Raw genomic sequence first — 278726 nt, 5'->3', positions numbered from 1 at the left:
AAAGGGGAAAATGTATAAAAGATGCCACAAATAAACAGGTTAAAAAGATCTCAAGTAAATAACAAACAATAAAATCAACATGTATATATTTATATAAAATAATTTCGTTTGTGTATATACAAATCTCCAATTCTAGAGCTAGGTTAGTTTGTCAGAGCTAGGCAAATGCCCAAAATGGGCAAAAACTTGCCGGGCAACAATGGTTCCTGGGCCTCAACAATTACTTTCGGAATGTTTACTTTGATTACTTAGCAATGAGTTTCAGACTTGCATATGGCTTCACAATGGTTTATCACTTCTTTAATGTTGCCAGTATTATTTATGATAGTTTATAATGGTCATTTTTCCAATCCTCTCACAGCAATTGAAAAAACCTGGGCAGCACCGGGTAATATAGCTAGTACACAAATAAAATTCAATATATATGATAGATTTAAAAATAAATAAATAAAGCATTGCATTTCTAATTAAAATGATCAGTAGAACTGATGGGACAAAGCAGCAATATCAGTAAAAACAATAAAAAGGATTACACTCAAGAAACACAAACAAAGGGGAAAAATACATAAAAGGATGAAAGATGACACCTGTTAATGGGTTAAAAAACGAATAAATAAAAAACCGAAGACAAAATACAATAAAATAAGCATATACACAAAAATAAAACTCAAACATGATGAATTAAAATGTGTAGCATATTTAAAAAGATGAGAGATTGAAAGCGAATGAAAGGTCAAAAAACTGGTATGTGGATGAACACAACCACACGAAATCTGGTGGCAATCTCTCTTCCATACTCTTCCCACTCTACTTTGGAAGCTGTAAAATTTAGCATTACCCCTGACAGTTGAAATTTTAATTTGTATTGATGATTTATCTTCTCGATGATGGTCTGACAATGATTTTAAAAAATGGAGTTGGCACCCGTGTAGACAAAGTTGTGTACAAGTTTGAAGCACAGCTGTAAGAAATGGAATATTTGTCCATGATTTGATGCAATGGTGATAATATACACACTTGTAATGTCATTTCGGGATTAAAAACTAAAATAATGATTTAAAAAAAAAAAATTTGGGAATAATTTTTTTCCACCAAAAGTACAGATTCTTTACAATCACAGTCGGAATTCGGAAGACATTAGAATTTTTCTGGAGTCTGGGAGATGACATATAAATTTGGGAGATTTGGCATCTGTGATATGAAGAGAATGACCTACTTATCAACTGCAAAAATTTTTTCAAGATTTGGATTTCTTTTCATTTCATTTATGATTTGTTATTTTATTTATTTATACAATATTGTTTGGCTGAGGCCTACACAAGAGGATGCGGAATTATATATGGCAAAAGTGTCGATTGATGGTACGAGAAAATTCAGAAATCGTAGGGCAATCTACAATATTTGATGGTAGGTTGTTCCAGTCGATAATAGTTCTTGGGAAAAAGCTAAATTTGTGACAATCTGAAGAGGCAAAGATGGGCTGTAATTTTTTGGAATGATTGAGTCTAACAGAGAAATGTGAAGGTTGGATTAGAATATTGGATGTGTCAATATTAAAAACCCCATGGAGGAGTTTGTAAAGAAAAGTTAAACGAGAGATAAGTCGAAGAGAGGAGAGCGGTTGGATATTGAGTTGTTGCTTGAGTTCCGTTATAGAGACATGTGAAGACCAACAGTTGAAAGTGAAACGAGTGGACTTATTTTGGATAGATTCTAATTTGTCCATGTTGGTTTGGGTGTGGGGGCCCCAGGCTTCACAGGCATAGGAGAGGGCAGGGAGAATATATGTTTGGTAGCACAAGTGACTAACATGACGAGTGGAGTATTTTAGGTTACGGCGAAGGAAAAACAGTTTTTGGAGACATTTATTAAAGATATAATCAACGTGAAGGTTCCAGCGAAGATCGGAAGAGAATTATTAGGAGAGAATTATTTTAATTTATAGAGAGAAGTTATTATTTCAAATCTAAAACTTTCAATTTCTGCTTCGGCATTTCTGAAAAATTTGCACACAATCAAGATTTTTACCATTGTTTGAATGCGTAGACAGAAAAATAAGTTTGTTATAACTTTTTGAAATGTGTAAAAAAAAAAAAAAACTTTGGGCAAAAAACTTGATAATTAAGTTCACACTTGCTTTTAGGAACTCTTGTGGACTCAAAAAATTAGTTCGTTAATGGGAATGGCTTTTAAAGAAATGGTATATCGGTTGAGACCAGAAGACTAGTTAGCAAAATCGAGCATTTGACTGTGTGAAACAAATCCTTGATAACAAACAAATTTTTTCCCATGTCATGATATAGGTCCAGTCAGTGTTTCGTGAAAGTAGTTGCAATACCCGAATGATAAAATTATCTGTAATTCCATTAAAGTGTTGATAAGTTGTTAAACTATATAAGAAATAAAATTCTTATACAGCTCCCAATCAGAACATTCAGTAAAATATCAGTCGTTTTTTTTATTCATACCAAAAGAGTATCATCCCATGAGAATTTAATAAAAATCTGCGGAGATATCGGGGTTGATTTGTTAAAAAATACTTTTTCCCCCACTGCTCTCTCTTCATGAGTGCCATCTATTAACCTCTTCAACAAACTTGAAAAATAGATACTATGTTTTTGGACCAGACTCATGATAGCACTCTACTGAACAAAGTTTCCTCAGATTTATGAAGATCACTAATTCTTACAAGCAATGCCTATCTCTGTTGAAAAGTCTGTGATGTTAATTAGGGCCACTGAAATCTAATTGGAACAGTCCTACTAGCGGGTCCTGTATCTATATGCATATGTATGGGGGGGGGGGGGAGGATCTAAGCTGGCTATAGCTCAGGTTGGGAAATTTGAAAAACAGTAGTGGTGCAGGATGTGGGTACCATGAGCCAAATGTACATCTGTTATATTTATTTAAAAATAGCCCTGTATTAAACAATGTGGGACCCCTGTGGTTTTGGTTTGCCAATCAACATTTGGCACCCTCTTTTCTATTTGTTAGTTTATTTAGGTGATTACAGGTGCCATGTTTTCTCAAGAAATTGTGAAGAGGCTGACCGGCAGTTCCAGAATGAATGTTTCTTATTTTTTACATTATAAAGGAAGGGCTGACCAGTGCCATCTTAACACGTGGGCCCACCCAGGCCTCATGATAATGAGATCTGGTTAAAATTTTTGAGATTAAGCATCTAAATTAAGAGGCATGCAGGTCCAGTCAATTAAGGCCGCTGTGGTGGTCGAGTGGTTATAGTGCCGGACTCGTGATGCGAGGATCCGGGTTCGAACCCCACAGTGGTGGTCGGCTGAAGTTGGTTTTCTGTGGTTCCCAACTTCAAGGCGCAAATGCGAGCCGATCTCCCCGTTAAAAAGTCTCGCCACAGAGAGCAACAGTCCTACAACGTTAAATCATTCAACCATAACACTTCACTCATAGTTAGTAAAACTGGGGGCAGATGACAGCACTACACATAACAAGCATTACACAGAAACAAACTTTACGTCAGGTTGCACTACACGTACACGCACATTCCCGCATGTACCGATTCGTTGGGGGGGGGGTTCCGCAGGGGGGGGGGTGCATGTGTGGTGTAGCAGTAGTAGGCAGGGGCTCGGGGATCCATGATGTTCTTAAGTCAGCCACCTCGTTGGGCGATTTGCCTGTTGTGGCGTTGTATTTGTATTTGTATTAAGGAGCCTCCGAAAAATCACTTTGCCCGAGGCCCATGGCGCTCTTAAGATGGCCCTTGGTTGTACATATATTCTTAGAATATCTGCAAGTTGTCAGATTTTTTTGCTGGGGGGGGGGGGGGTAATGAAATTGTTATTTGAATGCGGAAATCGATCATTTCACTAGTACCCCAAATTTATTACAGAAACTTTGGTCTGCATGATATGCAGAAATGGTAGTATAGTTTGCTACAGAGACACCCGTGAAAGTGATTGAATAATCTTGAAAGCGTGTATTTCAGTTTGTCAAATAATGTTCAGGTTCTTAATTATTGTGGTCATTCGTCAGCATTGCTATTACAAGTTTTAAAAAAACCACCTTACACAATCTGTCACATGAAAAATTCAGTCTTGAACTGAACTTGCTCACCACATGAGTCACATCTAATTTTGCAATTAGATGGCAGCACCAACACAACAGTACAATTTAAACAGCGGAACTCCATTTTCATATGTCTTCTGCTTCTTCAAGATTCTTCGTTTTGGACGTCTCCTTGTATTTCCAAAGCTGGCTTTTCCTAGGACCAGGTGTTTTGGCTTAGCATGAGCCGAATAGGCCCTTTTCGCATCTGCAGAAACTTTATCGCACTGCACATTCGTGTTTTCCTAGTGTGACACATCAGCTGTTGTCTTTTGCATATCCACATTTTTGCCATTTTGCATAATAAAAAAGGGGAAAGGATAGAAAACACAACAAAAGAGAGAAGATCTGCAAAGCACATGACGTATATTCAATTCGTCCAGAAGCAGTCTGCCAATCATGGCCAGCGTGTTGAGCTCTGTAGGGACAACAGCCGTACCGTTTTTCCTATTTGGGAGTGAACGGCGTAACACGCTGTGCGATTCATGTTGCGCACAGCGCAGTAAATCTGTTCCTATGACAAACCTGGCTCAAAAAATAGCCAAACTCCCTATTCCCATTCAGCTTGGTTTGTGGGCTTTGCTTGCTGGGAACTAGGGTCAGGTGGGATAAAATGATCATAAAAGAGGTGATTTAAACTTTGAAGAGGTATAACCATATGAATTTTTAAAAAATAGGATATGTTTTGATTGATATTTTACATCATATTTATGATCACTTCACCCCACTCCATGGGGTAAAATGGTCATACTAAATAATAATGAAATTTGAAGAAAATGTATCAGTGGGCATTGAAATTTTATTTACCACATTTATCAAACAATCATTTTCCACTACTAAATTTCAAACTTTTAATGTACTCTATGGTCAAAACTTGGCTTCATTAGGATCTTCAAATACAACTGATCTCTTATTTCTATCTGTGTACTCATTTTCTGGAAAGGTATAAAAATTTGTTATTTAGGTTTTTTCAAGATATTCAACTGGTAATAAATCGTTATTAATCACTTGCCTGATAATTTGCAGCATTGGTTTTTGTTCTCTTCATAAACCAGCACCCACACAGCCTTCTGACATCTTTCACAAAGTTTGAGTAGTTACAGATTTGCCTTAGATCTTCAGGAAAATTTTTCTTTGGCTATGGGAGTTTAATGTAATTTTCTATTTTGTGCTAGTCAAAGTTTGACTATTTCTTTAATTAAGGTTTCTCCTGTGCCATCCTGAACATGTTTTAATTTTGCCTTTGAGTTCTGTATTACCCTTTCATTTACAGTTGAGATTAGCAAGAACAAGGTAGTCAGTATATGGCTCTTTTCCAGTCTTTCATCAGACAACACTAATATCAACTAATCTTGACACTTCTCCTATGTTCTAGTCATCCATTCATGAAGTTGACTATCTATTTCCCTTGGTCGTAAATGGTGAAAGTGCAACATCTACAAAAGGGAGTGGGGGAGTCATTCACATTGAACAAGAGATTTCAAGCCTTTAATACTAGTCTCCTTTGCATGTTAACCATCATTTTCTTCTACCATCCTTTTGTCTTGACTTGTTAATGATCCATCTTCCTTGAGTGATATGGAATTTTGAACTCGTGTTCTCGCAGCTCACATGACTCTAATGCTCTTTCCAACAGCTAGTGATACTAACGTAAGAGTGTCAAAGTACTGTTGTATATTCGTTTTACATATAGTTTCAAACACCTACTTTCCAAGCGCATGTTTGCTCTGGAAAAGAAAAAACTGGAACTTTATTAAGTAAAAAGTAAATTAAGGAAAAAAACTTAAAAGAAATTCTTACAAGTTCAAGTATATGTTAGGCAAAATAGCTCCTAGCAACTAGCTGTTAATTAAGCCTAATGCTATGACCACTTTACCCCACGTTGTTTAAATTACTATAAAATATGAAATATAATGATTACAACTTACCAGTGAATGAAATAATGTTCTTGAGACATTTCTAGAGTGTCCTGCACAACCAATCTATAAAAAGTTTGAGCAACTAAAATGGTAGAGAAAAGTTATTCAGGCACTCAAAAAATGGAACTCAAGCTTGAACAACAAAAAAAAAAAAAAACTGTTTATTACCACTGAAATGTTTGGCATGAAGTTTTATGTGAAAGGTTTTGCTACTTGCAAGTGAAAGTTAGAAGAGAAATTTGTTAGCAATATCAATTGAAATTCAGAAGTTATGCCATTTTACCCCACCTGACCCTAAATAAAAAATTGAGCTCTGCTGACCCAGAGCTAATTATCACTACATGAGTCACCTCTAATTTTGATGTTAGATAGCAAACACTGAAAGTAACATTAATTTTTCTCTGTCGTCTGCTTCTTTCAAGGTTCTTTGTTTTAGACATCTCCCGATGCCCAAAAAATAATTGAACCTTCCAGTTCAGTTTGTGGCCTCTGCTCATAAGGAACTAAATAGAATAGCTCCCTGATTTTTCATCATCACATGAGTTGGAAATTAGATGACGGCACTAAATCAGTTTCCCTAGGAGCATGTTTTCAGTGTCGCGTGTAACATGAATCTGTAGCGTATTACAAGGTACTGTCCCGTAGTTCTCAATTCCATGCTAAGTCAACAGGCAATAATAATAGAAACGAAGGCAAGTTTCAAATCAAAACATTTATTTAACAGAGTTGTGTTGACACAATTACATTTTAATACTCAAACATCACAGACTAAGTTAATTCTGATTTTGTATTTTAAATTACATAATACCAAAAAAAAATGTTGAATAAACAAGAGTGATCTCTCGATCTCACCCGATACTGCTGTAGACAATCTACTCTTTTAGTAAGACATCCTAATGTCCACTAGGGCTACGACAATAACTGAGTATCTGGTCACTGATGTGAGACAGTTCACAATCACCAAGGAATCTCAGGAACACAATTGGCAATGGAGAACACCACCAGTTATTGTAGAACTAGATGAACGCACCAGATCATATCGAACGACCACACATGAAGAAATGCTCGGAGAATAAACACATCCTAGGACTTGTATGTTGATACGATTCGCACGATCATTTCGTATGTCATCAGACTTTTTCATTAACTATTTCATCATGATTAGAATACCTACTGAACTTTAGTGGTGACTAGAAAAATATGATGAAATAACTGCCGGTACCAGCTGGAGTGGCTAAACTACATTCAACACCAAGAGATTATTTTCACATCATTAGTATTTCAAAATGTGCAACATCACAACGATACTGTGGTGTCCTTATATGAAATGACTAAAAGAACTAAACTGATAAGAACATACAACGCCACCTAGTGTTGTGTAAGGGGAACTAGGGAGTTCCACCTCGGACATCAAGTAGACAAGATGTCTAAATGTTCTGCTCTTTCCGCTTTATAAATTCTTCCTATCTATATGTATGTAATCTATCTAAGTCTAACGTAATAATAAATACTCATCAAAATAAATACCCATGTGTTATCCACTCGGCTAACAAAGTGTTAAAAGTAAACACAACAGATACAGATTCCGCAATGTCTTCAGCCAAAGTGCCAGGAGGTCATGGTCTTCCGAAGAAGTTTTGTCTCCTTGCTCATTGTCACCTGCACCGATGATGGCCACTGCAGTAGTAGACGAAACATCTGATTAAAGGCCTTGAATACAGCATAACATTCTGAAAAGTATGATATTCTTAATTAACTTGTTTTTACATTGCTATTATAGAGAATATTATTTTATAAAAAGGTCTGTGTGACCTTTATTTTTCTTAATTTTATTGGCAGGGCATCCTTGGACTTCGCCTTACTGGCACAAATTGTGAATGAAATATAAAGCGTTAAGAACCCCTGGCCAAACCCCCCTTCCAAAGAAAACACTGAGAGGAAAAATAAAAGAAAGAAGCCATCACACACACAAGAAATTGTTTAACCTCTTTGCAATCATGGGCATAATATTACATTCAAACACCAGTGGAATAAATTCAAACAAGTTCTGTTTTCTTTCCTCTTTCATCACTATCACAAAGCTTTATGGTAACCCTATATCTGCGGAAGTTACTCTTTCTTTCCCCCACACGTATCTTTATACTATATGCATGTAAGAGTGTGAAAGAGAACTCTTGAGAAAAAATTTTTTTTGCCTTATCCGACACTTTTTCCTTATACTTTTCCATTTTATTTTTTTCTCACTCTACTTCTCTTTTTTCCAATGTGCGGTTAGGTTGGCACAAGTTTACCAGATTTATTAATGGTTTACCTAATAAAGATAATCCAAGTTTATCGCCAAACTTGGGCGGGAAGTGTTAAAAAATTTTGAATTGATATAAAAATGGAAGTTCTGAAATGTTCCACATGAGCAGTAATATAAACTCATTCTCAAATTGCTCCCCTTCCCTTAAAAAATCTAATTGCCCTCTCATGGGGCGCGCCCCACGTTGAGATTTAGGGCCTTCTGGCTGCCAAAAGCCATTGTTGTCTGCTGCTTTCCAAGCTCTTTTCTAGTAGAGGAAACGGGTGAATGAAAAATTCAACTTTCTTGATCGGAAGTATCATCACTACATCCGTCACATCTGGTTTGAAAAGTAGATGGCAGCACGAACAGTACTAATGAAACTGGAAAATCACTTGATACAATAATTATACAGGGCTTTTGGCTACTATGACCATCCCCTATGGAAAATCACTCGACTTGTCTGCTTGCTTTGGACTTCTCCTTATGTGCGAAAAAAATAACTGAACTGATCATTCATTTTCAGCTCAGTTTGTGGGATGTGCTCTTGAGGAATTGAATGAAAAATGTGGTCGGCAACGACCAAAGCTGCATTAAGAGTAAGCGTATTATTGAAACAGTCCTATCGTTAAACTGGTAGCCAAACGGCATCAGCGCCCTCTCTGTTTAGATGGGTGCCTGCTGGCCTGTGATTGGCTGCTAGCATCGGGTAGGAAAGTCATTTCCCATAATGCATTTCCCCATCACGGCGCCATTTTGTTTACTTACTCATGTGAAGACTCTCGGTTAGGTTGGTTAGCTATTGCTCGTGGTTATTTTGGAAAAATTGTTCATCTTTAAAATTATAAAAACGGGCCTTCTGAGGGCCAACTAAAATTATATTTATTGAATAAGTCTGCGTGCATTTGATGGGTGTAAAATGACACGAACACGGGTGTTCACAAGTATAGATTTAGCTGTTGAAGTGTCGATAACATTGTTATTGTTACTGAGTGATTTATACTTTTAGGCACAAGTACGTCTCCTATAAAGAAGTAAAAAATGTCCGCTTTAGTGGGAATTAAGATTTTTAGGTTCCGTAGCAATAGACTGAAAAATAAATCAAAGTTGAAATCGGAATAACGCGATCAAGGGAAGGGGGGAAGAGAAGCGTGGGAGCCACGTGATCAATCGGCAAGTTTGACCCATCAAACTTCAGATGGCGCTGCCATCAATTCCGCGGCCTTTCTTTAACATTGAGTGGGTACGCTTAACTTACAAGCGGCTTTGGCAACGACTTTTCATCTGAATTCACAAAAATCCAAGCACTAGTCATCAAGATGTGAATTATTAAACGGGAAGTATGGTCAGTGCGCGATTTGAAAATATCGTGACTTTACGATACTGAGCTATAAGTGCTTTACGATACTTTTGTTTCCTGCCGTCTGATCTCCGTCGTTTGAGCCAGAGGAACTTGAACTGCTTGACTGCCTGTCCAAAATGGCTGATGTCGGCGTCTCAGGTGATCCGAGTTCCGTGGAAGTGAAAGTGGAACTTTTATCGTCTCCGGATCCGATGGATTCCAGAGAAGCTCCGGATGATAACCCTGTCGCTTCGGCGAATGAATCTGAACAAGGCAAAGACTGGAAAGGTATCCACAAACCTCATACATAATTTCCTTCCGTACTATTTTTCCCTCCATTGTTTATTTTGAATTCGTATTTTCAATAAATCTACATCATAATTCAATTCAGCTGCTGTTTTTAAAGCTCGAATACGAATCCCAATCGGTTTTGGGGGGGGGGGGTGTTAATGCATCAGGGTCCGAACCCCTAACTTTTTCAAACCCGTATGAGACCATTGCATCAACATCAAATGTTATTGCATGAATCTGTTGTTGCATAAAGCCGGACCTACCATGGGGGGCCTACATCATGAGGCTTATTTACAGGACTTGGGGGGGGGGGGGAAACAAAACCATAAATCCACTTTTGCCTTGAGGTCAAGGGATTGGTCCATGAGTGTCTTTTAAGCCGGGTTTTCCTTGGAGTCGGGTTTCTGTGCCACGGTGTAGTGTGATGGATGGGATTGGTTAAAAACCTGAAATTCTGGTTTTTTGACCAACCAGTCTTTTTATGCTGCATGCACCCGCTCCTGGGAAAATTCAGCTTTAGACATTAGACCAGTGTTACCCAATATTGCTCACTTGGTGGGGGAGTGGAATTTTAATGCCCTGGGGGGGGGGGGCATTAGAAGCTAGAAGCATAGAATTCTATCGGTTAGTTTGTTTGGTGGGAGCGATGGGAGATAAAAAATTCTGAATAAGGGGATGATGGAACAAAAAGGGTGGGAAACTCTACCTTAGACCTTTGTTGGTGCAAGCAGAGGTGCACATCAACTCAGCAAAACCCCTTCGTCAAATTTATCTGCCGATTGCACGAGCGGTAGCGCATTTCAGTAATGATTGGAATAAAAGCATAGGAGTGTGGCGAAACCTTACATGCACCTAGCACTATTTCATGATAACTTCCAAAATTAATGTGGTTTGGGGAAAAATCATGATGCTTTTTTAAGTCAGGCCCAGGCAGTTCCCTCAAAATATTTTTCAGTTCAAGCAGTAATATACCTCCATCCCCCAAAGCAGAATATGCCGACGTACATCGCAGAACAACCAGTGCTGTTGCAGAACATTCTGGAAGAATTTTAAGAAAAATGTAGAAAAACGCTATAATGTATATTCGAATTTTTACCGCAGAACATTTTCAGTCAGCTGAGGGCTCGTTGCAGAACATCGCAAAACATTCTGCTTTGGGGCCTCCTCCATCATGATGAAGGCATCGCATCATGGTGGGCCTCTGCACATCCCAGGGACCCAAAAAGAAAAGGGGGACTCTGCAGGAGTGGTCTGTTGAAATGGTCCCGTTGACGGGAACATTCCTCTCTATTGTGGAGGATGTGAAGTAAACAGTAGGCTGTCTATATCATCAGGAGAAATGACACAGGATTCATGGAAACAATGTGCCGCAGCAGTTGGAGGGGGAGCGGCTGTGAGAAGAGTTAGGCATGCTGCAAGATATTTTTGGACAGGACCAGAACTTGGGGCATTGTCCCGGGTAGCAAAATTTAAAGGGGGGGGGGCAGTTTTTAGGCTTGTAGGCCATTAAGCTATATTACACAGGTTACCAAAGAACTTGATGGGCCATGCATCGAAGACCCCTTGCTCTAAATGTCTCTGCACACATCAATACAATGAAAACAATTTTCTCTGTTGTATAGGCATATTTCTATATTGATAGGCTTTATAATTAAATCAGGATTCATGCTGTTACTGTTTGAGTGTTTTAGCCATTTTACAAGCAAGCTACATGAGACGAAATTGCAAAAGGGGCAAGCAACCCTCATTCACCAAAACTATTGTATTTATTGGCGTAGGCAGCGGTGAATAATTGCTCCCCTTCTTTCTCTCTGTTTTAGTATATACAATTGGTGATTTTTTTGAAAAGCCTGTATCTGCCTATGGTTCTATGTGTTTTCCTATCTAAAATGCTTTTATCATCACCTTCGCACCCAGTAATAATTTTTTTGGTTCCATTCGATCTTTACTCAAAATATTTCTGTAAATCTGTAATAGTATCAGTATCGCAACTAACGTGTGAAGACAAAAAAAAATGTGTTCTGAAGGTGCCTTATTGACAAAAAGGTAAGATATATTTATGTCTTAAATCTTTTGTTGATAATAAAGTGATAATTTGAATAATAATTTTACGATAATGATGTAGCATATTGTCAATAGCTCTTGTGCAAAATACAAGCTACAGTAGAGTCTCGCTTATGCGACGTAAACAGGCCGGCAGAGTGTCGGATAAGCAAAAATGGCAGATAGTGGGGAGATGCTATGAAAAAGCCTATTAAACATCGAACTCAAAATCAAACGTCAAATGTTATAATTTTACACATTACGAACCTAATAATCATGTTTTAAAATGAAACAAGAAAAAATTAACATAGGAATAGAATATTCTGAAAGTCCTGTGGGGGTGATTTAAAATTTTTTTTAATTTCAGTCTGCTTTCCTGACGAGTGCCGTTTTTTCGCTGCCATGTCTCGTCATCTTTGCAGCGTCGTGTCTTTGAAACGTGAATGTGAGCCGGTCTTCCATTTAAAATCCTTTCTGCAGAGAGCAGGCAGACTTACAACACAATACGAACATAACATAAAAATACAAAAATTTACATCTTTACTTCAGCAAATGGAAGACAGATGGCAACACGAACACAAAACAATCGCAACTTGACAACATAATACGTTAGGGCCACACATGCACTCCCAACACATTCTGGGATGTGATGATTTGTTAGAAGTTCCATAGAGGAATGTGTACAAGGGCGCATGTACGGTTAAGTGGTAGTATAGTAGCAGCATCATTACATCTATTCCTGTAGCTTGTTCTTGTTGCTTGATGTATTTAATTACAGTTTCTAGAGTCTTAACTCCTTCATTATGTGCAATTTTGAGAGGCCCTACTTTTGGGTGGGGGGGGGGAATAATTCCTAAAGAATTTATTGAAAAAAAGGTTGTTTTTTTATGACCAAAAATGTTAATTGTCATTTTGTCAAATCACAAAAAAAAATAATTTGGGGGGGGGGTGTAAAGACAAAATTCGCTAAATATCAATATCATCAATTCAGCCTTTTGACATCCGAAATTAGCGAGACGACTTGTATGTGCTTTTCCCAAGTCTGTACATCCCATTTTGGGCCCAATGGCAGATGAGAGAGAGAGGTTTGACCTACTGGGTAGCGATGATTGATGACTTGGCGCTAATCGGCTATGACTCGCACAATGTCTCGTTTCTGGAAGAGGAGGAAAAGCCTCTATATACAATTTTACTTTTATTCATGAAAAACCTCTACATTATTTTTCCAGAATATAATCCCCTTTTGTATTTATTTTCATGTGGAATTTGATCTGTGCAAAAAAATCTCTCATTCTGATTCTCCAAAGTTGCAAGTATTAAATTGCATCACTCTTTCCCTTGTGTTTGGGATCAAATCATGCAGACCACTGGAGTGTTATTGGAAGATATATACATCTGGTATTAAGCCAGGTTTTCCTAGGAGTAGAAATTCTGCACCTTAGAAATTGTGCAGCGTGAAAACGCTGATTGGTTAAAAACTTGAATTTCTGGTTTTTTTGACCAATCAGAGTTTTCACGCTGCACGCGCTGTAGAAACCTGCTTCTAGGAAAACTTGGCTTTAAAGAAATTACTAAGCTGATTACATTTGTGGTAACCTTATGGCCAAGATTATGCCATATTTTAATGTGTATAAGGGACCCTCTCTGATTTTTTGGGCATAAAATTAAAAAAAAGTTTTCATCAAAGATATTTTTTACTTTAAAATAGAAAGAAAAAGATATTTTTTAAATTCATCATAGGAATCATATGGATTCCTCGTTGTTTTCATTTGATACTTCACAATCATGGACCTTCAGGAAGAACGGAATTGACTGATAGCTGCCAAGTCCCCCTGATTTTCCGGGAGGCTCCAGAATTTCTATTCTATCTCCTGAACTCTTGAAAAATTCTTATATCTTTCAAATTTTGTCCATGATTGTATATCACAGACATTTATATATCATAAGCGATGTGTAAATAGTTGCCGTTCCGTCAAATCGCAAAAAATATTTCATTTTTTGGGGAGAAAGCAGAAAATTAACTGATTGGCAAGCGTCAATCTGGCCTTTCGAAATCCAAAATTTACATGATTGCGTGTATCTGCTTTATCCTAGCGTCCCATTTCGGGCCCAATGGGGATTTTTTGGTTTGCGAGTCAAAGGTATTTAACCCAAGGAATTTTACCTACTGGTTGGCCATGATTGGCGATTGCTTGTATGGTATCACAGTTTTCTTCAATTGGAAAATATCCCTAAAATTTCCCTTTTACTAATGAAAAATCTCTAAAATGTTTTAAAGATCCTTTTTATATTAATTTTTGTACAGAATTTGGATCCACGTGAAAACCTCTCAGATTCTGATTCTCCAAAGTTGTCAGCTATGATATAGGTCTATGTAGCCTACTTATAATGTTAGTTGCAAGTATATCTGTCTCATTTTTATCAGTTAAAAAGGTTGTTGACCTAACCAAATGTGTTTCTCTGGCGAAAGTTTAATAAAAAATTTCATAAATTTGTCATTTGAGTGGTTTTGATTGATATTTCTGTTGAACTAGTGATTGTAGTTTCAAGTGAAATGCATCTACCCCCTCCCCGAAGTGTATGGTGTTTCCATGATGTTCCCATCATTTTGTATAATGATAGGACATCTTATGAAAGACTAGGTTATATGTATCCCTTTTCCCGCACCACTTCAATATCGTAAGCAGATCTTCTATGAATATGAATTGTCCATGGAATATTGGATTAGGACGCCATTAATTAGAATAATTCAATACTACCCGTAAGAGTAGAAAAACGTCCTCGAGAATATAACCAAGAAGGTGGCTTCTTAACCGTGAACAAAACTAAATGCTTTTCTTCCACGTTCATGATAAACTGGGGACACTGGATTTATTTTGTATATTGACTATATTATCGCGATGCCACGCAGCTTAATTTCTCGTCTAGGTGCATTGGTATGACGAAGCTTTGGAAAATATTTACTAAGATTTGTGGTTTCTTTTTTTGTTATGTAAAAAGTTTTGAAGACCTGATGATTCTTCAACGTGTCAAAATTTTATGTTTGTTTTATAAATGTTTTTTTTTTTTTTCTGGTGTTGAGTATTCAAATAATATTTGTTTCCCCAACGATTTTTTTTATTATAAATATTTGGGGGAAAACCTTTGTATGAAAAGTATTTTTACTGTGAGGTTTGAGCAATTTGTGTGTGTGATGGTGATTATTGCGTCTTATTGCAAATTTTTATTTTCCAGCTGCATGGGGTACAGAAGAAACGAAAAAAATGATAAACCTGTACAAGACCTACTCCAGGAAGTATCCGGAATACTCCAGGAAACATCTGTGGCAAGAAATTTCTATTGGAATGAAGAAACAGGGTTACGTGAAAGGACCGGATCGTATCTGTAACCGAATGAAATCATTGAGAACTATGTTTAGGCGAATCACTGAATACAATTCAACGCATATTTTGAAAAAGGAGTTTCCTTACCTGGAAGAGTTGGAGGACGTGTACGGTTCCGGCCAGATTAGCGACGACAATTCCAGCAATTCTGGCACGGCTGCCCAGGAAGAAGATGCCAGTATGGATTCTAGCTACAACGTTTCGGCTGACGAAAACTCCACTAAGAAAATACGGCTTGTTCGCACATCCAAGAAACCTAGGGTCGATCCCGAAGAAGGGTATGAAACGCCTGTATTGAATCATCCAAGATCATCTCAGAAAAGAAAAATCGTGCCAAAAAAGGAGCTTTACCCATTGTATCAGTGTGGTCTGTGTTATGGTAAATTTACCACTTCACAGGAGATGCATTCTCATCGTTGCCTTGGAGAGAAGCAAGCTGTTAACGGCAGTGCCGCCAAGAGGAAGTTGCAGCCAACAACGGCAGCAGCGCAAAGCCAAAATGGAAAAACTCCATGTATGTTTGTCTTTTTTTTAGAAATGAGTTACTTGTGTCGAATAAATGTTTAGCAATAACAAACTTTTTGTGGTACATTTTAACGAAATCATATTCTTATCTGTTCATTTGCAGTTTCGTGGAACTCGATGTGTACCATGAAATTTCTGGAGCTGCTGAAGGAGTTCAAAATTTTCTCAAGAAGCTTCAATTCGAAGAACTCTAACCTATTAGAGGAAGTGACGTCTATCATGCGCAAAGAAGGTTTAGATTTATGTACCAGCGATCTGGAAAAGAAATGGAAGAATTTGGCCAGCACATACGAAAAAACCGTCATCTACAACAGGAAGCACCACGACAAAAAGAAATGTGCCTTTTTCAACCGCCTCAGCGAACTCTACAAGCATGGGGCTAGTATGGACATGTTCAAGCAGGTGGAGGAGCCAGAAAACATGACCATAGAAGTTTCTCCTTTCGCATTCTCGACATCTAACTGGTGTGACAATGATGAAGGTGCAGCAAGCTACAGTGCTAACCGGATGCCCCCTCCGCCGCCCAGACTGCAGAATTACGGGAACAGTAAGATGAATGGTCCCAGCTCAAACGGTTCGGAGCTGGTGCAGTGGTTGGATGGTTTCTGGAAGGACTGGAAGGAACTTGATCGGAAGCGGGAGGCTGCTAACAGCAAGCGGCATGGGGAGCTGATGGAAGTTCTCTCATTCATCGCGGAAAATCTTTCCAAATGATCATTCGTGTGCACAAGTGTGTGTCTATATCATTTGATGTGCTGTTATTTGACGTGAAACTCATTTCTCACATGTTTCATCTCTTTTGTTTTTCCTTTTTATCTCATTGACCTGGTTGCGGAGTTACATCGCATATCTGCTCCATCAGTGCCTAAAAAAATTTTTTAATATACTAGTTTTTGAGCATGAAAACTATTTTTCTTTGGTGGCCGAATACAGTGTTTTATTATTGTGCTGTTAAACTCAAACATGACATTTTTTCCCGCTCTTATACTCTAGATCAGTGTTTCCCAAAGTGGTCAATAATTTGGGGGGTAGAAACTATGAGTATAATATATTATCCCATGGGTTGGCCAAACTGGAGGGGGGGGGGGCAGTGGTGGTGATAGAACAAAAAGTTATGGAAACTCTGCACTAAATGCTGCATTTCAGTTTTTGAATGTTTTACCATTTGCCAAATGAATGGTATTGTAACCCAGGGCTTGACAAATCCCAGGCACTATGTTATCATGGCGACTAAAAGAAATGGGATTGGCTCACCGGATTTTCCATGTGTGATTACCTGCTGTGAAAAAATAACTACACTTGGTTCTTAAAATATTCGGTTGTCACCTAAATTCTTTTCCAAATTTGTCAACCCCTAGTGCAACATGGGTCAAGAATTTCTCTTTGCAGAATTGTCTCTAATTGGAATTGCAACAGTATTTCTAATGTGTGATAGAAAACTATTACTTTCAGAACATTTTCGTTGAAGGAAACTATTGTGTCAGGCAATGGTCTTGTTTGCATGAATATTTCGGTGCTGCTTAAATATGTATCAAATAAAATTCATGGTCTTCCATTTTAGAAACTAAGAAGCTTTAAGCCAGGGGTCAACTTCAGTGCATGGTTTTTTGACCCCCCATTTCCCTGGTAACTGTTCAGTATAGCTTAGTGGCTCACCCAGCCTCATTAAAATGTAGAATATGGTCCACGCTGTGACAACAGTTGAAGGTACCCACTTTGAGCTTTCACTGTCTTTAGCTGCAGACCATATATTAGTGACATTCTATTGATGTCCATAAGTTGATTGGGTGTGATTTTCAGCCATTAATACTGCTCTTTACTGCTCGTACTATTATCCCTTACATCTGTCTATCCGTTAAGCATTTTCTTCAGAATATCTGAGGAGAAACAAAATTTTATGTGCATCGTGATGTAGCCTTTTCTTTTTCCCAATACAGTGGCACTTCGGTTTAACAAGCTTAATTCGTTCAGCCAATGTGCTTGTTATTCCAATCAAACTTCCCCATAGGAAATAATAGAAATTCAGATAATTCATTCCACGATTATTCACTTACATAAAAATGACGAATAAAAATGGAATTCAATCAATAATTAAACACATGATATATAATACAATAAAATATACATAATATAAATAAACATACAATACGATAATGTTTACAAACATGATTGACTATTAACTGAAACGATGAGAGAGGAGGACTATCGTTTAGGACAATTTAGACTCCTTGTTGTTTACAAACTTATTCTTTTCACATGATTTTCAAAAAGAGCGTTATCCTATGACACTTGCTTTTGCCTCCTTTTTAGGATTTCTAGGAAATAGGAAATTGCAGTGTTCGTTGGAGAGATTTATTGCTATCACACTGCTACAGCTTTATTTGAGTGGCTTTTCTACAGAGTTTCACACTGATTTCCACATTCTACCACATCTCTCTAATCTCATTTTATGTGATAGAAGGCATCCCCTTACTTCTCTTTTCCTCAGATGAGATAACGTCCATAAACTCTTGCTGGTGCATGTGAAAGAGATCCATCACTTCATCTACCGTCAACCTGTAGACATTTTTCACCCCTAGTTCTTGAATGCCAACATCATGCATCCCAGTCCATGGTCTTTCTCAAGCACACAATCTCTTCGGCAGGTAGTGGCTTCTGTTCATGAGATAGCCTTTCAAAGTTGCATTCAATAATGCAAATCAGACCATGGTTTTATCCAAGCAGAATTTGAAGGGGAAAAAACCTCAAGTGCACGTACACACAGCTACACTGCTATATTTAGTTTCATATCGTTAATATTCACACATACATGTGTGTTCATTTTTCGAGTGAAGCATGCTTACTGGAGACTTTAGGGGAGAATATTATTTGCAATTCCATAAGGCGAAAGCAAAAGGGCACGGTAGCCCAGGTCAATAAGATACTCGCCTGAAGTACCAAAGGATGTTCAGAGGTGGCGTGAGTTTGATACCCTGTTCATCCTTGTCAGAAATCTTTCCTGACACAGGTACAACGGAAACGGCAACATGACTGCAGAAAAAAATTCTACCACGGGAAGTCCCCCAGGGTTAGGGCACCAACCTCTCGATGAGTATAAAAACAAGCCTGCCGTTTGGAATTGGCAATAAATTGTAGGTCCAGGTCTAATCATCTCTTGTGTACAGAGAATGACAGTGGTGCGACAAAAATGATCAAAGGATCAGAGTGAAAGAAAAAAATAATCAGCTAAGTTGTGATAACATGAAAATAAATGAACAAAGCGTAAAATTGTTGCTTGCAATGTGAATCATTGCTCATTAACTGAGTCAAAATTTGTTTAAAATTTTTGCTCATTAGGTGAACTGCTTGTTAACCGTCGTTCCAAAGTTCCACTGTACTTTTGAATTACAAGGGATTTCGCTCATGGGGGCAATCAGAAAATGTAGAATCAATGAATGAGCAAGATATAATAAACGTTCATTAATGAGCAATTTCTTGCAATACAAGTAGTACATTTACCGAATTCCCTTCCCATCATGTGATGACAGCTAGCCGACGTTTTCCTTGCTCTTACTGTGGGCAAGGCCCAAGGATTTTTTGTCTGTTATTTTTATTTATGAAAGACCAAATCAAAAAAAAAAAAAATATATATATATATAGTCACCTTATAATGAGTATCTCGTACATCAAAAATTTTGAAATTTACAGGAAGAGCGAAAAAAGAAAAAAAAAGAATTGAATATCACACAAAAGGGGTTAATTTTTTTTGTTTTAGAGAGCAGATTGTTGCGCTAATTTTCTTTCTTATCAGAAGCTGCAATAGATAAGATATGATGTCCTCAATCTAAAGCTGTGAAAGTCATTTTCGAGAAAAAATTTATGTATGAGGGTTTTCATTATATAAGGTGGTGATATATTGTTTTTATTTGTATTAGCGAAACTCCTTCAATAGTTCAGGGGTGGGGGGGGGGACTTCTTTGATTCTGGCCTTATTTTTTGAGCTGCTGTTGATTATGGAAGTGGCATTCATAGACACATAAGTCTGAAAAAATGTCTCTCTCTTCCCCCCCCCCCCCCCCACTTATTGGCATGTTAATGCAAACATTGATTTCAAAGTGAAGTCCTTTGTCCTTTATATACTTGAAAATACTTGCCTCAATGTAAAATAACTAAAAATGTGCTGTGTTGATATGAAAGAAATCAACCAGCACTTTATGTTTGAAAATGAACGCAAAGTAAAATCATAGGCCGAGATAGACTTGGAAGTCTGGGGGTGGGGGGACCAAGGTCATTATTGCTGGAGGGCACGATGATGATGTCAATTCATGTATACATATATACAATAGATTTGCCCACTCCACTTTTGACGCTGCCTCCCCCCCCATCTCTGCCCATGGGCAGACTGTAGTGTGGAATGAATCGTTTTGAGTTTCCATTACTTCTTATTGGAAGTTTGCTTTGGTATAACGAGTGTTTCAGATTATGAGCATGTTTCGGAAAGAATTATGCTTTCAAACTGAAGCTCAACTGTAAGGTAAAACAACTGAATCACATCAAAGTGTATGAAGCCAAGAGCAATGAATGATTTTATTGTCGATTCTCCTTTGAATCTCTAGGATCCACTGCTGCTCTTCTACTTTTTTTAAACAAGTCTGTAGCTTTCTGTATTTTTCGAACTAAAAAAATGTTTTAAAGGTTTCTATGTTATATATTTATGTGGTTCTTAGAGATGTTGGACATCTTATGAAAGACACGGCTATATATATATCCCTTTTCCCGCACCAGTTTGATATCGTAAACAGATCTTCTATGAATATGAATTGTACGTGGAATATTGGATTAAGATGCCATTAATTAGAATAATTCAATACTACTGTAAGAGGAGAAAAACGTCATCGAGAACATAACCAAGAAGGTGCCTTTTTAACCGTGAACAAAACTAAATGTTTTTCTTCCATGTTCACGATAAACTGGGGACACTGGATTTATTTTGTATATTGGTTATATTATCACGATGCCACGCAGCTTAATTTCTCGTCTAGGTGCATTAGTATGACGAAGCTTTGGAAAATATTTACTAAGATTTGTGGTTTCTTTTTTTTGTTATGTAAAAAGTTTTGAAGACCTGATGATTCTTCTACGTGTCAAAATTTTATGTTTGTTTTATAAATGTTTTTTTTTTTTTTCTGGTGTTGAGTATTCAAATAATATTTGTTTCCCCAACGATTTTTTTTATTATAAATATTTGGGAGAAAACCTTTGTATGAAAAGTATTTTTACTGTGAGGTTTTGAGCAATTTGTGTGTGTGTGTGTGTGTGTGATGTTGATTATTGCGTCTTACCAGAAAAGGTGCGAACCGCTTTTCTACTTAAAAAATGTCCTAGAATCAAATGTAATTTTTTGATAAAAAAATTGTGCGGAATGGATATTTTTGTGCCGTCTGTTTTCCAGTGTTTGTGTGTTGCTATTGCTTGTAATTGTCAGTATTTTTTTCTGGCCTCGGGGAAGGTGAATGTGCTTCCCCCCAATCAATTGAAGATTTCTTTTATAGAACCCCAAAAATTTCATTCAATAATACAAGGTGATTTAGAAAAGATGGGGGGAAACTTTAAGAGGTGATAGTACACACCAGTTGTCATCAAAGCATGTGTGGTCTAAAATGAAACGCTAACGAGCTAGTGTGTTTCGAAATGGCTGCTCCGCAAACGTTAAAATGGCATCCCTGTTGAAATTTATTGGGAGGAAAAAAGAACACCATGCATGCAAATGTAATGTGGGGAAAAAAGAAGAAACTGTATGCACGTTTGTTTCACAGTGAATAAAAGGCGCGGATGACGGCCCTGTGGAGTTATTCCAGCGGGCAACTATTCTAACAGTTGTAATGTATGGGATAATGGCTCACTTTAGTGATATTGAAAAAGCAGACATGCATTTCATTTATGGAGCTACAAATGGAAGTACCACAGAGGCAGCATGAATGTATGGTGAGAGTTTCCCCCCACAGGCGGTTGCCCAATCCGAAAACATTTACACGTTTACATCCACAGCTGTGGGAAATGGGGCTGCCTAATTTCACAATGCTGGCGACCGCGCCTTTTATTCACTGAATGCCGATTTGAATAAGGTTTCTTCTTCCCTAGGTTACATTTGCATGCATGTTGTTTTTTCTTCTGATAAATTTCAACAGCCATACCATTTTAATGTTTGCGTTTCATGTTAGACCATGCATTCTTTGACAATTGTTTGTATTGGTGTGTACTATCACCTCTTAAAGTTTTCTCCATCTTTTCTGACTCACCCTGTATGTGGTTAATAGCCTAATTATGCTTTTCTGGCTTTTTTTAGAGAATTGCGCTAAATCTTGGCACAGGTACTGCATTTTTTTTAAATGACTGGGAGAGCATTCGATTAGGAGGGGGGGGGGAGTTTAGAACAAAATCAGATCTACCAAACCTTGTCACTTCCAGGGACTCTCTCAATTGAACTGACTCAGAAGTTTATTTTTAAGGAACAAATTCACGTAGGTTGAATCAAATATAAACCGGAATTTTATTCCAAAAGGATGGTATGTCGGTAGATGACCCTGGTACATTACTAACTCTTGTTTTGGATGTTTTCTTTCCTCTTTAAAAGTGTCTCTGCAGAGAGCAGGCAGACCTTTAACGTGATACTTACATAACATGAAAAATCGGGCATCTTTTATTTTCACTTCAAACTATAGAAGACACGTCCCAGCACTAGTATAACAACAATCATAACTCTGGCAACATAAATGCGTTAAGGGCCATGCATATGCACGCACAATATGTTCATACATGTACTAATCCATTAGGAATTACCCGAGAGGGATGCTTATGACCGCATAAATGAGGGAAGGGAGTGTCACTCATTCGTTTTTGGTGTTTGAATTCAAATATCTTAGTGAATATTGCACTTATAGAAACATAAAAACTTTTTCTGTTGACCTCAGAAGGTATAGGGCAACAACTTTCTAATTGGGAGTTAGAGGACACAGGGACCGTATAAAAATGTAGATTTTTTTATTTATTTTGTGACACTGTATTTTCGCTCTCAAAACTGGTACAGGGTAATTTTTGAATGCCTTTTGAGCTTTTTTTTAAATTGGAATCGTACTTCTATGAGCAATGGGGGGTAGAGGCAACATTATCACTTACAGGACACCCTGTATACTCGAAAATAGGTGGAATTTTCTGGGAGGTTTAGTGATGTCCACTGTGGCAGTCCCAATGCTGATCAGGAAAATGTTAAAAAACCTCTTAATTTTTTCCGACGTGGTGTCCCCATAGTGAGATCACCTGTGTATACATTGTTTCCTATGGGTTTTGGAAAAATGTCTGCCCTTTAAATGGTTAATGACTACTAGTTTACCATACATGCATCTCATACACATTCCTCTGCGGAATTTCTAACAGATCAGTACATGCCATAATGTGTAGGCCCCTAGCTATATTAACTAAAAAGCAGTAGGCTGGTCAGCTTTATAACACCCTTCCTGCAGTCCAGATTTATCACTTTGTGACTAATTCATTTGGACTGTGCTTGAAGAGACATCGGAGGGAGGACAGTAATGTGACGACGATGCTGAAGTAGAGGAGCATATGCAGAACTGGCTGCACACACTCATCCCTCTTTTTTTTCTTCTTTGGACTGGGATTAGAAAACTTCCACATCATTGGAAAAAACCAGTTCCAAACCTTTTGAAAAATTATAAAATAATCCTGGTTTATATTTGATTTGCCCCGTACTTTGTATACAGTGCTGAACTAAAAAAATTTATTTACGGGGTATTTTTAGTGACAATTTTTAAAATACAGTCGAATCTCATTAACGTGAACCCTCTTAACAAGAAAAGACTCCTTGGTCCTATCATTCTGTATGGCGATATAATGTTAAAAAATACGGTTGATATGAACCGTTTAAATGGAAGATCGCTTAACATGAAAGGATTTGTCAACCCCAAATAAAGATGGGCTTTTTAGAGAAAGTGCAGAAAAGCAAGGGTTGGGTGAATGTTGTTAATGCGCTAGACAATAGCTGGGGGGCATGGTAAGACTTTGTTTGCCGTTGGGCAAAGGACGCTCACTCTTATCTGAGTCGAACTCTTGTAACGATTTTAGTTCATGTGGCTCAATCAGATGATGAATCAGAAGCCGACTTTTGACCCAATTTTTTAGGAAGTCGAGCTTCAGGAGCTTTAAAAACACTTAGGAACTTTTTAATGATCCAAGAGAATACTTCCTCCATTCTGATCTGTTTGGGTGAAATTGAAAAGTCTCTGCAACTGTGTACTTCAAAGAAAATGAAGCAGTAAAGGCTATAATCGATTTTTACAAAAAATGATATGGTATATAAATTTTTCGTTTAAGAAATTGGGAAGAGAAAAAAAAGCATTTTGAAAAGAACTTGATGATCAATTAAGTGTGTTATATTTGTATAAATTTACACTATTAAATTTCAGACAAATGCAAAAATTCTTGTTCTGTTATGCTTACGGTTGACATAAAATTTTGTTGGCGTGAAAAATTTTGGCAAAGCATCGAGTTTCACATTAACGAGATTCGGCTGTAAAAGTATAGCAAACCACGGAAAAACCCTGCAGGGTACTCGTATGGTTTGTACAGTATAATTTTCAGTGCATTGTCTTTCAAAAACGATCCTTTCTAGCCTTTTGCTGTGTACCTGATGTTTGAACCAAGTATATATAAATATATCACTGTGATATTTTGTAAAGGAAAAAATGAAAGCCCAATACTTAAAAATATATATATTTTCTTAACTTGCTGGTACAGCTTTTGTCTATTCTACGTATCGCTTGTGAATAATATGTGTTTTGGTGGTTGTTTTTTTTTTTGTAATACAGTGATATCCTGACTTACATCAATAACTTTTTAAATGACTACAGACATAAGCTAAAAAAGTATATTCATTGATAATGCCTGTAAGGAATGTGAATGTACAGATTTTCTTTATTCCGCCTTATACACACATCTTTAAATCTCGCATTTCCATTCTATAAGTGCAGTTTCAAAAGCCTGCAAGATTTGTTCAAAATGCATTTAATTGAAAAATATGTATATAAATTTAGGACTATAAAGATGTCATAAGTGCAGGGTAACATAAGTCAGGTTGTTACTGTACCGGTATGTTTTATGAGTTTGTCTCTTGTATTATGATACGAACCATCACTTTGGATTGTCTACCAGTCGTGACTGTCCATCTGGTTATTAATTGTTGTGGTATATTGCCTTGATAATCTATTTTGCCTTTGTTGCATCCATTTGACTAACAATGCTATGATTATTATCTCTTCCCCCCTTCCTTTTCAACGTAATCCACTCTGATTTAAATACCCTATATCAGGCATCTTCGACCCGTTGCTCCCGGAGTATCCAGAGTACTGAATGCTCGTGTCCAATTTTGTGCTCGTGAGCACTTGATCAACTTTCCAATCAAACACCTTGGAGGAATTTCATTCAAGGATTAGAATCATCATTTTGTGCATTTGTATGTTAAACTTGCAGTAAAGGGTGCTCTTTTGATGGGTGCACACAGTGCTTGTGACTGGAAAAAGGTTAAAGATCTCTGTCCTATTTGTCGACACTACACTCAGATTTTACCCAATCAATTTATATGATGTGAACGTCACGAGCAGTGTATGAAATTGTGTATTGACATGTAACTTCCAAGATAGCTGACACGAAAAGACATTAACATTGATTAGGTTAAGAATAGGATGTAACTTCTCTATCCACCAGCAAAATATGTACTCTTGTATAAGCCAAGCTTTCTTGTTCAAAAATTTGGTCCTACATTATGGGGGCCAATTGTGTATGGGTCAGTTTTTTCAAGAAAAAATCCAACACACAATTTTTTACCACCGCTGTGGTGGTCGAGTGGTCATAATGATGGACTCGCATCGCGGGGACCCGGGTTCGAGCCCCACCGTCACCACAGTGGTGGTCGGCTGAAGTTGGTTTTCTGTGGTTCCCAACTTCAAGGCGCAAATGCGAGCCGATCTCCCCGTTTAAAAGTCTCGCCACAGAGAGCAACAGTCCTACAAACAGTACAAATATTCAGTCATTACACTGCGCTCACTTCACTTCTGAGATATAGATGGCAGCACTAAAAAATCATACACAACATTAAATACACACTCAGACTGTTAGGTACACATACTTACACTTCCGGCACAACTCACTAGGTAGTAAATTGCCCATGGCGATAGACCTGAGTTGTGCTCGGCTTCAAAAAAAAAATTTTACCCTTCTCTCCTCCCTCTTCCCCCATAGCAGAAGTGTACCAATTCTGGTTTATAAAGTACCTGCCAAGTCTTTCCGATTTTGCGAGTCTCCCGAATGTCTACTCCATCTCCTAAACTCCCGAAAAATTCTTTTATCTCCCAAATTTTGACCGTAATTGGAAGAAATCCCTACTTTTAGGGAAAAAGGTATTCCCAAATAATTTACTTAGAAGAAAGAGACACACTTTCGGTTTTAATCCTCCGAAATGACGTCACGGGCATAATGCAAGTTGTCACCATTGCACCAAATATTAAAAAAAGTGTTTTATTTTCGGGAGGGAAGATAAAATTTGCCAGACACAGCCAACGTTAATTCGGCCTTGTGACATCCAAAATTGGTGAGATGACTTGTATTTGTGCTCTGACCATATATCCCATTGAGTCTATGTCCCATTTGGAGCCGATGGTAATTATTTTAGTGACGTGATTTGATTGGAAAGCAGTAATGACAAGTAATTCAACTTACTGGTTAGCGATTATTAGCGACTTGGTGCGACGTCTTTGCACTATGTCACATTTTTGCAAAAGGTGAAAATCCCTAGAATTTTACTTTTAATAATGAAAAATCCTTACATTGCCAAAAAAATCCCTTTTAAATTCATTTTTATACAGAATTTGGATCTGCATTAAAACCTACTTAATTATAATTCTCCAAAGTTGGCAGGTATGAAAAAGGATTCTACCTAGCCTATGAAAACAAAGCCTTTTTTGCAGCATCATGGGGTCTCTGAGACTTTCTTTCAAACCAAGTACAACTCAGGTCTATCACCATCTATGGGCAATTTACTACATAGTGAGCTGTGCCGGAAGTGAGACTAGTAATTCTTCACTGAGATGCCTCCCTCATAAAAGTTGGACATGATTGTTAAAATTTCATCCAACGCACCAAGATAGGCCCCCACACTGCCCAGATAAACGTATGAAGTGTAGTGATCCAGCATGAAAGGCATTTTCTCTCTCTCAAAAGAGAAAGTTGAAAAGTATCAATCTGCATAACATTTCTTTCTCTCTAAAATTCTGGCTTATATGCAGATATTAAATTTGTTGCCATATTGGTGATCTTTAATTGGGGGTTATATCAGAACAACCAACCTAAAGCCATTTCGTATTACTGTAGATGCTAGCTGGGCCTTTGGCGAAACTTATATATATATTTTTTATTCCCCATCAACGTAGAGAAAACGAAGCTTCTGGTTATAATCGTCATTACATAATCAAAAATTCTGGACTACTTGATTTCAACCTGTTACCAAAATGGAAATAGCATCTGATTCAGTCACAAAAAATGTCTCTGGCTCTGCGAAACATTGAGTAACTCTGCTTTGAAAGAAGAATCTGCAAGTTTTCTAGTATTTAATTAATTTCTGTGCCTCTGCAATCGTCATGCTTAAAAAGGGAGAGAAGTTTAACAACGGAATCACAAATTTTCAGTATTAACCTTAAGAGTTCACTCATTCGCAATGAGTTAAGCTTTTGTCTTCCTTTGAGTGATGGAGAATTCAAGTCATACCTAGTTAGGTTTTTTTTGTTTACATAAAAGTTGCAGTTTGTTTCCCATGAAAGTCAGTGAAACATCTGAAACATGTTGAATTAGTTTTGGACATGTATAAGTCCAAAGCTTTGAAAGCTACACTGAACATTACGAATGCCTGAGTTCAACTTGAATAAAACTTGGAAGAGGTTAAGTATTAAAAATCTTCATAGTGTCTCCATAAAATTTTGCAATTTAGTTTTGTGTGTTTCTCGTTTGTGATTAGTATTCGTTTTTGCATCGAAAACTTAAACGATTGCATATTTATTATCATAGGCGTAACATACTCTTCTTTTTTCATAACTGATGTATAGAACTGTGATTCATTTGAATTATCGATATAATGTGCAAGTATTCAATATGAACAAAAGTCTCAAAGTGTCTTTCTATAATTATTATATAGAATCTCAAGTATTTTGTTGTTTCTTGTTGTTTTCTTGATATTGGTTGGCTTTGCTTTTTTTTCCCCTCTCTCTTTTCGATAACCTGGACGTGTTCAAAATTTGTTTGTAATTACACGCATTGACTATTTTTTTTTTTTAATGTATTTATTCTTTTCATATCTGAATAAATTGTTTTCAAGTTGTATGTTTTGCATTCATGATATCTTTGTTTCCACAGTTTGTGTTTTGTGCATGTGAAGTACAAAGAAACTGCTTCTCTCTGTTGTATTCGTGGTGTTTTGATTCAGTCGTTAGAATATATCAGTACGATTATAAATTGGTAAAATTCACATCAAAGGAAGGATTAGGGAAGGGGCTGAAAGTTGTCAGTCATCCTGTTATATGCGTAAGTCAAGTGCATATTCAGCAGGAGTGGAGTGCATTGCATATTCATTATTTTGGAAGGGTAGTTTGAATAGCCCAAGTCCCTAGGTTCTGTCAGTGATTGATCGCCACTTCACCGAGTGATTCAGAACTTTACATAAAAAGAGTTCTCAGGGTTAAAAAGGACAGAAGTATGAGTTCATTATATTCAATGTTTCCTCAACACCAGCAGTTGTCATCAGGTGGTGTCCTAACTCTATACTAACATTGAAGATTCGTTTTTATCTGAAAATCCAAAAATTTTGAGTGAAACGATGTCGCTCTCCGCTGTTCATACAAAGTACAAAAGACTTTTTTTTTTTTTTTTTGAAGCCGAGCACAACTCAGGTCTATCGCCATGGGCAATTTACTACCTAGTGAGTTGTGCCGGAAGTGTAAGTATGTGTACCTAACAGTCTGAGTGCGTATCTAGTGTGTTGTGTATGATTTTTTAGTGCTGCCATCTATATCTCAGAAGTGAAGTGAGTGAAGTATAATGGCTGAATATTTGTACTGTTTGTAGGACTGTTGCTCTCTGTGGCGAGACTTTCTAAAGGGGAGATCGGCTCACATTTGCGCCTTGAAGTTGGGAACCACAGAAAACCAACTTCAGCCGACCACCACTGTGGTGACGGTGGGGCTCGAACCCGGGTCCCGAGTCCGTCATTATGACCACTCGACCACCACAGCGGCAGTACAAAAGACTGGATACCAAGTAGAGATAAAGTTCAGAAAGAAAATACAAATGCCTTTGTAGGTAATCGGATGACAGACCTCTTGCAGAGTCTAGGCGAGTGTTCAACCATGAAGCTACAGAGATATTTTCTTCCTTTTGAACATATTTGAGGGGCTCAGAAGTCAATCAGTGTAAGTCAGTAAACTTTAAAAATAAGATAAAAGGATTTTTTCATTCTGTGGTCAGAAGTGGCGATGTCTGCTGTTACAATATAATGATAGCGACTCAAATGTTTTGGCAACTAAAGTTTTAACAATGAAGACGTACTTGCAATGCAAAATTCCCTTTTCAGAAAATTGAACTAACTGATTGGCTTCTGAGCCCTCCATATGTAGGATTTTAGTTGGATATAGTTTTGTTTTTTGACCAACAGATGGTGCTATCCATCTCTGTACATCCGAGGAAAGAAGCTTTCTTCATTTGCTAGCACCAGGGTCTCAGAAATTGATTTTTTTGGTTGTTAAGAGCACGTTCAGGTAATATTGACTTCTCAGTTTTGACATGATAGCCTTTTGCCCCTAGAACTTCTCTAATTGATAAAGGCAGCAAAAACCTTATCAAGTATCTTGAGAAAAAAGTCTTATCAAAGTCCACAGGAACTTTAAGTAGTGTTTCACATGCTCTCGGTTCTAGACTTTTCACTCATGATAATTTATTAGCCATGTGATAGAATTCACCGTTACTGACACATGTAAAGCATGGCAAACTCTTTGAAAGTGGAGCCACAATCCCGCTTTATGTGCATATGAACGATTTTGTTCTTAGATGTCAATTGTATGGATGCAGGCTGTCAGTTCTCCCTTTTGCTAAGATTCATGAGCCTGATAGTGGTGGTTCTATTTATTCAAGTTCAGGGTCAAAACCTGTTTGTATAATTACTAATGGTATGAGTAAAAATTGTGCATTAATTTGTAATTACACTCATGTCCATAAATTAAGAATAATTCAGAATCACACGGAAATCGAAATCTAAAGTAAAAATTTCACCTGTAGAATTATCACACACATCTGCAAGAATGATGTGCAAACTTCAGGAAGCCACCAGATGATGCCAATAGTACGTCACAATGACGACAGTGTAAGTGGGGGGTATATAAGGAATGGTGGCAAAGAAGTAAACTTGTTCACAAGAGTTGTGTAAGGCGCTCAGTGCTATAAGCGAATAGTTATGACACAGAGGACGTATGTGGATGATTTTTTACGTGGTAGAATTATCGGCCGCCTGGAATGTGGGCGTACTCAGATGGGAGTATCCGAGGAACTTGGAATTGCCCAAAGTGTCATCTCAAGGCTTTGGCAACGATTCCAAGATAACGGAAATGCCAGTAGACGTTACAGTACAGGTCGCCCCTGAGTTACAATGCCGAATGAAGACCGGTATTTGGCAGTAACTGCCAAAAGAAGCAGACAGAGCACAGCATCCGACCTGTCTCGTCAGCTATCTGCAGCCACGGGTACCACAGTTTCAAGGCAAACCGTGTACAGACGTTAGGGAGATATTGGTCTATATGCTCGCAGGCCTGTCAGATGTGTTCTGCTCATGGCAACTCACTGTCGGTAGCGATTAGCCTGGAGTATAGAACATGTAATGTGGACATCGTCACAGTGGGCTTGTGTGATGTTTTCCGACGTTTAGCTTGCAGTCTGATTCACGTCTGACTTTCATATGGAGAATGCCAGGTACCCGTTACCACCAAGACAACATCATTGAACGACACCGTTGCGGTGGTGCAGCATTGCTCGTTTGGGGTGGAATTATACTGGTTCCAGAACAGATCTGCATGTTCAAACCGGAACCATGAAAGCCAAAATTTATCGGGACATCATTCTGGAACAACATGCACGTTTGTTTAGGGGTGCCATGGGCGCAGAATTTGTGTTTATGGATGACAACGCCCATCCTCACCGAGCAAACATCGTAAACGAATGCCTTGAATCAGGATATAACCCGTATGGAATGGCCAGCATTCTCACCTGACTTGAATCCGATAGAGCATGTATGGGACATGCTTGGTCGACGAGTTGCAGCCCGTCAACCACCTCTTACATGTGTACCTGAACTTCGGAGAGCATTGCTTGCTGAGTGGAGTGATCTTCCCCAAGATCAGATCGATAATTTGATACTCAGCATACCTAGGCATTGTACGGACTGTATTTCATCGCATGGGAGACATACAATGTATTAACCATCATACCAACCATGTAATAGTAAGTTTTTGTAAAGGAGATATTTTTTACAATTGCTCCAGGGAGCAAAAATCATAGTTTTTATGAATGGTATCATACATACACCATCGTTTTTCTTTATCTTTTGTTTAATAAATGGGCTTTATGAATAAGTAATGTTTGTTTTGTTTCTGAACCTTTATTTGCTGGAGCTGGCATTATCCTTAATTTATGGACATGAGTGTACTTTAAAGCAATACAGAGAAACACTTTTTCTACTCGGACACTGACTTGTACTCTGTTATTTTGAACAACTGATTTTCATCAGAACCTACAACCAAACCTGGAACAACAAGCATTGCCATATAGGTGGGACAAGATCATTCAAATGTACAAGAATGCTTTGCAAGGGCTGAATTATAATGAAACTTATCCTGTTGCCGATAGCTCAGCTTCGTGGAAGAGTATGGAACAAAGTGTGTGTACCCTAACAGTCTGAGTGTGTATCTCGTGTTGTGCATGAATGCTTCAGTGCTGACATCTATTTTTCGAATCATGAGCAAAGTGTAATTATTGAATATTTGTACCTTTGTTGGTCTGCGTGCTCTCTGTGGTGAGACGTTTTAACAGGAAGAACAGCTCGCATTCGCATCTCAAAGTTTGCAAACCACAGACCCTGTGTAAGTGCTGGACAGATCTTAAAATAAAAAAATATTGTTGAGATTTTGTTTTCCAAGTTTTAAGTTAAAAAATCAGGGGGGTTCCTCATACATGTTAAAATGTGGTAATTTGCGTAGTTGTGGCTCTGTTCACAAGTTATTTAAAGCGAAAAAGATGCTGAAGCTTTTCTTATCAGCCACTTCAGATTCGACTACTATCTTCACCTGCTTGTATTGTCTTAGATGTCAGTTCCGCTAGATAGATTTTGCATGGGAAATATGTTTAGCATGGGTTGCCAACATCAATTTATATTGTCTTAATTATAGATTCTCAATCTTTCCCGTAATGATGATTCATGTTTTAATTAACACTGTCAGAAAAAATTTCTGATAACACTTGACTTGAAAAATTTTGTCCTTTGTTTATTTTCAGTCGACATCTTGTTCAAACCCACTGGAAATGCACCAATCATAACGGTGAGAAAATGGTGTGTTCCGGCATCTTACAAAATAGCTACGATCATGAATGCTATACAGAAAAAAATGAAGTTGGACAGCGGGACATCAATGGTGAGGTTCTTGTGCAATATATTAAACATTAATACAGTCGACGCTCGTTACAACGACCCCAACTTATAGTGACCATTCCATTACAATGGCTGGTTGGATAATGATATATGTATATACAGTAAAACCTTGTTAAGTCGTCACTCCGGTTAAGTCGTCATTTTTCTTCAGACCCTTCCAGCTCTCATAGACCACAATGTTATTAAACCCTCGTTTACTCGTTGCTAATTTCGGTTAAGTCGTCACTATGAAAAAGTTTGAGAAAGAGGAACAGACTATTTTTATGGCTCCCATTAAAAGAATAGCTTGTTAACAGCATTGCCATTTGCTTAAAAGTCACCATAAAATCCTATATACCCAAACGGAACAGTTTAAGTAAACGAAAGTTACGCTGGGAAGTTCATTTGCCAACTAGGGTTTTTGGAACGTTGGGGACTGTTCAGGCTAGATCTAATTTCTGCCTGGGCTCCATGTCAAAGTGCAACGCGCCGTGCGCGCAATAAATAATCATAGATTGCATGGGCTTGAAATTTAAACAAAATATCTTCGTTGAAAAAAATTAGACATTCTTTCCCAAGTTGAGGTCTTCTGTTTACTTTTCCCTGCCCAGGGCCCCTCCACCAAGTCAAAAGTGTTCGAGATTACTTTGTAGTTGTATCATCAACTACTGATGAAGAATTCAAGCACTAAAATTAAATTTGATGTATATGTAAAATTAATGTGCAATAGAGAGTTCTATTATGAAGAAAAGCTACTTATTCAAACAGTTGCTCTGTTAGTCTATAAATTAAAACTTACTAGTATAAATCAGAGTGTACAGTACATTTCACCACAATAATTTAAGTAATAAAAGATGAAAAGATAGAAAACTGCTATTATTTTTTCTTTCGCAATCTGTAAATTTGATCACTATATTGTCAATATATGAATGTCATATTATTTTATATTTATGAGATTTTCATAACATTGCACTTTAAGTCTGATGGAACTCCGCCTAAGTCGTCACTCTGCTTAAGCCGTCATAATTTTTCGATAACTTGAGGCGACGACTTATCGAGGCTTTACTGTATTTTCTTTTGATATAACGACCGCACAATATAATGTTTGTTTTCAATAGAATGATAGGGGTCGTTACAACGAGTGTTAACTGTATTTCGTATATTAGTAAACCAAAACGGTAATATCTTGATAACTGAAATATCACTGTTATTTTCGTATGCTTATACTTAGTTACCAGGCATAATTTTGTCATTTTAAGTGTTCTCATACATTTGAGAAATGTATCCCTTTTGTTCTCATTTTGAGGTTTCCGAGATGATTTATCTCTCTGGGAAAAAGAACTGCATTGCAAAACATATATCTTCATCAGTGTGTGTGTGTTGATGTGTTCTTTGCCGTCGGATATTAACACGTTTTGACTCGTAACTGCCAAAATTCAAAGAAACGTGTACCCACGAAGGACAGATTCTATTCTAGCCACAGTCTGGCATGCTTCATTATACTAGTACAGCGTTTCTCAATGTCTGCAGGCAGACTTGTGATTATTTAATTCTAACTAAATGAAAAATGCTCTTATTGATTTTATCATTATTCTAGCAATAAATTTTATTGATTTTTTATCAATATTCTTATGGGTTCATATATAAATTAGACTTTCACACATAGGGTAAAAATACTGTTTATTGCAATACTAAATATGGGGTAAATTGTAGCCAAAGAATGCAATTTACTACAAATTCGCTGATTATTGCTAAACTTGATGGGGGGGGGGGAATAAAGGACTACAGCGAATCACAGTTAACTAATTTTTTATATCATGAAAAAGCATTCATCATGACTGGGGAGTATTTCCATTGAGAGGAAAAATACAGGACACTGATATGAAATGCAGAAAAATAGGGAAATATGGATTATTGCCAATTGTTTTGTTAAACATTGCCACAAGTTGGCAAAGTCACCAATTGTTGCTGAAATGGCTGAAAATTATGAGTGAGTCGAAAATGAAGGACTACTGCAGCTCATAGTAACTTAGTTCACGGAAAAAACTTTGATCATGTGTGTGTGTGTGTGACAAATAATGTGAGATGAATTTCATATGATTAGTGGAGACTGACATCATCCTAGGATAAATCGACATCTGATGGCATGGCAGTGTCAGCAATTGTGAGCTTTGGCCTGAGTTAGGTCTGACCATCCATGTATGGTCCTGCTCAGTGCACACAAGTTCTAAAGAAAGATAGACATATGTATTTGTAGTCTAAGTGCACTCGCCCAGAAAGAGAGAATGTGGGTTCAATTCTTATGTTGGGGACAAGGGTTGCTTTCTAAGAATAAAAACAGTAGCTGCAGCAGCAAGAAAAAAAAAAAAAAAAACCCAGCAAACTCTATTTCTTTTCTTCCTCATTTCAAGTTTTTATTTTTAAGTTGGTTGCAGTAATTGAAAACCGTCAGACCAGGCACATCCCGGGATATAAGCAGTAATTGAAAACCGACAATATAAATTCATAATCCGGAAGCCCTGAGAATGTCGTGAAATCTTGTATTGCTGGGCTAAATCCAGAAATTTGGCAGCTCTGTATTAGTGATTGTGTCTGACGGCAAGAAATCAGTTTCCGGCAGGCCGTCATTTGGGGGGGTCAGGTGCACACCCCCTATCCCCTGGAAAAGGTTGACATGATAGGCCTGGTTGTCTGGAATCGCAGAATCAGTACTGAATCACCTGTTCATACTTTTGATAAAGCCCAAATATGACCAAAAATTTTGTTAGCTTTATGAAATTTACCCATTTGAATTTATTCATAATCACAATGATTGTTTTTCATTCTAGTTTCTGTATGTCAATCAAGCTTTCGCACCTAGTCCAGATGACGAGATTGGAAATGTGTATAAGGTATGTATATGATTATAATAATGATATGTTTATATCTTTATCGGTCTAATTTGGTATTGCCACCTACAGTTTTTTTGTGTAGTTATTAAATTGCAAGCTGAGAGCAGCACAAAATGTTAGGAATTTATAGCAGCATATCTCTGTCAACATGAAAGAGGGTCACTATGCCCTGGAAAAGTAAAAAACAGTATATGTTTTGGAGCTATTTTCGATATCTACAATTTTTTTCTTCATTCGAAGATTGTAGGCCCCCAGGTTGTGGTAGTAAAAGGCGGCTTTGGTATGACAATCACAAAAGTCAAAGTAACAAATAAAACTCATAAGCTGATCGGAGTCATTTCTTTTCCATTTCTATTAAATTATTATATTCATAAGCTACAAAATATGTCTCATTTTTATTTCTCTTTTCCCAAATTATTTAGTGTTTCGGCACGTTTAACACAGCAAAGAAAAACAGACTAGTTCTTCATTATTCAACGAGTCCAGCTTGGGGCTAGAATTTACAGTTTGATGACGATGTCTTCGAACAATGTTTGTAAATCTTGTAAATTTGTAATTTTTTGTCTTTTGAAACAAACTCAAAACTGAATTTGTGAATGTTTATCTTTATTATAAATAAGCTTATATAATTACATGTATTTAACTTTTTTCTTTTTTGTTTACAATTTTTACATATCAATAAAATGTTCATGTCAATAGCAGTCACGTTTCTGCTTACCTTGATTTCAAAACGAGTGGATTCGAAACCCTGAAAATGACTGGCAATAGATTGGAAAGGTTTGAAAAGAGTTCTTCTGATATGCCCTAGAAAAGTAACCAATGTTCATTGAAATGTGAATATTAATAACTATGGGTTTGATTATATAATGCTTACAAATCAAAATACTCTTTCATATGTTGAATTAGCACTGTATACATTGTATATAGTACAGTATAAAGTACAAAATTCATGATCTTTACAAGATTCCTAGTGACCTGGAAGGTCAGAGAAATATGTAAATACTTGATAAAAGTTAGGGAAAAGTTCTGTGAAGGGAAGAAAAACCTGAAAAATTAAGATTTCAAATTACATTTCTTTCTTGAGTTTTGGTCGGGGAAAAGATTAAGTAGATTTTCGCTAGGAACCCTGTATATATTTATATTTCAATAAAACTAAATTCATTCTGCTCTTGGAAGTCAAACGCATTTATTATCTTTCTGGGGCACAGGTGGGAGAAAACCCCATCTTACCCATGTTGAATTCAACTGACCTTATGTCAGTGCTTAACTGAGGTGACATAGTGACTGTATGTAAATCTGCAAGTTTTCTGGATCATTTTACTGATGTGGCTTATGCACAGGAGTGACAACCCTAATGCGGCCTGTGACGCTGCAGCCGACCATCATGTTGGCCCTCAAATAGAAAGAGGTTGGTCACCTCTGATATAAAGTCCCAGAAAAGTAAAAAAAAATATTATTATTTAGGACTCGTTCTTGCCTCCCAAGAAATTTAGCTGGAACCTACAATTTTTTTCAATTTGTCAAGCCGTGCTTTATGTGATTCTCTTTCCCAATTATTTAGTGGAACACCATCCACATCAAACGGTCATTTGTCTTTGTGTAATAGTGTGGTCTTTTATATTATTCTGCTCATTGCTATAAGAAATCTATCAGAAATATAAGACATCTGTGGAATTAGTATACACTGGATTTTCTCAAATTGGGGGAAGAGATCTTCTGAGGAAGGGGGGGGGGGTAATTTTTATTGCAGTAGTACACCATAATCTCGGCTCAAAGGGAGAGGGGTTAACTCCAACCCCTCCTTTCTTGTATATGGCATTGTCTGTTGGTCAAATAACCAAAAAGTAATTTCTGACAAAATTTTAAAGCATAATTTGTTGCACAGATTGCTTCTTGTAGCTGATCTACAGTTGGGTCAAGTGTTGACTCACTTTATTTGCATATTTAGGGATCATCCTGGCATTTTACTTATGTCCTGAAATGCCACAAAAAAGAAGCCATGATCTTATTCAGAAAATGAGAACCCAAATAATAATTTAGTGAATTTTACCTTTGGTACGAGGAACTGCACAGTCCTAGTTTCATCACCAACTAAAGAAGCCATCTCGATCATAAATCCTTTGACACATTTAAAAATCAGTTCGGCTCTTTTCATGCACCATGGTATTGTCATTTCCTTGGGGGGAACATAACATTGTCTTAAAAGATGTTGAAAATGTGATCCAAAGTACACTTGTTTTCACAAACGAGCGATTTATAGTCATCTGATGTTAGAGAAAGCAGTCAATGGTGTAACATCAAATTATATTACTGCATTATATAGGGTGTTCTGTAAGTGTTAATGCAGCCTTTGTCTTATCAACCGTCCATTGTAGAGGTATGATTCAGATTTAAAAAGTTCTCAAAAAACGTTCAACAATTACCCTGCACCAGTTTTGAAAGTGAGAATACAGCGTGCCACGAAACAAAAAAAATCAAAAATTTTATACGCTCCCCTTGTCCTCTAACTTCCAATTAGAAAGTTGTTACCTGGTATCTCCCGAGGGCAACAGAAAAAAATACATGTTTCTAAATGCAACATTCACTAAGATAGTTAACTCAAAAATCGGAGAAAAGTTATGAAGGAACAGCAAAATCTAACAGACAACGATCCTTTCCCAACTTTTTTCAAATTTGAACTTGAATATCTCAGCGAATGGTGCACTTAGAAACTTGGAATTTTTCTTTTGTTGGCCTCAGGAGAGACATGGATACAACTTTTTGATTGGAAGTTAAGTTGCAGGGGGGGGGGGGGGTTTCCATATAAAAATTTAGATTTTTTTTTTTTTGTTTCACACTGTATTTTTGCTCCTAAAACTGGTACAGGGTAATTTTTGAATGCCTTTTGAGCATTTTTTGAATTTGAACTACCTCTATGACAGATGGTTGATGAGATGAAGGCCGCATTAGCACTTACAGGACACCCAGTATAGTGAAAAATTATGAAACAAATTTGTATCCCATGATTATTTGACTTAGGTAGATGAAACATTTCTTATTTCAATGAAACCTTGATGTAATGCTACTCTGCTGACCAAGAAAGAAAATATTGTTGTAGAGGGATTGTCGTTAATGTTAAACTTCTGTCTCTCAATATATAGAGTACAGACATTTCCAAACAAGACTTGGTAAAATATCATTGTAGAGAGATTTATCATAATATCGAGTATTGTTACATCGATATTTTCACTGTATTACGGCTGGGATTTTTATGACCTAAAATCACAATGTTGTTAGCGATTGGTTAAAAAACTTGAATTACGTTTTTTAATCAATCCAGAATTACCTAGAGTTTTTAGGTCATAAAAATCCTAGCCCTAATTATTGTACAACGAAGAATATTCTGTGGTTTGAATTGGTTCGAAATTCGCCCAGTCCTTCCTTATAAAAAAAATATTACCTGTACCAGTTAGAAGATTCAGTGATGATGAATCAAATGTTGCATCAAACTGTGGTAAACAACAAGAATCGCAAATACTGTAACTTCCTGTGTATAAACTCGAAGGATATCCAAGAAAAAAAATAGGTTTTTTAAGCTGTGTTAACAATGCAACAAGTGAGTGAATGAATGTCACTAGAGCTAGCTCACACTCACAAGGTCAACATCACTAGGTAGCTCATTGTGTCACTCACTCACTTCATAGGCCTCTCACTCAATGTTGCTCACTATGTCACTCTCTCAGAAGGCCAGTCACATCTCTATACTATGTTCTCTCTAACTTGGGTCCTGATGTAAATAAACAGCTGTACCAATTTTTTGATATCACTCCGCATCCTTTATCTCTATTGGTTGTAATTTTACCCGCCCCTTCATTACGTGTTCCGAACACGTGCGATTTTTCCCTCAAACGCGAGATTGTAAATTCGTTATGAAGAATTTTCCTGGAAATTTTTTTTTCACTGTTCTCCAAATTTTGTTGAAATAAAAACTGTTGATAACACTAATTAAAATAGAAAGAGGTATATATCTCCCAAAAAAAAAATTCGATAAGGGATTCTGTCGTTATCGTGGCACACTCCTCAAGAGTTGGGATGACAGGGCTCCAGCCCGGACATTGCCTGCAACAATTCTTGTCATTTTTTTATTTTTTTTACGCTAAAAGTTTACTATATAGAAGGGCTGTTGAAAGGTTGGTCTGAGGGCCCGCCAAAGATCACAGCCTGGGGGGGGGGGGTCTTGCGGCAGGATGTGGGGGCCATGGTCGTTACAAAAGTTTGTGCGAGTTGTTTATTATTTTACGGCAGATAGTGAAAAAAAAATCGTATAAGAATATTTTTTCTTATTACTTTTTTTTCTTCAGAATTTTACAATTTTATTTCTGAGTTAATTTACGCCGTATGATTTTCCTGGGCCAAATATGCTACCAATTATAACGTGAAACAAATTATGAATAACTTACCGTTGTGTTGCCGCTTTTTATTTTTCTTGCGGTTCTGTATAATTAAATATTTCATAATAATCCACGAGCAGTGTAGAAGTTCTAATTTTATGAGTCATCCACATTATTTCATTTCTTTACTTCTATCTGTTGTTGATATCCTGTTTTTTGTCAAGACAATTTCGGTTTTTTATCCGGTTGCGAGCCATGACCCCAACATCCAGCAGCAGGAGCCCCTGGACTGGGATCTTTAATTGGCCACCAGGCTTTCTCACGGGATCTGTAGTGTCTGTCATAATAAGGCTAACTGAATCAAAAATGACCACAGTACTCTTTCGAGAACCAGATTTTCAAAACTTTACCTTCATGTCTACGTGATAATCCTCAGACTTCTTCGGCTCGCCGCCTTCGACGAAACCAATATTACTTCCTCCCAACAAGCTGCTCAAGCAGATGTTCAAATTCTTTTGAAATGTGTATGTTCATCGCGAACGATAAGTGACTCCCCCCCCCCCCCCCCCGTTCAGTGTACGTGAAAGCGTGTGGGTGAGAAAAAAAATCTTGTTGACAGAAACTTTGTTTATAGGAGTCCAGAGCAGCTGCAAAGAAATGCATTTTCAAATGGCTCTGCCAAACAAGATAGACACGCATATTTCATTTATGTCATCAAACGATAAAGAAAGCTCTTTTTCTTGCAAGACCTTTTGAAGAAACGTATACAAGTGTATATCAAATCTGTTTGCGAATAGGAATAATAATAATAAAATGAAACTTCCGTTTAAAAAGGGGGGACAGTAATGTTTGAGTGAGAAAGGCGTATCCTGTCAACAACCACCCTGAAGACATGGCAGCAAAAACGCTTTGACCGATCTTTAAAAAATATTTTTCCCCATCTTCCAGATAACTTTGAAATAATATGGAATAAATATTTAAAAAAATAAAAATTATGAGGCATTTTATGGTATGAGGGGCAAATGATAAAGGACTATATTTTTGGCGGTGTTGCACAGTAAGAAAAGGTGAAATGTTCTTCAACCAATCATTTTGGGCATCGCACATGTGCTTTTATTTACATCAGGACCCAAGTTAGAACAAACAGAATATAGGTTGCTCATTTACTTACTACCTAGCTCACTTTGTCATTCGCTCACTAGGCCACTCATTCTATCATCAATTCACCAGGTTGCTCACTCACTAATTAGATCACTTATTCTATCACTAACTCGCCAGATCATTTGCTCACCCCAACTAGGTTGCTCACTGTCACACACACTCAATCACCAGGTCAGGCTCTTACTCACTAGGTCACTCACTCAGTCACTAGATGCTTCAGTGTACCACTGTGTTGCTCATCATGACATTCATTCACTAGGTCGCCCACTCACTAAGTCCCTCACTTGCTCACTCACCAACACTAACCACTCTGTCACCCATTTACTAACTATTGTATCATTTACTGATTAACTCACTCTGTCATTCCTTGTTCACTTACTAGCTAACTGACTCATGTCGAACTGTTGTCAGTGAATTTTTCTGTGGTGAATTGTTGGCAGTGAATTTTCCATAAACCCCACATTGTAAATGCTATGTATGACTGACTATATTTGTTCACTGAGAATTTTTGATTTTACAACATGGTTTGACTGTTCATACAAAATTTTTTGATTCCTTTGAGAGAGCGTTATTCTCTCTCCTGCGGAGACTATAAATGGGAAATTTTAACTCTTGTTAAATTATAAATGGTGAAAATTATTACCTCAGACATTTCATGAACCAACAGCAGCGGGATCGTAACAGTGCAGACATCCCTTTCATGAGCAACACGCAAGATGTTACGCAGTCCGAGAATAGTAGGGTGTCTGGAATTTATCTCTGCTGACCGTAACGTGTCATCTGTTACTAAGTGAAACACCACATGGACTTCTGACAAATTGGAGTGCCGTGTAATGTAGAAATCGCCGGTCTTCAATAACGGAGTATTTGGTGTCTAGATGAAGAAAAACAAAAACGGTATAAACTATTTCTATTGTACAAAAAAAAGTAACATTGGCATCTCAATCTATGGTGCTGCGGGTGCTCTAGTATGGGACTGAGCATACCCAGAGAGTGAATTCAGAAATTAAAAACCCCTGCATAAGCTAAAGAAGAGCGCATGAAGGTGTCCCTGTGTAAAAGAAAATACAGTCGACGCTCATTTCAACAACCGCACATTATAGCGATAATTCCATTACAACAACCGATAGGATAAGTTGCAAATGTTTTCATAGAATGAGTATTGTATGTATTACTTTCAATATGGTGCCCTTTCCAACATAACATGAGTTTTCAACTGGACAAAGGGTGGTCGTTATATCGAGTGTCAACTGTATATAGAGTAAATATTTATTATGATGTGATAAATCGGTTATTATACATAACTACCAATCATCTTTATAAGTTTGACAAATGTTTACCCACGAATATGCATAATACCACATGTCATTGGTAAATTTGATGAATACTCAAAATTTGTCGCCTGTATCTGTGATTATGCATAATACCCTAGTGTAATTGGTGAACTTGATAAATATGAAAACAATTCCAAATGAGTCTAGTCAGTGTGATGAATATAGTCGGATGCTAACACAATAACAAATTTTATGACTGCACCCTGATATAATGATACAAGACATGTATAGCAGAGGTCTTCAACCTTTTTCCAGCCGTGAGCGCTGCCTGTACCCATCATCAAAAGAATAGCACCCTTATGGCAATTTTAACATGCGAATGCATGAAATGATGATTATTACAATCATTGAATGCAATTCCCCACCCCCAAGGTGTTTAATTGAAATGCTGATCGAGTGCTTACGAAATCGGATACGGCATTGAGCACTCTGGGTACTTCAGGGAAGCATCGTGATGCTCGCTAGCAACGGGTTGAAGATGCCTGATGTATATTATTGCTTCACTTATCAAACTTACCAAAATGTTTGGCAATTATGCATAATAACCGGCTATTATATGTACAATAACCAGATTTATCACATTTACCATAACATACACACATATCAGAGTAGAGAAAATTTTCTCACTGGATGATCACTCGGAGACATCGGCTTTCCATTACTGCTCTGGCTGCTGTTATCACCCTGGGACATGTGCGTCCTCCAGTCAGATGCTCTCTTTGCTTGCTCTCGCACGATTTCCAGCTGCTGATCAATGTCTTGAAAATGGAATTCCGTAGAAACTTGGCTCACTGCTGCAAAATCTGTTTTTGAAAAAAAAAAAAAGCATTTGAATAACATTGTGATTAATACAGTTGCAACTAATTGTAATGACCGTCCCCCCATCAAAAATGGTCTTTGTATAAAAGGAAAATATATAGGCTAGTCATCATCATTTAGAACTTATTGTTACCAGTCATTTTGTGGGATCGGCTGAAGTTGGTTTTCTGTGGTTCCCAACTTCGAGGTGCTAATGCAAGTTGATCTTACCATTAAAGTCTTGCCACAGAAAGAAACGGGCCTTTAATGGTATGATTAGTCAATCATTACACTTTACTCATACTTGAAAAAATTGATGGTAAATTTCAGCGCGTAAGTGTGTGTGTGAAGATTCCTCTCCTGGATGGTGAAGATGCCCAAGGCTAAAGTGCTGGCCGGTCTTAGTCAGCCAGTGGTGATGGTGTATTGATAGCCATGACAAAAAGCTGTCAGGAGAAATAAAGAGCGGTGGCACCCCCTCCTTTTACCATCTTGCCCTTCTGGGTATGATGGCAACATCGATTTGTCACATCACCTGTATGGCCTTCAGGCTTTTAATGATGGGAGTGTCCATGCATTACCAGTCATTTTAACACAACCTCAGAAATAACACATGATTGTTATAAGGAACATCAACTGCATCATGCTATTTAAACTGTTTTTGCATCAGTGATCTTTCACACAGATATTTTAATGTGCATCAAAGCAAGAAGAAATAAATGTGTGCAACAAATTGAGAGTTCCGTAGCTAATATATCTGTGATTAATATGTATCTCAAGAAATGTGCATGCGGCATGGAAAGTGGTTTACGGACAAATTAAGTGATGGAAAAAAACAAACAAGTCACCTTTCTTCATCCCTGTGTAGGAATTTATCCTGTTGTCGACAAGCAGCACAAGTCCACTCAAATTGTTGGAGTACAGTGATATCGCTGTTTGAAGTCTTTGAGGCTGAGGCACAAGAACACCCCTGCATATACAAAAAGATATAGGCATAGAAAAAAAAATATTGTAAGCAATATATATATATAAACTGAAGAGCCAAAAAAACTGGTACAGGCATGCGTATGCAAATAAAGAGATATGGAACCAATCAGAGTACGGTGCTGCGGTCGGCAACGCCTATATAACACAACAAGTGTCTGGCATAGTTGTTAGATCGATTACTGCTGCTATAATAGCAGGTTATCGAGATTTAAGTGAGTTTGAACGTCGTGTTATAGTCAGCGCACGAGAGATGGGACATAGCATCTCCGAGGTAGCGATGAAATTTGGATTTTCACGTACGACCATTTCACGAGTGTACCGTGAATATCGGGAATCCGGTAAAAAATTAAATGTACGACATCGCTGCGGCCGGAAAAAGATCATGCAAGAACGGGACCAACGACGACTGACGAGAATCATTAAACGTGACAGACGTGCAACCCTTCAGCAAATTGCTGCAGATTTCAATGTTGGGCCCTCAACAAGTGTCAGCGTGCGAACCATTCAACGAAACATTATCGATATGGGCTTTCGGAGCCGAAGGCCCACTCGTGTACCCTTGATGACTGCACGACACAAAGCTTTACACCTCGCCTGGGCCTGACTACACCGACATTGGACTGTCGAGGACTGGAAACACGTTACCTGGTCTGACGAGTATCGGTTCCAATTGCTTCGAGCTGATGGACGTGTACGGGTATGGAGACAACCTCATGAATCCATGGACCCTACATGTCAACAGGGGACTGTTCAAGCTGGTGGAGGCTGTGTGATGGCGTGTGCAGTTGGCGTGATATGGGACCCCTGATACGTCTAGATACGACTCTGGTATGTAATGACTCAGGTACGTAAGCATCCTGTCTGATCACCTGCACCCATTCATGTCCATTGTGCATTCCGATGGACTTGGACAATTTCAGTAGGACAATGCGACACCCCACACATCCAGAATTGCTACAAAGTGGCTCCAGGAACACTCTTCTGCTATGGCGTTGATAGCCATCGCTATCAGATGAAGGGGGAGAGTTCCAATTTCCAGCCCAATATAATATAATAATAATAAGGGAAAAGGGGACTTAAGCCATTTAAATGTACAAAACATGCTCTTTCGTCTCCATCAACACTCCTTAATTTTATGGCCACTTACTTAAAGGGCCCCTTCAAAGTTTGCGTAATAGCCGCTCCGTATTCTTCTTTTCTCTCTCTCTCCCCTATAATACTGAAGCCTCTTGACCATTGTATTTGCCACCTGCAGGCAATTGACTTTATGGCTGACTTTCTTTGCTTCCTCTCTACTTTTCTTTTTCCTTCTTTTTTTTGTACCCCCCCCCCCCACAGAAAACGTCTTCCTCCCATATGCTTCGAAAGATCGTAAGGGGTGAACTTGACCAATGATGTCAATATTAATACTAATTTGTACCTACGTAATCCTCATCACCCAATGGAAGAATCTTTCTTTGAAGCCGGACTACCAATTAGAAATAGGGGGTTGGTACCCCTCAAAACTTTACTTTTTGGAATCTTGGAAACAAAATTGAAGTAGATTGATTAGTGCAAGCTAGAAATCAAGTTGAGAAAAAGATGTAGTTAGATTTTTGTTTTTAGACATTGAAATTCGATTCCCATCAGGAGTGGCGATCATCCGTGACAAAGGGGATGGAGGAAAGGTAGGAAAGAAATTCTTACCACATTTTTAGTAAATTATGGAGGGTTTAATTAAAACCTAAATTATGAGGAATTAACAGGGGGCAGATGGCGAAATTAGGTATAAAGAGTGATTAAAAGAGAGATATTCCAACATCAAGTTAAAATTATTATAATTGAACATATAGTATTCTGTCTATGTATTATGCAGATTTTGGTATCGTGGAAATGGATTTTTTTAATTGACTTTTTATTTGTGTAAATATAACTCGTTCTTTTCATATGATCATTTGATTAAATATTAAATGCTAATGAAATTTAACTGATTCCTTCTTTTCATGGACCACTAGGAGCCTGGGTTAATCTAGATAATTACATATATATATATATATTCTTCCAGTGGTTCGATATAACACTTCTGACTTTAGACACTTCCGCTGGCCATCTAAATCCCCAGACGCGAACATTATTGAACATATCTGGGATGCCTTGCAACGTGCTGTTCAGAAGAGATCCCCACCCCCTCTTACTCCTATGGATTTATGGACAGCCCTGCAGGATTCATGGTGTCAATTACCTCCAGCACTACTTCAGACATTAGTCGAGTCCATGCCACGTCATGTTGCGGCACTTCTGCGGGCTCGCGGGGGCCCTACACGATATTAGGCAGGTGTACCAGTTTTTTTGGCTCTTCAGTGTATATATGTTACAGTAAATGTGATAAATCGGTTATTATACATAATAATTAGTTATTTTGTATACTTACCAATCATCTTGGTAAGTTTGATGAGTTTGCCATTTTTAGCAGAGATTATGCATAACAGCCACAAGTGTCATTGGTAAATTTGACAAGAACTTGAAATTTATTGTTTTTACCTGTGATTATGCATAATACCCTTGTGTAATTGGTGATTTTGATAAAAAAAAATTCCAAACGAGTCTGGTGTGTGAGACGAACATGGTTGGACCCTGATATAATGATAACAAATTTTACGATCATACCCTGATATAATGGTATAATAAATGTATGAATTATCATGTATAGTGTATCATATAGTATGATTTGTAATGCATCATTAGACCCTTAGTGCAAAAATCCACTTTTGATTTAATCTGGTTGGTGTTTTGGGTGAAATTTTTTAGATATCTGTCAGAATGTGCATAAATATTTATCTTTTTGTTCTCCCAGAGGCCGATCGACATTTTCGTACAATCAGCACCTTGATTGTGTATGTTTAATTGCCTCACCTCAGTTATTTTGTTGCCATTTTAGCATGCCGATTGTTTCAATTGGAAATATAATTGAATTTTGCTGATATTTCATATAACTGTGATGTATTTTTTTTGTATCCTGAGACGTAAGGTACAGATAGTCTGATTATGCCGCAAAAAATACTGGTTCCTTAGTGTATATATACTTGTTTCAAGTCAGTTGCGATCAGCTCATTCCGATTGATACTAACATGGAGTGAAAAAATTTGCTTGTCTTTCCTTCTGGACTGCTTTAACGAGGATAATTCGAACTGTAACCCTATGGAAGTTACAGATTTTTATCATGTTTACCAATGACGCAATGCTTGAGTATTATGCATAATTGCTGGTAAAAGTGATAATTTTTTTAGTACTCATTAACCCTCTAAGCAGCAATTAGAAATCACTAAAATCCCCTTCAAAATGCCATGTATTTTTTAATGAAGTAGGCTTTCTTTGATTTTCAGCAGGTGCAAACCACGTTTTCAGGAAAAGTTTTCCATTGAGAAATCGTTTTTACAAAATACCTCGGCTTTTCAATGTTAAAATAAGACTATTTTAAGGAGGCAAAATATCTCATCATTGCTGCTTAAAGGGTTAAATTTAAAAATGGTTGGGTACCATGTATAATCATAGGTTAAATGTGATTAATTTAAGGGAAATTTATCAAATTTACTAATGACGCTTTTGTGGATACTAAGCATAATCACCGTTGAAAGTGAATTTAGGAAAACTTACCAAAATGCTCGGGGATTATGCGTAACAACCGGATTTATCACATTTAATGTAACATACACACTTGAACATTAATGCGACAAAGGAAAAAAGTGCAAAAGCACATTTGCTTGTATTATTTTCTCGCTGATTCTAAAATTTGTGGAGGAATAAAAAGCCTGTTAATGATAAAAAAAATATTATTGATTGGATTTTTTCAAAATTTAAATGAAAAATGGCGAAAAGTACAGTAAGCCAAGCATCTGTTCAACCTGCAGTTAAGCAAAAAAAATTATATGTTCCATCTATGACCCATTCGAGCAACTCATGATGTGTATTAAAGGTACATTTTTTTTTGTAAAACGTTTTCTTACTTACCCGATTCGGTTCGGTCTATGCCTGCAGAGATCCAGTACATCGGCTGACATGAGACGAAGATTATGCATCAACTTTAGCTGAGAACCTGTCGGGGGGAAAACACAGGGCAAATTAATAACATAAACATCTGGGTGCACATACAATGTCAAAAAAAATCACACATTCTTTTGATGCGAACATTGAAAATACCATGTAGCTCAAACACAGTCATCGTCAAACTCTGTTACACATGAGCACTGTGATACTCTTCAAAACACTCAAGAGTGCTCAGTGATTTTTGTCTGATTTCATACTCTCAAAGTACTGATGAGTTCCCCCAATTAAATATCCTGTAAAGCAAGGATGCTCAATTTTTAGGAGTGTGGGCCACTTCCAAGATCAGAGTGGGGGGCCTAAGGGTCTGCCCCCCCCCCCACTCTGAAATGTGAGAAAATGACTGAAATAAGGGGAAAAGATTGCCAAATCTTTTATTCTATCTCTTTGGTACCCCATCCCGAAACAAGTGATTCCCCATCCGAATGAAATTTCTGGCTATGAGCTGGCCACTTCGTTGGTTTGAAAACGTGTTGCGAACACTTAAGTTATCTGGAACAAAGCCACGGGTCACTTAAGTGATCTGTAAATGCACCACAGGCCACTTGAGTGATTGAGTGATCTGGAATGGTGGCACACATAACTTGTGATCTATATATGTGTAACTTGGTTCATTTTTAAAAGATTGTGTTTGAGGTCATGGGCCACACCAAATTACTCTGAGAGCCACATTTGGCATGCGGGCCATGGGTTGAGCATGTATGCTGTTTAGTATAAGCTGAAATTCAAGAGTTGGCATAGAGGCGTATAGCCATGTTTCTTAGATCAACAAATATGTTGGAATAATAGATTTTACCTAAATGTATCGTGAAGCTTTCTTCCATGCGCTGAGGTTGAGGTGTCCAGTCACTATCTCCATCTGGTGCAGCTTCTGATAAAGCACGTACTCTCTGCCTGCACACAAATCAATGAAAAATGTCAGATTAGAACTCCTCATTACAGATATCCCTCGCTTTACACGGTTTTTAGAAGTTGATTTTAGGAATTCCGACCTGCAAAATTTGGTTTGGAGATGGGCTTGCAAATTGAAGATATGTCATAGATTTGTCATTCCTTTAACGACAAAATATGTTGGGTTTTTGACTAGCTGAGACAAATATGAGAGAAATTCTCAGATACAACTCGCCAGATCTCACTGAAAATTGATTCCAACTGATAAATAAGGCATAGTTCGTGATCTCGCTGATAGGCTGGTGGTACAAATATTAACAGGACAGTTTAAAATCCTGGTAGAGGGCACTGGTAGTAAGAAAAATGGCTTCAGAACACCATTAGACAAAGGGAATGTGATTTCCGCCCATCAGGTTTGTGGTTTCTGTTTATTTTCTACTGCTGGAGACCAAGACCAGTTCCTCTTTATGATCTGCCAGAGGAACTAAGATCCAGTCTTTATAGGATTGGTGAGAGCAGCTCCGCTCAGCCTGGGTATTACAAACCCAAGGATGTGGGGGGGGGGGGGAAGGCATGCTTATCCCCCCACAAAGCAGGATGTTTAGCACTGTTCTGTGATGAGCCCTCAGCTGACTGGAAATGTTCTGCAGTGAAAATCCCTATACATGTAACAGTGTTTTTTGCACTTTTTATACAAATGCAATGCCACAACAAGCAAAATGCCCAACGAGGTGGCTGAGAAAAAGATGCCTAATTTTCAGAAAAGATTTTCTGAAAATTCTTCCAAATTGTTCTGCAGTAGCGGTAATTGTTCTGCGACGTACGTCGCAGATTTTGGCACATTCTACTTTGGAGCTTATCCCTATCTTATCCATGTTAAATTCAACTCACTTTATGCAATTTCATCTTGCTTGACTATTTTGTGGAACCAATTAATCGCATAAAGTAAAGTGAACGCCTGTACTTGCATGTTATTATCTTTTGGCATCTTATTTATAAACTGAAAAAATTTTTAATGGAATTAGTTTCTCTGTGAATGGATTCGAAAGAAACCGATATTGAAGAAGAAAGCTGGAAAGTACAGTTGAACCCTGTTGTAACACCCTTCAACATCAGGCCAGCCCCGCCTAGCACAAGAAGTTTTCAATGAACAAATCTTCTATTTTTAGAGATCGTACATGCCTAAACTGTGATTTGATATAACGCCAATCCATTATAGCATAAGAATTCTGTGAAATAAATAGTTCCATTGAATATTATAATCGACTGTATCTATGTGAATAAAAACATTTTAAGGGATCATGTAATATACTCACAAATACCCCGGTGAACCGCAACCACTCTGGTAATCTTCATGGACTTTCAGCACCCATTCGTGGAACTCTTTCTGCTGAGTCTCTTTCATAATAGCGATTTTCCTATCCCAGCTGTCAAGTATATGCTGAGAGAGAGAGAGATTTTTGATGTAATCAATCCATATTTGAAATAGTTTCAAAACTTAAAACAACTGAGTATTGTATCACTCCACCGAGGGATATTTCTTAGACATAACTTACGTCTGGCCATAACTAACTTACAACAAAGGCTGAGGAAGCAGGGGGATTCAAATGAAACCGACGAGTGGTCCTCAACCTGGAGCCATATGTGGGTCCTCAGCATGCTACCCCCCCCCCCCATTCTGAGGCAAGGTCCCTATGCTGGGATATTTGATGGGATCCTACATATGCAATTTAGAGTATGAAAAAAAAAGAGATAAGAATAGGGCTGGAGCCCTTCAACCCCACCCTTGTGGGAGCGATGGTGCTTGGTAGAGGCACAAAAATAAAATGATCAAACTCAGTCTTTTATGAATGGTAAAATATTTTTTTCCTTCTCCCACAACTACAGCTGAATCCCATTTTAACGAATATTGTTATAGCGAAGATCTCACTTTAACGAACACTTTTTAACTCCCCAGATAAGTGTACATAGAAACTATGCAAAAACCTGGAATTCCTTTATAACAAAATTTTGTCATAACGAAGTGATTTCTCTGGTTTCTTGGAGTTCGTTATAATGAGATTAGGCTGTATTATATTTTCCCCCGTATTTTTCTTTTCAATATTTCTTCCTGTATCATATTTTCTCATTGGTTTAATTTTCTGGTGGCGTAGGCAGGGCCGTCTTAAGATCATCATGCCCCCCCCCCCCCCGGGGCAAGTGATCTTTCCGAGGCCCTACCTGGTAAATTCTCAAAAAATTCAACTACTTATTTTTCTGAGGCCCCGGGCCATACCAGGGTGGGCCCATGCGTTAAGACGGCAGTGGGCATAGGTGGCAATTCCCAAAGTTGAAAAATTTGTAGTTTGTCATGTGACAAAATATGCCGCTGCCAAAGAAAAAGCCAAATAAAAGGAAAAATCATAGATTGCATAAGGTGACCGTATGACCCATTTTCCTGGGGAAAATCTAGTTCTTCCCCCATAATTTTGGCCGTCCTAACTTCTTTAAATAAAAAAGTGTCCTGCATTTTAAATGAAGCCTCCTAAATTTTTATTTTTATAGGGGGCACTTTCTGAAATAAAGGGGGTTTAAATTATTTTGCTATCTTATAAATTATGTTATGATAATTTGATTATGAATATTTTTCTCACATGATCATTTTTGGATATTTTTCCGCAAAAATAATTTTAATCCCACTGTGATTTCAAATATTGCTTCATTTCCTGTCATTGGAGAGAGTAATTTTTTGGCAGCGTTAATTGGCAATTTTATTACTTTTGGCATTGTATTTGGTGATAATTGGCAATTTTTCGTATTTCTCTTGAGGAAACTTGATCAACCTGGGATTGCAAGGACTGGGGAAAAGTTGTTTTTTTTGCAATTTTTAATCTATGCAAAGCCACAATTTTTAAGGAGTTTTTTTTTATAAATATACAAAAAATCGGAAGAATCTAGTTTCTGACAGGAAGATTTTAATAAGGCTGAAAAATTGGAAGGCCTCCAGGTAAATCGGAAGCATTGGCACTTATGTAGTGGGCCCCATAAAAAAAATGCCAGATTTGGATTTGCTGTATACTCCTCCAACCACAAGATGGATGTTCGCTGCGTCATGTCGTGTCACGTCGGATGATTTTATTCAATTTTTTTTTTGGTAAAACGATTGCACATCGAGAAAAGTTCATCAGTGACTGAGCTTTCACGATTGGCATGTCCTTCTAGGATAAAATAGAATCGTTTGACGTGACATGACGTGCCGTAGCCAAATCTCATCTCGTGGTAGGAGGACTATATCTCAGTGTGTAACTTGAAAAGACTACTAAACCATGCGTGCACCTCGTCCACATTCCTCTGCGGAACTTCTAAAGAATTGGTACATGTTGGAATGTGTCGTGAACCTGCCGTGAAGTTTGTTTCTGTGTACTGCTTATTACATGTAGTGCTGCCATCTGCCATCAATTTTTCTAATTGTGAGTGAGATGTAACGATTAAATAATTGTATTGTTGCAAGCCTGTTGCTACAACAATACAATTATTCAACTTGAAAAAGACTAAATTGAGCATTCGTAAGTTAGTAAATGGCTGTATCGACCTTGACTTATATCTTTTTTTCAACCCATGTTGTTAGCCTTCGAATGAATTACTGACATTGGTCGAGGTTTATGACATACAAGTTGGGGTACCGCTGCGTTCCACTTAATCAATCATCTTAAACTTATTGGATGAAGTCCAGCAACCTTTTTTTTTCACTAGCTTATGACCGATGTAGAAGCCTTGAATTGAACTTGATCCATTTTAGTTTTCAAAAAAATAAGATAAAAATAAATATTTCCTACTTGCATTTCTTCGAAATGTCGACATGCCATGTCATTGATGTCCCTGTCAGTGAAAACTATGCCAACTTGTGGGACAGCATTTTCCATTTCTTCCGCTTGCCTAATATTAAAATGTAAATCCACAAATTTGAATAAGTATATACATATAGTATTAAAATAAAAACAAACAGCATCCACAAAAAAAAAGCCACGTATTAAAATGCGAGTATGGTATAGGCAGTGTTCTCTGTGCTAACACTTTTTCACCTGCGGACCAGTGAAAAATTGTCTAACAGTTTCACAGACCAGTGAAAATAGAGAATAAATAATTCACAGACCTCCTACTACTACTTCACCAAAACGGCAACTTTGGCCATATCGCTGTATTGCAATTTACTTCCATTGAGATGGGTTGGAAATGAAGGCTCTGTCTATTGGTGATCACCTCAAGTTCATTAGGGAAAATATCTTATCTATATCCTCCCTTGGGTTCGAACTTGGGACCGTGACAGCAACCTTCACAGTGGTAGATGGGCATCACACCACTCGACGTCAATTCACAAACCTGCTGAAGGCTAAGGAAATAAAACTATTATAGGCAGTATTTTATTTGTCAAGTCTGAAATTATGTAGCGGCCATAAATGAATTGGGCGAAATGTTTTGAGAACCAGTACGGAATCCCCACAGACCGGCGGTTGGAAACTATTGGCAAAAGGGTATATTTCAGACTTATGAAATTTGAATGCAAATGACTAATTTTGGCTGAAGCAATGATCACGGAATTCTGCAATTCTCCTACCAATGAAAATGAAGATGTTGGTGGAAGCGAACAGACTTTGCCAGATCTCTTAGTTGAAGTAGAAACATCGCAACAAATCAGAAATGATGTGGCTGAAACGTGATACAGCCCCTGCAAAGCAAATAATGAACAAATCATCAACATAGCTGTTGAATGATGTTCATAACTGACTGCGAGTACAGATGATAATGGCCCTTTGAATCGATGCACATCAGATTAACTGGAAATTACAACTTAATGACATAGATTTGTTTAAGATTGCATCCAATAACCAAGGTTTTAATGGATATGTACAAGAATCTACACCAGCGATTTTCAAATGGTGCACTTCTGAGAAATGGCAATGACTAAAAATAATAGTCTGATTCAGGGGTGGATATCTCCCTGTTGAAAAGTCTCACACAGAGAGCAACAGGCCTACAACGGTAAAAATATTCAATTACTTCACTTACAATTTGAAATATAGATGGCAGCACTGAAAATTCACACTATATATATACACACTAAGGCTGTTAGGTACACTTGCACACTTCCAGTACAAGTCAATTGGTAATGAATTGCCCATGGCGATAGGCCGAAGCTATGCACGAATTGAAGGAAGGAAATAAAATCTGTCAGAATAAATGCTCAAGTAGTGCTGCCATTTGGAAGATACATGGTAGCACCACCAGAGGTGCTGGCATGAAGAAAACGTTGAGTGGGGGGGGGGAGGAAGAAACACTGAAACTTGCCAGTCTTTCTATATCTATGGTACTCAAGCCATAGATATAGCCCCCCCCCCCCCATGTGGCGGGGGGGGGGGGGCATTACATTGTAAATTCACTATTAGGAGACTGGGCTCATCGTAAAATTTATTGGAGGGGAAGCTAAAATAGTCTTACCCCCCATGTTCGGGAACACCTATGAGCAACACTTGAACACATAACAAGCATTCCTCAGAGACAAAATTCACATTAGGTTCACAACACGTGCACATTCCAGCATCTACATCTACTCATTCGTTAGAAATTTCACAGAAGAATATGGATGAGGTGCATGTGGAGGTTTAGTAGTCCAATGAGAACACTTACCATTTTTGGAGGTCCTGGATCGCCTTGTCTCTCTTCTGCACCAGATCCCCAACAGACAAGGCGTATGAATGCTCCAAGTTCAACATCGTCTCAAGCGCTGGAGAGTGGATCAAACGATGATACATTTCGGGAAAAGAGCAGTCATCCACAATTTCATCAGCCTTTGCGTATTTCATGTGCTCCTTTGAATAAACGAATGTAATTTTTGCTTAGGGCTCATCTACATACAGGACATTCAGCAACAGATTTCCTTCCTTGTTCAAAATAAAAAAATTCCACTTAAAATACATACTTTAAATTGCGTGAAGTGACTTTGTGACTTCCGTAAAGTGCTTGGTCACGGAATGAATTAATTGTGAAGTGACTTCCCCAAAGTGCTTGGTCACGGAATGAATTAATTCTCCATCTAAATAGCGCTGTCTTGAATAAAGGGTCCATCTGGACACAGCCTGAGGGGCTCATCAAAATGACATCTGATTGAAAATTTCGACAATAAGCATGCAAATAGGTAGGTAGGCATTTCCAGCCAGGTATATATAGGAGGCTTCCAAATTAACCTCATTCAGAGGGTCTACGATTCTCTTAAGACGGCTTTGCCTGTAAGCTAAGTTAAACTTGCTAAGAATAAGTTTAACATTAGCCAAAATTAACATTAGGTTAATGTTATTTTTTTGGTGATATTTACAACGTTGATTTAGAAGGGATGTCGGCGAAAGCATAAATTTGGTGGCTCATGATGACACACATACAATGTTGCCTCTTAATAGAAAGATACACTCTGCAACAAGGTGTTTAAAATGTAGGAGAGTATGGGCTACTTCATTGTTTGGAAAATGCGTTGTAGGCTACTTAATGTGGTGATATGGGAAAGCGCCACATGTCACTTAAGTGTTCTGTAAATATGCTGCAGGTTGCTTGAGTGATTTGAGACTGTCAGAAGCCACTTAAGTGATCTGGAAATGCACTGCAAGTTACTTAAGGGATCTCAAACTGTGCTGCAGGCCACTCAAGTGATCTGGAAATGCACTGCAAGTTACTTAAGGGATCTCAAACTGTGCTGCAGGCCACTCAAGTGATCTGGAAATGCACTGCAAGTTACTTAAGGGATCTCAAACTGTGCTGCAGGCCACTCAAGTGATCTGGAAATATGCAGTGGGTCACTCAAGTGAACTATTGAAAATGTGCCACAGGCCACTTGAATGATACAGAACTGCACCATGGGTAATTTGAGAAAATGTGCCACGAGTATTTTGAGTGATCTGTAAGCATTCCGAGCGCCACTTATACGAGATCTCTTAAATGCGCTGCAGGTTACGTATGTACTCTGATTTTGCTTTTGTTGATCTGTAAATATGCAGCAAGTCATTTAAGTGATCTATGCCGCTGGTCACTCATTTGATCATTTTTGCCGCACTACGGTCATTTTCTGCACACGAGGGCTAATTAGACCGGGACCTACAATTTATTGCCGATTCCAAACAGCAGGCTTGTTTTTTATACTCATCGAGAGGTTGGTGCGCTAACCCCTCGATGGGGGACTCCCTGCGGTAGCAATTTTTTGCTGCACTCAAGTCGCCGTTTTTTGTTGTACCCCTGTGTCAGGAAAGTTTTCTGACAAGGATGAACCGGGTATCGAACTCGCGACACCTCTAAACATCCTTTGGTACTTTAGGCGAGCATCTTATCGACCGGGCTACCGCGCCCCCGCTGGTCACTCAAGTAAACCTGGAATATACCACAGGCCACTTGAGTGATCTTTTAAAATGTGCTGCAAGTCACTCAACTCAACCAAAAATATGCCACAGGCCACTTAAGTGATGTTGAGCTGCACCGCAGACCAGTCAAGTGATTTGGAAATGTGCTGCTAGCCTCTTGAGTGATCAAGAAATGTACCGTGGGCCATTTCTGTGCTCTAGAACTTTACTGCAGAGATCTGTAAATACGCCAAGAGTCACTAACGTGATCTAGGAATGGGAGATGGGACATTTTTGTGATCTGTGCATTTGCCACAAGTCACTTAAGTGATCTGGAACTGTGTAGCCAGTTACTCAAGTGATCTGTAAATACGCCCTGGGTCAATTAACTGAACTGGAAAGGTTCCACTTAGTTCATTTTCACAAAATCAAGTTTGAGGATGTGGGTTACATCAGATGACTCCAAAGGCTACAATTGGCCAGCAGATCTTAACCCATGGGTTGAACATGTATGCTCTGCAACAAATTTCTTTGTTGATCCCCGGAGATTCCCTATACCAAGATTTCACTTTAAAATGAAAAATATAAAAATAACAAACCTCTTTGAATGCTTTACTCCATTTTTTGGCCATTTTGTCTGTGTCGATAGTTCCATTTTGCATCGCTCTCACAGATTGAGTGGCTTTGTCACTATAATAGTTCCCAGTTTCTCGCAATACGAAAGCTTCAAGTTCTTTCATTAGACCTGGAAAAAAAAAAGAGAAGATATTAGAAGATAACAATAAGATAATTAAGAAGATATTTATCTTAGAAAATGGGTAAAAAAAATGGAATTACTATCTTCAGCGTGAACTGGTATTTTCTTTTCTTTTATCAAGTGATATCCACACTCCACTACACTTATATTGAGTGGAATATTCACTGAAGCCACCACATCCACATCACCTTTTCCAGTGCTGTAGCGGAAGTTGAAATCTTTGACTACGGAGCTTGGTGAAGTCATTTTATAAGCTGCAAAGAAATTATGCATATTTAAAATGTTAATTTCATGTTTTTAAAACCAGTTAAAAACATTAAATTGTAGATCAATGAGAAATTTTGAGTAGCATGAAACCATACAAAAAATTAATTAAACTTACTTTAGTTGAAGCAACAACATCAAAAGCTAAAAAAAATCACCTTTAAATTAAATTTAGATAATATTAATGAATGATAATTAAATAAAATAATTACACTGTTTATCACACAGTGATAATTTATCGAATGAGCTCGTTTTTAGCACTACCCCAGCATTTAATTAAAAGTAATTTTTAAAAACTTTTTAGTGGGTGTCAACAAATACCTGGACGGTCGTAACATTGAGATTGATTCACGATGTAAATAAATAGAAAATAATCAGTTCCGTAACCATACGTCCTGTTTTTTTTCGTGTTGAGAGAAATGAATTTTTCATTCAATTCTGCTCCTCATGGCCAGAGCCCGCAAACTGAACTGGATAGGAGTAAAAAGTTCAGTTATTTTTTTTTTTTTTTTTACACTTAAGCCGGGTTTTCCTAGGAGCAGGTTTCCTGTGCCGCGCGCAACGTGATTCGTCCAGCGCGACACGCCATCCACTCACCAGTAAAAAAAGCAGCATGACTGTTTTCCTACAGAGCGCAATACGCCTGACGACAGCGCTTTGCGTCGGGCGTGATTAGCGGACTGCTTCTGGAGGAGTCAAATGCGTCGTGCACAGCGGTTTTGCCGATATTCTCTTCACTCTTGTGTGTGTGTTTTTTTTCCTTCCCTTCAAACCGGAGCATACAGACGACAGCGTAGCTGATGCCAAAGCCATATACATTATATAGCCGCCCTAATCTGATGCGCCTGGCTAGGAAAACACAAACGCGCAGCGTGATTATGTAACGTGTTTCTGTCGGCACGAAATAGTCTAATTCGGTTCACGCTGCGCAACAAACCTATTCCTAGGAAAACCCGGCTTTAAGGAGCAATCCAAAAAGAGTAACCTTGGAAGGAGCAGACGGCTAACACAGAGTTTTCCCCGCTGTTTAATTTTTACAGTTGGTGCTGCCATCTCATTTCAGAACTAGATATGACTAATGCGGTGGTTATATATTTTGCAGGATTTCCGTTTGATTCAGTTCCTTACTAGTGACTCCCCCAAACTGAGCTGAAAAATGATAGGCAGTTCAGTTATGCTTACGGCACTCAAGGAGCAGTACTAAACAAGTAACCTTGGAAGGAGCAGACGACAAGCACAGAAAGATTTTCCCCGTGTTTGATTTCTGCCATCTCATTTCCAAACTAGATGTGACGGTGATGATAGATTCTGCTGAGTTTTTCGTTCGATTCAGTTCCTCAAGGACAGAGCCCACAAACTGAACTAAAAAATAATAGGAAGTTCATTTAATTTTTGGCACATAAAGGAGACATTCAAAACAACGAACCTTCGAAGAAGCAGACAGCAGATGAAAAATGCTCGAGTGTCTACTGTTTAATTCCTTGGAGGAAAGAATAACAGGAGGCGACATCAGGCACGAAAATTGAAGCCGTTGTGGCAACCCTATGGGCTGACAAGTAAGCCCAAACAAACCGCTCTTTTCCCGTGTTTTGCCGGATCGAATTCTCTTAAAATATTAATATCTAAATAAATTTAAGCACCATGACTGTTTAATGCGTCTTCAGGTAATCTACATGATCCAATAACGGGGAAAGATAATTTATTTTTGAAAGGGGAAGATCATTTTTCACTCTCAACTCGTTTTTAGTTCAGTGCCTTCAATTTATTTTAAAAATTCGATGTATCACATTAATGTCTATGGAAATATGATTAATTAAAATAATATGGAGCTCCAATAAAATGCAATTTTCATAATTTTTTCTTTTAACTGTTTATTTTGCCTTTTGTTTCGTTCATCATTATCATAGATCCGGGACATTTCGAAAGTGTTTGAGGCCCGTGGACGCTCGTCTTAAGCTTTACATGAGGAATTTAGATTTCTGAATCAATCCTGAGGTGCTCGAGCACCTTCTGACAGGGACGTAGCTAGGATTTTTGCCACACGGAGCAAAGAGCATTTTGCCGCCCCCGTGCCTCAAAGTACTGGAAGTGCTCGAGCGTCCTCCGCCACTGTGTATTTATGGTTTTGTTGCCTGTAGGCTGTACAAATTTCACCACCCTCTTCTTCCGTTCCACTCTCAAATTCTTGAATACGTATTACTGGAAATATATGCCGCCCATCCGAACCTTCCGCTATGTAGTATTGAGAAAAAAATATTAAAAATAAAAACCTTTTTTTACGAACCGCGATAAGTCATCTCTCTGGCCTATAGTATTTAGGAAAATAATCACTTGGGCTGTTTTTTTCCCCTCTTCATTTTGTACCTATTACTTTGCTTTTAAAGTGGTATGTGTACGAAACCTTGACAAAAAACACAATTTTCGAATTCAATTTGAAATCTAAAATTGTCTGTGTTCGAGTTTTGGTTGTTCTACCTGGACTGGAAGTATTTCTACAATATTTTAATATAAACATCTGAAAGGCATTATATATGCTAATGTTTAGCATATATATAATGTTTTTCGCAAAAAAAGTCAGATTTTTTCAAACACCGCTTGTTCAAGTGTCTTTAAACATTGTCACTCTCAGCACTTGAGGTATTACATGCTTTGGCATAATTTTTTTTAAATTAAAATGCCGAGAAAAAATTTTGTGGCACAAGATATGGGTAAATTTTGGTTATTTTTTGCAAAAGGTTCCATGTTGTTGAAGTTAATATTCGAAAACAAATAACAACTAAAATTGTAAAAGCTCTCGTTCAATTGTATAAATATATTCACAGAATTTGAGGGAAAAAAATCGAGTTCCTAAAGTGAATAGTGAATTTTTAAATGATTTTTAAAAACGGGGATGTTTCTCATAGGAAAGCATGGGAAGCCACGGTTTGTTTGGGCTTACTTGGTCCCTTTAATAGAGCGATCACTGGCTTCATCTGGCAACCCTCATTCCCCCATGCTTCCTCAACGGACGCGCTGGTCGCGTCACCTCCTGTTATTCTGTCCTCCATGGGTGATGATAGATTCTGCTGAGTTTTTCGTTCGATTCAGTTCCTCAAGGGCAGAGTCCACAAACTGAACTAAAAAATAATAGGAAGTTCAGTTAATTTTTGGCACATAAAGGAGACATTCAAAACAACGAATCTTCGAAGAAGCAGACCGCAGATGAAATATGCTCGAGTGTCTACTATTTAATTCATACTGTTTGCGCTGTCATCAAAAGCTGGGTTTTTCTAGAATTAGGTTTTTTGCACCGCGTGAACCGAGTTGAACCATGCCACGTAGGCAGAAACGTGTTACATAATCACGCTACGCGTTTGGGTTTTTCCAGCGTGGCACATCAAATCAAGTCGGCTATATAGTATATGGCCCTGTCATCAATTGTTCTGTCGTCTGCATGTTCCGGTTTGAAGGGAAGGGAAAAAAATAAAGAGAAGATCGGTGAAACGAGCGGTGCACGACGCATTTGACTACTTCAGAAGCAGTCCTACAATCACGCCCGACATAAAGCGCTTGCGTGAGGTGTGTTGCGCTCTGTGGGAAAATAGTCGTACCGCTTTTCTTAAGCCGGGTTTTCCTAGGAGCAGGTTTTCCGTGCCGCGCGCAACGTGAATCACCCAGAGCGACACGCCGTCCACTCACAAATAAAAAATACAGTATGACTGTTTCCCTACAGAACGCAATACGGCTCACGACAGCGCTTTACGTCGGACGTTATTGGCTGACTGCTTCTGGAGGAGTCAAATGCGTCTTGCGCCGCGCGTTTTGCCGATGTTCTCTTCACTCTTGTGTGTTTTATTTCTCTCCCCTTCAAACCGGAGCATGCAGACGACAGAGTAGCTGATGGGGTAACGGGATGGTCCAATCACCCGTCTACTGATGTCCCAAGAAACCAGCTCTTCCTGCACCAGAACCTGTCCCCCTCGCACCTCCTCGCAATCTACACGGATGGGTCAAAAATGGAGGACGGAACTGCCGCAGCGTATGTCATCACAGAGGGCAATACAGTCACCCACAAATGGGCTCAAAAATTAAATGCCGAAGCCTCAGTGTTTCAGGCCGAAATTTTCGCCCTTCTGGAGGCCACTAAAAAAGCGCAAGAGATTAACAGACCCACAAGAATTTTTTCGGATTCCCTGTCATCTCTTCACTCAATAGCAAACTCGCTGTCCAGAACAGAAGCAGCCCGGAACATCAGAAACATACTCCTCAGCCACCCTGACATCTCCCTAAGCTGGGTCAAGGCTCACGAGGGAAACTGGGGCAACGAGGAGGCTGACGCTGCTGCCAAACAATCAACCAAAAAAGACACCGTAGACTGTCATATCCCGTTCCCGGAGACTTTGATTAAGAATAAATCCATGCAAATGCTGATAAGGACATGGCAACGGAAATGGGACAATGAACCAAAATCTGGCAGGAAAATACACGAAATCATGCCAAGAGTGAAATTAAAAAGCAGCAACTGGATGAGGGGGAGTGATACTGTTCTTTACCGAACACGGCCCTTTCCCCTCCTACCTCGAGCGATTCAAGCTCAGACGAAATGACAAGTGCAAGTGTGGTCAAACTGGGTCTCCTATCCACTACGCCACAAGATACCCACTCACAGCGAATCTGCACTTCGGGGCACCAGCTGAGACAAACATTCCGCGGTGGAGGGCAGAACTACTGAAGAGACCCCGACCGTACGCAAAAAATCACAAGACTGGTGTCACTAATAGAAAGCAACGAGGAAGATTTCTTCCCAAAAGATGCGACACCAATACCGAGAAGTCGACGCAGGGCAGCATCCACAGAAGATGACTCTTCGAGTACAGAAGACTAAAAGACCTCCGGCCGTTCCACAACGGTGACATGCACCACGATCTATCCTATTACCTCGATGCAGACTATACTGCCTTTTTGTCATATATCATATATATATATATATATATATGCTGGGGGGGGGCTCTGCCCCCCTGCCGCCTTTGGCGGCCAACCCCCCCCCCCCCCCACTTCTCTCCCGGACATATCTTGTTTATTTCGTCCCACTTCATCAGCGTGCTATGGAAAAGGGGAAAGGGATGTGTGAAAGCACCAGCCTACTGAAGAAGCGAATTTTAATGAAAATAATAATAAAGCAACAAAAAACAAATGAGATTCATCAAGTATCCCCAGAAAACTTCCCCATGGGGGTCCCCAGATTCAATTCGCTGAATTTCAGTGGGGCCCCACACTGGATATATCTTGGGCTACCGATGTGTTGCAAATTTTACAATGTTAAACCACAAAAATCAATGAGATACATTCAGGGGCACAACCTGCCAACATTTCCATGAAGCCCTGACCTGCAAGCTTGTCGGACACCCCCCTGTGAGAATTTTTCATTTTTATCAATTTTACAACGAATAAAATCCAGGGCCCCACATCCAGTAGCGGGGACACAATACGCAGATTTTTAGTGGGGCCCCAGACTGGCTATATCTCGGGTTTCGGCTGTGGCAAATTCTACAACAGAAAAGAATGAGATTCATCCAGGGCCCCCAAAATCAAACCTGTAAACATGGGGCCCCCCGACTTGGAAGCTTGTCGGTCATCCCCCAGTGCGAGTGCCATGAAAAATTTTCATTTGTATTCGTTTTACCAACGAATAAAATCCAGGGCCCCAAAATGAAACCTGTAAACATGGGGCCCCCGACTTGGAAGCTTGTCGGTCATCCCCCGGTGCGAGTGCCATGAAAAATTTTCATTTGTATTCGTTTTACCAACGAATAAAATCCAGGGCCCCCAACCAATTACCCGGGACACCAATTCGCATACTTTTGGTGGGGCCCCAGACTGGCTTTATCTCGGGCTTCGGCTGTTGCAAATTCTACAACAGAAAAGAATGAGATTCATCCAGGGCCCCCAAAATCAAACCTGTAAACATGGGGGCCCCCGACTTGGAAGCTTGTCGGTCATCCCCCGGTGCGAGTGCCATGAAAAATTTTCATTTGTATTCGTTTTACCAACGAATAAAATCCAGGGCCCCAAAATGAAACCTGTAAACATGGGGCCCCCGACTTGGAAGCTTGTCGGTCATCCCCCGGTGCGAGTGCCATGAAAAATTTTCATTTGTATTCGTTTTACGAACGAATAAAATCCAGGGCCCCCAAACAATTACCCGGGACACCAATTCGCATACTTTTGGTGGGGCCCCAGACTGGCTTTATCTCGGGCTTCCGCTGTTGCAAATTCTACAACAGAAAAGAATGAGATTCATCCAGGGCCCCCAAAATGAAACCTGTAAACATGGGCCCCGACTTGGAAGCTTGTCGGTCATCCCCCGGAGCGAGTGCCATGAAAAATTTCCATTTGTATTCGTTTTACCAACGAATAAAATCCAGGGCCCCCAACCAATTACCCGGGACACCAATTCGCATACTTTTGGTGGGGCCCCAGACTGGCTTTATCTCGGGCTTCGGCTGTTGCAAATTCTACAACAGAAAAGAATGAGATTCATCCAGGGCCCCCAAAATGAAACCTGTAAACATAGGGCCCCCGACTTGGAAGCTTGTCGGTCATCCCCCGGAGCGAGTGCCATGAAAAATTTTCATTTGTATTCGTTTTACCAACGAATAAAATCCAGGGCCCCAAAATGAAACCTGTAAACATAGGGCCCCCGACTTGGAAGCTTGTCGGTCATCCCCCGGAGCGAGTGCCATGAAAAATTTTCATTTGTATTCGTTTTACCAACGAATAAAATCCAGGGCCCCCAAAATGAAACCTGTAAACATGGGGCCCCCGACTTGGAAGCTTGTCGGTCATCCCCCGGAGCGAGTGCCATGAAAAATTTTCATTTGTATTCGTTTTACCAACGAATAAAATCCAGGGCCCCAAAATGAAACCTGTAAACATGGGGCCCCCGACTTGGAAGCTTGTCGGTCATCCCCCGGAGTGAGTGCCATGAAAAATTTCCATTTGTATTCGTTTTACCAACGAATAAAATCCAGGGCCCCCAACCAATTACCCGGGACACCAATTCGCATACTTTTGGTGGGGCCCAGACTGGCTTTATCTCGGGCTTCGGCTGTTGCAAATTCTACAACAGAAAAGAATGAGATTCATCCAGGGCCCCCAAAATGAAACCTGTAAACATAGGGCCTCCGACTTGGAAGCTTGTCGGTCATCCCCCGGAGCGAGTGCCATGAAAAATTTTCATTTGTATTCGTTTTACCAACGAATAAAATCCAGGGCCCCCAAAATGAAAGCTGTAAACATGGGGCCCCCGACTTGGAAGCTTGTCGGTCATCCCCCGGAGCGAGTGCCATGAAAAATTTCCATTTGTATTCGTTTTACCAACGAATAAAATCCAGGGCCCCCAACCAATTACCCGGGACACCAATTCGCATACTTTTGGTGGGGCCCCAGACTGGCTTTATCTCGGGCTTCGGCTGTTGCAAATTCTACAACAGAAAAGAATGAGATTCGTCCAGGGCCCGAAAATGAAACCTGTAAACATGGAGCCCCCGACTTGGAAGCTTGTCGGTCATCCCCCGGTGCGAGTGCTATGAAAAATTTCCATTTGTATTCGTTTTACCAACGAATAAAATCCAGGAACCCCCAACCAATTACCCGGAACACCAATTCGCATACTTTTGGTGGGGCCCCAGACTGGATATATCTTTTGCTTCCGCTATCGAAATTTTTCAACGTTGAAGCAGCAAGAAAACAATGAGATCCATCAAGGGCCCCTGGAAATGAAAACTTTTTACTTATACGTGAAATCTTCCCCGGGTACCCCGACCCTGTGTTGGGAGCACTGCTGTTGTGTGTGTATATTATACATATATATACCTCTCGGCATGGACCCCCCCCCCCCACAAAGGAAGGGCTGACAGGGGCCACAACGATTCTTATCACTTTTTGATTTTTCACACTATAAATTAATCACAGAGGGGCCCCTGAAAAGCTGGTTTGGGGGCTCGAAATCTAAATTCCAGCCTAAGGGCACTGCTGTAGGATGTAGGAGTCTCTTGGTACATGCACATAACATGGTCCCGATGGGTCAAATGGGTCCCGATATGTGAATATCGACCCAATATCGATATATGATATCATATCGATATATGAATATATGAATATGAATGTACGATATATGAATGTGAATATCGATATATGAATCGAACCCACTTCCGTAACAGATTTCCGTCACTCAAAAATTTCACCCACTTCCGTCACTCGGTTGCTTAGCAACAGGCCTTTTCGAGTTTGTTTGTGATTTTATATTATAGAATAGATATATATTAATCTATCATATTTTGCATCCAACAGGTATCGCAGCATTCCTGTAACTCCTGTTTCGCACATACTGTTGTATGCATTTTAAATCATCGATTGCGTAGAAAAGGTTAACTGAAACATGCCATATCGTATATATCTCTGCTCTGCAAGCGCACTGTTCACATATTGTTTTGCATCTATACTGTATATATATGTATACACTTATATATATACGTATATATACACTTTTTTTTTAAATTAAATTAATTTATTAATTTATTTTTTTCTCTTGTTTCGCATAGTGCAAGTTGTTCTATAGTTTAATTCTGTACTTAGTTGTGTGCTTACTGTATATTCTTCTGTCCGACGCCTGTAGCGACACGACTTACATTGTATTGTACCCGTACCGCTTATATTGCGTAGCTGCCAACTTTTGAAAATGAAAATTCGGGAGATTTTCGCGCAAACCCGTATTTTATGCTTAAACCACTCCCTAATAAATACAATAGGGATTTTTCCAAATAAAATAGGGATTTTCCAAACATAAAAGTTAAAGCGTAGGGAATAAAATCCCTCTTCAAAAACTGAAGTCAAATTAAAATAGGGATTTTACAAACATGGAAGTTAAACCCTTGGGAATAAAATTCCTACGCGAAAAACGAAATGGTCTAATTCGGTTCACGCGGCGCAAGAAACCTATTCGTAGTCAGCCAATAACGCCCGACGTAAGCCGGATTGCGCTCTGTAGGAAAACAGTCATACTGTTTTTCATATTAGTGAGTGGACGGCGTGTCACGCTGGGCGATTTCCGTTGTGCACGGCACAGAAAACCTGTTCCTAGGAAAACCTGATTTAACCTAAAAGTTAGATGTGACGCGGTGATGATAGATTTCGATTCTGGGAACGAAGCAAGACCGTCTTTATTCTACCGGTAGAATAGAGACGTCCCTGAATAACGCCGGGTTTTTCTAGAAGTAGGTTTTTTGGACTGTGTGAACAGAATAGGGGTATTTCGCGTCGGCAGAAACGTGTAATTTTATCACGCAACACGTTTGTGTTTTCCTATTGCGGCGCATCATCTATTCAGTCGTCTACACATCCACTTATTTTTGCTATTTTGCACAATAAAAGAGGGGAGGCAGAAAGGAAGGGGGAAAAGAAAACACAAAAAAAGTGAATAGAAGATCCATGAAATGTGCAGCGCACGACGCATTTGACTCCTCCAGAAGCAGTAGGCCAACCACGCCTGACGTAAACGCTGGTGTGAGGCGTGTTGCGCTCTGCATGAAAACAGTCATATCGCTTTTTCCTATTGGTGAGTGGCCTACGTGTCCCACTGGGCGATTTGCGTTGCACGTGGCACAGAAAACCTGCTTTTAGGAACAGGAACGTCATTTGGAGAGGGGGCAGTCGTTTGCCTCTCCAAATGACGGAGGATCAGTCCGAGGCACAGATTGGAGCTCATCCTCTGGACTCCCGATGCATGGTTTAAAGAAATACAATAGAAATGGGAAATAAGTTGAAATTTACAGGGTGGTAACCATCGATCGCCCAATAATAACGCACGTGATTCATGGTGAAAACGAATATAGAAAAGTGTTTTCCGTTTTTAGATCGGACGAATATCAAGTGAGTTATAAGGTTTTGAAATTTTGTGACGTGTCATTTTTCTAACGGTCAGTTATGTGCCAAACACCGAACCAAAGTGCATTTCTCCGCCAGCAGCGGGTTGTCACTTCTTGAAAATTAACTGAAATATTCAATCCCATTAGAAGCCAAGTTCTGCCTTCTTCCTTCACGATTGACGTTTTTTCTCTCCATGTTGTGTGATATTATACAAATACAACGCCACAACAGGCAAAATGCCCAACGAGGTGGCTGATAAAAAGATGCCCATAAAAATATGGATGTCATATATTTCAAATACAGCAACCCAATTAAAAATGCAATTAACACAAATTATAAACAATATATACACATGATAAAACAATATACAAAGCCAAATACTTATGGTTGTCTTATTCTAAGAATGGATAGCTTCTCGATTTACCCCAACATGTTTATCGTATAACCTTGTTATTACGCATAGTTTATGTATCAGCTTCGTTTCCCTATGTTGGCGAATTTATCACCAGATTTGTAAAGTGTTAGCCAAATGAGATCTGTTTGGAAATTTTTTTCAGCCCAATCAACACTTTTTTGACAAAATGTGGCACATTGTTTACCTTCACTACCAAGTCAGATTTTTTTGAGAGAAGGTGCATACAGTGCGTCCGTGTTTACTGCGTGATCATTATTTTACGTTGTCGTCTTAATCAGATTTCATGTAATAAAACGGCAATATTTTTTGGGTTTTTTTTTTTTTTTAACTTTCATCGAAACTGTTACGCGTAAAAAGCGTCGATGAAGGACGTAAAAAGTGAGAGCTTGACGAATGTTTGACTGATGGAAACAGTAAAATACTACGAACAATTCAATCGGAAACTTTTAATCAAACTTATTGTTATGGACTGTACCTATTCAAAATACGTTTTGGTTTCGGATTTTTTCTACTGATTACATTGCTCAACGCTGATTTTGTTCTGAAAAAAATTTCAGTGATTTTAGGGTGGATTTCGGGGCACTGATTCCGAATCTGACATTGGTTTTATCAGATCGGCTCCAGTTTTTGGGATGAAGTGAGTTGAGTTTCAATGATAAATACAGGGTGATAAAACTAGGAAGCATAAGCCAGATTATGGGGGAAGGTGAAAAATTCGGGACGGAGAAAGACCAGAAAAAAATAGGATTATTCTGGAAAATACGGGACAAATGAAGGATTTATAGTCACCCCCTATTCACGGTGTATATCTCATTTTATAAATTAATTAATTATTATTTTGTAAAACCACTCCTCCCAACAGCGAGCTCTGAATCCACTCATGCCACATTGAAACTGTGCGAAATGTAAATCATTAATGAACTGAATATGAATATATGAAGATCACTGATGTCTGGTAATGATACAAATGTGATAATGCGTTGAATAAAATATGAAAGTAAATAAAAAGTTGACAGAAAAATTCCACGCAAAAATTATTGGCTGCAGACTATATTGAAAATTGATATTATGCATTTATCTCAAAAACTAGAGCCAATTCGGCAAAACCAACACCAGTTTTGAAATCAGCAGCCCCAATGTACCCTGAAACCATTCAAATTTCCTTTGTGAACAAGGAATTTTTTTATTTTTTTCTGGCTTAAAATTTGGCTATATTAATCTACTCAAGAATGTATGGTAGTTATTAGAGCCAGTGTATTATTAGAGGGAATAATTTTGAAGAAGACTTCATTCCTCTCAAAAATTTTTAAGGGTAGTTCAGCATATAATATTCTTATATGCTGAATGCTGCTATCTATGTAATTAGAAATTATAACCAAAAAAAAATATATAATAGATTCAGTACTTTCTGAAGAAAACAAAACAAAATGGCTAACGCTTATCTATAACCTCTGTAAAGCTGGCGTTGTGAAATGCAAAGAACATATTCTGATTGTTTTTCTTTTCCCTGAAAAGTGTGAGGAAAAAACTTGTTTTTATAACTCTTTTTCATTTTCTGGATTTCTGTGTGGGGGTTAATATATTTTTAGCATTTCCAAAACGTCAAAGTTATACGTTTGGTGCATGCTTGGTGAATTTAGCGGGATTTTGAAGTGGTGTCATCGATTTTTAAAGCGTTATAACTCATTAATGATCGGTCAGATCAAAAAAACTGAAAACACTTTTCCATATTAGTTTTTCGTAAGGAATCACGTGTGTAATTATTGGGCGGTCGATAGTTACCACCCTGTAAACACATTCATTGATTTAAACCGAGCACAACTCCGGTCTATCACCATAGGCAATTTACTACCGATATACAACAAATACTGTATATATATGCACATATATATATTGAGTATATGCTCTTTGCCCCCCTTCTGGAAAAATTGAAATGACTGGTCTGCATAAAGAAAAACCTGGTTACAAGAAGTTCATTTCTTTTTCGGCATACAATAGATTTTGGAAACGTCCAAAACGATGAAGGTACTATGTAGTGGAGATGACAACGCGTCGAAGGTTGCCTTTTCTTGGCATTTATGGCTTTTTTTCATTCGGCCAAAATATTGCGTTTGCCTATGATAATTTTCAGAAATTCGGAGGGAGGGTTCTTTTAAATAGACTTTAAATGCCGAATAATGTTACAGAAAGTTATAGACCATATCATGAAAAAGCTCTCGAACATTTCTTACAATACAGTGTAATTTAACGGAAGAGGATAGCTATTTCTTAATGCTCTATACGTGAGTGAGTGGGACAGGACCGTCTTAAGAGTATCATGAGCCCCCCCGGGCCAAGTGGTTCTCCGGAGGCCCTACCTGATAAATCCTAGAAAATTTCAACCGGATCTCTCATTATTGCGAGGCCCATCTTCTCTTGAGACCCATGGACAGTTCCCGGGCGGGCCTATGTGTTAAGACGGCACTGGTGTGAGAAAGAAATTTTGTAGTTTCATGTTCATTCTATGGATATTCCATTATTTTGAATCATTTTGTATTTCACTACAGACAGAACCCTCTCAACATGATCATGGGTACCCGGCAAAGTGTCGTTCTCTCTCCCGCAGCGGGCCAGTGGTAGTGGGGCTCTATCCCACAATGTATCCTACCATTCCTTTGTTTTTATACAGAGTGTCCTGTAAGCCCTAATTCGACTTTATCTCATCAACTATTCGCCGTAGAGCAGTGGTTCTCAAAATGTGCGTCGCAGCTCCACTGTCGGGGAAGTTGTGGTAAGCGATTGATGTTGGTTTGTGTCGGTTTGGTGCTTTGAAAAGACTATTGTTCTTTTTTCTTCGTTAGGCCATCGTGGAGAGCCGCGGATAGATGTTGACCAGAGCAATGGATCCACGGGTGACAAATTTTGGGAACTACTGTCGTAGAGGTATGATTCTAGTTTAAGCCACTGTGGTGGTCGAGCGGTCATAGTGACGGACTCGCATCGCGGGGATCTGGGTTCGAGCCCCACCGTCGCCACAGTGGTGGTCGGCTGAAGTTGGTTTTCTGTGGTTCCCAACTTCGAGGCGCAAATGCGAGCCGATCTCCCCATTAAAAAGTCTCGCCACAGAGAGCAACAGTCCTACAAACAGTACAAATATTCAGTCACTACACATCACTGACTTCACTTCCGAGATATAGATGGCAGCACTGAAAAATCATACACAACACTAGATACGCACTCAGACTGTTAGATACACCTACACTTCCGGCACAACTCACTAGGTAGTAAATTGCCTATGGCGATAGACCTGAGTTGTGCTCGGTTTGAAAAAAAAAAAGATTCTAGTTTAAAAAATGCTCAAAATGTGTTCAGGAATCACTCTACCAGTTTCGACAGTTGTTGCCTTGTCTCTCCCCTGAGACCAACAGGAAAAACTCCATGTTCTTAAGTACAATATTCGCTGAGATATTTGAATTCAAACACCAGATATGTATACACTGCTCAAAACAATTAGGGGAGCAAGCAAAAAAGTGAAGAAAACCGTGCGAGACAGCCACGTATTGGCATACAATAGATAGTACACGCGTATCAATGCGCAATAACAGAAAAAAGACGTAAAAAAATTTGGAATTAAGCTTTAATTCTTTGAAAATATGGAAAAAATATGAAAAGATGATTTAGGGCAACAATTTGGTTACATGTAAACGATAAAAAAAAGTACTGTTTAGACATGATGCATGAGTTTTAATAGGGCGTGTGGTCTCATCGAACAGCTAAGACTGCTGCACACCTGTTTGCCATGGATGCGATGAGGTTATCGATCAGACTTTGGGGAATACTGTTTCACTCCTCAAGAAGTGCAATCTGCAAGTCTCAGACAGTAACAGCCGGCCTTGGTCGCGCAGCAATGCGTCGTCCGAGCATGTCCCAAACATGCTCGATTGGATTCAGGTCAGGAGAGCACGCTGGCTATTCCATACGCTGTATTGTTTCAGCTTCAAGCATGTTCTCCACTAGACGAGCTCTATGCGGTCGGGCATTATCATCCTGGAAAACAAAGGAATCTCCAATGGCTCCAGCGTAAGGGATGACATGAGGTCGCAGTATCTCGTCTGCATACCTTCGGGCCGTCAAAGTGCCATTCCGAATGATATGCAGGTCCGTACGTCCGCCTATGCTGATTCCACCCCATACCATCCAACCAGCTCGTCTGTATTGTGACCTTTCACGAACGAATGCGGGGTTATTTCGAGTGCCCCTGTCCCTCCATACCAGAACGCGTCGGGTGTCACACCCCAGACTGAATCGGGACTCGTCTGTAAACAGCACTTGGCTCCAATCATGTTGTTCCCAATCTCGATGTTCAGCAGCCCATCTTCTTCGGGCCGCACGGTGGCGTGGGGTCAACGGAATGCAGACCATTGGCCTACGTGCATAGAGCCCTCCCTCATGAAGCCGATTACGTACTGTTTGGCTGGACACTCTTCGTCCTGTTGCCAAGAGCAACCGTCTTTGCAGCTGCGTAGCATTCTCTGTTCTGTTTCGACGGGCTGTTAACCGTATATACCGGTCATCAGTTGCTGTAGTGGCGCGTGGCCGACCTTGCCTTGGTCGACGTCTAACATTTCCTGTTTCTTGGAATCGATTCCACAGCCTTGCAACAACACTTCTGGCGCCGCGACACTATTGAGACATCCTCAAGTCACCTTGTCTCAAAAAACAATACTGCGCAATCGAATTTCACAGTTACGGCAGTAAAACAGACGTTTCTGCAACATCCCGATTTCTGCCCTTATCTCCTTTTTCTGGTTTTTGACGTCATGAACTTTGATTTGCATATGAAGTTTTCTTCTTCCATTTCCTGCTAGGCTTTAAATTATGGATGATTCATTTTATGTTACTTATCGGTATACATCTTTGCGTAATTTTCTTAAAACCATGTGCTCCCCTAATTGTTTTGAGCAGTGCATATAAAAATTTAGAAAGATTAGCGTAAATTAACGGACAACTCTTTTTTCCCTCATTTATGCTGTTCTTTCCCAACCTTTGTCCAATTTTTTTTTCCCCATTGCAAAAACCGCTTGTCTTGACTCTTGACGTGTACTATCACTCACCACTCTCATTTCATCGGTAAAATTCCTTACACACTCTGTATAATTAACATATTTTTCGACCAGCATGGCTTTCTTTTTAAATCTGTCGCAATTCATGGTGACTAAAGATCATTCAGAATCGAAAGAAAAAAACACAGACGAGAGGTTCTAGAAATTACAGTCAAATCATTTATTACACCCCTTGAACAGTTTGAATTTCACAAATCTCACAACAATAAATATATCATATACAAACATATCAACACGTCCATATAAATAATTTACATACAATTAATACTCTTCTTTGCATATACACAACACCATAAATATATATATTTTTACGCGATTCGTACACACCCCAAATTTCTGGAAAAAATATATACGCATGTATATGTGATTCTCACTCCACGCTAATAATACTATTCGGTATATAGTGTACATTTTTCCAATGCAATATATATTTTAAATATTAAATACTGTAGCTTTTTTCCCTTTGTTATGTACGGTATAATTCGAATTGGGAACGGATAAGAAACGGAAAGCTCATCTGTTGGCGATTTTTTTTTACTCGCCAATGTCCAACTGAACATGTTTACTATTATTTTCGTATCAGGCAGTTGTGTCTAAATCTTGTATGTTTACCATTGTAATTTCACTACTATAATTTTTCCAAACCACACTTGGCCACAATTCTTTCGAATATTTTATTTACTCGCCAAACAAGATATTTCATCGCGATTTGGTACAATAGCGACCGGGAAAGGAAAACCTCTGCGTGGGTTCCAATTTTTTTTTGGTGAAATTCTTTCAAAGCATTTATTCGATAGGACAAGTTGCCAAAGGGAGAATGTCAGGATTTTCTGTGCCGATCGGCACCAAATCGCGATGAACTTTTTCATTTGGCGAGTAGATAAAATGTAAAGTTCGGCAAATAATTAGTCTTCAAGAGGAGCCCTCAAAAATATACAGTATTTGTGTGTTTCTGAAAGGTATCTTCAACGTCTTAAGATTGTTGGGGACACTAACGGCCGTATTCACCAACACAAAACTGCAATCGCAGGTGAAAGGATTGGAGATCGGAACGGATCGGTTAAATTGAGGATTTTAGCCAATTCGTGTCGATCGCTAATCCTTTAACCTGTGATTGTAGTTTAAACTGTGTTGGTGAATACGGCCGTAAGTAATGTAACTGTGGCCAGAATTCAATACCGTAAAACCGGGCATCTAGCCATTTATCGCTAAATATAGCTGATTTCGCCAAATATTATAACCATTGGTGCTCTTTAGTGAATAACAAACGCTATTTTTACTTCTATGTACCGAAAATTTGGAGCTCTTTGATACCAAATTTTGAATTCTTTTGAGTGTAATCATCAGAATATTTTGACTTCTATGCATCGGATTTTTTAGCATTCTTTGGCGCGTAATCAATGGACTATTTCGGACTTCAAGCGCTAGTGAATTTGGTATTCTTTTGTGTGTAATCAACGGAATATTCTGACTTCTATGCACCGGGTTATTTAGCGTTCTTTGTCGCGTAATCATCAGACTATTTTGATTTCTATGCTTGGGTATTTTAGCGTTATTTGGCGCGTAATCAACCGACTATTTTCGCCTCCATGCTCAGAGTATTTCAACGTTTTCTGTCGCTTAATCAATGGACTATTCAGACTTCTATGCGCAAGTAAATTTGTAATTCTTTGGCGCGTAATCAACGGACTGTTTGACTTTTACTTCAGGTAAATTTGGAACTCTCTTTGGAGAATAATCTACGCACTTCTTAAAGCCATGAAGCATCCTTCGAGTGAAAATGGCAGAGAACGTATCAGCGAATAAACGCCGTTTCTTCAAGATTGTGGCAATGGATTTAAACATGGGCCGGAAACTTGGGATTACATGGCAAAAAGAATCGATCTGGAATTCATAGCCATTGTTTTCTGGACATCCCCCCCCCCCTACATTACGAAGCACATAAAATATCTGTAAAAATATTTACATTCAAGTGTCATCAACATAAAATTATGAGATCCGAAATAACCGGTTGTCACCTGAACGGCTCAGTGAAACCATCAGTGTAATCCTCCGTGACTGTGGTGCTGAGCTGGACCTTGCAGTAACAATACTTCCTGAGTATGGCGTCGTTGACGCACCAAGACTGGGTGCCGTACATGTTGATGCGGCTGATATCGCCCAGCACGGATATCTCGTCGTCGTCCTCCCTGTGCAGCAGGGTCCCCTCGAACAGAGCGCCGCCGGGGACCGTCCTTATAACGATCCTCAGCCTGGATATCATTCCCGCTGCCTCGCCGTCCTCGAGTAGCTTGCCGAAGTATATCCTGGAGTTGATGACGACCTTGCGGTTCGGCACGATCAGCTCGACACGGCGGATCTCGGTTAGGTTCAGTCGGACGCAGACCTCGGAGCTGGAGTTGTGATCTTGTAGCATCTGGTTGAGATGATCCGTCAAAACGACGGCCGCTTTCAGTGCTCTGGGATCTAGGAGAGGAGAAATGAAAAATCACATAGAATGGATAAATGTTCGATAGATACATTGATTAATCTCAATTGAGGTGTCGAGTACTTTCTTTCGTCAACAACCCGGTCTATCGCCATTGAGTTGATCTATTTTTATTCCTAAAGTATCTAGAAAACAGGTCACAACCATTAAGTTGTCTTAACCGTCCTTCAAGAAGACTTCAGCATCCACCCCTGTGACCCCAGATACCTAATCAAAGCACCGTTTTGACTACCAGCTTTGCCATACCATACCAACCGAGAACAGTCCAGGCTACATCACTCCTGTTCGCAATATTAGCCTTTGCACCAGCTCTGTCTAGTTAGTCAAAATAGATACGCTGACATTCTCGTCGATTCCTCACTCAAAGTCTAACGAGACCAATAGACCTGAGGCCCAACCTACGTATTTTCCGGACGCTAATCACCACAGAAATAAAAATCCAACCGAACTTGGTGCTGGCCAACCGAACGACGGCCCAGTCGTTCATATTCCAAGGAATTTCTAACTCATAGGCCACCGCCGGAAGAATCAGTTAGCATCTTATTTGTTGTTGCCATCTTACTTTCCGAATCGGGTATCACAAATTAGCAATGTGTGGATTTGTAATGATCGTTACATATTTTTGTCGGGGTATATCGTCAAAGATTTCTAACTCAAGCTCAAAAACGAAAGAAGGATCAATTTTGTTGCTGGGAAAAAAACGGAGGAAAATTCTCTGGGGTTACTAGCACACTGTCTTGGTGCAAATATGTTTTTTTTTATCGCCAAGAGCTCTTGCTATGTCCTTTATTTCGTTCTACCTTGGCTGCCAGTCCGTTTCACGGGATGCCAAAATAGCGCCGAAGACACCAAACGAGAAAGATTCGATGCGCAATTGTTGCTAAACTGGCTCTTCAAACTTCTGCTAATAGAATCATCGGATTCCGAATGACGCGTTAAGTTTATTCTTATTGTTAGAGGAATATAGTTACCTTTCTTGTCCAATGACTGTTCTTCTTCGCAAACGCAGTAGTGGTCCGGTATTCCAGCGATGTCGCAGGACCTGTTACTCGAGACTGGCGTGAACAGACTCATGGCACGGGGCAGCAGTTTGGCAACTTCGCCGCTGCCTCCCCCCAGATTCTCGCCTTTCGTCGAGTGCTGCAGCACGTCGATGATCGTGGCGTACAGGTCGTACGGAGATGTCAACCTTCCGGCGTTTTGCTTCAACGCGGACACCACATCCGGGTACTGATGGACGACAGCCGGCGGCACCGCGAGCGACACAAACGGCATCCTCTCCTCTATGCGTCCCACCAGCGTCGCCCTGACGGGATCGAACCTGTGGCCGTGGTCCGATATAAAGAACACGAAAGTCCTGTCGAAGTGTCCCTCCGAGTGCAGATCCGACAGGAAGTCCCTGAAGTCCTCGTCGGCCATCGTGACCCTGCTCATGTAATCGTGGCTGAGCTCGACGAAGAACGAGAATCCGAAGAACGGACGCGGAACCTGGTTTTTCTCGGAGTACTTGAGAACGAAGTTCCTCGTGTAGTTCAGCTGCAGCCTGTGTTTGGGGATTAGCCCGAGGCACAGGTTGGAGCTCATCCTGTGGACTCCCGATGCATGGACTGCAAGCCAGAACGGCCTCAGGTAGTGGTCGGTAGGTGGGTCCTTGAAGCCGCCTCTGAAATAGTTGAATAGGGCGATGTCCGGCCTGTCCTCGGAGAACATGGTGACGTATCCCTCTCGTGAGAAGTTTTTCCACAACAATGGCCAGGAGTCGTACGGTTGACTCTTTTCGATCTGCGGCAGTTCCTTCCCGAAAGCTTCCTTCCCAGTCAGCAGTGCCACCAGATTCGGGAAAGTGTTGTCTCCGACTTTGGTCATGCCCCTAAACACGTGCGACTTCATGGATTCCGTCAGGTACCGGTAGGTTTTCGGCATGTGCCTTATGAAGCTCAGTCTCGATAGTGAGTCGATACCCACGACAAGAACATTGTAAGGATTATTGTCTCGAGGCACATTAGATGGCGGTTTCTTTTTGGCGACATGTAGGTGGATGTTCTTGTAGAAAGCTATCCCGGCGAAGTTGAAGCACGACACGTAGACGAAATCATTGTCGAGCTTGGCACCTCCTCTTGGCAGTGGGAGACTCTCCCCGTAACTGACCTCGGTGTCGTCACCGCCAGGCCTGAAGATCTTTTGGTAGGAGCAGGTGAGTTCCTCGGCATTCAAATTCGACAAGTCCAGAGCGGTCTGATTGAACTTCAGCGTCCCGTCCGTCTCGTCGATGTAGGTTAATGAAAGGACACCGCTCTTGCAGATGATCGGTCGGGGCATCGTGATGTAAGCGAGGATGGACGGATCGAAAGGATGGATCCTCGGGATCTGACACGACTGGCTAGGATCGGCCGGCTCTTCGGCATCCAGGTTGTAGTAGAAGTACTCATGGTTAGAGAACGAGTGTTTCCTCCAGGTCGCCTGGAGATGCAACAGGAACGTCAATGCGACTAGTGAAAAACCAACCAGAGTCCAAAGCAGGGTTGGTTTCCAGGGAACCTTTGCGAACATGACTTTGGAGTTGCGTCAGACGCTCAATTCTAAAAAAGAAAGAGAAATCGAAAAGCTTACTATGATTTGTTTAGAGATTCTATACAAATACAAAGGCCGCAACAGGCAAATTGCTCAACAAGGAGGCTGAAAATTTAAAAACTTCAATGAGCTAGATTCGACCACCCTTAATCTTCTGGTTCACAGTCTGATACACTACCACCGATACCCATTCAATTTCATTGAGAGGTTCTTAAACGTTTTTGCAACAGCGACCCCCGAAAACAACAAAACTATCAACTTCGCGACCCATGGTTCTAATTGATTTTCAAAATCAGCGAGAGCAGTGACGTAACAAATGCATTCATAACACGGCTGTGTGTGGATCTTTACGACCCATTTAAGAGGCCCTTGAGGGCACAACCCGTAGGCCAAGAACCCCTGATAAAGAAGTTACTACTTTTGATAACTATGAATTATCGTATTAAGGCTTGCAGCAAAAAGGGAAGGGGTGGGGGGGGGGGTTCCTTTGGGTTGTATCCCCCTTACATGTTAAAAAAAATTATTTCCTTCCTCTGGTGCAAGACGAAGGTAACTTCAGTGGTTAGTTCCTGCGTAGTATTGGGGCAAAGAAATGGGTAGCTCCTCGTATATAGGTTCTTGTTAATCTCCCAAGGGTGCCAAAAATAGAGTTAACCCTCCTTCTTGCTGCAAGCCCTTCATTTTCCTGTTTCCTTACGACTACTGTAGAAGGCATCATAATAAGCATGAATCCGGCATTCAGTTCAATCCAGAACTGAAACTTTTTCTTTTAATATTCATGAGTCCATTGCACCATAAACATAGGAATGGAAATGCTATGAAAACAAAAAAAAAAGTCACCTCGGGATCTAAAATAAACTGCAGAACGACATGAAGCGTTTTAAAAGTACTTCACCGGTTTCGGTAAAGAGCAATTATTTTCACAGATGATATCGTTGTTTTATTTCGAGCAAAAAGCCCTTGGTTGTTTAACACAATGATTTTACCATTTCCACATTGAACTTTAGGTTTTACCGTTCCATTTTTTGAATGCAATAGCGGAAATCAATTAAATACAATTAATAAAATCGATCAATAATTCAATTTTTTAACCTCTTTACGATCACGGGCGTAATAATACGTCAAAACTCTAGTGGAATAAATTCAAACAAGTTCTCTGTGGGTTTTCTTTCCTCTCCGAAGCTTTACAGCAACCCTATTTATCTATGGAAGATTTTTTTTCCACACATACATTATGTATCTTTCTACTATATACACGTAAGAGGGAAAGAGAACACGTAGGATGAGGGTGAAAAAGGAACTAAAAAAAATCTCTTATCTCTATCTCTTATCTATTATATATATTTTTTCTTTTACATTTTCTTCCCCTTCTTCGTTTTTCTAACGTGTGTGGTTAGGTTAGGACAAGGTTACCATATTTATCGCCGATTCGTTAAATAGGTAGATAGATAGATTTATTTGCACAACAACACAGACGAATACAAAAAAAAACAGGGATTAATACCCAGTATTGATAAGACAACCATAATATTCTTTATGGGCGTTGTATAATATTTTATCGTGTGTATATATTGTTTATAATTTTTGTAATTGTGTTTTTAATTGGGTTGCTGTATTTTCGAAATATATGACATCCATATTTGTTATGGGCATCTTTTTCTCAGCCACCTCGTTGGGCATTTTGCCTGTTATGGCGTTGTATTTGTATTTGTATATATATTCATTTTATACGTGCACTATCGACAAAATCATTAATTAATTAGGCAAATACAAAAAAAAGTCAGATTCATGGCAATGAATCTGATATGAGGGCAATTCACATAAACCAATGCTAATGAAAAAAAAAGAAACTTGATCATGATTATGTGAGTGTATTAGAGATAATGTTTATAGATAATAGAAATTTTTTCTTAACCTTTTACTGTTCAATGCCAGTGCAATCGTTTTTGACGAATGAAGCATTTTCATTTCTAGCTCTTCGCAGCGTTTTGAAAACATTGTTTGTGCTTCTGCACGTCCTAAAAATACGGGAGGCAATTGAATGCTGCTGGGTAGCATCAGAATCGCCAAACCTAGAATTATCCTATGTATCCAAAGACTTTTTTATGCAAACTCTTCTTTCACCCACACAAAAATGTGCACCATAAATATGAATGATAAATGTTAATTACTGTACAATGTATTGCCTAAGACCATAAAATAGATGAAAAATAGATGAAAAATTATTTTTTCCATCCAGATAGAAGTTTTTATTGACTACTCAAAATATTGGAGCAAAATGAGTTTTTGAACCATTAAACTAAGCAGAAGAAAAATTATTAAACTACGTGGCCCCACATACAACCCCCCCCCCCCAAATAACCTGAAAAACGATAAAACGTTTGCTTCGGCAGAATCATTAATTGCAACCCACTACATTTATCATATTTGGCAATATTTCGATGTGTGTGTGATTCCCTTTTCATTTAAAAAAAGTTACACGAATTTTGTTGGGAAAATTTGGTAAAAAAGTAGGAAAAGTAGGACAACACACACACACACCAGAAAGTAGGAAAAAAATCTCGAAAGTAGAACAAAAGTAGGACATTTTACCAAAAATAGGAAAAGTAGGGCAAGTGAGAGAGCATTGACTCTCTGTACTAGTTTGGCAACTTTGCTACAATTTGGCAGTTTTCGTGGACATCCCGTATGAATGAAGTATTTCTTCATAAGAAATTTCCCGAATTCTTATGAAGGAAATCTGGTCAGCCTAGGTAATTATCGTGTTGTGTGTATTCACTTTTCTACCGTGGGGTTTTTTTTTCTACTTTCCTACCTTCCTTCGATACACCTTTCGCGATCCACATTTGACCCACAAGCCGGAGGCTGTGCGCCCCCGAACTTTAGGAAGACTTGATATGCCTGAGATAAAGATGAGGGAGAAAAAATAACTACAAACGTATATTCGAACCAGTTCACGGTCCAACGTTCAACCAAGCTGAATAGATGAGTCGCGGACATGATAATATTTCCCGTGCTTTAATGAGAGTTAAGTAAATACGGTCCGGATTCCATCGAACTAACCAGAATCTTTCTGGATAGGTGGTAACTATCGACCGCCCAATAATCATACACGTGATTCCTTGGGAAAAACTAATACGGAAAAGTGTTTTCCGTTTTTCGATCGGACGAATATTAAGTGAGTTATAAGCTTTTAAAATTTTGTGACGTTTCTTTTTTTTAACGGTCAGTTATATGCCAAACACCGAATCAAAGTGCATTTCCCCGCCAGCAACGGGTTGTCACTTCTTAAAAATGAACTGAAATATTCAATCCCATTAGAAGCCAAGTCGGCCTTCTTCTTTCACGATTGGCACTTTTCACAAGGAATCGCGTGTGTAATTATTGGGCAGTCGATAGTTACCACCCTTTATACGGAAGGTATAATAAAAATGAGTGGAAAAAAACAACAAAATACTTTGTGTCTCAAGTTAGGTCTAGGAGTTCGAATCTGCTCGTCTGATAGTTCACACGTATATATTGCTATGAAGAATAAAAATTGATGCTACTAAAGCAAAACCCTGATACGGTGCTAATAAGAAGCAGCTGAGGCAGAATTTAGATTGTCTGTTAGAAAGTCTGTTTTTTGGTTTTTACAATGAACAAATGCTGATCTTTTTATGCTAATATTGTCACTTGCTTACCTCCAAAAATTAAGAAAACTCAATTGCGAATTGAAAATTGAATTTAAAAAAAACCCTTTATTTTTTTGGCAAGACTTTCTAGAAAGCGTCGTCGGCTCGTACACAAAGCTCAAAGCAGACGACCCACAGTGGTCCAAATCGGGAAATTAGCTGGAAAAAAATAAGAAATGAAGTTTTTGCTTCGAAGAAAAAAACCATATGGGTGTGTAGAGAAATGTCTGGTACATCTTGAGGTGATATTTGTTTACATCGGGGGGGTCCCGGGGGGGGGGGTCAAAGGAGGGTAATGACTCATTCAGGTGGGGCTCGCACCGAAATGTGATGAAAAGCTTAACTTCCCTAGGTTGTCATTCGGTTGCATTTGAGTTGGAACTATGAAATTCTTTTTGCTATTCATTTTTAATTCTTTGTTGTTTTCGGTTCGATATTTTCCAAGCTCCGAAATTGAAATGTAATTCGTAATTCGCCCTTGAAGTTTGGCTTATTTTTGAGTAGTTTTGAGCACAAAAAGTGAGTTATAAAAAAAGTTTAACTCTGTTCAATCGTGAAATGTTTTTTCGGATGTTCTACATGTTGTTGGTGAACGTCTTGCATTATGCGTAGCCGCCCCCAGCCGCCCCTTTTTACGTAAGAAATTTTTGAAATGGCCTTATGTGTGACTCGTCTAGAGTTGTTTGACGTTATTTGCGCTAATGGTGGGTTGAGCTTGCCTTTCAAAAAGTCTGCAGACCTGTTAATCCAATATATTGATGAAAAGTCAAAATTTGAACATAGCCTGGAACTCAAGAGTGGTAAGTTTCGTTTGAAAATCAAATGTTTCATCAGTTTCTTATCAAAAAGTGGAGATCTAGTAACAAGACCTTGACACGTTTCCTCGACAAAAATTCAGCATGGTTACAAGGGAAAATAGCTATTCCATCCAAAATAGTCAAGAAAGATCGGAGCAGACCTCAAAAGAATTTCGAACATAGTGGCCCGAGGACCAAGAAGGCAAAAATAAAAAATCTCTTGGAAGAACATAGAACCAGCGAGTTGTGCTTTGCAGCACAAGCCAGTCTTACATCATCCGGCCAACGTACGGCCTGTAACATGAAATAGATGTCGAAAAATTTAGGGGGTTTGCGAACACTACTGCAAAGCTTTATGTGCAACTTTACAGTTGGTTTTACGTGCCAGTTACTGTTCACAAAGTTTTGGTTCACGGTGCAGATGTTATACAACATTTGCTACTTCCCGTCGGTCAGTTGACGGAGGAAGCACAAGAAGCCAGACTATAAGCAAGCCAGAGAATATAGATTAAGAAAATTTTCACGTCAAACAACTAATGAAGATTTGATGAACTATCTTCTTACATCATCAGATCATCTAGTATCTTCTATAAGAGAACTGTCCACAAAAAACTGCCCCAAAAAAGGGAGCAGCATTGCCAAAGAGGTTTTGACTGCTGAAATTTAAAAGCACATCCTCAGAGTCTTACAGTAATTGACACTACGCATAACGTGGGTGCGTTTTAGGTAAATTTTTAATTTATATGCAAAATTACTGTACATAAACGTAAATTAATTTCGAGAATGAAATAATACATATTTTTAAGTGTTTGTAGAATTGCGAATATAAATTTTGTAAGTATTTAATAATCAGCGGAGTTTGGTTGTCTTTTATGAAAAATTTCATTCCGATTTGAAATGTTCGATCGGTGATCAAGCCCCCAAATCATAGATTTTGTTTATTTGCAATGTTTATTTCTAATGTTTTGTGTTATAAAAGAATACTTTATTATTTTTTGAGTGAAAATCTTGATTTTTTACATATTAAACTTCAATTAAGTGTTTCCCCCCCCCCCCAGTTCTCACGGCAATATTTTGTTTAGAATGTGCTTTGGTAATACTATTATTTTTTGAATATTACTCGTAATAAATATGAGTGATGCATTATTATTTTGGAGACAGTCAATCAGAAAAGTAGGAAATATCAGTAAAAGCTGGAAAGATCAATTAGAAATAAGTAATTATTTCATTGAAATGGAAAGAATTGCAAAAAATGTGGAAAACGTAGTAATCATGCCAAAGTAGTTTCAAAATTACCAAACGTTATTATTATTAAATTATACTTCTCGGCCTGTGTGGATGCCTATTTTTGATGTGAAGCAAAAAGAATTTTTCAAAAATATTCATTAGTTTTCGAGAAAACATTTTTTCCCTCCTAAATTCGCTATATTGACCACTGTGCGACCGTTTGAAAAGTTGGGGACTTTTTTCCTTTCTCTATGCGTTTAAAGCTTCATTGAAATTCACAAGTTAGTATAAGTAAAAGAAAAAAACTGTATAAAGCTATTCATGATTGACTAATAGTTACTATTGGCAGTGCCGCAACTAGCTATTCCTGTGCCCTGTGCAAAAATTTGCATTTAGGCCACTTCTGGCCCATTATGCTCGCCCCCCCTCTCCAAGTGCGCCCTGCTGCACCTGCATAGTTACGGCACTGAATTATTGGTTATGCACAGGGAGCTGTTGTAAAAGTTCGCATTAGAAATCTGCGGAGTTCCAGTAATGGATACAATCCATTTTACATTGATTCCTACGGGAAACATTGTTTTCGGTTTGCGAACATTTCGGTTTACTAACGGCATAGCTGCCAACTTTTGAAAATGAAAATTCGGGAGATTTTCGCGCACACCCGTATTTTATGCTAAAACCACTCCCTAATAAATACAATAGGGATTTTTCCAAATAAAATAGGGATTTGCCAAACATAAAAGTTAAAGCGTAGGGAATAAAATCCCTACTCAAAAACTGAAGTCAAATTAAAATAGGGATTTTACACACATGGAAGTTAAACCCTTGGGAATAAAATTCCTACGCAAAAAACAAGTGGAATTGGAGGCCAAAACTTCAGTGATGTAAAAATAAATATTGTGTTCAATCAGAAACGCTGTGAACAAACGTTCTGCGCGAATGACCCCAAAATCATCGGAAGATGAAGGAAAACACCGTCAATTTTTGAAGAACACTGACTTTTTGTGACACTTGCTTGATGTTTTTTTTTCACTTCACGAGTGATGATGGCAGTCTTTCCATGACCGATGTTTATGTCCGTAACACAACTTGTACAAAAAGGAAAAGTCGGCCCTCTTCTGGAACGTTTGATGAAAGGAAATTCATCGGAATAAGTATCTTTAAAATTGATTAAATATGTTTTTGCTTATCATTATTCATGCTTTGTTATATCGCACGTACGTAACTTAAACAAAAGAAATTTTGACCACATGTGCATCACCATAATCTTCAATTATTATCCAGGACTATTGGCTGCTAAGCCATTTCCCTGCACGATGAGACAAACAACTTTCTTGTTACCATCAGAGGGTTTGTAAAACTTCCTTAAAAAGGGAATTTCCCCATTTACGACGTGTGACGTCATTTCGAAAGGGATAAAAAAGAGGCTTCATGCCCCACAAGAAATTCCTTAGGGATCGTTTTCATAAGCGGGGATTTTTTTAATGAAGTAGGGAATTTTTAGGGACAATTAGGGATTTTTGTGATTTTCGTAAAAATTCGGGAGATTTAAGAAAAACATTTCGGGAGATCGAGCGATGAAGATAAAATTCGGGAGATTCCCGAAAAATTCGGGAGACTTGGCAGCTATGTAACGGGCATCAGGAACGAGTTAAGTTGACTGTATTTTTCCTTTGAGTATCGGTCACGGTTAGGAAGTTTCGCTATCACACTCAACGTTTTGGTTGCAAAACGGAAGTTTTCCCGTCATGATCTTGGTTGATAAACGGCTATGGAGTCAATGAGGGGCCCCGAATCGATTCCATAGCTCAAGCTCAGCCTCTTATTCCAATAGTAGTGAAATATTCTCCCCGGCTTCAAAAAAAAAACACGGCAGATCTATTCCCAGAATTTGACGGAATCTAAATTTTTGAACTAAAGAAATTACTAAAAACCAAGAAAAATACACATACCTCCCCAAAATTCATTCTAGTATGGCCAAGTTTCTCTTTCGATATAGGCCGCATTAAATGCTATTGATATCATCGAGAAAACATAATGGAGGGAGTTACATCGCGACATCACACAGAGGCAATTTTCTATTCATGATGAAGAGCGAAAAAATAGATGGATATGGCTTCAAGATATATTTCCTCTTCAATCATTCATGCAATAACCATCTGCGTGAGAGAGTGCCGTAGATTGAATACATCGAGTCCATTCAGTCGGTTTGGGAATGAGCGGGTACGGGAATTATCGGGAAAACGGGAAATATATGCTTTTAAGAAGAGGAAAGACCCCGCGTCAATGGCACCCTGCGCAAAATCGAAAAATCAGAATAGAACTCAATATATGTAATATTCATTTGCATAATATTTCGTTTCAACTCGGCTCAGCTGACTTGAGAGGATATGGTCGTGGGTTAATTCTACGGTATTTCGATACGAGGCGCAGGGACACCAAATCCCGGGGGGGGGGGGGGATGGGGGGCCAGAATTTCAGAAAAGGGCCAAAGAGGGCTGATATTTTTGGAAAAAAGGCAAAGGGAGCAGACATTTAGGGCAAGGAGATGCATAAGCGGACACGGATCTTCGAATGGAGGGCCGGGAGAGGGCTCTCTTTCTTTCAAACAGAGCTCAACTCCGTTCTATCGCCACGGGCAATTCACTACCGAGCGGAAGTGTGAGTGAATGTACCTAATAGTCTGAGTGCGTATATAGTGTTGTGTCTGATTTTTCAGTGCTGCTGCCATCTATATTTCAGAAGTGATTTACTATTTGTACCGTTGTAGGCCTGTTGCTCTCTGTTGTGGCGAGATTTTTTTTAACGGAGAGAATGGGAACGACGACGACAAGGATTTCCATAATGAATAGGGAAAGGGGGCAATAGTTCATCTTCACCACCGCCTATGATGCCAATACATTTGTTTTTGCTGAACGGGCTACTATGTTTCCGTCCTGGGCTTGTTCGCTCCTCATTAGAGATCGACCTGGAGGCCACGGACTTCCCCCCCGAAGCCACCATATCGACATCGGGCTTGGTGCGGACGCCCGATATACCTAGCACTACTGGGGTTAGAACTCCCAACCTCAAGCCATCCTCCAGATCAGGCTCCCAAAGTAACTGGATTACACGAACACGCCACGGTTCGCAGCCATACTGAACGGGTTGGTGATGCTCCCCCCCACTCCCCGAAGTAATTAATACATCCTTTCTCTAAATTACGAGCGGTCGACTTACCGAATTTCGAGTTACGATCGGTAAATTTGAAAAATGTGTGGCCAAGAAAATTAGTAGAAAAGGGGAAGGGCGGAAAAATTTGTATTAATCTCAATAAATCCACCTCAGCCGAGACAGTAAGGGACTAGGCCAGCGAGTGAGCAAAAGAGTGACTTGGGGAGTGTGAGCAAACATGTGAATAAATAAAAGAGTCACCTACAGAGCGAGGGATTAGGCCAGTCAGTGACTTGGAGTGTGTGTGTGCAAGCATGCGAATTACCAAAAGAAGGACCTAGTCCTAGAGCATGTGTCAACGTGTAAATGATCAAAAGAGTGACCTATAAAGCACGGAACCATGTCACCGAGTGACCAAAAGAGCGTGGGCGAGTATGTGAGTGACCAAAACAGTGTGCAATCATGTGAATGACCACAGCTGTATGTAAGCATGTGAATGACCAAAAGAGTGACCTGGGGAGTGTGAAATCACGTGAATTACCAAAATTACGTTATGGAGCCATGGAAAAAAACAGATGGGGAGGGGGGCCTTGACAAGTGGTGGAGGGGGTCCGAGAAATTTAGAGCTTTCAAGTACTATACGGTGGGAGGAAAATGTTACTACTTCCAGAATCCTGCAGAACTCTCCATAGAACGAGCATCATCCCATGATCCGGACGTCACATCCGTGGGAAAGGTGAAGGGGGCACATGATGGGATCTGATTTTGAATGAAAGTATGTAAGCTGTTACTTTTAGCTATATATGGAACCTCAGATTATCCCTTTACCCGGAGAGGCATAATTTTGTGAGACGGACATACATAAAACACCCATTAGAAACGAAAAGCTCTTTGAACTCTGACCCAGGGTAGGCACCAACCCATGTTGATGCGTGGGCAGGGTTGGTTGTACAGTTGGTCCATTAGATCGTCCTATACCACACACGCACGCACGCACGCACGCACGCACGCACGCTCACTTTCCCATAAAATTCGGCTCCTGGGAGGGATCATCACCCACTTTCTGGATCCGTGCTTGGCCCAGGGTTCTAGGAACAGATCTTATTTAGTTTCAATCAAATTCATTTCTATAAGTAGAAAGAATCTCAGTCTGGGATGAGGGAGGGCCCATCTGGATAAAATTAGGGGGAGGGGGCCCCCCCCCCACGAGAAGAAGATATTGTTCGGGGGGGGGGCATGTACTGAAAAACGTTGAGAAACGGAACACTGGCCTAGAGAATGTGGCACAAGACGCAAAAAGAATGATCATCATCAGTCACGTGAATGGTTAACTAATTAGTCGAGCGACTCCGAGCGAGACGATAACTCATCGAGAACGCGCATTAGCCGATGAATGTTTAATATTATCATCATCATCATCATCATCACTCTCCGCGTGTGTGTGTATATATATATATGTATAAAAACACCATTCCCATCGAAGGAAAAATGAAAGAGGACGGAAGATCACACACAAATTTGTATAATAAGAAAGGGAGAGAGAGATCCTCTCGTGACGTCTTTTCCAGGCGCCCACAAGACGACGGAAGAACTACGTGTGTATTTACGATCCCGGACCGGGATCACTGGGTTGTCCGGGTAACCAGATATATATATATATATAAAAATCAGGATCCGGAGAGAAAAAGGAAAAGATAGCCAGCCCCCCCCCCCCCCCAGTGTTTTTCCTTTCCCCGTGCGGCTCACACGTGCTGACATAGTAAACATTCTGGTAGATAGCGAGCGGCTAATGGCCTCGTGGTGCGTCGTCGTATGTAAGAATTTCCTCTAAAAGTTCACGGTCAGTGGTTTTTTTCGCCCCCCGCCCCCAGTACATTTCACCTGCACTAACCGTGTGAGTGACCAAGTCAGTGACCGTACCAGTGAATAAGTGAGTGGGTGGCCGTATGTGGCTGTATTAGACACCGCAGTTAGTGAGGTCACTAACTTGATCGCTAATACTGTAACTGACTTGGTAACTCGTACGGTCGCTTACTTGATCACTGGCCCATACAGTCACTCACTCATTCGGTCTCTCATGAGGGGTCACATACGGTCATCCACTTACTTGTTCACTAACACGGTCGCTAACTTGATCACTAATAATGTAACTGACTTGGTCACTCGCCCATACCGTCACTCACTCATTCGGTCTCTCATGGGGGTCACATACGGTCACCCACTTACTCGTTCACTAACATAGTCACCCACTTACTCGTTCACTCACACGGTCACTAACTTGATCACTAATGCTGTAACTGACTTGGTCACTCGTACGGTCGCTTACTTGAGCACTCGCCCATACCGTCACTCACTCACTCGGTCTCTCTTGGGGGGGGGGGGTCCACATACGGTCACCCACTTACTTGTTCACTAACTTGATCACTAATGCTGTAACTGATTGAGTCACTCATACGGTGACTAACTTGGTCACTCATACAGTTAGGCACTTGTTCACTTGTACGGTCACTTTCACTTTCTTCCTCTCAAATCGAGCACAACCCAGGTCTATCGCCATGGGTAATTTACTACCTAGCAGAAGTGTGAGTGCATGTGCCTAACAGTCTGAGTGCGTATATAGAGTTGTGTCTGACTTTTCTCAGTGCTGCTGCCATCTATATTTCAGAAGTGAAGTGTAATGATTGGATATGTTTGTACTATTGTCGGCCTGTTGCTCTCTGTGGCGGGACTTTTTAACGGGGAGAACGGCTCGCATTCGCACCTTGAAGTTAGGAACCTCAGAAAACCAACTTCAGACGACCACCAGTGTGGCGACGGAGGGGGGGGGGGGGTTCGAACCCGGGTTCTCGCGATGTGAGTCAGTCACCACTCGACCACCACAGCGGCTCATACGGTCACTCACTTGATTATTCATATGGTCATTCACTCAACCATACCGTCACTCACACTCACTTATTCACTCGTCTTGGGCACTCATTCGGTCATTGACTTGATTACTAATACGGTCACTCACTTGCTGGCTCACACTCACTAATTCATTCGTCTTGGTCACTCATACGGTCGCGAACTTGATTACTAATACGGCCGCTCACCTGCTCACTGATACGGTCACTCAAACGGTCACACTCTTGGTCACTCAACCAATCACTTGATCACTCACACAGTCAGTCACTTACTTGGTCTGGGCAGGCGAAATGTCAGGGGATGAAATGTCCGGGGCGAAATTTCCGGATCCCCAAGGTCAGTATCGAAACAGGAATATGTTTCGTGTACATTTTAGAGCAGGGATCTTCAACCTTTCAACACTACGAACAAAAAACATACGCGCTCAACCGAAGGCCCGAGGGCCAATTTTTTTTGGGGAGATGGGGGGGGGGGGTTTGGATAATGCTTACGTCATCAACCACCCTTTATGAAAATATGAAATATTCTTAATTGCATCTTATACTCGGTGCGCCAAAAACGAGAAAAACCTTTCGATATAGTTTGTGGGCACTTGAAGTAACATTCCCCCCCCCCACCTCCTATTGATAAGTGCCCTACAGAGCCACTTTAGTGATCTGTAAATGTTTCGCGGATCCAAGTGTCCAGCCCACTTAAGTGCTCTGGAACTGTGCCACACATCACTCAAGTGATCCGTAATTATATGCCGCGGATCACTTAAATAATCTGAGAATATGCCGCGGGTAACTTGAGTGATGTAGAACCGCACTGGGGGGCCACTTAAGTGCTATAAAACTACGTCACATGTCACTCAAGGGATCTCTAAATGTGTCACGGATCGCTTAAGTGTTCTGGAACTGTGTCTCGGGTCATTTAAGTGATCTGAAAATGTGATCTTAAATGTTCTGGAATTGTACCACGGAACACACTTAAGCAATCTGTAAATGCGCCGCTTAATTCATTTTTACGAAATTAGGTTTGAGGAGGGCAGGCCGCATCAAATAACCCCCAGGGCCATATTTGGTTCCGCGGGACAAGGGCCTTTATGCGATTTATCATTGTATGGCTTAGAGGGTGGGTCGCGATGAATTTATTAAAGATAAATTTTTTGAGTTCTTAACCTTCAAATACCATTGAAATTAACAGAAATCGATTTTATATTCATTTCTACGTTTCTTTAACTCCAGATTTGTTTCTTTCATGAATAGCGCAGGAAGTCGCCATATTGGTTAACTTGGACACGGTTTGTACGTTCCTCAAAGAAAGAGGGAGATATCACGTGATCCAAAAAGCCTCACTGAAGAAAACCCGGGCAGCGCCGGGTATTATATATAGCTAGTATAGTATAATAGTAAATCCGCCTCCTCTCTCTCACGCCCGACCTCCCCCCCCCCCCCTCCAGAAGCAGTTCATTTAGATCAGCGGTTCTCAACCGGTGCTCCGCGGGGCCCTTGGGGCTCCGTGTGCAACTCCCAGGGGCTCCCTCCGCGACGACTCGAGGAAAATGAAATGAATCAGTAAATTTGATAGATAAGTAAATAAGAGAGGCCTACAAGGTTCTGCCATAAAAATTATGTGCAAAAAAGGGCTCCTCGAGTCAAACAGGGCTCCGCCATAGAAATTACATACTGAAAAGGGCTCCGCGAGTCAAAAAAAGGTTGAGAGCCGCTGATTTAGATAATAAGCATCCATCGTTTTTGCAAGAAGTGAAAGAGTTCGCCTAACAAAAGGCGGAGGGGTATCAGAACGACTGGACAATTAGCGTGAACCCCCCCCCCCCCAATCCCCTTAAAATATCTAAAGGGCGAATTACTGGAAACGGATCCGAAACCGTTTCTCTCAGATGCACTCGCGCCTAAAGCCGGGTTTTCCTAGGAATAGGCTTGTTGCGCAGCGTGAACCGAATTAGACCATTTCGCGCCGGCAGAAACGTGTTACATAATTACGCTACGCGTTTGTGTTTTCCTAGCGTGGCGCATCAGATCAGGACGGCTATATTATAGTATATGGGCTACTCTGTCGTCTGCATGCTCCGGTTTGAGAGGGAAGGGAAAGAAAACACACAAGAGTGAAGAGAGTATCGGCAAAACGCGCGGCGCACGACGCATTCAGGGCTCCCACTCAAAAAATGAGAAAAAGTAGGAAAACTCAGGACTGAAAAGTAGGAGGGGGGGAGGGCAAACCCCTCCCTCTAGACAACATAATCATAGCATAATGGAAAAAAATCCCTAAAAAAAATTTTTTTTTTGGCAAAAAAAAAAAAAAAAATTAATAATTAAAACCAAAATTTTTTGAATTTTGAATTTATTATTTTTTTTCATAGCATTATTTCAGTTTCCTATAAGATTGGCTCAAGCCAAAGCAAAATGCCAAATGACTTGGTTGCAAAACCGATTTTTGGCCAAAACAGTGTACTAGCAACCACAGATAATTCTTTGCTATCTCTCTCCTCATACACCGAAGTGCTAAAAAAACTGGTACACCTGCCTGATATCGTGTAGGGCCCCCGCGAGCAATGGACATGAATGGGTGCAGGTGATCAGACAGGATGCTTACGTACCTGTCACCTGTCAGAGTCGTATCTAGACGTATCAGGGGTCCCATATCACGCCAACTGCACACGCCCCCATACAATCACAGAGCCTCCACCAGCTTGAACAGTTCCCTGTTGACATGTAGGGTCCATGGATTCATGAGGTTGTCTCCATACCCGTACACGTCCATCAGCTCGAAGCAATTGGAACCGAGACTCGTCAGACCGGGCAACGTGTTTCCAGTCCTCAACAGTCCAATGTCGGTGTTGTCGGGCCCAGGCGAGGCGTAAAGCTTTGTGTCGTGCAGTCATCAAGGGTACACGAGTGGGCCTTCGGCTCCGAAAGCCCATATCGATGATGTTTCGCTGAATGGTTCGCACGCTGACACTTGTTGATGGCCCAGCATTGAAATCTGCAGCAATTTTGCGGAAGGGTTGCACGTCTGTCACGTTTAATGATTCTCGTCGTTGGTCCCGTTCTTGCATGATCTTTTTCCGGCCGCAGCGATGTCGTAGATTTAATTTTTTACCGGATTCCCGATATTCACGGTACACTCGTGAAAATCCAAATTTCATCGCTACTTCGTAGATGCTATGTCGTTCCCATCTCTCGTGCGCCGACTATAACACCACGTTCAAACTCACTTAAATCTCGATAACTTGCCATTGTAGCAGCAGTAACCGATCTAATCTAACAACTATGCCAGACACTTGTTGTGTTATACAGGCGTTGCCGACCGCAGCGCCGTACTCGGATTGGTTCCATATCTCTTTATTTGCATACGCATGCCTGTACCAGTTTTTTTTGGCTCTTCAGTTTATATTTTACATTCTTTTTCGGAGTCTTCCAAAGTGCAGTGCTTGTCAACTCTCTTCGACAATGCACAGTATAACTTTGGAAGACGTACGTTTTTTAAGAATGCGTATTTTACTTTTTAGTAAAATTCCTTCGGGACCACTTTCAAAAGCACAGTGCAAAATGTGTAGATTACAAGATCCGATGTAAATAAAACAAGGTGAACCAGATAGCTTTACTGCGTTGTCCATCATTTTTTAAAGGGATTTGTTCACATTTTACTGTTCAACGTCAGTGTAATTGCTTTTGACAAATGAAGCACTTTCATTTCTAGCTCTTTGCTGAGCATTGTAAATATTGTTTATGCCATTTCATGCTTACATGACAAATACAGAAAACAACTGAATGCTATTGGGTAGCATCAGAATCACCAAACCTAGAATAGGCCTATGTATCCAACTGCTTTGAAATGCCAAATCAACTAAATGGTCCACATACCTCCCCCAAATAACCTTAAAAACAATACAATTTCTGCTTTGGCAGAATCATTAATTGCATTTTCCAACATTTGTATTATTTGGCAATATATCAATGATTCCCTGCTCAATTAAAATCAATTATACAAATTTTGCCAATAAGATTTGGTAAAAAAAGTAGGAAAAGTAGGACAAAAACTAGAAAGTAGGACAAAAATAGGACATTTTAAAAATAAGTAGGAATAGTAGGACGAGTGGGAGCCCTGCGCAATTTGACTCGTCCAGAAGCAAGTCGCCCAATCACGCCCGACGTAAAGCGCCGTCGTCAGCAGTATTGCGTGCGCTCTGTAGGAAAACAGTCTTGTTGCTTTTCTTACTGGTGGGTGGACGGCGTGTCGCGCTGGGCGAATCACGTTGCGCGCGGCACAGGAAACCTGCTCCTAGGAAAACCCCCGGCTTAAACTAAATGAATCTATTAAATGACGCGAGAAGACAGAACAGGTAAAAAAGCGCATGCGCGCGAGCAGACCCATTCAATAAATATTAAGTTACTAAGAAAAAAAATGGGAATGAGTTTCCTTTTTCCTCCTTTGTCATCCTTTTTCACCTTTCCTATTCCGTCAAAAAAAAGGACATCGCTAATGAATGGGTGTGTCCCTCCCTGCTCCGGAAACGTAGTGATGTGCCTTGTGAGAATAAGAAAAGCAATATACTAATATAGCCTTAAAAGAGAGGGTAAAAACTGCGACGTCATCGTAACCAGTGATAGGTTTCTATTTTCATTTGATGATCCCTGTGCTGGCCGAGCCACCCATCGTTGTTAGAATGATGGTAATTATTGTTATTATTCTATTGTAACAAGTTGTTGGATTCAAAGCGGGAGTCTGACTGAGTGTTTCATTATGCTGAAGCCCCCCTTTTTTACGTGTTGGCGATTTCGAATTAATTGATCCTAAGAATTTTTTCTTCTCGAAGTGAAACTTTGGAGAAGTGGAACATGGCAGTGAAATTTTGCGAGGGAAAGCCGTCACAGAGATATAGCGTTACTCGTTATATAATACCCGGCGCTGCCCGGGTTTTTATCAATGAGAGGCTCAAGTTATCCATCTGCCTGCTTCAAAAAATGCTTAGTTAAAGCTGTGAAATTTCTTTGACGAACTTTATGGGCCCATAATTCAATTTTAAAAACATCCCAAACTATATGAATTTATGCACTTAAATATTAAAAGACAACACGGAGACATTAATTTTCATGCTTGAGAAGGTATAAATAAACGGGTGACATCAATGTTATTGCCTGGATATCCAACTCAAAAGTAGGTCCGGCCATTACTTCATATTTAATTTTCTGGGCTTCTTATACCTCTAAGCGAACTCAATATTTCAAAAATCGAGAATTCTATACAATTTTTAAAATTATTGATGTGACAGAAAACCCCACCAAATTTCTGCATTTCTACATTAAAATCGGCAATTTTAACACTGACTTCTATGAGGAACCCCCTTTTCTTGACCCTCAAAGCGATGCTGATGATGATTCTGACGACTATTGAAAAAATGGCAAGCCATTAGAAAGGCATAAACTATTGTAAATTTTTTACTGGCGGCATTAAAGAAGTGACAAACCATTGTAAAGGCATATACACGTCTGAAACTCATCGCTAGGGAACCACGGTAACCAAAGTGAACGTTCCGAAAGTGATTGTTGAGGCCCAGAAACCATTGTTGACCGACAGTTTTTCGCCCATTTCGGGCACTAGCGCAGGTCTGACAAACTTTTAAAGTACCCTATCGTTCAAGTCGGGTCTCATTTGGTATATATGCAAAATTTGGCGACGATCGGTCTAAAATTGTAGATTTGTATATAGAGAACATACTCTCTCACACGCACACACACACAGAAAAACAATTTTATATATATAAATAGAAAATCTGCAGTGATTTTTCTAATGTATTTCACGGGGGAAAATGCTAATGACAAAAATTAGAATTTTGCCATTCCATATCACTAGAGCTATGGATTTTTATGCTCTAAAAACTTCTAAAATATGCTCTATAAAAATGCATTTGTGCTCTCAAAAAACTGTAAATATACTCTGTAAAATGAAAAATGTCCTACAAATTTTTTTTTCATTCCTATCTTAAATAACATTAATTTTAGCAAAATAATATGATAATGAGAAGTGTTGATGCAGTCTAAATTATTTTGAACCATTACTTATTGTATGAACAAAAATTCTTCGTTTTACTAATTTATTTCTCATCCAACCAAAATTTCCATCAAAAATTTCCCTTTTGTGTTTTCCCTAAAAATTCAGAATTAATGTGCGGTCATCTATAAGTCAAACTATCTAGCTAAGTACGGTATTTATCTTTTGAAAAGCATTGCACACAAAATTAAAATAAGTAAATACTAATTCTTTTTAACTGATAAAAACTCAAAATTTCCCACAAACGATAAAAATCCCCCCCCCCATTTACCAGTTTTTCCCACGAGATACCATCACCGACATCGATTCGGATTATTAATCTATTTACAGCCACACACGCCAGTGTCCTCGAAGGGCTAGCATTTTTATGCTCCAAAATTCAATGTTATTTGATAAAAAAATGAATCAATGGTTTCTCTCTGTTCAAATGGAAATACATCTGTCCTGAAAGTATAGTAGTTTATGTTTGAATGCTGTTTGTTTCTAGAGTTTCTGTGCTGGCAACAATACCACCCGCGTTTCGTTGAAAATAGTTATAATTATTTCAGTTTACAAGGAAATTCAATAATTGTAATCAGGAGAGATGGATTTCTTTTCAAACGGTAATAATTTCTACATCCATAGAGACGAGAGAATTTCTATTTACACGGAAAACTATCTTCATCAAGGTAGGGATTGTTGCCAGCAGAGAAACTCTAAAAAACTAAGAAACCATTATTTTATCTGCAGAAGTGGATATATTTTCAAACAGAAACTATATTTTCATCAAAGAAACATGGTCGGAAGAGAAACTCTTACACTCCATTAAAAAAAAACTGTAATCAGATTGTTAGATGGATTTCTATTTCAAACATAAACCATTATTCTCAGCAGAGCTATATTTCTATTTCAAACCAAAACTATTGTTATCAGCGGCATTGGATTTCTATTTCAACAAAAACCATTATTCTCAACAGAGATCAATATCAAACTTAATCCATTATTCTCAGCAGAGATGGATTTCTATTTCAAGCCAAAACTATTGTTAGCAGCAGGAGGGAGAGAGAGAGAGAGAGAGAGAGAGAGATTGGATTTCTATTTCAACAAAACCATTATTCTCAACAGAGATGAATTTCAAACTTAATCCATTATTCTCAGCACAGATGGATATCTATTTAAACAGAAAATAGTACTTTCAGGAAAGATGGATTCCCATTCAGCCAGAGAAACCATTATTTTTAGGAAAGAGAGAGAAAGAGATTTCCGTTCTCTCGAGAAGAGAAACCATTGTAAGTTATCGGAAAGAGTGACAGGAAGGAAGTTACCGAGAACTATTTAAGTGTTATCAGCTTTTTACCCAAATTGGAGTAATTGTTTTCGGAAAAGGTGGATTTTTAATCTAACATGAACTTATTTTCGGGAGAGGTAAACATCTAAGCAGAAACTATTATTGTAAGGAGAGACAAATTTCCATCAGCCGAGGTTGGTTCCTAATCTAAAATTTTGTAATCAAGAGACATCAAGTTGCTCACGAAACGTCATCTATCAAGAGAAATTAATTTCTTTGGAAACAGAAACTCTCCTATAAACTAAAAAATTCAATTTATATAAGTGGTCAAATAATTCCGTTCAACAAGATAAGAATCAATGTTGCAAAAAGTTAATATTACTACAGCGAAATCTCGATGTAACGATACTCTGTGGACCAAGAAAAAATATCGTTATAGAGAGGTTATCGTTAGATCGACAGATGCATTATCATCAGTCACCACCAAATTTATGCTGTTGTTGGCACCTCTTCTGAATTGACGATGTTAGTACCACCATATGTTGCATTTATAAGCATTTATTCGCAACAAAAAGTTGTGATTGCTTAATTAATCAATAAAATTCAGTTGGTTGCTCCACACTGTAAAGTGGTTTACCGCACAGCACTTTTTGTGTACTACACAAAAAGTAGCTTCACGGCAACTTCATTAACACCTTCGGAGGGTAGATGGTGCAAAATACTGATGCTATTAAACACCCTTGAAAGAACAAACATTCATGAGGAATTCGAAAATACATTGTGCAATTGTAGCAATTGTATATCGTTATAGAGGGATTTATCTTAGTAAAGGATATCATTGTATCGAAAGGAGTTCAGCCCTCTTTTGACTACAGGCATAATTCCAAACAAGATTTCAAAACATATTGTTGTTGACGGACTTATCGTTACATCGACGACATTACTTATCGGTTATATCGAATATCGTTGTGGGGAGGTTTCACTGTACATCAAATCCGAAAGGGAAAAAATAATTTATAAAGGAGAATCTTCGATTTTTTAAATATATTTTTAGAGAGGAGGAAGCACATCTCATATAGGAAGACCATATTTCAAGACAACACCGAGCCATCTTGACAAATTTTCGCCAATCATCACAACTTGGAGAAGTCCAAAACGAGACGGCCTGTGACACGAATCCACATACCGCGATGAGAAATCTCGTCGTGTTCACGATATGCAACCGTATCAGAACGTGTAAAAGTGCTTTTATTCAGCTCTTTTCGACACTCACATCAATAAAAATAATAATACCAGTGGTCTACGTACCTCACGGACAATAGAAAAAAAAAAAGAAAAGAAACAAGTGAAAAGTAACGAGAGCAAAAATGCCATGTCATGAAAGTGTTACTTCATCTGTATCATATGAAACAGAGATCCCGTTCAAGGAAAATAAATCAAATGCTTTATTTTTAGCTATTAAAGACGCCAAATGGAACACAACTACTCCTCGACGTACGAATAGGTTCCGTTCCTACCATCGAAAAAGTCGTAATTGGAAATCGACCGAACAAAGATGGGTTGAGCAGAAATCCGCTGGTTGGAAGATTTTTTTGAAGAGTGTCACCAAGATGGACTCGTCAAGAGGGCCCAAATATTTCGGTTCGTAAATCGGATGCGAATATTGCGACAGATGAATTCGAAGTTTATACAATACCGTTTCGTTTTCTTTTTAACCTTTGAGATTTTGAATAGATTCCGTTCAGGTTCACCTTTATCATACGCAGGGACCGGTGTGTTCATTTTTTTTTAAATCACTCTAACTTCATATATAATATATAAATTATTAAATATTAAAATATTATTTATATTATCATTATTTTATACATTATATTTATTATTTATAGTTTATTATTTTATATAAAATATATTTTTTCTCTTTTTTTTTTTTAGGAAACTCAGGAACCTTGTTTTGCTATTACAATGAGTGTTTAACCTTGTTTCTAGTACAACGAGTAGAGATCGGCAGAGCCACGTTTGTCACAGACCCACTAAGGGCAGCTTTGATTTAGTTCAACCCCTTCAAGTACACGGGCTGCGTATAAACAAACCTTACATTCCTATATACATTATTAGGAGTTTAGCGCATCGTGATTGGTCGCAATGAATGGTGAACCATTACGTCATTGAAATACTCGGGCATACCATCAAGGGCAGCTCTGATTTAGTTCAACCCCTTCAAATACACGGACTGCGTATAAACAAACCTTACATTCCTGTATACATTATTAAGAGTTTAGCGCATCGTGACACTCATTGAAATACTCGGGCATACCATCAAGGGCAGCTCTGATTTAGTTCAACCCCTTCAAATACACGGACTGCGTATAAACAAACCTTACATTCCTATATACATTATTAGGAATTTAGCGCATCGTGATTGGTCGCAATGAGTGGTGAACCATTACGTCACTCATAGTAATATACTCGGCGAAATTTACATTTGGCGAAGTTGAATGGGTTTTCTTTATCGTTTTATTCCTGAAGTGGTTTTTTTCGATTCTTGTTTTAAATTTCATTCTTTTACTTTATTAATTTCAAAAAGGCCAAATTAATTTTTGCAATGGAGTTTTCATTATCTTTTGTGAATAAGATCATGGAAGAGAAGGATAAGATTTTCGTAATTCGAAGTAATATAAAAAGTATTCGCCTAGCGAGATATTTGTCGAAATTCAGTTTCTCCAAAAGCTCTACCCCTCGTGACGTCTAGCCTATCTTTCTTGTTCGTAGCAAACACTCACTGCGTGCTAATGCCTCTTGTGTTACTAAGAATGTAAGGATTTGAATTACGTGTATAGGCTTTTGGCAACAAATTTGGATGATGTGTATTTGAAATATCGGCGATGAAACTGGTTTCCCCTTGTTCACATGTTAGAAATAGAAGGGGGAAAAGATTAATGACAATAGATTTCACTTTCACATTCACCTACTCTATCTTTCTCACCCTCCCTTATTTGTTCTCTATAATGGAGGATGACTAAGCAGGAGTATAGAAAGAACAGGAAGGGGAAAAAACATCTTCTTTCATAGAGTTACAATGAAACTTCACGAAGATGAGATAGGAGCTAAAAAACCAGGGAGAGCAGGAATGACGAGATATCTCGGCTGTGATCGTTAAGGGGTTAGGTTGGCTTTTTTGACCTGTCGGAAAATTTACGAATAACTTACGAAAAAGTTTTAAAAAAAATTGATTAAATGTTCAAAACTAATTTATAACAAATTAAAAAAAAACAACAACAACAACCTCAAACCATTGAATAGGATTCTTCTGATAACGTAGAAGTTAGATTCTTTTTAAATGCACGTTGTTGAAATTACTCTTTTTTGAAAAACGCATTGTGATGTTTGATTCTTTTGGGAAAACGAGTTGTTGAAATTTGATTCTTTTTGAAAAACGAATTGTTGAAGTTTGATTCTTTTTCACAAACACATGAAATTATTTTGTCGCATTCTTTTTTCAAAAAATTAGACTACTTTTGATAATCCCCTTCCTCCCACTAAACATAAACAACGTTTGTTGTTAATACAGTTCTAAATAAACTAGTTTTTCATTATTTTTTTTTGCGAGAAAAGTTGTAAATGATAAATTGTGGTTTTTCTCTTCGTAGTATGAGTTGACATTTAAACTCACATTTATACAAATATTCAACAAAACTTACCATTCCAGAAAATTCTTTATTCGATCTTGAAACGTAAACAAAACCCCCGAGTTTCCAAAGTTTTCAGGATAAGGAAAAAATAAAAACCCGCATCAACTGTCGTCTGCTCTTTTATCTTCTGGGGGAATAGAAAACGCGCGGCAATATCACGAGACCTAACTGCGAGAGAATGAGGAGCATCTGTCGTCTGCCTTATGATTTATTTTCCCTAAAGAAAAAAATCCCTAAACACTTTCTTGACACATAAAACTCCGAACACGTATCAAAGATATTGAAGATAGAATTTTTCCCTTTTTTTTTCCGAAGGGAAATAAAAAAGCAATTTTTATTTGCATCTTCTATATCATATCGAGAAAAGAGAAATACAGTGCAATTCTTTTACGTCTTTTTCTTCACAATGGATCCGAATCTCAAGACCTTGAATCAACTTAATTATTAGGGCGTGGTCCATGTGAATGTGGTCGACCACCCCCCCCCTTCCCGTCTCGTGTGACAAAAAATATAGATCTATCCAATATTCATAGGTTCTGGTATTTTTTTGACAGGGGGATGAATCACAAAGACGTGAAATTTTGAAGGAATCCGACAAAGACCGTTATTTTCTGTTGAAAATGGCTTCATTTTTTTTTTCTATTCTTGAATCTTCATCCTGATAACCATTCTCGCAATTTTGGTAATTAACGCTTCAACCTTGGTTCGAGATCTCCATAATTCCCTCACAAATGTACAATTCTGGTGTTATAATGCGGGAGATACGATTACTTGTAACCGGGTGATGAACGTTTGGTTGAGATCTTTTCGATGGTTTGCCGGTTCTGGCGAAAGCCTGATTGTTAAAAACGCAATCCTTGGATGATTAGACCTTTTGACTTAGATTGATAGTTATGTATGCTGTACAGTGAAACCTCGATATAACGATACTCTGTAGAAAAGTAAAAAATATCGTTGTAGGGGGATTATCATTTCATAAAGAGGCAGAAGTTTAACATTAGAAGATAAACATTTTCAAACAAGACTTGAAATAATACCGTTATAGAAAGCTTTACTGTTATATCCAGTGTAATTGTAGCGAGGTTTTACTGTACAGTTGCGTAACTTCCCCCCCCCCCGTATTTGCGGGGATTACGTTCCAGGGCTGGCCGCGAACACGGGAATCCGCGAATAACCGAAACCGTAACCTTTTTTTTTTTTGTTTATCTCGTTTATTGAACAGCTTGAGAAGAGCAAAGTGACGCCGAGGGTAGAAGGGAATGTAAAAGAGGTTGAAAAGCGATCAGCGATTGTTGGCGATGTTTCCTGAAAGAACATGATTTCTGTTTGCCGTTTCTTCTGCATATCATCAAGTATGTTGGAATATGTTGAGAAGAGTTCCTCTACCAATTTTTTTACATGTGAAGAACGTGCGTGTGAAGGGCAGCAACTAGGGGTGGGTGGGGCAGGCGGGTCTCGTGGCCCGGGCGCTGGACCAGAGGGGGCGCAAATTTTATTCTCAAATCTCTCCAACATTGCAAAGGGGCGCCAAAATGCGCACTTGCCCCGGGTGACAAAACATCTAGTTGCGGCCCTGCATAGAAGGATCTATATCATGAAAATAATCTATTGCTGATTTGAACCTTCCACTATGTTACTCATGGTGTACTTGCCTTCCACTTCTGTATCTTGATCTTCATCTGGTACCGCTTGTTTCATAAGCGGTCAGCTGCACTAATTCGTCCTCGGTCAATACCTCTGAATTGCTACTGTTCGACTTCATCTATATCCATATCATTGAACCCTTCTCTACCCACCTGTTTCGCTAACGTGATAATGTCTTTTACAGTCTCTTCAGTTGGCTCTGTAGAAATAATTGTGTCCTGGAGCGTACATTACAGCCAAAGGTTAATCCAATCCGAGTTGACTGTTTCTTCCTTAAGAGCTGCCACGGTTCTAGTGATAACAGTAATGGCATTAGCGATAGTGTATAATTCTTCCATACCTTCAAGGCATTTTGTGCATTTGCATCTTCTTCAATTGCATGCACAATCATCTTCATTGAATGACATAGTGAGCCTTGAATGCTCGCATTACCCCCGGAGGAATGATAGATGTTGTATTAGGAGGCATATAAAAGACTTCCTCACCATCAGCTTTGATCTCATTGACATCTTGGTGTCCAGAAGCATTATCCAGTACCAAAAGAACTTTGAATGACATGTCTTCACTCTCAAGGTACCTCCTGACTTCCGGAACGAAACACCATTTAAACCAATCCAGGATAATTAAAAGGGTTTTCATAGTCCAAGCTTTTGTATTTTGATCATCCAAAATACTTTGTGGGAGCTTTGACTTATCGTTTCTCTTCAACGCTCGCGGATTCGCAGGTTTAGAAATGACGGTGGGCTTTATCATGTACCCATACGCATTTGCACAAAACAACATAGTAAGACTACCTTTTAACTTGCCTTAAAACCGGGGCCTCGCTTTTCTTCTTGGGTGATAAATGTTCTTTGCGGCATTTTCTTCCAAAATAGTGCCGTTTTGTAAGCGTTAACACCTGCTGAGGTGCATAACCCTTCTCTTCAATAATTTTCTGCAGAGTCTTTGGAAATTTTCTGGCTGTCTCCTGGTCGGCAGCGGCTTGATAGCCAGTGATTTTCACATTGCGTAATCTGAATCGTTTCTTAAACCTATAAAACCAAAATTTACTAGCATGACAGTCTGATGAAATAAATGTTTCACCAGCCCTTTCCTTTATAGAAGTGTAAAATTATTTCGCCTTTTCTTTTATAATATTAGAGTTAATTGGATTACCTTTTCTGTGGCAGTCTTGACCCACAAAAAAAAACAGCATTTTCTGTACGAGAAACACATGGGTCCCGTAGGAAATGCAAACTTTTCGCTGCCATAGGTGCGGCTACAGCCACGGCTGATCGAATTTCAGATTCCCTTTTCTTGATGTATCTCACCGTTGATTCGTTGATTCCATAATGGCGAGCCCCAGCAGCAATTGACTTACTTGGAATTGACTTACTGGCCAAGAATAGCCAATATATGCAATTTTGCTTGTAAAGTTTTCACTCTTTTTTTTGTTTTTTCGAAGCATTATCGGTACCACTAGACAAATGAGCCATCCTAAACACGCGCAACTCACAAATTTTGTAAACAAAACACGTAAATGACGATTGCTGAGTGTTGCTAAAAAAATCCAATAAAGGGAAAAAAAACCGCGAATACGGAAACCGCGAACACGGGAACCGCGAATACGGGGGTGGGGGCGACTTTATTTGATTAATAACATGGGTAATTCCGTTGGAGAACTTCGGTGATCATTTTTTTCTTTTGATAAGAAGCGCACATTCAGTCGGAAATCTTTTCGACGTGCCTAAACATGCTATCCCATAACTCAACCGACAAAATGACGATTCTCCTCTTGGCAAGAGAATTCTGGGACACCCTGTATAATCAGAAATGTTTGATTCGAATGATGATTTTTAGTTATGCAGAAATGATCTTCGATAACTGTCTTTGATGGTGTTCGTGGGACTCTTATCGGACCCATGTCGATGCAGACGTCTAGCGCGATATTAAGATCTGCATGGTTATCATATCAGTACACATGGGTACCGGAGAATATAGAAGAGAGAGCTATTGTTCGCGTAATTCACTGGAGAGGAAATACAGTATATATATGACGAGATCAGCTATACAAATGCAACATACTTATCACAGAGAAGCTAGAGCTTACTTAAGCTAATCCCCGGCTCTTTTACAGCTTGTCACAGCCTTCTTCTTTCTTTTTTCCCTCCTTCTTCTGCTGCATATCACCTTGGAGTTTGCGACCCAGGGAATTAAGGAAACGAAAACAGAGGAGATACAAAACCAGCTCCTGGCTTTGTTTGTTTGCCTTGATTCTTCCATTGCAGAGTTTGCGTGAAATCTACTGGTTTCGATAAGTCTATTTGGGGCCTCAAGCAGCACAACACGACACGGAAAGGGCATGAAGTGGGTCCAGAAGTTTTGTTTCTTTTGGGACACCAAGTCCGGATGTTTGGCCATTGCTTTTGTATCAGGAGTAAGTACTGAAAATTTTTTTTCTATGAATTTACTACTCTCGTGAAGTTGAGCTCTATTATGTCACATGTGAGACTGGGTAGTTTTAAATGACTGGAAGCCCCGGGTACGGTCCGGGAGCCCCAGCTGTATAGAGACGCAGAGCCCGAGAGGTATAGCCAGCGGTTCCGTATAGCTCGAGTAGCGTAGTGGTGAGATCCTCGTCGTCTACTATGAAGGTTACCGTCAAGGTCCCGGGGTTCGAATCCAGCCAAAAGAGCATCAGGAAAGTTCTTTACCTACCGAACCTGGAGCGATCACCGATAGGTAGCGCCTTCATTTCCCACTCCACTAGTTAAGAATCGCCATATTCCGATATATGACTGTAGTTTTTGGTAGCGGTAAAGCATCTGAATAGCGGGTCTCGTGTTAATGAGACTAAAATTTAGGGGGAGATTCTCAGTTTCCACAGTATACAAGATTCTTAATTGATTAGGAGTAGAACTAGTTGTATATCCTCCAACACAGCTTTTCCCAATTTGTGATCCACGGAATCATTTACTACCATTGGATGAATGACAAATATGATACTTACGTACAGAGCCTCAGCCTGAATGCCGAGACGATTCTTATGATGTTTTTGTTTCTTCACACTATAAACTGACTATACAGGGACCCCGGAGGGGGGGGGGGACGGCTCCACCAAAGATTCCAGCCTGGAGGCCCTGCTGGATGGTGGGGGGTCATTATTTGGCCACATAATCATGCTTTTTCGAATGAGAAAAAAAAACCATTCTATAGTTGGTAAACAGAGAAAATCTAGGTCATGGGTGCCACGTACACACACAAAATTGTAATCGCGGAAATTTTTGCCCAGAAATCTTTTCACTCTACTAATGAGTTTCATTGATGTTTTTGACAGAATGAATTCACTCAGTGCGATCGAAATCGGAAAACTCTTATGAGAATTTTGCATCGCTCAGGATTTTTTCCATTCCGCACATACAATCTCTTCGCAAATTTCTCAAGCGTGTTATATACTTCAAACCCTGTCAGTAGACTGCCATGTAAAAATGAACCACGAATCATAAGAGCTGGAAAATCATAGTCAAACCTCTTTTAAAAGTAACAAAACATGGGATTACTGTAGTCTTTGTCACACACGAGCCGATCTCCCCTTCAAAAAGTCTCACCACAGCGTCTTCAAAAAGTCTCACCACAGAGAGCAACAGACCTACAAACAGTGCAAATATAATTCAATCATAACACATCACTCACTTCACTTCTGAAATAGAGATGGCAGCACTGAAAAAATCAAACACAATCCTACATACGCACTCAGACGGTTAGGTACACACAAAGTTACACTTCCGGCACAACTCACTAGGTAGTAAATCGTCCATAGATGGTGATGGACGTGAGTTGTGTTCGGTTTGAAAGATAGAAAGAAGAAAGTCTTTATCACATCCAAAATTCCAAAAAATTAGTGCATGAGCAAGGGTTTATCGCAAAAATGATCCAAAGCGACTGAATAGATACATTTTCAAGAAGTTTCTGTAAAGATAAATAATTTATGTTGATATTTTTGTTCCTATTGCGGTCAAAACGACCGCCTACGTCGTTCCACATAGTTCGAAATTCCTCTCGTTCTAGTGTTTTAAGGGATGGGTCGACGGACACCTGAAATTGTTTCAAGATTTTCCATTGATTCGGAATTTTTTTTTCCTTGTTACAAAACTCCATCTTGTTTTGCTATTCTCAAATTGACTGTTTGACTGACTTTGTTATTCTCAATTGAGTTGTGCCGGAAGTATGAGTGTCCCGCCTCCAAATCTCCTGGGTCCTCCGGGGTGTGTGAAAACGATTATATACAATATATACATCACACATAATACACAAAGCTGCCTCGCGACATTTGGCCAGTCGTGGCCCAGCTTCAGAGTTCAGCCGCTCCGCGAGCCGTTACCTAATTGGCGCGATTTTCATTCCGCTGCCTCGTGACAGTTGCCCATAAGGCGCAGCTTTCACCCTCCTTCGAGTAACGTTCGCAAATCTTGTGGGCAGTTTTGTGGTGGAATCCGAAGTCTGCCCCAGCGCTTGGCTGAGCCCTTGCTGCCTTACCATTGTTGCCGACCGACATTGAGGCCAACCAATGGGTCTTCTGGTGGTGTGCTCCCAGGTGAGCCCACATTACTCGGTTTGGCCCTTACAGGCATGTCAAATCCTACTATTCCCGCTCTTCTTCCTCTCTTCTTTCTGACTCGCTCTGCAGGGGGCAAATGCCAATGTTTGGATGGTCCACCTCAAAAGTTTTATTTTCTTTCGCTATAAATTTACAGTTCCATTTATTTATTTTTTGGGATTGGCTTCTAAACTACAAATTATCTATGAATTCTCGGCAAGTGATTCTGGTAGAACCAGCGTAAAGAGAACGTGCCATGATTTTCATGATGTTCGCTAAAAGGGGACCAGTGGTCGTATAAAGAGCCGCTGTGGTTGTCTCACCACAGAGAGCAGCAGGGCTACAACGGTACAATCATTTAATCACTACACTTCACCGATAGTTCGAAAAATTGATGGCGGATGGCACACAACTAGCATTACACAGAAACAAACCTCACGTGTGTTTCTGTACACGCCTATTGCAACAGGTACTAATTCGTTGGAAGTTCCGCACAGGATTATGGATGACGTGCATGTGTGATTCAGTAGTAGTAAGTCGTATAGAAGATGTCCGCCTGAGGGGGGGGGGGTATTAAAAGAGAAACTTCATTTACATTTTTGTTAAGTACCCGATTATTATCCCTTTAAATATATAAATCCAAAAAACATGATCCATAATGAGAAATATCATATGGTTCCCTATCTCAAGGAAGAGTTCTCGTTTCCAAAAACCCTTCTTGTACGTAGAAAACGTATCAGTGTTCTGATGTGCGTTATCAGTGGTGAGACTAGCATAAATTATGATCACTAAAAGCATCCCGTACCTTTATCACCTCGCAAGAAAAACAAATGCCATAAGGGAGATATTCGGGTATTTATGGCTCGTATTTCAATGCCGTGGGGGGAAAAGTCTACTGCATTCCGGACGGATAACGCGATCGCGGAGAAAGAAGAATAATTTTTATTGGCAGGTGGCGAACGGACGACTGCCCTGATTGGTTTGAGCAAAGAAGAAACTGTCGTCTCTTAACGATTTTCTTTTTATTATTTTTACAGGTATTGAGCGTACTATGTTGTGTTGGATCAGTGCTGAGACTTCTGCTAGGATTGCCGATCGTTATGCAGAATGATGACCTGCAGGGCCAGTTCCCGTGTAAGTTCAATCAGGTACAACTTTCCTAGACTGGCGGATACGAATATAGTGCACGATGGTTTTCGATTCTGCGAGTCGGCGTGGCTACGAATTGCTAAAAAATTTGAAATACGGTCTTTTAACCAATCAGCGAAGGCGCCGACTTGTAGAATCGGGAAACTCTCGTGCACTATGTTCGTACCCTAACTTTATAAATCTTACTCTCTTCCGAAACCTCGTCACCGCTCATTTCAAATATACTTTACAGATCTGGAAATGGATCTATGTTGGTGTCACATGTCTTACGGTATCCCGTAGGGCTCTCGTCGTGAGGATCCAGATTCGAACCCCGTTGGCGGCACAGTGTTAGTGGGTTGAAGTTGGTTTACTGTGGTTGTGAGCCGGTTTGTCATTTGAAAAAGTCTCTCCACAGAGAGAGCTGGCAGACCTCTTACACAGTATTTGCAACAGAGGTGAATACAGATGGATTTATGGATGAGCAGACAGGGATCGCCCTCCGTTCAGTAAAAAAAAGTGTATTATTGGCATAGGCGGGAGGACTGGGGTGTACACTGTCCACTTCGATGATCGCTCCCCACCCGTTCGAAAAGCCCGTATCCGCTTATGACTTACATAACACGATAATTCTCAAGCATTTGCCATTTTCTATTCGGAATATGGACGATATAGATGACAACATAATTCATTCAAACCGAGCACAACTCCAGTCTGTGTCCATGGGAACTTTACTACTGAGTTGTGCCGAAAGTGTGCATGTGGCATGTGTACCCGACGGTCTGAATGCGTATCAGGTGTTGAGTGTAAGTTTTTGATGCTGCCATATATTTTTTGAGCTATGAGTGAAGTGTAATGATTGAATACTTGAACCGTTTGTTGAGTGGTTCCGTTGTAGGTCTGTTGGCCAAGTCTTTTTAACGTGATCGTATTCGCGCCTCGAAGTTGGGAACCACAGGAAACCAACTTCAGCCGACCGCCACCTGTGCCACCGGTGGGGTAGAAGACAGCACCAGCAAGAAGCACAACTCTGGCAACATAATTATGTTAGGGACACACATAGACTCAGAACACACAGTCCGTCACGTACCGATTCGTTAGAAATTCCACAGAGGAATTCTTCTTCTTGACCTTATAGTACGTGGTGCATGTACGGTTAAGAAGTCACTTAAGAAGAAAGACACCCGCTGTGTGGGCATCATGTTCAGTAAACCCGGGTTCGAAACCCACTGGCTGCATAGCGGTGGTCGGCTGAAATTAGTTTTCTGTAGGTTTTCAATTTCGAGTCACAAGAGGTCTCCCTTTCAGTAAAAGATAGCAGGCAGACATTCCACACGACATAAACAAAAAAAAATTCGGATATCTATCACTTCCGACGGATGGCAGCACTAGACCATCAACGTGATACTTACATAACATGAAAAATTCAAGCATTTGCCATCTTTACTTCAAAATATGAAACACAGATGGCAGCACTAGTAAGAACACGAAACAAACGCAACTCTAACAACATAAATGCGTTAGGTTTATGCATATACATACACTCACTCAACACGTCCCACATGTACCGATTCGTTAGAAATTCCTCAGAGGAATGTTCAGGTTGAAAACGAGGTGCATATTCGGTTAAGTAGTAGTAGTTGATGCACTTATAAGTCTGACATAATAACTAAGCTGAGGGGAGGCCCTGCATACACAAGCACATTACCTCCCGGCATGCACCAATTCGTTAGAAATCCTAATATTCACGAGGTGCATGTGAAGTTTAGTAGTAATTAATGGATCTTATTTCACACTAGAGATAGGCCGCTGGATCTTCATATATTTCCATCACTCGACACCAGAGGCACCAATACGAAGAAAGCATTGGGGGGGGGCGGGAGATTACTTCACTTGAGAGCATTCTTGTGAGGAGTCTGCTCCTCAAGTGGCACGAGCTCTCCTGCCTTCTCAGGTACCGGTGCCACAACACAAAACACAGACGGACGCTGCCAACATGATTGAGAATGGCGTCTATATTGGCGAAACCATAAATTCATCTGCGTTAACAGCCTGTCATACAACATGCCAAATTTGCTGGATAGGCTTGGCTTGAAATTTGGTTACTTGGGTGACCAAGCCTAGCCGCCATACTCGAAGAATTTTTTTCCCAAACTATATAACAGAATGAATGCAGGACACATGAACATTATAAGTCAGAAAGGACAATTAAGTAGGGATGCAACAGGGACCCCACTTTACTATGCCCTGAGAGATACTTAGGGGCCGTTCAAGTATTGCGTAAGCAAATTTTTAGCCATTTTTGACCCCCCCCCCCCCCGGTTAGCAAAATTTCGTCATCAGCTCTGCCCCTCTGAATCCTAACGCATATTGGTGAGATCAGAGACGTACACGGGGGGCATAGGGGGACTCGTGCCCCCCGCCCTCCCATGATCAAAAATATATTTTTTAATGCAAAAAAATACTTTTTTAAATTGAAATTTCGGAAGAAAATACGATTACATGTTACTACAATCAATTTCTGTTAATTTCAATGCTATTTGAAGGCTATGAACTCAAAATTTATCTTTAATAAATTCATTGCGACCCACCCTCTAAGCTATATACGATAAACCCTTGACCCGCGGACCAAATGCCCTGGGCGTTATCTGATGTGGCCTGCCTCCTCAAACGTAATTTTGTAAAAATGAACTAAGCGGCACATTTACAGATCCGTGGTACATTTCCAGAGAATTTAAGCGGTCCGTGGCACATGTCATGGATCGCTTAGGTGTTCTGGAACTGTGTCCCAGGTCATTTCAGATCACTTAAATGACCTGGGACACAGTTCCAGAACACTTAAGCGATCCATGACACATTTAGAAATCCCTTGAGTGACATGTGACGTAGTTTTAGAGCACTTAAGTGGCCCCCAGTGCGGTTCTACATCGCTCAAGTTACCCGCGGCATATAATTACGGATCACCTGAGTGAGGCGCGGCACAGTTCCAGAGCACTTAAGCGGCCCGGACACATTTCCAGATCACTTGGATCCGCGAAAAATTGAGAGATCACTAAAGTGGCTCTGTAGGGCATTTATCAATAGGGGGGGGGATGTTACTTCAAGTGCTCACAAACTATATCGAAACGTTTTTCTCGTTTTTAGCGCACCGAATAAGATGCCATTAAAAATATTTAATATTTTCATAAAGGGTGGTTGATGACGTAAGCATTATCCAACCCCCCCCCCCTCCTCCCCCACTTTTCATCAAAAGTCAGCAAATCGGAAACCCCCTTCCCCCATCGATGATGACGTAATACTTGAACGGCCCCTTAGGTAGGCAACTAGATGCTTGGTCACCCGGGGTAAGTGTGCATTTTGGCGCTCCCCACCCTTGTAATGTTGAAGGTAAGGTTTGAGAATGAAATTTGCGTCCCCCCCTCTGGTCCAACGCCCGGGGCACGAGACCCGCCTGCTCCCCCCCCCCCCCCCAGTTGCGGCCCTGGTACGGATACCTCCCCATGACTTTCGGATACCTAAGTTTTTCAAGATTATCAGATTACTTTTCGAAATGATTGGAATTTTTTTTTTTTTGTTACAGCGCGCATGTTCATTTTATTCTACTTTTCAGTCAACCCGATGTTCTTCCTGTTCTCGGCCGCGTATTTCGCCGTCCATACGATAGCCTCGTTCACGCTAGTACCAGCAGTCAAGAAGGTGAGTCGCGCATACTATTGCAATAATAATCATGTTCAATGTATAGACTGTGCCATGGGGGTTTTTTTTCTAAATATCAAGATTAGTGTGTTCATTTCGAATATCACCTCATGAAGCTACAGGGTTCACAGACATGTACACAGACAAAAAGGACTCCCTAACTTTGAAACGACATATCTCAGAAACAAAGAAAGAAAGATGAAATATTTACGTCACATTTGATAGGTAGGTCTGGAATTTCAAATGCGGTTGTTTGTAAAATTAGTTACAACTTCGGCTAATAGACGGCGAGCCCTTAAAACAATTTGTTCTGCACAAACATGGGTCAAATCACAAATCACACGACACAGAGTTTACGGACCTTCCTGTAAACAAAGACCTTCAAATAGCCCTACAGAAGGGAGTAGTAAAATAAAACGACTCCGGCACCATCTATAAGTTAAAATCGTAATTAATCTTGCATAGAAGTGTCTTTAAAATTCCAAGCCTACCCGTTAAACACATAACACTCGTTCCATCTTTCTTTCTATCAACATTTCCCTGTTATGTCATTTCAAAATTAGAGAGTCCTTTCTGAAACACCTCGCAGAATGGCGTTATTGATATCCCGTTTGAGTAGCTTAGGTATCGCTATCTAGGTTCTGGAACACTCTGAACCCCTTTGCCGCCAAAATGAGAGTGGTGATAATACACATCTAGACAAACAATTTTTTAACCCTCATAACCCATTTATTCGGGAGATATGTATACATCACCCCACTTTAGAATTCACCAAATTATAGCAACCTTGAACCACGATAAACCACGGCGTCCTTCCTGTCACGTGTGACAGGATACGGGAAAATACGGGGCATCGCCAATTATCGCCAAGAACAACGCCAAAAGTGTACAAAGTTGCCAATTATTGCTGAAATTACGAAAAAATCGCAATGGCGGGAAGCGAAGCGTTACTGCAAATTGCAGTGGATTAAAATGAATTCCACGAAGTAAAACGTTCAGCAAGACAAGTGTGGGCGATTAATGCTCTTATTTATAGTTGTAATTATCATAATATAATATATCAGCCACCTCGTTGGGCATTTTGCCTGTTGTGGCGTTGTATTTGTATGAGATGAAAAATAATTTCAATCTTTGTCTTCAATAGAGAATAAAAATCTAAGTAGGCGTCATGTAAAAAACGGGAAAAACCGGGACACTTTTGCAAGAAAGTCGGGACGGCTAGAAAAAGAAAGAAAACCGAGACTGTCCCGGGAAATACGGGACGTATGGTCACCCTAGTCACAGGAAATTACGGAGGGGATTTAGCGTCCCTCTTCTTTTCTAACGGTATTACGCGTGTGTGTAGGGAAAATATTTTTTTCCCTTTCTCTTGGAGTTACTTTAAGATCTTTCGTTTCTTTTTTGACAGCTTGCTTTAATTCTATTTTAACATGCGCTGACGAAAGAAAATGATTTGCGACCCTAGGTTCTTTTGAAAGAAAATGTTTGTCTTGACGTATACTATGACCATGGCCCCCACATCCTGGAGTAGGGCCCTAGGCCGGGATCTTTTGCGGGGCCCCCGACCAGACTTTCACGGGCTCCTTTATGGTAGATTTATACAAATACAAATACAAATACAACGCCACAACAGGCAAAATGCCCAACGAGGTGGCTGATAAAAAGATGCCCATAAAAATATGGATGTCATATGTTTCAAAAATACAGCAACCCAATTAAAAATGCAATTAACACAAATTACAAACAATATATACACATGATAAAATATTATACAATGCCCATAAAGAATACTTATGGTTGTCTTATTCTAAGAATGGATAGAGCTTCTCGATTTACCCCAACATGTTTATCGTATTTCTTTTTAAACGTGTCAATTGTGTTACAATTTACTACCTCCGGGGGTAAGCTATTCCATTTATTAACAACCCTATTGGAGAAAAATTCCCTGCGACACCATAACCTTGCATTGTCCCTCACCAATCGATACTGGTGTCCCCTTGTAAAAGCAGTCGATTGGCGGTGTACTAAAAGTTCATGGTCCATCCTATCCATCCCATTGAAAATTTTGAACACTTCGATCATATCTCCTCGACACCTGCGTTCATCCAATGTAAACATATTCAAAAAATGAAGTCTTTCTTCATAACTCAAGCCCTGTGTGCCAATAAGGACACGCGTAGCTCTTCTCTGCACCCCTTCAACCAAGTCTATGTCCCTCTGTAGGTATGGTCTCCAAAACCGTACAGCATACTCCAGTCCAGGACGAACTAAGCCTCGTAAAAGCGGAAGAATGACTTTAGGAGAACGCGAAGAGACCTTTTTGAAAATGAGACCAAGCATTCTATTCGCTTTTTTGACAACCGCTGAACAATGTTCAGAAAACTTAAGTCGCTCGTCAATGAGAATTCCCAAATCGGTGACTCCTAGTTGCATCCGGGATAGTGACACCATTCAACTCGTAAGAGAACCGTGGGTTGTTCGAACCAAAATGAGCGACCATGCACTTATCTACGCTAAACGTCATGCACCATTCATTTGCCCATGCTGCAATCTTGTTTAAGTTGGTCTGGAGCAACTCCCTATCGCTTTCATTTCCGATTACTCCCATTAGCTTCACATCATCTGCGCATTTGCTAGTAATTCCATCGACACCCTGATCGAGTTTGTCGATAAAAAGTGAAAAAAGTATGGGGCCAAGGACACTTCCCTGAGGAACTCCACTTGTGACGTCTGTCCAACCAGAGAATTCCCCGTTCACCATAACTCGTTGCGACCTATCTCTTAACCACGATTCTATCCAATTCAGCAAGTTGCCCCCTATTCCAATCTCGTGTAAACGCTTCAAGAGTTTGCCATGTTGGACCCGATCGAATGCCTTCTGGAAATCAAGGTAAACAACGTCGACATTTTTGCTCTTACCCAAAGCCTTAGTCACGTAATCATAGAAGCAAAGGAGGTTAGTTACACATGACTTCCCCTTCCTGAACCCATGCTGATTATCCGACAATACATTATTCTCGTCTATCCACTTCACAAACTGCCTTTTGATGATAATTTCCAAAATTTTCGAGAGGGAGCTCGTCAAACTCACTGGACGATAATTAGACACCACTTCTCTACTACCCTTCTTAAATATCGGAACAACGTTAGCCAGTTTCCAATCTCTCGGGACGATACCCTCAGCAACACTACTCCTGTATATCTGTGCGACTGGCCCCAACAATTCATTAGCACCTTCCCTGAGAACCCTGGGATAGATATCATCTGGTCCTGGTGCTTTGCTAGCACATACATTTCTTAGAAGATTTAGGACCTCCACGTCTTCCACTTGAATATCGTTGAGCGTTTTATTACCCCATGCAACACCCGTATATCGAATATCATTATCTCCATTAAAAACCGACGCGAAAAAGTCATTGAAAGCACTACACATGCCTACATTGCTCTCTACTTTTGAGCCTCCTATCGAGAGGGGGGCCAACTGTCCCCTTACATCCATTATTGACGTATCGAAAAAATGATTTTGGGTCAGAGCCAATGTTATCTGCCAACCTAGATTCAACTTGCTTTTTACTATCCCTTATCGCTTTCTTCAACAGTCTTCTTTTATCAGTAAACAATGATAGGTCACCTCGTCCACTTTTATACTCTCTGAATGCTCTTTTCTTTTCAAGATAAAGGTTCCGCACGCTATCCGTGAACCATAGAGGGTGTGATGTACAAACACGCTTTTTTCGAACAAAGGGTATGACGTCGTGCAAAACAGAGGACAGCTTTGTACTAAATTCTTCCCATTGACTTACCACCCCTACTGATTCCAACCGGTCTTTGAAAACTTCCGCTAACCTTCTTCGCAAAACATCAAAGTTAGTTCTCCGAAAACAAGGAACCAGTCTTTTGTTATCAACCTTACCCGAGGAAAAGTTACAGTGAAATCTGACGATACGATGATCACTGGAAGAAAACTCTTCCCCCACCGAAACATGTTCAACTAGATCCTCAGAACTAGTAAGAACTAAATCCAAAATAGCAGTACCCCTAGTGGCTTCTGATACATGCTGATACAAAAAATTTTCGAGCACCAACTTAAGAAAGTCTCTTTCATACTGATTTCCAGATGAAAGGTTCTCCCAATCAATGCCCGGGTAATTGAAATCCCCTAGTATGAGAACCCTCTTACGCTTACACATGTAGGAAATTTCATCATGCAATTTGGCGATGTAGTTTTGATCCCTATTCGGTGGATTGTAACAAAACACAACAAAAGTTTATGACGTCTTTTGTTTTCAAGCTCAACCCATATAGTTTCAATATCACTTCTCTGCACGTTACACTCTCTAGCCTTCAAACATGATTTCACGTATATCAACACTCCACCCCCCTTTCCTATCAGATCTATTTCTCGAAAAAGTATCGTATCCTGAGATGTGTAAGAAAGATTCATCCCCATCGTTTGCCCAAGATTCTGTAATGGCTATAAGATCCAAGTCCTCCACAACTATCATAGTTTCTAAAAAATCTTTCTTATTACCCAAGCTCCTGGCATTTATTAACACACATTTTAATTTGCCCGGTGGTTTGTTGTCAATCGAGAAGCCATCCAAGTCAGAGGTGGGTAATTCCCCGTCAATACTGTTGTGATTATCATTAACTAACCCGCATTCCCGACTACGTGGTCTGGGAGTAAAAAACCTGACCTAAGACTATCGTAAACCTCCCAGGCCCCTCTCTTATTTAGATGGATCCCATCCGAACGAAGCCACCTATCGGTAAATGCGGGAAGCTCCAAGAACGTGACCCCGAGTGAGGAGCAAATGTCCTTCAGGCCTATATTGAATTGGTGGATCCTACTCCTATATCCCCTACTACCCCTTGGCAGTACTGGAATCACTGCCACATCCGAACCCCCCTCCCTAGCGGATAATAGTAAATCCCGGTATTCTGACAGAGACTCACTAATATTCGCTCCTACCTGATTTGTTCCCACCCACAGAATCACCCGCAAGGGCAACTTTCGGCGATGAAAAACGTCTCGAACGTTGCCAATCTTCCCCCCAGGAAGACAACAGCGCTCGAAACCCCGAAAATCCCTACACACTCGGTTCCCAAGTTCCCTAACCATAGAATCGCCGATGATTAAACCCCTATCACTATCCCCCTCTACCTCATCCACGACCACCCATTCGCCCTCTAAAATGTCGTTGTTCGTGGAGATTGCTTCTTCATCAACAGGTGGCTCGACGACCAGAGGGTCCGTTATAACCGGGCCCTCTAGCACCCTAACTTTTTCCCGTAAAGCTTCGACCTCGAGTTCCAGCCTTTTTCTATCCAAGCACCCTTTACAATTGAAACTATCAGCTACTATACCCCTAGACCAGGGAAACCTCCCGTCGCAAGCTCTACACAACACTAGTCGAGGTCGAGGCATACTAACTTCACTATAGCGTGAAAAACAAAAAAATAATGAAAATCATCCTGGGCCCCAGGGCTAGAGCCTTGCCAGCCCACCCCTTGTGGGGGCCATGACTATGACCCCTTTCCTATCGCGATAGTTCTGGGATACTCTGCATATTTAATATCCCAGATGTAGAATTTTTTTTTTTCTTGTTAATTTTTGAATTTCTATTCAGGAAATGAAGCTGTTCATGGTGCCGAGTATTGTCACTATCGGAGTCGATATCATCCTGACCTGTACAGCCGTGATTGCCTTGGCCATCAAAGCGGTGAGTGGTGGTTGCGTAAATTAAACTTTCAGTTAAATGCTGATTGCTATGGCGTCAATAGCCATCGCTATCAGATGAAGCGGGAGAGTTCCAATTTCCAGCCCAATATAATATAATAATAAGAGAAAAGGGAAAAGGGGACTTGAGCCATTTAAATTGTACAAAACATGCTCTTTCGCCTCCATCAACACTCCTTAATTTTATGGCCACTTACTTAAAGGGTCCCTTCAAAGTTTGCGTAATAGCCGCTTCGTATTCTTCTTTTCTCTCTCTCTCCCCTATATACTGAAGCCTATTCAGGGGCGTAGCCAGAACTTTCGTTCGGGGGGGGGGGGACCACTTTCATTTTGGGGGGGGGGGGACCAAAGTGACAGAACAATGGATTTGGCCATCATCTTTTTCCCTTTTTTCGGTAATTTTCTCACATTTCGGGGGGGGGGCAGACCCTCAAGTCCCCCCCCCCTCGCTACGCCCTTGAGCCTATTGACCATTGTATTGCCACCTGCAGGCAATTGACTTTATTTCTGACTTTCTTGCTTCCTCTCTACTTTTCTTTTCCTTCTTTTTTGTACAACTTCCCTCCCCCCCCCCCCCACACACACACACAGAAAACATCTTCCTCCCATATGCTTCGAAAGATCGTAAGGGGTGAACTTGACCAATGATGTCAATATTAATACTAATTTGTACCTACGTAATCCTCATCACCCAATGGAAGAATCTTTCTTTGAAGCCGGACTACCAATTAGAAATAGGGGGTTGGTACCCCTCAAAACTTTACTTTTTGGAATCTTGGAAACAAAATTGAAGTAGATTGATTAGTGCAAGCTAGAAATCAAGTTGAGAAAAAGATGTAGTTAGATTTTTGTTTTTAGACATTGAAATTCGATTCCCATCAGGAGCGGCGATCATCTGTGACAAAGGGGATGGAGGAAAGGTAGGAAAGAAATTCTTACCACATTTTTAGTAAATTATGGAGGGTTTAATTAAAACCTAAATTATGAGGAATTAACAGGGGGCAGATGGCGAAATTAGGTATAAAGAGTGATTAAAAGAGAGATATTCCAACATCAAGTTAAAATTATTATAATTGAACATATAGTATTCTGTCTATGTATTATGCAGATTTTGGTATCGTGGAAATGGATTTTTTTAATTGACTTTTTATTTGTGTAAATATAACTCGTTCTTTTCATATGATCATTTGATTAAATATTAAATGCTAATGAAATTTAACTGATTCCTTCTTTTCATGAGTCATCGTTTTATTCTAAATGTATATTGGACCACTAGGAGCCTGGGTTAATCTAGATAATTATATATATATATATATTCTTCCAGTGGTTCGATATAACAATGGTACCGTGACCATTCCCTTACAGTATTATTCCAAACTTTATTTTTGTAATACTGTTCTTAATTCATAAATTTACCCTTTTATCACCTTCAGATAAAAATGCTAAAACATGAACAAATGATGACTCTTGAGAGAATGTTCAAATTGATATGGTCATAATGATAATTTAAAAGGAAAAAAAAGAAACATTAAGTTGGTGTTGAAATTTATCATTGTATGGAAACTTTTTGTGTTTTGGGAATTTCTACATTTACTTTCATTGAATTTTGATTTTATAATTTTGTGAAATCTTTTGAATATATTGCACTATGGCTGAAGATCCTAGCAATTTTAATAAGTTAGCGGGGTGCCAGGCATTAATTCCCCATTTTTACAACGTATCCGCTGTCACTCCCCGATATTTTGTTGATACGTTAGAGGCAATCGCAAAAACCGCAAATTGTACTGATTCAGAGAAATTATTGTTGCTAAAATCCAGAGTTAGGGGAGATGCGTTGACACAGATCATTAACAATGTTGATTTGGAAAATGAGCAGAATTATGAAAACTTTAAACAGAAATTTTTTGGATTTTTTCTCCACCAAAACAAGCCTTGCTACACGACAGCAACTTTTCTCGAATTGTCGCATGTCCTCCGACGAAGGGGTCAAAATCTACTCTGCTCGTGTTTCCACAAATACACAAAAAATTTTCGGCAATGCCGATATCAGTAAACCCGAAGTGAAATCACTTTACGAACAAACACGACTAGCCAAATTCTTGGAAGGCCTCCTACCAAAATACAAAAGTTCTATTTTAGTGAAAGACCCCCAATCGTTTCAAGATGCTGTGAATTTCATTGAAACTTTACAAGTTAATGAATCATCAACACAACACGAGACAATTTGTAATGTAGAAAACAGCAAAGATAAAGAAATCAGGAACTTACTAGAAACGCACACAAAACTGACCCACAACACACTTGCTGCACTACAAAAGCAGGTGGAAAATCTTTAACTGCACTCCGTGCCAAGGCACGAAAACAGTGCGCAATTTCGTTTTGAAAATAACCCCTCCACAACTCAAGCATTCTCTGAACCCCCACAGCAACATACTCACACACAGGCGTGGACCGCAGGTTGCGGTGGAAACACTTGCTGCAACGAAACAATTTCACACAGATTTCCACTCAATGATTTTGAAGGTCATAGATACCCTCATTATGCTCAGAATTTTTGTGGAAACTGTGATCGAAACAATCATACAACTTTAGAATGCTATGCTTATAATCCTGAGCACCGTTTCAACCAACGTTCACACGCACCACGCACTCAAAATTTTCATCAGACATTTCATTCTAATCGAGGACGTTTTAATACACGCAATCATTCACCACATCCTCGAAGAAGCAATAGAGGCAGATCAGTAAGATTTGAGAACAACAACACATCTCATTCCGGTAATTTAAGCTAATTAGGGGAACGAACGAAAGTGCTTCCACTTCCGCGACTAGAGTCCGTTCCCCCAACATGAATACCACTTCAACTTCTACAGAGCCGCCACAAGATACATGTATTACACAAGTTAAAACGATAAACACACAGATTCTGGATTCACAAGAAAATGACTTCTACCTTCCTGTTGCTGATGTCAAATTTGCTGGTTGCCAAACAACCAGTTTGATTGATTCTGGCGCCTCAGTCTCATTACTTCAGTATTCTGTTTTTCAGAAAATCAGAAATGATGCACGGATAAAAAAAGCTAACACTGATGTCAGAGTTAAATCTATTTCAGGAGAGCCACTAGATATTTTGGGGTCATTCAAAATCCCTCTCACTTTGGGAAATAAATGCATTATTCATTCATTTTTTATAGTCAGAAATGATTTGGCTACACAATACCAAGCAATAATTGGCTATGACCTTTTGAAGGCCCACATATTCACACTCAACCTCGATAATGACGTATTAGAAGCTGGTAATACAAAAATTAAAATACGAGACGCCAATTCTCCAACTTGTAACACATTATCCACAGAGTACGCCCGACTAGCAACGAAAATCACACTTTTGCCACACGAATCCAGGGTAGTGTATTTGAAAACTGACATTTTGGCTAGTGAAGGGGATGATATAATGTTGACACCTACACTACAAAACGATGCTATAGAAGTACATAGAGCTGTGTGCTCCATCTCTAAAGATATAACGATCCCCATTATGATCATTTGATTAAATATTAAATGCTAATGAAATTTAACTGATTCCTTCTTTTCATGAGTCATCGTTTTATTCTAAATGTATATTGGACCACTAGGAGCCTGGGTTAATCTAGATAATTATATATATATATATATTCTTCCAGTGGTTCGATATAACACTGATAATGACCTATGACCCGTATTTTTGGCTGTCCTAACTTTTGCATAAAATGTCCCTTTTTTTTTTCAAAATCTTGAAAATTTAATCCATCGCAAAATTTATTTGTCTTGACTACTAGTGCGATCATCCCCACCCCCCAGAGGTTTGTCGGTGGAGTTCCGAACCCACCCTGTATACTTTGAGAACCACTGCTGAAAAAACCATAAAAATGAGTTGTAGCAGGACCGAATTTAGGTTTGATGGGGTCCTAGGCTATTAAAGGTAATATGGTCCGTTACATGTCCAACTCCAAGCTGTCTTTTATCAACGACGAATAGTAGCTGTTTTGTGTGTCTACACAGCAGTGACACCAAATTTCTGGATGCGTTAAAATTAGATCATTGAGTGATTTCTCCAAAAATAACAGTTTGAGATCTTTGAGGCCCTCTGCAGACCTCGGGACCCTAGGCTGCAGCCTGCCTACCCTATGGGAGAATCCGGCACTGGGCGTACATATTTACGTCAAAAATTTCGGCACTGCCTACCATCAACCCGAACACAACATTTCGGTATACAATGGGGTATACAAAAAGGTGCTTCACGGTAGACAAAAATAAACCCTCATGCCGTGGATGGTTTACTTACCCCGTTGCAGGATCTCATGATGACGGAGCAGAAATGGCGTGTATGTTTAACAACAAGAAAAGAAAGATTCTCCATTTTGAAACACGAGATGAATTGCAAACGCTTATCTCATATACACAACGCTCCCTGACGGATAAAAAAGAAAGTTAATGGAAGATAAAGTGGGAGTCTCAGGTGTGTGTGTATATGTATGATTGGTTTCCTTCTGTGTCTCGTGAAATAAGATAACACAGAAATGGGTTTTCATTTTATGTTACTTTCCTTATCATTTTCACCTTTATCAAAGTGGCGAGATGTGCTATTTCGAAATATCTTGCAGTGTCTTTGTGGGTTTAATCCGTTATGATTTGAAATTTAATTTGCATACAATACAATATAATGCAGGGGCAGCTCAAGACAAAAAAAGGGAACAGAGCACGAGTTCCTTTTAAGGTTGTAAATCTTCTCACCTAGAATGGCAGATGCACTCTTAAAATTTCCATTCATGGTGAGTGAAGATTGTACTCCCGTACTTTCCAACCGTTACAGATTTGCGAATCCTATTCCGCCGCGTCTTGACGGGTGGGTGAACTGGACCTAGCGGTCTCGAAGGAAAAGGGAACAGAGCATGAGTTCCCTTTTTGTGTTGGAAATCTTCTCACCTAGAATGGCAGATGCACTCTTAAAATTTCCATTCATGATGAGTAATGATTAACCAACTCCCGTGTTTCTCAACCGTTTCGGATTTACGAATCCTATTCCGCTGCATGTGCCTTTAGGCTTGTGCAGAGTGTCTACGGTTGGATGAACAAGACCAAGCGGTCTCGAAGGAAAAGGGAACAGAGCATGAGTTCCCTTTTTGTGTTGGAAATCTTCTCACCTACTTGCTACTTTTCTAGCAGAACACATTTCATGAGCTAGATGGAACCTCTTAGTGGGCTGTATTTTGCCAGCGGGCTGGAGGCTGTGCATCCCTGGTTTAGAACAACCGAAGTTTCTTGTGGCCAATACCCCACACAGCTCTCAATTTATTTATAAATCCTTATCTTTCAGGCGAGAAAGAATGGCCTGGAAAAGTATTTCATTGCGAGCGACATCATTGGTGTATTACTGTTGTTTGCCTTGGTAAGTGGTGGCTGTATCTTCACATGCATGTTTAATCTAGATGCTATAATAAACTATCGGAATGTCTGTGATTAATTGGAGATGTAAGAAACACCAATTATATACAAACGACACCTTCTTTCCTTGTTGTAGGGATACGTTTTGGCCGTTCTGTTGTCACATTACGCACATCTTGCGAAACAATGTGACAGAGGTAAGCTAGAATGCATTTCAATAAAATTCAATCTAGTTTTTGCTAACAAGTGTTTTGCTCAATAACACAACATGGACATCATATTAATTGACATTTAATCACTTTACGATCAAGGACGTAATATTGCGTCCAAATACCAGTGGAATAAAGTCAAAAAAGTTCTCTCTGTTTTCTTCCCCCTCTCTCCTCATCATCGCGAATCTTTGTTGCAACCTTATGAAAAAAAGTAGTTCTTTTCCCCTCCGTAACGTATCCTTTCACTATATTCTTGTAAGAGAGAAAGAGAACAGGTAGGTGAGGGTGAAAAGAGAAATCTACTTCATACCTACTCTCTCTCTCATCTGTAAGTATTATAGATAAAAAAAAGAAAGAGTATAATAGATAAAAGTATATATCTCTCTTATACTTATCTACTATACCGTTTTCCCTTTCATTTGTTATTTTTTCTTATTTTTATACTTTTTCTCCTTCCTTTTTATCTAATATGCGGTTAGGTTAGGACAAGGTTACCATATTTATCGCCGATTCGTCAAACAAAGATCATTCGAGTTTCTTACCAATCAAGAAGAACTTTTCATCAAGAACTTTTATCAAAATTTTATAGCGTAATTCCGGCCTATTTCTACACATGATGGCTTGAACCTGCTCAATGTGATAGTGAATGAATTTGAATCAGATTCCTGCCAACTTTGCTTCAAAGTGCCACTTAAGCTCCGTTTACATGGGAAGTAAAATATTCCGGGAAGTTACCGCTAACAGGGAATTTTCGCTACAACCCGTTTGCATGGGTCTTTAGTTTATGCCGGTACTCCCCCCCCCCCCTCCTTCTTTCTGGAAATCGTCACTGGTCACGTGGGTTGAACGAAAATGGTTGGCGGCTCAAGATGGCTGACAAAGGAGCCAGCAGTAGTTTTCGCGGATTATGGGAGAAAGTCGGAGTCACCCACCGTCAAACCGAAAGATACCCAGGCCACATCGCCATATGGCAATATCGGCTCATTGTCCACACGGACTGGATACCTCTGGCAATTTATTCATAAAAAAGCATACATTACAATCATAACAACTATAAAATCATAATCTAAGTATAAAATCAATTGCGAGATCAAAAACCTACGTATACAATCGGAAATCAAGCATATAATCCTATATATTCCATATTAAATCTTAATTCGAATATAAAATCCTAAATCACATATTGAAATCAATAATAAATCAGATAAAATTCATAATCGATTTCATCCTCAATTTAAATCGTTCGATTTCCATGACATTATACTGGTCTCGTGCTATCAGTCAGTCTTCTTTGTAGTTGATCAGTTTCTTTTTTCTTTGTGAGCGGCGAGGTGGTGCAGTTTGTACTTGTGCTATTGGTTGATGTGGCGTCCGTGGGATCATTTTGTCTTCATTGTCTTCTATCCGTCTAATTATTTTCTTGACTTTATTTATTCTACTTTTGTTTTTAAAAATCTCTCTGAGTGTGGCATTTTCAGCAGCGGGCACAGCCATGTGCTTTATATGTGCAGTTAATGTACATGTTGTCAAGTAATGGATGGGAGTGCCGATTTCACCACAAAGGCAATGATCTGTTCCTCGTTTTTTGAAGCGGTGAAGGTAATTTGGAAAAGGTCCGTGATTGGTTGTAAAAAATACAAGTTCTCTGCTCCAATTTTTTGCGTTGTATGAAACTTTTGGTACTATTTTGTGGACGCTTCTTCCAGTTTTGGCATCATTCCATCGGGTTTGCCATAGATTGAATATTTCTTTTCTTGCCTTTTGTTTCGCTGTTGATGATGGCAATAATATTTTAATTAAATGTACGCCATTGATTGTCGCTGCTTTGGCTATTGCGTCTGCTTCTTCGTTCCCCCCACTCACCCACGTGCGCTTTAATCCAAGATATGCGAATTTGTGGGTTCTTGTGGAGGACCTGCCGAATTTCCCTAGCCATAGCATGGATGGTCATCGGGTTCTGTATTGCATATATACTTGAAATGCCATCGCTATAGATTAGAGTTGCTTGTTGGAATTCTTGAGCTTTTATGGTTGCCATGTATAACGCTAGTAATTCAGCTTGAAAGATATTATTGTCGTTTTCTAGCTTACTACTCCAGCTCTCGATGATCTTATGATCTTTCGCTACTACATATGCTGATGCTGTTCCGGAGATAGTTTTCGAGCCATCTGTGTATATATGAGTTCTTTGGCCTCCTATTTCTTTGTTCTGGTTATTCCCGATAGATGCTTGGTGTTGATGCAGGTCTTCCGATGGGTGGATAGTTATTTGTTTTTCCCGTCTCTGATACGGAGTCACCCACCAATATTCCGCAACAAAAAGAAGGGCCTCTTCTGACGGATGGATCTCCATCCCTCCTTTTTCCTCCATGAGAAAAAAAAAATTTGCCATTCAGGTAATAATCACCAAAGCAACCCCCCCAATCTTACACACATGCAAACGGAGCCTTATAGGGCGTTGAATCCTTGTTTATCAAACCAGATGCTAATATACTAGCCGCTCAACTGTAAGACAGCCTAACACAGTGGGTAAATAATTTCGAGAATCTCTTAAAATTATCATAATTTTGCTATTATAACATTGAGTTCAATTGAGTGACAATATTAAAGTGAATATATATATATATCTCCATGGTAAAACCATGACTAAAACTGACACGTTTCTAGAAGAAAAAGTTTCTCGAATTGTATAATCATGCGTTTCTAACTCTGTTTTTTGTTTTTTTTTTGCGGCATATCTTTCTTACCAATTTCAAACAGTGCTGCTGAGTCCGGACATGACGAAGACATGGGCAGACATTACAAGGCCTCATCATCATCATCGAACCAATATCGAAATAATCGGTCAAGGGAGCACCAGACCATCAGGACCCACGACCGTTTGAAAAACTTTCAAATCACAACATAGTAGGCAATAAAGAGATATTTTTCTTTAGCAATATTACTGTTCTTTAAAGACGGAGATTTCAGTGACTGTGGTAGAGAAATTATTTGTATTTCAGAATGAACGCTAGACATGTATCGATCGATAGCAGCGCTAGAACCCTGATTAATCAAGCCTCTGATCAACCTGAACAACCTGTATAGCTGCCAACTTTTGAGAATGAGAACTATGGCGATTTTCGCGCTGATCCGAATTCAGTACAAAAACCGTAGCAAAGGGATTTTTTAAACACAAAGAATTCATTTCTCATCAATGAAAGTAAAATCATAGGTATTTTTCCCCCTTTGTGAAAAACTTGACATCGTGGTAGCCATCGATAATCATCCTCTAACAGCAGGGTTAATTCACCTGTTGTTGCTACACTCGAATCGAAATCACGCTGAAGCTAAGGCCAAACTCGTGTCCAGCCTGGCCCAACAGGCATAATGTAAATATTTGCCTTCCCATGCTGCAATGAAGCACCAGCGGCATAGGCTGGCAACACACTGCCCAAATGTTCCTTGACGCATATTTACTTCCAGAACACTCTCAATATTGTGACCAGCGCCGTCTCAACTCTTATGGCCCCGGGCACAAGAGAAAAAGGGCCTCACAAAGTGACTCCGGAATTTTCATGTTATTGTAAGTACGTACCTTGTTGAAGGTCAGTCTACTTTCTGTGGAGAGATTTTTCAAATGAAAGAGACAGGCTCACATTCACGCCCTGAAATTGATGAACCGCGAAAACCAATCTCATCCCTTATTTCTGCTGCAAAGTGTATCTACGTCACTTCAGACATCTTCCAGAACAAGAAAACTATCTAACCTATAGATTATTCTTCGTACAATACAAAAATAAATCGCAAATAGCTTTATACAGTGAATTATTTTAATAGAAGTGAAAATGCATACACATAAAGAAAGAAAAGAAGTCCCCAAACTTTTCAAACGGTCGTCTGCTTTGAGCTTTGTGAAGGAGCAGACGACGAGTTCTTTCCACACGACGATTGTTTTAACAAATAAATTTTATTTTCATAGAATCTTCCTTATTCTTCTCTTTTGGAATTGATTTGGGTCACCGCTTCTTTAATTTGGCGGCAACAGATTGACAAAATTGGCACGAAAAAGATTAGCATTTGTACATTATAAAAATCAAAAAGCAGACGATGCCTCAGCTGCTTCTCCTTACGTTTCTTATTAGTACCGTATCACAAGTTTTGCTTCATTGGCATCAATTTTCGTTCTTCATATCAATATATACATGTTTTGATCATAAATAAAATCAACCAAAATGCATTTGAACCAACAAACGAGCAGATTGACATTTTCGGAAAGAAATTTCTTTTTATGTCCATTTATTTTGGCTTTGACTATATCTTCCATATGTGCTAATGTAAAATCACCCATTCAGTCTCTGTACATTCTTCGTACTTATTCAACTGCTTTACTCTACATGCAAAAACAAAAAAAAAAATAGTATTTAGTGACTGACAATGTAATTGTCGCCAGGCTTGTGCCGCGTCTTAACGGTTGGATGAAAGGGACAAAGCGGCTTTTTGTGTTGGAAATCTTCTCGCCTAGAATGGCAGATGCGCTCTTAAAATTTCCATTCATGATGAGTAATGATTAACCAACTCCCGTGTTTCCCAACCGTTTCGGATTTGCGAATCCTATTCCGCTGCTTGTGCCTCTAGGCTTGTACAACGTCTTAACGGTTGGATGAATAGGACCAAGCGGCCTCGAAGGAAAAGGGAACAGAGCACGAGTTCCCTTTTTGTGTTGGAAATCTTCTCACCTAGAATGGTTGATGCACTCAAAATTTCCATTCATCATGAGTGACGATGAACCAACTACCGTACCTCCCAACCGTTTCAGTTTCGCTCCCCGAATCAAGAGCCCGATTGTTAAAAGAACCGGACTAAAAAAAAAAAAAAAAACTAATTAAACATATGCCACCGCAAGGATGACGTCACTCCCCGATACCAGACGAAGGGTTTAACAACTGGCTGTTGCGAAGATATATTTTGGAAAAAGAAAAAATTCAACTACTCCTTCGGGGAATCGAACCCACGTCCTTTTACTTTCCGGGTGAACGCCCTAGACCACTAGACTACAGAGGCACCGAATTTCTCCATCTTTCCTTAGAGCTCGTGTACACTGAAAGGCACCGTACATGGACGGCCGGGCCAGACTCAGGCCAAGCTCACAACTGCTGACGCTGCCACCAGATGGCGACTTATACAATGTACTTAAACTTTGTAAGTCGTATACACGATAAGTCGTATGACGACTTATCGACCATTTTAACTTTAACCATTTTAACCGGGCTTTACTTATAATATTTATAATGGAATCGATTACTACTTACCATCACATTTCATGAAAAGGGCAATTAATAAATTTTCAGCTCCCATGTTCACGCGGGAGAGAAGAGAGAGACCGAGGGGAGGAGGAGAAAAAAAAAACGGAGTGACTATGGCACGTAGAAAAAAATTAAACAACCCTACTACGTAGATACAGCAACAATAGACGTGTGATCCCACAGGAATCGGAAATTTTCTCGCCTCCTGTTATAGCTGGGAATCACTTGCTGAAGACCGCTGCTAATGGACGAAGTTCTCGTATATTCTCTCCAATGGGAATGTCTTGCGGATATAGACAAGTACGCTCGACTTGTTTATCGCTTCAAGTCGCTGCCAGTGGATGACCAACTCAGTGCCGTCTTAACGCATAGCGCATAGGTCCACCTGGGCACGGCCTAGGACCTCAAGAGAAACGGGGGCCTGACAAAAATGAGACTCAGTAAAAATTTTCTAGAATTTACCAGGTAGGGGCCTCATAAAAACTACTTGGCCCGGGGGGCCCATAATGCTCTTAAGTCGGCCCTGGTTGTGATTGTCAGCATTCTTTGACTAATGTGTGGCCAGACGATTCGGAAGACGGCTGGCTCCTTTGATTTAGAATTAGGGCTGAAGATCCTGGTTATTGTCTTCGAATAGCTTCCAATACCTTACAGCCACACATTTGACGATCATTGGTGGAGCGTCCCAGCACCTCCTAGAGACAGAAAGCCTCTGCAGCCTGCTTGTGATGTCAGTAAGTAGTAGGCTGACCATATTTCCTCGGAAGAAATACGGGAAAATACGGAACATTGCCAATTATCGCCAAAAATGACGCCCAAAGTAAACAAAGTTGCCACATATTGGATAAATGACTAAAAAATTCTAAATGGCGGGAAATAAAGCACTACTGCAAATTGCAGTGGATTTAAATGAATTCCACGAAATAAAACGTTCACCAAGACAAATGTGAGAGATTAATATGCTTATTTATAATTGTAATTATCATGATATAATTTATGAGTGGGAAAATAATTTTATTCTTCGACTTCAATAAAGAATAAAAATTCAAGTAAGCTTCGTGTAAAAAACGGGACACTTTCGCTAAAAAGTCAGGACGGCCAAATAAACCGAAAAAAACCAGGACTGTCCCGGTAAATACGGGACGTATGGTCACCTTAGTAAGTAGTCCATTTTCCCTCAGAATATTCAGGAAAAAAATTCCCTGCTCGTGCCATTATCATCGTTGTGCGGGAAAGAAATGATCTCTGGCTCAGAATTGGCGATTTTTGTGCCCCACATCTAATCACTATGCGGTATTTGTGAGCCAATCAGGAAAATTCTACGCCGAAATAAGAAACGAAATAGGATGCTGTGTTTCAAAATGTGGCAAACTTGCTAGGTAGTCTGAATGACGTTTATGGCAAACACTGCAGACGCCTTCTATCTCTAGGAGGTGCTGAGCGGTCGCACTACTCACCCAGCCTTAGAACGTATGGTCCTGGCAGAACCGAAAATCCCCATCAGACAAAACATGGGTCACCCAGGATACGAATCATCTTGACGATTCGATTTTGGGAAGTTCTACCTAAAGCTGGAATTATGCCTTTTTCTCGCCAAAACAAGACATTTCTTTGTGATTGGGCAACAACACACTACGCATTGTGATGGCAAAAACACAGGCAACGGATATTTTTGTGGGTGAATTCTTTTGGGAATAATTCTCCCCCCCCCCCCTCGTAAGTACGGTAAAAATTCAGTTGTGCGAATTTTTCGGGTCTGAGGATGGAAAAATCCGGGAGATTTGGCAGTTTTCTTTCAAATCGAACACAACTCCGGCATATCGCCATGAGCAATTATATGCCGGAAGTATATGTGATTGTGTGCACCTAACAGTCAGAGTTCGTATCTAGTACTGTGACTAATTTTTTCAGTGCTGCCATCTATATTTCAGAAATAAATATAGTTGTAATGATTGAATATTTCGTTTGCAGGCCTGTTGCTCTGTAGAGAAAATTTTTAAAGGGGAGATTATTTTTGTACTGCATATAGCCAATGCTCTATTAACGCAGCATTAACGAATTTTTGCAGTGAGCCTAACCAATATATCTTAAACGTTCGAAATCGCCATTCAGCAATGGGGAGGGGGGGGGCGATCGCTCCTCCCAAGAAGCGAATAATAGGGGGGGGGGGGGAATTTATATGCCCGAAAAAATACGGGATGATCCAACGTACCTACACAATAAGTCGTTTCTGCAACACATAATCCTGGATCTGCTCCGTTCGCAGCAGAGGATGTCTGCCTTCTCAATTTGCTCCTAAAAATTTCTTGCCTTTGCTCCATTTGCAACTGAAGATATCTGCCTCGATTTCATTCACGCAGCTGAAGATGCCTGCTTTCACTCAGGTGCACATTTAGAGGGGTGTGTTCCTATTGCACCTCACACACAAAAGCCAGATCAGTCCCTAAAATAATAGGTGATTTAACAAACTCAAGCCCCTCTTGACACATTGTCCTGAATCCGTGCCTGATCCGTATAGGAAATGTAATAGCGGTTAAACCAAATCACTGAAATACAGCGTTGAAGGACACCAAAAAAACAATCGGCAAGTTTCATGGCAATTATTGATCCTGTTTCATTAACTTACTGGTACAGTTTCTCTGTTCGATTCATACAGCAACATGGCAGGAGTGATGATTGTCTTAATCGAACAGTGTTCCTGATAGACGAGATGATTTCCGACACCAAGTTAAATCCAAGTTCTACTGTAGGCTTAATGCAGATACTGTTGTTGCTTAATATTAGAACGTCTTCTGATCCCAAGCAATATGCCATTACTTCGAACATCTTTCCCTCTTACAAACTTCAAATGAGTATAGACTAAAATTTTATTGAATAGTGATCATACATGCTCAACCCATGGCCCCATGAGCCAAATGCCAATTTTGAAGAAATGAACAAAAAGCAGCACATCTGCAGATAATTTAAATGACCCACGGCACATTTAGATAATTTAAGTGACCTGTGGCACAGTTTCAGAGCACTCAAGCTGCCCACAATGCAGTTCATCACCACTCAAGTTACCCATGGCACATTCTCATATTACTTTAGCATCCCTTACCTGGTTAAAAATTCTGCGCCTACACATTTACATGCCTACTCTCGAAAATTTCACCCAAATTACACTTATGTGAGATTCTCTCTGCACTCCCCAGGCTGTACCAAAGTGGGCTCATGCATTATGACAGAATTAATGCACTCAAATGACACACAGGCGAACCAGGGCACGGCCTCAGGAGCCAGAAGAGGTAGGGACATCACCAAAATGACATCTGGTTGAAATTTTAAAAAATTTGCTTCATAGGGGACCTTAGAAAAATCATTTTCCTCAGGAGTCCAAGATACTATAAGGCAGCCCTGGATACAGTTCCAGATCATTTAACCCAATCAACTCATATGGTGTGCGTTCACGCTATCTTGGAAGTTGCATAAATGTATACAACTTTATACATAGCCTGTGACGTTCACGTCAACAGAATCAAAGGGCCAGATACAAAAGGGCACGAGCATCATATCATATGAGTTGATTGGGTGAAATCTGAATGCAGTGCTTACACATAGAATATTTAAATCAGTTGATTGGGTTAAGCTGGCCGCTACACATTTCTAGATCACTTGAGTGGCCTGCGACACATTTTCAACCCAGCGAAATGGCCCCGCACTTTCCTAAAGGCTGCGCACCGTAGTGTTAAATGCATATTCTGGAAGACTCCCGAATTTCTACTCTATCACCCGGATTCCCGAAAAATTCTTATATCTCCCGAATTTAGCCAGTGATTGTAAAAAATCCCTATATTGGAGAAAAAATTATTCCCAAGAATTTACCTGAAAAAACTACTGCCTGCTCCGTAAGCGTTGTGTCACCATTTCGACAAATCACAAAAAAAAAATTCATTTTTGGAGAGAAAACGCAAAATTAACCAATCACCAAGCGTCAATCCAGCCTTTTGAAATCCAAAATTGACAAGATCGCATGTTCTGGTTTATATGTGTCCCGTTTCGGGCCCGATTGAGATTTTTTGGTTTGCGAGATGATTTTTGAGAGGTGTGATCCAAGGACTTTAACCTACCAGTTGACCATGATTGGCGATGGCTTGCACAGTGTCACGGTTTTTGTAACAGAAAAATATCCCTAAAATTTCCTTTTTACTAATGAAAAATCCCTAAAATGTTTTAAAAGATCCCTTTTACATTTATTTTTGTAAGGAATTTGGATCCGCATGAAAACCTCCCGAATTCTCATTCTCCAAAGTTGGCAGCTATGTAAATGATGGTGTATTCAAAATTCTGATCTCATTTACCAAGGGTGAAACGAACATAAAACTATAGAGAATCGCTGGTTGCCTTTGACATCCAGTCAGAGGCAAATGAATGTGACACACATCACAAACATTGAAATAAAATAAGTCTTTTAATACTTCACATATCCTAAATCGACTTCAAATGTCCGGGGGGGGGGGGGAAATAAAGAATCCACATGAGAAAAAAAATTACAACTCTTATTACAAAAACACAAAGAGCAAAAAAAATTCTTTTCGTTCTTTTTTTCCATACGACAAGTGAAAAGAAAGACATCGATGACATCACATCTAATGAGAAGAACCGTTACCTGAGGAAAAGGGAGAAAAAAAATACACGATCAGCTTAGTTTTCAGATTCTTACATGTGTGATATTTCATAATGTCACGTTCATTTTAAAACATTTTCCACATACGTCTACAATCAAACCTCTTCTTTCTAAAATAAAACTATTTCTCGAAAAACTCGACATAATCCCGGATCCCCCCCCCCCCCGTTTTGTCCTGTCGAAAACGGATGTTATATTGGGACGGTCGCTATATCAAAAGTAAAACATATATGATAGTCATTCTACGAAAATATTTGGGACTTATAATAACAATTATTGTAATGGAATGGTTGCTATAAACTAGTGTTTCCCAAAGTGGGTGATGGAATGGTCCGGGGGGGGGGGGGGACGATAAAAGCTATGTACTTAACATAGAATCTTATGGGGGTTCACTTGAGTCGGGGGGGGGGGCAATGAGAGAAAATCTCTGATGGCTGGGGTGGTGGAACAAACAGTTTGGTAAACTATGCTATAAACCACTGGGGTTGTTACAACGAGCATCTATTGTATCTAGAAATATTTAAAATCCTTGCATTAACTGTATTAAATCAATGCATTTTCACCTTTTTCTTTCAAACTCCATTCTATATATCTCGCTATGGGCAATTTACTACCGATTGAGTAGTACCAGAAGTGTGAGTGTGTGTCACAGTCTGAGTGAGGGTATAGTATTGTCTGACTTTCAGTGCTGCCATCTATATTTCAGAAGTGAAGCGTAATGATCGACTATTTGTACCGTTTATAGGACTGTTTCTCTCTGTGGAGAGACTTTAACGGGGACATGGGCTCAAATTTACACCTCGAAGTTGGGAACCACAGAAAAATAACTTCAGCCAACCACTACTGTGGCGACTATGGGGTTTGAACCCGGGTTACAAATGATGCGAGTCCCTCACTATGGCCACTTGACCACCACAGCATAATCGCCTCTGTCTCAAAGTAATTTTAGAAAACTCTTGACCTCTCAAAGGACAAACTTCGATAGTAAAAAAAACAGAACTCACAGAAATTCCTTTTCTTTCCTGCGGATCTGCCATTTTTATCAGAGGTGAAAGAAACTGATAAGAAAAAAACGGATTCCACATTTTATAACCCACTGCGTTGATATGGATCTTGTCAATCATAGGTGGATTCTATGATTGACTGGGGGAGGTGGTGATACGTGCCATGTGGATGGCTTGTTCGACATGGCAAGAGAGAAAACTCAGCCAACACATAATTCAAAATTGCCTCAAGAAAACTGGGTTTGGAACCAGTCATCTCAATGATGGACAAGATCCGGTGGTTCACTCAAATTTCAACGATTCCATGAACAATGCCAGGGTTCCCACTCAAAAAAAAGTAGGAAAAAGGTGGGACTAAAAAGCAGGAGACAGGGGAGGGTGAACCCCCCCCCCCCCCCCCCCCCCGAAACACCATCATAATCACAGCAGCATAAAAAAAATCCTTAAAAAATTTTTTTCCCCATAGCACCTACGCTTTCGAAAACCTATAAGACTGACTGACTCAAGCCAAAGCAAAATGACAGAAATGACTTGGTAACAAAAACAATTTTTGGCCAAAACTGTGTACTACACAACCACAGATAATACTGGACCGGAAATCGGTCTGGTGACAACTGGACCTAAACCGGAAATTGCAGGGGTTAGCATTGCTAGGTCACTTGAATTTTTTTAAGAGAGGAAAAAATAACTCAAAAAACAGTCGATAGGTGGGGCTGACACACACAAGTCAAAGAAAAGTGTATAGATCTGGTCATCCAATGTCAGAACTGAAAGACGCGATCGGCCGAGAGGTGTCATGTATACATCCGGCCCTGCTGCACTCTGCCGTTGCTGGATTTGTGACTGGCCTGCATTGTGTTATACCCTGTGTGGTGGTGCTCATGTGGACACATACTGCATTAATAAACTATTTGGAGGCATTCTGTTCGTTACTTGCGTACGTCGACACCACCTATCGGCTGTTTCTTTTAAAGTCATTTTCTCCCGTCTTAAAAAGATTCCAGTGACCTAACAATGTTAACACTGCAAACCATTTTTTATTTTGGTTCTTTTTCCGGTTTTTATGAATTTTTGAAGTTTCTACAGACTTTTTACCCACCCTGTATTATATTCTTTTTTTTGGAGTCTTCTACATTCTACAGTCCAGTCTGTCAACTCTCTTCGACAATGCACAGCAAATTATTGAAGGAATGTAAATTTTTTTAAGGATGACACTCTTCCGAGACCACTTCAAAAAGCACAGTGAAAAAATTTGTAAATTATAGTCAGATGTAAAGAAGTCTAGGTGAACAGGGTGATTTTACTGCGTTGTCCATTCTTTTTTCTTTCAATAGGATTTTCTCACATTTTACTGTTCAATGCCAATGCAATTGTTTTTGACAAATACAGCACTCTCATTTCTAGCTTTTCACCAAGTATATATTGTAAATATTGTTTACACCTCTCTCTCTCTCTTCATGCTTTGAAAATACAGAAGACAACTGAATGCTATTGGATAGCACGACAATCACCGAACGTAGAATAGGCCTATGTATTCAACTGCTTTGTTATACAAACTGTTGTTTCACCTACACACAAAATGTGGCGCATAATTTTGAACGATGAATGCTAATTGATGTCCAAAATCATGAAGTAATAAATGCAAAATTATTTTTCCAGACAGAAGTTTTTAAATGGTCCACATACACCCCCAAATAACCTTAAAAACAATACAATTTCTGGTTTGGCAGAATCATTAATTGCAATCTACAACATTTGTAATATTTGACAATATATCGATGACTCCCTCTTCAATTAAAATCAATTACACAAATTTTGTTGATAGGATTTGGTAGGAAAAGTAGGACAAAACCAACAAAAGTAGGACATGTCGGAAAAGTAGGATGAGTGGGAGCCCTGCAATGCTGAAGATGAAATTTCGGAAACTTACTAAAAAACACTTAAATCTCGAAATTTCATTTCCGATTTTGTGGAAACGAACAGTTCACTACGAACTTGCAGCACCTTAACAGTATCGAAATTGTTCAATTGGTTTATGGAAAATTCACCACCATGCAATTCAGCGCCAAGAAAATTCCTTGACCAACACCAATGTCACCTACAACAGCTCAACAGGCGTCAGTGAGTGAGAAATGACCAAGTGAGTGAATCAATAAATGATATAGTAATTGGTGAGTGGAGTGACAGTAGTTAGTATAGGTAAGTGAGCAAACTAGTGAGCAAGTGCATGACCCAGTGCGTGTGACAGAGAGACAGACACAACTGCGATCCTTTAAAGGTTTTTAGATCTAGAACGCATCTTGTAGGAACATAACTTTCGGTGCAATTTTTAAACTTCCAGAGCATTTCTGTCCGCAGCGGCATACATAATATGGATGTCTGCCTTTTTCAGGATTTATGAAACCAGTCATCCCTTCTGTAATGCATGATGGAAAAGACGTTAAGTGGCAAAACCAGTGCTTAATAAACTGCTAGATGGCAATGTAGTTGCTTGTGTTACGACTGTGCACTGTACGATGAAAATTGTTTGTTTAGATGTGCACAAAATTTCTAAGGAGTGGTTGAACACAAGTTCTGAATCACTGCATATTTAAAAATATTATGGCCAAAGCCTGAAATTAGCCAGTTCGCGAAACGGATTAATTTTGTTGTAAATTGATCCAGCCAATTTCAAAATTTTGGGCTTCAGCCAGCCACTTCGGGTACTGGCTGGTGGTCCCTAGCCCGAATCATGACTTTTCAAACTTTGACAGTCATCAGTAGTATTTATTTTCTCGTTACATGATCATAATCTAATACATCTAATACAACTGCTATATACAGAGTACATAGCAAATGGAGGGTGGGGGGGGGGGGGGATGTATGACATTTTACTGGCGAACCAGTTATTTTAGAGATATACTTCCAATTTAGAAAAAGTAAATAAAATGCTATACCCCCTCCCCCCATTTGCTATGCACCCTGTATAGCTATGTATCAGATGGTGACGAAAAAAAAAAAGGATTTGGCACCTATACTGGACCATCTTACATCAGCACATCCAACTTTTGCTAGGGATCACCAGCCACTTTGCGAATCAGCCAACCGAAGTCTGGGAAATCACTAGTCATTTCTGAAAACCAGACATTAGCCAAGACTCTTAGCCGATCGGCAGCACTTCAGACTTTGGCAATAACACTTATGAACTATTACTGATTTGAGAAACAATATTTTTTTCACACAAGGTACACTTAAGTTATTAAGATGATCGCTAATCACAGGGAAAAGCCTTGAATATTTTACCTGCGATGAAAAAATTCAGTGCAGTTGAATTGTTAAGAGGTAAAATTTAATAACAATTTCTTGAAAATCAAATTCATGGAGAATAGAATATAAATGGCAAATTTATATTCTGGCTAGAGAAGGGCAACCTTATGATAACTAGGATTTGAATCCAATAGTGTGTACTGAGTGGTTGGTTGGTTCTAACACCACTCGGTTGTCCACAGAGAAAGAAAGTACCAACAACAATTTTAACTACTACTTAAACCATGAATGCATCTCTCATTAACATTCCTTGGAGGAAGTATGGAATTTTTAACAAATTGGTGCATGCTGAAATGTGTTGTGTGTGTATATACAGGGTAAACAGTTAAGTTCCTAGGCTGCATTTGGGTCTAGGTCAATTCGTCGTGCTCAACTTGTCGCGGGACAATTCATCGCAGTCAATTTGTAGCAGCGTCAATTCATCATGCTACAAACTCGTCGCGGTACGAATTTGTCGCAGGCTCATTTCGTCGCGGTACAAATTTGTCGCAGGCTTATTTTGTCGCAGTACAAATTTGTCGCGGTACAAATTAGTCGCAGGCTCATTTCGTCGCGGTACAAATTTGTCGTAGGCTTATTTCATCGTGGTACAAATTTGTCGCAGGCTCATTTCGTCGCAGTACAAATTTGTCGCAGGCTCATTTCGTCGTGGTACAAATTTGTCGCAAGCTCATTTCATCTCGACAAATTTGAATTGCTTTAAAATGCATATGTTTGTTGTGATCTTATAAATATGGTAGGTGCTTTAGGCATAAAAAATGGAACTAATTTTTTTTTCTCATTTATTGGAAATGTTCCCCCTTCCCATCTGTTTTAATTTTTAACAAATGAAGGAAAGTATTCATTGAAGTCATTAAATTTTTAAAATTTAATTTTTACCATATAAGCCGCATCTCTGTCGGGATTTCCATTTCTCGCAGTGAGGGATGTTGAAGAGCTCACCCAAATAAAAAATTGAGATCAAATAAATTTTTAAATTTTAATTTCCACCGTATAGGCCGCATTTCCCACTTTTTGTCGGGATTTGAGTCCTTGAGTACGGGTTTGAGTCCCTTATAAACGGAATGAATGGCGATTTTCAGCCCCCCCCCCCCCCACCTCCTCAATGTTTCCTTCATGTCGGCACCTTTGACTGGCCAAGCATGCCAGAAGTGTTTGGAACTTGTGGGTTCTTGTCTTGATCTTGAAGTAGGAAATTTTGATTTCTGAATCATTTCTCTGGGTGCTCATACCCATTCCATAAAGTACCCTGGGCACCAACAGCATGTCTGTCTCTGACACCACTGCAAATGTCAATCGATTTTTGATTTTTTTTCAACTCTAAAGTAACAACTCTCGAGTGAAAAGAATGAAATCAGACTTTTAATTAGATCATTATTCTTCATGTACATGACACTCGAAATTAAAATTACAATATCAATTACATTTAAAAATTTAACTGCATATAAAAGTTTAATTATATTTGGAAATTCGGTTATAAAAATTTGAAATGTTAAATAATTGATTTTTGCTGTGATAAAATTTCAATATCATGTGGAAAAATTTTGGTTTGTATGATATTCCCCAAATTACAGTGAGCCCATCTTTAACGGTAAATTTCTATCTGCCCCATTATAGTATCTCCATAAGAACCTGAAATATTTAATTAATTAATAATTCAATTAAATTAATATTTAATTTTCACCGTATAAGCCGCACTTCCCGCTTTTGTTGGGATTTCTCACAGCGAAGGGAGTTGGGCGCAGATCAAGGATGGAAATGTACAGTGCTTATGAATGACAATTCGATGAAGTTTTCATAATGCCCACAGGATGAGCACTGACAAAGGCAATGTAATCACCAATAAGAAAGATGACTATGGGTCAGTCGCATAGATACAATATAACCATTAATCTTATGTTTATAATCAGTCGCATATCTTTGGGTGGCTTGTTTGAATATTTTCACATAGTTTTCATTAGCGTCTAAGCTTTTGATACAAGGCTGGTGTGCTTGGTCTACGGCTCCAGTCAACGATTAGTAAAAATTTCTTCTTACAATACAAGTGAATTAACATTAACAGACAATGTAAGATTATTATATTCAGAGGTATATTTCCTAGGTGGGGAGGGGGTATGCGGGCTTTATCCCAAGATGACAAGTTCAAGTGAAAGGGCGTGACCAAAATTAAGTAATTGGTGATCAAGAACATGAATTAGAAAGGAAGAAGGAAGGCAAGGTTTGAATAGCCCACAGGTGGGAAAACTATAAATCCGCCTCTGATTATAGCCTACATTTATCAGGATAATTTTAATTTTAAAAACAATTCGTATCGTACATATAAACACTCCACAATATCTAAACCTTTATTTATTTTCAGTGCTTTGAGTATCATTTTATTTACACTTATATACGTGAATATCGCAGTAAAAACCCGATGATGATTTATAGAATAATACGTGATGGTATTTTGAACTACCATAATTTTTTTCTTTTGTTTTAAAGATACGTAGAAGATTTCAATTATTGCAATTTAAATTGAATTCAAACAATTTAATTTTAAAAAGTACTACATTATTTGTCACCCGTATAATCTGTATCTCTCTTTAAGATACAACAAAAAACTCAAATAAAGAAAATTAATAATAGTCTAATTCATTTTGAATTGCATTAAAAGTTTTTATAATTTTGGAACATGAATTATGGGGGAAAAACTTTTAAACACACACGTAAACCAACATATCATTTCCACGTTCGGTTTTGCAATATTCGATGTTTATGCCAACAGAAATATGTAGACCGAGCACACCAACCTTGTACCAACAGCTTAGATGCTAATGAAAACTATGTGAAAATATTCAAACAAGCCACCCAAAGATATGCGACTGATTATAAACATAAGATTAATGGTTATATTATATCTATGCGAGTGACCCATAGTCATCTTTTTTATTGGTGATTACATTGCCTTTGTCGGTGCTGATCCTGTAGGCAATTATGAAAACTTCATCGAATCGTCATTCCTAAAAAGCACTGTACATTTCTACCCTTGATCTGCGCCCAACTCCCTTCGCTGTGAAAAATCCCAACAAAAGCAGGAAGTGCGGCTTATACGGTGAAAATTAAATATTAATTTAATTGAATTATTAATTAATTAAATATTTCAGGTTCTTATGGAGATACTATAATGGGGCAGATAGAAATTTACCGTTAAAGATAGGCTCACTGTAATTTGGGGAATATCATACAAACCGAAATTTTTCCACCTGATATTGAAATTTTATCACAGAAAAAATCAATTATTTAACATTTCAAATTTTTATAACCGAATTTTCAAATATAGTTAAACTTTTATATGCAGTTAAATTTTTAAATGTAATTGATATTGTAATTTTAATTTCGATGACCTTTCTGCATTGACAAAAATTAATTATTTTCAGTTAACTGCGTGTACACTTTTGTTCATGTTTTTATTTCACGTGTAAGACAAAAACCTACATACAAGCTCGCATGGAACATGTACAGTGAAGAATCGGCGGTTCGACGAATCGGAAAGCTTGTACAGCTATAAATTGGAGCTGCGACGAATTTGTACCGCGACGAATTGACACTATGACAAATTTGTATTGCAACGAATTGACACTGTGACAAATTTGTATTGCGACGAATTGACACTGCAACAAATTTGAATCGCGACGAATTGACACTGCAACAAATTTGTATCGCGACGAATTGACACTGCAACAAATTTGTATCGCGACGAATTGACACTGCAACGAATTTGTACCGCGACGAATTGACACTGCAACGAATTTGTACCGCGACGAATTGACACTGCTACAAATTTGTATCACGACGAATTGACACTGCAACAAATTTGTATCGCGACGAATTGGAGCTGCGACAAATTTTTACCGCGACGAATTGATACTGCGACAAACTTGTACCGCGACGAATTTGTACCGCGACAAATTGAGGTGCGACGAGTTGAGCGCGACAAGTTGAGTGCGACAAATTGACCGGCTACGGCTGCATTTTACTCACAAACTGTTGATCCTAGAGGCATACTTCCAATTAGGAAAAAGTATTTAAACTTTCACTTCTCTAATATGGAAGACAGAGGTGCCATCACCACTAAAACATGAAACAGGCAAAACTCTGGCATCATAAATATGTCAAGGCCGTTACAGGATGAATGGTCAAGTCAGTTGCACGCACTTTTATACAAATACAAAATGAAAAACCACAACAGGCAAAAGTATTTTATGTAGATTTCTGGTACAGCATTCATATTGCAAGGAGTTCTATAATTATTAAAATAAAAATGTTTAATGATTATTTAGGGTTAATTCTAGGTAGTTGTGTTGCAGGGAGTTTTTCCTCCAACAGGGTTGTAAATGCATCAAATAGCTTATCTCCTAATATTGTGAATTCCCCAAAGAAAGACACTTTCAAGAGGAAATATAAGATGGATATGAGTAATCGAGAAGATATCCATATCTAAAGAATGACAACGGGCAGATATTTTAGCTGTTTAGTTACTTTTCCTGTCATATTATTTTTGTGTAGCTGTATTTAGGCCTACGGACAACCATAATTTTATGGACGGTTTTCTATAATATAGTAATATTTATTTTTTTATTTTTTGCAGCCACCTTGTTGGACAGTTTGCCTGTTGTGGTTTTTCATTTTGTATTTGTATAAAGTGCGGCCAACTGACTTGACCATTCATCCTATAATGGCCTTGACATATTTATGATGCCAGAGTTTTGCCTGTTTCACATTTTAGAGATGATAGATGATGGCATCTGTCTTCCATATTAGAAGTGAAAGTGGCAAATACAAGTATCGTGTTGAATGTCTGCCTGTTTTTTTTTCCAAATGAAACCAACTCACATCGGCTTTCTTGTAATTTTAACTAGAGTAGTGTACCTTGCTTTAAACAATTAATTGGTTCAATGAAATAACCATGTAAGGCGAAATCGCATAGCAAGGTTAAATTTATTATGAATGAGAGAATTTTATTCAGAAGGATAATAAAAAGATAACTCAATGTCCTCGCAGAAAAAAAAAAGGGTATGAGTGTGTGAAGTAGACCAATTATTTAGAGTTAAGGCAGCCATACACATAACTGCAAACATGCAAGTTTAGTGTTTTTGCACAAGTGTGCACAATTTCCCTTTCGACACTACATGGTACAAGTATGCTTGCAGAAGAACCAGTTTGTGCTTGGAATATGTCAAGATGGACGATGATGCACTCACTTTGGCGACTTTTATACTTGTGTATGGGAAGAAAAACACCATTTACAATACCAGAAAACTGGTAGAAGTTTATACAAACTACCTGTAAGTGGTCAATCATCAGTTTCATGTGTACAAGCATGCATAATCAAAATACATTAAATCTTCAAGATACTTATACAATCAAAATGTTTGCGCAAAATTCTCTTACAGATGCTTAGGCATGCTTGTACCAAAGGACTGAAAGTGCACGTTTGTCGAGCTTGCAGTTACATGTTATTTTCTACTTACAGTGAAACCTTGTTACAAGGATACTTCATACAACAATAAATCCCGCTACAATGATAATATTTTTTCAAGTCTTATTTGGAAATGTCTGTACTCTAATGTTATGCTACTTCTCCATTAATGATAACCCTTTTACAACAATTTTTTTTGTTGGTCAGCAGAGTATTGCTATAGCAAGGTTTCACTGTATTTTATTGCATGACAAGTTTACATGATAAACTCAGAGTTTTAGCAATTTTTAAGCAATTGTTGGCAGCTTTACTTACCTTTAACAACTTTTTTTTTTAAATCTATATTTGGCAACTTTTATTTACCTTCAAAAAAAATTTTTTGTGATAATTAGTGATTTCCTGATTGAAGATCCCAATTTCCCCTGTAATTTTATGCAGGAAATATGGTTAGCTTTTTACTAGTGTACTTTTCTACCAGAACCCCTTGGCAGGCTGCATTCGGTCCACAGGATGAAGGTTTGATCATTTTTGTCGCACCACATAGATTTTCTGCACATAAGGGCTAATTAGGTCGGGAACTACAATTTATTGCCAGCTCTGAATGGCAGCGTTGCACTTTTTTTTTTATACTCACAGAGGAGTTAGCACACCAAACACTCAGTGTGGGACTACCTAGTAGCAACCTTTTTTCTATGGTCATATTGCCACCGTATCTGCTGTACCTCCATGTCAGGGTGGAAGATGTGTATTCCTGGTGTAAAGCATGGGATGACTGCATACTTCCCCCCCCCCCACCCATAAAAATGATACTGTTGATTCAGAAAATACCGACCAGAACTTACCTAAGAATGAAAGGGAACAAACTCCTGGGTTTTCTCAAGAATTTCTGCCTGCACAGCAAATTTTTTCCCCTAAAAAAAAGATTGATTGAAATGCATACACACAACTTGTTTCAAGGGAAAAAAAGTCAAGCTTCGATTCTTTACCCTGAGACATTATCACAAAATTTCAAGTATCTATTAATATCAACTGCACACATTTCAAGAGATTCATTCATATACAGTGTTACCTCAACCTACAAGATTAATATGTTTCTGAAAGTTACTTGCATCATGAAAATCCCATTACTTCGTTCCACACCCCCTAAATACAAAAAAGAATTGAGTTAACATTGTACAGCATATTTTGTTACTATGCAGAATAAAAAGTTAGCTTCATTTACAACACAGATATAGCGCATATAAGAGGCTGAAAACAGTGTCAGCTTTGATTTATTTGAAGATTCTGAGCTTCCGTAAGTGAAATGTAAGCTTATTACTATTCTTTCTTTGTATGTTTTCATGCTTTATTAGTTGAAAACCCACTTTGTGGATTGGTGTATTTTCAGTACATACTACTAAAAGTTCAAAAAGTTCAGTGACTTATTTTAGTACAGAAGAATGAATACAGATAAACCTGTTTATTTGGTGTTCCCTAAAAGTACAGGGTAGTTCCCTACCATGTACGATTATAGATTTTTTGTCATCGTTCATACAAAGATATAAATGCAGATCGCAAGCCTCCTTTTGTCACATCCTTTAGTGTCTTCGTCGCTGCACTTCTTCAGAGCCTAAGAATCGTTGCCTCTTAAGCAAATTCTTCATCAGAAGGAAAAGGGGGAAAAAAAAGTCACATGGGGCAAGATTGTGAGAAATAAGCTGATTTTAGAAGTATTTGGAAAATTATGTTTTGACACCAGGAGGAACCCATGAGCCGGCGCATTGCCATGATGGGGCACCCACGACTTGACTTTCCAAAGAATCATGCAGACGACAGTCCCTCCTGGTGTCACAGATTGCCTATCAAAACATCACATTCTGATACTTCTACAACCAGCTTATTCCACCTGATCTTGCCCCATGTGACTTTTCTACCTGTATTCAATCTTCTGTAATAAAATAAGTCTCAGAACTTTTTGAACGAAATATTTATTTTAATTGTAAGTTGGATTACTCCCAAGAGCAATCTCTCACTAGTAGGTCGAGGTAGCACTGTGTGTATAAATTGCTATTAGAAGAAGACAAATGATAAATAGAATAATGAAAAATCAAAATTGTGGGGAAAAAACTTTTTAAGGACCAATTAGTACTGGAGCTACTCACATGTGCATTCAGAATGTAGTACAGTTCAGCAATAAATAGGAATAAATAAAACAAATTATAAAATAATACAGATTAGGAAAAATACAAAAATTAATACGGGGGGGTGGGGGGGGACAGAGAGAAAGATTGATTGTGTGAAGTCTCGACTGCTGTGATTTGTGTGAATATGTATTCAAATTTGGATTTTCTTCATATCAATTAATTGAGTTAATTGTAACGACACTGAAAATAACCAACAAAATGGTGTTTGGCATTTAAGACCCTGTGGAATCTTCTAATGCTTATTAAGAATAATCTGAGAGATAGACCAGTTCCCAACAATCATTTCACAGATAATGGCTAACAAGAAACTGTAAATCCTTGAGAATTATGCTTCAGACCACGTGACATGAAAGGAAGAAAGTTGACAGGAAAATAGATAGATAGAACCGCTCACAACCCCGGACTGATGCAAAGCACCTTACTTCCGTTAAGAAGAGAAAATAGAGAGGAAAATAGTTTTCATCTCATACCTTTCATCTGGCCAATCACAAGCACATATGTGAGATTTTTTTCCTTTTTGGTAGCGCTGGAATCGTGCTCTTCTTGTTTATAATTATTATTTGTCATACTGCAAGGCATCAGATGTTCACACACATAACGAGCAGGGTTTTTTATAAGTAAATTTTGTATATATATAGTTAAATACACATATTTAAACATGAATTTCATCATTCGTGATGGTATTCCAATATAATAATTTGGCAAAATTACATCAATGTACCTTGATTCTTGAAAAAAATATGGAATTGTAATTATGTTTGCTTCCCTGTGGCTTTGATTATTCTTATAGATATGGTCAGTTAAAATGATTTGGTTTTCTGAAATGAATGTTATTACACAATCATTAATTGTGATTGATCGAAGCTAACAGTTTCGAGAATTTAACGACTTGTGTCTCATCTCATTCATATTTTCCTTCCAACAAAACACTTATAAATGTTACACAAACATCTGCAGCAGTTTTAAAACTTTTTTTTTTTTTCATGTGAGTAAATTTTAATGTGAATTTAAGACTGAGTTTGATAAATTGTAAAATGCTAACGAATTCCTTATTTGGAGAGCAAAAATGTGTCAATTGCTCGTTTTTTTTGAAAGAGAAATATTTTCATTTCATTAAACGAACACTAATGTGTTTTTGTTATTGTACATGTATTATGCTAGATCAGGGGGTTCTCAAACTGTGTGCAGCGGCAGCCTTGATAAAGTTTTTTTGAAGAGACTCTTTGCTAAACTGTTCTGGGGAGCCGGAGATAAGAATTAGGGAAAGGGATGTCACGGGAGGAAGATGTTTTGAGAACCCTTGTGTTAAATTTTTTAAATAAATTTTTTCAAAAATGCAATGCCATCGGGAGTGTAAAAAAAACAGTAATCCAAACCTCATTGAGTGATTCTCCCCACTCGTTTTCGCTCCATATTTACAGGGAAAGACTCCCCTTTTCTTCCTATACATTGCCAAAATATACAATGCAAATAAGGAGTGTCTCTCGGATAATTCTTAGCATTACAAGATGCCAGATCTTCTGGTTTTTTATTTTACCAACTATACACAATCTGGGCATATAGGCAATTTACTACAACTGCACCTCTGGAAAGATTTCAGTATCTGACTGAATTATTATGGTACCAAACTGTGCATTTAGGAAGGATTTACACAAGACCAGTTCATAAATATGGGCAGCAACAATATGCTCAAACTGTTAGGTATACACCAATGAGAAACATTGCATGAATATTATTCAAAGGTTTTAATAAAAAAATAATGTACAACAAATTTCAATAAAATCTAAATATCTAATTGATAATTAAGAATCAATGAAAGTATTGAACTCACCATCTCAAAAACATTGCTGAATTCAGTCAACTCAGAATGTGATGAAAATATTGCTTTGAACTGGCGCTTTTGACATGGATCTAGGCTGATATCGACTGCCGACCAAGTAGCACTGAGGTTCTCTGTTCGTAAACAGGTCTGTATGGCAATGAAATGTTCGCACAGGACTTCATCTGTGTCTGCCGTAACCAATATTCGATAACCATAGACTCTATCATCGAACAACACCTGCAGATTGCCGGAACCCAAATCCTGCAGTGAAGAAAACATGCATTTGAAGCATGATTTGATTGCATTTTTCAAACCTCAAATAAATTAACACAATCATCGAAATTGACAAAAATATTAGCAGTGAAAATTCTTTCAAATGAGCCTACTTTGAATTCTTTGGTGATATCATCATACACAGCGAAAAAGACTTTCTTGTCAAACACGATATCGTCATCATCGTCGTCATCATCATCTTCATAATCATCATCTTCTGGGTCATAGGTCTCGCCACTTGTTTCTTCAACAGGCGCTTCTGCAGCAGCAGCATCGTCCTCTTCCGATGCATAAGCTTGAGAATTTGATGTGTCTTTCGTGGGAGTTTCAAAATTTACAGCTGATGATACAACTGCGATGAAATATATATATATTAATTTCAAATAAAACTTGTTGCGGTGAAACTAGTTGTACACAGTGAAAATTCAATTAGTTGGATAAAAAAAATTCCCTTACTATTGTTTCATTGCTATAAAATTATAATGAAATAAACTCATGCTACCATAAGCAAGCATAGCTTGATCACATTTAAATAACACATTCAAGCATATTCACCTGAATCATCTTTGACAGTTTGAGAGTTATGTAACCTGATAGTTTCCTTGCAATTCTCAAACACTTTCTTGAATTCAGCTAATGTCTCCTTCATCTGAAATAATAATTGCATTTGAATAAGATACACAATGAAATGAATGACACAAATGAGACAATAAAATAATAAAACAAAAGAGAACATTAACACTATTTCATCAACAGACGTAAGTATTCTAAATTGTATTGAGAGTCGTCATAATCCCAGCCAATAAATTTTGATACAATCCACAATGCATAACAGCACACAATACAGATTTTAGAACTAGGAAACCTATGCAGCCATACAAAGCTCCAGTTTGGGCCAATTAGAGCTTCAGGTGTTTCTTTCTATATACAGTCTGCATAGCTAACTCCTCGGACAAGTTACAGGCAGAACCGTTGATCCAAGCAGTAGTAGTAGTAGTAGCCACTTTGACAAAAATGCGAACAGGATGTACGAAACAGGATGTACAGGTAGACATCCGACCATCAATCATTAGCATTGTAGCATTTTGCTAAAGCTTCCCCCCATTTTCGCTTCTTTGCTAAAGGAATTTTTTTTATCTAGCTTAAACCCTGGATCCAAGAGGCATACTTCCTATTAGAAGAAGTATCCAAATATCATGTGGACCTCAAATACGTCATTCATATTGTAAGGAGTTGAATAATATTTTTTTTTTTTTTATGAACACTCCATGCTAAAACCATTAAAAAGTCATTGCCGCGTCTCTCCTGAGGCCACAAAAACAAAAGCAATTCCCCATTTCTGAATGCGGTATTTGCTAAGATAATCAAATTTTTAAAAATTTGGGGGAACAGTTTAAATGAGAGGAAAAAAAGAATTTGTTAGTTTATGCTGTTTTCCTCACCCTCAATTTTTCGAATTACAATATATCTCAGCAAATATTACACTTATAAATGTAGAATTTCTTTGTTGGCCCCAGGAGAGACCAACAATTATTCATTTATTGTTTTTTGTTGATTGAAAATAGTCTTTCACACTTTGGGGTGGGGGGGGGGGAAAGGTGACTTTCTACTGTTTTGAACTTGAAAACTTGATCCGCGGGGGCCTACAAAAATTTAATAAATGTGTGTAATATCTGAAATTTGTGGGTGAGAGAATGGTTTAGTAAGCTCAATCAAAATTTTTCCGTGAAAATATAAAGGTTTCCTAATTTTAGGCAATTGCACAACACATTTGCAAATAACAAATACACTGCTGGCCACCGTAAATGCAACACCCTGAAGGAAGCATGCAAATAATATGAAATTTACAACATGCATTAGCGGAGGTGAGATATGCAAATGATTAGAACTTCAGCGCAGACGCACATCGCGCGCGCCTGTGGCGCCACTTCAAAGCGTTATTTAAGGCTTGGAGATTTCGACGATTTGAAGTACGGCAATTGTGTTTTTCTTGTGGTTTTTTCAAAAAAAACGATCAATTATGCCTCGTAGAAAACAGCGATCATCTTTTGATCAAGTATCCGAGTTCGACAGAGGAAGGATAGTGGCCTACCGAGATTGTGGGTTATCTTTCAGGGAAATTGGTAGTCGTGTTGGACGAAACCAAACAACTGTAATGCGGATATGTGATTGTTGGATGCAGGAGGGTACGACGGACCAACGTGTTCGATCGCATCCACCTAAGTGCACCACTTCACGTGATGACAGGCGTATTGTGCGTATGGCAGTGACGGATCGCTCAGCCACATCACGAACCATAGCACAGCACATTCAGTCTGTACCGCATCATCCAGTGTCTGCGCGTAACATTCGACGGCGTTTACAGCAGAGTGGTCTGTCTGCAAGACGTCCATTGCTTCGTCTACCCTTGACGCAGAACCACAGAAGTCTCCGCCGCCAATGGTGCGATGAAAGAAGAATGTGGACGGCACAATGGAATGAAATTGTCTTTACTGACGAGTCACGCTTCTGTCTGCAACACCACGATGGTCGGATTCGAGTCTGGAGACACCGTGGAGAGAGGATGCTGAACAGCTGCGTTATGTACCGCCACACTGGTCCTGCACCGGGTATTATGGTATGGGGCGGTATTGGATATCACTCTCGCACTCCTCTAGTACGCATTGCCGGTACTTTAAAAAGCCAGCGCTACATCTCCGAGGTGTTGGAGCCAGTTGTCCTTCCTTACCTTCAGGGCTTGCCCACAGCCATATTTCAACAGGATAATGCGCGACCACACGTGGCACGCATTGTCCAAAGGTTCTTCGTCAATTGCCATATTGAATTGCTTCCCTGGCCAGCTCGCTCTCCGGATCTTTCGCCGATAGAAAACATGTGGTCCATGGTTGCTCAACGATTGACCCACATTACATCCCCAGCTGCCACACCAGATCAACTTTGGCAACGCGTGGAAGCTGCTTGGTCTGTTGTACCCCAAGAACACATCCAAAGTCTCTTTGAATCAATGCCGAGGCGTGTGGCAGCGGTGATCTCCAACAATGGCGGCTACTCTAGCTACTGATTTTGACAGGAACCACACTTCACAGAAGTCTATAAATTTAATCATTTGATGCTTGGTCAACATGTTATCTACAAAATAAATATTGTTGCGATATCTCTTGTCTTTCTTGGTGTTGCAATTTGGGTGGCCAGCAGTGTACTTAAATCCCCCCCCCCAAATTCAAGATTTGGAAAATTTCATTAAAAAATAAAAAGGTAAATTTTTATTTGTTAATTTATGAATAATTGAATTAGAAGCGTTTACCTACACATAGGGAAATAAATAAAATTTAAAAATTGTGAGAGTAAGCTGAACCTTGCTAACTTGACATCCACTTAAGCCGACATGTTTATCGATACCCTTGGGGTGTCAAGTTATCGAGGTCCCACTTTACAAACACACAATGCATATGACATTACTTTATGACTTCACACTGACCTTGAAACGAATTGCAAACTTAGAATTATCTGGACGATCTTCAGAAAAATCTACTGCGCCCCAACAAAGAGCAGTATCACTTGTGTTCAACGGATTGAGCTCGATGTTCGGTGTCACCGCATGATTGCAGGCGACTTTATATACTTGTTCTCGCCGCATCACCAACCTGTACTGACCTGAAATGATACTAATATTTTAATACGAACATTGCACCCTAACATATACAGTCTGTCCAAAACTTTGAGATAATTTTTGTTCCTGCCATTGACTGATGCTGAATAGTAAATAACTGTACAAGAAGAGAAAGAACAAAAAAAAGACCACATGCAGGCAAATGATAAATTCAAGTTTTTTTTTCCATTTATTATTTGCCTGCATTACATTGTCTTTTATGTTCTTTCTTTGCTAGTCTTGGGCGGAGTTAATGGTTTCAATTGGGATATTGAATTAATGGCGTAGTTAACACATTGTTCACCAGTCTCGAGTTAACTTGCGTTTCACACTCATATGTAGCCAATGTGATGTGTGAGTGAGCTTTTCCTTTAAAACCTGGTCTCAGCAATATACCAATTGAAACCATTAACTCTGCCCAAGACTAGCAAAGAAAGATCATAAAAGACAATGTAATGCAGGCAAATAATAAATGAAAAAAAAAGAACTTGAATTTATTATTTGCCTGCAATGTGGTCTTTTTCGTTCTTTCTCTTCTTGTATAGTTATTTACTATTCAACATCAGACAACCGTTGTGCAGGTGAAGACAAAATAGGGTAAATACACATGATGTTGCTACGAGAGTCTTAATTAAGTCGGGTTGTTGAAGAGAAATTGAACATCAGTATAGACATAAGCGAATATAGGCTCTTTGAACGGGAAAGGGGAAAAAACAGGGTATGTATAGTGAAGGGGGAATTGTCCACATTCATCTGTGTTATCAATAAAAAAATTTTGTATAAGGGTGGGGGGGGGGGAGCTGTATCTGCCTATGAGCTTGGAGTCTGTTTTTATTCTATCGTAAAAGTTGTAATAGATTCCCATGAAGATGGCATCAAACAGGAGATTAGTTTCTGCCAAATTACAGTGTACACTCCTCTTCGACTGTGAAGATTTTTTTTATAGGAAATACATTACTGTCATCCAACAACCTTCATTTTCACAATAGATCTTTACCGATAAACTTTCCTTCATTCCCAAAAATGCAAATGACCTTAAAAATGAATTCACTGATGATATATAGCAGGGTTCAACAAATCCCAGGTGCCTGATCACTATTGCGACTAAAAAAATTGGCATTGGCACCCAAAATTAAACACGCGTGATGATTAAATTAGACTACGAGAACACAAAATTTTTTGGAAGTTATATCAGTAACCTATGGCATTTTAGATGCACTTAATCCCAAAAAAGACCTAAAAAAAATCACATTTTACCAGGTTTTCTTGAATAAAATTTATACTTGGCTCCTGGAAAATTTAGTTGCCACCTAAATTTTTTTTTTTTTTTGATTTGTTAAGGCCCAATATAAACGACATTGAAACAAAATGTTATGGTGGTTCAAAACAACATTACAAAAACAGACTATTCTGATGAAATCACGTGGATGTTCCAACACTAGAAAGACTGACTGGGTCTGTGTGGACCAGTGCACTCTTTCTGCTCCCATATCTCAAGTAAAAAGGAACTAAAAGCTTAATTTTTTTTTTTTACTTTTTCTGTGAATTATCATGTTCTTACTGTATACCAAAGCTTTCTCATTATCTTCCTTAACAATGGTGAAACAAACCGATATACCTAAAAATAGATTGACTCATCCATATATTTCAGAATGCATTCATCATTTGATACTAGCATTGTTACAAATGATTTCTGTAAGATCAAAATCCTTAGACAGTCTTTGTTGGTCATCAAACACACAGTGTAATAGTAATAGTTACTAGTAAGACTTTTTTACTTTCATTCTCAGATGTTGGTCAGCAGGTATCTAAGCTTCTGTTATCAAGTATTTTTGTCATTTTGTTGGATTTGTTTTTTCTGCAAAGTAGAGATATATCCATTTTTTTTATGACCACTGCAGAAATGGCAAGATGATGCAGATTCACCGAAAAGGAAAATGTTCAGAAGTTGGCAGAGATTGCGTGCGAAAAACCCAGAAGCAGGGGTGCTGATAATAATTCAGAGGAGAATGAAACTGCCTCAGGCAAAACATTTGTGAAGTAAGCAATAGTATTGATGATGGATGTGCAAATAAGAATGAAATTATACATCTAACGAGGCCTCAGCTGAAGCAAAATGGAATGCTGCTGGAAACAATAAACGGAAACCACATTGAAGCCACCAATGAAAACAACTTAGACCTACACCCAAACATCAGCTGATTTTGAGGTCGCTTGCATAGACAGAATGCTTTAACAACTAAATAATACATTAATATATAAATTCTTTACTCTTAATTCTTTTGTGTTACAACTATTCTGTCTTTAAAAATATTATACCAGGTTTTAAAATATTGAAAAGTTCCAAAAACTTCTGGAAAAGGCTACGAGGGTCACACAGACCCTTCCCATCTTTCTAAGTATAGTCCCCTCGATTCATCTTTTTTTGGTGTTGAAACATTTATAGAGAAGGGAGAAGTTTAATCTTTAATGGTAAACATTATCATATACAAGCAATATTTCATTTTTCATTAGGCAGTATGGGAACTTTTTGAACAGGGTGTGTGTACAATCAACATACTTTAAGGTGTCTCTTAACATTAGAGCCGATTTCAAGAAAAAAGCATGATAAAATCAACTGTTTCAAGTAACCTCCCAGACACGACAGAAAAAAAAAAAAAAAATTATAAAGTTAGAAAGCAGAATAACAAAAAACGTTTTATCTATCCAGTTCATTGAAAATTTAAGCATTAAGAAAGAAAAATAATTTTGACACTCCACATCAATGACAAGAAACTGAACTTACACTTATCTTTATGCTTCAATATTTTCATATCTCCGATGCCTCTTTCCTTCCACTGCAATGCTTCATTGTCATAGCGATATAGTTTGCCACGGCTACAGAAGAGCACAATCTCATCTTCCTCCCCAGTCTTTACTTCCACCACATCAGGCAAAGGTATCACAGGTTCGAAATGGACATCAGCTGACTGCACAACTTCATTATCTATGCATGAAATGATACAGTAGAAACGTGAAATTGAACAGAAGAAAAATCTATTTTTCATAACAAAAAATAAACAATATCTTTTTTCTCATCCTATATTCAAGGTTCTAAGTAGGATTATCATATAGTAGTACCATTATTGCTTCGTATTGATTCTTTGATTGTGTAAGAGCCAAAAAATGGCAAAACCTATCAAGAATTTGCAAACATTAACAAAATACAGTTGGACCTGCAGTTGTCAACTTTGTAGAACATGAATCTAGGAAATTTTTGAGCCTATCAAAATTTTCCGTACAAAAATAAGTATAACAGATTTTAAGCAAAAACTTGACATCATGCAAGCTGACGCCAATCATCGCTGAACCCCCAGCATGTTAAATTACATTTCATTACCAATTTCAACTCAAAAATCATGCCAACAAAAAAAAAAGTCTCCATTAGGTTCGAAATGCGGCATATGGTTTACCAGTTACATAAATCATATCACCAATTCCAGATGTCGGAAGGCTAAATTGACGTAGGCTGCTTGGCGAATTCCACCCCCCACATGAATTTCTTTTTTTGTGATTTGATGCAATGGCAATTTACATCATGCTTGTGATACTATTTTGAGGATTAAAAACTAAAGAAACTATTTTTCATGTAATTTCTTTGGGGATAATCCCCCCCCCCCCAAAAGTATGTGTTATTTACAATTACGGCATATAAGAATTTTCTGGAGTCTAGGAAATGGAGTAGAAATTCGGGAGACTCTGTTATAATGAAGAGTTCAATCACGAGCAAAAACACTTGTAAACAGATTTAGCAAGTGACAGGATTTAACAAGTCTGGAAAATGTCAAATTTTAGAAATTACAGTATTTTAACTATGTATAAGGAATCCCCTTCAAACTTAAAATTGGGTCCCAAAAATAGAAGGGGATTTCTTAGGCTAAGATTACACTATAAAAGTTTTATAAAAGTCCTTTTACAAAACATGAACAAAAAGCAGCCAATAAGCCTATTTGTAACATTCGCCCAAATGTAACCGATACACTTATTGCTCGTATTTTCAAGTGTTATAAAATAACTTTTGTAGTGTAATCCCAGCCTTTTTCATACAAGGATAGTATTATAGATTTATTTTTCAACTTTGCTCGAAATTTTAAGCCCGAAAAATCAGGGGGGGGGGAGGTTTCTTTATAGACATTAAAAATAGGGTAGTTCCCCATTTATCCATTTTTTTTTTTTTTTGTTTTTGGACATTTCCCTTTACTCCCAAAAACAAAATACAAAACACGCAGGAAATCAAAGATTCTAATTATGATCCTCACACTTAAATAAGTTTATTGGAAGTTAAGTAAGGGCTGAACTCCATGCTCATCTCCTGCCCACAAGAAGTATGCTGTATTCTTGCCTTATATGTGCATGAGTAGACCCAATATAATTTTTATATCAGAGTTACGTGTGGTGTGTTCGAGAATAGCTGCCATCTGTTTCCTTATCCAGAGCTAAAGTGACACAGGCTTCAATTTTTGTGTTTTTCAAATATCATGACAGAGGTTCTGCCTGCTGTTAAGAGCCTTTTTTTTTAAATGGGGGAACTGGTTCAAAGTTGGAAACTAACTTCAGCTTAGCTGACCACCAGCTATCTGCAGAAATCAAACCCAGGTCAGGTCCTTGTGTTTTCAAGCCCATCACTACACTGACATTACAGCACAGTGGCACACTGACTACTATGTGAAAAAAAAAAAATCTGGCTAAACCACTGATCATTTATTTGATCCTCTTTCTGATCAGAATATATTGTATTTGGACTGTTGGAAGAGAAAGAGCAAGCTTTTCATCTGTTGTGAAAAGCTAATGAATTCAAAATTTACCCCTTTTCACAAATGGAATGGGGCATTATAATTCAAAACGATCTACTATTCATCAGCGTTTCATAATATAAATGTAAACGTACCATCATCTTCATTAGACTGACTAGTATTGACATTTCCAAACACTGGGATACCAGCTCCAGGGAAAACATATTTGGATGAGGAAGATGTCGATTTCAGACCTTCGAATCCAAAAGTCTTAGCTGCCAAGTCAGCGAAGGAACAAGTTGAAACGGAGCTGTTGCTGAAAATCAAGGATTCTGATGTTTGGTTGTTCACTTCTTCGTTCTGACTTCTAGCATCTCCAGCTTCGTCTCTAACCGATGTTTTATCTAATTGAATTAAAGTGAAAAGGTAGGTTTTATAATGCATACAACATGAAATAAAAATAGCATTGTGTGTGTGTGATGTGAAAATAATATGAGTGTCAATATAAATACTACTATGTTCATTGTATAGAAAAATGAGTTAAAACAATTATGATACAGGAAAGTTGTACTGATTGGTCTTTAACTTAGGTTATCATTCAACCCAACATCAGCATTTTAGAGAAGTCAATTACTACAGCAGAGACCGAGCTTTTGAAGTTTAAGCCTTGCAGCAATGTGGATAATTCAACTTTGGAAACATCCTTGAGAATAGGCGCTCGAAATATATCAGAATGTGCATGAAAAAATCCAGATTTTTTAAGTTAAAAAAGTCAAAGCTTGCAAAAACTATAATTAACTTTATAATTGGAAATTAACAAAGTTAATTTGCTCAATAATTTTCCTGACCAAAACTCTTAAAAGAAAGGCTTGCATTTCCGAATCCTTTCTAAATGTTTTTGGGTTCGTTTTTTTTTCACAGAATTTTATTGACCTTTATGAAATATTTGTATAGAAGGCTGGCATTACACTATAAAGGTTTTAGAAAAGTTCTTTTATAAAACTTGAAAAATTCAACCAATAAAATGTATTAGTTATATTCGAGCAAATCTAACCAACAAGCTTAGTTTTTTTTCCAAGTTTTGTAAAAGATACAAATGTTTTTTAGTTTAATGCCGGCTTTACTCTGACCTTTGTCAAATATTTTACATTTTCCCCTCTGACTTTCCAAGTTGCTTAGAATCATGTATCAGTTTAACCCATTAACAGTATCCCTCGGTCTAGTTCGGGCAACTCAGATGTACAGTCCCGAACTGACTTCAGGAAGAAGAAAAAAATTAGTATTTCCATTCATAGCCAGAACTGGGTTCAATTTCTTTTTTGGATAGGCATTTAATATCCAATTTCCATAATTGGATGGCGATACTGGTCCTATATATTTTTTTCATTTCAGTAGAGGATAATGTAGAGGTCAGCTATAACAATACACATTGAGAATAAAAGTTTTTTGCAGTTCGTCAAAATTTTATAATTTCTCGTCATTTCTCGCTAATTTTATACAGAATAATTTTTACTTTTTGCAATGTCTGATTCAGATGACAAGGAGTACTTTTTAGGTTTGTCAAGCTGAAAATTTCATTTACTCTGGTGCAATAAATAAAATATAACTGCAATCTAGGGCTGGACAAGTGCCAGGTCGCCATGGCGACTAAAAAATTGGTATTAGTGCCTAAAATTTTCTTTGTGTAGTTACTAAATCGAAAGCAGCACTAAAATGTTTAGAATTTATGTTCTTTTGGCACCAAGATTTTGTTGTGATTTGCCCAGCCATTTCTGTAATCCATTAATTTTCTTAAGTCATATCAAACTGTATGACTCAAAGTCAAACTATAAAGCTTCATTTTATTTACAAAATAACCAAATTTTCTAACCTTTATATAGATACCAAGAACAAAATTAAGGAAGAAAAATATTTCCCATTTTTGATGAATTTTTCAGAAATAAATTTCACTGCCAAGGGGGTTGATGAGTCCAGAATAGTGATTTTGTTTCGTTAGTACAGTTGATTCCTGTTTTAACGAATACCGTTATAGCGAAAATCTTGAAAACAAAAACTTCTTTAATCTCCCAGATAAGTTAACATAGGAACAATGTAAGAATCTGAAATTCTTTTATAACAAAATTTCGTTATAACGAATTGATTTCTCCGGTCTCTTGGGAGTTCATTATAAGTGGATTAGACTGTAATACAATTGAAAACAAAAAGAGTCCTTACTGGTTTCTAGGTAGCCATTTTCACAACCTCTACAACCTTTACATGGAGGCTTTCTTTTGTACAAGAAAAAGGTCTTGGGTAACATTAACTTTTTGGCTAGCTCCACTTCTTCTGGTGTAGGCATTGCTTCATACACAACTTCTATTTCTTCTACAAACACAAGACAATAAACACAATGTTTTACCATGTATAACACTATTGCACACGAAACTAACATTTTGAACAATTTGACAAGAAATAATTAATCAGTGTGTTCAGTTTTCATAATATTGTTTTTTACACAAAAGAATAATCCTCAAAATTCTTAACGATATTGTTCTAGTATGTCACAATTTTTAACATATTATGCATTGGGGAATACAACGAACAATACTAAGCAAGCATTGGAACAAAAACTTATTTACAAGCAGGCTCATTTATTACTATTTCTTAACCGTACATGCACCCCGTATAAATTCCACTGCAGAATTTCAAATGAATCGATACATGCCGGAATGTGTATTCCGAGTGTATGTGTGGCATATAACGTATTTATGCTGTCAAAGTCTAGATTGTTTTGTGTTATTACTGGTGCTGGCATCTGCCAGCATTTTATTTTTGTTTGCTTTATCGCAACATTTTGGTAAATATAAGATTCCATAGAATTGATGTAAAATAACATTTCACACGAGTCTCGCTTCTCTGGATGGTGCTGGCCACTGGAACAACTTGCTGCAGAAATGATCTTTTGCGGGTCTTTGATTAGAGGCAAAGAGCGAATTACGTTGTCAACGCATCTTCCCTTCCCTCAATGTAATTTTTTGAATACCATACTCTTTTTGGCAATTTCTGTCCCCGTAAGGCTTCGACACATTTTCTTCCAAAATTATTTTTTTTTTATCCACCATCAAGCACAATTTTCTTTGTTTTGTTGATATAGCGATTTATGAAGAGCAAAATAGTCAAACAGCAGTTGGCCGAAGTAGGGTTCCACAGACTCTGGACTTGGAAATGGCCTATCAAAATGTATTGTACTATTTCTGAAGCCACCAGTTTACTAGTTATAATGTGCAAAGAGCGAATTACATTGTCAACGCATCTTCCCTTCATGATATGATCACAAGGTGATTGTCAACTACTCGCAATTATGCTGTGGCCTGCTATTGGTTGGTGAATCCACGTCCAAATCCTTAAACTCCTCTTCCACCGACTCTGAATACTTAGCGATGGACTTGTGTCATCCTCCATTGACATTGAGGCGAATTCGTCAGATAGTGCATACTGACTAACACCATGAACTGGCTATGTATGGCGAGATCCATCTGTTATTTGGTCACAATATACACTGCTGGCCACCATAAATGCAACACCCTGAAGGAAGCATGCAAATAATATGAAATTTACAACATGCATTAGCGGAGGTGAGATATGCAAATGATTAGAATTTCAGCGCAGACGCACATCACACGCGCCTGTGGCACCACTTCAAAGCGCTATTTAAGGCTTGGAGATGTCGACGATTTGAAGTACGGCAATTGTGTTTTTCTTGTGGTTTTTTCAAAAAAACGATCAATTATGCCTCGTAGAAAACAGCGATCATCTTTTGATCAAGTATCCGAGTTCGACAGAGGAAAGATAGTGGCCTACCGAGATTGTGGGTTATCTTTCAGGGAAATTGGTAGTCGTGTTGGACGAAACCAAACAACTGTAATGCGGATATGTGATTGTTGGATGCAGGAGGGTACGACGGACCAACGTGTTCGATCGCATCCACCTAAGTGCACCACTTCACGTGATGACAGGCGTATTGTGCGTATGGCAGTGACGGATCGCTCAGCCACATCACGAACCATAGCACAGCACATTCAGTCTGTACCGCATCATCCAGTGTCTGCGCGTACCATTCGACGCCATTTACAGCAGAGTGGTCTGTCCGCAAGTCGTCCATTGCTTCGTCTACCCTTGACGCAGAACCACAGAAGTCTCCGCCGCCAATGGTGCGATGAAAGAAGGATGTGGACAGCACAATGGAATGAAATTGTCTTTACTGACGAGTCACGCTTCTGTCTGCAACACCACGATGGTCGGATTCGAGTCTGGAGACACCGTGGAGTGAGGGTGCTGAACAGCTGCGTTATGCACCGCCACACTGGTCCTGCACCGGGTATTATGGTATGGGGCGGTATTGGATATCACTCTCGCACTCCTCTAGTACGCATTGCCGGTACTTTAAAAAGCCAGCGCTACATCTCCGAGGTGTTGGAGCCAGTTGTCCTTCCTTACCTTCAGGGCTTGCCCACAGCCATATTTCAACAGGATAATGCGCGACCACACGTGGCACGCATTGTCCAAAGGTTCTTCGTCAATCGCCAGATTGAATTGCTTCCCTGGCCAGCTCGCTCTCCGGATCTTTCGCCAATAGAAAACATGTGGTCCATGGTTGCTCAACGATTGACCCACATTACATCCCCAGCTGCCACACCAGATCAACTTTGGCAACGCGTGGAAGCTGCTTGGTCTGCTGTACCCCAAGAACACATCCAAAGTCTCTTTGAATCAATGCCGAGGCGTGTGGCAGCGGTGATCTCCAACAATGGCGGCTACTCTGGCTACTGATTTTGGCAGGAACCACACTTCACAGTCTATAAATTTAATCATTTGATGCTTGGTCAACATGCTATCTACAAAATAAATATTGTTGCAATATCTCTTGTCTTTCTTGGTGTTGCAATTTGGGTGGCCAGCAGTGTATATATACAATCCAAACTTTAAGCTGTTCTGGAAATTAAGTGTTGTCAAACTTAATTGTTAAAAATAAAATTGAAATTTTAATGTAAAATAAGCAAAACTTTGGTGAAAGAAGCTTTCTGTTTTCATTGTGTTGTCTGACAACTAAGGAGGTAAAAAATAGAATCCAGGGATGCAGCGACACGGAACACAGGCCAAAATTGTGCCGACAGCAAGGTTTGAACCTGGATCCCCTCAATGAGAGCCCTGCTCTATGTCCACGCAACCGAACAGTGATAAGCAGGATTATATTAAATGGCAATACAAATCCAGGTTGTTTAATAATTATGAAAGGTGCACAACATAAATTACAAAAAAGTCACTGAAGAATAGAAGGTAAACAAACACCCAGAAAGAGCAATGCCCTCTAATTCAAAGATGATTCTGATGGACAGTCCTCACTCGAGGTCTAATATTATAAAACATTAACAGCTGGATGTCCTCTGTTTTAAACAAAAGAGCAATTAGAAACTAGCGAAACTAGTAATTCCACAAAATACACGAAATTCTTAATACAGATGTCTCTGTTAATTAATCATCTGAGTAATAAATGAAAGAAAAAAAAATTGAAGCACTTGCCTGGGTCAGCGGTTCCAGAAGTTTGCACATTATCAAAGAAATTCGAGGTTTTGTCAAGAGGCTGTGCTGATGGCGATGTCCCAAATCTGGAAGATAAGGAAAAAGGTGACACCTCAACATTTTGACTACTAGGTGAGAAGAAAGAGAATTTCTCTTTGTTGCCACCACTAATGTCTTTGGCAGATTTTTGCTCGGCTATGGGACTTGCACTTTCGTTTGTAAAATTCAAACACTTCTTCACAGAATCCCTGTCTGGGCTCTGACTGATCTCACTCTGTGCCAATTTGAAAGAAAAAGAAGATGAGTCCGGCGGTACTTGGCTGGGTTCTTTTGATGCAGAAGATGTGGTATCCTGGAATTTTTCGATCACAGCATCTACAGCTTCTTTAAATTCTGCCGCTAACTCAGCAGTTTTGAAGCGTACTGCAAACTTTTCTGGATTGGCTTCATTTTCTGAATAGTCCACTGCAGCCCACAATAATGATTTATCTGTTTTCCATGTCATAGTTGTTTCTTTGGATATTTTGTGATTGAGACAGACTTTCAGAACCTGAAAAAAATGTAAACGACAATCAAATTAAAAAGTAGTTACAATTAGTGTACTGCCATGACTATATACAGAATGCATAGGTAACACACCATCTATAACAGAAGGCTTCAGTGCAAAGCTCATGACGTCACTGAAAAAATCTATTTCACCTAGTCACTGGATATACTCAGGGTTGGGTTTTTGACATTGACATGGCAAGTGTCAAAAACTGGTTTAAGCCATTAAAAACCTAAATGAATGCTGTTGGTTTGCCAGTGTTGCCAAATAGTTTTTTTTTAACTGATAGATATATTAAATAACAAAACACTTACTTTTAGGTAGATGAAAGAGTATTATATTTTCAATTATAAATACTGAGTATAAAATACAACGTGTTTCAAAAAGAATCATCCGATTAAAAAAAAAATTCAAATATTTAACTTTTAATCCGTTTTGATCGAATAATGCATAGGTAGAAAGAAGGAAATCTCGTGTTTCACACAGTTGCTGATGGGTATAGCGCTAACGCTCTTCCTTCGACAGCCACTTCAGTGTTTGTCATGATTGGCTTTTCCCACAGTTAAAATCCGATTCGGATGAATTCATTTTCCAGCAGAACGGGGCAACACCACACTGGAGATTGAACATTTGACAATTTTTAAACTATTGCATTCCTAAACTATGAATCGGCCATACGGAGCCCGACGACAGAGATTCAGTTAAACATCACTGGCCTCAAAGATCGCCAGACTTCACAGTGTGTGATTTCTTCTTGTGGGGGTTTATAAAAGACTATGTTTATGTTATTATTATCCCCTTCCAGCTACATTAGCCGAACTGAAGATACGCATAACAGCAGCCGTGAAAGCAATGAATCGAAACATGCTCGCAAACCGTATAGGCATATGCCGTGCATCCCAAGGGCATATTGAGCACCTTTAATTTAATTTATAAAAAACTTTAATTTTATATTACGTGGTTAATCACAATCTTAAGTACCTATGTTCAATATCTTTTGCAATATACACATTTCAAATCGGGTGATTTTTGAAACACCCAATACACTAATTAAACTCATTTCTTCTCACTTAAAAATTTCTTAGCTTAGGTTGTATAAATTAAGAGTATTTTCAATCAAAGAGAGCTGGCAGGACTTGATACCCAAAGCATTGTTTTGCAAATTTAGATACAACTTCAACTGGAAAAAAAATTACATTATACAAATGCCAGTAAATATACCATATCATAGTAAAACTTAGTTGGCTCGAGTAGCTTGCTTAGTTTAGCCCGAGTGGCGTGGTGGTAAGATGCTTGTCTATCACAGTGAAGGTTGCTGTCCCATCCCGGGGTTCGAACCCATGGGAGGATATAGATAAGATATTTTCGCTAACAAACTTTAGGCGACCACCGATATAGGCAGTGCCTTCATTTTCAACCCATCTCATTAATGGTAGTGAATTGCAATATAGCGATATAGCCAGAGTTGGTGTTTGATGAAATAGTAGTAATAAAACTTGGTGTGTTATTCCCACTTTCATATTACGAATAAGTTACAGGAATTTCTTACGCAGCACTATATACAAGCGAGCACTGCCAAATTAAAGGACATTTTAATCTAACAACTTAGTATTTTGATTGCTAAGTATATTCTAATGTTAATCACAATAAGGATATTGTTTCAAGTATCAGTGATTATCTAGATAATTTAATAACAAAATCGACATTACACATATGGCATTTTTAAACAAATATCTGTTATAAAATGAGTACAGCAGGTATTTATATCCATATATAAGCAGTGGAAATTTTGGAAGGTCGAGAATCATCTTGAATTGAAGAATATCAAATAGTTCTATAGTTCAGTCAAATAATTCCAGTTTTTTCCTTCAACTTTTATGTTATGCTCTATTCAAATTGTATACTTTAATGTCATTAATGCCATAAATACTGCGATTAATGAGATTGTGTATTTCTGATGGGAATTTTTATATTGAAAAGCAATATTTGAGGTTTTTGACAATTTGACACAGGTTTTAGATGGAGAGTTTTTGACGTGATGTAAAATTAATCTTAAGTGTTAATTAAGATTATTTTAACATCAAAGCTTTAAGCAGAGGCCTTCTGCTATAGATGGTGGTGTTGGCATAGGTAAATGAATGAATGCAAGAACTTTGCCACAGGACACGTTGCCAAGATCTCTTCCAGCCCAGCTTCGTGGCAGAGTCTGGAACACTTTATTTTGTGTCAAAAGGAAAAGAAAAAAATAGCATACAAAATTTTTAAAATATATTTTCCCCAGACAATTGGGTACTGCAGCGATTAACAAATTTTGTGGTGAGTACAGACGAGGTGGGGTTGGGAGTTAGAGAAAAGTTTCAGGGTTTCATTAAGACGGATGAATGTACGCATATTAGGATGGAGGTATATTTATAAAAGCAATTGGGGGGACCATGCCATCTCATCTGTTATTTTACACTTGCCTTATTATATACACAGGATACAAAAAAAAAAAACCACGAAATGGGAATCTTATTGGGAAGTATAAAATATCCATCAGAGCGAGTCATCTCGCTTAACACCTTATTGGTGAGTGGCATAGGTAACAGGGTGTGCTGCAGTTTACTGGCGAACCGTTGATCCTAGAGGCATACTTCCAATTAGGAAAAAGTATCCAAAGCACGTGTAGCAGTAGGGTTTAAGCTACGGTCGCATTTTTTGGAAAATGTGAAAGAAAATTGTAGAATGCAAAAGTAGCCGCCACTTTTGCAAAAATGCCTACAGGAGGTAAGAAACGAGAAGACATCCAACCATCAATCATTACATTAGCACTGTAGCATTTTGTTACAGCTTTTCCCCATTTTCGCTTTTTTGAGAAAAGAATTTTTATCCAGCTTAAACCCTGACGTGTAGTATTCAAAATATGTCATTCATATTGCAAGTTGTATAGTTATTAAAATAAAAATGTTAACTTTTTATAGAGATATTCTGTGCTCAAGAATCCGATTACAAATTTGTTGCCGTTTCTTCTGATGCCAACTAAAAAAATTCTATGTTTTTTAGTGTAATATTCGAATTTGGAAAACAGGAATATTGGAAAAAAACAGCAAACAGCATTAAATGCCGGAAAACTTTTGTTATACAGCTTTGTCTGATAATGTTTTTCTTCCCCTCTCCCCTTCTCCTGTCAATCAACTGCCAGGGGATAGCATAAATGCCAATTTCCAGATTTGAAAAACCTGTAGTTTTGTCCAGACATTTTTTTTCGTGTGTAGTCTTTTGTGAAATTTATTCTGATCCATCACAGCAATAACACTTAATTTCCCCACCATTGACAATTTTTTTGAAGACTTTAACAATAAAGGGAAACTTTACTCCGTTTTCATATTATACTTGGCAACAATCGGTAATATTTTCTCGAGAAACCATGGCTACCTTGATATTGCAAGGACTTGGATATTTTCTTTTTTGGGAATTTTCAATTTTTTCGAAGCACAATTTAAGAATATTTAGGGGTTTTCCCATACAGATACAAGAATTCGGAAAGAATCCGGTTTCCGGACCGAAGATTTTGATTAGACTAAAAAGCTGGAATGCTTCCGAGTAAATAGGAAGCATTGGCACCAATGGGAAAGGGTCATGAATAAACGCTGGGTCTCTAACACCAGACTTATCCCGTTGCCGAGATCTCTTTCACCCCAGCTTCGTGGCAGAGTCTGGAACAAAGTGAGTGCACCTAACAGTCTGAGTGTGTAGCTAGTGTTGTGTGTGATATTTCAGTGCTGCCATCTATACTTCAAATTGTGAGTGAAGTGTAATGATTGCATATTTGTAACGTTGTAGGCCTGTTGCTCTCTGTGGCAAGACTTTTTAATGGGGAGATCGGCTCGCATTCGCACCTTGAAGTTGGGAACCACAGAAAACCAACTTCAGCCGACCACCACTGTGGCGCCGGTGGGGTTTGAACCCGGATCCTCGTGATGCGAGTCCGTCACTATGACCACTCGACCACCACAGAGGCATAGGATAGGGTCAGCATTTGTTTAGTCAGATAAGAAAAGGAGAGATAAAGGATGGTTTTTTCTTTCCATTCGAGATGGTATACCTTTATGCTTACAGCGTAAATTACATTTTCTGTGGTTCCCAACTGAAAAGGTGCGAATATGAGCTGATCTCCCCATTAAAAAGTCTTGCCACAGAGAGCAACAGCTTTACAATACTACAGATGCTCCGTCACTACTTAACTTACAATTAAAAATATAGATGGCGACACTAATTCATGCACCACACCGTATATGCACTCACACTTCCGGCACAACTTAAATGGTAGTAAATTGTCCATGGCGATAGACTGGAGTTTGAAAGAAAAAGCATGAATAACAGAAAACTATAGTTGTTTTTCCTCTTCCTTATTTTTTTATTATTTAGTGTTGGGTGGAATCATTTATCTGCTCAAACAATTAAAAAAAATATATCCTTGAAAATAGGTGGCAATTTCTATAAGCTTTAGTAATTTCCACTTGTTTCAGTTACAATGCAGATCAGGAAAATTTTAAAAACTGCTAAAAATATTAATGAAGTTTTCTTTCAATTTTCAGCAGGTGCAAACCAAGGGGTATAGAGAAAAGTGTTGCAATGACAAATAAACTTTACAAAAGGCAAGATATCACATCAATGACGCTTACAGGATTAATTCTGAGAATTTCTAAGGAAAGAGCCTTCGGGAAAGAATGGAACAAAAATGGCAAAAAAATGTCATATCCAAGGTCATTGTGTTCTTGTTGACATTATTCACTATGGGAACCAAACGCAGCCACCACTTAATGTTGTTACAGCCAAGCTGTCGTTATAACAGAGTTTGACTGAATTTTGTAGCTTCGCAATTGTTTTCCCATGCATTTAAAGACTTAGCAAACTGGAAGATGAGGGTTAGGGTGAAAGTACACGTAATTATCATTTCTGTCAATTGGAACTTACTTGATCTCGACGCATAAGCAGTCGATAAGAATTTTGTGATTCACTATATAGTATTTTGATGTCTCCAATACCCCTTTCTTTCCATTCCTTGTCAGTGAATCTGAAAAGTTTCGCTCGTTTGCTGAAGAGCACTGCTTCATCCTCTTCACCAGTTTTCACTTCCACCTGCAATAACAAAGTTCATGGCACAGAAACAAAATTCTTTTTAAAAAATATTTTAGTATTAGTATAAAATTGCATAGAGTTAGTGGTTACGCTATCAGCAACGAAAACTACTGATTTTGTTCAGGAGTCATAGTTTAAACAATGTTTCGTCAGCCATAATAGATAGCAAGAATCAAGATCAACTTACTTTTGGTGGTAATGGGATAACCGGCTGGAAATAGATGTTATCAGCATCAGAAGGCTCCACCTCTTCTTCTTCTTCCACATCTGTTGGCGTTCCTGGAGATCTGGGAGACTTAGGACCTTTCGATGGACTGTGTGGCCTCACCCCGCTGAAGTTGAATTCATATTTCTGAGGGCTTCCAAACCTGAACTGTACGGGGTCAGATGTCTTTTCTGTAGTTTCTGTACCAAATGAAAACACAGTGGTGGGGTTTGACATTGTTGCGCTGGCACTTGCAGGCGGGGTCTTGAAAACAAAGCTGGGAGCTGCAGTCACAGGCTTGATGGCAGGTGCCGAAGACGGAGTTTGATTAGTGCCGAAGGAAAAGTTTCCAAACCCAGATGGAGTGCCAGAGGACTTGAGGTCAGGCTTGAAACCAAAACCCGAAGGAATGCTTCCAGAAGGTCCCTCTTGGAAAGGCAACTGCGGAGAAGAGTCTTTAGAGCCAAAAACAAATCCAGAAGAAAATGGTTTAGATGTTTCGCTCTTGTTGCCAAAAACAAATGATCCAGGCGATGTTGTTGAGGTATCATTTGGTGAAGTAAACCGAAAAGAACCAAATACAGACTGAGGGCTCGAAGTTGTAGCTGATGAAACTGGTTGTGGAATAACTGACTGAGAAGTGGAAACAGATGGTGATTTATTTTCTGGAGTCTTTGGCCCTCCTGGTCTAGGCGTTTCACATGCTTCACAGATCTTGTTGGATTTCCCATTCCTGATGTAGCAGGCAGGACATTCCCAAGAACCCAGTTCTGGTTTGAAGAGATCTGACAATGAGTTTTTCAGACCAACACATGGACCATCACTTGACTTATCATTTGACGGAGGGGGTTCACAGGTAGAATCTGCTGGTTGACTTACAATTGCACTGCCATTTAAATGCTCAGTGGCACCATCTTCAAGTTTTTTTCTGCATGACTCAAAAGCAGAATGAAAAGCATTTGCAATTTCCACAGTCCTGAACCTGACAGCAAAGTTTTCGTGCTTCACCTCTTCTTGAGAAAAGTCTTGGGCACTCCATGTCCATGCTTTTTCACTATTTGACATTGGCAAAAGCCTCATCTCTGGAAGAATGTAATGGTTCGCACATAGCTTCAGGACCTGATAACGCCTCATTACAATCCTATACTTATTTTCTGGCTGCATGTGTAGAATTTTAATATCGCCAAGTCCACATTCTTTCCATTCTTTTGTGGCATTTTCATAACGGTATAACTTGGCTCGCTCTTTAAAAACCTCTTCGTCTTTCTCCTCGCCAGTCTTCACTTCTACCAAAGGAGGCAATGGAATGATCGGCTTGAACTCTGCAGTAGGAATAAACTCTTCTGCTGCTGCTGTTGAATCATTGCCGCCCATTTCGCCTGAAACCCTGCGACCATCTTTGGTGACAGTTACAAACAAGGGTGAACCAGCATTAGGAAATCCAGAGTTTGTGGTTGTCTTCGTAACGAATGTAGAACCAGAATTAGACAAAGAAGAAAACTCCAGATTAGAAACACTGCTGTTGGATCCGAATACAGCATCATTGCTTTTGGATCCGAATACAGCATCATTGCTTTTGGATCCGAATACATCATCACTGCTTTTGGATCCAAATACATCATCACTGCTTTGTTTCACTGATTTTTCAGGTACTTTTGAATTAGGCATCACAGAATCACCTCCACCAGATGTTTTTTCGGCTAAAGAACTGAATGAATTGGATAACGAAGGAGTTCTAAAACTGAATCCTGAAAATGGACTGAGTTTTGTGGGTTCTGGTTTACTGGGTGGCTGATTTTCCTTGGATTTGACTGATGGCACGATTTTTTTGTCTACAGAATCTGTGTCGCTTTGCGCAGCAACCACAGGAGTGGAAGTAAATGTGAAACCACCAAATGAAACTTGTTTGGCACTACCAATGCTCAAAGATGAATTTCTCTGCGCTGCACCCGAAGAAAAAAATGGAGATGCTGTTTCGGAAAATGTTGTAGATGAAGGTTTAATTTTGGTCTGATCTTGAATACCACTTTCTTTTGTCAAAGAGGATTTGGGCATGTTATTTTCAGTTTTTGTTTCAGATGAAGCAAATGAAAAACCTCCAAAAACTGATGAGGGAGTACCAGTAGAACCTCTAGAAGAAGTAGATACATCTACTCTGCTTGTGACAGATGGTTTCACTGACGAATCTTTAGAAATTAGACTTTCAAAACCTTTTTTGGTTGTTTCATTTGCGCCTATCACTGGACTTTGGAATGTAAATGTTTTGTCGGTGAAGTTTTTGAGAGTCATCGAATTAGATGTACCAGATGAGGCATTACTAGTAGAACTTAAGGAGAATGGAGACCTGGTGGTTTTTACTGCTGCGGCAGAAAATGAATCTGATCGTTCCGCTTCACAAGCCACACATTTAGTTTTAATGGCATCATTGTTCAAATAGCAATCTGAGCATGTCCATGTTCCAGGCTTTGCCAATCCAACTGATATAGGTTCCGCAGATTTGGAAGTAGATGCTGGAGATACAGCACCTGGCGGGGGAATGGGACTCGATGCATACTGCTTGCTATCTTCATTCATCTTGACAAATTCTACTGCATCTTCAAAAGACCTCTTGAATGAAGCTGCAATATCTTCATTTTTGAATCGTATGCAAAACTTCTCGAGTTTAACTGTCTCATCCGCAAAGTCTTGAGCTGCCCATGTAAATGCCTTCTCAGAATCTTTCATTGGATTCAAAGCCATGGTTGATGTAATATTATGATTGGCACATATCTTATGAACCTGATGAAAAGAAAAATAGTTGTCACATTGCTATTCTTGAAATACCTCGTAAAATACCCTAAAAATTAAGTCACTTAATTTCTGGGAAAATTCTCATACCAACACTGTAATTTGGTTTAAATAGCAATAGAAGACACAAAAGACTTTAGTTCAAGTTTAAGTGTCTCATCTCACACCACTAAAATATCTGACACCTCTATGGCAATCAATGATGTGATTGTTCAGGAAGCATGTGTGCTGCATGATGTCATTTTAGTTTGGCTCTTCTGTTGCATGTTTACCGAGTATGATCATAGCAGTGATGTCTATGCATAAGTTATTTCAATTTAGACTTACAGCAGCCAGCACCTTCCCTGTTCACAATGTGCACTTAATTGTTTCTATTTTTAAACTTTTCCCCCCGTTTTCAATTAAATCAGCTAAATGTCAGAACTATCCCTTTGCCAAATTTTCTTCTAGACCAACTTCGTAGCAGTGTAACTCTGCAAAAATTTATGAGCTCTATGAAGAACAGAAGAAAGTAAACATACACTCATATTATTGTCTAAGGCTTTCATGGCCAGCGTTCAATGAGTTACAAGTGGGTTTCCAGGCTACTAGGGCATGGTCTAAGGCAGTGTTTCTTAACCTTTTTTTGCCCGTGGCCCCCTTTTAACCATACTTTTTCTCGTGGCTCCCCTGTCTTACCCAGAGTTTACGACTCTCATCTAGAAGCAAGATCCTTTATACGTACTGAATTGATTTTTTCAGTGAATTTATACTGAACAAAAATTTTGCAAATAAGATTAGCCTCCAGACCACTGGCCTAGAATTTATTGAGCTCCCCGCTAGTCCGATTTCTATTCAGGGCCATCTCGACATCATGAGCGCCTTAGGCAAAGTGCTGCTATGGTAGTCCCATACTTAGTTGGAAATAAACAGCCTGCATATTTCCTACTTATTTTCAAAATTTATTGTACTATACAAAATATCATAAGGTGGGGTCACTTATGGGCATGAGGTCCCTCACAAGATGGGACTGACAGAGCTGCAGCCCGATATGGTTTTCATCATTTTTGTTTTTCACACTATAAATGTAATATAGAGGAGCGGTCTGTGAAAAATGTAGCCAGGGGCCTGCGAAAAACCTCACCTGCTGCATAATGTAGGTGGTGAGGCCCGGGTGGGTCCATGCCCTAAGACGGCTCCGGTTTTATGGGTGGGTTTTGTTGGATTCTGTAAGTGCATAGTCACTAACATAAAAGCTTTATTTCTTCACACCTTAATTTTTCTTCTTAGCTCTCTGCAGTCCTTCAAACCATCTGTCATGGTCCCTTTCTCCATTTCCTTCTGTGGCCCCCCTGAAGTATCCTGGTACCACTAGGGGCTGTTGAGAACCACTGGTCTAAGGTATTTTCTTCTTGATGTTTCACCCACATCTGTGGCAGGCATCTTCTGAGGTTAAACTCACGTAGGTTTTTGCAACAGGGAATGCATAGCTGCCAACTTTTGAAAATGAAAATTCGGGAGATTTTCGCGCGAACCCGTATTTTATGCTGAAACCACTCCCTAATAAATACGAAAGGGATTTTTCCAAATAAAATAGGGATTTCCTAAGTTAAAGCGTAGAGAATAAAATTCCTACGTTTTTGCTCATCAGTATTCATGTTTTGTTATATCGTACGTACGTAACTTCAACAAAAGAAATTTTGACCATATGCGCGTCACTATAATCTTCAATTATTATCCAGGACTATTGGCTGCTAAGCTATTTCCCTGCACGATAAGACAAACAACTTTCTTGTTACCATCAGAGGGTTTGTAAAACTTCCTTAAAAAGGGAATTTCCCCCATTTACGACGTTTGACGTCATTTCGAAAGGAGAAAAAAAAAAAGAGGCTTCGTGTCTCACAAGAAATTCCTTAAGGATTGTTTTCATAGGCGGGGATTTTTTTTAATAAAGTAAAAAATTTTTAGGGACAATTAGGGATTTTTTGTGATTTTCGTAAAAATTCGGGAGATTTAAGAACTTTTTGGGAGGTCGAAGGATGAAGCTAAAATTCGGGAGATTCCCGGAAAATTCGGGAGACTTGGCAGCTATGGGGAATGTCAGTGCAGCTCTTCTGCACCCGATCAAGTCCCAGAAGTCCATATAAAGAACAGCTAGACGGCACTAGATGCAAAAAGCATCACTTGCTTGTCACAGAAACCTAACTGCATTTAACCTCAGAAAATGCTTGCTACAAATGCAAGCGAAACATCAGGAAGAAAATTCCTTAGACTATAGTGCCGAAACTGCTTTCAACTCACACTTTTATTTTTTTTCAAGAAAAAGGAAGCATTTAGGAAAACAATTATTTACTGCATAATTAACCTATTTGTTACTGGCCAGGATGTCTGGCAAATACCAAGAGCAAAATTCTGTAACTTTCCTACGACCTTTTCTCATTCGCAGGGCTTAAAAAATTAGAAAAAGTAGGACGGAGGAAGGTACCCCCTTAGACAACATAATCATGGCATAAAAAAATCCCTAGAATTTATTTTGAAAAATTTAAAAAGTGATTTTTTTTTCATAGCACACTATTTCAGTATCCTGCAAAATTGACTCAAATCAAAGCAAAATGACAGAAATGTCTTGGTTAAAAAAAAATTTTTTTTTTTTTGTAACCAAGTTCAATATTAGATGCTTGTTATTTGCTCTATTGTCATGCTTAGGTGTCTGTCTAGATCAGGTATCTTCAATCCATTACTCACGAGCACCATGGTGCTTTCCCCAAAGCACCCAGAATACTCTATGCTTGTGTCCGATTTGATGACGCTCTCATTTTAACACATTGTGCAGATTGCATTTAATTATTAAGATCATCCGTATTTCATGCATTCGTATGTCAAACATGTCGTATGAGTGATCTTCTTTTCATGATGGGTACAGGCAGTGCTAGCGACTGGAAAAAGGTTAAAGACCTCTGGTCTAGATTTGCAAGCTTGTTACCGTATTCCAATAGTTCTCTTTTGTCAGCTATCTCCCTTGCGTAACTCATGGTTCATTGGCGGCTTCCCAAGAAGTTTGGCAGTTTTTTCCACCATCTAAAAGAACAACTTTAAAGCATAGGTTTTGGGCGCACAAATCCATATTCTGAGCTCGCCACGATGCTCTTAGGAGCCCTGATGCACACTTTTGTAATCACACTGGTACTCCTTCAAATTCGGTCTAAAAGTTATGTCGCAACACAATTAATGGCGAACGAGCCTGATGTCGGTCTTCTCTACTCGGATGCGTATACTGTACGATTTTGTCGTTCACTATAGCTAGTCTGTAAAGATCGACGTGATCGAAATAAAAAAGTATATAATTTTTTTTTAAATTCTTTCACGGGGGAAAAAAATTGGTGAAATTTCACCTGTCTCGCACAAGGATGGGGCTGACAGGGCTTCAGCCCTAAGGCCCGGGACAATTGCCATTATTGTTTTTTCATACTATAAATGTACTACAGAGGTCCCCCAGCCAAAACCATGGCTTGCAGAATCGCCAAAGATTAAACAACCCTGCTCCACGATGTGGGGGAAGATCATTTCCTTTCTACGGAAAACCAATATTGTTAGTCCCCCCCCCCTCCTCCTTTAGGAATTGTGATAATTCCTAAGAACACTGCTTTAGGGGAAATATTACCGACGTCGAAAGGTCCGGACAAGCAAAGAAAGAAAAGTTATTTTTTGTTCGTCTATTCTGAATAGCTTTTTTGTCCCACCCATATAACATCTGCTCAATGTAGGGTGGCAACATATTGGCATTATTCTTTTCAGTTGCTACTCACCCATCCATCCCTCCAGGGCAAAAAAAAAAAATGAATAAAACCTGAAAGAAAGGAAATATTGAATGCCAGCTTCTTCCAAAGCCTAGATTTTACAGGGGGGAAAAATCTCTGGAGAATCAAAAAAATCTGACCTTCACTGAAATTTTGTGACTTTTTCAGGACTTCCGTGACCCTTTTCTGATTCCGGGACTTTGTGACTTTCCTGTATTGGTAGACACCCTGCTGGCATTGTTTGGAAAAAAATTAAGTAATTTTCATGCAGGTTTCTTGTGTGAAATAAACATTTTTTGGAAATTGAAAAGTCTGATGAGTGCTGATTTTTTCACGACTTTTGCGAAATGAAATTTTCAGAAATTTTAATCCAACTTTTAAACTGGAATTTTTTTTTTCATGACCATGAACAGAAATTTTTTTTAATAAAAATAATTTTTCTCAATTTTTTTTGTCACATGATACATGAAGTTTCCCAAAGTCATAATTACAAATTACTTTAATTAAATAAAATTAACTCAAAAATTACACTAACTGCAAAGAAAAACCATGCTAAATTAATGACCAATTTTTGAAACTTCTCAAACATCTGCTCAACGTCTTCACCATAAATAAAAAAAATGTGATTCAGTCACAAATCAAAAGAGCAGTGAAAAATGGGTTAACCAGCAGCTAAATCAGCATTACGTACTACATAGTATCATTAGCATCTACATAGTACATCAGCATTACATACTAATGCAAGGCTTGAAAACTCACACTATAGCAATTAAATCAATCAATAGCATTGGAATTCTAAGGACAGCACAAAATGACCAGAAACTGTCAGCAAGTCTGCCAGCATGGAAAAGGGGTTCCGTAAGTTCCAGACAAGTCAAAGAATACATTATTTCAAACCGTTTATATAGGACAAAAAGAAACATGCTTGCTCCAATGAAATTAGGCAAAAAAAATTACTAATTTTTTTTTTTCTCTCATTCTGGAAGTTCTAGTATTAATGGAATTTCATCTCCCCCCCTTTTCCAAGCACTTTTTTTCCTTGTGTATTGTTGCTAATTGAATGATGCTCAATTATTCAAATTATACTTATTATCTCTAATTTTGATATTTAAAATGCACCCACTACGCGTTGCCACAATGATGTTACTTAATTTTGTTTTTTCCCCTTCACCCATCTATTACCCCATTTATATGTGTGTTTATATACAAGAGTATATATATATATATTCCCCCCCCCCTTCACACATAGTACTTTTTTTATCTAACCCATCAGTCCAGTATGTGACAGTCATGTTCACCTAGGCTGAAAAATTATGTTTGTATATATATGCTTTTACATCTCTATCTCTTTCGCTAAATAAATAAAAAAATAACTATCTTCCTTAATTAGAGGGGGGGGGGAAGGAAAAATAAACCCACAAACCTGGTCTCTACGCATCACCAGTCTGACTTTACCAGTAGTTACATCTTTAAGGATCTTCACAGTGCCAATTCCACGCTCTTTCCACTCACGTTCAATAAACCTGAATAGTTTGGCACGATTTTCAAACAGGACCTGAGAAAAGGAAAACAAAAAATTCCCATTAGCAGATTTTAAAATCACACAACCATTTACTTTCATATTAAAAGAGTTGATGTGGAACTTGCAGACGTGAATGCAGAATTGGAATCCAGAAATCTAGAGATTCTCCGGAGGGAGGAGGGGGGGACTATAGACCCTAATCAAAAAATTTTTTGTGAACTTTTTAAAAAAAAAAATTAAATCTCTTCTAGGAAAGCAACAACTTTTGATATGAAATCATATGAGAAGAGACCATCAGAATCCATCAAGTTGGTGGGTGTGTGTGTGTGAGAGAATTTATCTATTTTTCTTTTTTTTCCAACTTGAATCACTAGAGAAAGTTAATTATAAATTGTGGGAACAAGAATTTAACTACAAATAAGTATAGCATACAAAGGGAACAAAAAACAAGGCACTTACTTCTTCATCCTCTTCGCCAGTCTTCACCACAACCTCATCAGGTAGAGGTATCAATGGCTTGAAATCACCCATTACTTCCCGTTCAACATCAGTGTCAGAGCAGGCTTCACTGTCTTTTCTCGAACGATTTGCCTCGGGAGTTATATTCTTTATAACAGCACTGGGAATCTCACTAGTGGGAGACCCGAAAAAGGATGTCTTTGTTACACTCATAGCAGAGTTTACAGTATTGCTGGTTGAGATGCCTGTTGGAGTTGACAAGAGAGCCTTCAACTGACTATCGGACACCAGCTGTGATGAAGTCACGGTGGAGGCTAATGTTGAACTGCCATGCATAGCAGGCAATGGTGATGCTACCACCACATTAGATCCAAACGAAGCCGTAGTGGGAGTTGACTGGGTAGTGGCAGGAAGTGGAATCTGGAAGGCATGTGGCACTGGAGCATTCCTAGTCCACTGATTCATACTAGGTTGGATGGTCGTGGGAGGAACTTGGGTTGTGGGAACAGAATGTGGTATAGTGACACTAGGAGTAGGAACAGGTACTTGAGCGATTTGAGGAACAGTACTTGCAGTGGGTTTAACAACAGGAGATGCGACATGAAACCTAAACTGCGGTAGCGGCTGTCCCTCACTGAAAGAAAGTCCATGGTTCAAAGGATAATAATGCTGAACGTCTGCAAGAGACCCGGGTTGAGAAGGAGGTTGCACAACAAGACCAGGTGACTGAGCAGCAAGTGGAGTGGTGGCTGCTGCTGGTAATCCGTGGGGAGGCGGATACTGATAATTATATGGAGCAAGCGAAGGTGGTCCTGGAGGCAAACCAGGTACAATGGCAAGAGAAGCTCTGGCAACATCTGATATTGCCTGCTGCTGCTGTTGGGCCAAGCCATAGTAGCTTTGCCTGTAACCATCGATACCATCATTCCCCATGTAATAATCTAAAATACCATTTTCATCATATTCAAATCCATCATCTTCATTGATGGATTGAGTTCTGACAGGTGTAACTTTTCTTTCTGCCGCTTTTTGCTGCTGCTGTTTTCTCATTGAAATATTAAGTTCTTCCATTTGTTTCTACCAATAAAAGAAAAGGGAAAAACTATCTTATTTCATATTTCAACACACACATTAATCATTTATATATGGGTGTTTCTCTCAAAATTGGTCTAAATTGTCCCCAGTAATGACCATTAAATATATTTGACAGAACTTTTTTTCAGTACTTTCTATTTACATTCTGGTTTATAAAAAGTTGCCACTCTATTTTTAATTTTTTCATCAATAGATTTTTTTTAATTTGCTTGAACAAATTCTCATTTATTAATGAATTTTGTCTCTCTCCTTGCTGTCCCCAGTGCATTTTTCTAATTTTAAAATAACTTTCTATCTTAAAACAAAAACATTTTTTCTCACTAACATATTTTTTAGGACCATATTACTTCATATTTCTTTTTTTTTAACTATTTTAAATATTTTTTTATTGATAGTTTATAGCCGAATGAAAATTTTCCCAAGCTTTTTTTCTCCCCCATTCATGACATTTGGTAAACATTGGTTCAAGTACTACAATACCAGTTGCCACCTATCAAATTTTGTGTTGAGAAGGTTAAGAATGTAGTCTTGAACATCTTTTTAAATCAATTAGAATTGTAAATTAATTCACAAATTAGATTTATTCAGGAAAAAAAAGAGGTGAGTGTTTTTATTAAATGCTCTTCTGGCTATTTTTTTATACACTGAAGATGAAGTATCCGAAATATGTAAATGGAAATTATTTTCACTTTACCGCTTGTTTCAGTTCAGAGACATCTATTATTTCTGAAAAGCATGTTTTCCACATGCTTAGTTTTTCATAAGTGTAGCAAAACATGCAAAAATGCCTTTCTCCTGGAATTAGATAACCAGAAGAAAGGTTTGATCATAAGTTTGGGGGGGGAGATGTAAACAAAATCCAAATTTCTTGGTTGCAACATCAAGCTGCACACACAATATATGTTTCATCTAAATACTTTGTTGTGAGAATGCAACTCGTGCTCCAGCAAAACAGAGGCAAATTAGAAATCTGTCGTCCCCCATAAAATTGACAGGAAAAAAAAAGTAAGAAACACAAGTAGAAAAAGAAATAAAAATTAACTGATAAAAAATTGTTCAGAGTGTCAGCGCTTGTCCAAGTTGAACATAAAATACTAAAATATATCAGATATGTTGCGAGTGTCAAGCATAACTATCAAGTGCCGAAACAGGCAAAATTGCCTTGGATTTGCCTATCTCTTAACATTGTTCAATATAAATTAATTTTTTTCATCATGAATTTTTAAAACTTCATTGCTGACTACATTTCGTTTATTGGCATATAAAGTGTTCCTAAAATTTTTTTTGGTTGACTTTTTCCTTATAGCTTTTTTTTTTTTTCATTTTTTGTCTTATTTCATAAGAATGACACATTCCATGGCTGCCAACTTTGGAGAATGACAATAAGGGAGATTTTGATGTGAATTCAAATTTCATACAAAAATTAATAGACTATAAAAGAGATTTTTGAAAAACAATGTAGGGATTTCTCATTCATACACATAAAATGGTAAGGATTTTTCCTTTTTAAAAATGCAATATTTTGACATTTCAGGGGTAAAAAACAAAAGCAAATGCAACGTCTTTTCTCTAAGTAAATTCTTTGGGAATAATTTTTTCCCCCACAAGTAGTAGGGATTTTTTATAATTAAGACCAAAATTCATGAGAAATTCTTATATCTCCTAAGTTTCGGAGATAGAGTAGAAATTTATGAGCCTCTCAGAAAATCTGGGAGACTTGGCAACTATGACGTTGAAAAAAAAACCCATTTCAATGCAATAAAAAAAGAGCCAATGAACATTGTCATTGAAGAACTTTAAGAAATGAATTTATCATTTACTCACTTTCAATTCAAATAAAATTTCCTTATTTGATCTAAGTTCTTCCAGGATGGCTTTGTTAGTGTCCAGTACAGAGCGGTTCAGATCTATCACTGTTGATAGGTGAGCGCTATTTTCTGAATTCTATAAATAATAAATTTACATATATTAAATGACATGAACTAAAAAATGACAATAGGAGAAATTAAGCCATAAATAAAGAAATATAATGTTAGGTGGTTACCGACAACCACCAAGAGGAAATCAAAATTCTATTAAAGTACACACTACACAATGTATGGGCTGCAGGTGTTGAAACCACAGAAAATATTCTTTTGTAGCCCAAAAAACAGTACTCTCTGCAATGCATAATTATTCATGCAATGGAACATTTTAAAATACTCTTTTTTGGGCATGGATCAAGTTTTTTTAGGAACACCTTTTGCAGGCCCGAGTTTGTACACCACTGCTTTAAGATACCCTTGATATAAATGAATACTAACAGCAAAAAAAAATTAATGAGGTGATATGGTAATAAAAAAAAAAAAAATCAATGATTTCAACTTGAACCAAAGAATAGCATTCAATTTGACTCTTGTTTCTGATGGCAATGAATTTTTGTGATCTGAGTCACTTAGAACACTATACTTAATACAGTAAGAGCGAATCCCGAAAAAGAAAATGCTCAGGACTCTTACTTTATGGGTTTGCATTCATCAGGGAATACGTTCGGCGCTTTTCTTTTTCACTACCACACAAATCAGGTTGAGACCACAGTTTGCTGCTATAATCAATTTGAAAGGCATGGTTCACTCATTTTTTGTCTCGTAACTCCACTCCAAATCAAGCGCGAGCTCAGATAATCACTTGAGATTATGCAAAAGAGACGATCCATTCCACCCCCCCCCCCCCCCCCGATCAAAGAGCTATATCCGCTTATGCTATAAACACTGGTTTTAAATAAGAACGTTTATGAAGTCTCTCTTCTCTGAAGGAGAAACATATTTGAAGGGATAAGAAATAGATTTTAGAAAATACAAGAGGTTTATGAAGTATGATAAAAAACTAACAAGAAAAGATAAGATAGAAAGAGTTTGTTAGTCATTTTTGAATCCTTGATTGATTCAAATATGTTTCAAATTTAATCTGGATTCCTTTTGAATCAAATAAGATAATTGAATCATCCATACCTCTCAAAGATTCTGTTAAATATAGAGCCATAAAAATACTTTGAATCATAAGTCAAAGAATTGATTACATGAATGAAACAGCACATGCGAGACTACTTTTTACAGTAGTTCTTTACAGTAATATCCTTTCACGGGGGAAAAAAACTAGCAATATGAAATAGCACATTCAAATTCCCCCAAAATAGTTTTTTTTAAAGAAAATTTGTTCAAATACCATCTTGTTGTCTCTCTGACTATTTGTTTGATTTGGTGTAAACTTGGCCGAAGATTTTGGAGTGCTGTGTGATACCAGTCTCTGACTTTGATGCTTATTTCTGGTGTCATTCCTATAAGAAAAGTTGACCGTGTTGTCTAACTCATCTTTCTCACTTTCATTATCAGAATCATTTGCATTCGCTGAAAAGAGAAAGAATATTAATACAAATTACTAGAGAATTGCTTGTATTTTTCTATAATTTTGATCAACAGAATTAAATTAATAGAGGATTGATAAAGGTCAAATGTTACAAAAATGACAGAACCATATGCATGTTCTTTCCTTGATGTGTGACGATATTTCAAGACATCTTGTTTTCATTTTACCCATGTTGACAATCGTACATAGTATTCATACAAAAAACATGTTTCACAACACCATTCAAAGAAGGTGATTAAACAGATTAAATGTCTACTGTTACTTTATGTACATGACAGGCTGATTAAAAAGGACCTACAGTTAAAGCTCAAACACGGTTGTTAGATAGTCTGAATTTATTAGCCAAAATTAAAACAGGTTAAAAGGTAAAAAAAGCTTAAAATATTCATATATCAGAGATTAACCCCCCTCCGAATCAGTTTTAATAATCTTCACACTTCAGTTCTGCTGTATATTAAACAATCATGTAAATCAAAGCTTGACAAAACTTCTTAGGGGCCAAGCATGGTTTTTGCTTTAGAAAAAACAATAGCAAAAATTGGGGTTTTTTTACTTATTTTCTTCCCATATTAAAAGATTATTGGGAGATCAGAAAATTTTATAATCCTGATTCCAATTTAGCACTCGCATCTCACCTATAGAAAACTTCTGATGCCAATATCAATTTACTGGCAGCCATGCAACCTGATGCAAGGGATTTGTCAAACTTTGATACCAAGTTATCTCAAGTTAAATTCAAGTTATCTCCTTTGTGCATAAATATAACGAAGAAAAAAAAAGATCCTGGAATTCTAAAATTAAGATGCAAGCAGATCAGGAGTTATCTCCTACATAGTTTTATAGTAGAGTGTAATGCTGATACTAAATAAGATGCGTGATAAACAGCATCTACTTGTCTCGGAGAAAGATGTTCAAGTTTTGCTTTGGGAAGCATAACTACAGCGGATTATTAGTTAAAGAGAAAAAAAAGATCGATAACTAGAAGGTATGCAAGTTTTAAAATTATCACGTCACAAGATTACCTCTGTTCATGTCACTTGCCAGAGCACGTTCGATTTCATCCAAAACTGTATGAATTTCTTGATTACTAGGATGAATTGTATCCTCACTGATGCGTTCCATAGTCTTATAAATGGCATTCCTGGCTTTGTTCAGAAAAGCAGTTCGAATTTTAGAAGAAGCTGGCTCTCTCATTGCTAATTTTTTGCAAGTCTGAAGAGAATAAAAATAGGAGTCAAATAATTAAAAACTTTAAAGCAAAAAAGCAGCTGTTGGCATTACTTTCCCATAACGTTAAGATCAAATTGGTAAAAAAACGTCAATGAAGCTATACTGATATAAAGAACCTATTCCTTAATAAAAAGAAATATATGTTTACACCAACTTACCACTGCTGCGTAGTAAGATGCATCAGCGGTATTCACATTATCAAAAATTTCAACAGCTTCTTCCCATTTGCCAGAATGCATGTTCCTAAAAGCTGTGAAGAGCTTGCCTTCCTCTTTCAGATGCAAAATTTCTTCTTTAGTCAGACTCTTTCCATGCCATGGAAACATGCAGGTTTTGGGTTTCCTTACACATTCATTAGCTTCGAGTATAGCCAAGATAGCAAGGGCAACATTCCAATAGAACTGAGCCCTGTTTTCCATGCAAGTAATTTTGTCTGTAATCAGTCGATTGCTGTCATTCAATCTACTTTTTGAAGAATCCAGATCCTTTAAGAAAATTTAAAAATAAAATATTTTTGTTTACACGAAAAAAAAATCTTGTTTACATGAAAAAACTGTTTTTAGAAAGTACACAGTACAATCTTTAACCTGTAATAATAATATTACCGTTGGAACAGCAGACGCTTTCATGGCAAATGCTTTTGCTAAATGAACCACCAACTGCGGGTCGAGACCGTGATTTCCAATGGCACGGATCGTTTCAAGCCCTCTTTGCAAAGTCAGGCGATGTTCACTTAACTTCTCCCTATATAATCAATACCAGATCTTAAAATTTTGAACTGTAAAGCATTAACTAGAACAATTTCTGAAAGATAACCGATACATTAAACTTATAAAACTTATAAAAGAACAAATATTTCCACATTCAAATAACACTAATAATCATTAAAAAAAAAAAACTTTTTAAAAATAAGATGAGCTGATCAGAATAAACAGTCTAATTCAGGGCTGGTCCAACTACAAACCCTCATATTGTTCATGAACAGCCCTTAGATGATTTAAAAAAAAAGGTGTTTGGTATGCTTACATTCCGTCATGGGACCTATTTTTTCAAATTTCACTGTTAATGCCAAAATTTAAACAGACATTATTACTCCATTCATGTCACTCGTGAACAGCGATGGATGGTAATCTTAGTTTCAACAGGACAGTGCTACATCAAAAGTAAGTTTTTCATGTTTAAACTGAATTTTTTGTCAATCGTGTCATTAGGCATAGGCTTAGGCTGCCTCTTTCATCGGACTTGTAACTCCAGGACTTATTTTCTTTGAGGCTATCTTAAAAATGTGATATACTGCAATACTCCCCATACGATTGATGAACTCAAGACTAAAAACGCTGTGGTGGTCGAGTGGTTATAGTGCCGGACTCGTGATGCGAGGATCCGGGTTCGAACCCCACAGTGGTGGTCGGCTGAAGTTGGTTTTCTGTGGTTCCCAACTTCAAGGCGCAAATGCGAGCCGACCTCCCCGTTAAAAAGTCTCGCCACAGAGAGCAACAGTCCTACAACGATAAATCATTCAACCATAACACTTCACTCATAGTTTGTAAAACTGGGGGCAGATGACAGCACTACACATAACAAGCATTACACAGAAACAAAACTTTACGTCAGGTAGCACTACACGTACACGCACATTCCCGCATGTACCGATTCGTTGGGGGCGTTCCGCGGGGGGGGGGGTACATGTGTGGGTAGCAGTAGTAGGTAGGGGCTCGGGATCCATGATGTTCTTAACTCAGCCACCTCGTTGGGCAATTTGCCTGTTGTGGCGTTGTATTTGTATTTGTATTTGTATAAAAAGTTCATATTGATTTAAAAAAAATATTCTTAACGAATATTTTTTAAAATCAATATGAATGTGCAATATGAATATCAATGTGGACGAATATTAAAACACCCTGTACTACGGAAGATATGAAACTATATTAAGTATATGAAAATTTAACACATGCAGTTTTTTATAATAAAGTAAACTTTCGTTATAATGGCAATGCATTGTGATGTGCAACTATATAATTGGTGCAATTCCAAATATTTTTCTATTCAACCTCCCCCCATAATTTTTCATCCAATAAAACAAAAAAATCATTCAATCCATTACAACATAAAAACTTGGCTCTGTTGCACTCCCTTTTTTTGCAAAGAAACGAACAAAAAATTATAATAGAATCCATATTTTTCAGGCTGCTATGCCTAAATTCCAGCTGTGAAGCCTGTCTTCTCTTTTTGAAAAAAGTGTGATTTTGATCTCTGATATCATAATTCAGTACAGTGTGCTTGTAATAACAAGAAACACAAAGAAATGTCTGATGAGTACTGCGTGCTACTATTGCATACCTGACCCTTCCATAAACTAGAGGTCAGGGTTTCTCAAAATCCGAATTGAGAAGGAAGGTCATGAAAGGTTTTGGCCATGACAAGAATATGCTGTCCAACAAGAATTCATCACTTTTCTTCCAATTAAATAAGTGTGACTATAACCTTGGACCTTATATGCATGTAAGTGCAGAAAAAAAAAAATCGAAAGGCTATATTTTTGAAATTTATATAATCTTCCAAATGTTGTAAACCAGTAGTTATCAAAGAGTGCGGCAAAGCTCCCAGGGGCATCACGGCGAGTTGACGATAGTGTGCGATGTGTACCAGTTCAATACTTTGCATTGTTTTTTTTTATTAGACTATAGTGGGGCGCTGTGGATAAATGTTGACTAAGAGCAAGGCAGCTGCGTAAGACAAAAGGTTGAGAACCACTGTCGAAAAGTATAAATACGTCACAATAATTTACGTAACTTTATTTTATATTCATCTTTTTTACTGTGTTATATAGTAATTAAAAACAACTTGGAGAAGTAAATTTATACTAAACCACTTATATATCTTTATATAATTAGTTTAGCCTTTAAATTTCTTAAGGCCCATTCAAGGTTTTGGTTATCCTAGTTAGGTCTGGTCCACATCAGCTCATATAATCAGGGTACTACTGTAATATAATTTATTCCGAAAAATATAAATTCTCTCAAGAAGCTTTTCTTCATTAAACTTTTGATATAACATCCTCAGAACAAGGGATTGGGAAGTCGTTATAACCAGCATCGACTGTATAAAATGTTATTCAACAGTTTTTCCCAAACAATATGCTAACAATTCTTAAAGAATGTGTCATAGCCTCAAAAGATGTTGCAAAACATTGCTAAGAGCAGGAATTGATGAATCAAAAAAATATTTAGGGGCTTCCAATTTCTAAGGAGCCAAACATGGCATTTTGTGAAAGAAAAATAGTCCCAAGTTTTCTTTTACTTTTTCCATGTTAAAAGATGTAGCATAATGAAACCAAGAAATTTTGTATCGCTCATAGGCCACGATTACACTATAAAATGTTCATAAAATATCTTCTACAAAACTTGAAAAATACAACCAATAAGCCTATCGAGTGCATTTGCCTGAATGTAACCGGTACAACTATTGGCTGCATTTTTCAAGATTTATAAAAAAATTTTTTTATTGAACTTTTATAGTGTAATGCCAGCCTTAAACTCTGATATAGAAATTTACTTCAATTTAACAACCACATTTAGAAAATTTTAGGCACCAATACCGATTTACGAGTTGACATAGCGCAGAGAATTTGTCATTACACGAAGTAGCCAATCATTGGTATACCTTTAACATGCCAAATTCAGATTTCAATTATTTTTACCCTCTACTCTCTATTACGACTTTCAGTTAAGAAATATCAGCCAAGTGAAATGTCCTGTGCTTTTTCTGGACTTTATGTCCACAAAAAAATAGTTAATTTTCTCAGAAATGGATTTTTGGAGCAAGAACATAGACATGCACAAAGCAGCAGAGATTATGGTGTATTTTTGCTGTAAAAAAAAAACAAACCATCTCCTTAAGAAAAGTTGTTTGTCCCCCGAGAAGAACCTACATACGCTAATGATCATGAGTGCTGTGTGAAAGGAATAAAACTTTTATTTTACAAATTAAGTTTGGAATTTCAAACATTGAGATAAAATGCCATGGGGAAAAAAAAAATAAAAAAATTCATGAATTTTTTTTGCAGTAAAATGGCTGGCTAAATGAACAAGTGCAAGAACCCACCTTGAAATCCCTTCACTCAGAATCAATCTTTTTTTTGCACACCGATGACAATTAAAAAATATTGTGTTACTGTTAATTTTTATGACAGTTACAGTACAGAGTTGGACAAAAACTGCTCTGACAAGACCGTTTGCATACTTGAATGTGGTTCATGAAATCACTCAATAATTTAGCATGTGAACACAAAGAAAAAGTTTTACTTGATAGTACAGTTGACCAGACCATGACAGGATCGCCACCACATAGCTTGTTCATCTGTACAAAGCGGATCGCTTATATCAGGAGGGAAAGACAGTTCATCAAACTTGGAGTTGCAAGCAGACCTTATACTCAAGTAGACTTTAGTGGAATGAAGAGTTGCCAAAAGAAATGCCTCCACATCAAGGAAGCTCAAAGATTCTGGACTACCTTTAGACAAGCTTTCACTACTGAATTTGAGCCCTTTGAATGCCTGAGTGAGACATTAAGTATGATAGATTTTAAAAATATAGTTATTTTCATAGATAAAGACATCAACATTACATCTGAACAGTTTTATCTACATTAAATCTAGACATTGAAATGTAAGGGTTCGTAAATTCTGCTCCATTATGTCTAATTTTATCACTAGAGCCTGGATTATATGAAACTTATGAAATACGCTATGCAAATATGCACTAAAAATGCCAAAATATACAATATATAAATCACAAAATATCCACTAAAAATTCAGAAACACATTAAAACTGAGAAAAAAATGTGTAAAATAACCCATAAAAAAAACAAACATGGTTTTTTATATAATTCATATTTTCTATATCTTTTTAAAAATTGAAACAACTCTACCCGTAGCAATTCTTGAAAATATCTTGCATTTTAGAGAATAGTCCCCTCCAAGATTCATTCCCGCAGCTATGACCTTGGCAGGTAACATTCCAATAACAAACTTTTCTTCCACTGCCCCCAAAAGTTGAACTGATCCTCCCAATCAAAGAATTACCATTGTTATTCAATAAAGTTTAACCCATTAAATCATCACATTGAAAAGGATTTTTTCGAACCAAGATCTGTGCCTCAAAGATTGGAAGTCAAAGTTTCCTGACAGAAGCATGCAAGACCTTTCATATTTGAAAAGCCATTCAGTGATAAGCTTTTTTTGAGAACTACCTTGGTGCAGGGTTAGATTTTTGTTGTCAAAAACTGGTTTAAACCATCAAAAACCTAAATGAATGCTTTTGGATAATATTTTGAACACAATAGGTATAACATGATGAGAAACTTTTTAATACTATGTTTTATTTTTAAACTCTTATTACAGTAATTAAAACAAAATATTATAGTTTCTAATTTTAAATTTCTCAACATACAAAGAGTCTAGAACATAAAATTTTAATGGTCCATTTTATCTAAACTAATAATTACATATGTTAAAATATGTGATAGGGCATCACAGGGTTAGGTTTTTCACATCAGAAACCAACTCAGTATTAAAAAAGTCAAAAACTTATTGTTAATGTTTTCAAATAGTGTTTTTTTTGTAACCTGATAGATATGTTGAATAGCAAAAAACTTATTTTTATGTAAATTACAGTGTTTTATATTTTAAATTACTGAGAAAAAATATCCATTTTGATATTTAGAATTTTCTGATCTGCCCAAAATTTTATTCCTTCTATAAATTCTCATATAGCATCTCTTAATACATTTAATTAAACTCATTTATTCTCACCTAAAAATGTCTTAGGTCGGGTTATATAAATCCAGTTTAAAAGAGTATTTTCAATCAAAGCAGAGCTGTCAGGACTTTATGCCCAAAGCGTTGTTTTACACATTTAGACCAGGGCCTAGATGCTTGGTGGACCAGGGCAAGCACACATTTTGGCAACCCCCTGGTAATATGGGAGAGAGTAAAGGACAAAATTTGTGTCTTCTCTGGTCCTGAACATAGAGCACCAGACCCGCCTGTGCTTGCCCTAGTTTGGATACAGTTTCAATTGGAAAACCATTGCATTTATAACGTTAGTAAATATACCATATCAGTCAAATTTAGTTATTCTTATTTTTACACTAAGAATTAAGTTACAGGAGTTTCTTAAGCACTGTATAGAAGCCAGCACTGACAAATTAAAAGACATTTTAGTCTTGCAATTTTGTATTTTGATTGTTAGATACATTCTAATGTTATGCACACAGTGAGGGTATGCATGTAAGTATGCACGTTCTAAGTATCAGTGATTATCCAGATAATTTAATAACAAATCAGAATTACATATATGGTGTAAAAGAGCTTCTTAAATGCTTATCTGTTATAAAAAGAGAAAAGCAGATGATTATACACATATATAAGTAATAAGTAGTTAGAGATTTTCCAAAATCAAGAATCTTGAATTGAAGAATATAAAATCATTCCATAGTTTTTCCTTCAGCTTTTATGCTATACTTTATTCAAATTATATATTTTAAAAGAAAAAATACATATTGTCCAAAATAATTCTGTCGAGAGTAGAAAATTATTTTACAACCATATTAAGTATTTGTTCATAATATAAGTCACTTTGAAAAATTAGATGCAATTAACGTGTGTATTTCCAATGGGAATTTATATATGGAAAAAGCAATATTTGAGGTTTCTGATGTGACAGTTTAAACCATAGTTTCCCAACCTTTTTTGTCCCATCGCCCCCCAATGCAATCAATTTCCATGAATTTCAAGAATCGTGTTGCTGTCCAGGTTCTTTAAGTCTGTGATATGCACATGAACCAAAGTTTTATATACAATAGAATGTGAGAAAAACTTAGTATTAGTAAATAAATGTTACCTGTCTGAGACAATTATCAGTGAATTCGCTATCAGATTCTTCCAGGTGCAGATGTAACCATAGCAGATGATGCAATGAATTCGAACACATTGAGTAACAAGCTAAATGTAAGAACGGATGAAATACAAATTACTTTTTTTTGATATCTTTGATATTGAATTTTGATGAGCATTCACAATTTTCTTCAATTATGGTGTGAAGTAATAAATAAATGTCCCTCTAATATGTGAACAAGGAAATTAGCTAATATGTTGGGAAATGAGAAGATTGACTGTTTTGAAAGAATAAACACATCAGGTCTGTTGGCCTTGACAGATTGACAGTAGTGGTTGCCGGAAAGATTGTATGCTGCTTTTTCAGTGTTTAAAGGCAATGACAGTTATTAAAACCAGTAGAGATTGACTATGTTCCTGTAATAGGCACGAGACTAATCTATATATATATATATAATTGATTTTCTGTCTGTCTGTCTGTGTGTCTGCGTGTGTGTATGTTCTCTATACAAATCTACAATTTTAGATCGATCGTCACCAAATTTTACATATATACCAAATGGGACCAGACTTGAACGATAGGCTACTTTAAAATTTCGCCAGCCCAGGGCAAATGCCCCAAATGGGCAAAAAACTGTCCGGCAACAATGGTTTTTGGGCCTCAACAATCACTTTCCGAATGTTTACTTTGGTTACCGTGGTTCCCTAGCAATGCGTTTCAGACGTGTATATGCCTTTACAACGGTTTGTCACTTCTTTAATCCTGTTAGTATATGTATAATAGTTTATGCCTTTATAATGGTTTGCCACATTTTCAATATACTCTCAGTAATGAGGCTTTTTGAATAGACGTCATAATCATCATCAGCATCGCTTTGAGAGTCAGGAAAAGGGTGATCCTCATAGAAATCAGTGCTAAAATTGTCAATTTTACTGTAGAAATGCGGAAATTAGTGGGATTTTCCGCCCCATCAATAATTTTAAAAATTGTATTGAATTCTCGATTTTTGAAATATTCAGTTCGCTTAGAGATATACGAAGCCCAGGAGATTAAATACGAAGTAATTAGCCAAACCTATACTTTTGAGTTGGATATTCGAGCAATATCATTGATTTCATTTATATCTTCTCAAGTATGAAAATTAGTCTCCATATTGTCTCTTTTGATATTTATTTGCATAAATTCATGTGCGTTAGGATATTTTAAAATTAGTTATGAGCCCGTGAAAAGTGCATCGAAAAAATTTCACAGCTTTAACTAAGGATTTTTGGAAGCTGGAACAGACAGATGGATAACTTGAAGTTCGGGGGGGGGGGGGGGGGGTCGGTCGAAATACCTAGCGCCCCTTAAAAAAAAGAAAAATACACATTCATTTCTGTGTAAATCTAGATTTTTTTATTTCATGAATCGCACAGGTCGCCATATTGGTTAAGTTGGACACGGTTTGTATGTCCCTCAAGAAAAAGAGAGGGAGATATCACGTGATCCAAAAAAGCCTCATTGAAGAAAACCCGGGCAGCGCCGGGTATTATAGCTAGTTTTTAATAAATTAACAGCATTCTATATTTAACCAGCATTTACTGTTGATAATGAGAATAGCATTCTTTATAACAATATGAAGCAAAAGTTTATTTTCAATGAGCTTGACAAAATTTACAGATTCATGAGAAATGGGGAAATGATGCAGAATAGGTGCTCAACATACAACATTCTATGGGGAAAATTTTTTCAATGAAAAGTAAAAAATTTTAACTTACACTTATCAAATTCATGGAGCGACGTGAGAATGGGAAATTCTAGCGAACATTCGAGAAAAGTTTTGTCATTGAAGAAATAAGACTTGGAGATATCAAGCAGCTTGTTTACACAGCTGCATAACTTTTTATAAGCCTTTTCTCTAACCTGCAACAGATTTCAATACGGTTAAGTACAAAATACAAAAAAGTTTAACAATAAGCACATGAAAATATAAATTGACAATTTATGTTTGACATGTAGACATGTATCATTGCATACGTGGGCGTACTATACTATAGCATAGGGTATTTGTGATATATACCAATCTCTGTCAGGGGCGTTGTGGTAAGCTGTTGATGCTTGAAGTGGTTTTTTTTTTCTTTTTTCGAGACTATTCTGGAGAATCGCAGATAAATGATGAATGACTAAGGCAATGGAGCCACAGATGGCAAAAGAGTCATTTGGTTGAAAGAAAAACGAATCTTTTTTAAAAATGAAAATGGCAAAAATTAGGACCCATTTTTGATTTCTGTAAATCGTATTTTCAAACACTTTCCTAAAAATTTTTAACCAATTAATAAATATTGGAGCAAGTCAGACTGTGTGCAATAACAAATTTGTTAAGCACAAATGAAATAGATGCTGCTTTTTACAGTTTCAGTATTTTCAGTTTGCAATCACAAGCATATAAGGGTGAAAGAAAAAAAATTCTTGATTTGCTAAAAAAAAAAACATTTTAGCAGAAACTAACGAAACTGAAACTCAATGACATGAAGCATTAAAACGTTTGAGCTCAACAATGGTAATGACAATTTAGTTTAAAATTGTGAGCACAGCATGTTCTACAGGGTAATATGACTAACCTGAAATGAACAGATTTCTTCTTTGATATTCTGTAACCATCTACGTCTGTCGTCCTTACAGAGGGATATGATTGTGTGGCCTGGGAAACATGAGAAATCAGAACATGAAACTTTACTGGAGCACAAAATGAAAGGGGAAAAATAGATGATTAAATTTAATATGTTCATATAAAACTATGAACAATTACTGTAGAAAACAAATTATTACTCACCAAGAAAACTTGTGCGCATTGAAGCAAGCCTATAAAAATTTGTGAATAACAATTTCTGCTGTTCATCTATTCTTGAGAACCAAGCTTCTTGTAACACATCATCTGGTTTGTAACGATATCCCACCAAAAAACAAGCTGCAGTTAATTTGTAGGCTTCCTTCATATCTGATTGATCCTGAAACAAAAAAACTCTTGCTATACAAAAATTTTAAATGCAAAAACAATAAGTCAAATGACTAACTTTTAAAAAACTTCTCATTAGCTGTGATGAACAATCACAATTTTGATATATTGTAGTAGAATCTCTCTAGTCTTCCCCCCCCCCCTTTTATGGATATCAAAGTCCTATTCTTACTTGATAGTGATTTTACGTTACTGTATTTTTGTGCAGTAATGACTGGTATGCTGTCCCACCCTCCATTTTAAATAGCAATACATAAACCTAATCCTCAAACAGCAATTTGATTGGTGCAGTTGGTACAGTATTTTGCAGTAAAATACATACGTGACAGACAATATACAATTCACACATAATTATTTCCATACCGATTTCAATCTCTCTCAATAAACCATATTTTCTCTCAAACCTGACTGATCCTCAGTCTCAGTGAAAAGAGTATACCGTTATAAGCCTGCTGCTCTTTCTTGCCGCAGAGAGCAACAGGCCTACAACAGTATACTATTCCATAGATGCCAACTTTTGAAAATGAAAATTAGGAAAATTTTAATGCGACACATATTTTATACTAAAACCACACTCCCTAATAAATACAAAACAGATTTTTAAAAATAAAATAGGGATTTCCCACATAAAAGTTGAAGTGTAGGGAATAAAATCCCTACTCAAAAATTGAAATCAAATAAAATAGGAATTTCACACACATGGAAGTTAAACAATTGGAAATAAAATCCCTATGCAAAAAACAAGTGAAATTGGAGGCCAAAACTTCAATGGTGATCTAAAAAAATATATTCTGTTCAAACATTCTGTGCAAATGACCCCAAAACCGTCAGAAGATGAAGGGGAAAAAAAGCATCAATTTTTGAAAAAAGGTGACTTTTTTGACGCTTTGTATTTTTGATTTCACATGGGTGATGATGCCAGTCCAGTCTCTTTCCACCATGACCAATGTTTATATCCTTAACACAACTTGTACAAAAAGAAAGTGCCTTTTTCTGGAACGTTTGATGAAAGGAAATTCATTGGAATAAGTATCTTTAAAATTGATTAAATATTTTTTGCTTATCTGCATTCATGTTTTATTATTGCACGTACATAACTTCGTGTGTTGTATGACGTCATTTCGAAAGGGGAAAAAAACAGAGACAAAAGACTTTGCCCCACAAGAAATTCCTCAGGGATTGTTTTCAGAAGCTGGGATTATTTATAAATGAGTAGGGAATTTTTAGGGACAATTAGGGATTTTTTGTGGTTTTTGTAAAAATTCAGGAAATTTGAGAACTTTTCGGGAGGTCGAAAGATGAAGCTAAAATTTGGGAGACTTGGCAGTTATACTATTCAATCAATACACTTCATGCAGAGTTAGAAAAATTTATGGCAGCACTATATGTAGCAAACATACAGAAACAAGGAAACAGTTATTTTCCAGATATTATGGTGAGGTGAACTCGGAAAGAAAAGTCATCATGTCTCCGCCGGGACTCGAACCCAGGCCCTCTTCCATACCGGGCAAGCATGGTACCATCTACACCACTGGAGACACGACCCTGCCTTCCTTATTTCGCGCACTGTGGCGTGAGGCACTGAAGTAGAGGTATTAGTAGCCTCTCTTAACAGCGCCTCATGCCACTTAAGAGACTATCCTAATTTCTGATTTGTCAATGTGTGGGGGCCACACGGGTCGACTAGAAACTCAGGGAATTGATTCACACATCAGTAGACTTCAAGGAGTTTTATTATTAGGATGGAAAGTGTGCCAAAATCTAGTCATATGGATAGTATTGACTATCATACATAAACCCATGATGGTACCAAGATAAAACGGACTAGCTTCCCATGGACCAGGCAGACTAATAGCAGATGTGAGAAGATGCACACATGCACCAACCTGGTGCTCCTGTATCTCCATGAGACTACACCAAACCAGATTTGCACGCAATACATGGATTCCTATTACTAGAGCTACCTTTTTGGAATAGAATATCTGTAGTCTGCAAAGTAAAGATGACTGGATACGGAGCGAAGATAATTGGAAGGAAAAGTCATGTTCCCCTGTAGGTAACCAAACCACCAAACTCACACTTTCCGGGCACGTGCTCTACAATTAAGCCACAGAAGACAGACATTTTCTTTTTAAAGAACTGTGTTCCTTTGGACTGAATGGGATTGAGCAATAGACCTCCTAACTCAGCAACAGCTCGTAATGAAATTAGCCTCCTCATGGTGACATGGAATGATGAACCCCTCTGCTAATTATACATTCTATATTATCATTTTTATCGTTTTATTTTATGTCACCATCTGGGGGCTAATTTCATTGCAAGCTGTTGCTGAGTTGGGAGGCTTTCTATTGTGCCATCCCATTTAGCCCAAAGGAATGCCGTGTTCTCGGGAAAGAAAATGTCTGTCCTCTGTATCTTAATGGTGTAGCACACGCCCTGAAAGTGTGAGATAGGCGGTTTCATTACCTAAAAAGGAATGCGACTTTTCTTCCCAACTATCTCGCTTAGTATCTAGTCATCTGTACTTCGTATAATTAGCAGAGAGGTTAATCATTTTGTTCTATTGGTATTTTGTTTTGAGAAATTGTTAGTCTGCTTCAATATGGAATGCCACCAACCTGCCATGTCAAAATTTAGAGATGACTTCTTCTCAGTTTTCGACACAAAAATTTGTGTCTGGGTGTGGAACTCTCTTGTTCAACTGCACAATATTAACCCAACCATTCCCATAAGACACATTTTTGCTCTTTGAAATTATTAGGGTCTGCGTAGCTAGTCCGTTGTAATTTTGAGGTGTTATTGTGAGTTGGCATCCACTCCAAAAAATTTTGATCACTGTGAGCAGAACACCAAATATGCATTCAGCTGCAAATCCAGAGGACAGAAAAAAGCAATGTGCTCAACAAGGTGGTGGAAAGAAATGATAAAAATGCCCATAACAAACTTTAAGAGCAATATGTATGTGTACGAAAAGGCAATGTGATGACAACATACCCAATTACTATAGTCTTTAGAAATAATGAATGTAAATAGTCTGTTAATCAGGTTTGATGCATGATCCATGAATAAGTGTTGGTTAAGGAAAGTGGTGCCGTTGGGAAAGGGGGAACTTTGAGAAACCCTGGCTTAAATAATAACGAAATTAATTTAATTCAAAGTAATTCTATCTAGCTGCCCGCCACACAAAATTACCTCACCGGCCGCAGATCAGATATTGGTTACCCCTTGGTATATACAAAGGGAAGGTGGTTTGATTCCTCACAGAAGTTGGAAAAAAAAAAAATTCTTCCAATATTCATTTCCACGTTGTATTCAGTTGCCTATACCTTCCTTGTATAACTGGCAGAGAGTGACATCTCTGTGTAATCAGACCTTTGAATCCCACCTCCGTATATGAATTGTTAATCAGCACAAATACACACTTCCAAGTTTCAAAGAAAATAAGTAGGCGTTATTCTAATTCGTTTGAATAATGTCTGTCAACAAAAAATTGAGAAAGTTTTAAATTGAATAACAAAGATAAAGAATGTGAAATGAGAAATACTCGTTTCGCTCTTTTCAAAATCATGCTTCCAATGTGAAAGTATAGCTGTCCTCTCATATGATTCAGAAAATATATCCAAGCTCCATTCTTCAAATCCTTCTCACTAGCCATTTTCAAACTCTGATCAAATCTAAAAAATAAAAATGCCATTAAACTTTCATGTAATCGTGGAGCTGCTTCAAATGATTAAAATGTACAATCATTTCATTCATGTTTGAAGTTTACTTAGAAAAAATACAAAAAATGTCAGGGATTAAAAAAAATTATATTTATAAAAAAACTGAAATTTTCTAAAAAGATTGACCATACAGTTTTTAGCCAAGACGAGGCATACGTAAGAAGGGGCATAGACAAGCAAAAATAAAAATGTTAGTCATACAAATTGTTTTGGGCCACCAAAGATTGATCCTGTGTATGTCCCTGGCTAAAGCACAGCACACACTTAAGAGCAGTTGTAACTGATTGGACCTGCGGCGAGTAGAAAGGAACAACCCCATTCATATAACTGCTATTTATTTAATGTTTATATTATTTCCAATAACAATATTTTCACCCGAAATACCAAGTCACATTGTCTGAGGTTAACCGGAAGTCATTGGACGTCATGCCACTGTTGTCCAAATATGCCCACCTTGTCTCTGTTTACGGTGGCAAAAGAACATGCTGTCGCTACTGCTTCGACCATCTGACGGCTCCAGAATGATAGACTATATGCAGATGGGAAGTGTGATCAGCACTGAATGGCTGCCTCAACAGCAGCCACCCACATATAAGGAGGCAGCAAGATTACATCTGGGCACTTGAACTTCACATGGTCTTACAGCACCTTCATTACTTGCTTCATCTGTTGTATTCCGACCCCACCTGGGGAGTCTGATCGTCGGTCATCGATGTGTTCCTGAGTTTGGTTCTGGCTGTTTGATCATCCTCTAAAGGCCCACAGGGATAAATAAATTCTGTGGCGAAGTTTGTCAGTGATCTATGAACAATTTGAAGGATCGTTTCTCCATGGACTGAAGTTGCGGATTGACATATTAAGGGAGCAAAACTTGGAGAAATTCCAATTTTGTCAAAATTTCTGAGATTAAATAAGTTTAAATTCTGTTAAATAAAAGTAAGTTGCAATGAGTTCTAAATCGTGACTCTAATTGTGTTAGATTGCTTCGCAGTGCTGATTAAGATCACAGTTGTGACAAGTGGTTTGTCAGTGTTATTTGAAGAAATAATTTCAGAGAATAATTTCACACCTCTCCAAAATGTTATAAAGAAGGGTAGTTTTGTAGAAAAAGGGGTATTGTTGATGAATAAGTCTATTAAAAAAATTATCTAAAATTCGAAGTAGTATTTTTACACCTGAACAAAATTTAGAAGATAAAATTGAATTTTGATGTGTGAAGCATGTATCTAGATGCATATTGGTGAACACTGCTAAAGGGACAAAACTGTGACATTGACATGAATTGGTTAAAAACCTGAAATCAATAGCAGTCTCATGTTTTTAACCAATCTGTCAATGCCGCTGTGCTTCAGTGTGCACTTATTTGATAAGTAACACACACAAACAAGTTATGCCTGGTAGACATAACTCCTTTTGAATTGATAATTATATCATAAGCTACATTTATGAAACTGACGAAAGAATACCAACTGTAAAAGGGCAGCTGTAGCATCATTAACTGTAGGAATGTCTGCAGGATCATCCTTATTTTTTCTTCGCCGCAACAGATGAGGCTCAGAAAGTGTGAGCCTAACAAGGCAATCGAGTGAAGAGAGGTTCAGGATATGAAAATCAATATCTAGTTCCTGATGGTACCTTTCAGAATATGCCTATTATGAAAGAAAAAAAGTGCAAATACATTATGGGCTGAAAAATAAAGAAAATAGAAGCTTTCTGAAATTAGCTTAGCATTAGGGTAAACCATAGTTTCCCAACCTTTTTTGTCCCATCGCCCTCTTCTTCAGAAATTTTTTTCTCCCAACGTCCCCCATCGCAATCTAACCCATAGGATCCTGTGTTATGCCCGTAGCTTCTACCCCCCCCCCCGGAACATTCCATCGCCCCCTAAGGAGCGTTAACGCCCACATTGGGAATCACTGGGGTAAAACATTAAAATATAAGGCCACAAAAAGCAAAATGACCAACGAGGTGGCTGAGAAAAAGATGTCCATAACAAGTGTGGATGTCATATATTACTAAATACAGCAATCCAATTAAAAATGGAATAACAAAAATTATAAACAATATATATATATATATATATATATATATATATATATATACACACATGATAAAATATTACACAATGCCCATAAAATGTATTTATCGTTGTCTTATTCTAAGTATGGATAGCTTTTCGATTTACCCAAGAGTTCACCTTCCTGAACCCATGCTGATTTTCCGACAATACATTATTCTCGTCTATCCACTTCACAAACTGCCTTTTGATGATAATTTTCAAAATTTTTGAGAGGAAGCTTGTCAAACTCACTGGACGATAATTGAACACAGCTTCTCTACTACCCTTCTTAAATATCGGAACAACATTAGCAAGTTTCCAATCCCTTGGGACGATACCCTCAGCAACACTACTCCTGTATATCTGTGCGACTGGCCCCAACAATTCATTAGCACATTCCCTGAGGACCCTGGGATAGATATCATATGGTCCTGGTGCCTTGCTTGCGCATACATTTTTTAGAAGATTTAGGACCTCCACGTCTTCCACTTGAATAGCGTGAGGATTTTATCACTCCATGCAATACTCATACATTGAATATTGTATTCTCTATTAAAAACCAATGCGAAAAAGTCATTGAAAGCACTACACATACCTACATTGCTCTCTACAATAGACCCTCCCGCTATCTAAAAAATTATTTTGGGTCTGAGCCAATGTTGTCTGCCAACTATTGTACAAACACTATTTTTCAAACAAAGGGAATAACGTCATGCAAAACAGGAGATAGCTTTGTTATATTATAATTATACATGGCAACATATATTAATTCACTGTATTCTATATCAAGAGTTATAGGATAGAATGTTTCTTATGCTTCATGCATATTTAAATGGAAAATATTGCCCATGAATTAGTGCAGGGATCTTCCACCAAGTCACGAGCACTGCCTATGTTCATCACCAAACAAAGAGCAATATTAACATGCGTACGCCTGAAATTTACATGATTTTAATTTTGAATGCAATTTTTCACAGGGTATTTAATTAAAGTGTTGATCAAGTGCTTGCAAGCACAGAATTAGATGAAAGCATTTAGCACTCTTGGTGCTTCAGGGAGAACAATGGTGCTCGCAAACAACAGATTGAAAATGGCTGGATTAGTGTCAAACTGAGTGGCACAAATGTATTAAAAAATAATCAGTAACAGTAGAAAATTTTGGATGCAGTTAGACTTCAATAGCAAAAACGACTTAGACCAAAATGTTTCAAACACATCAGATTTAAAAATGTTGATGAAGGAAACATTCATTAAATTTCGAAACCAAAAACGAAACATTTTATGACTGACACTGATTAAAGATTAGGAGGGGGAAAAATATACACACAGAAAAAAAAAAATCAATTCATGAACTTACTTCGAATGCCTCAACTAGCGTGCTATACCACTCCACACTATCTGGAAAAGAGCATTTTCTTTCAACTTGTACAGCATATTGGTAGGCTTGTTTAAATTGCTCTGTGTCTACGTACAGCCTTAGCAGCTTTATTCGTAGATTGACATTATGGGGTTGGGATTCCTACATAAGAAATAGTTTCATAAACAATGAAAAAAAATCAGAAAATATTTATGATTGGTAATCTAAATATCCATTCAAATTAATAGCATGAAAATTTTGTTTTTGATTCTACATTTTAGAACCAAAACACCTAGAATATGAATTAAATTTATTATTGCCTATAATATGAACAAAAAACTTTTTATTCTATGTTCGAAAAACAGTCCAAACTTCTCATAAACACAACATCGAAGGGATACAGGTAAAAGCATTTTTCATTATTCTGAACAATGTGAACAGGAAACATGGAAAGTTGTTGTGAAACTGACCTCAAAATCATTAACAATTCTTATCCTTTCCGTGAAGACCTCATCTGTTAATGACACAACTTTTTCCTACTGAACAAGTGCAGAGGGCTTCAAACGCGATACAGTCGTGTAGTTCATCTTCCCTGCTATCATAACCTAATTACTACTCAACTGTACATGCTCCTCATACACATTCCTTATATGGAATTTCAAACAAATTGGTACATGACAGAATATGTGTACACATTGTGAACCTAATGTGAAGTTTGTTTCTGTGTAAAATTTGTTATGTGAAGTGAGGCCATCAATTTTTCAAACTATATATGAGTGAAGTGTAATGATTGAATAATTGTATCACCGTTGTAGGCCTGTTGCTCTCTGTGGCAAGACTTTTTAACGGGGAGATTGGCTCACATTTACGCCCTGAATTTGGGAACCACTGAAAACCAACTTCAGCCGACCACCACTGTAGCTACATCATAACCTATAACCGCAATACAACAATAATTTCATCAACTCAATAAAATAAGGGACATACTGGTGGCCATCCACAATGTGTTCACTCCATTCAAATATATTCTTACAGTTATTGGAAGAGAATGATAGACAATGCTCACTTGAAGCACTTATTACATAAAATGAATGTATGTTCTTATACTATGAATGCTGTTAGCAAAAAACAGTATTCAACTCTCATAAAAAACACATTACAGAAAATTTATGCATTAAAACAATACAATATCCAGTAAACTTCATATCCCATAAGCAACAGAAGTACAGTCAATAGATGAGTTGCACCACGTTGTTGTTTATGGTGAAGAGATGACTCCCAGAAATTAACCTTAATTAATTAAATAACCAATAAAAAACAGTTTTGAACTCTTCGTTAACCCTTTCAGACCTGTATGCACAATATGGAGTTGTTTTTCTTCACTGTAGATTTTTTTACATTCCTTTTTCCAGTTTACATCCCTTGTAGCTGTTAAGAACTGCTTCCTTGAGAAAGTTTACATTCCTTGGAACATAAAAAGTTTTGAAATAGACAGTGATGGGCTGCATGAAATATCCCATAATGAAAATGTACTGGCAGAGAAAGGTTAATTTTTTTCCTATTGGACTGTTGTAGATCTCAAATTTGCTAGGTGTTGTAGACAAATAGGCTGTAAGAGAAGGATGAGGAACCAAAAATTTGACATACAAGGTGTTTCGAAAAGAATCATCCGATTTAAAAAAAAATCATAACTATTCATCTTTTATTCTGTTTTGATCTAATAATGTATAAGTAGAAAGAGGGAAATCAAGTTTCATACAGTTACTGACAGGTAGTGCTAATGGTCTTCCTTCGGCTGCCACTTCAGTGTTTGTCAAGATGGCAGCTGAACAACAGAAATAGTTTTGTGTTCTAAAGCTTTGCGAAGTGTGAGTGTGTAACAACTGTTCATCGTGCTTTTTGTTGACAATACCCTGGTGTTGAACTTCCTACTGCTCAGAGCATTAAGCAGCGGTATAAGCAATTCCGAGACACTGGTTGTCTGTGTGTGTGTGTGTAAAGGGAAATCCCCTGGCCGTCCCCACATGTCAGGCAAAAATGCAGAGTGCATCCGACGAAGTTTTGCACGTAGTCCACAGAAATCCACTAGCAGTGGATGCAAACACTATCAAAAGTTTGGGATGAATTTGACTACCGAATAAACATATGCAGGGGTGGAAAGTCCATTTCGGAGCAGCTTTGGAGTAGGAAAATTCAGGATTCTGAGCAGTTTTGGAGCAGCAAATTCTGAATTTGGAGCAGCAAAATATGGGATTCGGAGCAGATATTTATAAATTGGAGCAGTGAAATTAACAAGAATATTTTCATTAACCCTCAACAAAATAAATCTGCACTGTCTTTTGTTGTCAAACATCTTTTCGTCAGCTTGATTTTTGTTTTTGGTGTTTTAGGCTTTTGACACCTTGTTTGAAAGAGCGGCTGTCATAAAATGTTTTGCAGCAGTCTATTTAAGATGATTTTTGCTTACTGAGGGCACTATTTGCTGTGTAGAACAGCAGCAGTTTAATTGGGTTAAAAATTTTCTAGTCTTTATATAGATATTATAAATTTTCTATATGAAGTTTTCAATTTTTTTATACTCGGAAAGAAATTGTTGAAAAATAGGAGAGAATTTCGGAAGAATAAGCACGATGGTTGGCGATTCAGCACTGATTATTTGGTGATATTGGCGATCTGACACTCATTATTTAGCAATATTAGCGATCTTACTCATTATTTGGTGATTGAACACTCATTATTCGGCAAAATTGGCGATTTAACGCTGGTTATTCGGCAGAGTTTCTAAATTAGCAATTATCATAATTCGACGGACATGCTCTTTTCACTCCCGAAATGAAATTTTTTTCACGAAACATTGGGATTTGACGCAATGACGATCGACTACAGTAATTTCTACTGCTTCCAGTGGAGACTTTTTTTTTTTTTTTAAACTGAAACTGACTCGCATTTGCGCTTCAAAGCTGAAAGACCATTGCAAACCATCCTCAGTTGCACGATCACGGATATTATTGGGGTTTCGCAGTGGAAAACCTGATGATGGGCCGATAGTTTGAGTACAGTGGAATAAAACACGATCTTTTTGGAAGGAATCGTTTCACGGCAAGCAGGAACAAAACTTTTTTGACGTCCTTTCCGAAATTCCAGGCATACTAAAGCAAAATTCGCTATTTGGCGCAGAAAAGTACGGAAATACACTATTGGAGCAGGATGGTGCAAGATGTTAATTTTGGCGCAGAGTTCCTACCCCTGCATATGCCGTGCATCCCAAGGTGGACATATTGAGCACCTTTAATTTAGTTTGTAAAAAAAACTTTAATTTTACATTCCATGGCTGATCACAACCTTAAGTGTCTAAATGCTCAATATTTTTCGTAATATACCCATTTCAAATCGGGCGATTCTTTTTTGAAACTCTGTATATTTATGCCTGAGCAAAGAATCATTCTGCTTTTACCAATCCCACCATGTGACATTTTACAAGCTGAAACCCAGACAACACAGTACAGATCTTTGTATCGTCAATATAAAATTAAAAAATATATATTTATTAAAATTTGTTTTTATTGTTTTTACATTTGTGGTATTTGAAAATACATCTTAAAAATTACAAAAAATTAATGAATAAGGTCAGAAAGGGTTAAAACCTTAAAATAGCTTTCATTCAAACAATTTTCCAGTTGATGAAACTAAACACACATTTTTAGCCTAATTCAAATTAAAATTCTAGAATGTCCACACAAAGTGCTTACACCACACACAAAAAAATGTTCTCATACTAGGAACACTATTAGCAAAACAGTATTCAACTCTCATAAAGAATATATTATAGAGCAACTATGCATTAAAACAATGCAGTGGTACCCTGTAAACTTAGTATCCCATAAACAACGGCAGTACAACTAGTAGATGAGCTGTGCCATATTATGTTTATGGTTAAGATTTCATGAGCATAACCAATGAAAAACAGTTTGAACTCTTCATTAAAATAACTTTCATTTAAACCATTTTTTCAGTTACCGAAATTGAACATTCACATAATGCAGATTGAAATTTAAATCCAGAGAATTTTCACATGAAGTCCTTATTACACAAAAATAAAAATAAATAAAATGAATGTATGATCTTGTACTATGAATGCTGTTAGCACAACAGTATTCAACTCTCATAAAGAACATGTTACTGGGAATCTATGCATTAAAACAATGCAGTGATACCCCGCAAACTTGGTATCCCATAAACAACACAAGTACAACTATCAGATGTGAGCTGTACCTCATAACTCTGTTTATGGTTAAGATGAGTGATTCAAGGAGAAAAAAATACAGTTGACCATGTTTCACTTGATCGAACGGGGCATATCAAAACAGGGCAACTCAGTTTTCTTTTCATGCGACTGGTTGCAAAATGTTTAATTGGGTCATTTCCTTTTTTTTGTATTGTTATAAAACAGGATATATTTACTTTAATTTATAATCCTACCTCTATTATTATTATTCAGCTATTATGAGAAGTTTGAATGGAATTGTCTAATGAATATGATGATTTTTTTTAAAAATGGTACATTTCATAGATCCCTTGAGAAAGTCTTTCAGCCGAGGAACTGTGAATCTGGTAAACTGAAAGAAATTGACCAAGAACTGAACGGAGTATTTTTTACATAATTACAATTGCCTCAACTATAGGCAGGCAGTTGCAAAATTAGTTTCATGCATATATGGAATTATATAGGGGCTACTACTGCCTGAATAGTATATTGTAAACTGAGTATGGATATGTTTATAAACAAGAGGGGAGATCTTCAGACCACATACATAGTCTGGCAGATTGATAATGATAACTTATGTAGAGAAAAAAATGTCTGGTCCTAACTTACCTTCAAAATGAGCAAAAGAAAAACTTTCGATGAAAAATACTGATAACAGAAATCACGATAACTTTAAACAAATTTTTCCCCATGTTATGATATTGGTCTGTTCTGTACTTTGCAAAAGTGCTAACAATGTCCAAATGATAACATTATCCATGCTTCTAGTAAACTGTCTACTGTACATTAAGTTAAGAAGAAAAATTTGACAAAAAAAAAATTCGTAATGAATCATGATCGTAATAAAATAACACTAATAGATTCAGATCAAGGCTTGACAAATCCCACCGGCCAGGTCACCATGGCAAATAAAAAAATTGATACTGCTACATGGGATCAGGCTTGGTTTTTTGCCGGCAACTGCCTGGACAGTGGCAAAAAAAGAGAAAGACCAGTCAAAAATGAAAATTAAAAAAAAACGAAATCAATATTAGAGGTTGTGTAATTATCAATCATTAGAACTACATTTTTGACAGGTGCAGTTTTCCCACAATTTATTTTTCCCATATTTTTATTAATGTTACTGAAGTCAATCAATAATATTAATAGTATCACTTGTGGGAGCTTATCATGTAAGTGGTGTGTATTTCAGGCAAAGCTGTTTGAGCATGGGTTTTTAACAAGCTCATTTCCCTTAACAAAGAAAAAAATGCTACATGCCAAAATAAAACCTTTGCTTTTCATTATGTCGTCTCCTTCAGTGGTTAAACATATTTAAAGTTTGTTAAACAGTTCTTATATTAAGTGGCGAATTTCTAAATTTTGGTGGTTGTGATTATCAACCCGAGCAATTGGGAAAAGATTATAATGCTACGAAGAAACCAGAATACAAGGTTTATAATTGTTTTACATGCTTTCATCCTGGCTGTAACAGCTTTAGTACCATACATATGGCTAAATTTCCCACATTTTGTCATCTCTTTTTATAATCCTCGGAAATAGTCCTTGTATCATGTAATGATGAAATAGCAATCTATTGTAATATTTGCTTTTAATTTAAGAGATGCGAAACAAAAATTAATAATTGACAAAAGTCTTAAAGGTTGAAAATTAAAATACTGTGGGATTAGTAATGATGATCTGTGTTTTTTTACATATTACCTATCTAATACTTTGATATGCAACTTCGTGGCACTAACTTCACTGACCCTTATCAAAACTAATGAAAAAAGAAGGAATTTTCTACACTCTGACTTCTGTGAAACAACTCATATTAATTCATATTTTTGGTTTTCATTAAGAAAAGAGATGTGCTTTTTATTACGAAATTGTACAAGCAACTAGCTTGGCAAAAAATGGCTTTTACCTGCCAACCCTGCATGAGATTGATAAAACAAAGAATTTTCAGAATTTACATTAGCATATCTAATAACATGGAAATGGGTTACTAAGTCCTGGCTGCAAAGGAATTTGGCTGGCACCCACCCCAGATTCAAACCCTACAAATCATACAAAAACACAGCTGTGCATTAAAAAAACGTTTCTCTCTCTCTCAATAGACACCCATTCTTTCAAATGTTTCTATTATATTACTAGTGTGATTACCATTTCAGATTCCAAGAGTCTTTCCATTTCTTCTTCTCTCATGTTGCTAGCATCATTCCCAGCAGATATGATGTGTTCCTAGAAAAGAATTACAATCTATTGATTACAAAAAGAAGTGATAAGATCATACCCACACTTTGGTATAAAAGATAATATATCTGATAGTCATATCAAAAATTTGGATTATGGGGCACTATATATGTAGCAAACAAGATACAATGAAACATCTGACAATGCTTACAAGGTTGGAAAAAAATATGGTTACACAGGATTTATCCTTATACATGGTAGGCCTATATATCAACAGTGAAAAATGTATTGGAACTGGAAAGCAATATCATTACACAGGAGGTTATCATTATAGGTTATATCATTGTATAGGAGTTTCACTGCGTACGACTGAAATATATATTTTACAGGTAGTATAATGCACATCTTTACCAAACTAATAGCAACATACAGGGTGCATACTGTTAGCTCCTGTGCTGCAAATTAATGGTGAACCAATGATCCTGGAGGAATAATTCCAATTAGAAAAAGTATCCATAGACTTCAGATATGTCATTCATATTGCAAGGGGGTTGTATACTTATAAAAATAAAAACTATTTATACAGACACCGTCCTAAAAATCCCAATTAGAAAGTTGTTGCCCTGTCTCTCTTGAGGCCAACAAAAAGTTCCATGTTTTTAAGTGCAATATTCTCTGAGATACTTGAATTCAGAAATCAGCATTAAGCACTGGTAAAATGGTTTATATGTATTTAATGTTTTTTCCCCCAACTTTGCTTCATTTTTTTTATTTTGAATATCGCATTTAGAAACTTTTTCCCTCTAGAGAGACAAAAACCCAAGAAAGTTATTTCCCTGATTGCAGGGTGTATACATAATTTTTTTTTTTAATATTTATACAACCCCTTGCAACATGAATAACATAGCTGAGATCTACATGTTATATAGATACTTTTTCTAATTGGAAGCATGCCTCTAGGATGAACAGTTCACCAGTAAAATGTAGTGTGTTTTGTTACCTATGCACCCTGTATATATGCATGTGTATGTTCTAAAACTATGAAATTGGCATATTAGCCAAAAATCAACTCTCTTAGAACGATTTTGAGTAACTCGTGCATCAGAACGATGCAATGGAGCCACAACAAAATTCCTGTACCCACAGTCTGCCACAGCACTACAATGGCAAAATAGTGTGTACAAATGGCAGTTACATGGATTCACAGCATAAACATTTCAGTGGCATATAAAGTAAAGTTACTGATGTGCTATAGTTTGCTAAGTACCAGAAATCTGAGAAAAGGACATTTAAAAACTTAATTCAGGCATTCTACTGTAAAGAATCAGGTGAGTTATGATGCAGTGACTTCACTGCATACATCAGCCATGGTAGGGGATGCGGGTAGGGATGCCCCTCCAGCTTCAATGGTGTAGTCGACTGATCTAATGTATATATGAATTTACATCATCAACATCGTGCCCCCCCCCCCACCCAGACTTTCAAGTCTATCTCCGCCTATGACCACAATGACCTTGACAAGAATACTTTATATACGCTACTACAATCAGTCATTCACAGATTGAATCATTGAAATCAATATTCACATGAAATTGAAAGTAGTGTGGAAATAAAGTAAATTAAATTGCTCAAGATACTGTCATGGAATACGTAATGATAGAAAAAAAAATGTAAAATACATTTATCTTTTTGTGACAAAACTAAATTTTTGTAACAAATTTCTAAGAAAGTAAAACAGACTTTTAATATGAATCTTATATTTTAGGACTAACGTACACCTAAGGCTCTACAATGTTATTTGATCATTTCTGTCACACTATTGTCAGTTTCTGCACAAGACAGATAGTAAACCAGGACCCACAGTTTATTACTGATTCATTCCAATTTCATACATTGCTGGAGGGGGAAGATACTTGACCAGTGAGAACATTGATTGTCGAACAATGAGAAATAAGTCATATTAAGTGGGAAAACGTTCCAAATGGGAAAGTTATAAGTGGGACAGACTGTATTTAGCACAAAAGAAAACACATTGTACAAATATGAGGAAGAACTGGTGATTTTCTGGGATTCCATAAGCTGGCCATTAAACTTTTTTCCCCAGGATTTCCCAGTATTTTTTGCTTTGTCGGATTTTCCTATAAAAATGTCCCGTGTTTTTCCATATTTTAAACGAAGCTTACTTAAATTTTTCATCCTTTACTAAAATCAAGCATTAAAACAATTTTGCCAAAGAAAATTATGATTGTAAATATAAATATTGTACTTTACATACTAGTAAATACTGAGGTAAAACCTTTCACATACAATTAGCCTCTTCTCTCTGTGTAAGAATTGATAATTACTATGCAGAGTAACGCTTTTCTATTAACTAATAATGATTATTAATTATTTAAATATAATTATCATAAAAAAATGAAGCCTTTATTGAAAGAAAAGAAAAATCATTAAAAATTAAATTAATCGTTAAATTATTCATAAACAAAACTGCTGTAACAGTAAGAAAAGAATCAGTAAGGCTTCTGGGTAAATCAAATCCGAAGAATTAGCACATATGTAACAAGCTTAAACATGACGTAAACTTGAAATATAACAATAAAGAATTAAATGAACGTATCAATTTACCAAACCACATTGAAATCAATGAAAAAGTCCTATATTTGTATTTAAACTTACCCTAAGTTGAAAGATAATGCTGTTATGATGGAATACTTTCTCCGCTCGTTCCACCCAATACTACAAAAGGTGAAAATACAATAATTATTTTATACTGCTAACTCGTTTGCACAAACAAAAGTAAAAATGACACTTAACTCTTGAACTGTAAAAGATATACAGTGAAACCTGTACAAAACGGAATGTAAATAGACCAAAATTATATCCTGTTTTAAAGAAATTTCAGTTTAATAAAGGTGCACATCAAAGCCCTAATCATCAACCAGACTATCATTTGATTCTGTTCAAGACAGACTTCCGTCTCATACAATGTTCGTCTTAGAAAGGTTTCATTGTACCACTTTGTATATGCATGAGGAAAAAATCCTCTTTTTCTTTAATCACAAATCATTCAGTAGCCACTCATCTATTTGTGATGGGAATAGTTAAAGAGTTGAATATTTTTTGATTGATCATTTTCGTCGCACCACGATCATTTCCTACATACAAGGGGTGATTAAACCAGGACCTACAATTTACTGCCTATTCCAAATGGCAACCTTTCAGAAGGTTCTGAAGTAGTATGAATAGTTTCTGAAGAAGCTTCCAGAAACCACTTCACACTACAATTCAACAAAATTTGGTGTAGATGAAACTGATTAAATGACCAGAAAACATTTGTTGAAGGTAGCATTACGGAGGTGGCCTGCCTACGTTTTCTATAACAGCCTAGATCTCGTAATTCCAGGATTTTGTATAAATCTTATTGAAAGCATTCATCATATATGCCACCCTTCAAGTGAGAAATGTTTGTGCACTCTTCATCATGTAACTGTTCGTGACCGATAAAATGTTTTTTAAAAAAACAAGTCCGCTATCAGGTAACATCAAAATTTGAAAACAAAACTGCTCATATTTACATGAGTTGCGCAATTTCAATATGTGGTAAATGTACAAAACTCATAAAAAAAATTTGTTTCAAACTGATAATAAATTTCATTTATCGGTAAGAAATCAATGATTATTTGTGATTGAATTATATTATAGACTTCCACAAACTTAATTTGACAATTTCATATGCTTATTTTACACCTTTGTTATATTATGGGTCTTATGAGGAAAGTTTTTGTATTGCACAGCGTAAATACTGTACACAAAATCTTATTTTTACAGAATTACATCATTTTTTAGCTAATTTTCGAGCCAGTTTTATATTCATAAACAAATAATTTTCCGCTACTGAATACACAATTGAAAAATGTTAAATAAGGGTATGGAAAAACCCAGGAAGCGAAATTAGTTTTCGCTGTGGAACACAGTTTGGATCAATTTGACCCAGTCCACTGTTTTAAAATTTTTAAAAGCTGTTAACACTTCTACCATACCCCCCCCCCCCCCACCACCACCACCACCACCACCTGCGTTCCTTCAATGTAACCATATTCAAGAGATCAAGTCCATTAAAAATATAATGAAAAACATTTATTAAGTTTTTCATTTTGAAGCAAAAAAAAAAAAACAGAGTGGAATATTGTCTGTTAAATTTCAATATTGCAGAATCAAGATTGTTAACATCAAGGACTTGTCGTACTTTTATAAACATTTCACTTTGAGACAGAAATTTTTTAAGACTAGATTCAAATGAGATTAAGTTTCTAAGGAATAAACTAATTCGTAAGCCATGATACCACTGAATGCAAAAAACTTCCAACTATTTCCCCGAATTTAATGAAGATCATAATTATGAACTGCTCACCTTAGCTGCTTCACGATCAACTGGGATATGGCAATACAGCTCGCAGACTAGAAAAAAGTAAATAAAAGATAAAACAATATTTTTGATATCAATTTAACATGTTTTCATTACATATGTGTAAAAACTCAGAATGCTTACAATAAACAGAGCAATGACAACAGCTCCCCAGCAAATGCTAATCTTAACACTTGCATTAAGCAACATTGGCAAGATATCTCGCCTCCTTGAAAGCCTCTTATTTTAGTATTGACAAGCCCAAATATTTTGTAAAAGTTTATTTTTCGATGGAACACTTTTGCCTATACCACTTAGTTTGCACGTGCTGAAAATCGGAAGAAAGCCCACTGCATTAAAAAAGGTATGTTATTTTGAAGGGGATTAAAACACTTTGAAGAGCAGTGGAGCAGATGGTGTCCCAAATGTTGAGTTTCAGACTCCCACCTATGAGTTTTTAGGTAAACGTCTGCCCTTCAAAAGGTTAAGTGATTTTTGCTGTGCAGCTTAAAGAGGAACAATTTTCAGTTTGTGTAGAAAACCTTTGAAAAATACAGAGGCCTTTGGTGAATTCAGCTCACTGGAAAACCATTTGAATCACGAGTCTTGAAACATCAAATAATCATTGGATGTTGAATTCATGGATTAGAAGCTACAGTTTATAGCAGATTTTAAAAATGAGTCAATAAAAATTTAATTTTTTTTTTCTCCCAAAAGACAAGTCTGAAAAGATGATCAATGAAGAAGCCACTGCATGTTATTTGTGCCAAAAAGAGTACGCATGTTCTCTTTTCTTGAACTTTAAGGCTGTTCACAGCTTATTTGCTATCAATTAGCATGGGTTCCCTTCGGGAGTTCTTTTGCACTTTGTACACTTCAGTGTGTTCTGTTTTATGAAAATTATTTAATGCCGCTAATAAATTCACCCTAACATTTCAAACTCAGAATTAAAAATGAGTAAATGTTGAATTAAAATTTTAAAAAAAACCGATTTAAAAAAAAAATTATCAACTCTGAAAATGACAAATGTCTGAATTTTCATGTTATGTAAGTATCATGCTGTTTTTTCAAATGGGAGGCAAGCTACAGAACTCTTTAGGCAAGAATTTTTCTAAAATGTTACATGCACTAATCATTGCTTATAATGCAAAACTATTACAAAAAATGACCAACTCACTTTTCAGCAGCAGATCTTTCTGATTCCGATCCAATTCCAAAGATCTGAAATAAAATTCACTATCAGTTTCCCTGTATCATAAAGCCTCATGAAATAAACTCTTAAATGCTGTATGACTTACATGATATGTCAGAACTGGAATGGAAGAAATAAAACACAAATACCTATTGTACTTCCAGTGTTGGTGTGCATGAGCAGGAAATTTTGCAATCCTAAAATCTTTGTGTCAATCAGGGCTTGACAAATTAAGAAAAAATTCAGAAGGCGACCAGAATTTCTTGAGAACCAAGTCTGGTTTGTTTCCTCTTATGAAAAACTGAATCACAGAAGAATTTTCCTCAACCTACAACACATCTAGTAAGACGACTTTCTGGATATTATAAGAAACAACCTTTGGAAAGAAAAGTAAGTTGCTTCTTCTGGGAATCGATCCCAGTTAACGCAGTTACCCAGTTTGCAAGAGGACTCAGTTTTGATTTCCAGGAGGCAGCCAATTTTTATTTCCAAAAGTTTACCTTCGCATAACATACAGTTGATCCTTCTTATAACATTCCTACTTAGTACGACTAATTTGCGTAAATTAAACTTTTCTCTTCATGATAATGCTAACTTTTCCCAGATACAAAAGGATTTTTTTTTACTATTTCCACTTACAAAGTTTTAAAAATTCACATCTGGCTTTTCCCCCTTTTTTTTCATGAAAAGAAACAAAATGGTGATTATGTATGTGCTAGCAATTAACTATAGCATGAAAATGAGGGGTGGGGCTTTTCTTTTATGGCTATTTGGAATAATTTTTCCTCATATAGAGAGAAGTGACTGAAAAAAGTAAAAGTTTCTTTTTTTCCCCTCAAGAATTAGGCACGCAATAAGAATTTCCTTTCTTGTTCTCTCACTTTGTCCAACAATAATGTGTAGAGCATAACTATCCTTACCACTGTTCACATACACTAGGGTGATTGAAGTTGTCTCTGAATAAGGAGACTAACAGATATGAACTGGAAAAAGTTCTCAGAAAAGGTTACTTTTTTTCCCTTTGTGGTCTTGGTAAAATTTGATGAATTAGATCAATTCCAAAAAAGAATATTTTCATAGTAGTGTTAGACGATGTCTGAGTGTAACAAAGGAATAAAAGTGGTTTTTCTCATCCACTTCTGAATCTATTGATACAAAATCAAGCCACAAGAGAGTGGTGTGGACACAAAACTTGACAGATTTTAAGGCACCAGCATCAAGTAGCATTTAAAAGCGGCTTTTTCAAATAAAGAAAATCGGATTTCCCAACTGTGCTTCTAGGAATTTAATCCACAGAACATCCAATACAATGCTTTCATGACCTTGCAAAATAACCCACAAATACAAATAAGACAACAAAACAAAACATACACTTTGCAGCTCTTAAGGACCCAATCGGTTCGTCCCAGAGCGTTATCTGTCACCACCAGTTGTAATGTTTGCAGAAGCAATTAAATTTAAGACTGGAAACTTTTTGATACTTTGTGGAAAGGCAAGAAAATATGTCATGTGATGTTATCAAGATTTTACAGAAACTTGCTGTTAACAAGAAACTTGCTGTTTAGCAAGAGGGGAAAAAACAATCTATGATGGATATTTTGATAAAGAAAACTCAGGTTCAAAGATGCATTGCACATTAATCAAAATGTAAATATTTCTTTTTTCTCTATATTTCTCGTTTTTTTTCCTGCAAACTATATCCCATATTATAATACACGTATATATTTAATAGAATAACAAATAATTGCTTCTTATTAAATCTTTATATATACCATAACGTTTATTAACAAATTAAAAATGACAAGAAGCTATAGTCTGCATAATTCTGTCTCATAATTTTTATAGACATTTCTCACTTGAATCGTTTTTCTGCTATAGCATTTTCAATTACGGCTTCTTGAAAAACATTATAAGCGGGATCGACTGCACTTACATATCCAGAGGTCTATTATAGATGTATCCTAAATAACTTTTCTAGAACTTATTTTTTTAACATGATCTTCACATCTTCCCAACCATATCTGTCCTGGCACTTTGTTAGCATTAGTAGACATCTATGTCCGAACCGAGATTCAAACCCAGACCTACCCAGCCAAAGACTAGTACACTAATCACTCGACTGATAGGCTGCAAAGACATGAACTTAAAGACATGTTCCCTTGTTGGAAGACGCACAGTATCCTGAGATATAGAAAAAAACTTTTGAGTTGTCCTCAGACCCCAATTTAACAATCATATTGAAAATATGTAGAGGAAGATGTCTTCTCCACTTATTACTACAAGATTTTTAGGAAGACTGCTTACATATTTGAAGATGATTTTAAGAAGAAAATTCCTGTCTGCTTCCCCCCCCCCCTTCACAGGGACTCGAACCCTGGTTTCTCATCTGCCAGACGAGTGCTCTACCCCTAAGCTATGGGGAAAGATAGAATTTAATTTACATTACAATTTCTCCAAGTATAACCATTCTTCAGAAAAATCACTATCAAAAAGTTTAGGTGCTGATACTGATTTTCTTAGTCACCATGGCAACTTTCGGTCTCGAATTTATTAGGCCCTGGTGTGCCTTCCACTCATTCAAATCATGAACCAGCTCAGGTATGTCACAAATCTATGGTCATTAATTTTTGCATCAAAAACATCAAGAAAAAAATTTAGTCATTTCTCTCAGCGGATTGACAAGAAATTTTATTTCACCGTCCTATAAAGGTTTTAAAATATAGCAGTTGAAATGTTATGCTCCACGCACACTATCTCATCACAGATATTTCTTTATACCACCTGGTTGCGAAAAACTTTTACAGAAAACTGCAAACAATTCATCCAAACTATCGAATATCCTACATGTGCTCACGGGTGTTCACAAATAATAAACATAATCACAGAACTATCGAGTGGGATCAAAAACTTAATGTTGCAATAACAATAAAAAAAATACACTAAAAACATACCGTTCATAAGAGTAAAAAAAAAAAAAATACACCGCAATTAAAAAACCATACCGTTTATATGATTGCAAAGCCCTTTCTATGTCTCCTTCAGCTTCATGAATCTGCCCCATAAGTTTGTGGGCTGGGGCATAATGATCACGCATACTCAAATAACTGGCAACATACCTAGAAAAAAGATTTAAAAAAATATTATTTCAGAGTTTAGCATGATTCAAAATTTTACATTGTCATCACTCAAACTAAGTAGCAACATATAGAAAATTACAGGTATTAATGCCAATTTTTTTTAATCGACATGGCGAGCTGGTACATGGGATTCATCAAGCTCTCTTAACAGCACATTCAAATTACAGGCCAATTCCTTAGGCATGCTCTAGACAATTTAGACAACTTTTTACTTGTCGGCAAACAATGCTTTTTGCTTTTTTTTTTTCTGTCTTTAGTATATAAACCAGTTGTGCCTGCAGCTTTGCATCATAGCGATACAGGAGGCATGACGCAAGCCTCTTTGACCCCCAACATCAAGTGGGTCCTCAAAATTCAAAGACTTGTTGTTTTTTTCATAGATTAAAGCCCCAAAGCAGAATGTGCCAAAATTTGTGACGTACGTCGCAGAACAATTACAGACAGTTCGGAAGAATTTTAAGAAAAAGTGCAAAAAACACTATTTCATGTATGGGGATTTTTACAGCAGAACATTTCCAGTCAGCCGAGGGCTTGTCGCAGAACATTTGGCTAAACATCCTAAACATCCGGCTTTGGGGGATTAAAGATGAACTCAATTCTGCTTTTATGGAAAAGGAGCACCAACTTTTTCTTCATCTGAAGTTAATTTGGGAATCATATATAAACATTACACTTATTTACTTTTAACAACCCCAGAAGGCATGAAACGCACTTACACTGGAAAAGTAGTAATAAAAATAAAATAACTGATAATGAATCACAGTAGAACCTCGATTATCTGAACACATCGGGACCGAAGGGTGTTCGGGAAAAGTGAAAAGTTCTGAAAATTGATTTTGAAACTAATTCAATAACGCAAAGGAAAAAGTTGAAATTCAGCAGCAAACTATAACCCCCCCTCCCCCCGGCAAAACCGTAATAAGAACTGTTTTGTTGTCAAGAAGACACACACCTCCCTCTCATTAAGACATACCCATAGGATTAAGATGAATTCATCAGATGAATACAAAAGTTGGCAGCTAAATCTGCTATTCACACACGTTTGTTTGCTTGTCAATCGTGTAAAACTACATACACTGTACCCAGATCTGCCCCCTATTTACTTCTATAGATCACAGCTACGGTATGTACAATTGTTTGGAAGTGTACAATACTTTGTTATTGTACAATAGAGCGAAGGTATTGAGTTTGGAGAAAAGAGGATGCAGTTTGAATTTTGCCCATTGGAGGTGGTAGAAACTGATATGAACCAGACAAGTTAAAATGAACCTCGACTCCAAACTGTTACAACTATATTGACTGTGTTGTGCAAAACCAAAGCAGAACATATTGAAATCTACGACGTACGTCGCAGAACGATCAGTGCAACTACAGAGCAATCTGGAAGAATTTTAAGAAAATAATAGAAAACACTATCATAAGAATTTTTCCTGCAGAATATTTCCCCATCAGCCTCGGGGCTCGTTGCGCAACAATGCAAAACATTCTGTTTTAGGGTTGTCCAAAAAAATTTCTCGTAATACTAATAAATTTTTAAAAACAATCTACATATAAAATGCTGGTTACTTACCGCTTTGCAGATTCATATTCCTTGATTTTATAATAGAAATTTGCAAAAGTATATCCTTTCAGCTTTTTCTAAAACAAAAACATTAAAAAAAATTATTAAAATAATGTTACACATGGGATAGCATTTATATTAACTGGTTTACATTATAGCCCTGAATATGCTACTCGCTTCTTGACACCAGTCACCCCACATTCATGATCGTATTTCCATCCATAATACCGAAACAACTTTTTTACATGTATCAGTATTATACCATGCATTATTAGTGACATGCTGGGTAGATGCAATAATGTACAAGTTTGGTTCCCCAGAGGATACAAATAACTTTCCTCTCCGAAGATTTATTTCTCATGTGTCTGCATTACTCTAGGGGTTGTTCACATGCTTGCACTCTCTCTAGATTAGTGGTGCACAGTTTTTGAAGCGCGACCCGCTTTTGACCAAAAGATTTATAGGTGACCCTCATACATAGGCTGACCTATGTCCTGGTTTTCCAGATCCTGATTTTCTTTTGCCTACAAATGTGATGTGACAACGCTTGTTTCTATTTGAATTACATGACATTTATAAAAAATTGGATATTTTTGGAAGTCAATGTCATAAATATTTACTTTCTTTTTTGATATACTTAGTGTCCTTTATGCAAGATGGAAATCTAGCAAAGTGTATGGTTCTTGATTTTCATATACAGGGTGATTAAGAAAGAATCATTTGATTTCAAAGCGATTCTACATTTGAAATCAACCATTAACAAAAATTGTTCATCAAATGTAGACACTCACTCTTTTCCTGCCGTATATTCGCATATTACTTATTGTCATGATCGCATTCCTTCCCCCCTCTTTGACTTATTCAGAAACCATTTTCATACAGATACATTGGAAACAGCATGTCTTGGTTTCTTTCTTTCCCTCGCTCAGAAATTCTACGACACATTATTTTTGTATAGAGATACGTACAAGTTACGCAATACGATCACAGTTTCTGTCATCACCTTTGACAGACAAAAGAATATCACCCCACACTTACATGTGCCTGTTAGAACCAATGAAATTACAGCTGGTTGTCAGTCTATGGTATTCAACCAATGAGGGGAGTTTTTCATCAATACAGAGTTGGCGCATGCCATACTTTTAATCAGAGAATTTTACAATCCACAGGGAAACATGTCGCATCAAATAATGTGATTTTGTCACTCTTTCTTTCTCCTATTCACTTGAACATGGGAAAATGATAGTGAGATGGAGACCTACCCAAGCTCATGCTGGCATAGCAGGAACAGAAAAGTATAAGAAAAGATGATGTGGGGTAAGTGGCTAAAAAGGAAAATGTATCTTATTTAGTTATTTAATTTTTTGGAGTTAACGGCGTTATTAATATAATCATGCTGGGAAAATGTGGGTTACTGTTCTAAGGATGCATTTGTGTGATGTAACATTATTTTAGACAAAGTCCTAAAATAAATGTAACGTAATGATTAAAACAGCAATTGAAGTATCTGATTTTTGCAATGTCCTGTCAATGTTTCTGTATCATCGCCTACAGGGTTTAAGCTACGGTAGCATTTTTCGCAAAATGCGAAAGAATATTGTAGATTGCGAAAGAAGTAGTAGCCACTTTAGCTAAAATACATATAGGAGGTACGAAACGAGTAGACATACAACCATAAATCATTACATTAGCATTGTAGCATTTTGCTAAAGCTTTTCCCCTCCATTTTCGCTTTTTTGCGAAAAGGAATTTTTTATCCAGCTTAAACCCTGATCGCCTATATGTCGCGTATAATTACGATCAAGCCATCATTAGATCCGCAACATTACCATCACATTCCATGTTTTCAACTTTTAAGAAATATACAATTTTGAAATTTCACCCTGTAATAGTACTAACTTGATATCATTCGACACTTGTCAGAATCACAAATGTACAAATTTTCTTTTTTTTAAATTAGCTGCTTCAATACCTTGTTTTGCTATCTAAGTTGTTCCTGAAACACAAATGTGTATTCCTATTGAAACACGTTACACAAAAATTTTAGGAAAATAACTTCCATAGGGTACAGTGGCCATTCAAACGTTATTTCTCAAGTTTGTTTATTGCAAGAATCATGCACATTTACAATTCTGACATGGTGGAGCCGACATATTGATTATTGTAGGAGTAGAATTTGATAAAATTACAATTGTATTTTTATACAAGGTAATTAGCTCAGCTGAATAAAGGCTTTATTTAGTTTTGACACGTTTCTAAATAAAAATGAATTTCTTATTTGGAAGTTTTTATTTCAGAGAATCTCTCGAGACCTACGGTTTGCACACCACTGCTCTAGATCACTCATTGGCCTGTCCATCTCTTTCTAGACAGAGGCGGATTTATGGTTTTTGCTTATGGTGGCCAGATGTCCAGGACTGTTAAATTCACTGTCCCAAAAAGGACTTTCGAGACTCCCGGTTTCCAATTGTGCAATCAAATATCGAAGAAATATAATTATTTTACATATTTTTTTTTAGGACTATTTAATTCTTAAATTTTAAACTACAGTCAATGCCTGCTATAACGACAAATCTATTTTAATGACCGGTGGAATAGGTCCTAAATATTTTCATATAAAAACGTATCGTATATGTTTCACTTTTGATACAACGACCCTTCCAATATAATGCTCGCTTTTGAAGGGACAAAAATGGGTCGTTATATCGAGTGTATACACATGTTTTTTTCTAAATCGAGATCAGTTTTGTGTAGGTAATACTTGTGCTGTCTCAAGGTAAAAGCTGCGAACTTTGGTGAATTAGAATACACTAGGTTTTTGCACGGATTCAAATTCCTTTTAAAAAAATAAATGTAAAATGGATCTTTTAAAACATTTTAGGAATTTTTCATTAGTAAAAGGGTAATTTTAGGGATATTTTCTGTTGCAAAAACTGTGCAAGCCATCCACAATCAAGGCCAACCAATAGGTTACCTTGAGTTAAATTACGACATTACACGATGACATCATTCTTTTCTTTTGCCATTTCTTTCATTTCTGCTGTCACATCTTTTTTTTTTATATTGCTATCGGCAAGCAAGTTCATTTGTTTTGTTTGTTTGTTTTTCATTGGTTGCAGCTGGATGGGCTGAAATCTGTAGTGGATTTTTACATGCAGCAGGATCTAATGCCAAGCCACTGTGTTGTGGTTGAGTGGTCATAGTGACAGACTCATATCGCGGAGACCCGGGTTCAAGCCCCACCGTTACAACAGTGTGGTGGTCGATTGAACTTGATTTTCTATGGTTCCAAACTTAGAAGCCCAAATGTGAGTCGATCTCCCAGTTGTAAAGTCCTGATACAGAGAGCAACCACCCAAAAACAGTACAAGCGTTCAGTCATTACACTTCACTTCTGAAATATAGATGGCTGCACTGAAAAATCAGACAACACTAGATACACACTGAGACTTAGGTACACACACTTACACTTCCAGCACAACTCGCTAGGTTAAATTGTCCATGGCGATAGACCCGAGTTGTGCTGGATTTGAAAGAAAAAGAAACATTAAATTACGATTACGCAAGCTGTAATATGCTCCAATAAAGTTACTTCCATCCATAATAAAAGTCTGAGTCACCAAAACACAGTTGCAGAGTCTACAGTGAAGTAAAAACCCAAGAGATGACAGCACGAGTGCTGGCCGATGAGAACAGGGGGGAAAAAAAAAATTTCTGTCAGGACACACTATATGTCCACACAACCATCTTTGACCGCTGATGGTAATTAGTTTTTTGACCAGTGAGTTCGCCATGTGGCATCTCTCCCTTTGTAATATGTTTAATGAATAATTATATTTATTACAGTACTGCCTCGTTCCACGGTAATCCATATACTTGGAATTTACAGTGGAAGCATTTATGTTGGACACAGGACTACGAGTACTTGTCCCCCACTATAATTTATATATATAACACACCCTCCTTTCATGGCGTATACCCTCTTTAATAACGAACATACCGACATCTGACCAGGGCCTCAACTAGGGCAGGAGCAGGCGGAACTAGTGCCACGGGCGACAAATTATCTAGTTGCGGGCCAGCGTCTGACAATCACAGCCCAATCCTTCATTTCAGCCCCGCTGTGTAGGGGAAGCATGATAATATTTACGTATCATATTGCATGCTGTCAATTTTACACTGCGATAAACACCAAATAAGGTTCTGAAAAGTTATGTACCGGATTGTATTAATGCATTAGGTGCTACGTCCCATGTTCTAATAACAAATTCCGGGATTTCTCTCGGTTTCCCAAGTACCTCATTTGTCACTACCGCCACCACCCTCAACAATAAATACGTCTCTGGTAGTCACCAATTAGGAGCGATACCAATCTATGTTATTTCGTCACATTTAAAATTATCAACTTGAAATTTAACAGATTCACCAATTCACATATAATTTTTCTAAAATTATCATCACTGGACACTATAAAATAGATTGGTGAATAATTCCAATAATTCGTATCAACTAAAACCAAATCTCGAGGCAACTGCGAAACAAAAAAAATAATTAAAGGCATGGTAGAAAATCCCTCAACAACTCACTTCGTTTTCATGATGTACTTTGCTCAGTGAATTTTGGACATACCGATCGACATCTTTCTTCGTGTGAAACATCTTCGCGGAAATATGTCAATCCTATATTACGCCAACTCATAAAGATACATCTAAATTTTGGATACACATCCGCCGAAACATCCCGATAACACTATGGGAGCCATATTGTTTTTCTTCTGGGGGGGAGCGCGGTTTCATAGAATTTATTATATATACCTACGGTGTTGAATCTCCGGTAAATAACGAAGGTATTGATTGGTTTGTTGCAAAGATAATTAGGGCGTGTCTGGATGCTTCATATATCAGACTTGTTTTTATTGGTTGGTATTTTTAAAAGACCAGTCAATCACATTCATCCACTTTTTTTTGTCATGCGTATGATTTTAAAATACATAATTTTTTTAAAATTATTTTACATGATTTTAGATAATTGCTGTTGTTCAGCGACGTATTTCCATCGAGAATAAATATAAGGTTTATATTTCTCTTTCTCTCCCCCCCTAAGGTATTTCTCTTTTGCACATTCAAAAATTTTGGTTGCAAACGTTGAACGTGACCATATTTCTTTGCAGAAAATACGTGAAATACGGAACTTTACTGATTCGAAGGTTTTTTAACAACTGGCTGTTGCAAAGATATATTTTGGAAAGAGAGAAAATTCAACTGCCCCCGCGGGAATCGAACCCACGCCCTAGACTACTAGACTACAGAGGCACGGAATCTCTCAATCTTTCGTTGGAGCTCGTGCACACTGAGAGGGACCGTACATGGACGGCAGGACCAGGCTCAGGCTAAGACGCCTTCATATACGCCTTCATTAAGGAGTTCTAATACAAGGTGTACACGAGCTCCAAGGAAAGATTGAGAGACTCGGTGCCTCTGTAATCTAGTGGTCTAGGGTGTTCACCCGGAAAGTGAATTTTCTCTCTTTCCTAAATATATCTTCGTAACAGCCAGTTGTTAAAAAAACTTTCGTATGGTAGCGAAGAGTGACGTCATCCTTGTACTTTACTGATTGTCACCAAATCTATCAAGATTACACAAAAGTGCTACCGCCGATCGAAATGAATTAAAATGTATTTCTCACGGGTGGGGGGGGGGTTAACTGCATTAACACTGCGATTTTCAGTAGCCCTCCATTTCTTCAGGCTCGTAGCCAAAAAATTTCGTTCGGGGGAGGGGGGGACTAAGTTGACAGAGCAAAAAATTTGGCCATCTTTTCCAGTCATTTTCTCACATTTCAGGGGAGACCAGAACCCTCCCCTGCTGGGACCTTGCTCATTTTCTTTTTCTTTACCGAGCACCAATCCAGATTATCGCCATTGGCACCCAGCCTTTTTTTCGAAAGCAAGGGAGTTTTGCTAAAAGCATTATTGCATTCCTGATGGTTGAGTGGTTATAGTGACGGACTTGTATCATAAGAGCTTGAGTTCAAACCCCACCACTGGAAATCGGATGAAGTTGGTTTTCACCACAAAAAAAAACAACGAATCTGTAATAGTATATTTCAGTTACACAGTCAACACTCGGTTTACAAACGTCTCGTTTAGCAGAAAATTCGGTTTACGAACTTCTGTTGGTTTGTGATCACGATAGCCGAAAAAAAATTGTATCAAATACCTAAAAGCAAAAGAAAACAAAGAAAACACACAAATGGTGAAATTTGAAAGGCCACACATACGTGGGCCTCCTGGAGTAGGATCTTTCGAGCCCCCCCCCCCCTCCAAGGGTCAGACTTTCCCCAAGTCATTCTAAATAATAATTTATAGCGTGAAAAGCAAAAAATATGATGAGAATTATTCCGGGTTAGAGCAATACCCCTCATAGATATCTTATCTATAGGGGTGTTAGAGCCCGGTCAGGTCCGTCCTTGAGGGAGCTCCACGAGTCAATAAAGTTTGGGAATCGCTGATCTACAACAGTTAAACTTTACTACGATACAAACATTTATGTATAACCACTTCACGTACAAGCTTTTTTACAACAAATTTAGATTATTTCTTTGCCGAATCGGCGATAAAAATCGGGTAACCTCGTCCAAAGCTAACTGCACATTAGAAAAGGGGAGGGGGAAAGGAAAAGTATAATGGGGGGGGGGGAGAGATAAAGGATAGGTAAGAGTGTTTGTTTTATGTGTGGGAAAAAAAGTAATCAACAGGAGTACAGAAAGAAAAGAGAGAGAGAAGAAGCAACTTCAGTTGGTAGGGTTACTATAAAGCTTCGTGATGGTGAGAGAAAGGCAAGAAAACACAGGGAACTTATCTCAATTTGTTCCACTGGACGCAATATTACGTCCATGATCATAAAAGGGTTAAATTTTAGGCATGATAAAAGTAGCCAGATTTGTTTGTTTTCGAATTTGGAAGACAGATGACAGCACTCGTTAACACATAACAAGCACTGTTCAGGAACAAACTACACGTTAGATACACAGTGCATTCCGACATTCACCAATTCGTTAGTTCCTCAGAGGAAACAAGCGCATGTATGGCGAAGTAGTAGTAGTTCTATATTGTTGGAAATTATTTTAACATGCATAAAAAATACCTAAATGCAAAACATCTCAACTTACTTGAGAGGAATTTATTCTATAATATATAAATTTTATTTTTATTTGTAGTTCAGCAAAAATTAATGAAAAAAAAATAAAAAAATATGTTGAAATTAAGGCGGTTCAAAGGCACTAACGAACCGGTAAGTTCAAGATTTGAAAAATGTCGCCATGGTGATGTAAATATTTGAATAATGACCTTTCGTATCAGATGTATGCATGTTGTATTTATGATGCGACGGATGTTTGCGTAAATACAATACAATAAGACCATGGAGAACGCTAAGAGCAACGAAAATGAGATCCCTAAGTTGGAACTTCAATCCACTATTGGTTATCAAGGTGAGAATTCTCAACATGATCTCATTTTTCAACATTATTTCGTTATTTGGCAGTTGCAAATTTAATATACTATGTATTGTGCATTTATCAACATAGTATAGCTGTTGTTTGCGTAATCATTTTTTGGCTACTTTTTTTTTATTTATTTATTTGCAGTCATTTCCCCAATAATATTTGATCTAAACATTTAGATTTTTATGAGGGTAAACCCTCATATAACGCTGATCTCCCATAACATACACTCTACCATTGGTGGACACTTTCTTTTTTTTCATGGCGATGGGCCTCGTTGCCATTTACTATACATCAACGGCAGGGATTGACAAATCAAAAAAACTTTTAGTTGCCAGAAGGATTTCTTAGGAGCCAAGAATGATTTTAATTTCAAGATGCCAAACAGTAATGCTAAACTGTCTGAGGATGTCTTGTTAACGCATAAAAATTTTCTGTCCCATGGGTGTCACATATTGAGAGGTTCTACAGTAAAAGGTTTAATTCCTAATATCTGACTTATTTTTGTTAGGCAATTTTTTCAAATCATTTGATCCGATTTGGTGCTATTATTGCTATAGTAAAGGTCCCAAGGCTGCAACTAGATGCTTGGTCAGTCAGGGGTAAGCTCACATTTCGGCGCATTCATGTAATGTTGATGAAGCGGTTAAAGGGTGAAATTTTTGCTCAATCTGGTCTGCCCAAGGCTGTATGGGCAACGACGACTTCGGGGTCTGCCCCTCCAGAACGTAAGAAAATGCTGAAAAAGAGGGTAAAACATGGTCAAATCTGTTGTTATATCACTGGAGGAGATAGCCGACTGAAAAAAAACTGCCAGTGGAAGAAAACAGCCGACCATGGGGGGGGGGGGAATAAAACACCTGCAGACTGGAAAGCACATCACCAAATATAAATAAAAACCCGGACTCTCTTTTAAATAATACAATGGTCCAGGCAAAAAAAAGCTCTCTGGGTTCAATGAAAAACACGATTGCCTAATTAAAACTATAATGGCTGGTAAGCGAGAAATTAATAAAAACGGAAATATGAAATGTACTATCTGGGAAAAAACGCGATATTCCTGAAAGAAAAATGAATGCAACACACTGGGAACATGGTATATATATATATAATACGATATGAGATATAAAGGAACAAAAAAACTCCAAAAGGCTAACAGACTTAACTGATGCAAATGCTGTGCTCTATACAAATGTATGTCAATGAGTTCTAGCGACCTCTAGTGGGTGACTTTGCCTTCAGAGGATAACCTTTCTTTCAAACTGTCAGAAAGGTTATCCTCTGACGAATCCAGTCTATTACCATGGGTGATTTACTGCCTAGTGAGTTGTGCTGGACGTCAGAGTTGCCAGGTCCTTAAAAAATTTCCAGCCAAAATCCTCTTCAAAAGTAGCCAAAAAATAGCCCAAAATATTTGAACTTGTGCTGCCATCTATGAAGCAACGTGCGAGCTACAGTTTGACGATATTCTAGTCTGCAAAGGTGTGGTTTATAGCTTTTCTTGTTATATCCAGTAACTCCCCCCCCCCCCCATTTTCCGTAAAAATATGGGATTTTGTTCACCGAATAAATTGATTTCTTTGAAAAGTTGCGAAAGTCAGAGCCATGGCCCCCACAAGGGGTGGGCTGACAAGGCTCCAGCCCTGGGGCACGGGACGGTTTTCACCATTTTTTTTTGCTTTTTCACGCTATAAATTCACCATAAAGGGGCCCGTGAAAGTGGGGTCGGGGGGGTCGCAAAAGATCTCAGCCTAGGGGCCCTGCTCAGGGCTACACATTCTCTCTCCTGGAAAAACGGCCCAGAGATGGCCTGGAGTGGAGGGCGTCTTAAAAGCATCATGGGCCCCCTGACAAATTGATTTTGCTCAGCCGTCTATCCAGACTGCAAATGCCTACTTACCAATTCCCATGCTTAATCTCGCAAATCTTAACCATATCTCATTTCCCCCTCCCACCGCTTTTCATTCAAGGCCTCCGTGACGTGCCCGGGTTGTCCAATGCGTCAAGACGACACTGACTCAAATTGTGCATAGGTGCCTACTAAATTTGGTACAATGATTTTAAAAATTAGGTATGGGCTTTAAATCCCAGACCAGATTTTTCACGGTCTAGTAAACAAAAAATTTAAGAAGAGGGTTCTCTTCTTGTCTACTTTTCTGGGTTCGTTTTAAGAGCATCCTGGCCCCGAGAGCCAAGTGATTTTTCTGATTCCCTACGTGGAAAATCTCCGAAAAATACAATCACCTCTCGTTTTTCTGAGGCCCCTCTTCTCTTGAGGCCCCCGGGCCATGCCCTGGTGGGCCCATGCATTAAGACAGAACTGGTTTCTGGGCTTGAGCCCTGTCAGCTCCACGCTTGTTGAGGCTACGGTTTCTTTCACAGGCTTCTGTGGTCTAGATACCGTGTTTCCCAACCGTCAGGTCAGAGCAACACCTTCTATAGCAGAAGGCCTCCGTGCGAAGCTCGTGACGTCACTGAAGTCTCCCATTTCCCTTAAGGCGACTGCCCTATTGTAGTGGCTATAATTTCTCTTATAGTCATTGGATATACAACATACTACTTCCCTTATACTACATTGGATATATGATAACCGACCGGCCGCGGTGTCATAAAGGTTGAAAACCACTATCTAGAGCCTAGGACAGTTCCCAAGTTTTTGTTTTACGGTCCCTTCAATTATTGGGTGGCAAAGGCATTGTGGTTGAAAGTTCTGGCTTTCCATAGTTGGGTGAGATTCCCCCCCCCCCATCCCTTCTGCCTTGTCAGGAAGAAAACACAATATGAGGTGCGGACTGAAGTGAAACAGAAAAACTGCTTTGCTCGCAAGCACAGAAAAATAGGGAGAAATTCGCCATGAACACAATTCTGGAAAAACCACTCAAAAAACCGCCACCCGCCAAAGCCAAAAATTTCCCGCCGAACCGTTTTCAAACCAGCCCAATTTGGCGGGAAAACCGCCAATCTGGCAACTCTGCTGGACGTGTAAGTGTACGCACCTAACAGTCTCAGTGTGTATATAGTGTTGTGTCAGATTTTTCAGTGCTGCCATCTATATTTCAGAAGTGTAGTGTAATGATCGAGTATTTGTAACATTGTAGGTGTGTCGCTCTCTGTGGTAAGACTTTTCAATTGGGAGATCAGCTTGCATTCGCTCCTCGAAGTTGGAAGCCACAGGAAACCAACTTCAGCCAACCACCACAGTGGCCAGGTGATAACTAATGGTAAAAAAGGGAATGGCAGCCTAGAAGCCAAAAGAAATAATAACTGATAGGGGAAATGGAAGAAATTGGCCATCCAGGAAGAAAAGCACCAACAGGCTAAAAAGTAAATCCGCAAAGAAAAAAAGGGATTATACTGTAGCTGTTATATTTTTTATAGCTGTTTCCCAATGTACTATCCTTATCTTTTTTTTAGTGCCATTTTCTATGCTTTCCTGTCATCAGCTAATGACCCTACATCCTGGAGCAGGGCCCTAGTCTGGGACCTCCAGCGGGCCCCCAGACCAAACTTTACAGGGGTCTCAGGGCCATCATTTCAACTTTTTCCGGGGGGGGGGCCAAAGAACATGTACTCAATGTATGTATATATATGTATATGTATATATACCATTTTTAGTGTATTTTCAAAAGCAGCGGGGCAAGGCCCCCCAAATGACGTTCCTGTCAGGGGTTCCCCCCAAAACGGGATTTATAGTGTGAAAAAACAAAAAATTTTGAAAATTCTTCTAGGCCCTGTCAGCCTCACCCTTGTGGAGGCCGTGCATCAGCTCTCTTAACTTGCATCATTGTGATCATCTTAAATATGCATCCTTGGCTCATTAATTTTTTTCATGGATAAATAATTTCTAATCCATGGCTCCTGCAAGGGAAGCGGGGGAGAGAGAGTCTGAGAGGGCTGAAGCCCTGGGACAGATCTCATTCTTTTTTATTTTGTCACGGTAGAGATTGTGTGGAAAAGCTATAGGTTTAAGCTCTCTTGGCGATTTTTTTATTTTCGAGAAAAATGTTTGAAAGCATGACAAGAAGTCTCGTCAAGAATGAAAAATAGTTATTCTTTCGGATGTTTTTCTTGCCAAGGAAAAAAAAAAAATCACCAACACATTGCCAAAAGGGGGATTATACATATGGCTGCTAAAACAAAAAAAATGGAGATTGAAAAAAAAGACAAACGCGAGTTTTGCTTGGTCATTTGGTAAGTGGGAGGATGTGGGTTTGATTTCCCCCACAAGGCCAGTTGAATTTTCTTCCCTGGATTTCTCTTCATATCAACCAGCTGTCGAAACCTTATTAATAGCGGAAAGTGACATCATCTTGAGATAAATAGATCTGGTTGAAATTTTTGGGATTAAGCATCTAAATTGGTAGGAGGCACATCCAACCAGTTAGGGCCCTCAGAAAAATCATTCTGCTCAGGGGCCCCATGATGCTCTTAAGGTGGCCCTGATGTACTGTCATGAAATCAGAAATGCTTGTTGTACTTAGACTTCAACTTAGCAATGATGATTTAGGAAATTTTAACAGCCAATACAGATTTTGTAGTCAACATCGCAACCTTGGATTCGTTAAGCCCTAGTATAATGGATGCTAGAAGGCACAGCACTTATTGGTTTAGGTGCCTCACAAGGTATTAGTGCCTTTTTTCTCATTGGCCATTTTTAATGCTTATATTTGTGGTTAGTGTTACTGTATGGTCCAATCTGTTATCTTTCAGCCATCATACATCCGTAAATACTGATGATCACTGAAAAAAAATTTCCATCATTGGTCCCTTTTCAGGCAAGATAAGAGATGGCCTGATTGCTCATCCCGACCGTTACCACCTGGTGTATGGAATAGGCAACAACATCATCATCACCCATATTGTAGAAGGTACCCAGGTATCCCTCTCCGGACACACCAACTCTATTACCTGCTTGGCCATGTCGAAGGACGGCTCGCTCCTCGCATCTGGGCAGATCACCGCCATGGGTTTCAAGGTATGGAACTGAATGCTAATTTGAGATTGCATTTTTTGATTTGTAGTGCTGTTACGTGCCACCAGTGGTCTCTCTCTATCGTCAGTGCACACTAGATACGTGATTCACTCAACGAAATTCCATTTTATTCCTCTGAATTTTGTTAAGGAGTGAAAATACTGCTCCAAATTTTAAGGAGTTATTTCTCTGATTGTTTCTATTTTCACACTCAGACTACTTACATGATTAGCACATGATCTCCCGAATGACTCAAAGAACATTTCTAGTTAACTCAAGTGGCCCATTTCACGTTTCTGAACCAATGAAATGGGCCCTCACTCTCCGAAAAGGTAGAGTGCCCTTGGGATAAATCATATGTGCTCGACCTATGGGGCCAAATGTGACCCTCGGAGTCATCTGATGTGGCCAGGGCCATTTCAAGACCATCATGGGCCCCGGGGCTAAGTGATTTTTGCAAGGCCCTACCTGGCAAATTCTCGGAAATTTCAACCTGATCTTATTTTGTGAGGCCTCTTTGTCACTTAAGGCCCCCCGGGCCATACCCAGCTGAGCCCATGTGTTAAGACAGCACTGGATGTGGTCTGTCACTTCAAACCTAATTTTGTGAAAATGAACTAAGCTGCACACTTCCAGATCACTTAAGTGAACCGCGATGCAGTTGCACATCACTTGAGTGGTCCACGACATGTTCCCAGACTATCATTTGAGTAAACCACGACAAGATTCCAGATACCTCAAGTGGCCTGTGGCACAGTTGCAGATAGATCACTTCAGCGGCGATTCTTCATTTTCAAACCAGTGAAGTGGCTCACACTCTCCTAAAGGTTAAAACAACCTTTAGGAGAGTGCGAGACCCTTGTGTGATCAATATTTGCTTGATTAGAAACACTAGTTTTGCTGCTTTGTCTACTTGTAATCTGTTTCGCAATTTGCCATGAACTACACCAAATGTTGAAAAAGTCCTTTCACACAACACAGGCGGCTGATGCTGTAGTTGGCATGTTTACGAATTGCATATTACTCTTTAATTATACCTTCGCCTGAAACATAAAAACTATTCCACCCCTCAAATTCAGACATCGTATCAACAACCTTAGGGTAAAAAAAAAAAACACATTTTCGGCATGAAATGGGAGGGGGTTTCTGATAATTATTGATGCTAAGAGTTTGAGAACTTCAAAACAATTGCTCTTTTTAAAATCTCTATGCTAAAAATATCCAAGTGCTTTTGAATATGGCCTCTGGAATTCCAGAATAAACTTGAAACAATGCTAAAATAGGCATTTAATGGCGTTGTGCCTGAACTTCCGGGTTCTAGTTATCATTATCACAGAGAGCAACAGGTAAAAAAATTTTCAATCAATCACTGCACTTCACTCATGGTTCGAAAAATAGATGGCAGCACTATAACAAGCATTGCACAGGAACAAACTTTTCACGTTAAGTTCATAATATGTACACGCACATTTCAACATGCACTAATTTATTAGAAGTTCCGCAAAGGAATGTGGATGAGGTGCACGTATGGTTTAGTAGTAGCAGTTATCATTATCAGCCTGTAAACTATGTAAGAGATCACACACACACATAAGATTATGAAAATGAGTCATTGGAATGCAATAGCACGATTGAATATTTTACTGTAAGTTTCAAGCGGGGGGAAAAAGCTGGCCTATTTAAAATGGTGTGAGGGCATGGGGTAGGAACTGCCCTGGGTGGCAAATTTTAATGCGATGGGGGGGGGGGGTCAAACTAAACCACTGGTATTAAATTTTATATGGGTGGCTGCTTAAATCATGTTTGTCTCCCCCCCCCCCCACACACACACACTCATTTGTGTTTATGTGTGAACCCTAATGAAGAGAACAAATAAATTTGAAATTTATTTAGTTCTGTAGTTTGTTATTGGGTGAGAAGTTTGATCGAACTTATGAGTCTTCTAAGGTAAAATTCATTTTAAGGTTCAATTTGTGCATTCAAATATGTGCTGTTTCAATGCACTGTATTTCTCATTTTCTTCCCAGGCTCAAGTGATAGTATGGGATTTTATTAGCCAGCAAATATATGGGTCTTACCAGCTTCACAGAACCAAGGTCGAAGCTGTTGCTTTCTCCTGCGAAGGAAGTCTGGTCATATCTCTCGGTGGACAAGACTGCAGACAGTATGTTCTTGAATATTTGCAATAATAATCCATTGTGCAGACTTATAATCAATGCCACTTCACCGCAAAACCGGGTCTAGACTGACTGCACATCACCAGTCCGTACTGAACAAAAGCCTGTTTGGAGGAACAGCACATTGGGCACAAATGAGCCAATTTCTTTGAGGTATCGATACCTGGTGGATCTTGTTTGCTTTAGTGTATCATACAACTCTGCATGGTTTGCTGTCAGATTCAACCACCTTGTGAGTTGGGATGAACGTATGAGCCTCTTCTCCAACTGGTTTTATGCTGCTAGTGTGGACTCGAGTTTAATACAGTGAAACCTGTGTACAAAACGATACTGTCTATAGTGATAGATCTGCCAAAAAAATATTTTCTTTGATCCCGGCGGAATTCCTATTTAACCGGAAATAGCGCGAATATGCAAACTGTCTGCAACGATAATGGCTGCATCCTACACACCTGCCTGAGTCTGATCCTGTCCCTAAATTGGCTATGATTCCAAGAGCAAAGTAAACAGCAACTTGACAATTTTCGAAATAAGTAAATCCAGTTATGAAATAAATTAATATTTCTTGGACGTGTAAAATACTAATTCGGGAATCTATTACTTTAAGTTACTTGCCTGACCGGGGATCAACAATTTTTGGAGATTTTTCCCCCAGACCTGGTTCGTTGCAGCGAAACAGAATCGCAAAAATAAAGTTATCACAGTCATTTTAGTTTTTTTTGTTCTGTTGCGTGTGCAGATTGGAAAAACAAAAACATGGATATTGTGAAAATTCAATTTTATTTTCTGTCCATAGGGTAATGATATGGGATGTGAAAAGACGAATTCCTATTTGCGGAAATCAATCAGCGACAAATCTCGGTCACTTTCAGGTTGTTGTGAAGCCTCTGCAACAATACAACACTGTTTTTGTTACAGCTGGAAGGTATGTTTTCTTTTTCTTCTTCTTTGAATTCAGTACTAATCTGATATTATTATTATTATTTGATTTATCATTTATTACTGCAGTAAAACCTGTCTTCAACGGAATCGCAAGGGACCGAGATTTTTTTCTGTTAAACACAGGTTTGCGCTTAATAAAGGTTCGATTGATGTAATGTGTAAAAAATTATGTAACGATCTCATGAGATTCAAATGAAATGAAAGTAAATAAAGTAAATAATTTAAATATCAATAAAATAAATAAATCGTCTGTATTTACTGAATACTGTATTGAGATTTTGACAGCAACTGTATAAAATTCCAACCTATGCTGTTTTTCTTCTAAAATAACGACATTTATGTTCTTTTTAACTTCCTCAAAAATTTTTGATTACGGTGCCAATATCTGTCATGTCAGGTTTGGTTTGTACATTATCCTCTACGCTTTTGGCTGGAAAGCTCCAGCTTTTGGCTGGGAATTTTGTGAGGAAAGAAAGCAACATTATTTTGCTGCCCCTACCACTGCAAAATTTGATGATTTTATAAGTGTTTTTGTCACCACCTAAAATTTTCCAACCCCTGAATTTTGCCGCCAGGGCATTTGCCCTTTGTCTTTCTTTAATTAATTCCGGCCCTGCTCAGCCTAGCGATCACGGAATGTACACCGCTTGCATACAATTTTGTGCCTAAGTCTTGCATATCATTTGGAAATTCAACCCTTACACTGATTCCTCCCATTACCTGCTTTTTTTCGAAAAACGTTTGTTAAAATTTCAGAAAGTAACTGCTTTACTACATATGGCTTATCAAAACCACAGTATCAAGTATGGAAACAAACTCCCATTTGCAAGCATAGGTTGCGTAAAAAATTTTGGTGTACCACTTTACCGTTTTGCATGATCCTTTGATCTACTGGTCGCCAAACACTCACAGTTTTAAATTAGTATTTAGCTTAAAAGTTTTCGGGTTTTTTGGCTGAAGTGAAGTGCAGTTATCATCTTTCGACATTTCGTTCGCATGAGTGGCGAACATTTGCCGAAGTTGTTCCTAAGGGTTCTGGATGATCCTTGGGTTTCAATCTTATCATTTTTAAAATGGAAAACCAAGCACTGTTGATTTTCATCCTCTCTTCCTTTCTGTTGAAGCAGTTCTTGCGCTTTTGAATTTCTATTGCTTCTCTAAAAATACGTGAAAAATATCTCACGTCATTGGATAACACTTGGGTGTTTGGGAAGAGAATTTTGTGGTCCTTGTTCAGGGCATGCTCTGCTACGGCTCACTTGTCAACCTGACCCAGTCTACAATTTTGTTTGTGCTCGACTAATCTGGTCGATATCGATCTTTTTGTAGTGCCTATGTACACTTCTCCACAACTGCACTGGATACAGTAAACCCCAGGTGTTTTTAGTCTGTCCCGTTGATCTGACATGTATATAAGACTGGTAGTTTAGAAAAAGCCCATTTAAATGGTATAAAATTCTGCGCACTCTCACGTTTTCCTCTTTTATGCTCGAACAAAACCCACAGCTGTATTGCTGGACGGGTTGGACTAGTGCACCCTCCAGATTATCGAAAGTTCACTATATTTCTCGGGATCTTAAAAGGAAAGGCAGTTATAACGACAGAGGTCTCGTCTCTATGGTTATATTATACAAGCACATGTATTGATTGTAGCATTGTTTCTGGCTCTCAGGGACCATTTGAGAATATGGAATGTTCATCTAGAAGACAGAAGAGTTCATCCAGTCACGATATCCTGTGGACATATGAAACGAGACTTTTTGTGCCTTGAGGTGAGTTTTTATCTGGTCAATATACAAATTACTTTCTTTTGTACTGAATAGTGAGTTTTTTTGTTTTTTTTCTGTGCCAAGTTACCATTTGAATTTGTTTATTCGTTTCTTTTATTAAAAATTAAGTTTTGATAAAAATACATTTATACAAATGCAAATTTAACTTTTTGACAGAGTTATAATACAGTGAAAGCTCGCTATAACGATACTTGATATGGCAATAAATCCCTCTTCAATGATATTTTTTAAATCTTGTTTGGAGTTGTTCATAGTCTAAATCAGTGTTTCTTAACCTTTTCCCCCTATGGCCTCTTTTGAAACACATTTTCTTCTCATGGCCCCATCTTATTCATTTCCCCCTCCTACCCTCATTTAGGAGCGAGACCTGTTGTACTTATTGAATTGATTTTTTAAAGTAAATTTATAGTGAGCAAAAATCATGTCTGTCTCCGAATCTTTGGATTAGAGTTCTCTCTTGGTGGAGGTTCTATGAAGGGCAGCTTCTCAATATCATGCTGCCCCTAGTGAAGTAAAGTGATGTTCTGGAGCTGGAAGTAGCGTACATATTCGTGCATTTATTCTTAGAAACTGTGGTAGTTGATCTATCTCAGTAGCAGATCTCATCATGTAGGCTCAGGGTTGTCTTAACAGCATCATAGGCGTTAGAGCAAAGTGATTTTTCCGGGCTCCCCTATCTGGCTAGAAGTACCTGCGCCAACCAATTCACATATCCCCCAGTCTCAAAAATCGTAACTAGATCCCATTATCCCTTTCCCCTCCAGAGGCCCATGTATTAACCCATTAACAACGACTTTGATTTTTTTTAAAACAAAAAAAAAAATTAACCACTTCCACCATTTATTGGCAAAGAAAAAACATAAAATTTAGAATGGCAAATTTTCTTACCAACCGGCGTTAATGGATTAAGACAGCACTGTGCAGGCACCCTGTGGACATGAAGTCCCCCCAGATTGGTATATGCATAAAGATAACCCTGGTTCTAAAGGCAGTTCTACTGAATTCTAAAAGTATCCACACATATTCACACAATATTTTCACTCAAAAGTATCATTTCTTCACCTCTACATTTTTTTCACACCTGTGGCCCCTATAATATCCTGTCATAGCTTTCCTTTCTCCTGATTTTCACTTGTGGCCCCCCTTAGAATATTCTAGATATTCTAGAACCATGGGGGGGGGGGGCATGGCCATATGGCCTGGGTTGAGAATCATCATTGGTCTAAATGTCCCTCTATAATGATATTTGATATATGGTTCACACAAAAAATTATGGTCGGTTGCTTTTTGAACAGATCCAAGAATTTGTATGTGCATATCATTTCACTTTGTTATGATCCCTTCTTTCATATTCAGTAAATCTATATTTGCACGCTTCATCTCCAAAATTCTTTTGAACGCAGAACATATATTCGTTTATCTATTTATTCAACATAGATTGATATCAAGGATGAGTTTCTCTATTGTGGCACTTCATCTGGCGATGTTCTGAAATTCAAACTGACTGTTGTCAAGGATGAGAAAACTGAGAAGATAGTCGAATACAATGCTAGACTGCTTCTTCGTCTTGGCAAGACTACCAACCGTGAAGTGATAGGCGATACCCCTTTCTTCTGCATGGGTATGATCTGAATTTTTTGAAAAATCCCCAATCCCTATATGTTGTAAATTACCAATTCACATACCTACTCTCAAAAATACTAGTATTAAATTTTTTTAAAAAGGCCCCCCTATTATAAGGTAACTTACACTTTAGATTCTTTTTGTTCATTACAAGTTGACAGACAGCAAAAGGAATCGACACTGATTTTTTTCACAATAGAGCATTTATTCACATTAGAAAAATTAAAAGCTACACCATTATCCAATTATTTCAACAGATCATTTTTCACACAATTATGTTATTCGTTAACATTTTCTCCTAAGAAATCTTATCACACAATCTGTGTGAATTTGCGACAAAATACTTATAAGTCTCTCTTACACAGTCTGCAAAGCCCATAGACAAAGAGACATCTCCACTTTTCCGTATGTTGATCGGCTCTTGCCAGAATATCACTTTATCACCTAAGATCATGATCAGATGTACATGGGATCAACACTAGCAGTAAGTTGGACAGAAACATGTTGAGACGAAGGGTGGCAGGGATGTATATTAAGTCAGGAAGAAACCGCTGTTTATGATCATTTCAAATTTTGTCAAGGTTTTTAAACCACCCAAGGCTGTAATGCAGTTGTACGCCGGAGGACCACACCTATCACCAGGCCAGTCATTGTACAGGACGAAAGGGTATCAAGATACCATCACCAGGACTGAACATGGTACACAATCACAGATGCCATCGGTCATCGCATATGAGCATTAGCTATACAAACATTCAATCAGAAATAAATGGTTAACGAAAAACTCGGACCTGCCGGAACACCAAGCAGGCAATCACTGGTTATACCAGTGAATCCTAACGTTGGCGTTAACGCTCCATGAGGGGCGATGGAATGTTCCAAAGAGCAGTAGAAGCTACGGGTATAACATTGGATCTTATGGGTTAGATTGCGTCGGGGGGATGGGAGAAACTAATTTCTGAAGAAGGGGGCTATGGGACAAAAAAGGTTGGGAAACTATGGGTTATACTATTCACATTATCGTTAAAATACTTAGCTGTTAAAACTGTAGTATATGTTAGTATAATACGTTCACATAGCAAGCGCGTAGAGGGGTGCGAATTCTATCCTGAACCCAACCAGTATTTATATGCGCAAAAACGTTTTTGTTTCCTGTGGTACAAAAGAAAACATTTTCACTCCGTCACAAATAAAAAAAACTATTATGTCATCGATCACATTTTCAGGCATAGTCAATCATGATTAAAAGAAATATTTCAATTGTAAAACACAAAATTGACAACATACTGACTTCATACTGACAACATACAAGCTTATTTATTAATTCAGCATAACAAGATCGGTCGGCCGGAATCGCAGATTACGTGACAAATCATGAACAGAACAAAAGTAAACATATATTCCGAGACCCAAAACAGAACCTACATGCCAATATTGGCATAATGTTACATTCTGCGGGGTTCAGAATAAAGTTACACTGTGCACTTGAGTCCCCTGATCTATGACTTTGCGTCCTTTGTGTGTTAAGACAGCTGTGAGCACAAGTCAGTGCCGTCTTAAGAGCATCGGGGGCCCCAGGCCAAGTGATTTTTCCGAGGTCCTACCTTGTAAATTCTGGAGAATTTCAACCGGATCTCATTTTTGTGAGGCCCCCCGGGCCATGCCCGGGTGGGCCCATTCGTTAAGACAGCACTGGCACAAGTAACCATTTGTCAGGAAATCATTGCAGTGTGACTCAGTTTGTTTCAAGACAGAAGTCAGTAGCATTTCAGACTAATTTATGGCAGGGCTTCTTACTCAATTGACAGCATATTCTGCTTAGTAGCTGGTTGTTTCAAAATCATGTATGGCTTTCTAAATTTATTTATAAACATTTCTTTTTTTTGCCATGGTCTCAGTTTCCGTTATTCTCATGTCAATTTGCAGGAGTTGCTGCGATTATTTGGTGGAGAGGCGACCTCATCATTGGAACAGGAGAAGGGATCGTCTCGATGGTTACTGAGAAAGAGGTCTTCCCAAAGGATAAAGATAGGCTCGACAAAAAGATAGTTGAAATAGTTCCTGCATCGAAAAAACCGATTGATATAAAACCAGAGACTCGACTACATGAAATCATGTATGCATTTTCTTTCTTTTCTTTTTAGAATATTACTTCATCTGTTATTCATATTATAATAAAGAATATATCACAAAAGAAAAAGAACTAATAATACTATATAATGTGCTGCCCATCAAAAAGATTATGGCATGGATAGCTTCTAGATTTATCCCATTATAAGAATCATATTTCTTTTTAAACAGTGTCAGTTGTGTTAAAATTTATTACACTCGGAGATAAGCTATTCCATTCATTAACAGCCCTGTTAGTGAAAATCTCCCTGTGACACCACAATCTGGCATTACCCATTACCAAACGATACTGCTGTCCCCTTATCAACGTAGTTGATTGACGATGTATCAATGACTCATGGTCCATCTTGCACATCCTATCCATCCTGTTGAAAATTTTTAACTCTTTGATCATATCCTCTGTCACTTTCTCCTCCAGTTTGTCACGTTCCTCCAATGTAAACATATTCCAGAAATCATGTCTTTCATCATAGCTCAAGCTTTATGTGCCGACAAGAACACGCGCAACTTTTCTCTGCACCTCCTTCAACCAAACCTATGTCTCTCTGTAGATATTGTCTCCAAAATCTTATGGCATACTCCAGTGCCCGATGAACGAAGTCTTCGAAAAGTGAAAGAATGACTAGGAAAATGCAAAGACGCCTTTTTAAGAATGAAACCGAGCATTCTATTCGATTTTTTTGACCACTGCTAAACAATGTTGAGAAAACCTAAGCAGCTCATCAATGAGAATTCCCAAATCAGCGACCCTAGTTGCATCCGGATAGTGATATAATTCAATTCATAAGTGAAACATGGGTTGTTTGAACCAAAATGAGCAACCATGCACCCCCCTATCAACACTGAAGGTCATGCTTTATTTATTAGCCCATATTGCAATCATATTCAAGTTTGTCCAGAGCATCTCCCTATCATTTGGATTCCTGACTATCCCCATTAGCTTCGCTTCATCTATGAATTTGGTAACAATCCAGTCGATATCTTGATTGAACTTATCGTTAAAATGAAAAAAGAATGCGACTAGGGACACATCCTTAAGGAACTCCACTCTTCACATCTGTCCATTCATTCAGAAAATTCCCAATCCACCATAACTTGTTGTGACCTATCTCTCAACCATGATTCTATCCAATTCAGCAAGTTGCCTCCAATCACAATCTTGTGATTGGAGCTTCAAGAGTTTACCACGTTGGACCCCGATCGAATGACTTCTGGAAATCAAGATAAACAACATCGCCTTTTCTCAAAGCCTTAGTCACGTGATCATAGAAGCAAAGGAGGTTGGTTACACATGACTTCCACTTTCTGAACCCACACTGGTTTTCTGGCAACACATTATTTTCGTCTATCCACTTCAGGGTTTAAGCTACGGTCACATTTTTTTTGCAAAATGCAAAAGAAAATCATAGAATGCAAAAGAAGTAGTAGCCACTTTTGCAAAAGTGCATACAGGAGGTACAAAACGAGTAGACATCCAACCATCAATCATTACATTAGCATTGTAGCATTTTGCTAAAGCTTCCCTCCCCCCCCCCCCCCGATTTTCGCTTTTTTGCTAAAATAATTTTTTATCCAGCTTAAACCCCCTGATCCACTTCACTAATTTCCTCGACACAAATTCATTAAAAAATTGACTTTCAGGTTTTTTAACCAATCCGTGTCGAGGTGCAGGCTGCATTATTGCTTGAAGTGTTGCTTCAGTGTGCAACTCTGCCTTTTATTCATAAACAAGTCTCGTTCATGAATAAAATACTTAAAATCTTAATTTCACTCTTTTTATGAAAGCTTCTCAGTAACATCAATTAAAAGTTAAGTACTTGCATTTACACATTGTGATTTAACTGACACTATATCTTGTTATTATTTTAGGCGAACCAGGGTTACCGGAGCTGTTTCAGTGATGACTTTACGAGGATTCGGACATCAGGTAAATTGTGCAGACTTTATGATCATGGTCATAATTTTTCTGTTTTGTATGAATGTATTTCTAGAATAGGTCATGTTTTTTGGTGGAAGTGTTATTACGTTATTCAAGTGCATAGTAGATTGATTCTGTTTGATTCACTATATGTTGTCTTTTTGTAAGTTCTTTGTAGGTACATCGACATGCTCGATATTCAGAGTTGCTATGCCAGAATTTGAATGTACGCTCCTACATACTTGTCAGGGTACTGCAGTGAAAGCAATCGCTTACCCTGCGTAAGTGTTTAAATTTTTTTTTCTCTTAGGGGCCGTTCAAGTATTACGTCATCATCGATGAGGGGGGGAGGAGGTTTCCGATTTGATGACAAGGGGGGGGGGGGGGTTTGGATAATGCTTACGTCATCAACCACCCCTTATGAAAATACGAGTTAGGATTCAGAGGGGGCAGAGCTGATGACAAAATTTTGCTGACAAGGGGGGGGGGTCAGCGTTTTGCTGATTTTTGTGGACAGGGGGGGGGGTAAAAAAAGGCTAAAAATTTGCTTACATAATACTTGAACGGCCCCTTATTTCTAATGTGTCACATATATTGAATCGTTTATTCATATTTTTTGCCCGTAAAGTAATGGATCATTGGCGTACACAACACCCCCTTGAGCCAAGATTATAGTGTTATTCTACAGGAAAAAATGTAAGCCCCCCCCCCCCCCTGAGTAAATTCTGCTTACACCTATGCAATGGATTTATTACTTGTCCTTTAAAAATAGAAATTTCATGTTTACATATGTTGCTAAACCAAGGGTGCTGAAACCTTTCAGAGAAAACGGACCACTTCATTGGTTTAAAACATGTCACAGGCCACTCAAGTGATATGGAAATGTACTGCGGGCTTCTTTAGTGATCTGTGCCACAGGGCACTGAAGTGATCTGCAGCGTTCGACAATTGATGGTAGATGACAGCGCTACAAATAACAAGCATTGCATAGAAATAAACTTCACATGTTAACAACATGTACCAGTTTGCTAGAAGTTTCGCAAAGGAATATGAACGAGATGCATGTGTAGTTTAGTTTTAATGGTAGTGTTCCGAAAAAGGGGCCTAGATATATGATTCACATATCGAAATTCAATTTTACGCCTCCAAATCACGTTGAGGAGTGAAAATACTCGTTTAAATTATAGGTAATTTTTTTCAATAGTTATTACTGTTTTTTTTAAAAAATATCCCTTAAAATTTTGAAGAGGATTGAAAAAAAAAAAATTGCTCTTCAAAATTATTTTTTTGGATAGCACACTGGTGATCTGTAAATTTGTCGCAGACTGCTTACATGATATGGAAATGTGCTGCGGAATTCACTCAGTTGAAGTGAAAATATGTTTTAGGCCCCTTAGGGTATCTACAACAATGCTCCAGGTCGCCTAAGTGATCTGCAAATGTGCCGCTTAGTTTGTTCTTACAAAACTGGGTTTGAGATCATGGGCCATGGGGTGAGCATGTGTGTACTAAACCCCTCATGCTCCTCGTAAACATTCCTCTGAGGAATTCACTAATGAATATGCATAACCATTAAGTTAAAACTGTTTAAACATATTAGCTTTTTAATAATAATAATTTTCTCCATGAGTCCCCATACAAGCGGAGACAGGGCTGTCTTAGTGCATAGGCCCATCCGAGCTTCAAGAGAAGAGGGGCCTCGGAAAAACCAGAAGTAGTTGCATTTTTCAAAAATTTCCCATGTAAGGCTTCAGGAAAATCACTTGACCCAGGGTCCCATGATGTTCTTAAGACAGCCCTGGGCAGGGAAACTGTTATGAAAAATTAGGTTCAAGTAAAAATAAAGGTTTGTAATCGTTCTCATATGCCTTCAACATTTCAGTTTCAAAAGTTGTTTACCTGCATAATGTTACGTGGTCCACCTAGAGTCATCTATCTTATTCTTTCTCTTTTTCCTTATTTTCTGATACTGATCTTGCATGTACTCTTTTATGTATTTCTGGTATATGTTTATTTTCAAACTCATTTTGTTTATGTTGTGCAGGCCACATGATATTTATCTACGCATGTATTTTCCCCCTCATTTCTATTGCTAAATCTTACTTTATCTTTCCTCTGGTTATTCCTTACCTCCTAGTAAGTGTCCTAAGCTGTTCGCTACCTGCGGAATAGAAACTGTTCGCATCTGGAACATAGATACCTATCAGGAACTTTTGCGGGTGACTGTCCCTAATATGTGCTGCGATGCAGTTTTCTTCTCAAATGATGGACAGTCGATTGTCACCGGTAAAGTATTTTGAAAAAAAATATGATCATATTTTCATTGATTTTTTTATCTTTTGACATTCTTCTCCTCTTTGAAATATTCTCAATGAAATATTCCTTTATATTCTTAAACCCTTTGGCTGCGGGAATAGTCAGAAAAATGCTTCCTCTCACTGCGGGAGCGAAAAAAAATTCCGTTTTTTTTTTCAGTTTTCTTTTGTGAAAGACAGGTGGCAATCAAACTCAGCAGGCCTGCAACTAGGGAGGAGCAGGCAGGTCTCGTGCCCCGGGTGCTGGACCAGAGGGGGCGGAAATTTTTTTCTCAAACCTTACCTTCAACATTGTAAGGGGGCACCAAAATGCACACTTGCCCCGGGTGACCAAGCGTCTAGTTGCAGCCCTGAAACACAGACATTGCGAATTCAATACATTAAAAAAAATGAATTATACAAAAATGCAAAATATGGGTTCGAACCCAAAATCACCTATACACTAATGATTAGAGTCAGACACTCAAAGACATCAGATTTTAATGTCCTTAGCATTTGACTTAACGTTATCAAAGCGAATAGCTTAAAATTATGTCTAAGATCCTTGGCCCCCACAAGGGTGAGTTGATATGGCAGTCTGTGTTTTCTAAGCCACTCATTCCTAAAATTTTCTTCCCGAACTTGCCGCCCTTGGCTATAGCCCGCCGTCTTCCCTGTAAATACGGCACTGCCTCCATAGGCCTGACTACCTCTTCCACTTTTGTCATCAAAATTCTGAAAGACTGCATGTTCGTTTCGAGTTGCGCTATCATTTTTCATCCCAAAAGAAACACAAAAAAATTAAAATTTTTTTTTCAGCTTAAAAATGAAATTCTTAAATACTGCATTTACTCACCTATGGGACGGCACATGATTTCAGAGATCAAACTAAGGAAAATTAAATTTTTTAATGTAGCTCCTTCTTTTGTTTATTCTCAGATAATGGCATAAAATGTGCATTTTAAGGCAAATGATCAAGCTTTCTTAACACTGTCATTTTTTATCCATTCCACAATTCCCAAACTTTTTGTTCCATCGTCTCTTTCGTCAGCAATTTTTCTCTCTCAATTGTTCCCCAACTCAAGCCAACCCATAGGATCCTATGTTATGCCCGTAGCTCCAACCAACTCGGCAATTTCATATCCTCCCCCGGGGGGAAATACGCTGGTCTAGTCTGACTCTGCCTCTGCAGCTTTGCTCTACATTTTCCACTTTCATATTTTTTTCACTGTCACTCCACAGAACATTGTCCTCTGATCAGTCAAGTGCATTTGAAATGCAGTATTTCCTGAATGACTTTGATATCAGCTGACAATCAATCGGTTATTGTTATCAGTGGGACTAGGATTTTTATGACCTAAACACCAACAGAATATGCTACATAAAAAATGCATTTATGCCCTAAAAAAACGAAATATGTCGCAAAAACCTAAAAATATGCCTTTATAAATAGGTTGACCATATTTCGTTGAGGAAATTATGGGAAATCGCTAATCATTGTCCGAAATGATGCCAAAGACACACAAATAAAATTGCCAATTGTTGCTAATATCGCTGAAAAATTGCCAATGGTTGCCAAAAACTGATGCCAAAGGTGAGTAAAATTGTCAATTGTTGCTAATATGGTCAGAAAATTGCCAATGTGGGAAATGAAGGTAGTGAAGAGTGAAGCTTGGAGCAGAGGGGGGAATCCCTCTTCATTGTTCTGCAAAATAATGCTAAAACATATAAATATGCAAAATAATGCTAGAAAATATGCTTTAAATTCTGAAAATCATGATAAATGCATAAAAATTACTGAAAAATCATGAAAAATGCTCTATCGTTTAAAAATAGCAAGATATGCAAAATCATTAAAAAAATATCCAAAGTCATAGAAATTCGGGCCCTAGTTACCAGAAACCCTGTCTCAATATTATCTAATTTAAGTGGCATGCACTGGATTAAAAAAAAAATTAAATGAATCCTTCGATCATGTATAATTACAAATATTGTACAAATATTTTTTTCTTCTTGTTCTCTCATCAGGTTGGAACGACGGTAAGATAAGAGCCTACACTCCTGCAAGTGGCACACTCATCTACATCATAGATAATGCACACCAAAAGGGCGTCACGGCTCTCACCGGAACCAGCGATACCACGCAGTTGATCTCGGGTGGTGGAGAAGGCGAAGTTCGTGTGTGGGATCTCGGTCCAACCTCCCAGAGCCTCTTCGGGGTCATGAAAGAGCACAGGGGTGCCGTGACTTCGATCCACATCACCAAGGATGACAGCCAGTGCGTGACGTCTGGTGGCGATGGCACTTGCATTATCTGGAGCATTGCGTATTGTTTTTTTTTATTCTGTGTCGTTCATTTGATTTTTCATTTATTCATGCAATTTTTCATGGTTTGGATTCAGAAAATAGAAACGACACACTGAATTCTTTGGCATGTTATGTTGCCAAAGATCATCACTTGGGTAAATGGTTCGTAATTACATTGGTACACTAGACTTACGTCAGTTATTCGTTCCAAACAATGAAAGTCTGGGTCAATTTTTCCACTGACATCGCCCCCTCCATATGAAGAGAAGGAACATAAATGTGCAGATTTTCTTCATTCCTTCTTATTTATTCGCCTTTTTTATACGGGAATCTTGAGGGTAAAAATTTCCTTTTTAGAAATGAGATATCAAAAGCCTTCGAGATTTGCTCAAAATATCTAATTGAAAATATTTATTGTTTCGGACAATTTCCACAAAACTTCGAGATTGCAAAACAAGAAGCGGTTCGACAGACAAACACAGATTTATGTATTTACAGAACTACTTATTTATGTCTATGGGCTGCTTGACTCATCTGGAACTGCATCACAGTGGTTTATAAATATGCCATAGGTCACTTAAGTGATGTGAAACTGCACAGTAGGTCACTTTAGTGCTCTGTAAACATGTTGCGGGCTGCTTAAGTGATCATGATCTGGGACTATGCCACAGGTCTCTCAAATGGTCTGTAAATATGTTGAGGGCTCCTCAAGTGATCTGTTAATGTGCTGCAGGTCACTTAAGTGATCTAGGAATGTGCCACTTAGTTAATTTTCACAAAATTGGGTTTGTGGTCGTGGGTCACATTAGATGATTCCGAGGGCTACGGGCTGAGCATATCCTATGTATGCATATAGCTCTCATGTGTATAGCATATATATCATGTTGACACACACATTTTAGAAAATTGGCCAGTTCTCTAAGCATACCAAAAGAAGCAGATTATTCTAACGATAAATCACAATATATTCACGTTTTTTTTTTCCTTCTCCAGGAAACTAAAGAGAATCCGAGCCATGTTTTGTAATGCTTTGGTGAAAGCAGCATGTTACGGTCCCAAAGAATGTCAGGTTGTGACCTGTGGTACTGATCGGAGGATTACCTACTGGGAAGTGTTCGATGGCAGCAAAATACGGGAAGTCAAGGGCTCCGATACTGGTCCCATAAATGCCCTAGATATATCCGAAGACTGTAATGCGTTTGTGTCTGGAGGATCGGATAAAATCATCAAGGTTGGTGTTTTTTGTTGTTATTATTGTCATTATCATCATCTGTTTTTTCCGTGTGATAAAATTAAACCAAGGTAAATGCTTTCGTGCACTGACTCACATATCAGTCTCAGTCATGAGAGCATCAGTCACGTATCAGACTCACATATCATCTTGTGCCACTTTAATCGAAGGATAGTAATCTGTGCGTACTCTGTGTGTTTTTGAAAAAAATAGAATATTCAATCCATGCAAATATTGTTTTTACGAGTGGGGCGAAGAAATGTTAAAGGGAGCAAGGAAACTACTGGTGCCAAAATTTTGCGATCCTCTGATACACCTGTGCATTTAGCTGAGGCTGTACCGCTTAAGTGATCTGGAATCATGCCATTGTCACTCGAGTGATCTGGGAATGCACTGTGGGACACTTAAGTGATCTCAAAATGTGCAATGAGGCACTTAAGAAATTTGGAAATATGCCGCTGCCCCCTTGAGTGATCTGTAAATGTGCCTCAGGCCAGAAAGTAATATCAGGGTTTTTCCAAATTTTCAAAACTTTAATCAAGTTTGCAATTATCCCACAAAGCGAGTACAGGGAATAGCTAGACTGAAGTTGTTCGACCTTCGGGAGAGTGTAAGCCTTGATTTGCACATTGATTTGAAAATTTCTCAGACCACTTAATTAAGTCATCTGGAACTGTGCCGGAGGTCATTTAAGTGGTCTGAAAATGTACAGAGGTTGCTTTAATAATCTGGAACTGTGCTGTGGGTGGCTTGATTGATCTATAAATGTGCCATGGGTAGCTTGAGTAAATGTTGTGCAGGCTGCGTGTATGAGCTGGAATTGTATCGCAAGTCGCTTGAGTGATCTGGAATCATGCCATAGGCTACTTAAGTGGTCTGCAGGACACTTGAATGATCTCAGCATGTGCACTCAAGTCACAACCTAAGGGATCTGGAGATGTGATAAGTCACTTAAGTGATCTGGAAATGTACAGCGGGCCACTTTAGTGATCTGGGACTACATTGTGGGTGGGTTGATTGATTTATAAACGTGCCAAGAGTCGCTTGAGTGATTTATAAATATACTGCGTGCTGCTTGAATGTGCTCGAACTGTGTCATGAACCGCTTGAGTGATCTGGAACCATGCCGCTTGTCACAAATGATCTGGGAATGTTACAGTGGGACCCTCAAATGATTTCAACATATGCACTTAAGATCACACACATGCCGTACCTAAGTGATTTGTAAATGTGCCTCTGGCTATTAAAGTGATCTGCAAATATGTCACAGGCCACTCAAGTGATGTGGAACTGGACTGCCTGTCACGTGATCTGGAAATGTGCCGTTTGTTTCCTTTTTACAAAATTAAGTTCGAAGTCATTGACTGCATTAGATGACTCAGAGGGCCACATTTGGTCAGCGGGTTATAGGTTGAGCATGTATGACCTATAACCCTATGAGTGTCTCTTATGGTTGAGATCTTGCGATTAGCGTTCTGAGCTAGATTTTCACATTCGCACATAGCTGAAAATTCCTTCACGTGCACAATGTTTAGTGTCACCTGTTCTGCACCATCTTTTTGTACGTATCAACATGCTGAATAAACACCAGAACATACTGCAAAATGCAGATGGGCTTCCAGCGTTTCTATCTCAGACATGCTATTTAGGCTAGAACCTTGATGGTTATGAGATTGTTCTTTGGAATCCAAACATGCATGAATGTTTCTCCGAAACAGATATTTTTATTGACAAGCTGATGAAAAATTCCACAGCTTTCAATATAGTGAATCTCAGAAATGTTCTAATGTAGTCCTTGTTTTCAATGTTTTTCTTTATTCATGTTTTCTGCATGCACATATTTATTTATTTTACAGGAGCAATTTTAACATACACAAAATATGTTTCTGTTTCTGAATCGACTGAAAAGGTATAATTTTTCATTTGAATTTTCAGCTATGGCATTATCAGGAGGGCATCACAACTCATGTGGGAATCGGGCACAGCGATGAGATCACGGCGGTTGCCATCTGTCCCGGCATGAAGAATATCATCAGTGCTAGCAAGGATGGCGCGATCTGCATATGGAAATACCCGGCTAAACGTGAGTTTTTTATTTATTGTTCTGTTCCTTGGCTATAAGTTTGAAATAGTTAAAATAGTTATTAATTCTGTTGCCAAATTCTAAATTATATCTCACTAGATGCTAAATTCTATCACTAAATGCCAAATGCTAAATTCTATTGCTGAATAATAAATTTTATTGCAGAATCATAAGCGGAGATAGACTTGAAAGTCTGGGAGCGGCACGATGATTGCTGGGAGGGAGCATGATGATGATGATGTCGATTCATATATATGAAAATACATTAGATCAGTTGGCTTTACCTTTGACATTGCCCCCATAACTCTGCCCATGTGCAAAATTCTATTAAAAAATATTAAAGTCTATTGCCAAATGTGCTAAATTCTGTTGTGAAGTGCTAAGTTCTATTCCTAAATGCTAAATTCAATTGCTAAATGCTGAATTCTGTTGCTAACTGCTGAAGTCTATTGCTAAATGCTGAATTCTGTTGCTAACTGCTGAAGTCTATTGCTAAATGCTGTGGCTAAATGCTAAATGCTGTGGCTAAATGCTAAATGCTGTGGCTAAATGCTAAATGCTGTGGCTAAATGCTAAATGCTGTGGCTAAATGCTAAATGCTGTGGCTAAATGCTAAATGCTGTGGCTAAATGCTAAATTCTGTTGCTAAATGCTTAAGTCTGTTGCCAAATGCTAAATTCTGGTTAGTGCTGAAGTATATTGCTAAATGCTAAATTATATCACTAAATGCTAAATTTTGTCGCTAAGTGCTAAGTTCTATTCCTAAATTCTATCACTAAATTCTGTTGCTAAATGCTATCGCTAAATGCTAAATTCTGTTGCTAAATGTTAAATTATATTTTTCAAGTTTCTCTCATTCCCAAAAACGTCGACTTAGGGGAAAAAAACTTTAAGTTAAGAGAAGATTTTAACACTAAAATACGAAAAAAGTTCTGGGGTCCAAAGAACTTTTTCGACTTGAGCAGATATTCGAGTTATCAGAGTTTGACTTATCGTGAATTTGTGAAACTGTATTTTCTTTCATTTTGTGTGGATATCTCATTCCATTGTGCAATGTGTTTGAAAATTGTATATTCCTCTAGATACTCCAGGAGCATCTCGCAAGTAGGAGTTGAGCATTTCCATACCCGACCTCATGTTACACCATTGATATAGCTGAAACTATGTTCGTTCTGTCATCTAAACTGTAAATTTTTATGATCTTGGAGACGACACGTCTAGTCATATTTGAACATGATCTGATTTGAACGATATTTCTTTTAAGTTCTTCCTCTGGGCTCATCATTATTGAATTTAAAAATAAAACCCATTCTTTTTAATAATTGTTTCATACTGATGATTTTTTTTTTGCATGTTATTTGTATGCGTGGTCCAGTTGAGCCCTGTTATATAGCATTCCCCCCCCCCCCCAAAATTAGCGCCAGAAATTTTCATTGAGAAAATCTTCCGTGTATGGGGGGTCACACATGTTCAATCATACATTGCTCAATTCATGGTCTGTTGACCAAATGTGGCCATTGGAGTCATCTTTAGTTGAATCTTGACTTCAAACTTGATTTTGTAAAAAATGAACTGAGCGGTACATTACCAGATCACTTAAATGATCTATGGCACTTTTTTACAGCTCACTTAAGTGACTCACTACACAATTCAAGATCTCTCAAGGGGGCCCGGAGGCACATTTGCAGATCATTGAAATGACCTGTGGTGCAGTTTCACACCACTCAGGTGATCTGCATAGTAGCCTTAGGCCGGGCCATCTTGAGAGCATCATGGGCCCCCGGGCCAAGCAATTTTTCTGAGGCCTTACCAGGCAAATTCTCGAAAATTTCAACCAGATCTCATTTTTGTGAGACCCCTCTTGTCTTGAGGCCCCGGGTCGAAGACGGCACTGGCCTTAGGCATATTTACAGATAACTTTAGTGAGCTGCGGTACAATCCCAGGGCACTTTAGCAGCCTGTGGCGCATTTACAGAGTACTTAAGTGACCTGTGGCTCAGTTCCAGATCACTCAAGTGACCTACGGCTGGGCTGTTCCGGATTACTTAAGTAGCTTAAGTCACATTTTATATCAATGAAGTGGCTTATTCTTCGCAATAGGTTGAGCACTCTTAGGCAACCATGATTCTATATAAAGCCAAACCTGCTATAGTGCCGGAATTCTGCTAAATTATTGGTAGTGTTAAATCGGGGGGTTCAACAGTATTATCAGTATCTTAGTATGATGTCCAAATATGTTACTTTTTAATAATTTGTCTGGTTCCTTGCTCTTTTGGTCATTCACATTCTTGCAAAATCCCGAAGCCACTCATTAATTAACCGACATATTCCCTACTCCCGCTCTCTATGCAGAGGCGGATTTATGGTTTTCCCGTTGGTAGGCTATATGAATTTTTCTGCCCCTAAAATTGTATCATTCTACTAATTAACTAATCAATCATTCCAGAGCTACAGCCCACTAAGGGCCCCCTCCCCCCCATAAATATGCTTCTGGGTCTTTATGTTTCACCAAATTCTCAGTGATACATATGGGGAAAAATCTTTTGGAATCGACAATGAATATTGTAGGTTACAGTCTAGTGATCATAAAATTATTGGGGTGTTTTCTGCTGGTACAGCCTTGGGGGTCACTGGTTATTGTTTGTACCAGGCGGAGATCCAGGGCTATGCATTGGAACTTATGATGTGGGTTTATAAGATCATTCCGAATTTCATGGGGCCGCTATGGTGGTCGAGTGATCATAGTGTTGAACTCGCATCGCGAGGACCCGGGTTCGAACCCCACTGCCACCATAGTGGTGGTCAGCTAAGTTAGTTTTCTGTGGTTCCCAGCTTCAAGGCTCGAATGCGAGCCGATCTCCCCGTTAAAAAGTCTCGCCACAGAGAGCAACAGACCTACAAACAGCACAAATTCAACCATAACAAATCACTCACTTCACTTCTGAAATATAGATGGCAGCACTGAAAAATCAAACACAACACTGCGTATGCACTCAGACTGTTAGGTACACACACAGTTACACCTCCGGCACAACTCACTAGGTAGTAAATCGCCCATAAATGGTGATAGCCCTGAGTTGTGCTCGATTTGAAACAAAAAAAGAAAAGAATTTCATGGGACTGACCAATTTCTCCCCATATTGTGTGGCTCTTGAGAGAGATGATTGCCCCCCCCGGATCCGCAATGGTTCCTATTACAATGATGAAAGTGCAAAAGTGCATTGTGGTGTTCTAAATGGGTCTTTGATGCATTGCTACAGAGGCATCTGTGATCATAAACAATATTGGTTCGTTTCTGGTGATCCTTCTGGAGTGCCCTGAAGAAATGTGGGGGAGGGAGAGAAAGCATTTATATAGCTGTGTGGAAGGGATCTCGATCACCAGTGATAATTTTTTCCTGATTGATTGTTTGAGGTTTGCTGGTGTGATGTCGAATGATGGTTCCATCCTGGATTTTTTTCTTGATGTCTTGGCGGGAATCTTTTGGGTTGTTTCTGGGGGGGAGGGGGGTCGTTGCTGCCTTGATGTTTAGCAGGGCTTTTTTGGGGTTGGACTCTGCAGGGTGTTTGTTGTACGGTGCTAGGGTTTACCAGCATGGTTCACTCTTTGGAGAATCTTATACTGCATTCCCCCTAGTGCAGTGATTCTCAAACTTTTGTCTTCTGTGACTCCCTTGTCTTAGTGGACATGGATCTGTGGCTCCTCAGAATAGCTCAACAAAGAATTGCTTCATATTATCGAATAGGCACACATCAATAAGGGTAGCTTACTGTAATGCCCCAAGGAGCTGTCGTGTCCACCTTGAGAACCACTGGCCCAGGGCATGGGGGCTTCAATGCGTGGCCCATGGGTCACTTTGATAACAAATGTTTAGCATAGCATAGTGGCCCATGGGCTTCATTGAAATGCCAAAGGTGAACTGCGCTGTGGTTAAGGCTGAAGATGCCTATCCTACGGGGACAGAGCGGGAGCCATGTTTGGTGAAGGTGTGATCCACACGAAGCTAACAGATTCCTATAGTTTGATGGTAAGTATCCAAAAAATATTGAGAATATATTCATTCTCCAAAACGTAGACTATATACAGCAGTAAAGTGAAGATTCGTTAATAGCTCTCATATCGTCTGCTTGAGAGATTCTGTGCTACAAAATACTGTGGGTACTCGAGCTACCCAACTTCACTGATAGTATGCATGTCAGAGTTAGAAAACCGCAGAAAATCAACTTCCGCCCAACAAGTAAGATGGAAAATTATATAATGCAGTGATAATGAAAACGTTTAGTACATCTAGTTGCGGCCTTGGGTATGTACGCAATTACAGAATGTATGAAAATGCTGCAAGATATGTGCAGACAAAACAAAAAAATAATGAAAATTCGGATTAAATGAAAGAAAATAATTTCAGAATTAGAGTAGGTCAGATTAATTTCAGAAATATAATGAGAGAAGAATATAATTTATCAAAATACAGTAATTGAAATGGGTAAATAATTTTAAGATTGATGAAGGGGAAATACTTTGGGGCATTAATGAAAAAAATAATTTCAAAACTAATGAAAGAAAAATTATTTCAAAATCAAAGCATTAATGAAGAAATTAATGAACATTAATATTTTGGTGAACGAAATGATGTCAAAATTAATGGATCAAATAGTTTGAGGATTAATGAAAGAAAAATAATTTGAGTATTAATGAGAAAGAAAAATAATTTGAGTATTAATGAAAGAAAAATAATTTGAGTATTAATGAGAAAGAAAAATAATTTGAGTATTAATGAGAAAGAAAAATAATTTGAGTATTAATGAAAGAAAAATAATTTGAGTATTAATGAGAAAGAAAAATAATTTGAGTATTAATGAAAGAAAAATAATTTGAGTATTAATGAAAGAAAAATAATTTGAGTATTAATGAAAGAAAAATAATTTGAGTATTAATGAAAGAAAAATAATTGGAATATTAATGAGAAAGAAAAATAATTTGAGTATTAATGAAAGAAAAATAATTTGAGCATTAATGAAAGAAAAATAATTTGAGTATTAATGAAAGGAAAATAATTTCAAAATTGAAGAAAGCTCAGAATTAATGAAAATTAATATTTCAAGGAAAGAAACAACTTTGGAATTAGTAAAACAAAAATATATTTTAAAATTAATGAAATAAAAACAATTTCAGAATTATATAATGAAAATTAATATTTCTGTGAAAGACATTTTGGAATTAAAACAATTTGAGAATTAATAAAAGAAAAATAATCAGAGAAATTTAAGAAAAATTAATTTCAAAATTAATGAAAGCTCAGAATTAATGAAAATTAATTTTTTCAATTAAAGTATTGATTCAGAATTTGTGGATCAAATAATTTGAGGATTTTTCTCTCATTAATCCTTGAACTTGATAAAAGGAAAATTGTGATAAAAGAAAAGTAATGTAATAGTGCATCAAAAGTAATTTGAGACTTAAAATGGAATGAAAATATTAATGAAAGGGAAATAATTTCAAAATTAATGAAAGAGAATTCTAGAATTTATAAAATTATGTTTAATGAAAAAAAATTATATTTAATGAAAAAAAATTATATTTAATGAAAATTCATATTTCACAACAAAAAAAAAACAATAAAAGAAATCATTTTGGCTTTTTGAAAGAAACAATTAAAAAAATATTAATAATAAGAAAGAAAGAAATTATTTCAAAGAAATAATTCTAAAAAAAAAATGAAAGAAATAATTTCTTAATCAAGTAAATAATTTAAAAAAAATTATTTTGAATTAATTATTTTTTGGAATTTTTTTGTATTAAAATATCAAAATTAAATTATTTGGTGGTCACACTACTTGTTGAGGCGCCACTGTCCGTTCTATGTACACATGCTTTTTCGATCTGTACGCCACTGCAGACGAGAATAAAAATTAGAAAATTTATTGTAGAATTACATATGTATATATTGTGAAAATTAATTTACTATTGCCAAAAATAAATGAACAATATTTAAAGGGAATAGATTTCGAATAACAATAAAAAAAATATATATATCAATATTACTGTATAAAACCGTATTTATGATGATTACAAATACATATATTTTTCAATAGAATCGCGCCAATTCAGTTGAATGAAATATGTTTTTGAATTATTGTAAGCCAAGTGTGATCCGTGCCGAAATAGCTCAGTTGGGAGAGCGTTAGACTGAAGATCTAAAGGTCCCTGGTTCGATCCCGGGTTTCGGCAAAAGGAAGTGATTTTTTTTTCCCCCTTCTATTTGTGAGTGACTTCAATATAATTACAATCGTACTGTTGAAAAACAGATGGCAGCACTTCGATATTTATTTGTAGTTTCGTTTTTTCATATTTACGGTTACCATCCGTCCTTCTTTTTGGTTGTCATTTCAAGCGTCCTCAACCTTTTCGAGCCTGGTTTCATTCATTCTTGTGAGTCGAAGGTCCGGTCAAAGACCAACGTAAAATGAAACGCTAATCACTCTCCCCGTACGAATGAGGTCAGGGCCCAGCCAAGGACCCCCCCCCCCCACATCCTGAAGCAGGGCCCCCCCGTCCAGACTTTCACGGGGGGCCCCCTTTATGATGAATTTATAGCGTGGAAAAAATAAAAAAATGATTAATAGCCACCAGGGCTGGAGTCTTGTGAGCCCACCCCTTGTTGGGGCCATGGTCCCAGCAGTTGAGAAACGCTGTTTTAGACAATTCGTCCTTTTGTCCCCCTTTTCAGGTTTTCGGGGGAAAAAAATCATTCTTTCCCTATTCTTTTCACCTTGAAACGTATATGATATATATAGGATGACCATATCTTTTTCGACAAAAATACGGAAAATTCGATTCGCTAATACGGGATATTGCCAAACAGTCGCTAAACAACGGCGTGATTGCCAATTATGGCACAAAACTAACAAAGCTTTTCAGAAATACCACAAAAATAGCGATTTTCAATCTCCAAGTTTAAAAATATTTTCAGAATAAGTTCTTTTGTGGTGATTCGAAGATTCCGGATAATTCATTTTTCATTATATACCATTCAACTTTATTTTTCCTATTTCCCCCGCCAACTCAATCCTTTTCCTTAAGTGAAAGGAAGACTGGTGCCAGAACATTTTCACATGTTTGTTTAGTTTCGCATTTTGCCCTGAATTAGGCTGACCATATTTCTTCGAGAGAAATGAGGGATATTGAGATTCCAAATACGGGGACATACGGGACATCGCCAATTATTGCTAAAAATGACGCCAAAACCGAGCAAAGTTGCCAAATATTGTTAAAATTACGGAAAAATCACGATGACGGGAAATGAAGCGTTACTGCAGTGGATTAAAATTAATTTCACGTAAAAAAACTTTCACCAAGACAAATGTGGGAGATTAATATTCTCATTTATAGTTGTAATTATCATAATATAGTTTATTAGTTGAAAAATAATTTCAATCTTTGACGTCAATAAAGAATAAAAATTCAAGTAGGCTTCGTGTAAAATACGGGAAAAACCGGGACACTTTTGCCAAAAAGTCGGGGCGGCCAAAAATACAGAAAATACCGGGACTGTCCCAGGAAATACGGGATGTATGGTCACCCTACCCTAAATGTATTTATTCTGAAAAATGCAGTACATAATAATATATAAAGGATTTTCGGTGAAATTCTCAGGCCATGTCCCCGTTTTCTTTAAAAAATAAATTCTACTCTCAATGCATAAGATGTTGATTGAAATCTATTAATTGAATTAACTTGTTCACAGCACGCTGTCAATCGCGAAAAGCAGCAGGCTCTTAACAAAAAACAAAAAGGAAATGGCAATAAGCATGCTAATTGTTTAATATATGTTCAGGAATGGGCCAAATAGGCCTCACTAGATATTTCAAAGTTCTTCAACTTGCTTTTGACAATTCAAATATTGAAAATACATCTCATACATTCTCAGAAAAATGCTAACTCGTCAGCTCATTTTTACTGGGTTATGAAAATAACCCGCGGAAAAACATCTTTGATTGAAATGACAAATTAAATAATTCAAGTAAAATCTGTTGAAAAAACAGGACACTTTTGCAAAAACGTCGGGATGGCCAGAAAAACGGGACGTATGGTCACCATAGATATATATTTTTTTCCATTGGCATGTGCGCGTTTTCTTTCACACAGTTTTTCATACTTTGACCAACGCTCGAAATTCCCAGACAAATCCAAGTTGTCTCCAAGGTCCAAGCTACTTCACTAACACCTACTATGGCATTAATATTTGTTTCCCCATTTGTTGACAACTCATCGGGTGAGTTCGAATAACCTTTTTCATAACTACAGTCTGGATTATACGCAAACGCATTCGTGTATATGCATTTGCCCAAATTTTGACCTCCCTCAGCTATTAATGCACACAAATGCATAAAATTGCATATTTTTCTTCACATTTATCAACAATTTTAAACATCACTGATCGAATCCATCATCCCAGGCTGAAATTTCAACAAAATTTCCGGTAAATTTGAACCATTTATCGACGTTTTACCGTATTTACCAATACGAGCTGGGGATTACATCATAAAAATGTGAAAACCAAAATATATTAAACTTACAAAAATGCCTGAAACTACGCATAATAGCCGGTGATTATGCATAATAAACGTATTTATCAAATCTCCGTAACATATCTGTCGGTTCTGTTTTAGTTGGGAAAAAATTATTACTTTGTTGGTTTTGGGGTTACCAACCATCCTCCTTTTTGATGTCATTTCAAGCGTCCTACGTTTCAGATTTCTGGAATCATTCTTTTTTTCTGGGGAAATTTTTTTTTTTTTCACCACTTTGAAACATATACAGTATTTCTTCATTGATGTGAGTGTTTTCGTGGTTTTTTTCCCACTTGCATTCACCAATAGCCATCGAAATTTCCAGAAGTTTTTCTGTTTCTGCTTTTTTTTAGTGGTTCTGTTTTAGAGTTAAGAAAATTATCGTTGTGGCCAGTTTTATTCGCCAGACTAGTGGCGCCATCTATTGGGGAAATTGGGATCATCACTAAGGGATCGTGCTACTATGCATTTCGGAACAGCTTCGGTATAGGGGTTAGGTTGGCGATTTTCGGCGACTTTTTTTTTCGGTGCCAAATATGTCCGACGACTCCATCAGAAGTCGCCAAGGCCGTTTCCTTACGAAGGAAAAAATTCGTCAAGCGAGTACTAGCACTCCTAATGCTACCATAGTATTTGCTGATGTGAACGGGGCTTAACCAATGCTTTCTAAAGCAGAAGGTGTTGGCTTAACAGTGGGGTTTCTTTTTAAAGAAAAGTGGCGCCATCTGTCGAGGGAAATTTGTGAGAAATGACGCCATCAAAGGTGCCAGCAGGCGTCCTCGTTTCTTATTTTTTGCGCGCGCGAGCGTCCGCATTTCTCAGTTTTCGAATCTGGTAACCCTAGGCATGGGCCCCCACATCCTGGAGAGGGAACCAAGCTGGAATCTTTTACGGGCCCCTTCTGTAGTTAATTTATAGCGTGAAAAAGCAAAAAATGATGAGAACTGTCCTGGGCCGCAGAGCTAGAGCCCTGTCAGACCCCCCCCCCTCCGCCCTTTGTAGGGCCATGACCCTAGGTATTCAACCGTGGCCCGCCACCGACGTCATTTTGGTGACCAGCAAATGAAATCAGCATTCCCTCTGTCTGAAACTCTGTGATTATAATTCTCATTCATTTCGGACGTTCTTCCTAATCGCGCGCGAGCAGTTGGTTTATCCATGGCCCCCAGGATAATAGGTTTATTGGTTGCATCTTTCAAATTTTATAATAGAACTTTTTAATTAAACTTTTATAATGCAATCTCGGCCTGACCTTTTTATTTGATTTTATCCTTTGGTAACAAAACCCATAGGGTTTCGACCCCAACCCCCTGCGATTCATACCCCTCATTAAATGTGGTTCGCGTAACTTGAGGTAATATTGATGTAGCCCTCGGATGCAAGACGTTGAAGGCCTCCCTATTAACTGGTTCCATAAAATGATGGTGAGCAGAGCCGCAACTGGGGGGAGGGGGGGGGAGCAGGCGGATCTTGTGCTCCGGGCGCTGGATGGAAGGGGGCGCCCACCCTTTAACTGCTTCTTCTACATTGCATGTGTGCGCCAAAATGTGTTCTTGCCCAGACTGAAAAGTATCCCGCTGCAGCCCTGAAAGTGAGTAATTAAAATAATTTTTTTTTTGAAATTTAACCGCTTCGCAATGTTGTGTCCTGGGGGGCTGTTACCTTCTCCCATTCGGGAACGACACTCAATTGTGGTTCTTATTGGCGCCATCTGTTGAGAAAATCGGGAAGTGACATTTAAAAAAGGCGCGTGCGTAGACGTTCTCATTTCCCCCTTTTCGAACCTGGTAACCCTAATTGAGAAATGGTCAAATAGGATGCTCCTACAACACTCAATGCTGATTCGTATGGAAAAATTACCTCTGGTTAAAAAAAAAGTAACTCTCCCGAAAGGGAAAAAAAACTTTTTGAGGGTAGGGAGAGAATCTCTCGCATTGCTCCAGGCAAAATAATAAAACTTTCTAGATTGGGTGAATAATTCATTAAAAGCGGGCGGAGACTGATCGTTATTTGTTCTTTTTTTAGAGGTTCGGTGGTTTTTTTTTTTTTTGGTATAGCAGCGCCGTCTGTTGTGGAAATTCGTAAAAGTGACATTATGAAGGCTGCGCGCAAGTGTCCTCCTTCCAGTGCCGTCTTAAGGCATGGGCCTACCCGGGCACGGCCCGGGGGCCTCAAGCGAAGAGGGGCCTCACAAAAATGAGATCTGGTTGAAATTTTCGAGAATTTGTTTGGTAGGGCCTCTGAAAAATCAATTGGCCCGGGGGCCCATGATACTCTTAAGACGGCCCTGCCTCCTTCCTCGGTTTTCGAATCTGTTATCCCTAGACAGCAACCCTACAGTATTAACTGGAGGGTGGGGGTGCTCTCAAACATCCTCAGCCTCCAGGTTCCATCGCCTATGTCCCTGGAAGGGATAATATGTACGACGTAAGTTCCCGGTTAAGTTGTTGTATAGCACTGTATTTCTCACCGAGGGTTATTTATAAGCAATACTTGGCGAATTGATCGATTTTTAGCGAGAATCGGCGATGCCCCGTATATATGATCCTAATTTCCTTAGTATTTTTCCTCGATCAAAATGTGGTGGTCCTCGTAGCAGAATTTTCTCAAGGTGGGAAGTCATGTGGAAGTGGGAGGGGGGGAAGTCATCGTTTTATTTTTTTCGAAGGGGGGGGGGGTACGTTTTCTTCCTACAAAATAAGACTATAATCTCGGCCCACAGCGGCGTTTCTGGCACTGTTCTTGGTCCCCCCCCCCCCATTTATGGTTTTGCCGCCTGTGGGCTACACGAAATTTTGCCGACACCTTCTCCCATTCAGGTCTAATTTTCTTGACTACTCTTTCCTCGAATTCACCAACCTGCACTATAGCCACCTCACCTGTATCTCTAAAAGTCACTCTTTTGGTCACTCCCATGCTCACACACTCTATAAGTCGCTCTCTTGATTCTTCACATGCTTGCACACTGTTTTGGACACTTACATGCTTGCATACGCTCTAGGAGGTCACTCTTTTGGTCGCTCACTGACATGGCTGTTTGCTTTACAGGTCACTCTTTTGATCGTTTACACGCTTACACACGCTCTAGATTAGTATTTTCCAAAGTGGGCAATATCGCCCCCTATGGGCTTGTTTGAGTTGGGGGGTAGATGAGAGAAAAAAAATTCTGATTAAGGGAGTGATGCAACAGAAAGTTTGGAAAACTATGATCTAAAACAGTGATACCCAAAGTGGGCGATCGAATGTCCCAGGGGGCGGTAGAAGCTACGAGTATAACATAGGATTCTATGGGTTAGATTGCGTTGGGGGCGATAGGAGGAAAAAATGTCTGAAGAAGGGGACGATGGGACAAAAAAGGTTGGAAAACTATGCTCTAGAACAGCGTTACTTAACTTTTTTTGCCCGTGCCCCCCTTTGAAGCATATTTTTTTCTCGTAGCTCCCGTGTTACCTAGAGTCTTCGACCCCATCTAGAAGCAAGATCCTTTATTCGTATTGAATTGTTTTCAGTGAATTTATACTGAATGAAAATTTTGCAAATAAAATTGGCCTCCACAGACCACTGGCCTAGAATTTATTGAGCTCCCCGCTAATCTGAGTTCTATTCAGGACCGTCTCAACATCATGGGCGCCCTAGGCAAAGTGATGCTATGTGGTAGTCCCATACTTAGCCGGAAATAAACAGCCTACATATTTCCTACTTATTTTCAAAATTTATTGTACTATACAAAATATCATAAGGTAGGGTCACTTATGGACATGAGACCCCCCGGGCATGACCCCTCACAAGAGTGGGACTACTACTAAACCAGACATGTACCTTGTCCATGTTCCTCTGCGGAACCTCTAACGAATTGGTACATGCGGGAATGTGTGTGTACGTGTAGTGAAAGCGGACGTGAAGTTTGTTTCTGTGTAATGCTTGTTATGTGTAGTGCTGCCATCTGCCACCAGTGATTGAATAATGAATCGTTGTAGGCCTGTGGCGAGACTTTTCAGTGGGGAGATCGGCTCGCATTTGCGCCTCGAACCACAGGAAACCAACTTCAGTCGACCACCACTATGGCGACGGTGGGGTTTGAACTCGGATCTTCGCGATGCGAGTCCGTCATTATGACCACTCGACCACAGCGGTACAAGAGTGGGACTGGCATAGCTGCAGCCCGGGGCCTGATATAGTTTTCATCATTTTTTGTTTTTCACTCTATAAATTTAATATAGAGGTGTCTGTGAAAAATCTTGCCGGGGACTACGAAAACCCCATCCTATAGGGAACCTGCTGAAAAAAATGGTTGGGTCCATGCCCTAAGACGGCCCTAGTTTTGTTGGATTCTGTAAGTGTATAGTCACTAATATAAAAGCATTATTTCTTCACACCTTAATTTTTCTTTTCAGCTCTCTGCAGCCCTCCAAACCTGCTGTCATGGCCCCTTTCTCAATTTTCTTCCGTGGCCCCCCCTTGAAGTATCCCAGTACCACTTGGGGGCCATATGACCCCCGGTTCAGAACCACTGCTCTAGAACATAGTTTCCCAACCTTTTTTTGTCCCATCGCCCCCTTGTTCAGAAATACCGTCTGGGAGGCGATGGAATGTTCCAATGGACGGTAGAAGCTACGGGTATAACATAGGATTCTATGGGTTAGATTGCGTTGGGGGCGATGGGAGAAAAAAATTTCTGAACAAGGAGGCGATGAGACAAAAAAGGTTGGGAACTGCTGTAGCTCATTTACTGACCTAGTCCCTCATTTTATGCCATTCTTTTGGTCATTCCCTGACCTAGTCCCTCACTCTTTTTGGCCATTCACTGACCTGATATCTCACACTGTACGTCAGTCTTTTGATCATTCCCATGCTTGCTCACGCTCCAAGTCACTCTTTTGCTCACTCACTAACCTAGTCCCCTTGCGTCCAAGCCGTGGTCAATTTATTGAGGTTTATACAAATTTTGCCGCCCTTCACACATTCGTCAAATTATATGCCACCCACTCCGAACTTGCAGCCCGCTAAGACCACCCCCCCCCCCCTCCGTAAGTACGCTACTGGATGCATATAAACCTATCTAATAAAAACAGAGACAACCAAAAACACAAAAAAAAACGCGTGCACCTTCCGCCAGGGGACGTTTAAACACGTCCTAATAGCGCACTTTTCCTCTGATTTTCGATCCGGTTTGGGCGGGAGAGAAACGAAGCGTAAAATATCCTTGAAAGAATGTATCCACACACAAGAATGAAAAGAATAATAATAATTTGTTAACGGGAATGTGTGGTGTGTTTCCGCCCAACCACAAAGTACCGGTCGACAACAGAACAAAACAAAATGTGTGTATCACTACGCGCTACTACTTCTCATTCCGAAATGTATGTATAGCGTCCGTTATCACTTCCTGCTGGTCCAGGATATTAAGCATGTACTCGTACTTCTTGTGTGTAGGTCAATTTAAGCCTTTTAGAAACGTTGTGATATTAGCTCAATCCAGGCCGCCCTTACCAGAGCAGGGCCTTTTTGCGGAAAGGGGAGGTGGGGGCGTCCCTTCATTGCACGAAAATCCCCATTTGGAAAGTCTAAATGGATTGGTTTTCAATTTCATTTTTTGTTTCCTTCTAAGTCCACGCCGTGTGTAACCTCTAATTATTTGTTGCAATTAATGGCAATCTGTTTGGCAAAATCCTGAAAACAAAAAAAAATCATTTAAATGAGGATAAATTTAGCTGCCACAAATTAGTTTCTCATTCAAAAAAAATGTAATGCAATATTTATATTTTAATACATGAAATATTATCCAGAATCCGTCTGATCCATCAGAAGAGTAAATTGATGTTTACAAATTATTTCTATCTGCAGGTGAGAATTATTTGGATTTCATGGATTTGTATGTTAAAGGGGGGGGGGGGGTTTATGTGCACGCAAATTTTCCAAAAAAGACACATTTTCTAATTTTAAAATACTATGAAATTTTCAGCGTCTGTGTTCAAGTTTTTGTTCCACATGCAAAAATATTTTAATACAAACTGCTCTGGCAGGCATTATATACAGGGTGATTATAAAAAAACTATCCCGACATATGGGCCCCTAACTATCATACCATTCACAGAAACTGAATGAAATTTTGGCGTAAGGTATTTTGATGTATGCGCTCAAGAATGATATGGAAAACAACAGTGTCACCCTAACAGTTACAGTGAGAAAATTTCGAAAATATCAAATGGCAACACCAAGTTTTTTTGTATTGGAATGTGATCTCCATTGTGAAAAACCCTAAATAGCGTTCGAACGGCAACTGTAGCATGAAAATCACCGGCGGTAGATGAGGACAACCAATAAGGACAGAGAAGCAGCACAATATAAAGCATTTTATTGTGTTTTCCACATGACCTTATGGAGGACTAATCAGGCCGGGATCGAAGAAACGGTGTGACGAATGAAACGAACATTAATGCTCTGATGCACGGCAAAGTCCTTGCCTAGCTCCGGGGATTTTCGTGCTACAGGCGCCATTCCAACGCTATTTAGTGTTTTTCAGTATGGAGATCGCATTCCAATACAAAAAACTTGGTGTTGCCATTTGATATTTTCGAAATTTTCTCACTGTAACCGTAACTGTTAGAGTGACACTGTCGTTTTCCATATCATTCTTGAGCGCATACCTCAAAATACCTTATGCCAAAATTTCATTCAGTTTCTGTGAATGGTATGATAGTTAGGGGCCCCATATGTCGGGATAGTTTTTTTATAATCACCCTGTATATACACACATGCTAAGAGGCCGTTCAAGTATTACGTCATCATCGATGGGGAGGGGGTTTCCGATTTGCTGACTTTTGATGACGGGGGGGGGGGGGTTGGATAATGCTTACGTCATCAACCACCCTTTATGAAAATATGAAATATTCTTAATGCCATCTTACTCGGTGTGCCAAAAACGAGAAAAACCTTTCGATAGTTTGTGGGCACTTGAAGTAACATCCCCATCTATTGATAAGTGCCCTACAGAGCCACTTTAGTGATCTCTAAATGTTCCGCGGATCCAAGTGCTCTGGAACTGTGTCACGCATCACTCAAGTGATCCGTAATTATATGCCACGGATCACACCTAAGTAATCTGGGAATGTGCCGCGGGTAACTTGAGTGATGCAGAACCGCACTGGGGGCCACTTAAGTGCTCTAAAACCGTGTCCGGAAAATTCACCGCCAGCAATTCACCGACAACAATTCACCGCCGGAAAATTCACCGACCAACAATTCACCCCTAGGAAAATTCACCGACCAACAATTCACCGCCATGCAATTCGCCGCTAGGAAAATTCACCGACCGACAATTCGCCGCTAGGAAAATTCACCGACCCACAATTCACCGACAACAGTTTTAGTGCGAGTCAGTTAGCGCGGGAGTGAGCGATTGAGTTACTGAGTGAGTGAGTGACTGAGTGACCGAGTGAGTAAGTAATTGAGCGAGTGACCGAGTCAGTGATTGAGTGACCGAGTCAGTGATTGAGTGACCGAGTGAGTAGGTGATTGAGCGAGTGACCGAGTCAGTGATTGAGTGACTGATTGAGTGACCGAGTCAGTGATTGAGTGACTGATTGAGTGACCGAGTCAGTGATTGAGTGACTGATTGAGTGACCGAGTCAGTGATTGAGTGACTGATTGAGTGACCGAGTCAGTGATTGAGTGACTGATTGAGTGACCGAGTCAGTGATTGAGTGACCGAGTCAGTGATTGAGCGAGTGACCGAGTCAGTGATTGAGCGAGTGACCGAGTCAGTGATTGAGCGAGTGACCGAGTCAGTGATTGATTGACTGAGTCAGTGATTGAGTGACCAAGTGAGTAAGTAATTGAGCGAGTGAGCGAGTGACCGAGTAAGTGATTGAGCGAGTGACCGAGTAAGTGATTGAGTGACCAAGTGAGTAAGTAATTGAGCGAGTGACCGAGTCAGTGATTGAGTGACCGAGTGAGTGAGTGACCCAGTGAGTAAGTGATTGAGCGGGTGAGTGAGTGACCCAGTAATGACTGAGTCAGTGATTGAGCGAGTGACCGAGTCGCGGGCAATTACCCGTGACCGAATTCGCAAATTTTATGGGACCTCAGACTGGATATACATTGGGCTTCCGCTATCGCAAATTTGTCAATGTTAAACCAGCAAGAAAACAATGAGTTCCATCAAGGACCCCTGGAAATGAAACCTTTTAACTTCCCCATGAAGGTGTATGTGCAATCTCCCGGGTACCCCGACCCTGTATGTTGGGAGCACTGGTGATATATGTATATTTTACGTATACATACCTCTCAGCATGACCCCCACGATGGCAGGGCTGACAGGGGCCGGAACGTTTCTTATCCTTTGTGATATTTTCACACTATAAATTAAGCACAGAGGGGCCCGTGAAAAAGCTGGTTTGGGGTCCGCCATCTATTTCAACTTAGGGGACCTGCTGTAGGATGTGGAAACCTCTGGGTACATGCACATAACTTGGTCCCGATATATGCTAGAGTTAAATGAAAACTTGACCCCAAAATCGTAACCGACTTCCGTAACACAAAAACGTAACAGATTTCCATCACTCAAAAAACGTCACCGACTCCCGTAATAAAAAAATCGTCACTAATTTCCGTTGCATAGGAAGTATATATATACGTATATAGTAAATATAGAGTACATATAGATATACTAGATACGCACTAGGGCGGGATTCCTGAAAGTTCATCACGTGAAATCGCGGGTAACAGCTAGTTCATCATCCATTGGTTACTGATGATCAGCGATGTTTTTTATAACATCAAAGTGATAACAGGAGATGATTTTAAGCATTTTTAGGAAGTTAATTCATCGCGTATCCACTTACTTTATTATCTTTTAATTATGTTATTGTCCCTTTTAACATTTCATTAGAAGTTTCTGAGTAAAACAGAGTTAATGGAATTTTGTTGAATATACTATCTTGTATTGGGCAACAGCAATTTGTAATTTATACAAATACAAGGCCACAACAGGCAAAATGCCCAGCGAGAAAAAGATGCCCACAATGAATATGGATGTCATATATTTCAGAAATACAGCAACCCGAATCCGTATCATCTGAATTTCTTCTCATAAAGTCATTATTTAAACTTTCCGCCATATCTTTAGGACATGGCACTTACTCACTCAATAGATCACTCACTCACTTACGGACTGACTTACACGCTTATTGAATCAATAACTCACTGAATCACTTACTCACTGGGTCACTCACTCAGTAACTCAATCGCTCATTCCCTCGCTAACTGACTCGCATAGAACTGTCGTCGGTGAATTTTCCGGCGGTGAATTGTTGGTCGGTGAATTGCATGGCGGTGAATTGTTGTCGGTGAATTGTTGGCGGTGAATTTTCCGTAAACCCTCTAAAACTACGTCACATGCCACTCAAGGGATATCTAAATATGTCACGGATCGCTTAAGTGTTCTGGAATTGTGTCCCGGGTCATTTAAGTGATCTGAAAATGTGTCGCTTAGTTCATTTTTACACATTCATTTTTATCGAGGTAGCGATGAAATTTGGATTTTCACGAACGACCATTTCACGAGTGTACCGTGAATATCGGGAATACGGTAAAAAATTATATCTACGACATCGCTGCGGCCGGAAAAAGATCATGCAAGAACGGGACCAACGACGAGAATCATTAAACGTGACAGACGTGCAACCCTTCCGCAAATTGCTGCAGATTTTAATGCTGGGCCATCAACAAGTGTCAGCGTGCGAACCATTCAACGAAACATCATCGATATGGGCTTTCGGAGCCAAAGGCCCACTCGTGTACCCTTGATGACTGCACGACACAAAGCTTTACGCCTCGCCTGGGCCCGATAACACCGACATCGGACTGTTGAGGACTGGAAACACGTTGCCTGGTCTGACGAGTCTCGGTTCCAATTGCTTCGAGCTGATGGACGTGTACGAGCATGGAGACAACCTCATGAATCCATGGACTCTACATGCCAACAGGGGACTGTTCAAGCTGGTGGAGGCTCTGTGATGGTATGGGGCGTGTGCAGTTGGCGTGAAATGGGACCCCTGATACGTCTAGATACGACTCTGACAGGTGACAGGTACGTAAGCATCCTGTCTGATCACCTGCACCCATTCATGTCCATTGTGCGTTCTGACGGACTTGGACAGTTTCAGCATTTCATTTTCATTTCATTCCGTGCACCGCCCAGGCTCTATCGACCATTGTCCGGATGAGAGACAGTTTCAGCAGGACAATGCGACACCCTACACGTCCAGAATTGCTACAAAGTGGCTCCAGGAACACTCTTCTGACTTTAGGTGACACTTCCGCTGGCCACCAAAATCCCCAGACATGAACATATCTGGGATGCCTTGCAACGTGCTGTTCAGAAGAGATCTCCTACCCCTCTTACATCTACGGAGTTATGGACAGCCCTGCAGGATTCATGGTGTCAGTTACCTCCAGCACTACTTCAGACATTAGTCGAGTCCATGCCACGTCGTGTTGCGGCACTTCTGCGGGCTCTAGTGCCTACACGATATTAGGCAGGTGAACCAGTATTTTTGGCTCTTCAGTGTATATGAATTTATGCAGTTCAATATTAAAAACAATACGGACATTAATTTTCCTGCCTGAGAAGATATAACATTGAAATCAATTAAATCAATGTTATTGCATGAATATCCAACTCATAAGTATAGGTCCGGGGCAATTACTTCATATTTAATCTCCTGGGCTTCGCATACCTCTAAGCCAACTCAATATTTCAGAAATCGAGAATTCAATACAAATTTTAAAATTATTGATGTGGCAGGAAACCCCCACTAAATGTCCAATGTCTTGAAACTGTGTCTCTCAACACTATGGTGTTATATACTTCACGAGGATTTTTTTATTAAAAATTTTTTATGGCACAAAATGTGGGTAAATCTGGGTGATTTTTGAAAAAGTTACATATTGTTAAAATTAAAAAATTCAATAAAATCCTGAATGCCCGAGTTAAAAGTATGTAACACCAGTGTTGAGAGAGACAAAGTTTCAAGACATTTGAATGAGTGGTGTTCGAAAAAAATGTTCCTTATCTAACAAAAAACTTAGTTTTGAGAAAACGGCATTTTTTAGTGATGTGTGTGTTTAGCATATGTAATGCCTGCCACCAGGACCGCAACTAAGTGGGTTGCAGGTGGGTCTGGTGCCCCGGACTAGAACTAGAAGGGGTGCAAACTTCACTCTTTAACCTCTCCTTCGACATTATGAGGGGGCGCCAAAATGCGTGCTTGCCCCGGCTGACCAAGCATCTAGTTGCGGCCGTGCCTGCCAGCAGTTTATATTAAAATATTTGAAAAATATTTTTTGTACAGGTAAAACAAAAACTTGAACACGGAAAATTTCATAGTATTTAAAAACTGAAAAATGCATTTTTTTGAAAAATTTCGTGCAGCAACCCATTTAAACTTGCCGTAATAGGGTTCTTTTGATGATGGGTACAGACAGTGCTCGCGACTGCAGAAAGGTTGAAGACCTCTGTCCTAAAGCATTGGTTCCCAACCTTTTCTTTCCAGCACCCACTTTGATAACACGCTTTTCATCTGCTTAAAAAATTCAGTTTTTTTGTTATGTAATTGATTACATTAATTATCCAATAATTAATTTCCATTAATCCTGTCATTTATTGTTTGATGTCTTTTCGACTATGACTAATATTTGTTTGTTATTTTGTTTATAATTAAAGATTTTAGTTGAAAATTTATTTTGTTTATAATTTTTTGATTTCACTTTTAATTGAGTTGCTGTAATATATGACATCCATCAGGGGCGTAGCTGGGGGGAAGAGACCAAAGTTATAGAACAATAGATTTGGTCATTTTCTCACATTTCGGGGACAGAGCCTGGGCCCCGACTTGTCTTACAGACCCCCAAGTCCCCTCTCGCTACTCCCTTGACACCCATATTTGTTATGGGCATCTTTTTCTCAGCCACCTCGTTGGGCATTTTGCCTGTTTTGTGGCCTTGTATTTAATATTGTTTTCATGTTTTTCTTAATTAAAATGCGAAACTAAAAAAAAAACACATTTTTTTTCTGAGATTTGGAGAAAAAGATTCATTGGATAGTTCTTCACTCTCAATACTAACAACTATTAATTAATGTTTCTTTGATACTTGACTGAATTTTTTGACGTTTTTTCCTGAGTCGTGTCTCCGTCAAATCTAAAGGCGCGCGCGCGGATCATGCAATGAAAGCATTCGCAATTGGTTGTTCAAGTAATTTGTACGAAATTGAACGAGTCTTGAGCTGTTTTCACTGGACCCACCTGGAATCGGTTTCTTCAACGAACGCAAAGAAAGTTTGTGTACCCACGAGCGGATTGATTAGAACCGCTGCACGGGGTCGTGCGTTGCAAGATCGGCGCGATAGTATACACGCGCCTTACTAATGACACGAGGTACCAATATAAACAAACCACGAAATAGTTTTAAGTAAACAATGGAATTTTTTTCTCAACCTAAATGGGAAAACAAGTACGATTCGCTAATCGGAAAAGAAACTTTTACAACGCAAAATTCGCATGGCACATTTTTGCGAGCAGAAGTCAGATGCGACACGTCAAAATTTTGGTATCAGGGCCGTAACTAGAGTGGGCCAACTGCGCCGAGCGACGAAATTTAGGGGGCGGCAGTTTTAAGTGGGAACATTACAAAATTATCAAATTTTAAAGTTGGGGGGGGGGCGGCAAAAATCCTAGTTACGGCCTTGATTGGTACGCTTCATTTATTTTTTTTTTTTAGAAATTGAAAAATTCAATTTTCATCATTTTAATTTTTTTTTCATCTGGCACCCCATGAGACGGTCGAGGGCAAGGGCGTAGCCGGGGGGGGGGGACTTGGGGGTCTGGTCCCCCCCCCCCGAAATGTGAGAAAATGACCGAAAAAAGGGAAAAAGATGGCCAAATCTATTGTTCTGTCACTTTGGTCCCCCCCCCCGAAATGAAAGTGGTTCCCCCCCGAACGAAATTTCTGGCTACGCCCCTGGTCGAGGGGGTGCAGAGAAGAGCCGGGGAGTGCTCTTTTTGGCACACGGGCTTAAGCTATGAAGAGACACTTGATTTTTTTGAATGTTTACTTTGGAAGAGCGCAGGTGTCGGGGATGTGATCGAATTGTTTACAATTTCCAACGGGATGGATAAAATGGACCACCAGTCAATACATCGTCAGTCAAGTGCTCCGACAGGAAGACACTGGTATCGATTGGTAACGGATAATTCTAGGTTGTGTCGTAAGTTTTTCTCTTAATAGGGTTTTGAATAAATGGAATAGCCTATCTCCTGGGGTCGGGAATTCTAACACGTTTAAAAAAAGAAATGCGATAAACATATTAGGATAAATCGAAAAGCTATCCATACTTAGATGAGACAACCATAGGCGTGCACAGAATTTTCTGGGGGGAATGGGGATTCTGAAATTTTCTTCTGAGGGTGGCGGGGGTTTACGGTTTTCCTGCAAAGTAACACCATAATCTCGGCTTCAGAAGAGGTGAGAACCCCAAACCCCCCTCCCCTTGCGTACACCAATGGAGACACACAACTATAATTTTTTATAGACAATATATTTGTATTTTATCATAATTATTGGGTTTTTTTGTTGCTCTTATTGGATTACTGTACTTTTGATATGGTTTAAATATAATTATATTCGTTATTTATGGGCATCTCATTCCATTGGATAAAAAAAAAAAAGACGACTTCAATAGACTAATTCCCCCGGCCTGGGGGAAAAATGGGTATCTAACCTGGGCAGCAAATCTGACAGCCCTGGAATTAAAGGAAAAAAATTTAATTTCTCACTGCAGTAAGAAATTAAAAAGGATAAACTAGTGACAGAAATTAGGGGCATAATAATTCCTGAGTAGTAAAGCTTGGTGAAAAGGCAACTTTAGTTAACAGCAGGGCTGTGGCTAGAAATTTCTTCGGGTGGAAGGGGGGTTCAACCTGTGTGGCAACAAATTTAGAAAATAGCTACTGTACGTCGAAAAATTCCTTAAATTAAAAAAAAGTCAAGAACTTTGGCCACTGGAATCTACTGCCCCGTACTCCTAGAACTTTACTTTCCAGATTCAATAGTAATGCTGTGTGCATTTGATACATTAAAAGGGTCGTCGCAACGAACTCGGGTGAGGGGGCGACTCCTGGGCCAAAAACATTTTTGAGCCCATGATTTAACACAGGCTATATATTTAGAGAAGAAATTCGGCATCCAAAAGGTATACATAATTACAGAAATTCTTAAAAAACACCCCAAAAGAAATAATTTTAGAATTGTTAAAAAATATTCCTAATGAAAAAGTAGATACAGAATTGCAATTATTGATTATAATATCAAGAAAAAATTATTTTTGGGAATAATTTCATAAATAAACCAAATTTAAAATTAACGAAAAAAGTTCAGGCTAATGGGGACAAATTTCCGATTTAATGAAAAAATAATTGATCACAAGGAAGTAATGTGGAAGTTAATAAAAAAATTTCAGATTTGATTAAAAAAAATAATTGCTCAAAAGGAATTCTTTAATATAGTTTGAAAATTCAAATTTAACGAAATAAATAAATTCAGAGTAAGTGTTCACTAAAATTTGGGGAACCCTGTTCACAACAACCGAGAATACTACACGGTATGACTTGGTGTCCGAAACGTTGAAGACCCCTGTGGTGGAACAATAAACTTAAGCATGCTGTTCAATATATGAGTAATTAGTTAATTTCCGTGGAGGATCTATAAATCCTTCTCCCCCCCTCCCCCTACCACCACCTTCCTTTGTGGAAATCCAAAAGCGAAACTGATCTAATCTTGCGAAAATTGTGTATATTATTACACTAAAAAATGGAAATACACCTTGTCACATGGATAAAAACTTGAACTATCATAATTTAAAATCAAAATTAAACCTAATAAATCAGTTTCTCACCCAATTTACAAGAAAATTTACTTTATTAAGGCACACTTAAATATTTACAAATAATGGGTCGAAAATAATGTGCTTGTCATTCGTAAACACTATACATTCATGTTAAAATATATATAAATCTGCAATTATATATCACTAATTAAGCACAGTTCTAATTAATCAATTGAGCAATTTGCCAGGTGCACCTTTCCCTGAGTTTTCATATAAATTTAGTACCAAAGGAAAAAAAAATGTCATATCAAAGCACTATTATAATATAAACAATAATGTAATTAAAATGCAAATTAGATGTAAAGAAAAGATACTCAGTGAGAAATTTTCCGACGACTGATTAGAAATAACACTTCACAACAAAACAAATTGGCGTCGATTGGAATTGCCTTGGTTATTATACAACAAAAATTGTCCTAATTATTTTCGAGTCACGTGACGTCTGAGACGTTCTCCGATTGGCGGAAATATTCGTATGAGAGCTCAGAATGTCGTCTGCTAGTGATACTAATAGATCATAACTGATCAAAACACGTACCGTCTGCCTCTAAGCGTATCGTCTGCTTTCGAAATTCATCCGAACAAACAAGTTCAGTCTCGTACTCGACGATATTAGTGTCAAAATTTGGGATTTCTATGCACTGATTTCCGAGAATTGACTTAGCTACAACACTGCAATGATACTTGGAATCACAATCACACGTTTGTACGCCGCTGACCCGATCACAGAACGTCACTGGCCTAATGGTAAACAAGATTAAGGAACTTTGAATGCGATCCCATCGGTAGGGATCCGTTTCACGAAATGAGTGTTTTTACATGATCACGGACACGCTACGCCTAGGCGTAGAAGACGGCAGTACGCCCTGGCTGCACAGTGCGCTATTTGCCATATATAGAGGATGGTACGGACTTACCGTACTGGTGGCTCCCGTCGAGAACGGCATGTAATCTGACATGGACACTTGAGGAGGAGGCAACGAATACATTCCATACACTGATGGCGAGGATTGTCCCATCGGGCTGCTGGACGTTCCAGGTGCAGGCACGGATCCGTTGTTCTCCATCGGTGGACTCGAGGGTTGAGGTTCACTCTTGATCCTGGTCATCATTCCATTTGGAGATTCCGAAGACGACGGCGGCGTACCCGAAGCCGTATTACCGCCGTACGGAGATGAGCTCATGTACTGTAGAGACATGGAATACGGAGCGACGGCAGGTGCTGGCATGGTGGATCGACCGTCCTGACTGAAGTCCGACTTGTACGCACCCGCGCCACCCGGGTAGGCGGAGAAGCTCATGGGTAGTCCGAGAGGTCTGGGTCCATTCGGCGGAGGCTGTGCGGAGTCCGGACTAGGCTGAGACGTGGGACTACTGCTGCTGTCAACGCGATCTTGGGCGTGATGTCCGGCGTACGTGGGGGCACCCGTGCCGTAAGGGAACATCTTGTAGGGGTTGATGCTGGCAGCCGACGGGGACCCGCTCTGCTGGGCGTCTGAGGCGGCACCCAGAGACTGGTGCTCGCTGTTGAAAGCCCCGTAGGGTGAGAAATGCAAACCGTATGGAGACAGGGAATTCGTGACCATCGCCGCACGGTTTTCAGTGTCGTAGGCTCCGACTTGCTGCATGTAGGCACGTGGATCCACAGCGGAAGGGAAATATTGTAGACCATACGGCGAGGCAGCAGCTTCCATGGGCTTGTTTGCCGGCTTGGGTTTCCTTCGGGGTCTGTATTTGTAGTCCGGATGGTCCCTCATGTGCTGTTCCCTCAACCGCTTTGCTTCGTCAATAAACGGACGCTTCTGTTGGGCGTCAAGCAACTTCCATTCGGCACCAAGACGCTTGCTAATCTCAGAATTGTGCATCTTGGGGTGTTCCAGAGCTATTTTACGCCTCTGGGCCCTGCTCCAGACCATGAAAGCGTTCATCGGCCGCCGGATGTGATTCTGATTTTTCGCGGCTGCGGAACTGTTGTGGTTGACGTTGTTCGCGATCGACATCCCTGCTGGCATCATCATGGAATCACGATATGAAAAAAAAAAATTCTATAAAGTCCCAAAGAAATTAGTTTCTTGTCAGATGACAATCGTCACGAAAAAAGTAAATTTTAAACTAATAAATTCAATTTTTCATCGAACATAACCGAAATCTAAACTTAACCGAATTGGCGGACGAATTGAATTTACCGACCTACTCGAACGTCACACAACTTTGCAATGCGCACTTTCCTTCACAAAGAAACATTCATACAAACAAAAGCGGGAAAGATATCGTCCGCGATTGGCTCGCATCCTCACAGTAGGCGGAGCTTCAAACTTTTATCGAATCAGAACTCTGATGGGAGGAGTCAAGTTATTACGTCTTCTCTCTTTCCTCCTCTCCTTCCCCCTACTACATGCTTTACCGAGACTTAAAAAAAACTTCGATATAACAACAATGCTTTATAAAACGTAAAAAAAAAAAAAATGCTCTAAAGAAAAAAGATCGTTTTGCTCAATTTTTATTACAAAAAAACAAACTTTATTTCTTTTTTATATTTCATACATAAAGTTCCATTACAAGTGTGAATATTATTATTCAGAGCTCTGAAAACGTGGTGTGTGCGTTGTATGAGGGCTATTCAAGAAATTCAATTGAATGATACAGGCAACAAAGAATGAATGCGTGATTCACTCAAATTCAATGGGAAAAGTCGCGCAATTTTTTGAGCTTTTTCAACAATGGAAATGGTCACAATACAAGAATGATGCCATTTTGTGCTGAGTCTAATTCCATTTTATCCGATCGTGTTAACATGCCCTTTTCATTATGATCTCCTTACGGTCAATGGAACCTTTAACAAAACGATTATGTATTCATAATTGATTGTGGTTTTTGGTAATGGACAATTCCCATATATTTACTATGTGTCTGTGTGCGTGTAGTATATTTGTAATATTATTATTAGAGATAATATATAAAAAAATTGTAAATCAGAAGTTTTGCGTTTACAGTAGATCCCGCTTATAACGTTCCCACTTAGTAAGACTTATTTTAGTTTCCTCAACTCTAATAAATTCTCAAGATTTCCCGTTTAAAGTGTTTTCCCGCTTACAACATTTTTTCATGACGATTTTTTGAAAAACATTATAAGCGGGATCCATTGTATTCGAAAAAATAAAAAAAATTACGAATTCTGTATTTTTTTTCCAAAAAATTTATGGATCAAAAATTTTGCATTCATCTACAGAAAAAACAATTCAAATCAAAAATTTGCATTCACTTGCATAAATATTCTTCAAATCAAAAAATTTGCATTCACTTGCATAAATATTCTTCAAATCAAAAAAATTGCATTCACTTGCAAAAAAATTCAAATCACCAATTTAGCATTCATCAGCAAAAAAATTTCAGATGAAATATTTGTATTCATCCGCAAAAAATTTCAGACGAAAAATTTTGCATTCACTAGCAAAAATATTCTTTAAATGAAAAAAATTTGTATTCACTTGCAAAATATTCAAATCACAAATTTTTGCATTCATCCGCAGGAAATTTTCAAATGAAAAATTTTGCATTCAATGTCAAATCAGATATTTAGTATTCACCTGCAAAAATATTTTTCAAATGAAAATTTTGAATTCATTTGCAAAAACGAATTAAACTACGGCACAATTTTTTCAATATTTTAATTACGATGCTAAATTTTTGAAGTAGCCTACTATAATTTGTTTAAAATTCAAGAATTCAAGTGCTCGGCAGAATTACTACCCTGGTATTTTTTGTTTTAGAAAGTGCAGGGCGTTGTAGCCTAGGTCGATATAAAATACCTCGCCTAAAGTACCAAAAGATATTTAGAGGTATCGCGAGTTCGATACCCGGTTCGTCCTTGTGAGAAAACTTTTCTGACACTAGGGTACGACAGAAACGACGACTGTGACCACAGAAATGATTGCTACCGCAGGGAGTCCCGCATCGAGGAGTTTGCGTACCAACCACTCGGTGAGTATAAAATAAAGATCACCCTCTTCCCAAGAGCCGAATAATATGAGAGAAATTTGTCTGTCCCGTAAAATACGGGATGATCCAATGAATGTTGGGATGATCCCGCACGTTTTACCTCAGGTAAGGCGTGGCAGGCTAGTACGGCCTGGCAGGGCCGTAACTAGGACTTTTCTATCATATTGCTGCCCGGGGCAAGCATGATTTTGTCGTCTTTATCAATTCAAAATTCGATAATTTTAGAACGGTGTTCTATGTGTTTATTTAAAATATGCTGCCCCCCTAAATTTTGCGGTCCGGGGCAGCTGCCCCTTCTGACCTCTTCAGTCTTCTCAGGGCCCTGAACACATGCTCCGTTCGCCCATGCCAAAAACATTCCCTGGAAAATAATACGCTTTAAAGGGTTTCAAAGAAGTTTCCTGGATTCCGTAGGCAAGTGAGATAAGGTGGTACTTGTACATTTACATTTGGAGATAACACCGGAACCTCCATCGAAGTCGATCTGGTAATAAGCTCGGGCTTATCTTTATTTATTTATTTTTTGTCCGCCCCCTTGTAGATTACGGATTACCCCTTCTAATGGTTGGGGGAGGGGCGGTCCGTGCAGGAAGTTTGCTCGTGCAATTATGTTATTAACCCCGATAATACGGAATCTGAAGTACGATTATGGAATGAGTTTGACAAATCTATGCACGTTTATGGGTTTCTTTGTTTTCGACCTATGGGATTACGCGGGATACTTTCCGACCAGGGGCCATCGATGCACGGGACCCTCCCCTTCTTTTCGAAGGTTTATAATTTTAAAGGGTCCCCTCCCAAGGTGCACAGGGTGCGTTAAGGGCTTTGGGACGTGTATGAAAGTATGTAACTTGGTTGCAAGCTTGCGCACACTATATCTAGATCACTGTTTTAAACGGTCACTACCCTAGTTCCACTTTAGAGGCATATTTACAGGAGGAGGGGGGGGGGGTTTGACAATCTTGGGGCCCTGGGATCAGAGTCGTATTTGCGGGCAACGGGGTGTCCTCCCGCAAATACGCCAATTTCGATGACATGGGACATAGTGACAATCTCATGTCTCACTCCGCGCTAGTCGGCTATATATGCAAATTTTGCCGCCCTTCTTTCATTCCACTAATTTTCCGCCGCTCCGATCCGAACTTGCCACCCTGGGCCGAACCCTCCCCTGCGTAAATCCGTCTCTGATTCCAGGACTTCCAGTAAATCCGTCTCTGATTCCAGGACTTCCAGTAAATACACCTCTCATCCCAGGGTCCCAAGATTGTGAAACCCTCCTGAAAATACGCCTCTGATCACAGGGCCCCAAGATTGTGAAACCCTCCTGTAAATAAGGTTCTAATCCCAGGGCCGCAAAGTTTGGAGCTTTTTTTCGCTAAACCCCTCCTGAAAATACGCCTCTGATCACAGGGCCATGGCTCCCACATCCTGATGCGGGCCCCTAGGATGGGACCTTTGGCTGGCCCTCAGACCGGACTTTTTAGTGGGCCCCTTTATAGTGAATTTATGGCGTGAAAAAACAAAAAATGATGAGAATCGTCCCGGGCCCCAGGACTGGAGCCCTGCCAGCCTCCCCCTTATGGGGGGGCCATGCGACAGGGCCCCAAGATTGTGAAACGCTCCTGTAAATAAGCTTCTAATCCCAGGGCCGCAAGGTTTGGAGCTTTTTTTTAATGCTTCTGCTGAGATCAAGATAAGTTACCTCCAAAAACCTTTTCAAATCAATGATTGACAAGCAGATGATTTCCCAAGGGGGGTATACGAGTCATCGAGTGAGTAGCCACGGAGCCACGGTGCCCCCCCCCCCCCCCGATCTTTATAATCCCTTTCACTCATCTGCAAAATACTGATAAAAATCAACTTTTTGAAGTTCAAGGGAACGTCTCTTTTTTGGCGCATGGAATTTTCGGTGGGTCCCTCCGAGGGACTACACCCATTTTTTGTCCTTTCTCTCATCCTGTCCTAAATGCCCATCGGGTACAATGAGGGCCAAAAGAACCACCCCAAAAAATACCATAAACAAGTCATTGAGGAGCTTCTTGTCTGGCGGCGAGTCACTGAAGTGCTGTACTACCGAGGACCCCACTCCCCCTAAAGACGGGGGCCCCTCTGGCACCACCAAAGGAGAAAAAAAGAAGGAAGGGTGTTGTTGTGTTGTGTCGTTTATCTTGAAAAATTGCACATCGGGACGCTTTTAAATTAGCCAAAATAGAGTCATAAAAGTTGACAAGCGCGTGTCATTGTTGAGTGTTGTGTGTGTGTCCACGCGAGTCTAGGGCGTGACGAGTAGGATGACACGAGAAGCGGCAACCAATTAGTTCGGGGATGGACCACCCAAGTCAACAAGAAGGGCTTCCTTTTTTTTTGGGCTTTTTGTTGGGGGCCAATATGACGTGCCATTATGTGAAAAAGGCAATGGTTATATTGGTGTTTTTTTCCCCATCAAATATTTCGATTGATTATACAATTAGAAACAGAATTCTCTGGCAATAGGGATTGACGTGTGGCCACCACTCGTGAAATAGAGCAGTGGTTCTCAACCTGGGGCCGTAACGGTCCTGAGATATTCAAAAGGGGCCACGGGTGAAAATCCGGTGAAAGGGGAGCCATGACAAGTATGACGGGGGGCGGGGGGCACAGAGAGTTGTGAAGAATTTAGAGCTTTCACCTGAAATATGGTAGGAGAAAATGTTACTACTTTCAGCAGAACTGTCCATAGAACCAGGGCCATCTTAATCCACGGGCCTATGATCAGGGCCGTCTTAACAGCATCACGGGCTCCCGGGCCAAGGGGTTTTTCTGAGGCCCTACCTGGTAAATTCTAGAAAATTTCAACCGTATCTCATTTTTGTGAGGCCCCTCTTCTCTTGAGGGCCCCCGGGCCCATGCGTTAAGACGGCACTCCCTATGATGTTATAGCCCAGGGACTCACATCCTCCTTAGAGAGGCCCTACATGGTGAGATTCGGTTTTATAATTTTCGAATATAAGTATGTAAATATGCAAGCGGTTACTTCCAGCTAAGTATGAGGCCCCAGAACATCACTTTGGGTGGGGGGAACCTATCCCAGGGACCCACGATGCTGAGAAAGCCATGAATAAAACCCTTGACAAGAAGGAAGCTCGCTGAACTCTCTAGTCCAGGGTAGGCACGGACCCAGCAGGGTGATGTGTTAGGAGGGTCGATTTTGTAGGTTCGTTGTGGATCATCCCATATTTTACACATTTCATTCGGCTCTTAGAAGGGATGAGCACTTAACTTCTGGATTCATGATTGGCCCATGGGATTCCAGAATTAAATTTCATTCATAAAATATTTGTTCATTATAAATTCAGTTTTGATTAAATTTAATTGGGTAAGTAGAAAGAATCTCGATCTGGGATGAACGGGGGGCGGGGGGGGGGCAGATTAGACAAGGGTACCATGAGAAAAAACGTCTTCCAAAGGGGGACCATGGACTGATGAAAAAGGTTGGGAAACACTGCAGAGTATAGATGCAGGGGCGGCTTAAGTGAGGGTGCAAGGGGTGCGGTGCACCCGGACGGCTGGTTGTAAGGGGCGACAGTTTGGGCTTTCGTTATACATAACATTTTTTGAAAGTTTCCAAAAGTAAAAATTCACATGACACTACACTTTTGAGCCAAATACGCATCTTACTCGGTACCCCAAAAACGGAAAAAAATCTTTGTATAGTTATTGGGCACCTGAACTAACACTCGCCCTATTGATAAGGGCCCTACAGAGCCACTTTAGTGATCTCTAAATGTTTCACGGATCCTTCAAGTGCTCTGGAAATGTGCCACGCATAACTCAAGTGATCCGTAATTATGGCACGGATCACTTAAGTTATCTGGGAATGTTCCGCTGGTAACTCGAGTGATGTAAAACCGCACTGGGGGGGGGGGGCGCTTAATTGCTCTACAACTATGTCACACGTCACTCAAGGGATATCTAAATATGTCACAGATAGTTTAAGTGTTAAGAAACTGCGTCGCGGGTTACTAATGTGATCTTTGAATGTGAAAGTGATCTTTGAGGCTTACTTCAGTGATCTGAAAATGTGTCACAGGACTACTTAAATTCTCTGGAATTGTGCCACGGGCCACTTAAGCTATCTGTAAATGTGCCGCTTAGTTCATTTTTACAAAATTAGGTTTGAGGGGGGGGGGGGCAAGCCACATCAGATAACCTTCAGGGCCACATTTGGTCTGCGCGTCAAGGGTTTACCATAATATGGCTTAAAGGGTGGGTCGCAATGAATTTCTTAAAGAAAATTTTGAGTTCTTACCCTTCAATTAGCATTGAAATTGACATAAATCGATTATAATAACTAGAGCCCGGATTATGTGCACTAAAAAAGTGGTAAAATATGCTCTAAAAATATGCAAATATGTATTTAAAAATGCAAAAATGTATTTAAAAATGTATTTAAAAATGCAAAAATATGCACTTATAATGCAAAAAACACTTAAAAATGCTATAATAAAAATAGTGGACTTAAAATACCGAAATGTGCACTTAAAATACCGAAATGTGCACATAAAGTAATAAAATGTGCACTTAAAATAATAAAATGTGTTCTTTAAATACCGAAATGTGCACTTAAAATACCGAAATGCGCACTTAAAATACCGAAATGTGCACTTAAAATACAAAATGTGCACTTAAAATACGAAATGTGCACTTAAAATACCGAAATGTGCACTTAAAATACCAAAATGTGCACTTAAAATAATAAAATGTGTTCTTTAAATACCGAAATGTGCACTTAAAATACCGAAATGTGCACTTAAAATACGAAATGTGCACTTAAAATACGAAATGTGCACTTAAAATACCGAAATGTGCACTTAAAATACCAAAATGTGCACTTAAAATAATAAAATGTGCATTTAAAATACCGAAATGTGCACTTAAAATACCAAAATGTGCACTTAAAATAATAAAATGTGTTCTTTAAATACCGAAATGTGCACTTAAAATACCGAAATGTGCACTTAAAATACGAAATGTGCACTTAAAATACCGAAATGTGCACTTAAAATACCAAAATGTGCACTTAAAATAATAAAATGTGCATTTAAAATACCGAAATGTGCACTTAAAATACCAAAATATGCATTAAACACCCCAGAATACGCACTAGAAATCTTGAAAAAGTCA

At 38.5% G+C, this 278726-nt stretch overlaps 7 protein-coding genes, 1 long non-coding RNA gene and 1 other non-coding gene across 11 annotated transcripts; 4 read left to right on the top strand and 5 right to left on the bottom strand.

Moving 5' to 3' along the window:
- Nucleotides 1-6696: 6696 nt before the first annotated feature.
- Nucleotides 6697-8786, bottom strand: LOC149067998 (uncharacterized). Its single transcript, XR_016195181.1, has 2 exons — nucleotides 8311-8786; nucleotides 6697-7729 (listed from the first exon to the last, which is right to left on the bottom strand). It is a non-coding gene; the product is annotated as an uncharacterized LOC149067998 (long non-coding RNA).
- Nucleotides 8787-9662: 876 nt separating this feature from the next.
- LOC149067997 (uncharacterized) lies at nucleotides 9663-18599 on the top strand. The gene is made up of 3 exons (XM_089251829.1): nucleotides 9663-9913; nucleotides 15194-15856; nucleotides 15971-18599. Exons 1-3 carry the CDS (start codon nucleotides 9763-9765, stop codon nucleotides 16579-16581), a joined length of 1425 nt encoding a protein of 474 aa, XP_089107955.1. The 5' UTR covers nucleotides 9663-9762; the 3' UTR covers nucleotides 16582-18599.
- Nucleotides 18600-36114: 17515 nt separating this feature from the next.
- LOC149067996 (FERRY endosomal RAB5 effector complex subunit 3) lies at nucleotides 36115-57850 on the bottom strand. Its single transcript, XM_089251827.1, has 13 exons — nucleotides 57642-57850; nucleotides 57340-57513; nucleotides 57102-57247; nucleotides 54809-54990; nucleotides 52960-53059; nucleotides 50461-50585; nucleotides 49050-49147; nucleotides 48161-48245; nucleotides 44035-44156; nucleotides 43016-43191; nucleotides 41698-41928; nucleotides 37574-37699; nucleotides 36115-36327 (listed from the first exon to the last, which is right to left on the bottom strand). The coding sequence occupies exons 2-13, from the start codon at nucleotides 57503-57505 to the stop codon at nucleotides 36238-36240; spliced, it is 1647 nt and encodes a 548-aa protein (XP_089107953.1). The 5' UTR covers nucleotides 57506-57513; nucleotides 57642-57850; the 3' UTR covers nucleotides 36115-36237.
- Nucleotides 57851-73086: 15236 nt separating this feature from the next.
- Nucleotides 73087-122006, bottom strand: LOC149067995 (uncharacterized). The gene is made up of 3 exons (XM_089251640.1): nucleotides 121879-122006; nucleotides 76406-78013; nucleotides 73087-75412 (listed from the first exon to the last, which is right to left on the bottom strand). Exons 2-3 carry the CDS (start codon nucleotides 77982-77984, stop codon nucleotides 74961-74963), a joined length of 2031 nt encoding a protein of 676 aa, XP_089107766.1. The 5' UTR covers nucleotides 77985-78013; nucleotides 121879-122006; the 3' UTR covers nucleotides 73087-74960.
- On the top strand, nucleotides 104601-126131 carry LOC149067994 (uncharacterized). The gene is made up of 7 exons (XM_089251641.1): nucleotides 104601-104830; nucleotides 108028-108124; nucleotides 111729-111814; nucleotides 117445-117537; nucleotides 122911-122982; nucleotides 123115-123175; nucleotides 125951-126131. The coding sequence occupies exons 1-7, from the start codon at nucleotides 104756-104758 to the stop codon at nucleotides 126073-126075; spliced, it is 609 nt and encodes a 202-aa protein (XP_089107767.1). The 5' UTR covers nucleotides 104601-104755; the 3' UTR covers nucleotides 126076-126131.
- Nucleotides 126132-132906: 6775 nt separating this feature from the next.
- LOC149067993 (E3 SUMO-protein ligase RanBP2-like) lies at nucleotides 132907-219868 on the bottom strand. Of its 3 annotated transcripts, XM_089251703.1 has the most exons (35): nucleotides 219667-219868; nucleotides 215090-215157; nucleotides 213385-213498; nucleotides 210368-210411; nucleotides 209197-209243; nucleotides 207462-207521; nucleotides 204756-204833; nucleotides 198347-198508; nucleotides 196401-196579; nucleotides 194753-194882; nucleotides 191026-191200; nucleotides 190814-190893; nucleotides 189971-190115; nucleotides 188220-188320; nucleotides 185622-185872; nucleotides 181923-182061; nucleotides 181476-181802; nucleotides 181110-181299; nucleotides 179887-180068; nucleotides 178507-178626; nucleotides 175588-176664; nucleotides 175030-175161; nucleotides 167026-169821; nucleotides 166674-166838; nucleotides 161171-161720; nucleotides 157826-157975; nucleotides 155767-156015; nucleotides 153625-153825; nucleotides 150669-150844; nucleotides 147746-147839; nucleotides 147304-147542; nucleotides 146927-147178; nucleotides 143755-143823; nucleotides 137380-137427; nucleotides 133037-133123 (listed from the first exon to the last, which is right to left on the bottom strand). In XM_089251703.1, exons 1-33 carry the CDS (start codon nucleotides 219736-219738, stop codon nucleotides 143755-143757), a joined length of 8814 nt encoding a protein of 2937 aa, XP_089107829.1. In that variant the 5' UTR covers nucleotides 219739-219868; the 3' UTR covers nucleotides 133037-133123; nucleotides 137380-137427. The 3 variants fall into 3 exon arrangements, with proteins under 3 accessions (XP_089107828.1, XP_089107829.1, XP_089107830.1); XM_089251702.1 differs by lacking the exon at nucleotides 137380-137427 and having other exon boundaries at nucleotides 132907-133123; nucleotides 219667-219855; XM_089251704.1 differs by lacking the exons at nucleotides 133037-133123; nucleotides 137380-137427 and adding an exon at nucleotides 143992-144055 and having other exon boundaries at nucleotides 219667-219855.
- Nucleotides 219869-222400: 2532 nt separating this feature from the next.
- On the top strand, nucleotides 222401-247367 carry LOC149067992 (cilia- and flagella-associated protein 52). Its single transcript, XM_089251707.1, has 14 exons — nucleotides 222401-222571; nucleotides 227359-227558; nucleotides 229583-229719; nucleotides 230529-230657; nucleotides 232347-232446; nucleotides 233902-234085; nucleotides 236014-236203; nucleotides 238087-238144; nucleotides 238304-238416; nucleotides 240273-240421; nucleotides 242458-242755; nucleotides 243730-243967; nucleotides 245903-246050; nucleotides 247133-247367. Exons 1-14 carry the CDS (start codon nucleotides 222502-222504, stop codon nucleotides 247156-247158), a joined length of 2040 nt encoding a protein of 679 aa, XP_089107833.1. The 5' UTR covers nucleotides 222401-222501; the 3' UTR covers nucleotides 247159-247367.
- Nucleotides 247368-252205: 4838 nt separating this feature from the next.
- Nucleotides 252206-252278, top strand: TRNAF-GAA (transfer RNA phenylalanine (anticodon GAA)). Its single transcript has one exon. It is a non-coding gene; the product is annotated as a tRNA-Phe (tRNA).
- Nucleotides 252279-269586: 17308 nt separating this feature from the next.
- LOC149067990 (uncharacterized) lies at nucleotides 269587-271778 on the bottom strand. Its single transcript, XM_089251701.1, has one exon. The coding sequence runs from the start codon at nucleotides 271580-271582 to the stop codon at nucleotides 270380-270382; it is 1203 nt and encodes a 400-aa protein (XP_089107827.1). The 5' UTR covers nucleotides 271583-271778; the 3' UTR covers nucleotides 269587-270379.
- Between the last annotated feature and the right edge of the window lie 6948 nt (nucleotides 271779-278726).

This window comes from Pholcus phalangioides, unplaced genomic scaffold, assembly GCF_987345545.1.
Source record: "Pholcus phalangioides strain wild (caught in Gottingen) unplaced genomic scaffold, Ppha-v1.0 ptg000027l_1, whole genome shotgun sequence".
NCBI lineage: Eukaryota > Metazoa > Arthropoda > Arachnida > Araneae > Pholcidae > Pholcus > Pholcus phalangioides.
Note: the sequence above shows the minus strand (reverse complement) of the source record. Positions and strands in the feature narration are given on the sequence as shown.

Excerpts from the sequence above, each read along its gene's own strand:
- LOC149067997 (XM_089251829.1), top strand. The coding sequence starts at position 9,763 with ATGGCTGATGTCGGCGTCTCAGGTGATCCGAGTTCCGTGGAAGTGAAA. Across the intron at positions 9,914-15,193 it reads ACAAGGCAAAGACTGGAAAG|CTGCATGGGGTACAGAAGAA; the intron begins GTATCCACAAAC and ends TTTATTTTCCAG. Across the intron at positions 15,857-15,970 it reads CCAAAATGGAAAAACTCCAT|TTTCGTGGAACTCGATGTGT; the intron begins GTATGTTTGTCT and ends GTTCATTTGCAG.
- LOC149067996 (XM_089251827.1), bottom strand. The coding sequence starts at position 57,505 with ATGACTTCACCAAGCTCCGTAGTCAAAGATTTCAACTTCCGCTACAGC. Across the intron at positions 37,700-41,697 it reads TGGTTCATGAAATGTCTGAG|GAAATGACAATACCATGGTG; the intron begins GTAATAATTTTC and ends GTTCCCCCCAAG. Across the intron at positions 36,328-37,573 it reads TGCAGTTCCTCGTACCAAAG|GGCATATCAGAAGAACTCTT; the intron begins GTAAAATTCACT and ends TTACTTTTCTAG.
- LOC149067995 (XM_089251640.1), bottom strand. The coding sequence starts at position 77,984 with ATGTTCGCAAAGGTTCCCTGGAAACCAACCCTGCTTTGGACTCTGGTT. Across the intron at positions 75,413-76,405 it reads ACAGTCATTGGACAAGAAAG|ATCCCAGAGCACTGAAAGCG; the intron begins GTAACTATATTC and ends CTCCTCTCCTAG.
- LOC149067994 (XM_089251641.1), top strand. The coding sequence starts at position 104,756 with ATGAAGTGGGTCCAGAAGTTTTGTTTCTTTTGGGACACCAAGTCCGGA. Across the intron at positions 117,538-122,910 it reads TTGCCTTGGCCATCAAAGCG|GCGAGAAAGAATGGCCTGGA; the intron begins GTGAGTGGTGGT and ends CTTATCTTTCAG. Across the intron at positions 122,983-123,114 it reads TATTACTGTTGTTTGCCTTG|GGATACGTTTTGGCCGTTCT; the intron begins GTAAGTGGTGGC and ends TCCTTGTTGTAG.
- LOC149067993 (XM_089251703.1), bottom strand. The coding sequence starts at position 219,738 with ATGTTTCACACGAAGAAAGATGTCGATCGGTATGTCCAAAATTCACTG. Across the intron at positions 196,580-198,346 it reads CGCTAGTTGAGGCATTCGAA|GCATATTCTGAAAGGTACCA; the intron begins GTAAGTTCATGA and ends CTTTCATAATAG. Across the intron at positions 150,845-153,624 it reads ATTGAAGCATAAAGATAAGT|GTCAGTACAGGTTGGTGATG; the intron begins GTAAGTTCAGTT and ends GTATCATTTCAG.
- LOC149067992 (XM_089251707.1), top strand. The coding sequence starts at position 222,502 with ATGGAGAACGCTAAGAGCAACGAAAATGAGATCCCTAAGTTGGAACTT. Across the intron at positions 242,756-243,729 it reads TGCATTATCTGGAGCATTGC|GAAACTAAAGAGAATCCGAG; the intron begins GTATTGTTTTTT and ends TTCCTTCTCCAG. Across the intron at positions 243,968-245,902 it reads GATCGGATAAAATCATCAAG|CTATGGCATTATCAGGAGGG; the intron begins GTTGGTGTTTTT and ends TTGAATTTTCAG.
- LOC149067990 (XM_089251701.1), bottom strand. The coding sequence starts at position 271,582 with ATGATGATGCCAGCAGGGATGTCGATCGCGAACAACGTCAACCACAAC.